The 288,358-nt window shown below is 50.0% G+C and overlaps 5 protein-coding genes across 5 annotated transcripts; 4 read left to right on the top strand and 1 right to left on the bottom strand.

Moving 5' to 3' along the window:
• Positions 1 to 24,851: 24,851 nt before the first annotated feature.
• Positions 24,852 to 26,062, bottom strand: LOC133354751 (carbohydrate sulfotransferase 4-like). The gene is given in 2 exon segments (XM_061571834.1): positions 24,852 to 25,199; positions 25,202 to 26,062. Coding segments are annotated over 2 exon segments (1,209 nt in total).
• Positions 26,063 to 75,361: 49,299 nt separating this feature from the next.
• LOC133354602 (F-box/WD repeat-containing protein 5-like) lies at positions 75,362 to 86,456 on the top strand. Its single transcript, XM_061571571.1, has 11 exons — positions 75,362 to 75,511; positions 76,920 to 77,152; positions 79,269 to 79,426; positions 80,433 to 80,607; positions 80,971 to 81,119; positions 81,509 to 81,655; positions 82,473 to 82,539; positions 82,843 to 83,193; positions 83,818 to 83,956; positions 84,898 to 85,110; positions 85,875 to 86,456. The coding sequence occupies exons 2-11, from the start codon at positions 76,963 to 76,965 to the stop codon at positions 86,107 to 86,109; spliced, it is 1,824 nt and encodes a 607-aa protein (XP_061427555.1). The 5' UTR covers positions 75,362 to 75,511; positions 76,920 to 76,962; the 3' UTR covers positions 86,110 to 86,456.
• Positions 86,457 to 91,520: 5,064 nt separating this feature from the next.
• Positions 91,521 to 223,599, top strand: LOC133354700 (hemicentin-1-like). The gene is given in 112 exon segments (XM_061571753.1): positions 91,521 to 92,336; positions 106,166 to 106,236; positions 111,395 to 111,553; positions 112,481 to 112,603; positions 120,895 to 121,066; positions 121,536 to 121,642; positions 128,653 to 128,773; positions 129,050 to 129,310; positions 130,243 to 130,387; positions 132,027 to 132,148; positions 132,736 to 132,867; positions 133,453 to 133,644; positions 134,482 to 134,623; positions 135,340 to 135,467; positions 139,872 to 139,985; positions 141,737 to 141,895; positions 146,955 to 147,082; positions 148,148 to 148,292; positions 148,868 to 148,980; positions 150,128 to 150,284; positions 151,013 to 151,223; positions 153,605 to 153,732; positions 154,262 to 154,543; positions 155,104 to 155,190; positions 155,893 to 156,084; positions 156,711 to 156,841; positions 157,386 to 157,533; positions 157,960 to 158,086; positions 158,322 to 158,479; positions 158,740 to 159,024; positions 159,507 to 159,785; positions 160,562 to 160,670; positions 161,160 to 161,332; positions 162,561 to 162,715; positions 163,255 to 163,378; positions 163,908 to 164,012; positions 164,140 to 164,316; positions 164,546 to 164,700; positions 165,434 to 165,557; positions 166,084 to 166,259; positions 166,899 to 166,995; positions 167,602 to 167,724; positions 168,521 to 168,679; positions 169,208 to 169,549; positions 172,054 to 172,221; positions 172,591 to 172,704; positions 173,433 to 173,519; positions 174,107 to 174,298; positions 174,641 to 174,841; positions 175,906 to 176,019; positions 177,653 to 177,798; positions 178,426 to 178,576; positions 179,060 to 179,272; positions 180,039 to 180,152; positions 181,009 to 181,193; positions 181,717 to 181,776; positions 181,778 to 181,814; positions 182,726 to 182,887; positions 183,840 to 183,953; positions 184,225 to 184,437; positions 184,531 to 184,544; positions 185,543 to 185,624; positions 186,267 to 186,367; positions 186,369 to 186,399; positions 186,592 to 186,741; positions 187,101 to 187,263; positions 187,667 to 187,791; positions 188,742 to 188,925; positions 190,037 to 190,134; positions 190,658 to 190,834; positions 191,441 to 191,581; positions 192,188 to 192,393; positions 193,540 to 193,621; positions 194,447 to 194,583; positions 195,560 to 195,701; positions 195,906 to 196,050; positions 196,341 to 196,468; positions 196,836 to 196,992; positions 197,615 to 197,736; positions 198,095 to 198,259; positions 198,826 to 198,933; positions 199,663 to 199,797; positions 200,173 to 200,307; positions 200,827 to 201,102; positions 201,592 to 201,809; positions 202,839 to 203,052; positions 203,604 to 203,738; positions 204,556 to 204,746; positions 205,278 to 205,304; positions 205,306 to 205,360; positions 205,488 to 205,760; positions 206,070 to 206,243; positions 206,529 to 206,699; positions 207,625 to 207,795; positions 208,273 to 208,446; positions 208,830 to 209,000; positions 209,502 to 209,651; positions 210,006 to 210,143; positions 210,829 to 210,950; positions 211,164 to 211,372; positions 211,374 to 211,450; positions 211,957 to 212,019; positions 212,511 to 212,630; positions 213,602 to 213,736; positions 214,448 to 214,567; positions 214,800 to 214,931; positions 215,503 to 215,631; positions 217,035 to 217,220; positions 218,727 to 218,897; positions 219,928 to 220,047; positions 220,997 to 221,123; positions 221,961 to 223,599. Coding segments are annotated over 112 exon segments (16,944 nt in total). The 5' UTR covers positions 91,521 to 92,017; the 3' UTR covers positions 222,400 to 223,599.
• Positions 223,600 to 227,836: 4,237 nt separating this feature from the next.
• LOC133354686 (SUN domain-containing ossification factor-like) lies at positions 227,837 to 256,757 on the top strand. The gene is given in 22 exon segments (XM_061571736.1): positions 227,837 to 228,031; positions 234,041 to 234,131; positions 234,629 to 234,789; positions 235,635 to 237,037; positions 237,899 to 238,014; positions 238,986 to 239,053; positions 239,892 to 239,999; positions 241,548 to 241,653; positions 242,523 to 242,543; positions 243,695 to 243,750; positions 244,826 to 244,929; positions 245,811 to 245,876; positions 245,969 to 246,037; positions 246,552 to 246,624; positions 247,252 to 248,373; positions 249,369 to 249,456; positions 250,615 to 250,719; positions 252,073 to 252,198; positions 252,200 to 252,216; positions 252,749 to 252,834; positions 254,615 to 254,646; positions 254,820 to 256,757. Coding segments are annotated over 22 exon segments (4,518 nt in total). The 5' UTR covers positions 227,837 to 227,984; the 3' UTR covers positions 255,273 to 256,757.
• A 5,235-nt stretch (positions 256,758 to 261,992) lies between these two features.
• Positions 261,993 to 278,383, top strand: LOC133354683 (keratin, type 1 cytoskeletal 11-like). The gene is given in 12 exon segments (XM_061571734.1): positions 261,993 to 262,715; positions 264,602 to 264,682; positions 265,853 to 265,935; positions 270,072 to 270,228; positions 270,952 to 271,113; positions 271,894 to 272,019; positions 272,322 to 272,444; positions 272,446 to 272,543; positions 273,434 to 273,576; positions 273,884 to 273,905; positions 275,394 to 275,473; positions 276,813 to 278,383. Coding segments are annotated over 12 exon segments (1,581 nt in total). The 5' UTR covers positions 261,993 to 262,334; the 3' UTR covers positions 276,938 to 278,383.
• Positions 278,384 to 288,358: the final 9,975 nt, after the last annotated feature.

Here is a 288,358-nt window from a genome sequence, read left to right as displayed (position 1 = left end):
AGGTACGACCACAGTGGAGACGGAGCGATGGCTGGGGGTTTGTGAAAGCGTTGGCCAGTTGCGCCGTTTCAGATTCATTAATTTCAGTTTCATTCATTAGGTGTAGCCCTGTGAGCCATTCGGCTCTTGGGTCGGGTGCAATCGCAACAAACAAAAACAGGAACAAGAAAACATCTTAAAGGTACTACGCGCAAACAGAAAAATCCAGGAAAAAACAGCAAAGTCTTCCAGAAAAAGCACCGTACATCAACGCTGTGTGCAAAAATCCCAGTGGGATGAAAGTCAAACCGTTGGACTGATCCACCGGGCGAAGCTACGTTCCGTTATCGGAGCGCGTCTACCGAGTGCACGAGATGAACAATCCCTTGAATAACGCAGTCAACAGGAGTCTTCTGTGCGTCCTGCTCAATGATTTTCTTCTCGCGCCAGCGTTGCACGCTATGCACTTCATGCTTCACATTTTGGATCTGACTCATTTCCATGCCCTTCGGGACACATTGTCATTGCATGAATCAAGCAGGAGACGCCGCCGATTAATATTTTTTTACAATTGAAAGAAAGTCAGCGCTTTCCTGCTCAAATAATCATCGCTTCCTCCACTAGCATCCTGAATCATCATCATCATCATCGGTCATGGACAATCCACTGCTGGATGAGGCTCCGTGTAGTGGTGTAAATATTTTTTTTCATGCTGCGAGGCAGACCCTTGTCTGTGCATCACAACATGTTGTACATTCTTCAATTTTGTCAGCTGTTTTATTTTGTTGTTGTAAACTTTCAATACTATTTTGGTTAAATTTTGATTTAAAGCTTTCGTGACTGCAGCGATTCATCTTCTTGGTTCTTTCGGTAAAGTCACGTAGAAGGGAAGTAATAAAATAATAAAAATAAAACATAATAAAATTATTCTCACGACGTTTCGGCCACAACGCAAGCTCCAAGCTCGTGTGCTGTTTCATTCAGACTCTGTCGCCTCGACGGACCTGGTTTTCACCTGAGGACGGCTGCTTGCGTTGTGGCCGAAACGTCGTGAGAATAATTTTATTATGTTTTATTTTTATTTTTTTATTACTTCCCTTCTACGTGACTTTACCGAAAGAACCAAGAAGACTATTTTGGTTGTTGAAATTGTGCTACCCGTCGTATTCGAGACCAGCCCACGGAAGCAGACACCACTGAGCTACCACTGAGAGATCCCTACAAGAGACTTTCCCACCCGTTCTGCCGCCTAGATGTGTATGTTCATCGCGTGACGGTAATTCTCATTGCTGGAATTTATACAAATTTATTGCAGAACCAAATGATGGTTGTATTTTTGCAGTCACTTGTGAGCAGGCTGACACCATCAACTCCCCGCGCTCGAAAACCCCGTTTTCATCACGGGCAGTGACTGAAACCTGGACCCAAACTCAGACTCTGAGTCACCCGGCCACTTCCGAGAACACCTTGCCACAGACTTTCCCTCTGTTATTGTTGTTGTTGTATTTGTCATTTACGTGCGAAGCTCCTCTCAGTGCCTTGGCTCAGAACATTGCCTTCCCTGTACACGGGGGGTGGGCGTGGGGTGCACCCTCTTGTTCCTTGCGATGGCAGCTGATCGTTTAAACCCGGGATCTCAGAGCGCCTGGCTCGGTGCCCAGACGCTGAGCGCACGATACAGCCCCCGCAGAGATGCGCTGCCCAGGCCCGTGACGTCTTCCCTGGTGCCTGGCCGGCTCCGTGGAGCTGCTGCCGCGTCGACGAGCGAAACGCTTGGCTGCTTAAATAAATAAACACGTGCGCAGACCCGAACGGCGGCCGTGTCACGCTGGCCTGTGTAGCACGTGTCCAGTGTGAAAGTTGCAACGTCGCAACATTGGTGAACTGCACGGGCGGTCGGGTGGCGCACGGGGGTCGGAGCGCGGGGAACTCGGTGAGCTGATGGTCTTAGCCCCGGTCACCGATGAATGCACAACAATAACAACAACAACAAAAAGCCGCGCTTCGCATTGACATTAGGGTTCTGCACTTAATTTGAACAAATCACAGCGGTGGGAATTCAAATATCGCTTCGACAGCGAGTGGTGCAGGACCCCTTCGCGAAACATCTTCCCGCGACAGGAGGCAATGTTCACCGCGTGTCTCAAGGGATGCATTCAATTTCTCGGTTAAAAAAAGAGGAAACAGCAACAACATCAACAAGGAGCGGTGGGATGGCGGGGTGCCACGTTCAAACGGCACCATTCTCTAAGGGGCGTTGGGGAGACAGCGGGCACGCGACGGAAGGTTGGGGTGCACGTGGCCGTGAAGCGCTGTCATACGATAACATCGTACACCCGACGAAATCCCGTAACTTAATTGGCTAATATCAGGGAGATCGGCGATTCCGTCGCGGTCCGCTTTCGTCGTAACCGCAGCGCAGCGAGACGAACGCGGAAGCGACATCAACCTCCCGTCGGGATGGAGAGGGTGGGGGTCGTGATCCGAAGCGGGCGAAGTGAAGCCCCGTGTGTGGTTTATTTTTCGAATCGCGGCGTTGCCTCGGGGGAAGAGACGCCGCCGTCCCGATATTGTCTCGCTTTCGGAGAATTGAAAATAAAAACACCGCCGCGTTGAATTTCGCACTCGGCTCATCATCCGTCCGAGGGTCGATGCAAATCATCCCCGCGTTGTGGGGGAGCTGGCAGTGGTTGTCCTGTGGGGTAAACTCGCCCCCCCCCCCTCTAGGAATGGAGATGAGCACGGAGTGTTCCTCGGTGTCTCGTGGCTGATACACCCCGCAGCGTTCACCAGGGCAGCCTGCCGCACTCGAACCGCGAACTTCATGTCACCGCTGCTCATCAACTGTCCTCCTCCCTCCTACCCCCTCCCTCCCTCCCCCTCCCTCCCTCCCTCCCTCCCTCCCTCCTCCCCCTCCTCCCCCTCTGCCCCCTCCTCCTTCCTCTACCCCCCTCCGTGACCCAGCGTTGAACTGTGTCAAGTGGTGCGCATTTCGCGAGGCCGCTGCTCCACGCTGGAAAAAAAGACCCCCAGGCGCCTCTCTCGTCCCTCCTCCATAATTGAACAGAGTGATCTTCCGCACGAAACGTTGACAAGGTCCCATTCGGATGTCTTGGCGCGTGGCTTTATAACAAAAAAAACTACAGCTGACCCCACGATGGCTTCAGGGACAGTTTTATTTTTTTAGTCACCATCTCCGACATTGAGGACATGGCCGCCGCTGCTGCTGCTGTTGCCACTGCTGCTGCTGCCGCTGCTGCTGTTGCTGCTGCTGCTTCTGCTGCTGTTACTGCTGCTGCTTCTGCTGCTGCTGTTGCTGCTGCCGCCGTCGCGTGCAGCCATCAACTGGAATCAGAAGGTCGATCTGGAACCTGGGAGGGGGGGGGGGGGTAGAGAGATGGAGAGCGATTCTGAAATATCAAGCTTCATAAACAGGTCCCTACATCAATAACAACAACAATAATAATAGTCGTAATTAAAAACACATGCAATGTATTTCTTCCGTTAAATATCCGTAAAATATCGATTTTTAGAGCGGGGGGGGGGTCAGATCACCCAATTCTGAACCCCTCCTAGCTCTTGTATCTTCCCCTTGCTGGTCTCGCTCCCTCTCTCGCTCGGCGTCACGAGGGAGTCATCTTGACCTTGGCCCCAGAGACCGCCCATGCTGACACGCGAGACCTCCTCACCGTATTGACCCATAACCCCTGACCCCGGCGTGACCCGGTTCCCCATGTGGCCTCATGGCTGAGCCAAGCCTACTCGCCCATCGGAGGCCCCGTAAACGTCAGATGGCCAGCAACAAACAGCACGACGGAAGTGTGAATCGATACTGAGCGAACGCACGTCTTGACTTGAGCAAGGTTTATAGGAGATTGCGAAAAGAGACGATGGGAATGAAAAATGCTCAAAATGGCAAGCCAGCAACAAGCAGCACGAGCGAAGTTGTAATCGATGAGAATTGACAAGTTTTGTGAATTTATCAAGGTTATTATCAGGGAAGAGAGATGACGGGAGGAAGGACTTCCAACGTGGAGCAGTGCGAGGGAAGAAGCAGAAAAAGAAGTGGTGTGACCTGCTGTGTGGTGAGCGGGTGGGTGAGTGGATGTGTGGGTTCATAGGCGAGTCAGTGGGTGGGTGAATGAGTGTTTGAATGGGGGAGCGGTAGTGTAGCAGTTAGCGCGCTGCGCTATGAACCTGGCGACCCGGGTTCGATTCCCGCTCACGGCCAACACCGGTGACGATGATTTGAACCGGTCCTGGGCCTTCTCTAGGTCGACTCGGCCTGAAATGAGTACGTGGTGCGGTGTGTAAACATCGCCACTAGGAAGACAAAGGTGGTCGGGCGTGGTGCTGGCCACCCCCCCCCCTCGTGTACCGTTCCGGCCTTCATAGGTGCTCGCTAACAGCACTTGTCTCTACAATCTGTTAAGGCTATGCGGGGGATCTTTTTGCTTGAGTGATTGAGTGGGTGAGTGAGTTATTGAGTGGGTGAATGAGTGGGTGAATGAGTGGGTGAATGAGTGAGTGAATGAGTGGGTGAATGAGTGGGTGAATGAGTGGGTGAATGAGTGGGTGAGTGAGTGAGCGGGTCAGGGATTGAGTGCGTGAGTGGGTGAGTGGGTGAGTGAGTTATTGAGTGGGTGAATGAGTGAGTGAGTGAGCGGGTCAGGGATTGAGTGGGTGAGTGATTGAGTGGATGAGTGAGTTATTGAGTGGGTGAATGAGTGAGTGAGCGGGTCAGGGATTGAGTGGGTGAGTGAGTGTTTTGACGTGTGGTGGTGGTGGTTGAACACAGTCTGGATGACGCGGTGAGCGTCTGATAAAGACCGAGTCCTCAACACGAGTGGAGGAATCGGCCGAGTGGAGTTCGCGCGAGCACTCAACCCACGGCAGTCGTCGCGAGAGAAGTTCAATTCCAACCACAACGCGCCTCTTTCGCAGCGATGACGGGGGTGGGGGGGCGGGGGGGTGGGCGGGGGGGGGAGACAACACAGGCAGCAGATGTCCCATCAGATGGCCGACGTTGATGTACCGGAGGTGCTCGTATGGCCGCCCCCCTGCATCGGCAGCCGCTACCGATCTGTCTCAGCGTCTTCGCGGAATCATTCGCAACGCCCCCCCCCCCCCCCCCCGACTCCAACGCACGAATGTTCGGGCTTGCTGAACGCAGCGGGCTCGAACCAGCTGGTAATTGTCGGCGTGAAGGCGCGGGAGGATGTTACGAATGGCCGAAATGTGAACAAACAACCAACTTGAATTCCCTTGGGCAATCCGGTTTGATGTGATGATTATTGTGCCAAGAATCTCTCTCCCTCTCCTTTTCACATGGCACGTGACGAGCAAGTGACGACACATCACAGCGTTGTGTTGTTCATCTTGTCCAATGCTTCGGGAGTAACTGATTATGTAACTCACGATGCCTTGGAGCGTTCGAACCTCCTACACGCACCGCCTACTGCACCATCGCTACACTCGTTGGTAACTCGTGCGGATGCACACAAAGGGCAGTGGCCGGTTACGTGGCGAGCAGATCACGCATCGTCACATTCACAGAGGGGTGACTTTCATTCCAGTCCGAGCCGATCTTCTTCTTCTTCTGACGAAGGATAGCGGCTGGAACGTCGCCAGGATTTGGGCCGAGAAAAATGAGCAGCAGCAGCAGCGACGACACCATCAGGGCAACAAAGGAGGGGAATTCCGAGACTACGAAGATGCTGAGAATGGCGAATGAGGACTTCAAAACCGGAATGAGAGGGAGGCCGAACAGAGAATGGCTTGGTTTAACACGCGGGCTTTCAGCGACCAATATCATCCATAATAGAGGGGGTTTTTGTTGGGTTAGATCGTGTGAATATATAAATGCGTCGTCAAACCCGCCACCATCCGACACCGCCACTTAGTAAGGATTGTCACTTAGACAGGAACGTGGCCAATTCGTCACTAGTACAGCACCACCGGTGTGTTGGAGAGCCAAGCCACAACATTTGCAATCTGAGTACGACGTTTCGCCAGTAATTACAACGAGTTTCATCAGGCGGACAGCTACATTTGTGGAGAAATCCACCGTGACGAATGGGTGGAGAAGTCCACCCATTCGTCAAGTCCACCGATTCGTCAAGAGAATGGCTTGACCACGACATCACAAGACATTGGGGGCCGTCCATAAATGACGTCACGCGATTTTGGAAGATTTTTGACCCCCCCCCCCCCTTCGTCACACGGCGTCACAAAAAGTCAGCCCCCCCCCCATAAAATATGACGTCACAAAGCTCTGCTCCCCCCCAAAATAAAATATGCTTCAAATCGCTTCAAATTATTGTCATTGTAGTGCGTCACCATTGGAACCTCCTTTGCCAGAAGCAAAATATGATAATAGTTTTTTTACCCTTTTATCTGGCAACAAAAATCAATTATCATATTTTGCTACTGGCAAAGGAGGTTCCAATGGTGTAAATGCTTTCCCCGAGCTCTCATACTCTGATGGTGCATTTTCTTTGAGATGTGCGCCTTTTGGCGTCATCTGGTCCAACACCATGTGAGACTAGGCTCTAAGGAAAGCTGTCTCTGGTGTGGAGCAATCAACTTCAAGGACAGTGCATACATTATCAGAGTTGTGTTTTTTTTTGCATTCCGACCGCAGGTATTGTGGTCAATGCAAACATGACTCCTTGTAAAAAAGGTGTCAGTTTTGTTGCCAGATAAAAAGGTAAAAAAACAATTATCATTGTAGTGCGTATTTAATTTACAGCTGCACTCTGATGTTGTAGGAGAAAACATTAATTAAAAAATGTATTTAATTAAGTAGAACGTGTTGTCCATATTTATTTAAAGTTGCGCATTTTGATGTGACGTCACATTTCTCACCCGCCCCCCCCCGTCGTCACACATCGTCACAAATGTCTGACACCCCCCCCCCCCTTAGGTGTGTGACGTCATCTATGGACGGCCCTTTGGTGCCAGGAGCACAGGACAGAGGAAAGTGTAAACAATAACAACAATAACAACAACAAGCGAAACGCGCATTGGCCGCCTACTCCGGGCTATCTGCCCATGGATCGTGGTGATGACGACGATGATTTAGGAATCAATTCCACATCTGCCTGCGGATGTGCTCAGCCCCAAGGCTCGCGTGCACGTGGAGCCGATGGCTCTCCCAGCTTTGCCCGCTTCTGTGCGAATACACAGCAGTGCTGCAAGGCATAAGATCTAAGTCCAAAGGTACCCTTCCCCGGGTCAATCTAGCTTGATCTGGTAACAAACGACAAAAAATATATAAAGACTTGCAGATGCTCGCTTAATCGACTGCCTTGACCGGCTTGCGAGCGAGCGAGCGTGTGTGTGTGTAAACGTCTGCGCGGCTGATTTCCGACAAACGCGGCTTCCCTAATGCGTAATGGGTGCATGATGCGCCTATAACCGGCAGTGTGGGCTCCATTAGGCAGGCTATATTTATTAGGCTATTTCAAAATCAACATCCCCCCCCCCCCCCCCATTACTCACGCGCCCGGCACACACGCGGGCCCGTTCGCGCGCACCGCCACCACCACCTCCGCAAAGCAGCGTGCACATTGATCGTCCGCTTCACAGCTGTTTGCCTTAAGTGCGCCGTGCCGCTGGGGTCAGGCAACGCATTGTTTATTTTATTCATATTAAGCGCCCAGACGGCCGGAAATGTCAAACTTGGACCGAATTCACTCTGATGAGATCGATGCGCCCGCAAGCCTCTGCCACGCGCGCGTGTGTGTGTGTCAGTGTGTGTGTGTCAGTGTGTGTGTGTCAGTGTGTCAGTGTGTGTGTCAGTGTGTGTGTGTGTGTGTCAGTGTGTGTGTGTCAGTGTGTGTGTCAGCGTGTGTGTGTCAGCGCGTGTGTGTCAGTGTGTGTGTGTCAGTGTGTGTGTCAGAGTGTGTGTGTCAGCGCGTGTGTGTCAGTGTGTGTGTCAGTGTGTGTGTCAGAGTGTGTGTCAGTGTGTGTGTGTCAGTGTGTGTGTCAGTGTGTGTGTGTCAGTGTGTGTGTCAGCGTGTGTGTGTCAGCGCGTGTGTGTCAGTGTGTGTGTGTCAGTGTGTGTGTCAGAGTGTGTGTCAGTGTGTGTGTCAGTGTGTGTGTCAGAGTGTGTGTCCGTGTGTGTGTCAGTGTGTGTGTCAGAGTGTGTGTCAGCGTGTGTGTCAGTGTGTGTGTGTCAGTGTGTGTGTGTCAGTGTGTGTGTCAGAGTGTGTGTCAGTGTGTGTGTCAGAGTGTGTGTCAGTGTGTGTGTGTCAGTGTGTGTCAGCGTGTGTGTATCAGCGCGTGTGTGTCAGTGTGTGTGTCAGTGTGTGTGTGTCAGAGTGTGTGTCAGTGTGTGTGTCAGCGTGTGTGTCAGTGTGTGTGTCAGTGTGTGTGTCAGCGTGTGTGTCAGTGTGTGTGTGTCAGTGTGTGTGTCAGTGTGTGTGTCAGAGTGTGTGTCAGTGTGTGTGTCAGAGTGTGTGTCAGTGTGTGTGTCAGTGTGTGTGTGTCAGTATGGAGGATGTGGAGCGGAGTGGACTTGCCGATGACTGGTACCAGCGGTGTCAAGATCGGCCTCAGTGGAGGAGGCTCGTGAAGGACGCTACTGGGCAGTTGGAGGCAGTCGCCCTCCAACAACAACGGAGGGCGGAGGAGCGACGCTCACAACAACGAGCAGAGCGCAGGGTGGCTAAAGCACAGCAAATTGGCACAGTATGGGGCACAGGTGGTGCAACAGCCAGTCATCTCAGTCATCTCAGTCAGTCGACCCGTGGCACCTGGGTCTGCCCCGTGACCTCCTGCCAGCGGGCGTTCGACACTTCACGTGGCCTCAAGGTGCACATAGCCTGGCACAAGCGTCTTGGTGATGTCACCGCCACTTAGTGGCGAATGGCGGTTGTTGTTGTTGAATGTCTATGATTGTGGGTGTCTATGATTGTGGATGTCTATGATTGTGGGTGTCTATGATTGTGGGTGTCTATGATTGTGGGTGTCTATGATTGTGGGTGTCTATGATTGTGGGTGTCTTTGATTGTGGATGTCTATGATTGTGGATGTCTATGATTGTGGGTGTCTATGATTGTGGGTGTCTATGATTGTGGGTGTCTATGATTGTGGGTGTCTATGATTGTGGGTGTCTATGATTGTGGATGAGAGCGACAGGAGAGTGCGCGTGCCGTGATTGGAAACTGCCTCGCGTCTCGTTGAGGCCTCACAAATCATCGCGGCTGTCCCGACCGGCTCCTGGACAACAGCCGCTTTCACTCAAGAGCACATCAACAAAAGCACCCCCACATGTTTTGGCGACATCACCCGTTGTTGTTTTTGTTGCTTTTGGTCGAGGGCACCCCGGGATGAACACGGAGCTGGGGGTTCACCTCTCTCCACGGCGAGCTGCCGAGAGAGAGAGCGATCATCACGCGCCAGAGGGGAGGGAAATGGGAGCTGGGGGAAAGACACTCGGAGAATTTAAATTAAGCGCCGGTGGTGGCTCCGCTGCTGCTGCTGCTGCTGCATGCCACTGCCGTAATTATCCGGCGCTGTGGCGGCTTCAGCGAGGTTTGGTGGATATCACACGCACAGAGGTGTTGCGACATGTCCTTCCCGTGGGCGTGGAGAATGAGCCGTACCCTGGACGCCAGGAGAAGGCGGCAGAGCAAGTTGCGGGCTCATCTCCGTGCGTGCCATCTGCGCGGGATCGAGTGTTGCCCCCTCGCGCGTGTGGGTTTCCCTACGGGTGCTCCGGTTTCTCCCCACGTGTATAACAAATACTCGTCACTCGTTGGCGGAAGGGAGCTTCGTCTGTGCGTCTCTGAGTGTTGTGAATGGCGCAGCGTTGCAGTTGCACATATGGCGCTGCTTTAAATAAAACCCACGAAATATTAAATTTCAAAAAGGACTCAGTGAATGCTGGAATGCATCTTTACTAATGTAAAGTGATTTGAGTTTATTTTATGTACGTTTTATTAGGTGTTATATCACCATCATCACCTTTACAGCATGCTGACCATTAAATGACAATGTTATACTGGTAGGAACCTCCTGGTTACACCAGCCCACAGGGGATTATTGTGTCCGTCCGTCGTGCATACAAAAATGGGAGGGGTGGGGCTGGGTGGAGAGGAGAGGATGAGGAGGGGCTGGGTGGGGAGGGGAGAGTTGGGAGGGGCTGGGTGGGGAGGGGAGGGTGGGGTGGGGCTGGGTCGAGAGGGGAGGGTGGAGAGGGGAGGGTGGGGACGGGCTGGGTGGGGAGGGGAGGGTTGGGAGGGGCTGGGTGGGGGGTGGGAGGGGTGGGGCTGGGTGGGGAGGGGCTGGTCACCCCGTGGTGCCCTTATAAAACTCAACGTTTAACCTACTCACGCCGGCTTGTGCCCGCCCTCACAGTCGGCCATATTTGCGGAATACACCACGCCGCCGTTGACCCTGGCCATTGACCGAGCAACCCAACGTTCCTACCAGCTCCCTTCGCAGGAATGTGTTTTCGTACCGTAATTCCCCGATTCTCGTGTTTGATATCAACGGGCATGTCAAAAAAGAGCCGCGAGTGTTGTCTACAAAAGGAGTTTGATATTTACATCGCTTGTAAGCGCTCCGTGAAACTGCCAACATCCTCAAACAGCACAAGACATTTCTACCTTCACTGACACCTCAAAGCGCAGCCCCTGCAATTACCTACTCACGACATTGCTGCCAGAACGGCCTCCGTTGCAGGGAGCCCTGAACGGCCCCTCGAGAGCGCATTTGGCCCGATCGTCCACGCTGGCCGGATAACTTTGGAAGTGGCGGAGGGTACCCACACTTTACCCCACTTTCCCGATCTACAGCGACGGACTCATTCACACCGCTGGGTAAGCGGAGGCATTTGGAGGCAGTCGATATGAGAGAGAGAGAGATGGGGGGGGGGGGGGTTTAAAAACTTTTCCCCACTATTTCAACCGCCGGCGCCGGGAGGTGACCTCGATCCGCCGAACCTCTGGGATTCTGGACTGCAATCTGCTGAGCGTGGCAAAGTAAGCGAGAAGCAAGCAAGAAACATGCTTTCATATTGCGCACTTTTATGAGTTAGGTCCATCACGAATGCGCGCGAGAGGTAACAGAGAGGCGTGGAATGCGTTCACGCGCGCGTAGGAGCGCCACACCCAAGGCGAGGATGCCTTCTTCAACAGACGCTGAGTTCGTTTCTTTGTGTTTTTTCGTAATAAACACGGAACCCTCCATGCCGCTGTTGTTGCTGCTGCTATCACAATCGCTGAGAGAAGAAGAATAAGAACGTGAACTATAACCTCCCCCCTGTTCCTGATAAGCGCACCACTGGCCCATCGCCGTGCCTCGTTTTCCATCCGTATTTGTTTAATTTTTAATAATGTAGGTTTTTGGGTCAGATCGCGTTATTCATAAATGTGTCGTAACCTTCCACCACCCGACACGGCCAAACAGTAAAAAAAATGTGTCACGTTTTTCAGAAGACGTGACACATTTTTTACTGTTTTGCCGTGTCGGGTGGTGGAGGGTTACGACACATTTATGAATAACGCGATCTGACCCAAAAACCTTTATTATGAATAATATTGGTCGCGAAAGCCTACGTGTTAAACTGTTTGTTTTCCTTTCACATTTGCTGTTGTTTTGTTTAACAAACAAACACAAACTAATCCAGTAACCGTGACCAACCGCGGGTGTTTTTGTTGTTGTTGTGGCCCAACATTAATAAAACTCGCACCGACAAAGCCGCTCATGAAGGGCAATCACAGCTCACAGGGACGGGGAGGGGGGGCGGCCACGTGCCGCACTGGGGCGATGTTTGGAGTGTCACGTGAGTGATACGTGAAGAGCGAAAACAAAACAAGCAGACAGCACGGTCTGTTTCACACATCTCTCCCTTAACCGCACGCAGTCCGAGCAATCGTCAAGCATCACATCGGCCACACGGCCTGCTAAAAATGCTGGGTGTGTTGGGTGTGCTGGGAGTGTTGGGAGTGCGTTATTTCATCAGCGTTTGGTTTAACACCAGCACACTCTGCCCCAATGCTGGCACGTCACGAGATGTGTCTAGCCAAGGACGCTCTCCGCTCGACAGAGTTCTGCGTGAGATGCAGGACTCTGTGAGACGCGGTGACTTGCAGAGCACGGCGACATGTCGGTCTAAGCAGTCAAATGCCTTCATCCTAGCATCTCTGCCCTTTGTCTCTGCGTTAAACAAATAACATTTGAAACCAACGCTGTCTGGTTCAGTCACTTTTGTTTGTCCCCACGGTCGTAGCTGGGTGTGCAGTTTGATGAAGGGAAAAAAACTTTGATTAAAAAAAGAATAATAATTAGAATAATAAACAAAAATAATACCACGAGCATTAACCGTCCGTCGCTTCATGAATAATTCAAGCCACTTTTATGAATGCGATTCACCCACGATCATTTTACGCGACGACAAATGCAAATTGGGCAAATTGGCGGCCCAGCCACAGCCGCGTTGAGCCTTAACCGTAGATTACAAATTCTAAATGTCCTATTATTGTACCGTGGGCGAACGTACAAATCATAATAAATTAGAATTGTAGGTTCGCAAGTAGCCATTCTCGCCGCATCTCTCTTCCCCTGAACGTCGGCTCGTGGAGTGAGGCTATTTACGACATCTATTTAATTCGCTGGTCTATTCCCCCTCCTCCCTCCCCTCCCCCCCACATTTAATTTTACGACGGCAAAAACGTCGCGCGAGACGCACGCGGAAAGTGAGACATTAAGCATAACACATTTTTCCTGCGGGGACAGCTTCGCGTGAGATGAATCGCATTGCTTTGAGGGACACGTTGGAGCCGGGGGACGTGAGGCCCTGTTTATAACCGCCACGAATTCTCGGCCCAGTAAGACAAACGCGCATCACCTTATCTGTCCGGAGATTTACTGAGCGGCACCACTGCGTTTGACGCGTCAGCCCGCCCCGTGTGCGCACGTGACGGGGAGGTTGATTGACCAGGGCAGTGACTGCATCGACCCGGTCATCTGTTAACATTTGCAAGAATCGGTGAGCCGGCGACGCTGAGATCTTGGGTTCCAGAGTTCAGGTTTCAGCCACTGATCACGTGATTGAACCGCGTCGATCGTTTCAGCAAGAGAACGACTCACACACAGAGACAGACTCACTCAGACAACCGCAGAGACTCATACAGACACCCAGCGGCTTCGAGACCCATAGACCAACGCAGATGGCCAAACGCTTAGAGACTCGGAGCCTCAGAGATCCATAGACTCACGCAACGACACACGGACCGCCACAAATAACCACAGACTGAAATAGAGACCCATAGACTCACACAGACCGAGTTGCGATGAAACCAACTTCTCACGTGTCTGAGTTGATCGTCTCAGCATGAATCGCCTACGACTGCAGACAAAAAAACGCCATCACATCAAGATTTTGTTGTTCTGCAGTTTATTTGGCTGCATTTCAGCTCAGGGAATTTAAAGTATTACTTTGACGGTCACGTGATGATCGTTATTCTCTGTGGCAAGGCGAGTGGGAAAGTGCTTCCCCTACTGCGTTGCAAAAAGGTCCCTTGATGTGACCTCCGAGGTAGCTTTGTGATATCCGTTTGGGTGGGCCCATCTCGAGCACACACAACATACACTCAATCGCACTCACATACACACAGAATTCACCCGTATCGCCTGAACAGACTGTTAGGCAGGTGCTGTTAGCCAGCACCTATGAAGGCCGGCACGGCACACGAGGAGGTGGGTGGCCAGCACCACGCCCGACCGCCTTTGTTTCCCTCGTGGCGACGTTTACACATCCCGCCAAGTGCTCACTTGAGGTTGAATCGACCTCGTGGAGGCCCAGGACCGGTTGAAAAATGTCGTCATTGGTGTTGACCGTGAGTGGGAATCGAACTCAGGAAACACCAGGTTATTCACGCACTCCAGCCATGACACACACACACGCGCACACAGCACACGCTCACTCATAACACACAAAGCTGATGGCACGGAATCCAATTAAAATAATCTTTAAATGGGCTCAGATTAAAAACAATTCTCATTTCATTTCAATGCAGCCGACGATTTGCATTCCGAATTTCCACTGCAATTCATTCTGCAGGCCCCTGCCGCGCGCACCGCCTGGCTCTCTGTCCGAAATCCACCGGGCGTGTCACAACAACCCCCGCCAACCAACCTCCTTCGCGTCTTTCTCTCTCTCTCGACGCGTGCGAGCGTGCCTCCTCTCGGCTTGATTTATTATTCGAGCTGGGATGTCCGATCACCGATTGGCTCGCACCGATCATCCGTCCGCTTGCTCAAATAGCCGGAGAGGGGCGAGGTTGCGAGCGGGCGAGCGTGCGGTAGGAGCTGAGCGCAGAGCGCAGAACGGTGGCGTCCGCACATCGCGAGGTGCCCCCAGCGGTTCCCGAGATCCCGGGGGGCGGGGGTGGTTTGTTTTCTCACTTGAGGTGTTCTTTTTATTTATCATGTGGTAGCGAAGCACAGTAGACTCAACGGCCAAAAAAAAACCCGACGTCACGCATTCAGCAACAAACAGCACTAGGAACTTTCGATTTAAAGCTTTCGTGACTGCAGGGATTCATCTTCTTGGTTCTTTCGGTAAAGTCACCATTCAGACACTGTCTTTCCGACAGACCTGTTCTTCACCTGAGGACGGCTGCTTGCGTTGTGGCCGAAACGTCGTGAGAATTATTTTATTATGTTTTATTTTTATTATTTTATTATGTTTTATTTTTATTATTTTATTATTTCCCTTCTACGTGACTTTACCGAAAGAACCAAGAAGATGAGCACTAAGAACGTTTTGTGAATAAGTTCAGAGTTGTAGCAGGTTTCGTTTTTCTCCTTCTCTTCAATTTCGCACGGTTACAATTGTTGCGAGAGCTTGGGAGAGAGACCCGTTCATGGCAGGAGATTCCACACTGGAGGCTGATAGAAAGAAGGTGATGTGATCTGGAGCGTGGTGAGTGGGTGGATTAGTGAGTGGCTGAGAATTAGTTTTGTGAGTGAGTGGATGCACATGTAAGTTAGTTGTTGTGCTCTGAAGTGTGGTGGTTCAACAACATTGTTGACGAGACGAAACAGTGAGTGTCTGGTAGAGACCGAGACGTCAACGCGGGTCAAGGAATCAACGAGTAAAAATTCACGGGAACAATAGCCACGGAAGTAGCAACACAAGAGTGATAAGGAGATGGCTGACTACTGATGAGTGACAGGAGTGAATCGATGATTTCTGGACCAGATATGAAGCTCACTGCTTCACGTGCAATTCTATCAAGTACAGCGAGGCCGGGTCTGGATCATTGCCACGGTTAAAACTTCGCCCATTCTCGCCGATTGCACAGCGGCCAAATCAGTATTAGGTGGGCGTTGCGAGCAGTGCTTGATTAAGCTAGTGCGGGCCCTGTAGTATACGTTATAAAGGGGCCCTAAATGAAAAAAAAACGTAAATATTGAAACACACATTTTTTACTTGCATAGCAAAGTAATTGTATTTTTTTCATTTGCTATACAGCCAGATAATATATCCTTAAACACACAGTCGCTCATAAAAGTTGAAGGCAGGATAGTACTATGGTAATAGAGCAAGTGCAGAATCACTGAACCGGAATTGATAGCTTGAAAACATTTAGCGCGGGGCCCTTGAAAGTGCGGGGCCCGTAGCATTATGTAGCTGCTTGTGCCACTAGGATAATCCGGCACGGGTATCGAGGGGGCCACCGCTCCTTATCGTTCGGGATTAGATCACACGGTTACTGTCACGTGGGTTTATAATTTGTAAAACACCCGAACCAGATGGGCGGCGAAATAGCAAGGGAGTTGACAGTACAGCAAGTAGGATCGTCAACCCAACTACGTTTGCAACAGAAAAAAAAACAATCGACCGTGTATACGCTATGAAACCTCCTTTACCAGTGGCAAAATATAGTAATAGGTTTTTACCCTTTCAACTGGTACAAAACTCACACCTTTATACAAGGCATCATGTTTGCAATAACCACAACACAAGCAGTCAAAATGCAAACAAAAATAAACAACTCTGAAGATGATAATGATATGCACTGTCCTTGAAGTTGATTGGTCCACACCCGAGACAGCTTTTCTTAGAGCCTAGTCTCCATTGGTGTTGGACCAGATGACGCCATTTTGACTGCTTGTGTTGTGGTTATTGCAAACATGATGCCTTGTATAAAGTTGTCAGTTTTGTACCAGTTGAAAGGGTAAAAACCTATTACTAATCTACCGTGTCTTCGTTTGTGTGTCGTTGCCGGTACTCGGACGAACGCCACAGAGCCCGCTACACCACAGGAGCAGTCGTGTTTTTGCCTCCGAGGACCGCATACCCAGGAGGTTGTATTGGGTGGCTGGTTGGCTCATTGTCCCCCGCAGCAAAGAAGGGACCTGGGTTCGATTCCCGACTCGGGCGTCCTTCTCCATGGAGCTTGTATGATCTCTCCCTGTACTGCATGCGCTTCCTCCGGGTTCCTTCCGTAGATAAACGACATACAACGCGACTGGCATTGGCCAGGCAATCGAATGCTGTAGATAATAAACCTGTAAATAACTCCACGGGGATTGCACATGGGAACTTCACCCCCTACCGTGACAACTCACCCAGCCTCAAGAGCGTCTTGAGTCTCGGTGAGGTTTTCCCCGTGTAAGCGAGCACAATAAACAAACAACAATAGGCATTAGACAATGACATCGCGTCGTTGGCGCGGTCCCTGGTGAGGCATGAGATGGGGGCCCACCCTTGTCTTACCCCTGTCTTATTTATCCACTCGACTGAACCACCACCCCCCCCCCTATCTCTCTCCTCTGCTCTGTGCAGTTGCACCACCTGCACACTTCGACTTCGCTCGATAGCTTCGCCGCCGATGCTTTTTTTTGTCGGCGGGTTTCCCTCCCAGCAGCACCGCGTGCCGATCGAGACGGGCAGACGGCTCAATCGGCAGGCCGAGCGGCTTCGTGATGCGGGGAAGCGCCGGGCAGGGCCACCCTCTCCCCCCCCCTCCTCTCCCCCCCCCAGAGATCTCGTCTCATCCTGCAAGGCGGAGGTCGCTCTGGGGAGAGGCCTTCCCAGCCACGCGCTCCATCACGGAGACAAATGTGGCGTTTGGGAAGGGAGGGGATGGGTCGTTTCTCTGCAAGGGGCTCGCTACACGGATGGGGAAACACAGCAACTTTGTTGCCAACTTTCGAGTGAAGTTATTCGTGCACTGTGGCAGCAGCAGTAGCAGGAGTGAGTCGCGTTATCTCACCGCAGCCGCTGGTTTTTGAGGGTCGCGTGAGAAGCTATTGGACTGAGACGAGCGGTTGGCTTTTGAGTGTTCAGAAATAACTGCACGTGGCAAGCCCTTTTGTCAATGCCGCTGTTGGATGGAGGCTTCTCCGCGCCGTGTCCGGCCACTCGAATTGTTTGTCTGATTCCAGTGCAATCACTGTTGGCTTCGCACAAGAACGATAGTCATTTTATCACGTGGGCGCCGAGTCCAATGAACCGTCATCAATCTCGCTCGAGCCCTGCTTGGCCCCAAGTCAGATCACCGATTTTGGCACCTTTTATCCCAGTTGCGTAATTATTTTCGATGTATTTTTTTTTTACTTTGGAAAATTTGGATCGTGGATGCGGTCACGGAAGTTTTTTAACGTCCACTGTTGAGCGAACGGCGCGCATACGCAGGGTCACAACAGCCGCAGTGATCACCGGGGCAGCCTGCCTGATCGGAACCGCGCACCTTTGCAACGAGTTAAATTTTGATTTAAAGCTTTCGTGACTGGTTGGTTCTTTCGGTAAAGTCACGTAAAAGGGAAGCAATAAAATAATAAAAATAAAACATAATTTATTATTTTATTACTTCCCTTCTACGTGACTTTACCGAAAGAACCAAGAAGATTTGCAACGAGTGTCGAACGATCTTCCGCTGGACCGTGTCGCCACCCCATATTCAAACGTAATGCATTAACGTCACATATTGACCATTTTCATTAGATTACAAAAAACAAATTCTCCCGGTGAAGCCAAGCAAAGCCCCTTCACCAGATCCATCACGGGTATTTGATCTGCGGTTCGCTTGACTCACGTCCACAGCGGAGTCTCGGGTCAAATCGTCGCCGTCTGCGCGCGTATGTGGTGTGACGCCAGGGCGCTACGCCCCGTGGCACCAGCTGACGTGCCGCCGAGCGAATGTTGTGAAACTGAATTCGTCAAAAGCCTCCCCCGTCCAGTTCCCGCGTCACGTGGCGCTCTTAGGGCCCTGGGCAGGCACTTGACCCCCCACGTAAGGCGAAGCTGCCACACGGCCCTCGATGGCTCCATACAAATGCACGAGTATAATGCCATCGTGTTTGAGGCTGTATCTGCATTATATTTGCTTTGGTATATTAAAAGTTTGTTTTGAGATACGGCGTGGTATGTGATGATAATCGATATTTAACTTCATTTTTCTTTTTAAACTTTTTTTTTAATATATCATTTTTATATTGCCGTTATGATTTGCTCGCTACTTTTTTTTATTTCGCTTATCTGTTATTATTTACTATTGATGTATTCTACTGTCAGAGAAGCGGTGGTGTAGCTTTGTTGATGAAAACCCAATTTAAAAGCTTATTGGCTCTCAGGGTACTTCAAAAGAAACTGTACAACCGCACCATGCTCGCCATTCGCTCCTACCTTAAAACGGAAACCGTGTGTGGTAGGTTGACGTTTCGGGCAATGGCCCTTCTTCAGAGCAGACAGGAAAGCTACTTGAACAAATAGAAGTATGAAAAAGAAGAATATATTTCACCCTTTCTGGCAATAAATGTTCAAACACCAAATAGAAACCTTTGGTAAGGAATCGAGTCTGCATTAACCGCACGTACTTGTAATAAACATGCAAACAAAACATGCTCTTTGGAATTGATTGGCCTCCACCAGAGACATCCTTCTTCATGGTCTAATCTCACCAGTGTCAGACCAAAACACGCCAAAAGGCGACGAGTAGAAGGACAATGCACGTATCAGAGCATTTGTAATGAGACGACATCCGAGACACAAATCGTACAAAGTTTCTTGTTTATTTCTCGACTTAAGTACAGGGTTACGGAATAACATAAGCGCCGGGTTACTTTGAGCTTAGCCACCCATACGGCCACATCAGCGACGTACACGATATAGCTGACTGACTATATAGTGACTACAACGACGATAAAGACTGTATAGCCGGCTGGTTATGCAGCGACGACAACAACGAAGATGGCAGCGATGGCAGCGACAACAGCCAGGACCCGAACCCCCACGACAGCCCCGAACCACCGTTTGCCTCTCCCTTACATCCCTCCAGCGTGGCCAAGCCCCGCCCCTTGCCACGCCCCACTTCTGGAACTCTCTCGCTGGTTACAGGAGCTTCCAGATTGATCCCCGCCTTGACCTTGGCCCAGTTATGCCCTTCTTGAGGTTACTTATATGTGTGCCGTTCTATAACGCACCCATACCCGTGTTTAGCTCCCATGGTCAACAGATGGCACCCTGTCGCTACACATTTATTGTTCGGGTTGAGCAGCTATATCATGGGGACCTTCATACTTTGATACTGGAAAAAATGTGCCCAGGATAGAGACGTTTACTGTTTTTAGCTATAGATTGGACTGTGGGCCTCTAAGACGAGTAGAGATCAAAGTTGGCAGGTGAACAGGATCAGTAGACATTACGTCGCAAATTGACCCTTGAGCAATTGAAAGCTATTTGAACGAACAGATTTCAATTAAAATTTGATTTATTATGTATCTTGAGCGCTTAATAGTTTACAGATATTTGTCAACCCCTCCTGGATGAAGGCCTATCTACACTGTGTCACTGTGTCGATTTGTTTGACCATATTTCACCACACTGGTCACATTGATGGAGGGGTGCGGGGGGGGGGTGCCCCGGGATTTGTTCAGATGCCACTCGCCGCTGATGTGTGCCGTGGCCAGGAATTCAACTCAGGGGACAGGGTCACGCGATTTTGGACGATTTTTGACCCTCCTCCTCTCTCGTCACACGGCGTCACAAAAAGTCAGACCCCCCCTCAAATATTAAGTCACAAAACTCTGCCCCCCCTCCCCCAAAAAATAAAACATGCTTCAAATCGCTTTCAACTATTGTCATTGTAGTGCGTATTTAATGTGGCGCTGCACTCTGATGTTGTAGGAGAAAACATTTATTAAAACGTCTATTTAATTAAGCAGAACGTGTTGTCTATATTTATTTAAAGTTGCGCATTTTGATCTGACGTCACATTTCTCAACCCCCCCCCCCCCTCGTCACACATCGTCACAAATGTCTGACCCCCCCCCCCAGGTGCGTGACGTCATTTATGGACGGCCCCTAACTGCATCACCGCTGCGCCATAATTCTACACGTGGACAAATGCACGATCGAATCTTGCGTGACTTGAACACTTTTCAAAAAATATTTCATTGAGCCCTTTCATCAGGCAACAGCCAGATTTGTGGAGAAGTCCACCTGTTTTTGTTCCTTATATAGAGGCGTAGATGTGTTGACCACACTTCTGCGCTCTTGCGCAAAGTGGGGGGGGGGGATTAATGAGCCAACGTAGATTATGCATATGCATTATACGAGCACGAATCAACAGTGCATTGATTGCCAAAACCAAATCAAAGCACAAATCAACAGTTGCATTGAATGTCAAAACCAAATCAAATAACACGAGCATTGAAACTGCCCAAGTGATTAAAACGATCAAAATACCGTACATTGCGGGAGTAACTGATAAACTAGCCAGATGTTTGGAAAAACAAAACACCCGAGTCAGATTTGGCACGGTACATAACATACGGAAATTAATATCTGGTACAAAATATGTTTTACCGAAGCAAATGTTATGTTGGGCAAACAGGACGAATGATCAGCACGATACTAAAATAACATCAGATAAATATAAAATACACGTAGATAGAATTTTTTTTTTTAAATCACGACGTTTCGATCGCAACACGATTGCTTGTGTTGCGATCGAAACGTCGTAATTAAAAAAAATTATATCTACGTGATTTTACCGAAAAATCCAAAGAGTATGAATTCCTGCAGTCACGAAAGCTTTATGTCAAAAAATATTAAATACTCCAAAATTCAACTGTCAGCAATAGCAGAATACGTGTGCCAACGAGGACACTCAATTTATTTTGTTAATGTTGAAGTTCCGTGCAAAACTAGCTACTACTGGCCAAGACTAATTAGAGAATCTATCGAAATTTAAAGAAATACAAACAATTTGAACCGTTCGGATTACTACCGACTTAGTGCTGCGTGGAAGCGAATCATCAAATAATCCATTGTTTAAATGCATGTCTATACAGAGCACCATACTTCAATAGGGATCACGGTTGATACGGCTAGTTTAATACACACAATGGAAAGGAAGGACAAGATGAAAGGGCTCGCATAATGCGCATGCATAATGTACGTTGACTCAGTAATCCCCACTTTACGCAAGAGCGAAGAAGTGTGGTCACCACATCTACGCCTCTATATGAGGAACGAAACAGGTTGACTTCTCCACAAATCTGGCTGTCGCCTGATGAAGCTAGATGTAATTATTGGCGAAACGTCGTACTCAGATTGCAAATGTTGTGGCTTGGCTCTCCAACACACCGGTGGTGTTACTAGTGACGAATTGGCCACGTTCTGTTCACGTGACAACCCTTACTAGTTGGCTGTGTCGGGTGGTGGCGGGTTTTAACGACACATTTATATATTTATGCGATCTCACCCAAAAAAACCCCTCTTTTATGGACCCTGTATATTCACACGAACACTTTCGCTGAGCTGAGCACCAACAAAATAAGAGCTGTACCTTGCTATTGCAACAAAAAAGGCAAATCACTTTACTGCGGGACGTTTTCTTCTCGCGAAAGCTTTGCCCATCATCACCGAACGGAGCCCGCCTCTCTCTCTCTCTGCATGGCCTGACTCCTCTCCCACCCGCGGTTGCGAGAGACGCGTGGAGTTGATATCAATGCTCGTGCATGCAACGATACCCCAGCAGCGATGTATTTTGCGTGCGCTGCGTCTCCCCCGTCTCTCCCGGCGTTAGGGCTGAGGTTCGGCAGGATAACCCAGAGCTCGACCTCGGGGGTGAACAGACGCGACTCACTGCAAAGATTCAAATCTAGAATCACTGCAAGAGCTGAAGCACCTGGGTTCGACGCCTGACTCGGGCGACTTGCCCCGTGGGGGTGTTATGTTTCTCCCACCGGGGTTTGCACGGGTTTCCTCCAACAGGCAAAAGAAGAACGCGGTGCAATGTGAATGGCACTGTCCCCAATGAAGCAAAATACTCGGAGATGGGTGAACACCCAGGCGTGACCTGGTGCAGCCTTCTGCTGCTATGCCCCCTCTCCGTACGCCTCCACCCCCCGGCCGTATTGTTGTACTGGACTTCTATGGTCCCCACTTTACCAACCCGATCGTACCGGCATGGTGGTTTCGTAATGGGCTCTCATCCAGCAGTGGATAACACAGCAGGGATGTACTTACAGTCGCGTTAACCGTGACTCGTTAACCAGGACAGGACACAGAGACCACAATCTATACAAATATTAACTTATAAATATAAAAAAGTCAATGTTTTTAAAACTTTATTTTATTGGACAGAGAACAATCAAACGCTGATGATGCATTCAATGTCAAACACCGATCCCGAGTTTGCTTGTGTACACAGCACACGTGAATCTAGGGCAGCTGCAGTACAGTGGTGAGTGCGCTGTGCTACAGAGTTCAATGCCAGTGACGAGTCTCTAAACCCGTTCTAGTACTCCCCTAAGGTGCGGTGTGTGTAAGCGTCGCCATTCGGTATACAAAGGCGGCCGGGCGTGGTGCTGGCCACCCACCCATTCGTGTCCCGTGCTGACACTCACAGCGTCAACAGCACTTGATGAGTTAATGATGACGTCACCCTGCTGCTGCTCTATATAAGAACGGGAGACAGAGCAGAGCCTCACCATTCTGGCGAATTGCCCGATGATGCTGGATGCAATTACCAGCGAAACGTCGTACTCAAAAAAAAATTGTAAATGTTGTGGTTTCACGCTTCAACACACCGGTGGGCTAAAGCAGTGAACTATTTGTCTTTTGTCAACGTGACACTTTTTTACTGATTGTCCGTGTCGGGTGGTGGAGGGTTACGACACATTTATAAATAACGCGATCTAAACTCAAAAACGTTGATTATGAGCACTTGTTCTGAAAAGTCTGTTGAGGCTATTCGAGGGTTTGTTTATCTTTGTTCTCACTAAGATGCTTCACAACAAATATCTGCCAGTTCACCAGCATTGTCAAGCAGTCCTGACTGCTGATGAGACACTGCATGTCAAAACCAGTCCGGAGTTTGCTTGTGTTAAACCAATAGCAGCCGTACTCTTTGGCTCTTTCGATAAAGTCACGTAGGTATAAAATAAAACGAATTGCGACGTTTCGGGCGCAACACAAGTGTCCATCATCAGGTCCGTCATCAGACGGGCGCTTGTGTTGCGCCCGAAACGTCGTGATTTATTTTATTTTTCTACCTACGTGACTTTACCGAAAGAGACAAAGAGTATGGAATCCTGCAGTCACGAAAGCTTCAAATCAAAATTCAATAGCAGCCGATTAGATGCACTCACAGAGAGCCGTGTGGCTGATGGAATGTACATATTACATATGATATATATTAAAGTGGGGAGCGGTAGTGTAGCGGTTAGCATGCTGCGCTACGAACCTGCCGACCAGGGTTCGATTCCCGCTCACGGTCAACACAAGTGAACCGGTCCTGGTCCTCCCCTAGGTCGACTCAGCCTCAAATGAGTACCTAGTGTGTAGTAAACATCGCCACTAGAACGACAAAGGCGGTCCTGGCGTGGTGCTGGCCACCCACCCCCTTGTGTGCCGTGCAAGTCCTTCATAGGTGCTCGCTAACAGCACTTGCTCCAACAGTCTGTTAAGGCTACACGGGGGATCTTTGTCTTTGTGCATAGCATATATATGTTTTACGTGGATCGACAAACATGGGAAGGATGCGTCGTGTCTGCTTCGTTATTATAATGAAACAAATTGTGGTTCAAATCAAATACCGGGCTTCTTAAAAACGTCGCCCTGCGCCCTGTCCAAGTAACGAGAGTAGAGAGTCGAGAAGGCGTGGAGAGATGCAATTGTTAGAATTACAACGAGAGACACACGGAGAAAGGAGGAGCTCGTGCATGAGAGGAAACGCGGCAGGTCAATGACCACGTCCAGACTGTTGAGAAAATTAAGTTTGGCTTGGGCAGGACGCGTCGCCGCTTGACAGGACGACACCTGATGGCGGGCGAGAATAACGGAATGGCAGCCCAAGGAGGGAGGGGGGCGTTGTGTGCCTACGACGATGACCGCCGCGGAGATGGGGCCGTGAGATCGGCTCGTGCGCGCGGAGTGAGATGGGTTGCGAGTAAGAGAGAGAGATGGCGACGGCGTGGGAAGGCCGTTGTCCAGCGGTGGAGAGAACATGCATGTTGATGATGAAGACGAAAATGATGATGATAATGATGATTAAGATCACAAACATTACCATAGGCCATCAATCACCATCATTACAATCATCTCACGGTAGTTCCATTATTCAGCAATGAACAGGCAATGTTCAATGACGATGACAACAAGAATGATAATCAAATTATTTCGATGATCATTATTACTTCTAATGATATTCGTGTTAACGATGACAACGACGTTGTCGAGACAACAATTTCTTACGCGGACATTTTTGTTCTTCTGATGACGCTAATAAAAAAAATGTCACGTGATGACGACGTTCTTTACGCTCAGAACGACGACGACGACGACGAACCCCGTGGGCCCCCATCGCCCCGCCACTGCGTCCCCGTCTCTCCCGCGTCGCTCAGTAGAAGGCATCGATGCTCGCGTTGCGGAGTTCCCTCTCGCTGGCGAACTCGCGGTATCGGAACCTCTGCATGGCGCCGCGGCACGCGCTCTGCGCGGCGCGCGCGTCCTCGAAGCTCATGCTCCACCGCCACTTGCGCGCCACGGCGAGCGAGCGCAAACTCTCCACCACGAACCCTCCGGGCCCCTCCCTCTGACCCTGGGTCATGTCCCGCACCCAGGACAGCACGGCAGCGGGCAGCTCAATGTCAGCGAAGCGGAACATGTCTCGCGTCGTCTCCTCGGGCCTGCTCACCAGGTCCTCGTAGCGCACTGCCATGTAGGCGTCCTCTCAGCACGCCGCTCCCTTCCCTCCCCTCCTCGTCGACCGCCCACGCTGCTCGCCGCGTCCTCCTCCGCGACGCCGGCGCCGATGTCGTCCATGCCGCGGCAGATCATCTTCATCACCTCGACGGCGTCCAACTGCTGGTCGACTTTGGCGCGGCCCAGCACCATTTGGTCGTCACCCGCCAGGGAGTAACCATTGAGCTTGCGTCGCGACGAGAGGACCGCGCGCGGGTCCCTGACGAGGTGGATGATCTTGAGACGCACCGCCGGGTCCGCGACGAGGGGACGGAGAGAGCTGATGTCGAAGAAGCGCACGCTCTTGATCACCATGTGCCGCCTCTGCTCGCACGCGCGGCCGATCCCCTCGAAGGGGGCGCTCCCGCACGATCGCCAGCACGGGATGCCCGCGCTGTTGTTGGCCACCGCGGCCGCCGCGGCCGGACACGCGGGGACAGTGCAGAGCGCCGCGCTGGTGTGGAACATGAAGAGCGAGTTGAGTCGGCGGGGGTTGTCGATGTAGAACTGGAAGGCCGTCTCGTCACAGGCGGACAGCGAGCGCAGCAGGTCGCGCGTGGCGCCTCGCAGCGCCGACTCACGAAATTTGGACAACTTGGTCCAAATGTGCTTCATGGGCTCCATCAGATAGAAGACGCCAGGGTGCTGGTTGAAGAGCTGGCCCAGGAAGGACGAGCCAGACCGCCAGCTGGACAGGATTAGGGTGTTGGTGCGAGGCGGGGGTTGCACCGTTGCGTCATTGACATCCATCGCCTGCCAGGGCCAGCCGGACAGCTGGCCCGGCTTGTGGAAGAACACAGACACGATGCCGGTCAGAGCCAGAGCGAGCGTCCACAGGAACAGTCGATGGGTATATGGACGCGCCATGGCGATAGCGAGCTACAGATTCTGAGCTCTTTCCTGAATTCTCAACTGAAATCTCTCCCTGGACTGTCGACTGAACTCTGCACTCAACTGTCCCCTGGATTATTGTCTGAGCTCTTTCCCAAACGCTCTACCGCGTTCTCTCCTGAAATATACACTGACTTCTGTAGTGAGCGCTTTAATAAACTCTCTATTGGTCGCTCCCGGACTTCTTTCTCTCTCTATGTCCTCTTCCTTTGGACTGCACTCTCTCCTGAACTATCTGTCGCTCTCTCTAGATCACTCTATTATACACGTACAAATCTCTCTCTCTCGCTATGTTTCTCTCGCCCAGGCGGGGTTGCTGGCTCTTTTGCGCCGTTCTGGCCTTTATAGCAGCTCGTGAACTGCATTTACCCCAAAATTCCTTACAAGGCAATACTGGGGGCATCATTGTCTCTGTCGGCCCCCAGAAAAAAAAACTGTTTAATCCTCCAAACCCATTCTCTGAACGGGTCACGACGGATCATGTTTGAGGAAGCTACTCTCCTGGAACAATCCATTCTGAATGTTTTTTTCATTTCTTTAATCTAAAAACTAAAGATCATGAGGGACGTGCGTTACGTACTGGCGGTTGGATGGAAAACGATTACATATGTTGGCCGTGTTTGGCTTCCAGATTATTACAAAACAACAGATGTGCATCAACAAAAGGAGACGAGGAAGGCGATCATTGGGCAATTATTGTTGAAATGTTGGCGTGAATTTCTGTCCAGTTTTTGTTTAAAGCCTGAGAAGAGACCAAATTGGTGATTTGAATTACGCTGTCCAGCCAGCCCATGCAGGGTGCCTCTATCATCTTAGTCGATCTGTCCACTCGGTTACAAGCAAACTGTGGGTGTTAAAACAAGGGCGATATACGACGGTTCCGTGGAAACACACGCACCTCGCAGAATCAAGAGCCTAGCTTTGATCCATGTCTCGGGCGCATTTACGTGCGGAGTTTGTATGTTTTCCACCCTCTCCCGAGTTGTGCCTGGGTTTCTTCCAGGTTCTCGGTTTCCTCCCAGATATAAACCACACACTAATGTAACCGGCGTTGACCAAAAACGTCCCAATACTGAAATATCCCGCTGCAAATGACTCAATTGGGATCACACACAGCAGCAACAGCAGCATGAGCAGCTACATCGCGAAAACTGAGCAGGACCCTCCTTAAAGATATATCTTGAGACTCGTCGAAGCTTTCCTGGGTAAAGAATCGCAATGATTAAAAAAAATGTTACAACAAAAATTGCATCATCATCGGTAATCGTATGGGAGCCTTCCACACTCGGTGGGTCGTGGTTTAGCGCTCTGGATTTGAGATCTCACAATTCAATTCCAGCTCCCCGCAGCGGCAGTGGAAACATTGGGGCGAGTTTTTCAGATTCTCTCTTCAGCCCGCATGGGTTCAACACAGGTTCACGCCCGGTGGGGGGTTAAGTGTGTTGCACGCAGTGGAAGAGTAGGCCAATGACCCGATTGGCGATCCTGAATTTTAGTAATTGGTAATTGATCCTGAAAACGGCTACCGGTTTACCGACTATGAATTTGCCACCCTCATACACACGACGAAACAAATACAAAGACACCCCTTATATCATCAGCACACTGTTGGGGCAAGTGCTGTTAGCGAGTAGCACCTATGAACGAATTTCTGTAGTACTGCTTTTTGTGTTTAATTTGTTGGCGATGTACGGTGCGAAAGAAGTCAAATATAATAATTGGTTCTTTACCCTTCTATCTGGCAACAAAACTGACACCTTGAAGGCCATCACAGTACGCGAGGGGGTGGGCGGCCAGGACCAAGCCCAACCGCCTTTGTCCCTCCAGTGACGATGTTGACACACCGCACCAGGCACCCATTTGAGGCTGAGACGACCTACACACGCACCTACACCCGCATGACACACTCTAACACGTGTGTGCTCATAGCGCTGACGCACAGCTGAATATTATTGAAAAGCTGCAGTTTTTATTTTCATTTCCAGAAGCATGGGATTCGTTAGGAACCGGAATATTGAATGAAGGAGCTAAAATTTCAGTTCCTGAAGAAGCTCCCGACACGTGCGGCAAAACGTCGGACATGGTGCCGCAACAAACAAAGATCCCCCCTTTAGCCTTCACAGACTGTAGCGAGCACCTTTCAAGGCCGGAACTGCACACGAGGGTGGCCAAAACCACACCCGGCCAGCCTTTGTCTCTCCAGTGGCGATGTTTACACACCGCACCAGGTACACTCATTTGAGGCTGAGCCGACCTAGGGGACGCCCAGGGCCGGTTCAGATAATCGTCACTGGTGTTGGCCGTGAGAGGGGGAATCGAACCTTGGCTGGCTGAGTTCGTAGCCCAGCGCGCTAACCGCTGCACCACCGCTCCCTCACGTTGCCGCAACAACGCGCAATGCGACCCACACGAGACACGCACGAGTCGCGTGCTCCCATTGGCTAAACCTTCCGTCCGCTCGCAATCCACTCTCCATCCATTATACCAGCCCCATCTATATGCATCCATTAGTCTTCAATCCAGCAATCCACTTAACATCCCATCCTCGCCCCAAGCCGCACGCCCATTGATGATCACATCCGGCCTACCTACCAGCCCCGTGGGTCAGTCGTGCTCTCAATGAAATATATAATTAATCAATTAACTAATCCATCCATCTTCCCATCCATCCGTTCCTCCATCCGCAAGCCCTGCCACTCGCCCATCCATCCGTACCGCAATGCCTCCTACCCTCTATATCCACATCAAATATCCATTCATCTCCATCTATCAGCTCCATCTATTTTTCCCCATCACTTTTGTTATTTCTAAGCGGAGCCATAAATATTCATTATCGCAACACGCCAGAGATATGCCCGCGTGTGTCTCTCGTTCCCTCTCCCCAATCCCGCTCCCATCTCCGAAGTGTGTCCCTTTGGTGGGGTAAGAGGCGGCCGAGAGCGAGCGAGCGAGTGACCCCTCTTTTGGAAATGCCTCGCGTTTTGCCGAGTAGGCGGGGGGGGGCCGGGTTCGGCTATTGGTATTCGTTCGCGGTCGCCAATGGCCGGGCAGGGCTTATTACTGCCAGGGCGTGCGACACTTTGTCAACAGCAATCAACAACAGCATATCTGCGATGAAAAGGCGAGGCAATCTCGGTGAAGCCAAATTGTGTTGTGGTGCAGCGGGACAAAAATTGGCAATTATTTTTAATGATAGCGGGTGATACCGTCGCGCCTCCAGCAGCAGCAGCAGCACGCGAAATTCAGGAATTAATTTTGAATCGGGGGGCTGGGGGGGGCGGGGGAGCTGGGGGTGGGGGGCTCTTCTTCAGGAAACGCCGCGCTTCTGCGGATATCCAACTCAGTTTGAGAGACCGCCGACCGCGGCCAGGCAGATGGGTAGACCCTGTAGATCCTAGGGTCGTGGGGTGGAGCAGCCGGCGGCGGCTGCTTCTGACTCATCACACCGCTGCACCACCGGTTGGAGAGGAGAGGGGGGGGGGATTCAACACAAAAGCAGCAGTCACGGTGACTGATGATCCATCGCTCCCTGCGTCACTCCAGTCACCCGTTAGCTCAGTTGAACACGGAGTAGGGCTTTTCGCGACCGACATTATCAATGATTGAGGTGTTTTTCTGGGTTAGATCGCGTAAGTATAAATGCGTCATATTCTTGGTTCTTTCGATAAAGTCACGTTGAAGGGAGATAATAAAATAATAAAATAATATTAATATAAAACAATAAAAGTCTCACGACGTTTCGACTGCAACGCAAGCAATCATCATCATGTGTGAAATCCACAGCAAGAAAATGTTATTATTATTATTTTATTATTTCCATTCTACGTGTCTTTACCGAAAGAACCTAGAATATGAATTCCTGCAGTCACGAAAGATTCAAATCAAAATATAAATGTGTCGTTAAACCGGCCGCCACCCGACACAGCAAATTAGTCAGATTTGTTACGTAAAACAGAACGTGCCAATTCGTGACTAGCACAGCAACACCGGTGTGTTGGAGAGTAAACCCACAACAACATTTACAATCCACTCACTCGCTCATGGGCACTCAGTGGCCTCCTGATCACTCTTCCATCGCTCCGATTGTGATTACCATTCACGTGAACTTCACTCACTGACTCCTCCACTCGTGCTGAGGATACGGCTAACCGGTCTGTGTTGTGTCATCCACGCTGTGTTCAACTACCACCACTACACTTTGATCAACCATCACCACACTGTGTTCAGCCACCCCATTTCAAACCACAGCAAAACACTCTCCTACCGGCTCACTCAACCACTTCCTCACCCATTTACTCTCTCACCTATTCACTCACTCGCCCATCTATTCACTCACGCACCCATGTATTCACTCACTCACCTACCCTCCCACTCACTCAAACTTAATCACCCACCCACTGGGCACACTGCAGCTCAACCACACTTCTCTCTCTCTGTTTCTTCCCTCGCACTGTTCCACTTTGAAATTCGCCTCCCAATGATCATATTGCTCACTGCAAAAGAAGCAGAGGAAGCTGAAGCTGAAGAAGACGCGCGTTACACTCTCGTGTCTATTACATCGTCGACAGTGCTGTTTGTTGCTGGCTTGCTTGGACATCGAGCCCGGTCGGTTGAGGGTAGCCGTAAGTCACTGGCTCCCGGTTCCCCGTTGAGTAGCGTCACCCACCATTGGAACCTCATTTGCCAGTAAAAAATATGATAATTGGATTTTTACCCTTCAGTCTGGCAACAAAACTGACACATTTTGGCGTCATCTGGTCCAACACCATGTGAGACTAGGCTCTAAGGAAAGCTGTCTCGGGTGTGGACCAATCAACTTCAAGGCCAGTGCATATCATTATCAGAGTTGTGTTTTTTTTTGCATTATGACTGCAGGTATTGTGGTCTATGCAAACATGACTCCTTGTAAAAAAAAGGTGTCAGTAGCGTCACCCAGTCGGAGTTGTCGATCCCCGGCCCGTTTTCGAGTGTGTTCACATCTCGGAGTTGTCCGTGACGCAAAGAAAAAGGGGAAATGAGCGTTCACTCCGCGCGTTCTTAATTCGTTCTTCTATTGGCGCGCGCGCCGTCGCAGCTGCTATCGATCACAGATAACACTTCTGTCACGGTGCGTTCCTGTGTAACTCCTGGCATGTGTCTGCGCTTAACGATCCAATAGCGAATGATCAGATGCATGCTTCGGCGCATTAATCTTCCCTTAAGATATTAAAACTTAAAAAAAACCCCATCGCGCGATCTAGAAGCGCGTGCGTTGTATTGGCACGCAGCGTTTTTACGCTTCAACGTGTTCATCAACCAACAACTCCCCGTGCATCGCTGGACGGAGCAGTGGCTCTGAGTTGATTTGAACTTGGCGCCATCATTATCAGCCATGGTCAATCCACTGCTGGATGAAGGACTCCCCGAGCCCGCCGCCACCTCTCACGATTCGTGCGATTCAACAATCCACGCGGCACGAGCACACGAACCGAATTCATCGCTCCGTCTCAGAGGTGGAGGTCCTGCCTCGGACGCGATCCAGTCCCATTGGCTGCCACGCCGTTATTAGCCTTGAACCATGATCCTGTCCAACTCACATTGCTTAGCGGTTTGGATGATGGCTATTAATCTGCGTAAATTCTCGACTCCGTGTCATGGCCTTCCTGCCTCGAAGTGTAATTCCAGGCATGCGTCTCTCCGTGCTTTATTCGCGCACACTGTTCAGTGTTTGCATCGTCGTGGTTAATGACCGCGGTGTTTCTGAACCGCATGTCCCCTTCACTGCGAGCATCGTCGATGTTTGCCGTGAAGTTTTACTCCCCCACCCAATTGCTCCCATGCCGTGGTTGCCATCACCGTGCGTCTCCACTCGGCGTCACGCATTCGCTGACGTCCCCCGCGACTTGGGAATCCGACAGCTCTCGCGCTCGCTTGCGTGACACACACCGCGCTAAGGTGCTAATTTTCTGGATTTTTAAACAATGTTGGAGTTTACATTCTCTCACTCACTTTCTTGGGTTACTTTTGGGAAGATGTTTTTTTTCCTTCCCTTTTTCAAAAGTAATTCCGCTGTGCTCAATGTGTGACGCCTTGTATTGGGGTCCGAAGATTATTTGTGGGATTCAGGAGAAAACTGAACTCAGGGGATGAAAACACTGGGTCTTGCCAATGAACTAGATTATCAGTTAATATCAACAGAATATTAATTAATATTTAGTTGCTAAATAATTCCACATGCGAGAAATACGTCAGAGTGACTTCTGCTGCTCAAATGAGCCGCATTGAGAACAGGGCTGAAGAACAGGGCTGTCGTAAAGACAGCGTCTTTACGACAGCCCTGTTCTTCACCTGAGGACGGCTGCTTGGGTTGTGACCGAAACGTCGTGAGAATTCTATTTTATGATGTTTATTTTTATTATTTTATTATTTCCCTTCTACGTGACTTTACCGAAAGAACCAAGAAGATGAATCTCTGCAGTCACGAAAGCTTTAAATCCTGAAGCCTTCTCGTCGCGGCCAGCAGACCTCGACGTTGGCATCGAGCTCTTGAAAATCTTGTCTCGCCATGCGCAAGAATAACACCGCTATGCTTCACGTACAGTCTGCAGTCATCCTAGATGTGTAATTTGCTTGTAATTCTTTTATGTTAATTTGTCAAATTTAGAACGTGATTCCACACACGGGTAATTTATTTTTAACGTCCGCTTTAAAACCAGCGGCGAGTAGTAGTATGTTATGGCTAAATACACCACGCAATATTAACCAGGGCAGCCTGCCAGATTCCAACTGCGAGCCTCTGCAACATTCGGCGAACGCCGCAGCGCCGCTTGCTGTGTGATTATTATAAGAGGGTGTGGAGCTGAATGGACTTACTGATGACTGGTACCAGCGGGTGTCAAGATCGGCCTCTGTGGAGGAGGCTCGTGAAGGATGCTACTGGGCAATTGGAAGCAGTCGCCCTACAGCAACAACAGAGGGGGGACGAGCGACGCTCACAACAACGACCAGAGCGCCGGGTGGCTAAAACACAGCAAAGTTGGCACAGTAGGTGGCACAGGTGGTGCATCGGCTACTCATCTTAATCAGTCAACCAATGGCACCTGGGTCTGTCCCGTGACCTCCTGCCAGCGGGCGTTCGGCACTTCACGTGGCCTTAACGTGCACGTAGCCTGGCACAAGTACCGTGGTGACGTCACTGCCACTTAGTGGCGAATGGCGGTTTTTGTTGTTGTTGTGGTTATTGTGAAAGCCAGCGGGTAGTGGGTATGTTACTGCATATACCGTAGTATTAATCTCACCGCGGCCCCAAATTGTGTGTGTGTGTGTCTGTGTGTGTGTCTGTGTGTGTGTTAATATCGTTGGCTATGATGTCCTCGTGGCTGGGTGACAGAATCATGTTGCAATAATAAAGAGGGTGGGGGGTGGGGGTGGACCGGGTGGCTTAGGTAGCTGAAGCGTTGAGCCGCTACCGCTGAGATCCTGCCTTCAAATCCGGGATTCAGCCTCCCGTGGTGAAAGCAGTTTCTCAAGTGCTAGATGACTGTGCAAAAAAGAAAGAAAAAACCTCCCCTCCATCGTATTACGTTTTTTCTTTCGCTTTACGTGGTCAATCGCAGCTTCAGAGCAAACAAGCGATTGTTCGATCGGCACGCGGTGAACTGCCGTGCGCTGGAAACGCACGTCCGCTGGTTTCCGAGAGAGACAAGTCCTTTCGAGGTGAACGCGACATAATCTTACGCCGCTGTTATTCGTGGCTGAAATCTGAGAATGTACTCGCATTTTACTCCGCTCGTTTTACCCAGCAAAGTCTCGCTAAGGGTCCCGCGCGCTGTCGGTTCATTTTCTCTTTTCAGGAGGGTCCTGCAAAAATCAACAGGGCACAATGTTCCTGGCTACCGTGTGTAATCCCAAAAGAGTAAGTTGCAGGTACATTTTCAGCTTTGATTTGAAGCTTTCGTGACTGCAGGAATCCACTACTCTTTGGTTCTTTCGGTGAAGTCACGTAGGTAAAAATAAAATAACATAAAATGGTATTTCTACCTACGTGACTTGTACAATACCGGTGACATTGTGGGGGCAGGTGGGGGATGGGGGTTATTCTCTGGAAGGAAACCAGAAAATCTGGAGGAAACCCATGTAGACAAGTGAGAGAACCCACAAACTCCACACCGACAGACACACTCGCCACTTAACACGCAGAAGGCTTTCGCGACCAATATTATTCATTATAGAGGTTTCACTGGTAGGAACCTACTGGTTACACCAGCCCACATGAGGATTACTGTGTCCGTCCGTCCGTCGTGCATCCAAAAATGGGAGGGGTGGGGCTGGGTGGAGAGGGGAGGGTGGGGAGGGGCTGGGTGGGGAGGGTGGGGAGGGGCTGGGTGGGGAGGGGGGGGCTGGGTGGGGGTGGTAGGGGTAGGGCTGGGTGGGGAGGGGCTGGTCACCCCGTGGTGCCCTTATAAAACTCAACGTTTAACCTACTCACGCCGGCTTGTGCCCGCCCTCACAGTCGGCCATATTTGCGGAATACACCACGCCGCCGTTGACCCTGGCCATTGACCGAGCAACCCAACGTTCCTACCAGCTCCCTCCGCAGGACAATGTGTTTCGCTTAGATCGCGTAAGTATAAATGTGTCCACCACCCAACACAGCCAATTAGTAAAGGATGTGTCACGTAAACAAAACGCCAATTAATTGACTACTTCAGCCCACCGGTGTGTTGGAGAGTAAATCCACAACATTTGCAATTTGAGTAGTACGACGTTTCGCTGGTGGAGGGTTACGACACATTTATACTTACGCGATTTAACCCAAAAATTCTGGATTTGAAGTTTTCGTGACTGCAAAGATCCATACTCTTTGGTTTTTTCGGTAAAGTCGCGTAGGTAAAAAATTTAATAAATTATAAATGAAAACAACTAAATTAAATCACGACGTTTCGGGCGCAACACAAGCGTCCTGTCTTCAGGTGGGGACAACGTAGCGAAATTGAGTTGTTTTCATTTTTAATTTATTTTATTTTTTACCTACGTAACTTTACCGAAAAAAACTAATAGTATTAACCCAAAAACCTTATGATGAACACTCTCCACCACACACACACAATAGAACGCCTTCCCCTAAACACAGAACAGCACACCAGCAGACACACACACAATAGAACACTCTCCACTACACACACGCAATAAAACACCCTTCACTACACACACAACAGCAAATCAACAAACACACACACACAATAGCACACCTTCCACTAACGAGTTAAACAGTGCTGTTCCTAATCAGCCAAAACACATTCAGTGCTAATTATTTTAGCAGCGGTAATTACAGCTTTGAGATAAAAGCCAAGAAGGCCTAACTGTCCATTATCTCTCACACTCCAAATTGCGTTTTCCAGGCTCAGTAATTAGATGTGGAAGCTCATTAGAGTGCTTCCATAAATAGTATTTTGTGTGTGTGTGGTTTTCTTTTTTCTACGTAGGCGGGTCGGCTGTGCCGAGCTGCGCGCCCCACTCGAAGGAAGTCGTTGACACAGCGAACGCCGCTCGACGGAGCCGCAAATTCAACTCGCACCGCCACCGCCAGCAGCATCATCATCATTAGCAGCACGAGTGCCCAGTGGCTTCGCGTGCAACTATGGGGCTGCTGTGTCCGGTGGCCGCAATTGTGTTGACTCGCTCCATTGCCAGCGACGCGATGTCTTCCGTACCATCGCGGGCGCGGATCGAGTGATCGTCGCGGCCCAAGCCAGTGGTGTCATCACGGCACCATCCACCACTTCCTCCTGTGTCATAATTGGCGTCATCATTGATACTGACGGATGCTTAGAAGTAGTTCTTTCATGTCCGCATTCGTGGGCCGTTCTCCAATAACGCACTGCTGTGAGAGGTGAGAAAGTATACTGCCAGACGTTTATAGATATTCATTAAGGCAGTTGGTCAAACATCCCTATATAGGACCGCAGAACTTGGGAAATGCCGGTTCTGACTGCCTTCACCGCTTGCCTGTTGTTATCGCGCGCTTCTAAATTATAATCTCTATGAGAGTGAACGAAAACCGTACACATGGCAATTTTCATTCTAATTATTGTGAAAGCCGAGAGCACAATTACCCGTAGGATTGGTGGTGTGTGGGTGGGGGGGTGGAAATTATCATCATAGCACCAATGTATGTATGTTAAACTTCTTTCGCACCGTACAATGCACCGTCGTGGCATCAGTTGAAGGCACCGCGATTTGAACTGGTAACCTTCAGCTTACGGGCCGAGCGATTTGAGACGACGCCACCCAGCCGCATACATACAGTATATTCTTAGGTTTTTTCGGTAAAGTCACGTAGGTAAAAAATTTAAATTAATAAAAGTAAAATAAAAATAAAAAATAAATCACGACGTTTCGGAGGCAACATAAGCTTCCGTCTTCAGGTGGAACAGTCACAGCACGATAGCTGTATCAAGTAGCTCTCTTACTTGATACAGTCATCCTGTTTTCTTTGTATTTCTCTCACTTGATACAGCTATCGTGCTGTGACGGTTCCACCTGAAGACGGAAGCTTGTGTTGCCTCCGAAACGTCGTGATTTTTATTTTATTTGTATTTTACGTTTATTAATTTTTATTTTTTACCTACGTGACTTTACCGAAAAAACCTAAGAATATGAATCCTTGCAGTCACGAAAGCTTCAAATCTAGAAACATACAGTATATATAAAAATCACAATGTCTTTTGAAGCTACCGAGTCCGAGGAGCAAGTATTTATTTGTGTTCATTATTCAACGCCTTTACCAGCGAGCGGCTGTGTTAACTCACGAGCGGCGGCACGGCGCGCACCGAGCGATGATTCAACATTGGCCTGCGTTTATTTTTAGCCCCGATTATTAATTTGCGTCTTGTTTACTTTCGCGTTGCACGGCGCAAACGGTCCGAGAACGAGTGCGGCGGGACGAGGTTTTTGTTGTTGTTGTTATTGTTTTTGTTGTTGTTGCGTAAACGGGAACGCGTGCGGTAACCACAAACAACCCCGGCGCGTTTCGGCGTTTTGGTCCGGATCTGCAGCTGCGCTTCGTGTTTTTATTTGTATTTGTTGTTGTTATCGAGGCTCCTGAAGCGTAATTATAGCGAGCCGCCAAAGTGCTGCCTCTTACGCGGATGCTTTCATTTCCCGGCCAAAATAACGCGGCGAGCTTTGCTAAAAAAATGACCTAGATTAGGGTTTTTCTTCTGCTGGTGCTGCTGCTGCTGCTATGTAACCGGCCCGCTATTTTTTCGCGAGCGCACGGGCGCAGAGTCTCTGGCACGGCGGCATGGCGAGTGCCCTGAGAGTATCGCTTCACGTGGCAGACGCGCACAATGTGACCTATTAAGGAACGGCCTCTTTACATGATGCCGCTCGCCCTTGTGTGTATAGATATATAAATGCTGTTCAAATGTATTCTCTGGTTTTTATTCCCACTTTATTATTCCAACTGTGCCATCGGCATTGTGCCGCCAGATAAACAGTATCAGCAACAGCGCGATTCCCATTTGAAATGGCATTTGGAAATCTCAGGGCAATGCAGAGTGTGAACCGCTTTCCTCTCATATGCTTTGGTGGGTTTTCTCCGGGTCCTTTGCTCTCCTCCGATATAAAACAAAACGCCCGTGAGTGGAATTGACCTGGGGCCTCCCTGAGCCCCCTCAAACGGTGGCCAGGGCAGTCAGGTAAAGGTGGAGTTCTCAAACTGCCGGCTCACTCCCACTGCTGCTGGAAGGAGCCTCCGCTAGCGGGAGCTCCCGAGAGCCGCTCGAGAGGGTCTTAGGCCTACTCTTCCACGTTGGCCAGACGTGTTGGAACCGCAGCAGTCACACGCGGTTGTACGCAGCCTCCATGGTCTGGGGCTTTTTTTTTGGCTGCCGGCAGTCGCGTCTGGTGAGGACCGCGCCTTCGTAACGATACCTCCACCACCAGCCCACAGGGGATTATTGTGTCCGTCCGTCCGTCGTGCCTCTAAAAATGGGAGGGGTGGGGCTGGGTGGAGAGGGGAGGGTGGGGAGGGGCTGGGTGGGGAGGGTGGGGAGGGGGGAGGGGGTGGGTAGGGAGGGGAGGGTGAGGAGGGGCTGGGTGGGGAGGGTGGGGCTGGGTGGGGGATGGGGCTGGGTGGGGAGGGGAGGGTGGGGTGGGGCTGGGTGGGGAGGGTGGGGAGGGGCTGGGTAGGGAGGGGAGGGTGAGGAGGGGCTGGGTGGGGAGGGTGGGGCTGGGTGGGGGATGGGGCTGGGTGGGGAGGGGCTGGTCACCCCGTGGTGCCCTTATAAAACTCAACGTTTAACCTGCTCATGCCGGCTTGTGCCCGCCCTCACAGTCGGCCATATTTGCGGAATACACCACACCGCCGTTGACCCTGCAGGCCATTGACCGAGCAACCCAACGTTCCTACCAGCTCCCTCCGCAGGAATGTGTTATCTGGATTTGAAAATGTCTGACGTGAGGTCAGATTACGTCATTTAAATTGTTTTTGCAGAGGCCAGGAGGCGCATTGGGATGCTCAGCCGATTCTACGGAAATCATGGGATCGAAACTGGGCAGCCTGCCACCGTCCCACCAATTTGTCAAGTACAGCAAGTTTGATTGTCTCAATCGGGTCATCAAAGCAGCCGGGAGAAAAAATAATCTATAGACGTGCTTTTCACTTAATTTAGAATGTTTCAACTCGGAGGGAATAAAATATTGAAGCGTTTCGCGCGAAGGACATGACAAACTTTCTTTACAGATCATAAAGAAATCATTCGAGAAGGGCTTGACTTTGATACAACGACTGGGATGTAATTGCAATTACGAAATCCATACAAAAAAAGAGTTATATTCGGTTCATACGTATGTAGAATATAGATAAACGTTTAACAAAAAAATATTAGACGTTTGAATGAGACGGGGAAAAATAATTTTCATTGCAGTGCACATGGGTGCGAAGGAGTGGGAAGGAAGTGAATGAATTTTGAAGGAGCAGGAAGAAAACGAAGGAATAGCCACCTCATTCAGGGCGAACCTTGCCCCAGCGATGCCCTCTCTCTGTTAGTAAAAATGTGTCACAGTGCGGCTGTTAACAGACAGGCTTATGGATTAGTAACTCGTGAATGTGAAACCTTCCGAAAACAACTCACAGCTCTCAGCCCACCGCTGTCTTTCGCCCTTGGGCCGTATTTAATATTTCATAAAGAAAAGCCTTCTGCACAAAACGACGAGGAGTGAGCTTGAATGTGGCCACCTTGGAAGCAAGCGTGCTGCGAGAGAAGATTTCAATTTGTGGTATCGTAATTTTATGACGCACACACACACACACACGTTGCATTGTTACTATCTCGCAAACTCTTTAAGGCGTCTCATGGCCCAGCCCTGGTCTCACCTCTTAACACTCAGGGTTTATTTTCTTGGTGGTTCATATTTGAGCGTGGGATTTGCTGATGACCCGTTCTGTGTGCGAAGCACGTGGGTATTTCCTAAGCTGCACACTGGCCCATAATGCCATTCATGATGGCACATTGGACAGGTAATTTCACCTGCGCCTTTTGGCGTCATCTGGTCCAACCCATGTGAGACTAGGCTCAAAGGAAAGCTGTCTCGGGTGTGGACCAATCAACTTCAATGACAGTGCACATTATCAGAGTTATGTTCTTTTGTTTGTATTATGACTGCAGGTATTGCGGTCTATGCAAACATGACTCCTTGTAAAAATGTGTCAGTTTTGTTGCCAGATAAAAGGGTAAAAAACCAATTATCAAGTTATTTCTGCCCATTAAAACAAACCATTTATTTTGTTAATAGGTTTATGTCACAGCAACAACAAACAAACATTCGCACAGTTTACATGAATAATTGTTTTGTAGCAGTGACGGTAAAATAACTCTGCATTTTACTGCGGCAACATTGGATTGAACGATGATGGGGCAGCTGGCTGTGACCGGGGATTGAATGGAAATCAAAGGAGACAAAAGGCCCAGGAAGATGACAACGGTGGAGACGGAACAACGAGATATCAGCCTCACAGAAACAAGGAGCTGGGTTAGATTCCTGACTCGGATGCCTTGCTGTGCGGTGCGTTTGTATGTTCTCCCCTTGCTCTGCATGGTCCTCCGGTTTCCTCCCATAGCTAAAAAAAACCCACAATGTAACTGGCATCGGTCCATACATCGCAACGCTGGGACATTACCTGCAAAGTCCTCAATTGGGATCACACACGGCAGCAGCAACATCGCCCCCCACCCCCCCACCTTTTACTGTGGCAGAAAAAAAAACGTGGCAGGACCCTCCCTGAAAATGAGTCTTGGGATGCAGTGCGGCTGCCCTGAGTGAACGAGCGGAATAGTCACAGCAACACGGACCGCGTGCGACGATGACGGTATGGAGAAGTGGCTCGCAAATGAGGCCTTGGGCGCTTTGGTGGAAGACGGGCGGCGGCGAAGACCTTTGCTGGCACGCGTTAAAATAGAGAATTAAGCCGCACAAGCAGCAAGCATTGATGTGTCATTTAGGTGACCGGTGAGAGCGCGAGGCAAGAGTCAAGTGGAAGCGTTCGGTGCTCTAATGAGCATTATAGGCGACATTCATCTGCGCTGGCGACTCCGAGCCAGCGGTGGGAATTACAGCAGAGGTGTGCTTCTCATTCAGAGCACGACCACTGCTCAATGCCCACACGGCGGTACTCTTTTTTTTTGTATCGACCCCGGAGAAGATGATGGGCTGAATCGACCCTAGTTGTAGATCCGGGGTGGGTGCGGAGCGGCGGGGTTGGTGCAGCGATGGGGGAAAATTTGACACTCCTCCTTGAGACCCCCCCCCAAAAAAACGTGATTTTTTGTTGCTGATATTTAGCGAGAAAATGCATTCAATGTTATTTTATTCCAACAGAGCCCCAGTTTGAATCATGAGTGGAAAAACCCCGATTTTTCCAGCGGCAGGCATCGGGTTTTTCTTTAATACAATTAAACCCGATTTCGGGGATTTAAACCCTGCTTTAATGAATACGAAACTCTGATCCAAGGCTTAGGCTGCTTTCCTCGTCGGTGCTGCTATCATCGTACTCGGGGCCATCGGGCACGGGGTCGTCGTAGAATGCGGCGGGCAGGTTGGTCTTGATGAACACGAGCTTCTCCTCCACAATCGTGGGCGCCAGTGAGTTCCTTAGCTTGGAATGGATGAAGCCCATCGTTGAGAAGTTGGCGAAGTGCGGTTCTGCAATTAGAACCAATTAAACCGGATTTCTCCCAATCTCAGATGATCGGGTTTAATATAAAAGACTATTAAACCCGATTGTAAAAAAACCCGACTGTGCCACCCTTGGTTTGAATAGCTTCACGTTTACGACTGCAGCTTCCGCACCCCGTGGGAGATGTCTGGCGTCACGCTTAACGGGACCGTAGCTCGCAGCTGTCCAATTGCGAGTCTGGGCTGGCCACGACACACCGCCATCCACCCAGGCTGGGATGCGAGATTCTAACCGTGGATCCGATGCGACGTGGTCGCAAACATGCAAGGCGGAGGTGATTTGTTTCTGTTCAAACCAACGAGATGCACCATCTTTAAATGTGACCTCATCTTAAGGGTCAGATGGGAGGGAAGCTGCCACATTTATACGTATGTAATAAACCTTCTCGAGACGGCTCTTCGAATCAGTTCTTTATTTTCCACTTCCACAGTTACACACACTCCCCGTTGCTGACAGGCATCGGGAAGCGGGCAGACAACCTGCTAAGTCACTCGCGCACGTGGCACCCAGAGCCCTGTACGCGCGTGGCTCCTGCTCTCTTCGTTCCCAGGTCTGCTCCCGACTCCCTCGTCTCTCCCCCTCTTCATCCCTCGGTCACGTGGTACCCCTAAGCCAGGGGTCGGCAACCTACGGCTCCGGAGCCGCATGCGGCTCTTTACGGGCTGCTTCTTGATGATATGTACGTACGTACAGTATGTACTCAGATGCATTGCGGCTCTTGAAATACTGCATTTTTTTACCGAATTGGAAAGAAATGGCTCTTCTTGTTATTTTGGTTGCCGACCCCTGCCCTAAGCCAATCCTCCGTAGTCCGCCCAGCCCGTTCCAGATCATTCCCCGTCAATCCCGGGACCACGCCTCTGATCCGGCTTCCCATTAGCTGAGGCCCAAATTGGCCAAGCCAATGACCCTAGCTAACATGCCGTGATCACGCCGAGGCCATGCTCCCTGGCTCTCCCCTTATTGGCTACAAAGCGGGACCGGCAAGCCGATCGCCACGTGAGCCATACATGGCTCTTATTACACGTACGAAAGCGAACATTTGCGTGCAGTGGATTTCGCGATTGAGTCAAATAATAAGTTGGCAAGTGTTTGAAATATGGCCTCTGCTGCAGTGTGAAATATGTGGCGGTCAAAATAACAATTTCTAGAGTTTTCAACATTGTAATAATATTCCTCTAAAGTGACAATGTCTACATTTTCAACTGGGATGTGTCTGGGGTCCCTTAGTCCGAATCATACGATGGCTCATTAGCTGCAGAAACTACAGAAACAAACACTCTGGTGTGCATATGCATCATCAACAGCAGCAGCAGCAGCAGCCGTAGTCAATCCATTGCTGGATGAAGAACTCCTCCGAAGCTGCCTTTACCACCGCTCACGATCCTGCGATGCATAACCATCCAGGCCAGCGGCTGCACAGAAACTCATCCCATCGCTCCATCTCCGTGGTGGCCGTACTCTCTCTTGGCACCGCTCCATGCCCTTGGCTGCGACTCCGTAACTACTCTTGACCATCGTCACCGTCTAGCCGTGACGGTGGCGACCTCTCTCACTTCTCTCCCTGAACGGTTTGCGATGCTGTCGCTAACCCTGTGCATGTCCTATATTGCATGCGTTCCTCTGTTGTGTTTCCCGGTGTAATTCCAGCCACGGCTTCTTCTCGCACAGCCGTGCCACTAATAGGCAGATGATTGTAAACCCAAGAGGTCAAAATGTCACCAAGTTAAAACTTACCTGCCACGCTCGAACGTGTTATTTGCAGAGTTTCGCATGTCCTTGCTTATTAATTATTAAAAATGTTCCCTTGCACGATATATTATTATTATTTCACCTTTAGAAACATTGCGAGTAATGTCAGTAGATGTTCGAGCAAATCTATTACGGGCATTTTCTGAACGCTGTGCATTTCACGTGTACATTTTTACGAGGATGATGTCGTCATATAATATCGAGCACAGTGGGTGACAACGTTGCGAGTTCACGTGATGATTTTGGGGCCGACGCAGCCCATCGTCATCCTTCTGAGGTCTGCAACATAAACTGTCTACTTTGATTGAATTCCACAACCGTCGTTTAATCGCATCTGCGAATTGCCCGATGATGCTGGATGTAATTACCAACGAAATGTCGTACTCAAAAACGGTAAATGTTGTGGATTCACTCTTCAACACACCGGTGGGCTAAAGTAGTGAACTATTTGTCTTTTGTCAACGTGACACTTTTGCTGATTGGCCGTGTCGGGTGGTGGAGGGTTACGACACATTTATAAATAACGCGATCTAACCCAAAAACGTTGATTATGAATAATATTGGTCGCGAAAGTCTCCGTGTTAAACTTATTGCACCAACTATATTTAACACGAATCCCAAGCAAGCTGTATCCCACCACAGGCACCGGGCAACGCAGGATAAACGACGTGCCGAGCTGCAGTGCACAACGGCTCTGAGTGAACGGTGAGAAGTGTTTTATATTACCCCTACATTTGCTCTCCCCGAACCGTGGAAATCCCCTCCCCTTCCAATCTTCGTCTCCCTTCTTCTTGGTTCTTTCGGTAAAGTCACGTAGAAGGAAAATAATAAAATAATACAAATAAAACGTAATAACAGGTCCTGTTCTCCACCTGAAGACGGCTGCTTGCGTTGTGGCCGAAACGTCGTGAGAATTATTTTATTATGTTTTATTTTTATTATTTTATTATTTTCCTTCTACGTGACTTTACCGAAAGAACCAAGAAGATGAATCCCTGCAGTCACGAAAGCTGTAAATCGAAAAAAATCGTCTCCCTTCTCACAAGTTCTCATAACGACCTCGCTCAAATTCCAGATACACTTGTATCCATCACCCCCCTCCCCCCGCCGCCCCCCATAGTGCTGTTTGTTGCTCGCCGTTCGACACGTTCAGCCCATTGGGCCCATGTTGAGCTACCGCGTGACAAAGTGGAAAGAACAACAAGCCCCACGTTCGGTCACCATCTCGCACGACTTCAGCCACAGCGCACTGACAACCAACAGCGTGGCCGCACATCAACAAAGCTGCTGCTGCTTCGCTCAATTGCCCAGAGACCCGAGTTTACAAAACAATTGGCAGCACTCGCCATGCCGTGATCGTTAAACGGCGTATGCCATCATTGGAACCTCATTTGCCAGAAGAAAAAATATGAGAATTGTTTTTTTACCATTTTTTCTGGCAACAAAACTGACACCTTTTTTTTTACAAGGAGTCATGTTTGCATAGACCACAATACCTGCAGTCATAATGCAAACAAAAAACACAACTCTGATCATGTATGCACTGTCCTTGAAGTTGATTGGTCCACACCCGAGACAGCTTTCCTTAGAGCCTAGTCTCACATGGTGTTGGACTAGATGACGCCAAAAGGCGCACAACTCAAAGACAATGCACCATCAGAGTATGAGAGCTAGGGGCAAGCATTTACACAATTGGAACCTCATTTGCCAGAAGTGTGGACCAATCAACTTCAAGGACAGTGCATACATTATCAGAGTTATGTTTTTTGTTTGCATTATGACTGCAGGTATTGTGGTCAATGCAAACATGACTCCTTGTAAAAAAGGTGTCAGTTTTGTTGCCAGATAAAAGGCGTATGCCATGTTTGGGAGTGTCCCAATGTTCATTGACCCCAAAAGCGAGGGAGCGATCCGTGCACGTGAAAACTACACGTGGATTATTACCACGGGCGAATGCACTGCTTCGTTTCAGCCGGGAACAGTCCGCATCGCTGGTTCAGGAGTTATGTTGGCACCCAGCCACATTAATCTAATCTGATATAATGTTGTTAAAAAAATTTTTTCCATTTTTTATAAACCTGTCCATAGCGTTATAGGATCGTAGGGTACCATAACAGAGTAGCATCATGGATAAGAAAACCTTGTCCTCTAGTTGTAGTGCCTTACACCGGTGAAACCGCTGCTCCAAGTACAGAGAAAAGTCTGGCACGTGGGTGCTGCTGTGTGCTCCTTGTGGGGCACAGGGGCAGCTGCCACGTGGGGGGTGAGCGGGGAGGAGGATGTCCTTCGTCGTGTTTCAGATGCGACGTGACGAGACATTTGAACGTTGAATCTACAATCGTGTTTTGCATTTGCGTGGCTTTTAATGGATACAAGAGACAACAAGCCAAGCAGCGCCGAGTAGACATTGAATAAGGACTAAACGATGTACTTATATAAACATCGTAGTTTTTTTTTTCGTATGTTTCATAATACATTTTATTTAAATAACCCTTTTGCAGATTTTTTAAGCGTTACATGAACAGGTCAGGTGACGTGTTATCGTGTAGAGCAGCCATAACCACATGAAAAGACCTAGGTTTAAAATTATGAGTAAAACTCTACTACCTACACAATATACATAGACGTAAAATGTAAAAAAAAAATTTACATATATCGGCAACAGTAGCCAATCAGTTGTTTTAATTGTGAATACTTATATTCAGCACATCAAAATCCATTAAAAAAAAGTCACATTTCATCTCTGAAGCAGACGATGTGAAAAAAAAAATTGCAGACCAGTGTCATTACGATTGCGGTCCGTCTCGTGAGGGGGACCCCCCCCCCCCCCAATTTGTGGTGTGGGTGGACAGACCCCCACCGACCTCGCCCCGCGCCCTCAAGGTCACGGGGATGAGGGCGCCCTAAACCTCCTGCACATGGGGATTCACGGCTCACGCGCGGGCCGGCCTGGGTGTTAGCGAGCAGATTACTCGAACATTAACACTTGAGAAGAGTCCGCGACCCCTTAAACGCACTCTCATCCGCATTTGTTGTTGTTGTTGTTTTGTTTGTTCAATCCACTCGCTGAGAACGCGTCCCCAAAGTGTCCACTTGGCCAGAAACAAACAGCACAGTCAAAATCTACCACGACGGATTTTTCAACCAATACATCGTGATATATTATTGATGTTGTATCGATGTATTATTGATTTTTGTTTGAGTTGGGCCACCCCAATGACCTGGCTATCGTTCTCTGAGACCCACCACAACCACCGCCGCCGGACAATCGCCAAACAAAGCTAAATTGTCACGATAGTTTAATTGTTTGCTAAGTATATAATTGCCTCACGCGATTGTGAGCACTGTTCTGGAACTAAACGATGAGCCGAAACTGTGATGATCGGGGCGTTAAACGTAACGACATTGGGAACCTTTATTAGAATATAATAATTATAAGGGGTTGGGACAAGAGACGATGGGAGGGAGTTCCAAAGTGGAGCGTGAGAGGGAAGGGGCAGAATGAAAAGTGTTGTGACCTGCAGTATGTTGAGTGGGTGAGTGACTGGGTGAGTGTTGTTGTGACCTGCAGTGTGGTGAGTGGGTGAGTGTTTGGGTGAGTGGCTGAGTGAGTGTTCTTGTGACATGTAGTGTGGTGAGTGGGTGAGTGGCTGGGTGAGTGGCTGGGTGAGTGTTATTGTGACATGTAGTGCTGGTGAGTGGGTGGGTATGTTGAGTGGGTGAGTATGTTGAGTGGGTGAGTGGCTGGGTGAGTGTTGTTGTGACTTGCAGTGTAGTGAGCGGGCGAGTGGCTGGGTGAGTGTTGTTGTGACCTGTAATCTGGTGAGTGGGTGAGTGTTTGGGTGAGTGGCTGGGTGAGTGTTCTTGTGACATGTAGTGTGGTGAGTGGGTGAGTGTGGTGAGTGGGTGAGCGGTTGGGCGAGTGGCTAGGTGAATGTTGTTGTGACCTGTAATGTGGTGAGTGGGTGAGTGTTTAGGTGAGTGGCTGGGTGAGTGTTCTTGTGACATGTAGTGTGGTGAGTGGGTGAGTGGTTGGGCGAGTGGCTAGGTGAATGTTGTTGTGGCTTGTAATGTGGTGAGTGGGTGAGTGTTTGGGTGAGTGGCTGGGTGAGTATTCTTGTGACATGTAGTGTGGTGAGTGGGTGAGTGTGGTGAGTGGGTGAGTGGCTGGGTGAAGTGGCTAGGTGAATGTTGTTGTGACCTGTAATGTGGTGAGTGGGTGAGTGGCTGGGTGAGTGGCTGGGTGGACCTGCAGTGTGAATGAGATGAAACAGTCCGTCTGGTAGACCACAGCCTCTGCATTCAGGGTTAAAGCGTTGCAGCTTCACAGTAATATCTCCATTTGTGTTGGCGCTGTATAGCTGCCAACAGTAAACAATATTGGAAGCCACTGACCTTGCCACGCTGCCCTTTATTAAAACCCCAAACTGTCTGAAAGCGACGAGAAAACCCATTACTGCCCGCTGGAGCTCTCTCTCGAGCGGAGACCCTTCCACCAGCAAAGGCTTGAGGGGGCAATTTCAGGGCCCGTGGATCTGCCACCTGTGCCCCTCGGAAGTCAAATCTTGACTTAAAGCTTTCGTGACTGCAGGAATTCATATTCTTCGGGTCTTTCGGTAAAAGTCACGTAGATAGATTCAAATTGATAAAAAATGTATAAACCAAAAACCACGAAGTTTTTTGTTTATTTTATTTGTATTAATTTGAACCTATCTACGTGACTTCATCGAAAGACCCAAAGAATAGAGAATAAGTCATGGAGGTCATCAGCCTCCTGTGTCTCTGGTGAAGATGTTGGGGACCATCTGTCCGCCGGTGCCAGTCGATGGGCACACGCGTGCAATCGATATGTGTACGTAAACATTGTTTACTTATTATTTATTTGTAGTGACTAGCTTATCTTTTTTTTCTACTTTGCACTCCCATAGGTTTTTTTTGTATTGTTTGTTGCTGTAACTTTGCTGACCCGTCCCTACTGGGCATCTGTAAAAAGAGCTTCATAGCTCATCGGATTCCTCCAGGATCAATAAAGATTCATCCTGGAGGAATCTGTGCGTGATTTGGCCCGACCCAAGCTAAGCGTGGCTTCGAGCCGGCTCAATTGAGTCAGAGCTCAAACCTGAGTCGAGCCATCACAACTGTTAGGGGCTTTTGTTTTTATTATCAATCTTTTTTTTAAAGTGAACATAATCATACAGAATAATGAATTCATCCACCCAAAGTTGCAGCATTTTCGATTCTAATTGAGTTTAAAACTGAAGAGGGCCTTCTGTATAAACTAACTATCTAAACAAGACGTTTATTATTTTACCAGGTAAGGCCCACTTAGCTTTCTAGCTCTTTTAAAGAAGCGACCTGGTCAACACAAATGATAGCTCAGCAAAGTGGCTTACCACGTGAAAATGTATAGCAGCCGAATACTCTAAACGTGTGATGTTGATTCTAAATGTGTATAGAAAGCCCGGAGAAAAATCCAAGCGATCACGGGAAGAACATGCAAACTTTAAATATATAGGCGTCAGGGCTGGGATCGAACCCACAGACCTCCTGTGCACCTGGCGAGGTAGTTAACATCTCCTAGCCACCGTGACGCTTTACTACAGAAGTCATGGTTGCGTACATTTTCATCGGCGTGATGCTGCGTTCTCCTCGGAGCTTCGGGTCACGCGAAAGTCGTGACCTCCAGAAATTGCGGAGCACTGAAATCGGGTCCCTCGTTTCTCAAAAGTTATGAATCCTCCAGCAGGGGTTTTTTGCTGCCCAATTTCTGACAACGAAAACATAAAAGGAACTGTGTTCTTATATTGATATGCCATCTTTATAAAACACACGTTCTGCGGGCGTGTGTATTAAATAATTGATTCAAGATCAACAAAATGTGCACGTAATTACATATATCAATAAAACTAATATTGAGTTTGCACAAATGTACGTATTTTTCTCTTGCTGCTTGCTGGCTTTTTTATGTCAGCGTTTTTGTAGATTTACATAAATAATGTAAACAAAAATTTGACTTAAAACTTTCATGACTGCAGGAATTCATATTCTTTGATTCTTTCGGTAAATCACGTAAATAGAAAAATGTATTTAATAATAATTTATTATTTTTATCTATGAGACTTTACCCAAAGAAGCAAAGAAGAAGGTAAAAAACCTAATCTCATTGACGAGACAGTTTGCAGAATTTGCCATTTGTGCTCGTGGCTATATTTTGATTTTCAAACATTTCCTCCTGTCACATAAAACGAAAGCCCAGAGCCTTCTTGCCGTAACTATTTTCATCGCCGGTTCGGGTAAAGAGTATTCCGCGCGTTACCGCGTTTCAAGTTGATATTTTTATTTTCTATATTCAACCAAAAGAGACGGGGATTAGTTTCGCTTGCAAGAGTTGACCGACCCTGGGTCATCATTCGTGACAACAAAATAAACGAGAACGACAGGTTTGCAGAATTTGCCATTTGTGCTCTACCTGTATCCTCTCTTTGGAATGTTCACACTTAAATTCTAACTTAGCAATCTTTGAAATACGTAATCAACCGGGCTATGCGTTAATTGTGTGTTGACCGACTCTCTGTGTTGCATTACATCACATTTCGATATTTTACTAGGTTATTTAATTTTAGTGTGTCCTTTCTCCTAATTTTCAAGCTTGCAGTGCCGTGCCGCGTCGTCATCTTACTTGCAGCAGCAGCCACGTTGCCGTCCACTCATTGATATGCTAATTTTTCCTCTGCCCCCTCCCTCTCTCCGCCCCCTCTCTCTTTGTGCCGATATGTGTCCTCTCTCTGTGTGTCCTTGTGATGTCTGTCTGCTTGTATGTCTGTCTATAGTTTTCTAGTTAGATTTTTGTTGGTATTTCTTTTATGCCTGATGATGATTGCTTGTGTTGCAATCGAAACGTCGTAATATGCTATTATTTAATTTATTATTTTATCTTTAGACGTGACTTAACCGAAAGAACCAAAGAATAACGACAACAATTAACAAAGAATGACGCAAAAAAATAGATTGGAGTGACAAAAAAAACCTCTACAGGCGATTATACATCAAGGCACACATCAACCAGAGCAAAGATAAATAAAGTAACAAACAGCAATGTTACAAAATAAATCGAAAGCCATATTAGTATTATTCTCATGGCAGAGAAGAATACTCCACATACAAGGTTTTTTTTAAATTCTCCTTTCCAGCGTTATTATAAATGGCTTCAATTAGTCACTAATTGGCTTCTCAATGGTTTTTGAAATGCAGCGCGGATCTCCCCAGGTGGAAGCTGTCTGGGATGGGCAAGGTCTGTCCTGCTGGTACCCGTGGGCGATGAGCGGCTGGGCCCAGCACTCACCACCTGCGTAGCAACACTCACAACCTGCCTACCAACACTCACCACCTGGACAACAACACTCACCACCTGCCTACCAACACTCACCACCTGGACAACAACACTCACCACCTGCGTACCAACACTCACCGCCTGCGTACCAACACACCACCTGGACAACAACACTCACCACCTGCGTACCAACACTCACCACCTGGACAACAACACTCACCACCTGCGTACCAACACTCACCGCCTGCATAACAACACTCACAACCTGCGTACCAACACTCACCACCTGGACAACAACACTCACCACCTGGACAACAACACTCATCGCCTGCGTAGCAACACTCACAACCTGCCTAGCAACACTCACCACCTGGACAACAACACTCACAACCTGCCTACCAACACTCACCACCTGGACAACAACACTCAACCACCTGGACAACAACACTCATCGCCTGCGTACCAACACTCATCGCCTGCATAACAACACTCACCACCTGGACAACAACACTCACCACCTGCGTACCAACACTCACCGCCTGGACAACAACACTCACCACCTGCGTACCAACACTCACCACCTGGACAACAACACTCACCACCTGGACAACAACACTCACCACCTGCGTACCAACACTCACCGCCTGCATAACAACACTCACCACCTGGACAACAACACTCACCACCTGGACAACAACACTCACCACCTGCGTACCAACACTCACAACCTGCCTACCAACACTCACCACCTGGACAACAACACTCACCGCCTGCATAACAACACTCACAACCTGCCTACCAACACTCACCACCTGGACAACAACACTCACCGCCTGCGTACCAACACTCACAACCTGCCTACCAACACTCACCACCTGGACAACAACACTCACCGCCTGCATACCAGCACTCACAACCTGCCTACCAACACTCACCACCTGGACAACAACACTCACCACCTGTGTACCAACACTCACCGCCTGCCTACCAACACTCACCACCTGGACAACAACACTCACCGCCTGCATAACAACACTCACAACCTGTCTACCAACACTCACCACCTGGACAACAACACTCACCACCTGCGTACCAACACTCACCGCCTACATAACAACACTCACAACCTGCCTACCAACACTCACCACCTGGACAACAACACTCACAACCTGCCTACCAACACTCACCGCCTGCATAACAACACTCACAACCTGCCTACCAACACTCACCACCTGGACAACAACACTCACCACCTGCGTACCAACACTCACCGCCTGCATAACAACACTCACCACCTGGACAACAACACTCACCACCTGCGTACCAACACTCACCACCTGGACAACAACACTCACCACCTGCGTACCAACACTCACCGCCTGCATAGCAACACTCACCACCTGGACAACAACACTCACCACCTGCGTACCAACACTCACCACCTGGACAACAACACTCACCACCTGCGTACCAACACTCACCGCCTGGACAACAACACTCACCACCTGCGTACCAACACTCACCACCTGGACAACAACACTCACCACCTGGACAACAACACTCACCACCTGCGTACCAACACTCACCGCCTGCATAACAACACTCACAACCTGCCTACCAACACTCACCACCTGGACAACAACACTCACCGCCTGCATAACAACACTCACAACCTGCCTACCAACACTCACCACCTGGACAACAACACTCACCACCTGCGTACCAACACTCACAACCTGCCTACCAACACTCACCACCTGGACACCAACACTCACCGCCTGCGTACCAACACTCACAACCTGCCTACCAACACTCACCACCTGGACAACAACACTCACAACCTGCCTACCAACACTCACAACCTGCCTACCAACACTCACCACCTGGACAACAACACTCACCGCCTGCGTACCAACACTCACCGCCTGCATAGCAACACTCACAACCTGCCTACCAACACTCACCAACTGGACAACAACACTCACCACCTGCGTACCAACACTCACAACCTGCCTACCAACACTCACCACTTGGACACCAACACTCACCGCCTGCGTACCAACACTCACCGCCTGGACAAAAACACTCACCACCTGCGTACCAACGCTCACCACCTGCCTACCAACACTCACCACCTGGACACCAACACTCACCACCTGCCTACCAACACTCACCACCTGGACAACAACACTCACCACCTGCGTACCAACACTCACCACCTGCCTAGCAGCACTCACCACCTGGACAACAACACTCACCACCTGCGTACCAACACTCACCACCTGCCTACCAACACTCACCACCTGGATAACAACACTCACAACCTGCGTACCAACACTCACCACCTGGACAACAACACTCACCACCTGCGTACCAACACTCACCGCCTGCATAACAACACTCACCACCTGGACAACAACACTCACCACCTGCGTACCAACACTCACCGCCTGCATAACAACACTCACCACCTGGACAACAACACTCACCACCTGCGTACCAACACTCACCACCTGCCTAGCAACACTCACCACTGCTCACCACCTGCGTATCAAGTCAAGCCTCCTATTCGTGGCCCTTTCTACTGCCGTGAATATCCGCAGAAATCCGGGCTCGTAGCTCAGTGCGCTAAGCAATGCGCCACCACTCATTAGAAAATCAGGCACACACGCGTACACACGCACACAATTAATTGTATACGAAAATGTGATTTTCAAACGGGATTCTCGCCTTCTGTCCAAACCTGCATGGGGTCAGTCAGCTCACTCGCCAGATTTACATTTCCAAAGAATCAGAATATCTCACGTTGAGCTGCAATTTTATTGTGGCAGCAGACGGACGCTCCCCGCGGGAAGATAATGTCGCCTTCTTGAATGGCGCGGGGGAGACAATAAATAGACAAGCACTCGTTTATTTGCGTCTCCTGCGGGCTCGGCGGTGCATCAGGAAGTCCCGAGAAACGAAGCATCGGGGGAGAAGGCAACTTCAAGCCATGCTTATCGAGGACGCACCGCATTTTACCATTCCATTCCCTGTCGCTCCTGCTGAGCAGCCTCTCCCGTCTCCTCCTCCTCCTTCTGAGCCAGAAGTATCCATTATTGCACAGAAGACTGCTGCTCGGATTCCATTCCTCTTACGCACATTTATTCCGCGCCCCCCTTCCCTTCGTCACGTCCGTCGTCCTTACACGGAGACAAAGGAGATTCGCGTGGAATCGCACGATCCAAAGACTCACAACAAACCAACGCCGCTCGCCACTGTGAGAGGTTGACCGAGATGACCCGTAGATGACCGTGCGCCATGACCTTTCCCTGGGTCACGGCGCAGCGTCGAAGCACGAGTTGGCACCACCGGCGGCTTAATTTCAGCCGGAGCGGTGGCACTGCGGTTGCAATCACCGCGAAACACTTCACGAATCGTTAACGCCGCGGACGTTAACGATTCACCGGCGTCGTTCGAGACGAAGAGGAGGACATCGTGTGCCGATGTCATGGTCCAAATTTTGCCCCAATTAAAAATATCACGCGGCAAATTGTTTGAATTACAAATAGCAACATCGCCCGCACGATAAAACTGCCGCCGTGCGCTCTAGGAATGTGCTCAATGGTCGTGATGTTATTGCATCGCAGCCCGCATACGGGCAGTGACCTATCAGCCGAGAAGACTCGTATTTCAAAACACGGCGGATAAGTCCCCGTTAAACCCTGCACGCCGGGCATAGTTGCATTTTGGCCGCCGTAACGCGTGGCCCGTGCAGAGATTGCCGACGATAAGATCGGGCGTGTTGGGTTGCAAGGCTTTAGCGATACCGGTGACGCGTTGTGGCCGTGACCGAAGGCCCGCGAGAACGATTGCACATCGTGAGCAACCGGCAGCCCCAACTCCCCCGTTTCCATCACCGCCTTGAGCTCATGTCACGCCCGGTGGAGCAGAGGCAGGTGGACGGTTTATTTATTTCATTAGCACTCCTGTTTACCCAGGAGAGGCTCACGGAGTCTCAGGAGTCTTTTTTTCAAGAGTGTCCTGCCGGGATTTGTTTTCGCCATAAAGGAGCGATTCCGCTGCTACTGCTGCTGTGTGTAATCCAAAATGGGTCTTTTGAAGATACATTTTCAGAATTAGATGTATTGGTCATTACCAGTTGTAGGTTTTTTTATTGTACGTTTTTTTTATTTTTTGACATATCACTTTTTGTACATTGTACGTTTTTTTATATTGTATTTTTTTTTACTTTATTACATTGTACGTTTATAGCTATTGAAGGAAAACCGCTGAATCCCAGAGAAAAACCCCCGTGCAGAAGAAAGGGGGAAGAAAGTACAAGCTCCGCACAAAAAAAAAAACGGCGGCCGTGTCAAAAAATCTAATTCAGGTCCTTCTTGCTGTGAGCCGCACGTGCTCCCACCACTACGCCACCACCACCACCACTACGCCACCACCACCACCACCACCACGCCACAACCACCACCACCACCACTACGCCACCACCACCACCACCACTACGCCACAACCACCACCACTACGCCACAACCACCACCACTACGCCACAACCACCACCACCACCACTACTGCGCCACCACCACCACCACCACCACTACGCCACCACCACCACCACTGCGCCACCACCACCACTGCGCCACCACCACCACCACTACGCCACCACCACCACCACCACTACGCTGCCCGCCCCAGGTAGGAGGCAGCGATTGCTGCTGTCAGTGGGATCCCAGCAATAAACGCGAATGACTTCAACACCTCCCGCGAGGTGGGATAGCCACCGCATGGATTCATTAACGGGTACGATTTCCATTTCGCGTGGGATTCAAATGCCCCCTAGTAGGGCGCGTGTAGAGAACAGTGCTCGCTCGCCAATGCTCGTGTACGACTCGATGTATTATCGCTCCGCTTTGAATTCACCAGGGCTCGACGTGCCACGGTCAGATTCCGCGGTTGTTAACTCGTTCGTGCAGCCAGTGACTCCACGGTGTGGACTATCTTTGGTGTTCCTTCATGGCACGGCTGCAATGTCATACAAAAACAATGTGGATCCATCATAATCATCATCAGACATAGTCAATCCACTGCTGCACGAAGTTCTCCCCACGTGGCTGCTGCCAGCTACGGTATAATTATAATCCAGCCAGCACGTGTACCCGAGCTGATTTCGTTGCTCCATCTCTTCGGTTTGCGTCCTCGCAGATGCGTTCCATTCCTTGGCTGCCGCTCAGTCACTGGCCATGACGCGTCCTGTCCAAGCCCGCTCACATTTTCCTCTTTGACAGCACATGCCATCCATAATATCGAGTTTTTTTGGGTTAGGTCGCGTTAAAATGAACGTGTCGTTAAACCCGCCACCACCCGATGCAGCCGATTCGTAAGGTTTGTCACGTAAACGAAACATGCCAATTCGTTACTAGTACAGCACACAGGTGCGTTGCAGAGTAAACCCACAACGTTCACAATTAGAGTACGACGTTTCGCCGGTAATTACACGTCCATCATCATCAGGCGAGAGCCATTTAAGTGGAGATATCCTGTCTCGGTCTTAAACAACAGCACACGTCATCCAATCCACGTGTTTCGCTTGCTGTGCCTCAAATGTCATTCCAAGCATCCACCGGCTCCACATTTCATCGGGCAAACTTTTCTGTTTTGGTTCCACTTTCTCGGTAACATGGAGGATAGGGGCCGTCCATAAATGACGTCACGCACCTGGGGGGGGGGGGTCAGACATTTGTGACGATGTGTGATGAGGGGGGGGGGGTGAGAAATGTGGCGTCACATCAAAATGCGCAACTTTAAATAAATATGTACAAAACACGTTCTACTTAATTAAATTGACTTTTTAATAAATGTTTTTTTCCTACAACATCAGAGTGCAGCGCTACATTAAATACGCACTACAATGACAATAGTTTAAAGCGATTTGAAGCATGTTTTATTTGGGGTGGGGGCAGAGCTTTGTGACGTCATATTTTAAGGGGGGGGGGGTCTGACTTTTTGTGACGCCGTGTAACGAGGAGGGGGGGGAGGTCAAAAATCGTCAAAAATCGCGTGACGTCATTTATGGACGGCCCCATTGGCGTCCCAGTGCAGCGCGCGGTGGGGGCGTGCACTCCCCCCCACCACCACCACTAACCCCCGGGGGTTTGATGAATGAGCGCCACCTGTTGAGCAATGACACATGAAGGGTAAACATCAGTTGGCAGGTCATCACTTATGGATAAAGACTTGACCCCTGTCGTACGAATGGTGAATTTGCATTTCGTGAAAGGCAATTAATGGATATGTCTGGCATCAAACAGCAGAACAGTCGGGTTGTTTTTTTTTATACTGGTAGGAACCTCCTGGTTACACCAGCCCACCGGGGATTATTGTGTCCGTCCGTCGTACAGGGAGGGGCTGGGTGGGGAGGGAGGGGCTGGGTGGGGAGGGGAGGGTGGGGAGGGGCTGGGTGGGGAGGGTGGGGCTGGGTGGGGAGGGGAGAATGGGGAGGGGCTGGGTGGGGAGGGTGGGGAGGGGCTGTGTGGGAGGGTGGGGCTGGGTGTGGGGTGGGAGGGGTGGGGCTGGGTGGGGAGGGGCTGGTCACCCCGTGGTGCCCTTATAAAACTCAACGTTTAACCTACTCACGCCGGCTTGTGCCCGCCCTCACAGTCGGGCATATTTGCGGAATACACCACGCCGCCGTTGACCCTGCAGGCCATTGACCGAGCAACCCAACGTTCCTACCAGCTCCCTCCGCAGGACAATGTGTTTTAAATCGACTTTAAAGAAAATATTACATTCTTGATTTGAAGCTTTCGTGACTGCAGGAATCCATACTCTTTGGTTCTTTCGGTAAAGTCACGTGGGTAGAAAAGCGTGCGTCATCACTTGACGACGGACGCTTGTGTTACGCCAGAAACGTCGTAATTTATTTTATTTACCTACGTCACTTTATCGAAACAACCAAAGAGTACATATATTACATCATTTATTTTTGCATAAGATCAACATGAAACCCTGCGATTGATTGCTCGCGCCGCTCCTGGCAGAAGGGCCTCCACGAGCTGGAGCTCAAATTCGCCCCTCTCTCGAGGGTATGTTGGTCTACTCTTCCATGCCAACCGGACGTCCTGGAAGAGGGTGGAGTACCCACACTTTACCCCACCGACCGACTATGATGATACACAGACCGTCGTGTGGACAAAGAGGCAAGTTCCATCGTTGTTTTAACTGCTGCTGCTGCACACATACAGTATTGCAACAAAAATGTATGCTTCTTGGTTCTTTCGGTAAAGTCACGTAGAAGGGAAATAATAAAATAATAAAAATAAAGCATAATAAAATTATTCTCACGACGTTTCGGCCACAATGCAAGTAGCCGTCCTCTTGCGTTGTGGCCGAAACGTCGTGAGAATTATTTAATTATGTTTTATTTATATTATTTTATTATTTCCCTTCTACGTGATTTTACCGAAAGAACCAAGAAGATGAATCCCTGCAGTCACGAAAGCTTTAAATCGAAAAAAAAAATTATGCATTCGATTATTCGCCGTGATTTGGCCGATATGAATTGGTGGAGGGAGGACAATATTTTTTTTAAAATCTTTATATCTCGGAGAAGATAAATTAATGCCGCCGACAAACGGTGCCTAATGTCCAAGTTTTTCTCAAATGTTCTGGTGGCACTTTGTAAATGATGCACGACAGCCGGAGGGTGTGATGGGACGTCAATAATTCGCGCCGACAGTCTGATTTCATGCTCCGACTAGCCGTGGGCTAAAATGATGAGCCTTCGATTTTCAGGTATTCCCTCCCGGTTCCCACGGAACGTGCATTTCAAGGCGGCGCTGAAGACACGCATTAATTTATAATGAGCGCATTGCGCGAGCGAAAGTTTACGCAGGTGTTATTGCTGGACTGCTTGCACGCGTGTCCTGAGAGCGTGCGTGTGCGCGTGTGTGTGTGCATGTGTGTGTAGATGGGGAGCGGGAGTGTAGCGGTTAGCGCGCTGCGCTATGAACCCGGAGACACGGGTTCGATTCCCGCTCACGGCCAACACCAGTGACGATTATCTGAACCGGTCCTGGGCCTCCCCGAGGTCGACTCAGCCTGAAATGAGTACCTGGTGCAGTGTGTAAACATCGCCACTGGGGAGACAAAGGCGGTCGGGCGTGGCGCTGGTCACCCATCCCCTCGTGTGCCGTTCCGGCCTTCATAGGTGCTCGCTAACAGCACTTGCCCCTACAGTCTGTTAAGGCTATACGGGGGATCTTTGTCTTTGTGTGTCTGTGTACGCGACTGTGGGGAGCGGTAGCGTAGCGGTCAGCGCGCTGCACGACGAACCTTTGGCCACCCGAGTTCGATTGCCCCGTTCGCGGCCAAGACCAGTGACTATTATCTGAACCGGTCGTGGGCCTCCCCTAGGTCTACTCAGCCTCAAGTAAGTACCTGGGACGGTTTGTAAAACAAAAACAAATCGCCACTGGGGAGACAAAGTCGGTTGGGCGTGTTGCTGGCCACCCACGTCCTCCTGTGCTGTGTCGGCCTTCATAGGTGCTCGCTAGCAGCACCTTCCCCAATAGCCTGTTATATGGCTCTACATGGGATCTTGGTCTTTTGTACGTGACTGCGGGAAGCGGTAGTGTAGCGGTTCGTGCGCAGCGCCACGAACTCGGCGACCCGAGTTCGACTCCCGCTCACCGGGCAAGGGGTCACCTGTTGAGAACAATTACTGCAAGCCACGCTAAGGTGAGCGCGTTGCTTGACGATGGCAGATCGGCACGGGCAATTGATTTGCATCGTCATTTTGATGACTGCGATTCGCAAGACTGATGTCCTGGTGTGCTGGGCCACGTGGCGATGTGACGGCGGTTTGCGTGCCGTTAATGCCCCCTGCAACGCGTGACACGGCCACACGAATTAAATTAGCGCCTCGACTCGTGTTTAACAAACACGCCAATTAGTCTGGTTTCAGCTCACACGCGAGTCGCGGGCAGAGTGGTTAGGGCACCGCGCTACGAATCTGTCGACCCCGTTTCAAATCACCGATCAAGGCCATCCGTGACGAACGTCGCAACTCGCCCTCGGTTGACTCAGGATCAAATGAGTACCCAGTGCAGTGTATAATCATCACCTTTGGTTTTTTCGGTAAAGTCACGTAGGTAAAATAAATAAATAAATTAAATCACGACGTTTTCGGAGGCAACACAAGCTTCCGTATTCAGGTGGAACCGTCACAGCAAAATGACTGTATCAAGTAATTTGTGACTTTACCGAAATGAACAAAGAATATTAATCATTGCAGTCACGAAAACTTCAAATCTAGAATGATAAACATCACCATTAAGGAAACAAAGGCGACCGGGCATGGAGATGGCTACACCACCCATCTGTCCTGTTTTTTTTTGCCTTACTCGAAGCTTGCTTAACAGCACTCGCCCTCCTAATCTGTGTAGGCTATACGGGTGATCTTTGTCTTTGTAAACATTCATACTCGTAACTGGTAGCAAGCCTTGCATGCGTTCTATTTGTGTCATAGTCCACGGGAGGCAAATGACTTTGTGCACTCATAATGAGGATCATATATTTTACGCGTTTAGCGTAAGGACTTAAAATGTATTTAAAACTCGAGGTTGATCGTGCTGTGTGATTGAAACCACTCCACACGGAGCACAAATTAAAGCCATATCTGTTTGTTTTCTAATCATAAACACAGACTCGGAGGCATATTTAAAACACTTCTTAATAAGGGGGGGGGGGCGGGGTGGATTCCAACTCTTTAACCTTTTAAAAGAGGGCCCCCTACATAATAAAAAAAAAACTCCTCGTATTTTCTCTGCTAGAGATATATATATGCCTGTATGTCTCGGGAGACAATTATTGTGTGCCTTACGAGGTCAGCTGTGGTGTTTGCAGCACCTGGAATGACTTAGTAGGCCAATTCTTGAGTGGAAATCCTTGCCACAGCAATTGCTGAGTGCCAATCCTCGGTAGATAGCAACAGAATAAAAACTCAATCTACGTCCCAAGTGGGGGGCTATCGCTCCCATTCCACCCCCCCTTGTAGATGTGCCACTGCAACACACGCTCGGCTACATGTGTGCCACATTGCAGCTCTGTAGCTCTTCTGGAACATCTCTGGCATGCACGTCAATATTATATCACGATATCTCCCACACACGCGCGCGTACGGTGTTTATGTACAGCGCATGTCGTCATGAATACACCAAAGAATATTTTAAGTCGCCGCAAATTAGCAGATGCGCGCTGCCGCGCTTATCTATATGATAATTTGCACAATGTGTGAATTTCATGCATTACAAACCATTGAAACTCGCCCGCTTAATTTGTCGCCTTTTGAGGAAGAAAATTGTTATTTTAATGGGGGGGGGGGGGGGGGGGGGGTAGCTCGGCTCAGACGGCGTCGTGGGCGAGCCGGCTGCCACGGAGACGCGGAATCCTGCCGAGCGCCTTGCCGCTGAGCCCTCGTGGCTCCAATGCGGGATGGGGGTGGGTGGGTGGGTGGTTGGGGAGGGCTTCTGAAATGCGGCACTTGTGTACTGGGCCCGATTACGCGTGGCCTGCCATCCGGCACTGCGGTAGGCGAGCGAGGGGGCTTGTTGGGGTGGATCGCGCAAAAAGTCGTGAAACTAGATTTGAAGCTTTCGTGACTGCAAGGATTCATATTCTTGGGTTTTTTCGGTAAAGTCACGTAGGTAATTTTTTTTATAAATAAAAGTAAAATAAAATAAAAATCACGACAAAGACTGTTTCTTGGAATTTCTCTCACTTGATACAGCTATCGTGCTGTGACGGTCCCACCTGAAGACGGAAGCTTGTGCTGCCTCTTAAATGTCGTGATTTTATTTTTTATTTTATTTAATTGTTATTAAAAAAAAATTACCTACGTGACTTTACCGAAAAAACCCAAAAATAGTCGTGAAACTCTCTCTCTCTCCTGCCCCGCGGGCGTCGAGGGCACCGACCCCCAGCATCGCAGGGTTGCGATGGCGGTACAACAAGTAGGTTAAATTCCATCTGAGTGGGGGTTGTGCGTTGGCCGCCAATCGCACACGTGGTCTCCTCACACGTGCCATCAACATTCAAACACATCCCAACCCAATATCACACCACAATGCATTAATGACCATCGTGTTGAAGTATGGTGAGGATGGAGAGACCTTCATCCAGCAGTGGATACAAAGTGATTTCCTGCTCACGTGATCATTGAGGTTATGCGTATTTACCATTTACAGCCATAGGACAGTGGTGGAGATTCCACGATCTTATGGCGGGGGTGACTCCAGCCAGAGGACAAGCACTCCTTATCTTCCCCGCAAAGTGGTTCTGATTTTATCGACCTCGTAACAATCTAATTGCAGGCCGCACGCTTTACCGCCGAGTCGCCGGACCGAATAATAAATAAAAAAGGATGGTAAATGATGATTTTATCTCATGCATACCGGTTGAATTTAATTACTAATCAATGTACAGCATCGTTACGCATCCACTGATTCATTATAACATTAGGCTTTATACGTAGAATCCCGTAATGGCAGATTTGGTATTTTCAAAGTACTGTACCTCAATGCGATTGTTATTTTTTGTATTTTAATGTGTTTACATGTAAATACACGGGGTTCATTTAACCTTGGGAGAGAGTAGCACCAGGCTACTCCGGTGTAGGCTTTCTAAGGCAATCGTTACGCATCAGCTGATGGTGTCTGGCATAAGCCCTGGCTGCTGACACAATATTTCCACCTTTTCAATAGTTCTTGCCATTATTTTCACGTGTTTAAATACACAAGGAATTCCCAAAGAGAGTATCAATCAACTGTTCCACGAGTGGTTTCAGCTGCCTGTCTAATAAAAAATAAAATCGAGTACAGTAATAGTCTGAGATTGTCCAAACATACAAAATAAAGACAAATATCCCATGTGCTTCTATTGAGACTGTTGAGAAAAGTGTAATTCCTCCAGTCTAAATATTCTGATTCTGAAGTGCTATTAGTGAGCATCCATTAAGGCTGGCAAGGCAAATGAGACACAAATAAAGATAAAGATCCCCCATATAGCCTTAACAGACTGTAGGGGCAAGTGCTGTTAGCGATCACCTATGAAGGCCACAACGGTACACGAGGGGGTGGGTGTGGCCAGCACCACGCCCGACCGCCTTTGTCTCCCTAGTGGTGATGTTTACACACCGCACCAGGTACTCATTTGATGCTGAGTCGACGTAGGGGAGGCCCAGGACCGGTTCAGATAATCGTCACTGGTGTTGGCCTGAGCGGGAATCGAACTCGGGTCGCCGGGTTCATAGCGCAGCGCAGCGCTAACCGCTACACTACACGCACACACACACTCCCGTGTGTTATGCTGCATTTAATGAATTGTCGAAAAAAACACAATAAGCAATAAATTATGTGGCGCAGATTAGCGTTATCATTCTCAGCACATACGTCGATGTAATCTCTGTTCAAATATTTGTCCAAATGTCTCCATCCGTCTGCTGGCAACCAGATGTCTCAGCGTCACGTGGGAGGCTGAGAGCGGGGCACCCATTCCTGAGTGTAGCTGCCACTCAAAAAGAGGCCCCCTTTTACCCCAATGACGAGCCCATTGCAACTTTGCCGTACCCGGCAAGGTGATATCTTTCGAGGACAGTGACTGCAGCCACGGTAGTGTGAGCGGCGGTGTTTGATGATCGTAGAACATTTATAACATCGTTCTTTCGATGACTGCGATTCGTATATAATGTTTGGGTGTGGGCCACGTAACGAAAGTTGCGTCCTTAATAACCCTCCGACACTTTACACAGCCAAATAAATTAAATGGGCACGTTGTACATCGCGCCAGCTAGTATGGTCTGAGCTCAGCGTTGAGTTTAAGAACACTTCTCACAACCAGTTTGGCAATTATATACACATAATTGCTAATTAGGCTGTGTCTTAATGCCACACATTTGGCCAGATCATCACACTCCCCGTACTCAAAAACCATTTACGCATCATAATTTTGGCTGTGAAAACCTACGCGTTGAGATTGTATCATTGATATGAACACTATTATGTTTACTAGCCTTTTGCCCCTCCAAGGACGGGTGTATTGCAGTAAATCTGCAACTTGCAAGCGAAACGCAGACCGCGACGTCATTTTCATTGCATCCATTCGTGTGCAGTTTGTAAGGGCGCGGTGACAGACTTATTTCATTTTAAGGTTATAATCCCTTGTTCATCATGACGTCCTTTTGACTTCGATGTCTCAATAGCGTGACGGAGATCGCGTGACGTGAGGGTTCTGCCTCTGTAGTGAGGGTTATAAGTTGACGCCGACGAGGGGGGAGAAGGCGCCTCGCCCCCCCCCAGAGTGACGTCACCCGCTCATGATTATTAATGAGGGGGGGTCCATGTGGAGGATGTAACCTGTTCATGATTATTAATGAGGGGGGCTGGTCGACATGTAGTGACGTCACGCGCGGGACACACAGACATTCTTGACTCATTTTAGTAGTAAATTATTCCAGTACCTTTACATTTGGCCAAGTGGCTCGCAACAGAAAGGTTGTGGGTTCAAATCTTGATTTGGAGTTTATTTAGCCCATCATCCCTTCGGGGGTTATTAAAATCAGTACCACTTTCTGGGGAAGTAAACAATGGTTGTGCTATGAAGATCCATAATACATGTTCCTTTTGGGTTAGTTCGCATAACTATAAAATGTGTCGTTAAACCCATCACCACCCAACACAACCAATTAGTAAGGTTTGTCATGTAAACAGAACATGCCAATCTTTTAATAGTACAGCACACCGGTGCGTTGGAGAGCAAAGCCACAACATTTACAATTTGAGTACGACGTTTCGCCAGTATGTACAACTAGCTTCATCAGGCGACAGACAGATTTGTGGAGAAATCTTCCCAAAAAAAACCTGTATCATGGATGATATTGGTCGCGAAAGCCTACGTGTTGAGCTATGAAAACGCTTGCCTCGTCATAGAAATGTGGAGTTTCCACCCCTGTCTTAGCGCTGCACCCAGGAGGTGAGTACTGCCTCAAGGCTCAATTGACATTTCAATTGCGGAACACAGCAATCAAAACATAATACATTATTATTATGTAATTATTATTTGTACTAAATTTCGATTTAAAGCTTTCGTGACTGCAGGGATTCATCTTCCTGGTTCTTTCGGTAAAGTCACGTAGAAGGGAAGTAATAAAATAATAAAAATAATAGTGAGAATTATTTTATTATGTTTTATTTTTATTATTATTTGTACGTACGTGCAATTGTCGCCCCCTACTGGGAAAACTTCGACAGGACCCTCCCGAAAAGGAGTCTTGAGACTCAACTTAATCCTTTCTGATTAAACAAGCGTGACAAGCAATAATCATTGTAACAATACAGTATGTACGCGCTTGTGTGGGCTACCTGTGCCGCTAAAAGTGTCGGCTTGGCTCGGTTTGCTGCCTGTTCAGCCCTAATTGATCGGCGTTCACTCTCCGTTAGCTCGCGCGTCACGGTGGTTCACGTGATTTTGTTTATTTTTTTTTCTTTTGGCAGCAGCTATCGCGAGCTGCAGTTTCAAGTTAATTTATTTTTGCTCTCAGAAAAGGAAAAAAAAAACACCGCCGAGGAGGATGTTGCAAACGCTTGCGCGCCATTTTAACGTTCGCAAAAATATATAATGAAATGTAAATTAAAGATATATTAAAATTTGCAAAAAATATTAGCAAATTAGAATCTATATTTTTTTATGAAAGAATATGCCTCTGCTCATTGTAGAGTATCCCATATTACCATAAGGTTTTTGTTCGGGGTGGGGTTGCCAAAGAGATTTTTATTAAAGAAGGCAGTTGAGAAAAATAGTCAAGGGAAGCAGTAAGAAGCTGAATGACCCGGAGCTGAGCTGATTCCTTATTAAACCTGAAATAGTCATGTAGCAATTTTATATCGCACGCTACCTCTCTCTCCGTGCTGGAGATAAGAATGGCTAATGATATTGTAATGCATCCGTCTCCAGGCTCAGAAAGACTTTTGAGGCATCTGATAAATTTGAAAAATGGCAATGAACTCGAAAAGCCACCCCTAACCCCCACCCATACTACCGCCCACAAGAGACCGGAGCGCAGTTTACGCGATTATATTTGCGGCCACGCATCATTACATCTGAAACTACCATCTCGTGAAAAAAATCCAGAGAAATGAAACGCTCCTAATGAAATGAATTAGATGTGAGTTAAGGTTTCAAATAGGCATTGCTTAAAATTTTCTTAATCAGATGGCCTGTTTCCTGGGGATATATTTTTAGTCCGTGATGTGATGTACGTTTTGTGAGATACGATATCCGCATGCATTTTTTACAACCGCACGTCCTTCACATTAGTTATATGCAGCGATGCTGCCGTGTAAGATAGTTTTAATTTATTAGCGTGGTGTAATTTTAAATAAGCTGTCGTAAGGGGTTCTTAATGGGACTGCCTACGGGATGTCTGTAGGAACAGATTCGAACTCATTTTATTTATTTTAACAGCATTAGCTCTGCATTATTGAGGCAACTTAATGCTCAGCATGAATCTTTAAATAAAATATTGCAAAGCACTTTATTCTCTGACCTGCCATGCATTAGAAATCAAGCATCTCGGTTGGTCCCATTTCAAGCAAAATGCTTGACTGATTTATTAGTATTTAGCCATTCCCTCATTTCTATATATTTTTTTACGGTGTTTTGCATTATGTTGTATTGCATTTAATGGGGAACGTATTGACCTGCCCAAATGAGTGTCGTTAAGATTCTCCTCCAGCTAACGTAGCCAAATTAAATTGCCACGTGTACAAGCGTTTAAGGCGCCAATTGTCATCGTTTCAGGCTCAAGTCACCCGGTGAGTTGCACAACAATCCTCGCAAGTAAATATAGTAAGAATGATCACTTGCTGTATTTTATTCTGACTTCCTGGATCTTGTCCCGATGACCGTCGACGCAGTTTCAAACGAAACGTCGCATATCCGATTGCTACGTTTAGTCACGAGAATTGTTCTTCAACTTTTCTCCGCCATGAGTTAAGGGCAACCGTACAGCGCTCAGCATTGTCCAACTCTCAATTGGGTAAGTAAGACATGTCAAATGCAATAAAAAGCAAAATATATATAAATGTTTTATATATAAAATGTTTTATATATAAAATATATAAATGTTTTATATATTTTTCTCCCCATACAGGACAGTTAAAAAAATGTGTACATGGGTTAAAGTGTGATTAATTTAGCAACATTCAATCCACTTACATCAAGATTAAGCCCCATTGATTACCATCTTATCTCCGTGTTGCAGGCGACTGCCAAGATAACGACAAACAGGACTTAACGATCAACCCACAGACATCGATGAACATTACTCTGGCCCACCCGACCCTGCAGAACGATGCAGGGATTATAGCCACTTAGCAATATGATGGCAAGCTATGAAATACACTAGCTCAATAAATGTCATTTTGTCCCATGGGGAGAAAAACCCTCACCATTAAGGAATATAGAATTTGAGATGTGGCCGGGTAGCTCAGAGGTCAGGGCACTGGCCTGGCTCTGTCGAGAACCTGAGTTCAAACCCAGGTTTTAGTCGCCTGCAAATCAACTGGGTTGCCGGCCTCGGTAGCCAATGAATTTGATAAAACACAAAACCCTAAATATCTCCACGGGACAAGCACTGTTGGCTTCCCTACAAAGTGGTATGGCTTTCTTTCCACCCCAGAGGGATAATTGAGCCGAGTTAACTCCTGACCAGGATTTGAACTCGCAATCTCACGATTGTGAGCAGCCTTGTTTACCTATTACAGTGTTGATAGTGTGCTGTTTGTTGCTGTTCACTTGGCATTTTTGGCCTTGAGCGTTGCGCACAGCAAGCACGATAAAAAGCATGGACGTTTGTAATGCTGTTTGTACGACCGTCTGCTCAATTACACGGACACATTTATGCATGCAGTTGCATATCTCCAGCAAATCTGATGCTCCCTTAATTGCCTGGATTTCCAGCTTGTAAGGTTCTGAGCGTTTTACATTTATCAGTATGTATGCACTACTTGTACTGTGACAAAAACACAAATTCAACGCAGTGCGCGGTGCTTTAATTGGCAATTAACCTGCACTGAAGTGAGTGTTAGCCCTGTGGCTGACACTTTTATCACATCTCAGGGTTAAACGCTGGGCCAGAAAAAAAAAAGACAATAAACCTTGGGATTTTGTCTCCACGCACTCCTGCAGCGAGAAGCACGGTCCGAGGTGAATGACTGATATTTTCACATGCAAAGCCAAACCTGCAATTTGTCTACCCACATAAAAGTAAATTACAGGGAGAGATGGGCAGCATCTGCCCCAGAGGACTCGAGCATTTGACATTTCACTGCCGCAAGGATGATTCAGGCTGCATGGCAAACGGAATTGAATAGCCGTTATGCTGCTGCCTTGTGAACCGGAGCGAGCCGGCTGCGGAAATCGGCACACAGGAGAGACCCGTGGAGGAACAGTTGGGAGAACGCAAACGTCGTCTCGAGTAAGCCCTCGCCAGTCGCGCATCCCTCAACCGTCTGGTCCATCAGGAGGCTCACTACTCCGTAAGCGAGTGGCTAAGTTACCGCACGGTTCACTTGCCTTCACGTCTCACCTAAAGTGTAAAGGTGCAGCCCTGCAATGGCTTGGTTCCTCGCCCGTGCCACTGCTGGCGAGAAGGACCTCCAACGGAGAGAGAGAGGGAGCTCTAGAGGGTATTTGGCCTTCTGTTTCACTCTGTCCAGATGTCTTGGAAGAGGTGGGCATACCCACACTTTACCCCCCACCGCGCACAAAATGACAATCAACTACGGTGCACCCATTTATACTGCTGGGTGGACAGGGATGGTGTGGGGGAGTGATGGGGGTTCAAGAATCCTGCCCCATTGTTTCTTGAGGTTCAATCGATCCGGTGACCTCTGAATTCCACGGCCAGTGTGTCAACCACTACACCATGGCAGCTGCCTTCATTTCCAGTTCAAAGGTCATTCGTCCGTTCATTTCTGGACTGGTAACGTAAAACAACCGATTTCAACCACCCTACTTGACACCCCTACGTCGCAATATCTTATTACACGATACTTAGTAAAAGTAGCGCGTTTTTGCCTTAGACTATAGCGAGACCCTAACCAAGCTGTAGATCAAAGTTGGGGTACAAGCAGATTTGCAGTTACAAGCGCAGAATAGTGAGCAAAACGTTGCCCATCGATTTAAGTTTTGGGCTGTTTATTGTATTCCCAAAGCAATATCATCACGACGAACTGGTGATCAGGATGAAGTTTGCAGCAGTTTGCCCTACCGTGCACATATAAACGATGTATTTTTTGCCATATAAGGCCCTCGATCAGTGAACTCCCGCATGCACCTAAGAGTTGCCTCCCTGCGGAAGACAGACATTAACCCAATACACACACACAATGCACCATCGCTCAGTCTACATTCTTTGCCACAGTAGGCTATTACAAACCTGCTGAGGCCACTCACCGTCTAGGACAGGGCTGCTCTCATAACTTATTACATCTTCATTATTATTGCTTCATCTTTTTTTACTCAGGAGAGTCTGATTCATCAAGACTCTTTTCAGGAGGGTCTTGCCAAGGATTCGCAGTAGGGGCGGAGGGCGATGTTGCTGTTGCTGTGTAATCCTAATTGAGTATCGATTTAAAGCTTTCGTGACTGCAGGGATTCATCTTCTTGGTTCTTTCGGTAAAGTCACGTGACTTTACCGAAAGAACCAAGAAGACCTAATTGAGTAATTTGCAGGGTCATTTTGTTATAATCACGGAAATTTTGGACCATGACGCTGGCATACAATTGCCTACTCGTTTTGAATGACGTCAGGGAATCTTTAACGTCCACTGCCGAGGAGACTGCATGGAGTATTTTATGGTTAATGCGCGCTGCAGTAATAACCCAACTGAGGAATTCTAAAGCAATTTTTCACCATTTGGATCTTTGGCCAATACCAGTTACATGGGATGGGTTTTTTTTTGTGAAGGGACAAATTGTAGAATTCAAAGTAGAAACCCATGCAGAACAAGGGGAGGACATACACACTCTGCACAGAAAGGCACTCGGCTCGGGAACCAAACCCAGGGCCTTCTTGCTGCGAGGCACAAACGTCACCACTGCGCCACCCAACCTTATGAATAGGACAAGGTTTTTGCCATTAGATAACACTGGTCAACAAAAAAAAGCAATTTTTTCTGGCCTGGATTTTTGCAGCTGTTTTAGACTAATTTCAGGGTGCTGATTCCAAATCTGATCTCAGATTTGCTCTATCACATCTCATTTTTATGCTATCGGCATACCCCATTTTCATTGATTTTACCCGAAATTAACTCTGTCACTTATGATTGCAAGTTGTTGCGAGTCAGTGACTGCTTTAGTGTTAAAATATGGTGCTGTATTTGTAGGATAGTGTGTTTATAATATCATTTTATGTAGATATCCACATATTTTTTAATATTTTTCTTCTGCAGTTATATTGAAAATGCAATATTTGATATCTCAAAAAACCTGATGAGATAGACAAAAACTGATGCCAGATTTGGAATCAGCACCCCAAAATTACCCTAAAACCGTTGGAATACCTTATGCTAGAAAAAGTGTGTTGACCAGTGTAATGAAATACATAAGTCAGTGTTCGGCCATTGAAGGTGTCAAGTCTGTAAGACACAATTTTTGCGTCTTAAAATTGTGGTTGATGATGAAGGGCTGTCCTCAATAACGGCATTGCAGGTAAAATGTACATTTAATTGAAATAAAATATAACTCAGCCCTCCATTGTGTTCACAACCCATAAAACCTCTGCCTTGGACGAATGAATGTATCAGTTTCAGGTTCAAGTTGACTTTGTTTCATCAAGAGACCAGGTTGAGTCTCATTTGCAAGAGTAATCTGGGGTCACCAGAATTACTAAAGCAATACATTACAGAAATGAAGCAAATAGAAATCAGAACAAAAACAACTTTGTTACATGAGAAATAAAAATACCTGCGCAAATGAAAATCAATGTTAAATCATAAATTACATGCAGGGCAATTTAAAGTGTGTATTGGAAGAGAAGTGGTGTGGCATTAGGAAGCAGTTCGTCAAGTCGGTTGCTAAAATGTAGGGTTTGATTGTTCTCCGCTGGTGTCTGCTTGGTTTTTTTTTCCCACAGAAAAATTGATTTCGTCTTGCACACAAACAATCAAAATCAAATCTGACACTACGTTCCATTCAGGTCCCTCATGAAAAACAGTCTTGGGGCTTAGCGAGACTCTCGCTGGTAAATAAAGAAATGACATTTATGGGGGAAGAATGCAAGAATCGTTTGTCAATTTTTTGTTGTACCGCATAGCTTCAATAAACAAGACATTTGACTCGAAATAATTGGCATTGAAGCCCTCTAGGTGGCTTACTCTGAGCACTTGGCCATGGTAGAGGCGAGACCACATCAATTTTTAACCTGGTAGGATCGTACACAAGCAGAACGAGTCTGTACAGCGATGGGTCTTCCCTGTGCTTGAATTATTTATTTCCAATTGGCTGTTTGTGGATAAACATCTGTGTTCGCGCTGAAGGCAACCAGTGGAGGTGTGAAATGTCCACGGGCATTATTCCTAATGCAGCGTTAGATGTCATTGTCAACAAATGTAAATAATTAACAATAGATGGAACGGAATGGACAACCAAAACGTTTGAGAACGAGATATTAAACCCACAAATGTCTCAAAAACATGGTCGTGTATTGAGTTTGGTTTCTAACTTGTGCTACGAAAAAAAATCTATATTATTTGAATGAAGGAGTTATTGTGTGTCGGTCAATAATGTGACCAAACTTGGAAGAAAATGTATACTTGGAAGATTGCTCTGTTAAACTGTCACATACAATGCATCCATGACATGTGGATGAAATGTGTAGTTTATTCACATGCAGAGCAAGTACAATTGAAAAAAAAGACAGAACAGAGTGCGCTGTCAGTCCTGTCTTACATTGAGTCAATGGGTTGCGGCTCTTCAGACTGACACGTTAGTATTTTGCCTCCTCTTTGGAATAAGAGGGGGAGTGGTGGTGCCATTGTTAGCACACTGTGCTATGAACCTGGCAAACTGAGTTTTATTCACCAACCCGCATTGACCAGCGTGATGAAGAACGGTCAAACTCCCATGATTGACATGCTACGGGGGAGGGCCTTTTATTCAGCAATGGATTGACAAAGCACTGAAAATAACTTTTTTAAATATTTCACCTGAGAATATGTCCTGAGCCTGTGAAGTGTTTTGCTCAGATTATATCATCTGAATAAAAGGTAGTCTGTCATAGGAATATGGAATTTTAGTAACAGGTCACCAATGTAAAAAAATGACAGAAGCTGTTCTTCCTGATTCAGTAGTTCCACAGCTGGATTGTTTTTGCCACCTGAGGACGACCGCTTGTATTGCGATCGAAACGTCGTGATATATTATTTTCATTTTATTTAATTTTTCTACCTACGTGACTTTACCGAAAGAACCAAAGAGTGTGGATTCCTGCAGTCACGAAAGCTTTAAATCAAGATTGAGCATTGTTGTGCATGTGTTTGAGCATGGAAATATTGGCAAGGCTTCACACAGGACCCATGAAGATGCATATATATTTAATGTATATATGTGGACCTTTTTTCGCACCGTACATTACCAATCGTGATAATCAGAGATGTGGGGAGGAATTAGAGAAATTATTTCAAAATTAAACTACTATATAAATGCAAACTCTGCAATTAAAATCTAAACCGCCCTAACAGTGCTAAAATACCCAAATGCCAAACGTCTATCAAGTAAGACGAATGCACATAATACATTATAAACTCATACTCTTTTAAAATATTTCCCCATTATAAATATAGAAAATAAAAATTGAGTGGTATATGGTAGAGGTACGAACTACAAACTGAAAAGTTTGAGAGTATTTTTTTTATACTTGTTTATATGAGATAATCAATAATTGAGCAGAGACCAGACAATCAACACCTATCTCAATTGAGGGCTTTCTGGCAGCCACTCGATGCAATCTTCATTTCTCCTCTCTGCCCCAGAGCTCAAAAAACAAGCTCTTCTAGGTGATGGCTTACTACCCTGACATGGGAATTATCCCCATGAGCAACCTAACTTCCTCCCAAGTGGAACATTCTTAAACTCTTGGCAAATCACACTGCCTCCTTAAAATGTAATCGAAACGCCGAGAAAAGCGGAATGGATGCCGTGTGCATTTTGGTGTTCAGATTCCACTGTTGGTGCCACCTAGTGTTTGATCAATGGCCAGCTGTCCATCGTTATGTGTTACGAATTACGGTAATATGAGATCCAATGTAGAATAAAATAATACACTAACCAATCAATTTCCCTTTGCTGTAACCAACCATACCTAATACGTTTTCTTTGATGCATGACTGTGCAATATCAAAGTGCTGTATAAGAAAGTCATTGGACACATTTTACTGAAAAAAAAATGTCATGTTTTCTGAAATTCAAGTCTAAAAAATTTCGCCCATAAAAATAGAGCCTAACAGCTTACTGGACCCCTTCCTGCTGAAAATCAATAAAAGCTATACAATACAAAGCGACGGAATATAAATGAGCAAAATTCCCGTTTAACGTACGTCCCATGCATGGTTACAATTTCGGTGGCTGGCGGTAACCATTTATGGAGGTAATTTGGCAGGCTTAGCGATGGGCCAACTCCAATCGTGAACCAAACATTTCACGGCCTTTGCCAACTTTAACATGGAGGGTTGGCGCATTTCATGGTGGATATCAATACAGATCGCGCATGCACAGGCCCCATTTTGACACTCCACTGCTGGATGAGGAGCTCCCAGCGCCGTGCGGATCGTGGTGGTAATTTGGCCCCACACTTCGGGTTTTTGAAGGCGAGGATGAGGCAGAGAGAGGCGTCGTGGACAAATGGATTTTGGTGCACTGCCATCTGCCGGCAGTGTAGCAACTGAAGCGGCGATGGGTCAATCGACTGTAAGTAGTGTCGTCTTTTCTCGTTGGTTCTTTCGGTAAAGTCACGTAGGTATACAATAAAATAACGCTTGTGTTGCGCCAGAAACGTCGTGATTTCTTTTATTTTTCTACCTACGTGACTTTACCGAAAGAACCAAAGAGTATGGATTCCATTTTTATTTAAACCAGAGCATGGATTCCTGCAAACACGAAAGCCTCAAATCAAGATAGTGTCGTCCTCTGAATAAATGCAACTTCTAACAACACTGTCTTTGTTCGGGTTATGTGACGGGGTACGTGGAATACGGTGTTGGGACTTTAGGTGTTATCGGCTGCGGGGGGGGGGGTAGGTTGTGTGCAGCGACATCCATTGTACAGCGTGCTCCAGATGTCTCGTGGCCCCCATTTAATTATCTAAAACTTAATGTTTTCTAAGGTTTGTACTGGTAGGAACCTCCTGGTTACACCAGCCCACAAGGGATTATTGTGTCCGTCCGTCCGTAGTGCAGGGAGGGGCTGGGTGGGGAGGGGCTGGGTAGGGAGGGGAGGGTGGGGAGGGGCTGGGTGGGGATGTTGGGGCTTGGTGGGGAGGGGAGGGTGGGGAGGGGCTGGGTGGGGAGGGTGGGGCTGGGTGGGGGGTGGGAGGGGTGGGGCTGGGTGGGGAGGGGCTGGTCACCCCGTGGTGCCCTTATAAAACTCAACGTGTAACCTACTCACGCCGGCTTGTGCCCGCCCTCACAGTCGGGCATATTTGCGGAATACACCACGCCGCCGTTGACCCTGCAGGCCATTGACCGAGCAACCCAACGTTCCTACCAGCTCCCTCCGCAGGAATGTGTTTTCAGCCATAAATGAACATGCAAAGGGGGGGGAGGGAACGTAGGGGTCAATGAAATTAGGGGTCACGACATCTGGACCACCCTGTACTGTTTGATCCTTCGCCTCTGACCAGCGTGATGAAGTATGGGGCCCCCCATAAATGACGTCACGCACCTGGGGGGGGGGGGGGTCAGACATTTGTGACGAAAAAATGCGCAACTTTAAATAAATTTAGAATTGTTATAACACTAATTGTTATAACACCACTCCTACAACAAGAGTGCAGCGCCACATTAAATACGCACTACAATGACAATAGTTTAAAGCGATTTGAAGCATGTTTTATTTTCAAAATGGAAATATGGTTTTGTGGGGGGGGGGGGGGCAGAGCTTTGTGACGTCACATTTGAGGGGGGGGGGTGTGACTTTTGTGACGCTGTATGACGAGGGGGGGGGGGTCAAACATCGTCAAAAATCGCGTGACGTCATTTATGGACGGCCCCGATGGTCAAATCACCCCCATGGGTGTGCGTGCGGTGTTTCGCATAAGGACAATTTTTATACTTGTATTTATCTATTTTTATTATAAAGTAAATTAATTAACTTTTATTAAATGTTTTTATTTTATTTATTACATTTTATTATAAAAGTCAATTAATTTCCTTTATAATTTTTTTATTAATTTTATTATTTTTTTTAACTTACGTGACTTTACCGAAGGAACCAAAGAGTATGGATCCTTGCAGTCACGAAAAAAACATCAAATCTAGAAGGAGCCTTTTTTGCCCGAAACGTACGCCAGCTGTATATTGTCTTTCCCTCGTAAGGACCACCGCGTATTGACGAACGCGCTTGAGTTCGAGCGGCAATTGTAGATGTGTTTTGTTCTTTTCATCCAGCAGCGGATCGAACAAAAAAAAAACGTGGACAACGGAACTCGCCAAACCTCTCGGCACCAAACCGACAAAGACACCGGCGCGGTGACGTCATCAACGCGTCGCAACTCAACGCCGCCATCTTTGTAGGGGAAGAATGCATCACCGCGCGCTTGCCTCGCCGCCGACGTCACCGCCACCGACTCCCCCCCCCCCCTCCATCAACCGTTGATTCCTTCCCTACGCAAGATGTCGCCGCCGTTTCGCACGCGCTTGAGAGGCTGTTGGTGGTGGTTGGTGGGTGATGACGCGCTACGCATTTGCCTCGGCGGCTGCGTCGTCGTTTCGCCAATTCGCGTTTTTTGTTGCGTGTCTCGCTTCGTTTCGCCGTCACTTCGGTCCGCCAACAACGTCCGCCGTTGAGGCGTAAGGCAAGGCCCACACCCTCCTCTCCCCGCCGTGGCTTGAACGTCCCGGGGCCGCGTCGCGGGAACGTGGAGTTTGCGCCGAGTTCACGCGCAGTCGCGGTTGCAATCGGCAGTGTTTTGATGGCGATGCGGGTAGGGCTGTGTAAACACGCCAATATCCCACCCATAATATGGAGTATATAATAAGCGATAAACCCACTCCCCCCCGTCAAAACACTCTATATTAGCGCTCTGTAAGCATGTCGTGAAGCCACTTGTCAGGGATGTTCTTGTACAAGTTTTATTCGGTCTAATTTTGTTGAAGATTCGAGCGCCAATTGTGGGTGTTGCAGTTCTTGGCAGCTGCTGGTGCTGCTGCTTTGTTGTATTCGGAGTTTGCATTAAACGTTTGCGCCACGGGATTTTGAATGTGCAGTTATACTGGTAGGAACGAAGTGGACCAGACCACCAATAGATTAATGTGTCCGTCCGTCCGTGGGAGGGGTGGTGTTGAGGGTGGTGTTGGAAATGAAAGACTACGAGTCTTTAAATCTCACAGCGTTTCTTGTCAAAACAAACACTTTTAATTAACGTTACACTAGAATACAGTAATTTTTTCTTTAACTCCTCTATACCCGGTCGATATCTCTGTACCGGTACTAAGCATTATTCCTACCAGCCCACCCCGCAGGGTCCTTGTTCTTGATAATCTCTCGCTCCCTCCACGGTGGCTTGGGGCGTTTTAGAAACTGGGATATGTGATCCTGGGATGTGTGCTCCGGGGAGGATGGGGGGCGGGGTGTGTGTGTGTATGTCAACAAACACCCGTATTTATTTGCCTTTTAAAACAACAATAACAACAACAAACAGCACCATCACTCAATCCTAAAGAACTGGATGGAAAATATTCTCTACCTTTGTGAAAATGGAAGCCACAGGCAAGACCGGTTAGATAAAAACATCACCTCGGTGCACTTGCCTGGGTCACAACATAAAAGTGTCCCATTGAGGACGCATTCGGTGGTAGGTTGATCACCTTTGATTGGCACTAATCAGCTTATCCGTAGACAAAGTGGTACTGTTAACATCATGTAGATGTACAGATATTTTGTGTCAATCCACTTCTGGATGAGGGCTTGCCCACACCATGCAGTTTGTTGTGGGGGTTATTTGGCCTTTTTTTTGGTCAGTGTGCGATGAAGGTGGAAGACAAGAGACGTGGGTGTATATAAGTACAGTACAACAATGCATATTGCCGTACAATCCTGTGCTGCCCATAATGCAGCTTCCTGGCTGCCTATAACACATGTTTTATGCATGGTGGTGGCCCATACAAGCACTTACCCAGGCTTAGCCGTGCTTAGCTTCCAAGATCTGAAAAATCACAACATTGTGTAACGTCACGCGTGATTGTGTCATTTCTGCCGTGCAGATCAGCGGCATGCCCTGCTGGCCCGTGCGGCGGTGGAGCTAAGATGTCCGAGGCGCCCACGGAGTTGCCGGACTGCGTGGTGCTGAAGGTCTTCTCGCATCTCAAGCTTGGGGAGCTGGTGGCGGTCAGCGCCGTTTGCCGACAGTGGTTCTTCGTGTCCCGCGATGAGTTCCTGTGGAAGGACTTGTTCTACCACCACTTTGGCATCAACCGCTCGGTTCCGCGCATGCCCGGTTAGACGTCACATTTATGTCAGTTTCTCTTTCTGTGTGCGTATTTATCGACAAAAAAAAGTTGGCGCAGTAGGGGGTACAAGCTGGTGCATCTATCAGTCATCTCAATCAGCCAACCCATGGCATCTGGATCTGTCCCGAGACCTCCTGTCGGCGAACCTTGGACACTTCACGTGGCCTCAAAGTGCACCTGGCCTGGCACAGGCAACGTGGCGACGTCACCGTCACTTGGTGGCGAACGGCGGGTATTGGTTTATCTACACGCACGGATGGTAGTGTAGCAGTTGGCGCGCTGCGCTACGATCCTGGCCAGCCGAGTTTGATTCCCGCTCATGGCCAACAAGTGACGAATATCTGAACCGGTCCTGGGCCTCCCCGAGGTCGACTTGGCCTCAAATGGGTACCTGGTGCGGTGTGTAAGCATCTCCACTATGGAGACAAACGCGGCCGGGCTTGGTGCTGGCCACCCCTCATGTGCCGTGCTGGCCTTAATAGGTGCTCGCTAACAGCATTTGTCCCAATAGTCTGTCAAGGCTATGCGGGGGTCTTTGTCTTAATTTATCGACACGCACAGACACAGTCGATTCCAGACTAGTATTGTAAGGCTTCCACACCAAGTTATGTGCATTAATGGAGCACGCAGTTCACTAGGCATGCCATGATTTCTAACTGTGTAACAAACAATGTTAACAAAAAAGTGTTTTTTTTTGTTCCTGGGTAGTAAGTGTTATTTTCCAATTGCTTATGCCTCAAAAGTACAGAAAATGTCTATTATTCCCCCACAAACTTTGCTTTTGTGACCAGGACCATGATATTTTGAAATGTACCTATTTTCAATGAGAAAACGTGTGAAGTTGTGTCATTCTTTCACGTAAAGTCCTGGTCACAAAAGCAAAGTTTGTGGGGAATAATAGCCATGTTCTATACTTTTGATGCATAAGCAATAAGAAAATAACACTACCCAGGAACTAAAAATCGTGTTACATAGTGAATTATTGATTCAATGCTTTAATGTAGATCCAATAAAGCTATAGCAACGTGCAGCAAATCAAGGGTGAAACATTACAAACTTTATTAAAAAATTATGCGAATGTTTTCTTCAGGATGAAGGGTGTACCAGGGGGAAGCTGTCATTAGCATACTTTTTATTATTTATTTGGTCAAGATAATGATGTAATCATGGCCAAAAACGTTGATGCCGTTGATGCTAATTACAGCCCATTGTCAATTATTTTTTTTAAAATGAAGTATCTCGCATCGTGTCAGTAATGGGGATTGTTTGACCATACTTCACCACACTGGGTTTTGTGGTTTGGTCAAGAGGAATGGGATCCCAGGACCGGTTCTTATATCACTTACCACTGATGTCAGCCTTGGCTGGGAATCGTACTCAGGTCACCAGGTTCATAGCGCAGTGCGCAATCCACTGCGCCACCACTCCACCCCTGTGTTTATTCTTGTATTTAATATCACAAGTGCACGTAGTTGGTAAGTAATGGAAGGGTTAACAATGCAGCATGCAGTTAAGCACACTGCATGTATGTGGTATGCATTTAAGTAGAGTTAACTGCATATTATTTTCCATAACCACAATATCCAGTTTGGCCTTAAAGAAAATTACGTCTCTCACGATGGATTTTAAGAATACTTTTGCATAGACTATACGGGCAGTAGTGTAGCCTAGAGTTTAAAATGCCCAGTTATGAGTCTAGTAATTGCCAATTCATATCCAAGCTGAGCTCCATGATATTACATTTCACAAATTGAATCTAAGCATTATACCCTCCACAATCATGCCAATGCATAAAATATACTACGATTTTGCTCACAACAATAGGGCCTTTTAGTTGAGGCCAAATTTATAGAATTACCCGCAATTACTAAATTACCTAAATTGGTCTCTTCCTCAATCTCTCTTGAGTTCTGCAGAGCTGGAAGGAATTTCTCTGAACAGACTTGGCACTCGGGATTATGATTACAGTTATGATGTAATTCATTATTATTTTTAAAACTCTAATGTAAATACCACCGCTAAACGCCGAATTACTGTCGCATTGATCGGTGCATGGTTTCGTCTGTGCTGGTTTGACACTCGATGGCCGTGCGTGTTTACCAGGTGTCTCCTCGTGGCTGCTGGAGTTTCGGCGTCTCACCGACGCGGTCCCCTGCGTGGAGGTGGCAGTGCTCAAGGAGCACAAGGACCAGGTGCTGCACGTCGCCTTCTCGCACAATGGGTTCATGTTTGCCTCCTGCTCAAAGGACTGCACCATCAAGGTACTGACTGTGCTGCCCCAGCCGCTATGATACACCGCTGAACGTCGCTGCGAATGTGTTGTTTTATACACGTGCAGCCACTTTTGTGAATCCACCGCTGGATGAGAGCCTCCCCACGTTGTGTTGGGTCTTGAGGGTTATTTTACCACACTTCACCATGCTGGTCTTTGTGGGTCGGTTCAAGTTTATTTTGTTTAGCCCGCTGGGAACTCAAGAGACCAGGATAGTCACATTTGCCAGTGTCCTTGGTCATCAGAATTACAAAGCAAAATAAAATAAAGTACAACAATGAAGCAATTATTCTTGGTTCTTTCGGTAAAGTCACGTAGAAGGTAAATAAAATAATAAAAAGAAAACAATTAAATTCTCACGACGTTTCGATTGCAACACAAGCAATCATCATCAGGTGTGAAAACCACACCCAGAAAATGTTCTTGCTGTGGTTTCTTGCTGTGGTTTTCACACCTAATGATGATTGCTTGTGTTGCAATCGAAACGTCGTGAGAATTTTATTGTTTTATTTTTATTACTTTATTATTTCCCTTCTACGTGACTTTACCGAAAGAACAAAGAATATGAATCCCTGCAGTCACGAAAGCTTTAAATCGAAATTTAATGAACCAACTATAAACTGAATGAAAAACAGAGTCACGTGAGAATTTGAAACTGGTTTTAGGCTCACTTAAAATTTCGACCTATTCAGGTATGTATACACGTATTCAGGTTTATCCAAGAAAAGTCTCACTTGAGTCGCAAGACTTTTTAAAAATATTTCAGGGCACCCTACCCCTAAATCAGCTGCATAGTATTGAGGATGTACTATATTATGGGTGGCAGAGTGGCACAGTAGTAACACTTGTTCCACACAGCAAGAAGGGCCTGGGTCCGATTTCCGACTCATGGAGTTTATATTTCCGCCCGCCATCCTGCATGTTATCGTCACAACAATCGCTAAAGGGCACGTCCCCATGACCCGGCCTCTCCGGCCTGTGTTGCCGTCACGCAGGTGTGGAGCAATGACGTGGAGGTGTCGGTGCTATACAGCGAGAGCATGCGGCAGTACAACTGGAAGCACACGCAGTTCTCACAGTTCAACGAGGACGACTCGCTGTTGCTCGTGTCGGGCGTGCACGTTGGCCCGCACAATGCCTCGTCTGGAGAGATCGCCGTCTTCAACCTCGGTAGGGCGTGCTTACGACACTGTGCCGTGTAAGAATATAATGTCAATCGCTGCTCTATCACTTCTACTACCATGGTTACTGTTTCCGTGAAATTCACTCGGTTGATTCCTCCACTCGGGTCGAGGACTCGGTCTACCAGGCTGACTCTTTTCATCCATAACTGCCCTGCCGCGCGATGCTCTGCCCTGCTGTGTCACACTGAAGCTGCCTTGCCGTGCAATGCTGAGCTGTATTTTGCTGTCAAGCTCTGCCATGCCTTGCTGCGTCTCATTGAGCTGTTCCTTGCCGAGTCGTGCTCTGCCATTCCCTGCTGTGTCTCATTGAGCTGTGCCTTGCTGTGTCGCCTCCTGCCGTGCCATACAGACGACTTCTCACTGCTGTCGCGCGTGAGGAATAAGCCATACACAGTGTTCGGCTGCTGGCTCAACGAGACACACCTCATCTCCGGCACCGTGCACTGGATGGGAAACCTCACGTCCTGTTCCGTGCTCTGGCTCAACAAGGCCTTCCAGGCATGAAATAATTATTATCATCACAATAATTATGATCATTGTTCCTGCTATTGCATACATTTGTTTGATTTCCTTTTCTTTAGGCAACGTGTTAAACGTGACTTTCGTTTTGTTGGATGAAGGCCTCCACACATCGTGTCGATCACGGGGGTCAGTTGATTATACTTCACGCTTGCCAGTGCGGGTTGGTAAAGCGGTGGAAGGTGCCCAGGGCCGGTTCATTGATCACCGATGTTCGCCGTGGCCGTGAATCGAACTCGGCTCGCTGGGTTCGTAGTGCAGTCCGCTAACCACTGGGCCGCCTCTCCAGCCAACATTGACACTAATGCTTTACAAGCGCCAGCTTGAGTGAGCAAGGTTGTTGTCCACCCACCTTGGTCGTCTGGCAGGACATCGAGTCGGAGACGTTCAACGTGGTGCGGAGGCTCTTCAAGTTCCAGAATCTGAACGCGAGCACGGTGCGCGCTGTGATGGTCGCCGACCCGGGCCGTCGTGTCCGTGCCGACTGCAGCACCGACGACGACCCCGAGCTACAGGTTAGAGCTTCCTCCTCCCTGCCTCCTTCCTCCCACCTCACAAAACAAGTGGTGGCCTAAATGCGACGGCAACTCAGGGCGCTGTACAGAAACGGTGGGCATGTTTAAATCTTGATTTAAAGCTTTCGTGGCTGCAGGGATTCATATTCTTCATTCTTTTCGGTAAAGTCACGTAGAAGGGAAATAATAAAATAATATTAATATGAAACAATATCACGTAGAAGGGAAATAATAAAATAATTATAATATTAAACAATATTGTTGACTTTACCGAAAGAATCAAGAATATGGTGGGCATGTTTCTTTTGTGGAGGGAAGCAACCAGTCATTGGCAGAAGAAAGAGAAAGGTTTTGAGGCTGGACTTGAACAATGGCAAGGAGTTGACAGTGTGGATGACTGGTGGAGGGGAGTTGCAGACTGTGGGCAACCTTCCTCTGAGTGAAGGTTGACTGGTGGCTTCAACAAAAATTCTTGGTTGATGGAGAGGAGAGTGTGTGGAGGGGATTAGAGTGAGATGAGAGGGGAGAAGCTGGCAGGGGTCAGTTCACTCTCATGCTCCCATAATCAACTCTCACCACATCCCCTCCTTATCATTCACTATTGTCCCCCGCTCCCTAATTCATGCACACCCTTCCTTCTCATGCACTCATCCCTCCCTCTTAAATATTTTCTTCTGTAAAGATGGTCAGAGACTCATAACTTTACTGACATAATCATGATGGTAATTATTGTGCAAAGGTTGCATGAACACCTTATATACCTCATTAAGTGCCAGTGCTTAAAACTGCTGTCTCTGCTTTGCCCCTCGCCCTGAAGTCCGTGTGGCTGCCTGGATGTCACCCCCTAATGGAGACAGACCCCAGCCACACACCGGACTCTGAAGGTGCAACACCACTGCACATGACAAACAGGCATTGCACCACAATCCTCCCGATTAAGCCAATAGGATCGGTGTGAAATTGGATTTTTGTTTATAGTAAGGTACATGACTAACAGGATAACTCAAAACTTAATTAAAACTCTTGGGAAGGGAAAGAAGAATAACCCAATCTGGCTGAAGAGGGAAATAGTGTCACGTGATATATCTATTGTCACCCCGAGGTCAGAATTCTACGGAAGCTAAAGCGCTATCTCACAGTGACACGAATGGAACCTCTGTCAAGTGTCTCGTATTTGTCGCACGCAGGAGCGGAGGACGAGGCGGACGAGGCAGCTCGGCCCGAGAGGGACGCCTGGGGAGCAGGCTGCAGGGATGACGCTGCGCTGGAGGCGATGGTGGCGCATTTGGTAATGGGAGATCAGCGGGTGCAGAGGGCAGCAGATGCCACTCACAGATCCGACTCCCCTGCCACCGCAGCTGCCGCTGCTTCTACGTCGGCGTCAGCGCCGGCATCGCTGCCGCCAGCGTCGGCATCGTCCTCCACGCAGCCGAGTAGCCAGTCGAGCAGCGGCGCCACGTCCGATGCTGACGACAGCTGCCCCCAGAAATACCTCATCTTCGTGAAAGGGGGGCTCACCTACACTCCGCACAAGATTGGTGAGTGAGTTAGCACAGGGCGAGAAGGCCGTAGCTGTGATCGTGATAGCAGCGGTGGTGGTGTTTTTTTTATTTGTATAATGTGTGTGTGTGTGTGATTGATGGGGTGTTTGGTGATTAGTACATTTGATGTTTCACATACATTGTCTGCAGTAGTTGTGTAGTCTGCAGTAGATTGCTCTGGCAATTGTGGTTAGCACATTTTCTTGTAATCCTAGCTCCCCGAGTGGGATTTCCGGTTATGGATAGACGTCATTGACTCGTGATATCAGAACCTATACTGGGGGCACAACCCCCCTTCACCAACCTGCATGGTGAAGTATGGTCTGACAACTTCCATGACAGGCACAGCATGGGGAGGCCATCATCCAGCAGTGGATTAACAAAGGAGCTGTACATTATTACATTATTCAACTTTACGGGGTTTTTGTGATTGTTCTATTTTAAATTGCTGACTTTGTAAGCCAGGTCATTAAAATATATAAATATACATTAGTCTCCCTGGGCTTTCACCTGGTCATAAGTAAAGCTGAATTTGTGTGTTTTTTAATATAATCGTGGTTATCTTGGCCCACTGTGACAGACATCTCTTGGCATCTGATTTTACCTTTCGTACCTGCGAAGGCATCAAGCGCATTGCCGCGGAGCAGATGTCGTGCGACTGCCCTGACGAGACGGGCCACGAGGAGTTCTTCGACTGCATCGACCACCTGATCGACGTGCGGGGGCATGTCGTGGGCATGGGTCTCTCTCCGGATCACAGGCACGATGGTTTCCTTCTAAACGAATGCGGCTGTGAGGTTGTCAGGTGATGCAGGGATCAGAGCGCTGAGCTGACACCGCTGAGCTCCTGGTTTTGAATCTAGGTAGCTGTCGGTGAATAAACCGGGCTCTCAAGGGTAGCGAGTTGACAGTTTCCGCCCAGTAGCCAATGACTAAATCCTCACTTAAATTCGGTTCTTCGATTAATTTATTTAAATTTCAGCTCAATTTATTTATTTAACTATCTTGTGACCAATATTGAATTTGAAGGCAGAGTGAGTTGGAAAGTGCTTCCCCTTACTGTACCACCCATATGTAATTTGAAAGGATCTCAGAGGGAGCTCTGGGATATCCGCTTCCGTTGGCTATTCTCTAACATGGAGGGTTACACTCAATGGCGGAGCCAGGATTTTCAGGTAGGGGGGGCAACCCCTCCAGCAATGAAAAATTATAGAGGAGTTTTTAGTAAGTAAGGACTTGTCCCTTGCTTTTTATTCGACACGTGTAAGGTGATAGCTCAGCCATCGATCGAGGGTCGAATATTTTTTTATGGTAGAATATAGTATTGTCATCAGTATGGCATAAGTATACCAAGTTTGCAGTCGATACCACATTGGGAAGTGGGTTAAAATTTTGTTACAAGATTTTAAGATACAACAACAACAGACAGAGTGAGTTAAATGAAAGCGTATAAAATAGTTTATTTACTCAATGGGCTTTACTCAGGAAGTAAACTTCTGATTCTGAAAAAATTACGTAAAAAGACAGTTGGTTCTGAAAGCACAGGACATCCCCTTGACATCAGCCACTGCAGTTGCATGATTCTTGGAGACACTGTTGGGAAAAAAAGCAGTTGTAGTTGAGCCACCAAATATTTCCCATCTGCCTGCTCGGCAGAGAGCGCCCGCCCTTGACCACCTTGCTCTGGGTGGACGTGCGCAGGCTGCTGTACGTGAGCTGCCGTGCGTGGCCAGAGGGCTGCATCATCAGCGACCCCCTCAACCCGCCGCCCATCGCGCAGGAGATGGAGCTGCGCGTGTACGAGCTGGGCACGGCGCGCGAGCTCAAGCGCACGCCGCGCGCCCAGCGGGCCTACACCCCCACCGACGAGTGCAGCTTCTTCCATCTGCACGTCAGCCGCCACTTCATCGCGAGGTCAGGCAGCGTTGCACGCCGGCGTCAAGCGTGGGGGCTTGCGAGCACCCCGACCGCACCGTCTCTTGTGACAAAGACACATGTTGAGGAATCCATGCCGTGTTCGGTCTTAATTGGAATATACATTCTTGATTTGAAGCTTTCGTGACTGCAGGAATCCATACTCTGGTTCTTTCGGTAAAGTCACGTAGGTATAAAATAAAATAAATCAAGACGTTTCGGGCGCAACACAGCGTCCGTCATCAGGTGGGACGGACGCTTGTGTTGTGCCCGAAACGTCGTGTTTATTTTATTTTATACCTACGTGACTTTACCGAAGAACCAAACAGTATGGAATATACATCGCGATCAATTTCCCCCTGCAATATCAACTTGGCAGGACCCTCTTGAATTGGAGTCGTGAGAATCAGTGAGGCTCTCCTGGGTAAAGAAACATAATAATCACCGAGAGTCCAAACACTTCTAATGTTTGCTTGTTACTTCCCACTGCTCAAACTAGAATTCTCTTCCATCGTCTCTTTTTCCAAGCTCAGGGGTAAACAAGTGTAATAATACTGCAATTGCACCTGACTATTTTCTGAATTCCTGGTAGACAAAATCAGACGCATGACTAGTAGCCACAACAATAGCGGCAGATTTACTGTACATATTTTTCTGGGTCACTGACCTGGTCCGACCCGATTGAAATTGACTCATGACCGTCCGTCCTTATCGGCTAAACGAGAGCGCCTGGGACGTTTGTCTGTGTGCATTGACTCCTGCAGCGGCTCAGAGGATCACAACGGCTACATCTGGGACCGGCACTACAGCGTGCGGCTGGCGCGCCTGCCGCACGACGACTGCGTGAACTCGGTGGCGCTGAGCCCCGTGGAACAGGAGATGGCGGTGACGGCGAGCGCCGATCACACGCTCAAGGTGTGGCGCTCGGCCCGCGTGGCGCGCATCATGACGCAGACGCGCAAGCCACGCCGCACCACCTTTTCCTGGCTCAAGAGCTAGCCGGCAGGACGACCTCTCTCAGTCAGCCAGTTGGCCGGCCGGCACACCTTCACAACGCCTCGCTGTCTGTCGCCTGCCCTACTGTTTCGTTTCGATGTATCATTGCGTTTGATTGTCGCAATCTGAGATCGGTGCTCTGACGTGACCGATGAGATATCGCTGAGAGACAATCCAGCCCAAGTATCTGGGAGTCGGCAGTGCACGGTGTCTTTTTATTTGCCATGACGTGGCCAAATTTTGATTTAAAGCTTTCGTGACTGCAGGGATTCATGTTCTTGGTTCTTTCGGTAAAGTCACGTAGAAGGGAAATAATAAAATAATAAAAATATTAACCAATACACATTCTCACGACGTTTCGACTGCAACACAAGCAATCATCATCAGGTGTGAAATCCACAGTAAGAACATTTAAAACCACCACTTTTTTCAAATTTTCTTGCTGTGGATTTCACACCTGATGACGATTGCTCGTGTTGCAGTCGAAACGTCGTGAGAATTTTTATTGTTTTATATTTTTATTATGTTATTATTTCCCTTCTACGTGACTTTACCGAAAGAACCAAGAATATCTGACAAGGCCAGTGAAATTTCACACTAACTACAGGATCGTACCGCGATCAGGGCGGGGGTAGCGCATTCACTGTTTGTTGCATAAGTTTGAGTTTGAAGCCAGTCGCCCACCCTGGTTATTACTGCAGGTACGTTAAGCTTAAAATGTCGCAGTGTGTTGCATGGATCCTGTGACGTTATTTGAAACGAGTAGGCCATTGTGTGCTTGGCGTCATGGTAAAATTTTACATCTTCGAAAATAACTCTCAAATTACTTGATTGCGATTAGTCATATAGCAACCAAGCTACTGGTAAAACCAATGCCTGCTTGCAGGGCAGGCGCTGAGTTACCTCGTACTGTTCAGGGACAGCGTCGCTGGGGGTGCCCTTTCAAATGTTTGAGATGAGATACGCGATGCGAGTCGCTTATCGCTTGTTAAGCGCTCTCAGATGCCTCCGCACGAAGGACGCTGTTATCAAAAACGAATTATTGTTTAAAAACTTGAGCATGCGCCGTCCCTTAACTGGAAACCGCTTCGGGACACTGAGCAGCTTATGAACCCCCCTGTGTTTGTTCCCCGCGCTGCGCTCCTAAACATGACACTAATCCTCACCCTGTCTCCACCACCGTTGCCTAAAGGCTTCACCCGTCTCCTGCCATAGCCCCGTCACCAGCCAAACTTGTATCGTGTGTTCGTCATTCGAATGTGTGTTTACATGTTGAGCTGATTTGTGAGGTTTTTTTGTTTATTTTTTGTTTGGGGATGGGTTGGTCCGCAGGTGAGGTGTCGTGTTCCATGCGTCGCGTTACAAAACTATTTGCCAATTTGTGCCAATCGGTGAGCGAAGTTGCTGCACTGCATGTTGCCGGACGGTAATTGCTAATGTGCATGTGAGCACTTTGGAATACAATGCTGTCCGATTTTATACAAATTTTATACAAAGGATGCAAGCAAATCTTGACTAGCAATAAAAGATAGCTTGCCTTGCCAGATCATTAACATTATTATTTGCGTCAAATAATAATGTTTTGGTCACTGGGTGAATTCCAGTACAAATCTACGTCAGGCGAACGAGCGTACCACGCCAAGTATTATTGTTTCAGCTCTCACCTGCCAGTGAGTTTCAGAACAGTTCTCACAACCAAATATATCAATTAGATATGATATTTGGCCACTTGCCGTAGTTTCAAGATTAACGTGGTGAGTATTTGTTCTTCAATTCACCGGCTGAGCTGAAACCGTAATCATAGTTATACACGCTTGTAACCATGGCAGTCTTATTTGTCTAGCTATGTTGGCTGGTGGAGGGTTCTCATTGACACATATTTGGTAATATAATTGCGTGGCCTAACCCAAGAATCGTGAATCGCATTGTCCAGTTTACTCTTAACGCTATTGTGTCAATGTCAGCCAGCGCTTTTGTCAGTCCACGACTGGATGAGGGCCTCCCCATGCCTTGTGGGTTTCGGATTAACGGGGGCTATTTGATCATACTTCACCATGTCGGTACAGGTTGGTGAACGTAGAGCGTAGAAGTGGGGGCATATAAGGACAGTACAACAATGGTTTTGGCTCTAGATTAGAAGTTTTTGTGACTGCAAGAATCCATACTCTTTGGTTTTTTCGGTGAAGTCACGTTTTCATTTTATTTTATTTGTCACCTACGTGACTTTACCGCAAAAACCAAAGAGAATGGTTTTGGCTGTTTTGCCGTCTGCTGTCCACCGTGACCTGCTTCTGCATTGCAGTCGCCCACCCAAGCACTCAGCAGGCTCAGGGCTGCTTAGCTTCCCAGATCTGAGATTTTGGGCACATGATGGGTGATTCAGTCATAGGGCTTTTTTTGGTGAAGTGCTGTACAATGAAAATTATATATTTGATAGGACATGACAAAGTAAGTGTTGTTCCAAAATGATGTATCTCACTGCTGAGCATGAAAATGTGTACGTTACTTTAACATTTTAAGTGTATGCAATTCAAAATGCACTGATTCATAAAGATGAGCTTTATTTAACAAATTTACTCCAATCGTAAGCAGCACGAATCAGGAAGCTACTGTGAAAATTATACATCATCATTAAAGAGAACAAAACAATGAAAAAGTTACTCAACTTTTAAGAATTGCAATGGGGTACTTTGTATTAAAATTCATTGTACAAATGAAAAATGGGTGTGAGTCTTCAGATACGTCCGGTGCTCTGATATCATGTAAGCTAAAGGCCCACGCCTCTATAGAACTAGAAATGTCTCTACGCTTTATTGTGTGCGCATGGGACTGCCTTAATGCGGCCTGCCCCGTTTGGGTTTAAACGTTGCCGGGTTCCGCAGTTCGTGCTTCTTGCCAATCAAGATGAAGACGCCATCGTGGCCAAAGTGATCGATGCCACCGCACCTTGCCAACGGAGCGGTGACGTGCCCAGCGGGAACACGTTCCCCGCCCCGCTCCTTGCGGGTTCGAATCCGGAAGGCCGCCCTGATTATTGTTGTGGGTGTAATAACCGTAAAATACTCGCGACCTGCTCGACACAGCAAACGTTAAAGATCCTGCGACGTTCTAAACGAGCAGGTCATCGTGTGCCGTTGCCGTTACGGGTTTATGTTTTATTCTCAACCCAATCGAAATGGCTGGGTTGTAAATGGAGTTAATGTGATGCATCTTTGGTTTATAAGTGCATGTCTGGCATTTACTTCAAGTAACAATTTATAGAGGCTACTTCGTGGAACATGTGCTCCATCTATTGCTAATTTATTTCACAGGACCTCTGTTTACAGGTCGCTGCTTCATTTTCCGTGAGTGACAAACCTGTCTTGCCTAAGGATGCCGTTCTTCCCAAATAAAATACATGGATTCGCCATCAACTTTAAGTGCCAGAGTCTTGTCTTTTTAGTTATAAAAGATGAGTTTGTATTACAGTTATGATGTGCTGGTCTGTGTCTTGCATGCTGGCGATGTCTCGAGTCTGTGGATTTTAATGGCACACAGGTGTTGTGCTGATGAATGTCTTGGCTGGGAAGGTGACACGCTGGTAGTTTTTACCGTGAATCTTGAGCGAATTTCTTTGCGTTGGCTTTCTCGAGAAACGTGTAACGTATAATCACGCAACGTGCCTGTGGGAGCAATGTTATATTGTATGTTCGGGGCATTCCTCACCTCCATTGAGGGCACTAGGCCAGTGATGAAAATTCTATTTTTATGTGACAGTGACCAGTATATCCATATGACAACCACTATGAACTAGAGACACTTTTATTTGGATCGTCAAAGGACGAGGGCTTAGTTGATTCCAGATGGGTGTTTGAACTCACAGCTGTCCAGATCTTAGTAAAGCTCTCTTTTGCGTGCACGTATGGCAACATGCAAAGCATGATGCTGCAAAGGGACTTTTAATTGTATTAAAATATTTTGACAACCAATGTTCATCCCTTTTGTTCGTCCGGGTCTCGATGAAGGCCTGTCATTGCACTTAGTTCATGTGAGTTGTTCCGCCATACTTCACCAAACTGGTCAGTATGGATTTCGATTTGAAGCTTTCGTCACTGCAGGCATTCATCTTCTTGGTTCTTTTGGTAAAGTCACGTAGAAGGGAAATAATAAAATAATAAAAATAAAATTAAATAAAATTCTCACGACGTTTCGGCCACAACACAAGCAGTCGTCCTCATTCGGACGCTGTCTTTCCGACAGCCCTGTTCTTCACCTGAGGACGGCTGCTTGCATTGTGGCCGAAACGTCGTGAGAATTGTATTTTATTATGTTTTATTGTTATTCTTTTATTATTTCCCTTCTACGTGGCTTTACGGAAAGAACCAAGAAGATGGTCAGTATGGATTGGTGAAGGACAGGAGAGACGGCCCAAGACGAGTCAACATTTAACTTGCTACTTCCACTTCGTCGTGTCTCCTGTCCGACCTACATACGAGTCTTTTCCCCAATATTCTGCACAGGACACCGCTTCTGTTATGGGCATTGGCAAATCTTGAGTGCATTGTGGGTGATTGCAAGGCATCTCAGGAGATATGATCCACGGGTTTCTTCTCCTGACAAGCACATTGGTCGGTTGTGTAAAAGTTCCCCCCCCCCCCCCCCCCAATGTATTTCATGATAGAATTGCATCTGCCTAAACCCACCTTCAGTCTATTTAGGCTTTGCCATGTGAGCCATTTGGAATTGGAGCCAGATGCGAGCTGCTCATTGGGGGTGATTCCTCGGCCGGCTACTGATGTTAGCGGTGACTGGGTAGCACACTAAGGTCAATGAGTTCATAGCGCAGTGTGCTAACCAATGCGTCACCGCCTGCCTGTAGTTGTATTATAGATTCATAATGCTGTATATTGGCTGGGTAGCAATGGTCAGCGGCACTCCACGAAATCCATGGCTATGAGTAGCGAATTACACCTCCCCAGATCACAAATTTGCACTGACCAGCATGGCCAAGTATGGTTAAACAACCCCCGTCACCAACACGATGCGGCGAGACCTTCATCCAGCAGTGGATTGACAGAGGCATGTAAATATAAACTAAATCTACGAAGGAAGGACCAGCTTAATTGGAATATAATCTGACATCCTTTGTTCATTGTTTGGCGTTCGAAGCCATTCTGCATCACTTTCCATTAGTGGCAGTGGCCGCATTTTTTGACATCACGCGTCTCATCCCCTGGGGGCACTTTTCCCAAATCCTTCCCTTAAACCTTATGTTGGGTTGAGCGCCCCAGTGACAAAGCCCTGTGAAGCCGCGCAGTCGGCCCGCCTCCCCGCGGTAAGACCCCACCTCCGTTCTGCCCCCACACCCCCTCGACCTCCCGCGGGGCTCTTTAAAACTCAGAACTCCTTGTCAAGGAATGTGCTTCGGCTTTTTTTTTGTTCTGTCTCCGCTGCTGCTGCTCCTGGCAAACTCTTGCAGCAGACACAGCCGCGGCTGCTGTGCACTGAAAGCAGCAAGCAGCAGTAGCTCGGGATCAGCCTCTAATGCGTTCGTGCCGCGTCAATTCCTCCACCACTGGGGGTTTTAACTTGGGCTATTCGTTACTAGTGCACGGTCGTTCATTCAGATTCCATCGGCAGAAATTTATCGGTTTGTGTTCACATGCAGGGGAGACTTTCGATGGTCTTTAAGAAGACCCGAGGAATTCGCTGTCCCTAAGTTCCTCATCTCTCCGAAGGTCACTCGTTAACGCCGACATCATCATCTCAAAAAGCCCTTCTGTTCCCTGCAAGCAAACGCTGGCCGTGTCGACGCAGCGTGCACCCGTTGCTGTTCTTGCAAGCTGCGGGCTCCATCCCTGGACGGTGCTGAATGAAGTCAAATGAGAGGGTGCAAGGGACACCTCGCCTAACTCCTGCGAACTCCCGGCGCATGGCGGCTCTCAGGAGGAGCAGGACGATGGGGCTGACGTTTGTGGCCGGGTTGATGCCCTGCTCATCTGCGTCTTCGCGGCTCCCACTGCTGCCTCTGCTGCTGCTTCTGGCCTCCGCTGTTGGCCGGGGGAGCTCGGAAGCCGGCGGGCGGCCGGACGAAGGCGCCTCTACGCTGGCGTTTGTGTTCGACGTGACGGGGTCCATGTACGACGACTGGGTGCAGGTGATCGAGGGAGCTTCCCGCATCTTGGAGACGTCGCTCAGCCGCCCCGAGAAGACGCTCCACAACTTCGCTCTCGTACCCTTCCACGACCCGGGTGGGTGGAGGCGTTGCGCCGTGCAGCGAGCCCTCTGGGGGGGGGGGGCTCTTGCGCGGGTCTCAATCGGTTCTCACCTGCTTAAGGGGAATTCTTGATCATTATTTTATTTTTAAAGGCCGTTTACCCAGTGAAGCCTCGCTGAGTCTCGCGACTTGAAACTATTTTGAACTTTTTTTCAAATTTCATTTTAACAGGTAAGGCCCACTGAGATATATGGGCATGAAATTATAGCTCAACAAAGTGGCTTATCACGTGGAAATGTATCATAGCCAAATACTCTAAACGCGTGATGTTTCTAAATGTGAAGGGGTAAATCCGAGGACCCGGAGAAAAATCAACACGACCACGGGGAGAGAGACACGCAAACTCCAGTAGGTGGCGATGTTGCTGCTGTGTGTAATCCCTAATGGGTAATTTTTAAATCCTTTATATTAAGTTCGCTTGCTTGCTTGCTTGCGTGCCTGCTTGCTTACGACCGTGCAAATCTTTCGGTCGTTTTTTAACCCACTTCCCGTGATCCAATCGAGCTGACATTTTCCACACAGACTCGTTTTGTGTGACAAATAATTTTCGTGAAAAAAAAATTCCTAAATTTTACACTGTTTAGGGAAAACAAATTAAATATTTAATTACCAATTGCTTAATGGTGGCAGACAATCATCTGACCCATAGGTGGCAGCCATCTCAAGCCAGAGGACGAGAAGACTCTAGCCGCCACGCATATAAAGGATTTATAGTGAAAAACTTTGTTTTTACGGGTTTACTTGTTCATCATTTTTCTCTTGTTTTTGCTATGGGAAGAAAGCAGAGAACCCAGAGGAAGCCCGTGTTAGATATGGGGGCTTGTTTGACCGTACTTCACGAACCTGTTCGCAGCTCGGTGGCTAAGAGATAACAGCGTTCAGTGTGATGAGTGAATAGGAAAACATTGGGAAAATAGTAAAATGCCAAAGATTCCAGTATATAAGTTGAAACATACGCGTTATAGATGTTTAGTCTGTTCCTGACCGCTTTGCACGGCTGTAGTCCAGCACTGGAGGTCAGGGTTGGTGGTTCACGCGAGTTTGTGGAACTCCCCCCCCCCCGTGCGTGTCGAGGTCAGGATCTCCCGGCTCTTGCCAGGGTATGGTGGCAGTAGAGCACGTGCCCCTTCACCCGGGGTGCACGCACCCCCTGGGAATGCGAGATGCTCTTTCTGGGGATAGCGAGACATGCGAGATTTTTTTTTTCAGAAGGTAAATCGTGGAAACACAAATGAAGCACGGACACGTAAGAAACAACTTAAGTTGTTTCATCAAACCCTACGTATGTATTAACATTATACGTTTTTTAACGATTAAACACCAAAGGGCTGTAGTCAAAGTTTAAGAACCACTGCAGCCGAGCAAGTGGGTACACGTTCCTTCGGAGTGGGCAGGTAGGAACTTGGTTGGACAGCGCATTCGTGCACGACAGACAAATATGCACGACAGACAAATAATCTCTGGTGGGCAGTGTGGAACCTGTTGTTCCTACCTGTGTACAAGATAACTTGACTTGAGGGAGCCAGGCAGCCAGCCAGGTAGCCAGCCCCCTTAACTATCGGCCCCTCCCCCTTGATTAGGCCCCTCCCCTGACCCTCCTCCCTTAGGCACCTCCCCTCTCCGTACCCGGCAGTAGGTCTCCACCAATCAAAGAGCTGTTTATATTATATATATATTTATGTACGACAGACAGTCAGACAGACAGACAAATAATCCCTGGTGGGCAGTGTGGAACCTGTTGTTCCTACCTGTATAATTTACATCCGTGGGGTGTTTCCATCCCACGGATGGGGAATCGAGCGTTGCTCCCTATCGCACGCGTGGGGTTTTCTCCGGGCGCTCCGGGTTCCTCCTCCCCACGTGTAGCACAAACAACGCTCATGGATGGGAGCTGGCCAAGCGGCCCCACGTGAGCGCCAACAGAGAGACCTTGGGGGCAAATTGCTGGCGCCGCTTCTGGCTTATTTTTCGTGCCGCGTGTTCGAGCGTGAACGATGATGTGCAATTTGCACGAACGATGCCGCTTATGTACAAGTGAGACGCCATCATTATATTCCTCATGTACGGTGTTCCAATTGTCTCTCTACTGGTTAAATAGCGAGAGAAATTAGTCTAACAACACTCGGATTGTGTAAGCGTATTATGAGTATTGTGATTATAATAATAATTACGTTTGTCCACCCAGCAAGGCGTCACTGAGTCTCAAGACTCTTTTTCAGGAGGGTCCTGTCCAGTTTCAGAATAGGGAGGTGCGATGTTGCTGCTCGGTGTCATCCCAGTTGAGTAACTTGCAGTGTTATTCTCAGCATTTGGGATGTTTGGCCAATGCGGGTGACAATGCACGTGTTTTTTTTTGTATAGCTATGGAACTAAACCAGATAACCCATGCAGAACAAGGGGGAGATCACACAAACGCCACACACACAAATACCCGAGTTGGGAATCAAACCCAGGCCCTTCTCAGCTGTGAGGCACCGACCTGAACCTCATAAATCACGTACGTGGAGGTTCATCTAAGCAGACGACGAGGGCCATTGGGATTCATCCTTTCTGGTAAAGGAATCTACGTCTGTATTTGGTGGCATCCACGCGCGCTGGAACTGCTGCGGAATAAGACACCACGCGCCGTGGCGTTCGTGTTAACTCTGCATGAGTGCCCGCTCAGCAGAATCCGATGCCCCCTACAAACCAGCTGGGAACACACGTCCCCTACGACAAACGGCGACTGCCAGACTCGGGCGCCTTTCTGTGTGGAGTTTGTATGCTCTCGCCCCTGTTTGTGTGTGGCAGGGGGGGTTTCTCCACTTTCTCGGGGTTCTCTCTCTGTCATCAGTATTGGCCAAGCGTCGCAATATAGCAGGATCCTCCTGAACAACAGACATGGGTGAAGCAAGCGTCATGTAATACTGGTCGGTTCGACGGCAGACCTCGTTACTGCTTAAGTGGAGGGTGCAGGGAGCGTTGCACCTGTCCAGGTGTCCGTGCCTCGTACCTCGAGACAGCTCCCCCCCTCCTCCTTCTCCCCCCTCCCCACCAGCCGTGCCGGTTTTGTTCGGGGTGACGAGTTATTGCAGCTGCTTGTGGCGTTCACATGCGGGGAGGAACCGCTGCTCTCTGTGTTGTGGCTTTGAGATTTGAAAAAACCCAAAAACAAATTCGAGGCCCCGCGATGATCCTTCCTTCCCCACAGACAGCCCAAGCGTGGCACCCTTAGAGGCCCGTCTACACCACGGGTCACCCCCGGCCCTATTAGGAGGTTGTGCAGGATTGCCTGCCACGGCGATGGCGCCTCGCTGTTGTACGAACCTCGTTGTCCTCGTGACCAGTCAACTGGTCACATTTTCTTGTGGCCAGGAAACCTCTTCTATTGCTACGAACATGTTTACTGGTTCTATAAACTTCAGTCATTGATTCCTGCACCAATGTTGAGGATTCAGTCTACCAGACTGGCTGTTTAAGTCTCATACACGCTGAGTTCAATCACCACCACCACCCACACTTGCAGATGATAACACTCATACATCCACTCACACACTCACGTACTCTCTCACCAACCCACTCACTCACCCACTCACTCACCCGCACACTAACTCACCCACACACTCACTCACTTACTCACCCACTCACTCACTCACTCACCCACCCACACACTCACTAACTCACCCGCACACTAACTCACTCACACACTCACCCACCCACACACTCACTCATTCACCCACACACTCACTCACCCACTCACTCACCCACCCACTCACTCACCCACACACTCACTCACCCACCCACCCATACACTCACTCATTCACCCACACACTCACTCACCCACTCACTCACCCACCCACTCACTCACCCACCCACTCACTCACCCACACACTCACCCACCCACTCACTCACCCACCCACTCACTCACCCACACACTCACCCACCCACTCACTCACCCACTCACTCACCCACTCACTCACTCACTCACTCACTCACTCACCCACCCACTCACTCACCCACACACTCACCCACCCACTCACTCACCCACTCACTCACCCACTCACTCACTCACTCACCCACCCACTCACTCACCCACTCACTCACCCACTCACTCACTCACTCACCCACCCACTCATTCACCCACACACTCACCCACCCACTCACTCACCCACTCACTCACCCACTCACTCACTCACCCACTCACCCACTCACTCACTCACCACACTGCAGGCCGCCTCACTTCTCTGTCTGCCTCTTACCTCGCACCGCTCGATTTCTGAATTCTCTGCCATCTCCTCTTTTCCCAAACACTTACAGTTCAAGAAACGTGTCGACTCTTATCAATTATATGAAAAACAAGGAGAGGGTTTATCCTTTCTGGCAATAAAACAGGTGTCAACATGTCTAGACACCAAATAGAAACCTTTTGCAAGGAATCGTAGCAATTATACCTTCGGTATTGCTGTATCTTAATCGTTATTTCCATCAAAATCGAACCTGTTTCTGTGTATTAGGAATTAGCTCCACGTTTTGGGTTTTAATCAAAAAACATTTGAAGTTCAAATAAATATAATTCCGTTCTTGTTATTTCCTTCTTATCCTTCTACTGGAGTGTATTTTTCTAACATGGGACCGTGGGAGGTGGTGTCCGATTAGAGAGGCCTTTCACCCAGCCGTCGATTAATCGTGGCCGTTTAATGATGACGGACGAGGATTGTATTTCGTTGAAGATTCAGCGGCTCCGACCCAGCTGAGATTCGATCTCGTGGCCTGCTCGCATTGCGGCATCCAGCTGGTTGGGCCACGGCGCTCCTAATTTTATTGAGAGATGTTTGTCATTCCACTCGTAACATGAGAACGAAACGTGGCGCGGCTGCGAGCGCGGTGCCAAAGAGCTGACCTGGAGAGTGGGAAAAAAGCATTTAATGGAGACGACCAACAGCTTGACCGTGTGCTGCGTCAATGCCATCTGCGAGTAGCGCAGCAATGGACACCGAGCGAATGCCAGTTGAGCAGTCTGCAACATTTTTAGATTTAAAGCTTTCGTGACTGCAGGGATTCATCTTCTTGGTTCTTTCGGTAAAGTCACGTAGAATGGAAAAAATAAAATAAAATAAATAAAACATAATTAAATAATTCTCACGACGTTTCGGCCACAACTCAAGCAGCCGTCCTCAGGCGGAGAACAGGTCTGTCGAGAAGACAGAGTCTGAATGACTCTGAATGACTCTGTCTTCTCGACAGACCTGTTCTGCACCTGAGGACGGCTGCTTGCGTTGTGGCCGAAACGTCGTGAGAATTATTTTATTATGTTTTATTATTATTATTTCATTATTTCCATTCTACATGACTTTACCGAAAGAACCAAGAAGACAGTCTGCAACAGTGCACGCGTGGATGTAGTTATAGAGCGAGAGAGTGGGGATCGCATGGTAACAAATGCAGAGATCCATCAGAGTGAAACGGCGCCAGAGGTGCCACTGAAGGTCGAGGTAACGCCTTTGTCTTCACGGCATTTTGTCAATCCGCTGCCGACGATGACGGCCGCCCTCTCCACGCGGTGCAGCTGGTGAGGATTATTCGGCCATTCCTCACCCACTTTGTGCATTTCGCATTACATTAGAACAGCTGGGGCGGGGGCGGGGGCGGGGAATACATAAAAACCTTACCATTGAAATTCAAGCACCCAGAAAGTTTTCTAATTTTATTTTGCTTAGCGCAGCCAAATTTAGCTGAAAGTTTTTTTTGGGGCCGGCGGGGGTGGGGGGGTGGAGGACAAAATAAATCTTTAGCTGAGCAGGCGGGCGACGTGCCATTAGCGAGCCGTTAACAGACGTCCGATGACGTACGTCATCGCAGCGTGCGGCGATCACAGGCGGCCCGCTACTCTCACTCTCTCTCTCTCCCGGTCTGACAGGCGACCGCTTCTCTCCCCCCCCCCCCCCCCCCGGGTCTCACAGGGCGCAGAGTGCAGCTGTGAGAAGCGAGCGCTCTTCCCTCGTGTTCCCACGAGGTTCTCGGCGAGCGTGTCGGGTTTGGCGTAGTCACCTCGGAGATGTGAACGATGATATTGGTTGACGCTTGTTTCTCGTCCGGGTTCGTCATTGTGTTGTTGGGTCAGGCCGCGTCAATGGTGTGGCCAAATTTGTATGGAAGAAAGGCCCTCCCATCACCCGATATTCCCAAACAAATGGAATTGTCACACGGCAAGTTTGCTTGTTGCGGTGAGTTGAGAAAAAGCTATTCGTGTTCAGAGTTTTGTCAGTCGACTGCGAGCAGCAGCAGAATTCTGCCGTTTAGAATCCCTACCTGGACATTCACTGACGCCACCATCTCCCACAAGGAGCCCACAATTCACTGAACAGTCCAAAGGACACTGGGCAGTGCCTCTCAGCTTTGCACGAGCGTGGAGGGAGCGGTGCTCATCTCTTATGGCGAACCTTCCTCAGTCAATCGTGGAAATTCCACATTCCTAAGGCAGCAGACCATTCTCTCCAAAAGGATGTTCACTCTCGAACTCTCAATTTATTATTTTATGACCGTATCTACACAGCGGTACAACTGGCAAAAAATGCCGAATTTATTTTACTCATTAAAATAGTAAAAACGTGGCAATTCACAGCCTGCCGATCGACCCTTCCGTCCCAGTATGTGATGTGTGTGATGTGTGTACCTACTGTCGCGTACCTACCCATCCCTACTCATATGTGGCGTTAGGGCAGGAGGTGAGAGGTGACATGCTGCTTGAGTCGGTTGATACGAAGTTGAAATACCCAAGGACGAAAAGAAAGGGGAGGCTGAAATTAACGCTGTCGTCCGTCCGTATTTCCACCTTCCCCGCTATGTCGCGGTTCCAGTTAAACGTGTTTTTTTATACCACCGCTGACCTGAGCGTAGCTAAGATAACTGTTTTTTTACACCCCTTCTGTTTCGACGGCCAACTCATTCATTCACGGCGCCCATCGCCACATCGCGCCGCGTGCTGCTGCTGCTGTAGTGAAGATGAATCCGCCCCCCGTCTGCTGGCTTGTAAGCAGCGCCACACGCACCGAGAGCCCCCCCCCTCCAAGGTGACCGGCGACTGTGCGACAGCCCTCGGTGCGCTCTCAAGATCCAGCGCGCCGTCTCCTTCAGAAGCACCCCCATCCCCTCTCGCTCTCTCTGTTTGTCACAGACAGCCCCCCGCGCCCGCCCAACGCTGCTGGTTTTGTTGCGTTGGGAAGCCGTCGGATCGGGTGACTCTGCGACAATCCCCCTACGCCCTTGCCTGGCTCATGACATCGCCGCAGAGCGATAGAGCGGTGTTTATTTTGTTCGTCTCAAGCGCGTCGCGTCTGTGTGTGCGTCTCTCTCTCTCTCTCCGCGTGTGTGTGTGTCTCTCACTCTGCGTGTGTGTGTCTCTCTCCGTGTGTGTGTCTCTCTGCGTGTGTGTCTCTCTGCGTGTGTGTGTCTCTCTCCGTGTGTGTGTCTCTCCGTGTGTGTCTCTCTCCGTGTGTGTGTCTCTCACTCTGCGTGTGTGTGTTTCTCTCCGTGTGTGTCTCTCTCCGTGTGTGTGTCTCTCTCCGTGTGTGTCTCTCACTCCGCGTGTGTGTGTCTCTCTCCGTGTGTGTGTCTCTCACTCTGCGTGTGTGTGTTTCTCTCCGCGTGTGTGTCTCTCACTCCGCGTGTGTGTCTCTCTCCGTGTGTGTCTCTCTCCGTGTGTGTCTCTCTCCGTGTGTGTGCGCGCTGCACATGGTGGTTTAGCTGCGTTCAATTAAAAACAGTTGCTGAGCACAGCCCCCCCCCCCCCCCAGAGGCTGAACGCTTCCGAACGGCCAGCAACAAACGGCACCGTCAAATGTGTACGAGATGAGCGTTGGACGCGTTTCTTGAATCGAGCGAGGTTACCGTGAGAGCTTGGAAAAATACATGATGGAAGGGAATTCCAACGTCGAGCAGAGAAACGTTTTGGTTGCCAGTGTGGTGGTTTGAGTGAGCGGGAGAGTGATGAGTGGTTGAGTGAATCGGTGAACGTGGTGAGTTAGTGAGCGTGTAGTGGAGTGGCTACGTGAGTGGTTGGGTGGGTGAGAGGGTACGTGAGTGGATGAGTGTGGGTGAGTGTGTGGGTGAGCGAGTACTGTAACCTGCAGTGTGGTGGTGGTTGAACACGGGGTGGACCAGACAATACAGTCGAAACAGGTGGACTTCTCCACAAATATGGCTGTCGCCTGATGAAGCTGGTTGTAATTACTGGCGAAACGTCGTACTAAGTTTGTAAATGTTGTGGCTTGGCTCTTCCAACACACCGGTTAGTGCTGTACTCGTGGCGAATTAGCCACGTTCTGTTTACGTGACAACCCTTACTAGTTGGCTGTGTCGGGTGGTAGCGGGTTTAACGACACATTTACATATGTACGCGATCTAACCCAAGAAACCTCTACTATGGATCATTATGAATACAGTCGGTGTCTGGTAGACTGAGTCCTCATCATCGGTGGAGGAATTGCCAAGATAAGATCGTGGGAATAGTAGCCACGGTAGTGGAGGGTTAGATGGAGGAGGGTTAGAGCAGAGCCGGCCCAGCCACTAAGCGACCCTTGCAATTGCAAAGGGCCCCGTGGCCAGCAGAGGGCCCCCTAGAGTCACTGCTAGCTAGTGGGTGAAAAAAAATCATACATCAAAGGGGCCTCCAACCAAATTTTGCTTAGGGCCCCCAAAGGTCTAGGGCCGGTTCTGGGTTAGATGGAGGGTTAGATGGAGGGTTAGATGGAGGAGGGTTTGGCAGATGGACACCGCTCCACGATTGCTTTGCACGCCTGCCAACTCTCAAGTCCGTGCCGCCTGTACCCCCCTCCACTTGGGCGTGCAGCGAGCGCCCCACATGTGCTCCTCGGTATGCGCAGGTGTGTTCATGACTGTCATTAGTATAAGTCTCGGCCGGGCTAATTGGAGGCACGTGAAAATTACGGCAATTAGGGGAATGTGCTCGCACATACCAGCAATGAGTTGGGTACGCGGTAAAGCCAGCGATGGATCCCCCCCCCCCACCTTCTTCCCAACGGAATGGATCCAGTTTGGCTGCTATGACGGTAACATGCCTTGTCGAGTGTCAAACTAACTCCGACCGGAGCCTTCACACACACACACATCGCTTGCTTCAGCCACGTGTTCCATCAAGATCATGACGATCATCCGATTGTGCGTTGTTCGTTGTCACCGCGGTCTCGGGCTTCACACGTGGGCGTGATGACGGCGCCCTTTGCAACTGGGGTACCGCAACTCTGGCAGTCGTTGCCCCTTCGAGGTCGGGGGAATTAGAGACACTTACAAATCCTGAAATCTCGACTGAAGACGCATCTATTTAAAACTGTTTTTCTCACTTCTTCTTTACTTAGTTGATGTTAAACTATTGCCCCCCCTCTCACCCTTTACAAGCACAGCGCCCTGAGAACGATTGTTTAAGGGCGCTTTATACATTTAAATTATTATCATTCTGTCGCTACATCCGTGGCCTCTGTTGCTGTCAACTTTCGCTCGTTGATATTCGTCCACCCACGTTGAGAGACGCGGCCTTACCACACTCTGGCTGTTTCGTCACATGCACCACTCTTCGTTCAACCTCCACCAATACCTCGACCACACCAAACGTGTCTCTCTATCTATGCTTGTTCATCAACCCTTGCAATTCCCTCCCATCGTCTCTTCTCCCCAAGCTCTCACAACCTGTTAACTCGTTTGTCTCTTGCAACTTCGATGGTTTCCTTCATTGCGGGTGGCTTGATGTTGCGGCCGTTTGAAGGCATTAAAAATACAAGAATCAAATATACTTCCTGTGGATTTTCATCAAGACCTTAATTATAATATGTATTGGGGGGGACACCATCCCCCACTCAATATTCAAATATGCTCAAAATGTCCCCCATAATATATTGCTATTAAAAAAATTATTGCTATGCTGTGTAAATAAAAAAAATACAATTTGCTAAAACTTGGCCACAATATCTGGACTTGTCTTCATATGAATCAATGCATAGATTTCTGTTGATATGATTGTGGTTATGGTAGCACATTTAATCCCTAATCTCTGCCATTACATACAATGAAACAAGAAATGGTAAAAAAGTTAAAACAGAGCAATGTAATACAATACACTATTAGACATTATTGTAAAAAAATAAAAGTCCATCCCATGTGTTAGTAAATTTTGTAATATTTTAGGCAGGAAATGAGTTATCAAATTTAGATATTTTTCTGGGTTGGGACCCCAGACACCCTGGAAGATTTGGTCCCCCCCCCCAATGTTGACTCCGTGGCTACAGCCTTGATTTTCATAATAAAGGTTTTTTCTTTGGGCTCGATCGCGTAAGTATAAATGTGTCGTGAACCCGCCACCACCCGACACAGCCAACTCATAAGGTTTGGCGTGTTAAAAACACGTGTCGATGAGTGACCACTGTTGGAGAGTACATCCACAACATTTACAATTTGTAAGCACTGTAACGTTTCGCTGCTAATTAAATCCAGCATTATTGGGCAATTTTTGTGCTTGTGCCAGAATTGTGGATGCTACTCGCAGCCAGTTGTTAAAGTGCAACTCGCTGAAATTGTCTTGTAAAGCAAGTGGCAACAAAAAAAGCACGCCTTTCCTCAAAGCCTTCGGGGTAAACTGAACTAATTTGAACTGTATTTACCGGTTTCTCAGTAACTCGGTGGGCAACTCGGCGTCCGTTCACAGAATTCCGTCTGGCTTTTTTAATTGTCGCGACCTCGCCTCCAGTAAAGTTTCCGATTTGCGTTGTTCCACTTTTTTTGTGGGTGATCGCCGGGGGGTCACGTGGCTCCCTCGGCGTCCCCCCCCCCCCGTAGAAACACCAAACGCTACTCGAGAACGTAGCGCGGCTGCTACAATTCAAATCGCCTTGTCCACATGTGGGCCGTGCTCCTCTGGCCTCAGTCATCGACGCACGTTTAATCAACGTCCGCACAAAATGCAGCAAGCGCAGCATTATTATTTTGGCGTTACATGATTTAACATTCCTGAGTAAGGGCTCAACATTCGTCCGTTGAGCAAATCGTTTCTGGAAGTTTGACAGTTTGTTATGATTTTTGTTGTTGTTGCCGCGTATCGTATTGTGTTGTGGCAACGTCCAACATTTGCCCTCTGGGTAATAAATCCAGAGATCTGGAAAGAATCATTTTTTTGTTGAAATAATGTGGGGCTTTTTTTTTGTTCGTTTCTTTTAAAGGCATGAAATCAGCTAAATGTACGGTTAAAAAACACGAGAACGCGTGAACTTGTGACTTTGTTGAGATGCTACTGGAATTCCACGTGGCTAAACGGTGCCGTTGTGTTTTTTGTTGTTGGGACGTCTCGTTTTTTTCTCCTGCAAATTTACCGTGCGACGGACGGCTTTCAAATGATGGCAGATTGTGGCATCTGAGAGCAATTACTGCGGCCACTCCCAGTCAGCAAAACTGCCGAGAAGAGATTCGAATCTGTGGGCTGCCGTGAGGCCCACGGGTGAAAAAACAGTCTGGTTGGAGAAAGCTCTGCGTACAGTACTCAGGATGTGAGCGATTGACACGCGTAGCTCACAGCGGACACACAGACACACTGCTCACAGCTTAGACTACTTATAAACTTAGACTACTTCCGCAACAAGAAAAAAATCAAGTCGTTTCTTATTTGAAATAGGCTGTAAAAGATACATTGCAGGAAGTAACAACAATTACTGCTGTCGGAAGTTGAGGAATATTAAGGGGGATTAAATGAGTCATGTTTGTAAAATAAAATTTTATAGGATGCTTGTGGGTGCTTTAAAATCCGTTTTTTTTACAACGACACAATTAAGTTGTGTGGCACAGAATACGAGCTTGGGCCCTGGCGTTTCTCTCATACAATTTGTTGTTTTAATACAGAACAGCCAGTCCCGTTTGACTCGCTTGCAAGTTTGCGGTGACAAAACTCAAGCCGAGAATCGAGCGCCGCACCTGGCATGAAGACATTGTTACAACAGAAGTCAAACATTCAACGTGTATCCCTTTACCCGTTGCGTGGGGCAGGGGCCACGGATCTACACCAGCCACCTTCAATCCACTGCCGGATGGAGGGCCTCCATAAGACACCGCCGCCACAATCTTAAGCCTGTGGTGGCAATTCCGCATTCCCATTGTGAGAGCCAGCCTCTCCGTAGCATGATCACTGTTGACTTCCCCAAAGTGGTACTCATTTTGTAGGCACGGGCGGGATGATAGGTTGCAGTTGACCACCATCCAAATACCCCAATCGGTCAGTGGTCAACTGACCGGTCAAGGCACCTGTAAATAAGTGTGACTGTTCCTGCCGATGCGGGGAAGGAACCCCATCTCTACTGTCTGCAGTTATGATTGGGGTTTGGGTTTCGTGTTTTCGGGCTAAGGGTTGGGGTTAGGGGTTAAGAGTTAGGATTAGGGTTTAGGGTTATCGAGGCTAGGGTTCGGTGTTAAGGATCGGTTTTAGCGTCCGAGTATAAATTTATAGTGGTTCTCAAACTTCCATTTCTTATCACCGTATCTGCACCCCCCCACATCACCCCCCCCTACATCACCCCCCCCCACATCACCCCCCACATCACCACCCCCAAATCACCCTCCCCACATCACCCCCCCCCAAATCAGCCCCCCCACATCACCCCCTTACATCACCCTCTCCCCCACATTACCCTCCCCCCCACATCACCCCCCTACTTTACCCCCCCTACATCACCCCCCCCCCACACACATCACCTCCCCCCCCACACATCACCCCCCCCTACTTTACCCTTCCTACATCACCCCCCCCCCCACATCATCTCCCCCCGCAAATCACCCCCCCCCCGCACATCACCCCCCCCCCGCACATCACCCCCCCCCCGACCCCCCCCCGCACATCACCCCCCCCCCGCACATCACCCCCCCCCCGCACATCACCCCCCCCCCGCACATCACCCCCCCCCCGCACATCACCCCCCCCCCGCACATCACCCCCCCCCCCCGCACATCACCCCCCCCCCCCCGCACATCACCCCCCCCCCCCCGCACATCACCCCCCCCCCCGCACAATCACCCCCCCCCCCGCACATCACCCCCCCCCCCGCACATCACCCCCCCCCCCCGCACATCACCCCCCCCCCCCCGCACATCACCCCCCCCCCCCGCACATCACCCCCCCCCCGCACCACCCCCCCCCCCGCACATCACCCCCCCCCCCCGCACATCACCCCCCCCCCCCGCACATCACCCCCCCCCCCCCCGCACATCACCCCCCCCCCCCGCACATCACCCCCCCCCACATCACCCCCCCCCGCACATCACCCCCCACATCTGCACTATGGCCACGCGTGTTTGGTGTCCCACACCGGGCAGGCACACGCCCCCCCTCCAATCGAGCCTGCCGGCACGGGTCCCCCGTCTGGTCGAGGCAGTTATCCCTGCCCGGAGATCTCCTCCTCCTGGTGAGGAGCCTTCATTCCGTCGGCGGCCTGCCACCTGTGGAGGCAGCGATTGCTACCATGTGCTGGCGTGGGTGGCCACATTCACGACCTCGGAGCGTTCACGCGGATCACAATGGGTTCATTATTGGCGGCGTCGTGATGATCATCAACCGCTCAAGTGAATCGGGTTTCCTAACACAGCTAAAGGGAACACCTGCGACTTTCTTGATTGGGATTTGCAGCAGCAGCAACAACATCACCCACGACTATGAAAACTTGGCAGGATCCTCCTGAAAATGAGTCTTGAGGCTCAGCAAGGCTTTCCTGGGTAAACAAGCTACAGCGATAATAAGAATACTAATTTTGGTTTGCGTTGTGTGACCTTCGCCTGCAGACGTGGGGCCCGCCAGCATCACCACCGACCCGGAGCGGTTCCAGCAGGACTTGCGAGACCTCTACGTGCAGGTAGAGATCGGAAAGAGTGCTGACATACAGAGTGGGAGCAACGTGGACCGCCAGAACAAACACCCCCTTCGAGACCAAAGCATGGCACCTCGCTGGCTTGGACAAGTCCTCCAAGCAGACACTTGCCACAGTGCGCTTTAACACGTAGGCTTTCGCGACCAATATCATCTATTATAGAGGTTTTTTTTGGGGTTAGATCGCGTAAATATATAAATGTGTCGTTAAAACCCACCACCACCCGACACAGCCAACTAGTAAGGGTTGTCACGTAAACAGAACGTGGCCAAATTTCGATGTAAAGCTTTCGTGACTGCAGGGATTCATCTTCTTGGTTTTTTCGGTAAAGTCACATACAATGGAAATAATAAAATAATAAAAATAAAACATAATAAAATAATTCTCATAACGTTTCGGCCACAACGCAAGCAGCCGTCCTCAGGTGAAGAACAGGTCTATTATTTCCATTCTACGTGACTTTACTGAAAGAACGTGGCCAATTCGTCACCAGTACAGCACACCGGTGTGTTGGAGAGCCAAGCCACAACATTTACAATCTACGACGTTTCGCCAGTGATTACAACCAGCTTCATCAGGCGACAGCCAGATTCGTGGAGAAGTCCAGCTGTTTCATTCCCTATATTTAGCAGGATGGCTCAGTGGTAACTCTCCAACCTCGCAGAAAGGAGGTCCTGTGTTCAACTCCTAACTCAGGAGATTCTCTCTGTGTGGAGTTTGTGTGTTCTCCCCTCCCTTGCCGCATGGGTTTCCATATACAATGTCACCGGTGTTTGGCAAAACATCCCGATGCTTAAAAATTACCTGTAATTTCTCAGCTGGGATTACTCGTGGACACGCAGTCCACCCCCCCCCCACCCCCCTTTTGTGGAAACTTGGCTGGATAATAACGAGAAGGTCAAACGACAGAGCGTGTGCTCTCCGTGTAAGGCTTCCACGATGCCAAAGACCTTGTCGTTGAAACTTAAAACAAAACACGTGTTGGCTAACACCATGGATAGATTCAGCGCGGAAATGTGGGGAAGACATTCGTTTTTTTTATGGAGAGCGAAGTCGATTTATTCACAAGCTTAAATTGTTTAACTAGGTGAGGGCTCGGGAGACGAGGATATGTTTTGCAAGACTCATTTGGTCTCGATCACTAACAAAGACAGGAAATACTTAATGATGTATTATTTAAAAAAACGTAGAAAAATATACTTGATAATAGTGAGATTGGTAGCATTTTTTTTCATTGATAGGAATCGTAACTAGTCTTGATTGTCTGTCTTGATGGATGATCGATCCGATTCAATTGTTTGCAAATCCTCTGGACCACAGCCCGAAACCGCCTCCACACAAGTCATGGCAGCAGATGGCGGACACTTTGATGCTGATGAACTGATGATCCTGATGATGATGCTGATGATGATGATGCTGATGATGCTGATGATGATGCTGATGATGATGCTGCTGATGATGATGCTGATGCTGATGATGCTGATGATGCTGATGATACTGATGATGATGCTGATTATGCTGCTGATCATAATGATCGTGCTCCTGATGATGATTATGCTGCTGATGCTGCTGCTGCTGATGATGATGTTGATGATGACGCTGCTGATGATAATGATGCTGCTGATGATGATGATCCTGATGATGCCGATGCTGCTGCTGATGATGATGCTGCTTATGATGATGATGATGCACATATGGAAAAGTAAAAACTATCCGGTCTGCAGAGACTGTGGTCACCCAGAACACAGCCATGGGGCACCGAACGGTTCAACGCCCAATTCCCAAACACGAAGGAGGAGGAGGAGGCTTAATCACAGCAGCGATGGTTCATTCACCACTCCGCTGCTGCTGACGCAATCATCATCGGGCTCATCCACCACCCCCCATGTAGAATCACAGCGGCTGTTCTACACCAACGGGCAGCTGTACGAAATGAGATGATCGATCTGTCATTCTGGCTACAACTATGAATTGGCAAATGATTTCACTGAAGAACTTCTCTTAAGCTAACCTAGCTCAATCTCCAAGACTCTTGTTCGGGAGGAGTTGAGGTTCTGTAATGTTTGGCCGAGGTCTTTGAAATCGTTAATTTTATGTTGTGCGTCTGTCGCAATTGGAAGTGCAGGAAAGCAAGTAGGACTTGGGGCAATTCCCGACTTGGGTGCCCTTTCTGTGTCGAAGTTGTATGTCCCCCCCCCCCTCTTCTGCATAGGTTTCCAAAGCAAAAAAAAATCTTTGCAATATGACCGGTATTGTTCAAACAGCCCAATTTGTAGAAATTTCCCTGCACATTTCTCAAATAGGACAAAGACAAAGATCCCCCGTGTGGACTTAACAGACTGTTGGGGCAAGTGCTGTTAGCGAGCACCTCTGAAGGTCGGCACGGTGGCACACGAGGGGGTGTGTGGCCGACACCACGCTCGGCCGCCTTTGTCTCCCGAGTGGCGATGTTTGCACACCGCACCAGGTACTCGTTTGAGGCTGAGTCGACGGTGACGTCACCTTGGCGCTTGTGCCAGGCTAGGTGCACTTTGGGGCCACGTGAAGTGTCGAGGTCACAGAACGGACCCCAGGTGCCATGGGTTGACTGAATGAGATGACCGGCAGATGCACCAACCGTGCTCCCCCACTGTGCCAACTCGCTGCATTTTATCAGCACGGCGCTCAGCTCGTTGTTGTGAGAGTCGCACCTCCGTCGTTGCTGAAAGGGCGACTGCCTCCAGCCCCCCACCACACGCACCCCTGTTACCGCCGTCACTCTGACGAACCCGTTGCGCGAAGATAAGGGGCCGTCCATAAATGACGTCACGCACCTATGGGTGGGGGGGGGGTCAGACATTTGTGACGATGTGTGACGAGAAATGTGACGTAACATCGAAATGCGCAACTTTAAATAAATATAGACAACACGTTATTTTTTATAAATGTTTTCTCCTACAACATCAGAGTGCAGCGCCACATTAAATACGCACTACAATGACAATAGTTTAAAGCGATTTGAAGCATGTTTTATTTTCAAAATGGAAATATGGTTTTGGGGGGGGGGGGGCAGAGCTTTGTGACGTCATATTTGAGGGGGGGTTTTGAATTTTTGTGACGCCGTGTGACGAGGGGGGGGGGGGGGTTAAAAATCGTCAAAAATCGCGTGACGTCATTTATGGACGGCCCCTAAACGCGCGGGAGCGGCTGTCTTTTTTTTTAAAGATCCGAAATGGTTTATTTCTTTACCGAAAGAACCAAGAAGATGAATCCCTGCAGTCACGAAAGCTTTAAATCGACATTATATTTCACAAGTATTATTTTACACATCCCATCAGCCACGCGCGTCCTTCTGTTAGTGAGTTGAGTGTTTTTTTTTTCCCCCAGCAGTTTTGCATCAACACAAGCAAACATTCTGGGCCGGTTTCGACACTCTCTCTCTAACGCCATCGGTGCACGTCCGCCTCCAACTCGATTGCGATGATGGGCGAGGGGGGGAGAGGGGGGTCGGTGGGGGCGAGGGGGGGAGAAGGGCGAGATGGGGAGATGGGGCGAGAGGGGGAGATGGGGGAGAGGGGGAGATGGGGGAGAGGGGGGCGAGTTGACTGCGTTCTGCCGCGTCCTCTTCCTGCCGTGCCCCCGGGCGCGCGAGACGGCCCCCACCACCACCCCCCTCCCCTCCCGGCGTTTCGAGTTTCGGATGCGGTCGCTCGCCCACGGGCGACTCACCCCCCCACCACCGTCCCACCCCCGGGGCTGTGGGAACGCGCGCGTGGGCAGGGAAGTTCTTCTCCCTCCCGTCCTCCAGACCCCCCCTACCCCAGCCTCCTCCCTCGCTGCGTCTCTCTCTCTCCCATAGACTACGAGCCCGAGAGAGAGAGAGAGACCCTTGCAACGATGATGGAAGAGACTCGACGACTTGCGTAGAGGCCACGTGGCCGTCAAATGTGCTGGCGGCGAAGAGATGGGCAGCAAATGTCCAGACGGGGGGTGGGGGGTGGGGGGGCAATGCCCTGGGTCCCGTGTGAATCACGGTACCGCCACTGGCGACACTGCAGGTTCTGTGTCTGGAGCCCACGACCACCCACAGGGGTTGCCAGCCTTTTCCAACGCGGGCCAAACTCGGACATATTTCTGAGATGTCCATGGGACCCGCGGGGTGTCCGTCAAGGAAGTCCAACGCGGTGATACCGGGAACTCGGCACACATCGATTGCAGCCACCCGACACACAGGATGGGAATTCACGCTCGTGACCCACAAGCAAAGACAAAGGTCCCCCCCCCCCCGTGTAGCCTTAACGGACTGTTGGGGCAAGTGCCGTTAGCGAGCACCTATGAAGGCCGGCACGGCACACGAGAGGGGGTGGGTGGCCAGCACCGCGCCTGACCGCCTTTGTCTCCCCAGTGGCGATGTTTACCATACACCGCACCAGGTACTCATTTGAGGCTGAGTCGACCTAGGATAGACCCACGACCGGTTTTGATAATCGTCACCAGTTTAGTTCCATTCGCGGTTAATCAACCTCGGGTAGGCCGGGTTCGTAGCGCAGCGTAGCGCTAACCACGATCCTACCGCTCCCCACCACCACCAGCACCACCCAAGATCCGTGTTCACCAGCGCAGGGCGTTACGCGGCACTCCGTGGGTCACCGCCAGAGTTTCCCGTCCCGCACAGCCGCGGCGAGGGAGCTGTGGACCATCTCGGAGCGGCTGCACCGTCTGTGTGCCACTTGTGTGGCAACGCAAAGAGCCAATGCCTGCATGCCCCCCCCCCCACAACACCCCCCACACGGCGCACGAAAAAAAATCCCCATCACAAAAAAAACCTCTCCCCTTGTCTTTACAGCAGTGTCGTATGGTTTTACAATTATTCGAAAGTGGAATGATTACTCCAGCAGAAACAACAAAGATAATTCTAGGATTGTATTCATCGGGTCTTTGACGATGATGAATGTGGAACTCCTCTGTGGTGCGTGGCTGTCGAGGGCACGTGCGGTGTGGATGATGATCTTGATGCTTGCTGCTGATGATGATGACGGTTGTGGCTATGTTGTGCTGATGCAGGGCGACGGGGATGATGGTCATGATGCTGCTGCTGCCGCCGATGATGTTGACGGCAACTGCTGATGCTGGTGATGGCTGTGGCACTGCCGTGTTGACGCAGGGTGGCGGAGATTGCCCGGAGATGAGCGTGGGAGCGGTGCGCCTGGCGCTAGATGTCTCCCTCCCGGGCTCCTTCATCTACGTGTTCACCGACGCGCGCGCCAAGGACTACCGCCTCACGGCTGACGTGCTGCAGCTCATCCAGCACAAGCAGTCGCAGGTGGGCATCGCTGGCACAGCCACCACCACCACCACGAAAAAACAAAAACAACAACAACAGTTATCACACAACTCTCGCATGACAAACAACGGCCACTACAACAACAACAACATACTTGCTGTATGTTGAACTTCTTTCGCACCGTACGTAGCCAACCGTGCTAATTGGAGGTGCGGGGGGGGGGGGGACTGCAAGCCAAAGAAACTAAACAGACAATGAACTAAACACGGCATGGGAAAAAAAACTCAACAGATTCGAAAATAACACGACTCGAAAGGAAACACGTTTAGGGCATAATCGGTGCCATTTCTGGCGACCACTCTTCACAGCACGAGAGGTGACCCATTGCCCCAAATCATCGTCTGTTTGTGTAGTTAGTTTCTCTTTTAAGGCCATCGTTATTGACGAACGCGTCGAGGGCACGTTGTCATTCGCCGCTGTTGCACCGTCGCCAATGGCAGCGCCGTCGTCCGATGTTCGCGACTGCTTGAGGTTGAACATCGCTGTCAGCCCGTACAGGGACATTGAGTAAAAAACATGTTTGTGTCTACTTGTTTGTGTTTCTCCCCCTTGCAATGGGACTTTGTAGGATGAACGTTGAGATTTATAAGGGCACGGAGTGACCAATAAGGTCTGCATTGGTCTGTACTAAGGTAGGGCACTGATAAGGGGTTGACAGGTATGTAGTAGTGAAGTGTATAGTAGCGTAGTGTATAGTGTAGTGTAGTTTATAGTAGTGTAGTGTATAGTAGTGTATTGGATGAACGTTGAGATGTATAAGGGCACAAGAGTGACAATAAGGTCTGAATTGGTCTGTACTAAGGTCGCGCTCTGATTAAGGGTTCACAGCTCTGGGTTGAATCCCCATGGAAGTGCGGTGACGGGGGTTTGGCGGCGCGCGACGTGACCCCGCGACCTCTCTGCCAGGTGGTGTTCGTTCTCACGGGTGACTGCGGGGATCAGAGCCACCCGGGGTACCGCTCCTACGAGGAGATCGCCTCCACCAGCTCGGGCCAGGTCTTCCACCTCGACAAGAAGCAAGTGAATGAGGTGGGAGTGTGCTGCGATCGGTGGGGGGGGGGTTGACCGCTCGTTTTGTCTCACCGGTGGCAACGCAAAGCATCCAGTGTAGCGCCTCGTTTGCAAGGGGCATCCGAATACCGCTGGCTCAGGGCTGTACACGGGAGATTTTCAACATTGATCGATCATCAGAAATATACCTGTTCGTGTCATCATCATCAACATCATCATCGCCACCGTCATGGCATGTGGATTCGTTTTAGGATTATACCGCGTGATGTGCTCCGGCATCTTCCTAATACCTGTGAAAATTGGATTTCATAGAGAGACACAAAAAAAAACGTGGATTTCATCGGACATCGTTGCCAACCGGCACGCGGAACGACCTGGCACGCACGGGAGGTCTGTGCATCATCACAACCGCGGGGCCCCACAGTCAACGGATGGCGTAGTTCTTGTGAGGTGCCCTTGGTCCGATGTTCCGGCAACACGAATTCCCAGAGCGTAATCATCGTGCAGAGTTGTGCAAACAGTTTAAACAGGTGATCCACATGCCACGGCAAAGCCGCCGAGGAAATTCTCGACGGCGATTAATTATTTGTCTCTCCGAAGCGTGACAACGCGTTTAATCACGAAGACACGCTGCCTGTAAGGAACTTAAAGATTTACCACATGTTAGCATGGGTGCCAAACTACCTAAACGCTACAGTGTTTTTGTTAGGCTATGCCAGATAACTTATAATGAGACTCGCATCCCCCTTGGCTCGCTTGTTGACAACTTTAATGTTGCTTCAAGTCACATTTGCTACAATTATTATCATGAGAATCATCATCAACGTAGTAATGTTTTTTCAACATCCACCCTTTTATTGAACACTCAATCACAAGTTCACTGGGTATACAAATGCGAAGCGCCGCTTTCAGTATTTACAAGACTGGATTTGTGTTGTGGTTGCCACGTTACCGTGATGTTTCTGGCGATTTGTTGTTGAGCAATCTGTTTTATTAAAGAATAACAGCACCCGTTCCATCAGCAGGGCAATTTGACGGGACCTTTGTGTTGTAACACGTGCATAGTCTCCTTTGTTGCAGCTTCGGGCTAACCGTTGTTCAAGTTTTGTTTTGGCCTTCGCAGATTGGCCAATTGCTTGAGCTACAAATATGTTCGCCCACGTCACTTTGTGTTCGAGTTTGTGTGCAGGGGGCACCGATGCACGAACGTTACGCGTGCAGAAATACAAAATTCAACTATTTAAACTATTAAATAATTTACCAGGTAAGGCCCTACTGACTTATGCAGCTATTTTTTCAGAAGCGACCTGGCCGCAAATGATGGCTCAACAAAGTTGCCATTCACTTAGAAATGTATAGCAGTCAAATACTCTAAACGCGTGACGTTGATTTTGAATGTGGAGGGAAAAACCGAAGGACCCGGAGAAAAAAATCCACGCGGCCACGGGGAGACAGACACGCAAACTCCAAATACACAGCAGGCGTCAGGGTTGGGATCGAACCCACGACCTCCTGCATGCCAGGCAAGGCAGTTAACATCTCGCCACCCTGGCGCGCCCCCACAATTATCAGCAGGGAAGCGGTTAATCAGAGCAAGTGTTTATTTTCACGCGCGCATAAACACCGGCGACCAAAAGAAAACAGCAACAGCGGCAGTGGTAGCGGCGGTGGTGGCGGTGGCGTTCAACTGTCGGGCAGCAGCTCGCGTCCGTAAGGGGGTGGGGGTTGGGAAATTTCCAGACGAAGACAAAACGTTCTGCTGGGATTTGTTCTCCGTTCCGTGCGGCTGCCAAATGTGTTTGGGATTTTGCGAAGCTCGCCGTGGTAATGCCGCGCGTGGTCGGCGAGGCAAGCTCGTCGTCGTGTGCGCGCGCGCGCGCCCGTAAGTTATGTCTCGCGATCACGCCTGTAAATTTATCCGCGCAAAGCCCCGCTGACTTTACGGAAAGCCAAACATGTGTAAAGATCAACCCCCGTCTGTGAGCATTGAGCAGACTCATGCTGCTGCGCATGTGATCGCAGAGACGTAGGCCTTTTATCATCATGTCGTCAGCTATGATCAATCCACTGTTGAATGAAGATCACCCCCACTGCAGCACCACTGCCCTCTCACGAGATTGCGATGCACCAAGCACTTGCACCTGAACCGCCGTTGTCCACCATCTATTCCGGCCATGGTGCGTCCTGGCCAAAGTCCACTCACAGTATTCATGGGTTCACCACAGTTAGTTAATTGGCAGGCCATGCGTGTCGATCAGTGCATTCGTTATTAACATCCTCCTCGAATTCGGTTACCGATTCCTGACTTTTGGAACCGTCTCTGAAAACGATAACTGGTTTCCCGATCATCGTCTAACAAGCCCGGGCACGAATGCCCCCAGATGGAGCCTCGTAGCTTGAACCTCCACCCTCCATCATCAGCGCCCGCTGTTATATCGCTCTGCGAGGCCGTGCAAATCCCACCGGGCGCACCGCTCGCCCACGGCTAACGTGCCACGGAGTTGGGGCTCAGGGAAGGGTGCACGGCAGAGGCGTTGGGGGGGGGGGGGGCTTCTGAAGGAGGAAGCGAGAGTAGAGGGTTAGGGGTTTCCCCTGCAGCAAAATGCCACCGAGTATCAAAAACAGCTTCCAAGAAGACCCGCTCAGGGCAACGAACTCCATCAACTGGGCCGCTTTGCCAGATTGGGAGTTGGGGAAGTGGGAAAGAGAGAGGCAGGGGGTGGGGTGATCCCAAGGATTGGAGGTGGCTACTCTGGCCGACGAGTGTGGCACCGGCAGTCAGGGAGATGGTAGCACCGTCATTTCAGCAGCAGCAGCCGCAGGCCTGGCGTGTTTGGGAAAACAAGACCCTGAAGCAGCAGGGGCGGGTTCCCTGGGGGATTTGCCCGAGACTCGGCACCGAGGGGCCTTAGCACGCAGCAGGGATAGGCGACGCATTGATCGGATACTGGAGTCAATGACCCCACCAGCTGGGGCCACTTTGGCTCAAAGAGCCGGCCGAGCTGGGACTGGCTGGGAGAGAGCGAGGCGGTGGCGGCGGTGGCGGCAGTGGCTGACGTTGGCTGGAGGCGCACAAAGCGAGGGAGCTCGGCCAGTTTACAGACACATCGATGGTGCAGAGGGTTTCACTGGCCAGGCAGCTCAGTTGTAGAGCGAGCTGCCCGCAATTGGAGGGTTGTGAATTCACATCCTGCCTGGGAGTTGTCTCGGCCCATCATCCCTCCGAGGTCGATAAAACTGCAAAACTACTTTGTGGGGAAGTCAATAGTTGGTTGTCTTATAGATACACTCAACACTGCCATGGGAATGAGGAATTTCCACCACTGGCTCAGGGTTCAGAATAGGAGATAAGCACTGCCCCAATCTCCGTTTGAGCAGGAAGTCATTTAGACTTTTTTTAATTCATGAAATCCTTTCCAACGAAAATGGAAAGTGGTGCTGCTGTGTGTACTGTTGCTGTCTTTGTGTTGTATTGTTGTACCATTCCCATACTTTAATCTCCTCTAGCTCCCAGCCTGTAACCTCTACCTGGATTACTCTCTCCATCATCGTCATCATTGTAAATGCGCAAACGATGAAGACCCGTTGCGCCAACCGGAGGGGTGCCCACGTGTCACTGCACTGTAGGGTTAGGCCTCCTGCAAGGTTAGGCCGATGTCACGACAGATCTCACGCTGCCTCCCATCCACAATTGCTCCTCATGCCCCACCTATTCCATACCTGTCAGCCCCTTATCAGTGCCCCTTACGTATTACAGAGCAATTCAGACCTTGTCGGTCGCCCCGTGCCCTGATGAATCTCAAAGTTCATCCTACAAAGTCCCATCACAAGGGAGAAACACAAACATAATAGCTAAATATATAGATATATATATATTTATTTCTCAATTTTCCTGCACAAGAATACGGGTAAACCGTATGGTTTAACACGTAGGCTTTCGCGACCCAAAAACCCTCTATTATGGATAAACCGTATGGATTGACAGGTAGGCTATTGTACAACGTCTTGACGTGTGGTCAGTCACGTGATATATACATCCAAGCTGCATAGCATACCACTTATTTGCGCTTCCCACGTTGGTCATTCAGACCTGACCAACACGTGGAAATTTTCTAAATAACAAAGTGAGCAATATGAAGGCGGAGGTGGCCACGTGGTGGCTTAAGGTCAGAGAACTAAGCCGGCACTGCTGCTGAGATCCTGAGTTTTGTTCTGGGCATGCGCCCGTTATTAAACTGGGTCCCCAGGTGTGGCTCGTCTCAACCTGGTCACCAATGGTCAGGTGTAACCAGAAGATGATCTCAAGCTGGTAACCGATGGTCAGGTGTAGCCCGGAGATTATCTCAGCCAGGTCACCGATGATCAGGTGGAGCCAGGAGATGATCTCAAGCTGGTCACCAATGGTCAGGTGGAGCCCAGAGATTATCTCAGCCAGGTCACCAATGGTCAGGTGGAGCCAGGAGATTATCTCAGCCAGGTCACCAATGGTCAGGTGTAGCCCGGAGATGATCTCAAGCTGGTCACCGATGGTCAGGTGGAGCCCGGAGATTATCTCAGCCAGGTCACCAATGGTCAGGTGTAGCCCGGAGATGATCTCAAGCTGGTCACCGATGGTCAGGTGTAGCCAGGAGATTATCTCAGCCAGGTCACCAATGGTCAGGTGTAGCCAGGAGATTATCTCAAGCTGGTCACCAATGGTCAGGTGGAGCCCGGAGATGGTCTCAACCTGGTCACCGATGGTCAGGTGGAGCCAGGAGATGATCTCAGCCAGGTCACCAATGGTCAGGTGGAGCCAGGAGATGGTCTCAGCCTGGTCACATCAATGCCTCCAAAAAAAACCCTGCCACGTTAAATTTGGTTTTGATTTGATTGGCTTCATCCATTTCAGACAATGTAAAATGTCGCTTTGGCTATCACGTGACAGTCTCGTGTGTTCATTTCCTCATACAGTATGTTAATTTCTGTTACTAGTAAATGGTTTAATTCCCAGGACCTTAAAAAGCCCAAAGAAAACTTTCCAGCGGCAATTCATGGTAAAAATAAACACGTGGCACAACTTATGTACATTAACTCTAATTATATTTAGCTTAACATGAAACTGAAATGACACATATAAACAAATTATCGGTAAATTGCCACAGTCTATACTTGCAGTCATAACATGATAATATGGAATTGCAAAAGTACCGACAATTTAGGTCAACAATGTGATATACCGTGAACAATCACGTCAGTGCAGGTCCGTGAAATCGGGGGCCCAGGATTAGTGCCACTAATATCAGCTGTGGCTGGGAATCGAACTCTGGGCGCCAGGTTCATAGTGTAGTGTGCTAACCATTGGGTCACCACTCACGTGGTGTGGGGAGGCCTTTGGAGAGAGAAATGTCTGCAAATTAATTATTCTTCAATATTGAAAACGATATTTCACAATGATAGATAATTTTGCATCATATTGGGTTAATGTTTCTATTTTAGGTATAATAAATAAGTCGAAGTGATTTTCTGTTCAAATGGGAACAGAGGCGATGCTTATCTCCTGTTTACAGCCCTGCGCCGGTGGTGGTAATTCCTCATTCCTATGGTGAGGCGAGTCAATCCACAGAACAAGACGACTGTTTAATACCTTCTTAAATATAATTTGTACCAGCTTGTGCCTGTTGTATATTTTAATCCTGAACATGTGCTGGAAGTTAAGTGTAGGTCAACTCCAATTCCATGTGTATCGTGATCTGACACGGATTTTCCACATAGCGCATGCCAGCTGCTCGAAGCCAGCTGTGGTGTGGCAGTATTAGCATAAATGCAATTTGACCCCAATTGCACCTGGAAATTGACAATTTGGAAAACCCAAGCCAGCTTGCCTAATGCTGGAACCTGGAGTTGAAGCACAATGCTATCCAGGGGCGTCGCGAGACACCAACAACACAGGGAGGGAGGTGACCAGGTGTTTCTTAGGTCAGAACATTGAGCCAACACCGTTGAGATTCGAGGTTTGAACAGGGCAGCTGTCCATGATTATACTGGGTTCTATAGTGAGTCAGCAGTCTCGGTCTGGCCACCCAGTGACTGCTGTGATGCCCCATGTCACGTGATGCCCCATTTCACGTGATGCCTCATCAGACGAGATGCCGGACTAATCCAGGTGAACTATTTTAAGTGAGAAAAAAAGGCTTTTCAAACCACACGTCTTCTGCCATGGTGTCCTCACGCCCACGGGGACTCGCCGGTCCATGCAAGTCAATTGGTCTGCCCTTCATCAAGATTCACCCGTAGTGTTATTTATCATGGTTATATCAAAGTGTGGATTTACCGAGAAACCTAAACCACCTGTACTAGGCTTCTCGGGAGACATACCAGGCAGCGAGAGAGGATACCTCTTCCTCCTCCACCTGCTCTGAATGATCAAAATCACAACAGTTTGGATTCCACGTGAATTGGGCCATTACACGAAGCCGTTTGAAATTGGATACGGCTTTGAGTTGATGCGCGTGCATCGTACCTGCAATTGCTTTTCACTGCTTATCCATACTGTGCTCAATCATTCACACAGTCACTCACTAACCTAATCCCTTGTTCACCCACTCATTATGCCATCAATTCACTCACTCATCCACTCACTCACCACACTGCAGGTCACAACACTTCTCTGTCTGCTTGTTTCTCTGTCTGCTTGTTTGCACACTTTATAATTTCCACCATCATATTTTTTCTTAGCTCTTAGGTTTTTTCGGTAAAGTCACGTAGGTAAAAAATTAAAATTAATAAAAGTAAAATAAAAATAAAATAAAAAATCACGACGTTTCGGAGGCAACACAAGCTTCCGTCTTCAGGTGGAACCGTCACAGCACGCTTGCTGTATTCATTTTAATTTTGTACCTACTTTACCGAAAAAACCCAAGAATATGAATCCTTGCAGTCACGGAAGCTTCAAATCTAGAATATGTTTTCTTAGCTCTTAAAATCCCCTTACTCGTTGCTAAAATATGTGTTGGGTTTTTTCTTTATCTATTACAACTTTGACAGTGCTGTTAGAGGTTGCGGTCTTCTGGGCCGCCTGTGCCCAACAACTGTGTGAGTATGTAAGCAATAAATAAATAGGTATTTAACAAGTAATAAATACACACAAACCCCACGGCGCGTGCGGCAATCCCAGCGTGTTTAACTTGCGGCGCTCCCCCTGTGAGTAACTTGCCAAGATTAATTAGGGATCCATGGATGCCCCCCTTTTGCCAATTTGCGCGTCCCTTAATTCTAAATGTCAGCAATCGGGTGCAATTAAGTTAGGCCGAGTGGAAACGTGGATTAGTTTTGTTGGTGCCGCGGCAGCGTGGATGCCCCCCCCCCCACCCCGCTTTGAACGTGATTCGTTGTGGCTCGGAATGTCTCTCCATGCCCGCGTTATGCAATAATTTAATCACTTTACATAAGCGGCCGATGGGGGAATTTGTAATTATGGAAATCTCGCGCTGGCAATGTGGTTTAATATTTGAGTTCCGTGATCTATTTTTTGGGGGGGCGGGCGGGAAGGGAAATGCCAAACATCCCCAAGAAGGAGCCTTAAGCTAATGTATATTGAGGAAAGTAAATAGTTTGCAAATTCGACTCTCCTGGTCTCTTCAGTTCTCACCCTGGTCAAACGAAATTAACTTGAAACTTAAAAAAGCATAACTCGGTGATGGCGCTGGTGAGTAAAGCAAGAGGAATCGTGGGGGGGTGTGTGGGGGTGTGTGTGGGGGTGTGGGGGGTGTGGGGGGGTGTGTGGGGGGCGTGGGGGGGTGGTATGGGGGGGGGGCAGTTATTCAACTTGGTTGGAGAGCCACAAGGAGGTTTGGTGGTGCAGGGCCCCACCGCAAGACCAAACCAGGAAGGGCTTCTTAACAATTCTGGCACTTCGCCCGATGAAGCTGGCTCTAGTCACCAGCGAAACGTCGTCCTCAAATTGTAAAGTTGTGCATTAACTCTCCCAACACACAACCGGCGTTGCTGAACGAGTAACTAATCTGGCACGTTCTGTTTACGGGACAAACCCTTTACTAATTGGCCGTGTCGGGTAGTGGTGGGTTAACGACACATTTATATTTTACCGTGATCTAACATTTATTGTGGATAATATTGGTTGCGAAAGCCTCCTCCTCCTCCTACTACTAATACTGCATATTAAACCCCCAAACCACGTGCCGGCAGAGCGCCGGCCCTCCCGGTGGCCCACTCGGTGTCGGCCGTGCCTGCCCTCCGGTTGACCTTCCCCCGTGGTCTCGCGGACGATCGCCGGGGTTGACGCCGCCTCCTCGCGGCTTCGCTTTCCGCAGGTCCTCAAGTGGGTGGAAGAGGCCGTGCAGGCCTCTAAGGTTCACCTCCTGTCCACCGACCACGAGGAGACGGGCCACCACTCCTGGACCGTGCCCTTTGACCCCAGCCTGCGGGAGGTCACCGTGTCTCTGAGCGGAGCAGCCCCCGAGGTGGAACTCTGGGACCCGAGCGGTAAGCGGGGTTGCGGGCGGCGCTGACGACGGGAGGGAGGGAGGCGGGCGGGGGTGGACAAAGCCCCGTTATTACCGTGGAGAAGGAGAAGGGCGATGTCTGTTGACGCCGGGTGCCGTAAGTTCTCACGAGTGAGGAGCGGGAGGAGGGCCTTCTCTGCCACTGCTTGGGTCCCTCCCTGTGGATCACTTAAAAGCAGGTGGCAGACTTCAATACTACGGCTCCTTTGTGGAGCCTCGTTGTCGTTTCGCAGTTGAATGTCGCGAGCTGGTAGAGTTAAGCTGGTGACAATAATGAAAGAATACGGCTCGGTGGCTAAGCGGTGGAGTGAGCGGGCTGTTCACGCCACTCCATCGATCGCCGTGCCAGCCCTTAATGTTCGCAAAACAGCACGTGGCCACGACAGTCTATAAGGCTACATGGGGGATCTTTGTCTTTACATTTATCCACGTGTGCCCCCCCCCCATAGGTAAGCAGATCAAGCAGGAAACTGGACTGAGTGAGCTCCTGCACCTACCCAACTCCGCGCTCATTGTCAGCGTCAAACTACCCACGCCGGGACTCTGGACCATCAAGGTGCCACTCACTCACAAACCGGCTAACAACACCACCCCACCACCACCCCACGACCATTCCACCACCACTCCACCACCACCCCACCACCATCACTCCACTACCACTCCACCACTACTAAACCACTACTCCACCACTACTCCACCACCACCCCACCACCATCACTCCACCACCACTCCACCATTACTAAACCACCACCACTCCACCACCACTCCACCACTGCACGACCACTCCACCACTACTAAACCACTACTCCACCACCACCCCACCACCACCCCACCACCCCACCACCCCACCACCCCACCACCCCACCACCACGAAACCACCACTCCATCACCCCACCGCCACCCCACCACCACCACTAAACCACCACCACTCCACCACCACTCCACAACCCCACCACCACTCTACCACCACCATCCCACCTCCACAACCCCACCTCTACCACCCCACCACCTCATACATTAGATATAGCTGCTATCCTATGACTAAACTGGCCTCCGCTGTGGAAATGTGGAATTTTCACCACTCACCAATGGTTGCCAGTGTAAATAAGTGCTGTCCAATTCCTCATTTGAAGACGAAAAGGCTAATGCTTTTTTATTCTTGGCCGGACAGTTCATTTGTGGCAGCGTGCACACATACCAGTGCACGCTTTTCCAAAGCTCGAGTTACAGAGTCTGAGACGTCACACGGGGGCACATCGTTAATAACAACGCGTCCTGCGAAAGCCATCTCCTCCTGCCTCTCCGCTTGCTGTGGCCTGAGACGGACGCGTGATGGGGCGGACGTGATGGGTGACGTGCGCCCCGTCAGACTCATCCCGCCCCGCTCGGTGGACTTCAAACGCTCGCGCCATCTCCGCTCGTCTGCTATTTTCCTCCTTCGGGGACAGGGAGAGCCTTTGAAGCGTGCAAGGCAACGTAATTATACGTCTTGTTAAATGTGGCGTCTGATGTCTGCGCTGCAAACGAGCGTGAGATCACAGGCCCCCGACTTGATGTCAGCCATTTATTACGTCTTGTCTAAAAAAAGAATCGCTGTTATGGATTGCATTTTTTTTTTTGCTCAGAGATTGAGCTCACCTTTACATTCGAGTGTAGTAAAAACATTTTTAAAACGATAACGCACAGCCCTCTGTTGGCCACTGCTAGACATCGGTCTTCCTATGCTCAGTCAGTCGTTGGGGGGGTTTGTCCATACTTGGCCATGATGCTAAGTGTGGCCTGGCAACGATGGGGGGCGGACAGCGGACAAGGCTGGTTCAGTCATCAAAAACACATTTTTTGTGTGAAATACATGGAGGCTGTTAGCATTTACAATGTTAGTTTTCAGTCTTCCTCGATGTCTATGAAATGGCATAATTGGGTCAATTTGATGGAGCAATTTATGTAATGTAGCAATATATGTAGCATTCTGGATTGTGGCAGAGAGTTGCATTTATGTTTGATTATTTTTTATTGTAATACTCGCAGCGGATGCTGTAATTTGTCATTTTGAATCTATGGTCTATTGGTTGGCATGGATACAAGGCATACACACTGCTGCTTTTTAAGTCGCTTTAAATTTCATACTATATATACCTATAAAGCAATTGGCCTAACATTCCAATCAGGAATGTTTCAAATACTCCTTGTAAAAACTGTGAGGTTTTATTTTTTTACGAGAAAGACTCCAGGTCATATCAAGTGTGTGCATTTGTTCATAGGTAGCTTTACAAAGTTTAGTTTAAACAAAAAAATAATTTGACAGCAAAAATAAGTTGTTCTGAGTTGGAAATAACAAAGCAAGGATCTCCTTTGCGGTTGTTCATGATGTCGGAAGGAAGTCGTTAACCTTTGGCCTTTAATCTTGAAGCCCTCTATTTTCTTTGCAGGCTTCCCATTGGGCTCAGCCGCTACGGTTCAGCCAGGGTCACAGTTCAAAGGGAGCAAAAGGGTCAGCTTCAGACCATGTTGTCTTACAAGCCAGCGGGGTTTTGAAAGGGAAATTCCCCCATTTAGTGATTCTATTATTGCACGGTGACAGAAAACTTAAGCGAACTGTTACGTGCCGCCAATCATAACGTCGGTAGCCTCCGAGGTTGAATTGTAAGTTGTAATACGATTTGGCACTTATGGCGGATTTGATGATCCTTTGGTAATGGAACTTGTTCTGCCAGTTGGCAGTCTCTCATGGTAGTTTATAAGGCTGGAGGGTGTTTGTGTTTCATTAAGTTGAGCTGTACATTTTTTTTTATTCATTAGAGTTGCTGAGCACAAGGATCAAAGGCCAAAAACACCATGCAGCCAGCAACAAACAGCACAATGAGATGTGCAATAGAAAAGAGTTGACATGTTTCTTGAATAGAGTAAGTTCCAAAATTAAGTTAGAGTAAGTTCATTGTCAGAAACGTGGGCAAATAGACGGTAGGAGGGAATTCCAAAGTGGAGCAGCTTGAGGGAGAAGCAGAAAGAGAAGTGACCTGGCCTGCAGTGTGGTTAGTGGGTGGGTGAGTGGGTGGGTGGGTGGGTGAGTGGGTGGGTGGGTGGGTGAGTGGGTGGGTGGGTGGGTGGGTGGGTGGGTGAGTGAGTGGGTGAGTGAGTGGGTGAGTGAGTGGGTGAGTGAGTGGGTGAGTCGGTGGGTGAATGAGTGAATGGGTGAGTGAGTGGGTGGGTGAGTGGGTGGGTGGATGGGTGGGTGAGTGAGTAGGTGAGTGAGTGGGTGAGTGAGTGGGTGAGTGTGTGAATGGTTGAGTGGGTGAGTGAGTGAGTGAGGTAGTTAGTGTTGTGAACTGCAGCATGATGGTGGTGGTGGTTAAACACAGTCGGGATACCGCGGGCAGTGTCTGGTAAAGACCGAGTCCTCAACGCGGGTGGAGGAATCAGTTAGCGAAGTTCATGGGAACAATAACCATGGTGAGGAATACTGGAAACACTTTTGACAACATCTGTAGCAGCCACGTTAATTTACGTATTTTATGCACCGTATATTGCAATTCACCGTCCCAGGCTTTGCGCCCTACATAAGACTCCATCCCTAAGTGCCAGACGCCATTCGTCATTCGTAGCGCACCGACCCACTCGTCTTGCCTTTTCGTCGCCTCTCAACTCGTTCATCTCGTCGAGCGCCCCCGGCCGACCGGTCGTCCTCTCCCGCTCAAGCGGCCGGTGGCTTCGTGACCCCGTGGCACGGGCGTCGCTGAGCCCCAGAGCAAAACCACCAGGACGCCCCGAGGGGGGCGGCACTACGCGAGCGGGACATCGCCTGCGGCACGGCGTTTTTAGAGGCAAACCGGGGTCACGATCTGCCTCGGATCACGACGGCGACGCGGCAATGACCCAGGAAATGTTCGCGAGGAGCTGACAGCTGCGTTGACGTGTTTTGCCCCTCGTTTCTTTGTTGATGTTTCCTAATTGAGCGATGCGAACCATGTTGACCCTTGCGAAAACGACACCAAAGATTGCCACAAACCTTCAGACAACAGGATGGCAAAGTGGTAACACTTGTGCCTCGCAGCTAGAGTCCCTGGGTTCAACTCCTTGCTCGGGGGGGCGTCCTTTCCATGTGGAGTTTGTATGCTATCCCCCTGTTTTTCATCGCTTTCCTCTGGGTGCTCGTAGTTTTCTGCTGCAGCTAAACAAAACAATGTCAACCGGTATTGGGCGAACATCCCAACACTGAAAATGTACCTGGAAATTACTCAATTGGGATCACACACAGCAGCAGCAGCAGCAGCAACATTGCTCACTGCTGTGGAAACTTGGCAGGACCCGGCTTAAATGTTTTTTGAAGCTTTCTTAGGTAGAACAAGCGTAATAAAGACAATAAAATAAAACACTCACTGCAGTTGCACCTTGCAAATTCAATCGTAGGAAAGTCATTGATTTTTTTCACACAATCAGGCGGCAATTGCAAGCGTTTTGAAATACTGCGAGTATCGTGTAGATAGGTTTAATTGTTGTTTTGTGATGGTAGTTTATAACATCGTACTTTATAATGAGCCCATGGCAATGTAGAACTTTCCCTCCAAAAATCCGATGCCAATTCTTTGTGAAAAATAAACTACATGGAGAGAAAACGTCGCCGCTGAACGTAATCGGCACACACGCAAACTCTTCCCCAAAGTGTTGCTCGCTGTGCCAACAACAAAGTGTTTCCTCAAATGCGATACTTTTACAGGCGCTTGTAAAGATTCGTGCCAGTGGGATTTTTGTGTGTGGGGGACGGTGGGGCGTTTGATTTTGGATGAAGGCCTATTGGATCAGGCTTTGGCCATTGTCTCCTTTTGCCAGCATATTTGCAAATTATGTAAAAAAAAAATACAATCTGACAAAAACACGAGGTGGAAAAATATATATCTACAGGAAATGCTTATGAAGCATTGGTTGGAACACTGGATGATATTACACATATTTACTTGGCCTCCGTTGGATATGTTCAACTAAAAGCTCTCGTTTCTCTCGTGAGTCGCTGGGTGTGATGGTCGCGCTTTGTTAAGTACCAACATCGCTTGAATGAACCGACGAGCTTAAACGAGCCGAATGCTTGTGTTATATAGGCTTGGGCTGAGAGGTGGGTTTTATCTGGGCTGTACAGTTTTACCCATACCCAGGAAAAAATAAGTTGGTCAAACATCCCAATGCTGGGCCCTCTTGATTTATGGATAACTGCCTGCATTTATATTCTTAAAAAAAAAAATTCACGTGAATTATTTTTTTGAAAAGGTTAGTGCGACATGCACATGCGAATATCACTTGGCGTATCTACTCTTTTTGAATGTACTACAACATACGACATCTGTCACGCAGCGTAATAAGTACATTTTTAGGTTTTTTCGGTAAAGTCACGTAGGTAAAACATTAAAATTAATAAAAGTAAAATAAAATAAAAATCACGACGTTTCAGAGGCATTACAAGCTTCCGTCTTCAGGTGGAACAGTCACAGCCACGACAGCTGTATAAAAAAAAAACTGTCGTGGCTGTGACGGTTCCACCTGAAGACGGAAGCTTGTGTTGCCTCCGAAACGTCGTGATTTTATTTTATTTTACTTTTATTAATTTTAATGTTTTACCTACGTGACTTTACCAAAAAAACCTAAGAATATGAATCCTTGCAGTCACGAAAGCTTCAAATCTAGAAGTACATTTTTATCAGGGCGGATTGTTTTCGAGAAGTTCCTCAAGATTACATCGGGGGGGATTTTAAATCCTGTGCTTCGTTCGGTGCCCCTGGACACTTTTCGCGGTTAAATCGCCGAGCGGTTTCCTGGAATCCGTCAGGGAGAGATATACGGGTTTCAAATTCCTCACGTGGAATTTTATTTAAAAAAGAACAGCAGGGGATTATTTTTTAAAGGGCAAAAGTGTCACGATTCTTCCGCGAAGCTTGCATCTCTCAACAATGAAGCCCTTAAATTTCGATTTAAAGCTTTCGTGACTGCAGGGATTCATCTTCTTGGTTCTTTCGGTAAAGTCACGTAGAAGGGAAATAATAAAATAATTGTCACGACGTTTCGGCTACAACGCAAGCAGTCGTCCTCAGGTCGTGAGAATTATTTTCTTATGTTTTATTTTGATTATTTCCCTTCTATGTGACTTTACCGAAAGAACCAAGAAAATGAAGCCCTTCTTTCCTTTTAATACTTAAGCCCAAAATGAAAAATATATATAATTTTTGGACCTACTTTCAACATAACTTACATCCAGGAATTTACAGATTTCACATCTCCTGGAATCTCCATTGGGCATGAGTTATGATTGCTTTGAGGAGACATAATCCAGGGGATGGTCTCAGACGCAGCTACTGTGATGAGGTAATTCATCCCAAATGCACGTGACGAGGTCAAGCAATGCTTCTGTGTTATTTCACAAAATCGCTTTCCCTTGCAGATTAGCAAATGTCAGATTGTGCTTTCTTTTTCAGTCTGCGCAACAATAACTGGAAGCCTCAGCTCCATTTAAACTAAAATTTCACTCTGAATGTTCAATCAGGAATTGACCACAAATCCAAGTCAGAAACCCTACTGGCAAAAGTCTGCGGACGCTTTTGTGAATTATTTATTTGCAAATATTTTACTTCTTTTACAGCCCTTTGTCAATCCACTTGCTGGTTTAAGGCCTCCCCACAGTGTGTTAAGCTCTCAGCAGTGAGCTGACGAAGGGCCGACTTATTATTGTTGTGTTTGTTGTCGTAAATGTAAGGTTACATTGCCGCGTTAATATTCAGCCAGTCTGCATGTGAGTTGCGTTGTGGCACAGCGTTCGACTCACAGACGGTTGCGAGCTCAAATCCTTGGTTGGGGAATGACTTGGCCCATCATCTCTCCTGCGGTGGATAAAATGAGTACCACTTTGTGGAACGCTACCAATTGTCAACCCTTGGAGCGAATGGCCCCTGCCATTGGAATGACAAAAATGAACCATGGCGGCTGGCAGAGATGCCCATTAACTTTCCTTTGAGCGTGGGAGGCCTGTTGAAGTTTTGACATACACGGTTTATTAACCACACCGATGATGCGTGGCTTTCCTCCGTGTATCTCTGTGAGAAATAATCCCGGCACGATCTGCATGGTCCACTGAAACCCGCAGGGAAAGACACGCGCATTTGTAACTGTCATTGCGATGGTGACGGTGAACAAAGACCACGGTTGTTGGACGCCTGCGAAATTGATGACCGTCGTCGATGTAGCTGCAGGTGCAGCGGGGCACGCTCTGATCGCGATCTGCAGTCTGGCCCGGGCGCCTCTCGGTCGGCAGGGATGGCTCTTCGTGAATGGGGATGCCTTCTGTGATGAGAGGGCCGTGACAACTGCAGCCGAACTGGCGCTCCGTTCACAGCCAGCGGAGCCTATCGTTCATATCCCTTATCGTTCATATCCCCTATCGTTCATATCCCCTATCCCCCTGCTCAAGCTCTGCTTGCTCTCTTTGTGCAACAAGACGTGGAATTTCCCAGCCAGTGTTTTTTGTCTACATGGCATGCTGCACTTTTGCTTTTAGTTAGATGCTTAGGTTTTCTTTCCTGTCCACAGGTCACAAGCTCCGGGCGCCACTCGGTCCGCGTCACGGGGCTGAGCACCATCGATTTCCACGCCGGCTTCTCCCGCACGTCCACCGATGACTACAGCCGCACGGAGCGACGGCCTGTCCTAGGTACCGACACTTTACTTGAGATCGACTCCTGGCATCCCTGCACAGAGAAGCGTGAAGGCGGGGTGGCTGGTGGGGGGGGGGGGGGGGGGGGGGGGGGGTACTCAATGTTGTTGATGGTGCCTGAGTCAGTGGTGTGCAAGGAGAGATTCACAGAGCGCACGAGCTGATCTCAGCCCTCCATCTCTCCATGTTGGTTCCCAGGTGCAATTGGCAGCACCTGGTCGCAGTTCCTGCGTGAGTGACTCATGCACCCTGCGCCCCTCCCCCCCACCGCAGGCCTGCCGACGCACATGCTGCTCAACGTGACGGGGCTGCGCGTGCCGGGCCGCGCCGAGCGCGTCGAGCTGCTGACGCCGTGCGGGCGCGCACTCAAGGGCCTGCCCGTCGCGCCGGCCGCCACGGCGCCCTGGGGCATCTGGAGGGTGGCGCAGTTCGTGTCGCCCTCCGAGAAGTTCTTCGTGCGAGTGTCGGGCGTCGACCGGGCCGGATTCTCCTTCCAGCGATACTCCAGCGTGGCTTTCTCTAACATCGTACCCGGTGCGCACCGCACGACGTCACTCACAGTCCGGTTAAGTCACCGGTCTGCCCACGCTCATCTACAGTATCTCGAAAGACCTTGGCGAGTTTTACCGCTGTGAGGCCTTGCGGGTTAGGCCACGTGCTGAGCAGTTCTGCTTTCAATTTTTTCACCACATGCTACTGCAGGCATCTTCAGGAGCTGCTGAACGTTCAACTGCTCAAGGTGGTCAATACGCGAACTAATCCGATCGGCCGCATGTGGGCTATGAGCGACTAATCAAATCTGCGTATGCGTCACGTGCTGTGAGAGCAAAGCATCGGACATCGTGCAGAACGACACGCGGATGTCAGAGTTATTCTAAGTGCTGCGCTAATGCCTTCCATTGGACAATTCGCGCAGAGCATAACATTTGCTTCGAGTCCTGCTGAGGGTGTTTTTAAAGAGGTCACCCAAACGTCACTGGCTTGCAACACACTAACGAAAAGAAACACGATCATCAGGTCACAAGCATCTGTTCACTTTAACCTGTTTCATTACAAAGCCGAATGTACATTGATTACCTTCAAAATCCACGTGCGTTATGAAGACCGGCCATTGCCCAAAAACGTCGCCGATTCTAGATTGTCCTGATGAAGGCCACGGTGTTATTGCCGTTGAGTTTGCAGCCAAATTATGATTCACGACGTATTTTTTTGTGTTTGGCCACGTAATGGTCCGGACCAAAATTCGTGCCGTTACTTTCTCCTCCACCACCGGACGTGGCCAATCAAATTGCGACGCGCACGAGCGTTGAACGTGCCGGCCGCCACCGTTTCGCCCGCTCGATCCGACGGACAAATCCTCGCGCTTGCGCAACCCACGGCCTGCCGTCCGTTCCGCGTGACGTGCGCTGCCCCTGACCCCCCCTCCACCCCTTCCCTGACCTCGCCGCCGGTGCTGCGTGGAACAGATCTCCCGCGCGTGCGGATGGCCGAGTGGACGGCGGCGTTCTACATGCAGGCGGTCGCCATCACCTGCTCCGTGGAGTCGCTGATCCCCTACACGCTGCGCTTCACTCGCAACGGCGCCCCGCTCGGTCGGGAGAACTTTCTCAAGTAGGGCTCCCCGTCATGTCATTCCTTTATTCATTCATTCGGTGGTTATTTATTCATTCGGTTGTTCATTCATTTATTCACTCAATGATTTAATTGCATTAATTTATTAATCCATGTGATGCGAAGTGAAGAGTCATCAGTGGCCAAGACTGCCGTGCGTATTGAGCCAGAGGGCCGCCGTCCACACGGACGTCCGAAGAAGCGATGGATGGATCGAATAAAGGAAGACTTGAAGACGGTCAACGCATCCCCCGAAGATGCCCTGGACCGAGCCAAATGGAGAAGACAATGCCGAAAAGCGGACCCTGCGCCACAGCGGGAACAACGCTAGGAAGAAGAAGAATTTATTAATCCATGTAGTCATTCGATAATGTTTATCCTTTCTGCCATCGTACAATTTATTCACGAATGCCTCTATTGATTTATAAATTCGGTCATGTTTTTATATTTTCATGCGTACTTTCATTTATTCAAAAGTTCACTTAGAGTACGGTGCAGTCAGGCGAGCCTCAAACCAAATCAGCCATGCCGAAAGTGAGTCTCGGGACTCAACGGGGCTCTCGGGGATAAATTCGGGACCTTATATTACAGACAACTTGTTTATCCGAAGCACATTTGTACCGGCTGCTGCCGTCGCTGAGATAGCCAAGCCGGTTGCTGGCTCGTGGCTGGGTCCACGCTCAGAGTTTACAGCCCAACGCAGCCTCCTCCCCCGTGTCCACATAAACCGCTGTCTCCATATGTCAGCCTGTGAAAGCAATCGCCTGCATAAGGTCAGCGACCTTGCAATACCTAGCCCTTAATGTCGGATTCTTTTAAATATTTGCGAAGGTCGCTGCATCAAATCGTTTTAAAGTATGACGGTACTTATATGGTATAGGCTTATATGCTTGCCCTTGGGCTACACACCCCCTCCCCCCCCCCTCAAACATATATTACCCCTTGTTGTAGCAGCTCTCTCGCTGGTTCAGCAGTTCCACTGCTGGATGATTTTTTCCGCCTGAGGACGACCGCTTGTGTTGCGATCGAAACATCGTGATATATAATTTGTGTTTTATTTTATTTTTCTACCTACGTGACTTTACCGAAAGAACCAAAAAGTATGGATTCCTGCAGTCACGAAAGCTTCAAATCAAGATTCAAATCAAGATGGTAGAGGCTGCCGCTGTGGGGCTTGGTCGTGGGCAGCGCGGAGATGTCCAGTTGTACTGTACATCTATGTTCCTCAGCCTATGCGCCCTGCTTTTGCCGTCCTGTTTAACCCAGCAGGAAGCCCTGGTTACTGCTGCCGGTGTATTAACCGCAGAGTATGATGCACCGTACATTTCACAGCGGACGTCACCGTCGCGATGACGGTTACAAAAGATTCCTCGATGCCGTTCGAAACGAGTGTCGGCCATCGTGTGCCGGCGTCGCGGCCCAAATTTGCTTGTTCGACAAAACGACGTAGCAAATTACTTGATTGGAATCAGATGTGGCAATCGCCGCCCCCCTTACTTTTACATGACCGCAGGCCGCGTGTCCGCGCAGCCTCGTATCTTCGCTAGAGCCTCGAAGAGTGTCAAATGGACGCCCCCCAATGTGCCCTGCTCCGCCGTGTAATTATTATCGTTGTCGCCGCCACCCCCTGCGTGTGCAGGGAGTCCGGCAGCGCGAGCTGGGAGATCGGCGAGGCGACGGCGCGCGACGAGGGCCGCTACGAGTGCGTGGCCGTGAGCCAGGCGGGAGCCGGTCACGCCGCCACCTACCTGCAGGTCACAGGTCAGCGACTCGACCCCCCTCACCCCCGCGCCTCCGCAGGGCGGCCGTGTTGCCTCCCTCCGAGAGTCGCTCAGACAAAACAATCCGGTCGTGATCTCGAGCAGACGGGGATGGGGATTGTTGCGATATTCCGGGCCACGCATTCCGGCTGGGGGGTTGACGCAGCCCCATCAATCCCGCCACGGTCGGTAGAATTGGCACCACTGTGAGAAAATTAACGGTGGTTGTTCAACGAGATGACTTCCCCCCCCCACCATAGGAATGTGGAATTTCCACCACTGGCCTCGGCGGCTGCGAAAGGGAGACGAACACCTCCTCAATGCTCACTTGAGCAGGGAATCGCTTCGTCGACTTTTAGAGACTCACGCCTACACACATAACCACGAAGGACTGGTTGGTAGGCAGCGCAGCAGGTTAGCTGCCGAACTCTCAGTGCTGTCTGTTTCCCCGAGGCTGCTCAGGCTTTCTTGAAGCAAACTCCGTCGAATGTTTATAAGCGAGCCCCCCCCCCCCTCGCCATGACAAACCTGTCCCGGTTCGACGCAAAACTATTTGTGTTTTGCCGGGCTCCCTTGTGCGGTGAGCAGAGCCGGCCCCGGAGGTGCGCGCTCTCGGCAACGTGACGGTTGCTCCCGGCGAGACGGCGACTCTCGCTTGCCGCGTCGGGGGCCAAGATGTGAGCTACAACGTGACGTGGACGCGGCACGTGGCGCATCGAGGTGAGCAGGTTCATGACGATGACGCTGCCACCGCTCATTATCATCTTCGTCATGATCATCATCGTCGTCGTCGTCGTCGTTGTCGTCATCATCATCATCATTCTCATCATCATCATCGTTGTCATCATCATCATTGTCATCATCATCATTGTCATCGTCGTCGTCATCGTCATCATCCCGCAGCCATCCGCAAATCCTCACACAATTAAACCTGAAATATCTCTTCGATTCTCCTCTCCACGGCACCTCACCGACTCGTACAGCCAAGTGAACTCACTCGGGTATGGTCTCGGAACAAAACCTTTTAACAGCAACCTTAAGCGCGGCCACGAACGTCGTAACCATCGGCGTAATAAACAAACTCGGCTTGCAGCACCCCGTGTCGGCCCATCTCTCATCACGCGCTCACCAGCGCTCAACCGACGCTCGTCACGTGACTCCTCACACCAACCCGTGCAATCTCAACCGCCGGCAGTACACCTCCTAGCTTGACGCGGCCAGCACAGCGGGATATGACGTTTTGGAGAGAGACCCCAGGTGGGAAAGCCTAGCCGCGGGGCTTTGCCAATCCGACTCCCCACGCAGGAACGCCACCGCACTCCGTCGATGCCCTGGCGCTCCTGGGCGGACGCGGCCGCTCGCCGCTGGAGAGCGGCGCGGGGAAACGAGCGACGCTGCAGATCCGTGACGCGCGGCGCGGGGACGCCGGCCGCTACGACTGCACCGCGTCCAACCGCGGCGGCGCCAGCACCGCGTCCGTGTGGCTCCACTTCGACGGTGAGGGTCGCGCGGCGATGGCGTCGCCACCTTCCGGGTTGCACCAGGGTGGTGGGGCGGCAATGTCTCTCGTGCCTCGCATGGCAAGAAGGGCTTGGGGGAAGTCCCGGCTTGGGTGCCCTTTGATGTGTAGAAGGTGTATCTTCTCCCAATGTTCTGCAAAGGTTTTGTCCAGGTACTCGGGTTTCTTCCAAAGCAGAACAATCCTTACAATCTTGATTTGAAGCTTTCGTGACTGCAGGAATCCATACTCTTTGGTTCTTTCGGTAAAGTCACGTAGGTAGAAAATAAGCAGCTTTCCCACCTGATGATAGACGCTCGTGTTCCGCCCGAAACGTCGTGATTCATTTTATTTTATACCTACGTGACTTTACCGAAAGAACCAAAGAGTAATCGTTATAATGTGACCGGTATTCGTCAAACACCACAATTTTCAGAAGTTACCTGCAAATTTCTTAAATAGAACAAAGACAAAGATCCCTCGTGTAGCCATAATACACCATTGGGGCAAGTGGTGTTTGTGAGCACCTATGAAGGTCAGAATGGCACACGAGGTGGTGGGTGGCCAACACCACGCCCGGCCGCCTTTGTCTCCCTAGTGGGCATGTTTACGGATTGCACCAGGTACACATTTGACACACATGGCCCCCTACTGAACAAACTTGGCACAACCCTCCTAAAAAATGTCGTAAAATTTATATATTTTTTAAATCCTATATAACTGGGATACTGAGACGCACGCCGGACCGGCACGGCCCGGTTCCCCGGCGTCGGTGCACGCCGATGCTCCCCGGTAACCCCCTGCGCCCCCTCTCCTCCGCACCGGCCGCTCCGCAGACCTCCCCAGGGCGGCCGTGTCGCCTCCCTCCCAGACGTTCGTGGCGGGCGCCGAGGTGCGGGTGGCGTGCCGGGCGGCGGGACACCCGGCGCCGGCGGTCACGTGGGTGCATGGGGACGCCGACGTCATCGACTCTCCCAGGTGCGCCGCGCCGGGTCGCTGCCCTCTGCTGCAGACGCATTTGGTGTAGAGAGAGGGCCCCCCCCCCCCCCAGCCCTCGCTTTTCTCCGACGAGTTCCGGCAGTGGCGCCAGCGAAGTGGCCCTACAGAGGTTTCTATGTTCGAATCCGGCAGGCCACCCCGGTTAACATTTCTCCAGCGTGTACGTAAACCATAGAGTGCGCACCGTCTGCTTCATGGCAGATCTTGGTGATCCCATGGCATAATTCACGGCGTCATTGGTCCAAATATGCCAAATTTGCGAACCTATACCACATATTGTTTAATTGGGAAACATGTATCAATAGCCACTCCCTTCTATGATAACTTGGTAAGGCCCTACTGATTCTATAGACTCAGTGGGGCTCTCCATGGTAAACAACTGCATGGTGCAGCCAGAAATCTGTGAAAAAAATAGCTTTATAGCTCAACTGATTCCTCCAGTATGAATATGTTTTCCGATTCTGATTCTGCTTATAAACTGGACGACAAAAACGCCACCTCAATTCTGATGTCGTCCCCGCTAAGTTCCAGCTGTGAATAATCGCAGCTTGCAGATCCCGCATTGCGAGCCACGGGGCCCGGGATTGTGAGCAGTGGGGCCCAGAATTGTGAGCCGTGGGGCCCATGATTTTGAGCAGCGAAACCCAGGATTGTGAGCTGTGGGGCGTGTGTGCGTGCCCGCCGGCTCTCCGCAGGCGCTCAGTGCTGTCGGATGGCACGCTGCTCATCAGGGCAGCGGCGCGGCTCGACGCCGGCTCGTACACCTGCACGGCAAGGAACCGTGCCGGGACGCACAGCCAGACCGCCGTGCTCACCTACACAGGTGAGCAGGGGCACGCGCACGGCGGATCTCCGCCCCCGCGGGGCGCTCGCGGCAGTCAGCTGGCTTGGTGGCGTGAATCACGGTGTTCTTATGCCGGGGCATCTCAGGGCAACTTCGATCACACATGTCAGCTCAGATATTTCAAAGGGGCACCCCCCCCTGGGCACCCCCCCCTCCCCCCACTGCGGCATCTGTCCCTGTGTGGCACCAGGTGACTCAGCACCCTGGCCTGCAGGTGGCCATTCGCCGGCCAGTGGAGGGGGCGATGATCGCAATTTTAGAATTATATTGATTTGGACATTAACGCCAACACACAGCGGCTTGTTCGTTTTGTTTGACAAGTTCGGTCCTCTTGTCAATCTAATTGCTGGATGAGGGTATCCCTCCGTTGCGTTTGATTACATGGGCTATTTAACCATACTTCTTCACGCTGGACTTAAGGGATACCAACGCATCAATCGTCACACGAGGCAATGTGGAACTCAGGGACGTGGTTCCCAGGTGGGCTGGCAGGGGGTGGGCGGGCGGGTGCTAGCGACCATCGCTCGCTTTGACTTTCTTCGTGTGGAGTGAAAGGGTCGCCCATCACAGCTCATTGGCGGCCACGATCAGTCGCCCCACTGGCTTCTCTCTGCCGGTGCAATTAGGGGCGCTGCAATTACTAAAGTTTCCGCCGCGCCGTCGGCGCACAGTTTGGCTGAAGCCGACCACCACGTGGCCACCGAAACAAAAAAGCAGCCCTTTGTTGCTGGATGCATCGAAGCGCAGCTGACGATCCGGGCCAAAAACAACCGTGTGCCAACAGCAGGAAAAAAAAACAACAACAATGGCAATCGCCATGGCGGTGGTGACAGTGGCGGCGGTGCTGTTGGTGGTTCAACATGAATCTCGCCATTTTTTTGAATTGTGCTCATGTCCTCCGTCGAGAGGTGTTGGCCGCGAGCGTGATCGTGACACCACCAGCATCGCCTCCTTTGATTAAAGCTTTGAGCAGAGTGCAGATGTGAACAATTCTCACGACAGGCCAGCTGTAAAATGTTACCGTCTTGGATGTTCCATTACACCCATCATGGGGCTGAGACCAAATCACCCTGGAAGTGTCCAATCTCGTCGGATCTCGGAAAGCCGAGCAAGTTTTTAGCGTGGTTCGTGAGTTGGATGTGAGACTGTGCGGGAACGTTCAGTGTTGTTGTAGGTCTTTGTAGGGGAGACACCACTGTATTCTTGAATCTATCTGTGCAGAGTTCTGAGAGCTATCCCATCGTACGTGCAGGGTTTTTGTTCGCAGCTACTCTGGTTTTATCCCGCAAGTCACACACTCGTCAATGGGATTGACCAAATATCCGATTAGCGGGACACTGCTAAAAAATAGTCTTGCAACTCAGTGAGGCATTTGTATTTACGTATGTACGTTGAACTTCCTTCGCACCATATGTAGCCAACTGCGTTAATCGGAGGTGTGGGGGAAGGACAACAAACTATGGGTCTCTGTGTGATGAGTCGTTAGGTCTCTGTGTGATGAGTCTATGGGTCTCTGTGTGATGAGTCTATTGGTCTCTGTGTGATGAGTCTATGGGTCTCTGTGCGATGAGTCTATGGGTCTCTGTGTGGTGAGTATATGGGTCTCTGTGCGATGAGTCTATAGGTCTCTGTGTGATGAGTCTATGGGTCTCTGTGTGATGAGTCTATGGGTCTCTGTGTGATGAGTCTATGGGTCTCTGTGTGATGAGTCTATGGGTCTCTGTGTGAAGAGTCTATGGGTCTCTGTGTGATGAGTCTATGGGTCTCTGTGTGATGAGTCTATGGGTCTCTGTGTGATGAGTCTATGGGTCTCTGTGTGAAGAGTCTATGGGTCTCTGTGTGATGAGTCTATGGGTCTCTGTGTGATGAGCCTATGGGTCTCTGCGTGATGAGTCTATGGGTCTCTGTGTGATGAGTCTATGGGTCTTTGTGTGATGATTCTATGGGTCTCTGTGTGATGAGTCTATGGGTCTCTGTGCGAGTCTATGGGTCTCTGTGTGATGAGTCTATGGGTCTATGTGCGAGTCTATGGGTCTCTGTGTGATGAGTCTATGGGTCTCTGTGTGATGAGTCTATTGGTCTCTGTGTGATGAGTCTATGGGTCTCTGTGCGATGAGTCTATGGGTCTCTGTGTGGTGAGTCTATGGGTCTCTGTGCGATGAGTCTATATGTCTCTGTGTGATGAGTCTATGGGTCTCTGTGTGATGAGTCTATGGGTCTCTGTGTGATGAGTCTATGGGTCTCTGTGTGATGAGTCTATGGGTCTTTGTGTGAGTCTATGGGTCTCTGCGTGATGCGTCTATGGGTCTCTGTGCGAGTCTATGGGTCTCTGTGTGATGAATCTATGGGTCTCTGTGCGAGTCTATGGGTCTCTGCCTGATGAGTTTATGGGTCTCTGTGCGAGTCTATGGGTCTCTGTGCGAGTCTATGGGTCTCTGCGTGATGAGTCTATGGGTCTCTGTGCGAGTCTATGGGTCTCTGTGTGACGAGTCTATGGGTCTCTGTGCGAGTCTATGGGTCTCTGTGTGATGAGTCTATGGGTCTCTGTGTGAGTCTATGGGTCTCTGTATTGATGAGTCTATGGGTCTCTGTGTGAGTCTATGGGTCTCTGTGTGATAAATCTATGGGTCTCTGTGTGAGTCTATGGATCTCTGTGTGATGAGTCTATGGGTCTCTGTGCGAGTCTATGGGTCTCTGTGTGATGAGTCTATGGGTTCCTGTGCGAGTCTATGGGTCTCTGCGTGATGAGTCTATGGGTCTCTGTGCGAGTCTATGGGTCTCTGTGTGATGAGTATTTGGGTCTCTGTGCGAGTCGATGTATCTATGTATAGTGAGCTTCTTTTGTACCGTATGTAGCTAACCGCACTCATCGGAGGTGTGGGGCCGCAGTGTGATGTGGTTAGTTTGAAGTCACGTGATGAGCCAATGAACCATTTATCATGCACGCACCTAGTGAGGCTTTCCTGAATGTCACAAAGGGGCGTTATGATTGTGTGGCAAATGCATTTGTGTATACGTCATTATGATCTATCCCTGGACGTCGCGTGGCTCGGCAGTCAAGTGAGCAGCTTGGAAGTTTGTCAGTTGACGAAGCCCATCATCCCTCCTGGGTCTCTAAACTTCTAAACTTGGTACCACTGTGTGGGGAAGTCAACAGTAGTTGTCCTCGCCCCCGCCAAAGGAATGTGGAATTTTCACCACTGGCTCAGGGCTGAAGGCAAGAGATGGGCACTGCCCCAATGTTCTTTTGAGCAGAAGACTACTGACTGTGACTTTCATTTGACTGATTTGACTAGAACATACGGATGCAGTGGGACTACAATTGATATCCTATTGGTTTGCATTCCCACGTGTTACCGGTTAAGAGAATGTTCACACTCTATTACACCGAAAGTGACAATGAGTGAATTGGAAAATGAGTAGTTGATGAAGAAACGACACTTCTGCTGGGGTAATTGTCACGGTATGCATGACCTCACCGTGCTCTGCGCAGCACATGGGCATGTTGTATATATGTTGTATATATGTTGTATATATGCGAAAGCACATCACACTGGGGCCATAGACAAGAATTTAATCTCGGCGGTAGCCTATCGGGACACTCGACTAGGCTGTGAACCTAAGATAGGTTCTATAGTTCAGAAGGTCAGAGTATGAATCCTTATCGAGGGGCATTGCACCAGCCGGTGAACTGTATAGGCGTCGTCATGAGTGAAACACGCCCAACAGGGCTTCAAGACCGCCTGAGATGCTGGGTTTGAATCAGGTCCAAGGTTAGAATCAGGTTCCAGCCACCTTTGATTATAACTGGGTTCCCAAGTGGAGTGTGGAGCGGTGGCGCAGCGGTGAGCGCGCTGCGCTACAAACCCGGCGAGCCAAGTTCGATTCCCACCCACGATCAATATCAGTGACGATTATCTGAACTGGTCCTGGGCCTCGCCTAGGTTGACTCAGCCTTAAATGAGTACCTGGTGCGGTGTGTAAACATCGCCATTGGGGAGACAAAGGCGACCTTCATAGGTGCTCGCTTCCAACACTTGCCCCTACAGCCTCTTGAGGCTATACGGGGGATCTTTGTCTTTGTTCCCAAGTGTAGTGAGTGACTGTGCACACAAGAATCAACCCCCAGTACATTGCATTGATTTCCGTGCTTAGTTTGGCTGAGTTCCCGGCTCTGGAAATGTAAAATATCAGTTTGACTGCCATGCGACAAGTAATCTAACAGCGGAGCGTGTGGAAGAACGTGCTCTCCCGCTGATAATTTATGGAGATGCACGTTACCCAAGAGGTTAACGGCTCAGTGCGTCGCCTCGTCAACGCCGTGAATGCCGGCGTCATTGCCGTGAATGCCGGCGTCATCTCCTCCGCGTCTCTCGTCCCCAGAGCTGCCTTCTGTCGCCCCGGTGAGCGCCGAGGTGCTGGTGGCGCGGGGAGCGTCGGCGCGTCTCGAGTGTCGCGCCACGGGCTCGCCCGCGCCGCGCTTCACCTGGCACAGAGGTGAGGGTTTGCCGGCGCAAGGCCAGAGAAGTGCGTTGCCCGTGTGGCACAAGGTGATCGCTATTTTTTTGGATGGTGTGTGGGATGCTTCGCTGTGCTCTGGCGGCCACAGGCCACGTGCGGTTAGCCGAGCAGGCCACTCAAATACCAGGTAAAATTTGCAGGAAATCAGGCTACTGCCGCTCGCATTAAATAATGAAGCAATCAAAATAAAATAACTGCGGTATTTTTTTCATTTTTTTTTACATTATTTGACCACTAACACGGCCGAATGTGTGTTTTCTTGAGGATTTCGTTTGCCGTACCCACGCACGATGTGCCTCTACTCCGAGAGTTGTTGTTGGGGGCGCAGAGGAGCCAAGCCAGCAGCCAGCCAGGCAATATTATTAATTCCAAAGAACAAAAGCACTCCCCAATGAGGCTTGTGCCTCACGGCAAGGAGGGCCTGGGTTTGATTTTCCGACTCGCGCACCTTTCTGTGTGGAGATGACATCAACTCACCCTGTTCTGCGTGGGTTCCCTCCGGGTTCTCCAGTTTCCGACCTTAACTTAAAAAAAACACACCATGCAACTGGTATTGGCCAAACATCCCAATATTAAACATTACCCGCAAATGACTCAATTTTGAATTCCAACAACATTTGTAATCGGTAGCAACATTGCTGCAATAATGATAACAACGATGACGACAACGATAACGACGATATCAGCAATAATAACGATGACGACAACGATAATGACGATATCAGCAATAATGATAACAACGATGACGACAACGATAACGACGATATCAGCAATAATAACGATGACGACAACGATAATGACGATATCAGCAATAATGATAACAACGATGACGACAACGATAACGACGATATCAGCAATAATGATAACAACGATGACGACAAAGATAACGACGATATCAGCAATAATAACGATGACGACAACGATAATGACGATATCAGCAATAATGATAACAACGATGACGACAACGATAACGACGATATCAGCAATAATGATAACAACGATGACGACAAAGATAACGACGATATCAGCAATAATAACGATGACGACAACGATAATGACGATATCAGCAATAATGATAACAACGATGACGACAACGATAACGACGATATCAGCAATAATGATAACAACGATGACGACAACGATAACGACGATATCAGCAATAATAACGATGACGACAACGATAATGACGATATCAGCAATAATGATAACAACGATGACGACAACGATAACGACGATATCAGCAATAATGATAACAACGATGACGACAACGATAACGACGATATCAGCAATAATAACGATGACGACAACGATAATGACGATATCAGCAATAATGATAACAACGATGACGACAACGATAACGACGATATCAGCAATAATGATAACAACGATGACGACAACGATAACGACGATATCAGCAATAATAACGATGACGACAACGATAATGACGATATCAGCAATAATGATAACAATGATGACGACAACGATAACGACGATATCAGCAATAATAACGATGACGACAACGATAATGACGATATCAGCAATAATGATAACAACGATGACGACAACGATAACGACGATATCAGCAATAATAACGATGACGACAACGATAATGACGATATCAGCAATAATGATAACAACGATGACGACAACGATAACGACGATATCAGCAATAACAACGATGACGACAACGATAACGACGTGGAGCGCCGGTTGCACGTGGCGACCAGGCGGCACGGAGCTGCGCGCGGGACCGCGGGTGGAGGTGGACAGTGACGGCGGCGTGCTCACGCTGCACGCCGTGGGGGACGAGGACGCGGGGGACTACACGTGCCGAGCGAGCAACCTGGCCGGGTCATCGTCCGCCTCGTGCCGCCTCACGCTGGGAGGTACGATAACGACGACAGCGGCGATGGCGTCTACGCGCCGCTAACGACGGTGACTGGTCGCAGCGGAGCTTGTGCCGGGCTAGGTCACTGAAGACGCCCACGTGCCCACGGGCCGCGCCGCCAACTCGCGCGTCGCACTTCGTGGGAGCTCGCTGACGGGACTCGCCTCTGCGGCTCGCGTAGGCCACGTGGGGGGGATCTTTCTTTCCTGTGTGCGCGCGTACAAGCGTGTCCCCGTGCACGCGCGTGCCGCGGCGTTGTAACACGCACGTTTGCCTACGTATGGTGCGAAAGAAGTTCAGCGCGCGTACGTACATGCGTACGCACATTCATACTTGGTGAGCTGACCGCAAATCCTCTCATTACCTTCTCGAGGTCTGTTTCGGATGAGACGCCTTGCCCGGGAAGCGGAGTGTTGCTTCGAGGGTTTGTGAGGTGCATGTGAGGGTGAGAGAGAGGGGGGTGGAGAAGGTGGAAGCTTCGTGTCTGGCCGGGGACACCGATGGCTCGCTCCACTGACGACGTTTTTGGAGGGAGAAAAAAACTAAATAAACCTTCATTTGCCAAATCCCCTTGCCTGTCCGACACGGCCAGCAGGCTTCACGGGCTCATGAGAAATATTGTTCATCCTCCGACACGGCCAGCCAACTTTTACAGGCTCATAAGGAACGCCGTTCATTTATTCGTTGAGTGAATTAAATCGGTTGCGGCTTTCGGAACACGCCCACTCGGGTTTTTTACACCCTTCCGGTTCAGATTACCACGCAAGGAAGGGGAAGGAATGGGCTCGGACTGACGACGCTCCACGTGCAGTGCTGCACGTCTCTCCTCGCGTGCTCTGCGTTGCCGTTGCAATCTCCACTTCGTGAATTGGCGCTGTTCCCGTGTCCACCTGGCAAAATAAATAAATGAGCATTTAATCTCTCGGCTTCAAATGAAAGTTGCCAGTCGTGGTGTCTACGTGCGCAATCTGGAAGGACTTCATCACAACTGTCATTAACGTGCGCTGTCTTATAAGAGGAAAAAACACGTGTTAGAACTGATATATTATTGGTTTACATTACATGAAAAGTTTGTTTATTATTATTTTACGGATGCAAGTGTCACAAGGCAGTACCAAAAGCAGGGGTAGTGGTACTGTGCAGATAGATTTTACGCCATTAACTCACCTACACCCGACAGATATTTTTTACACGTGCCAATGTGTTGATTGCATTCTGACCAATCAACCTGCTTATGGTGGCATTCGACTTTGTGCACGACTGAATTTAGCATCAACATTCGACGTTTCCACACAGATAGGCGCCTGAGTCGGGTGTCGAACCCAGGCCCTCCTTGCTGCGAGCGTTACCACCACCGCCCTGCCACCCACCCTGGCGTCCACATTTTTAAATCGTCGCTTTCTATAAAAATAAATTGTCATTTAAAAAAAAGAACAAAAATATAAACCGACGTAAATCTCTTTATTCGTTGGCTGCTGCGGAATTTGCGAATTCCTTCGGGCTGCACGTTTGGGCACGAGCTCCGAAACGCAAATTCACCAGACACGTGGCAGCGGGCAGCAACGCCCCCCCCCCGCTCCCTCTCCGGGGGGGGCTGCCGGGCAACGCTCGCAGCGTCTCTGACTCGAGCCGTGGCATTTCCTGTGAATGAGGTAGGGGGGTGGCGGAAGGGGGCAGGGGGCGACCACCCGTCGCTTGTGGAGTTATTGAACACCCGAGTGGCTCGGGGCAGGGGGAGGCCCTCCGTGGAGCTCGCGGTGCCCGAGACCCTGGCTAGGAATCCGTGTTCTTAGGTTTTTTCGGTAAAGTCACGTAGATAAAAAATTTAAATTAATAAAAGTAAAATAAAATAAAAATCACGACGTATATATACAAGGACTGTTTTCTTGGAATTTCTCTTACTTGATGCAGCAACCGTGCTGTGACGGTTCCACCTGAAGACAGAGGCTTGTGTTGCCTCCGAAACGTCGTGATTTTTATTTTATTTTACTTTTATTAATTTACATTTTTTACCTACGTGACTTTACCGAAAAAACCTAAGAATATGAATCCTTGCAGTCACGAAAGCTTCAAATCTAGAATTAGGAATCCGTGTTTTGGCCATCGGCGGAGGGAATTATAGCCGCCAAGTGCGGGCGGTGAGTTTTGGCGCAGTGGGCTTGGAACGAACGTACCGATCCATCCCCCCCCCCCACCCTGGCCCCTGTAGATTGGCACGATTCTCGGTCGAGGTTTCATTGATGGATTGAGTATTTATTTTAATGGTCGCATCTTGGTTTCTTGCACAGTTCTGTTTGTTTTGTTGACCTCGATATGAGAAGACCGTGACATTTGTATGGATTCTGACACGCGCAATTCAAATACATTTACCGCAGCGAGGGCCGTTCCCATCGAATTCGTGCGACGAATCTGCGCGTTGTTCCCTGTGCCGTTGAGTGAATGGTCCCTGTCTGGTCGCAAGCCACCCCACAATCAAGCAGCCGCATTAAATGCCGTGCTTCACTTCATTCCACACACTCCCACCTCCGAGAGATTGCTAAAACTGGCGCTGGATATAAATCCCTTGGGAGTGGCATCCGAAGCCCCTTAAAGCGAATCCAAGAAGTAGTTCAACAAATCAGCGTGATGCGCTGCTCGCTGCGAGAGTTCTACGTGGGGCATTTGCTTTGTCACATGACACCACAGGAATATAATAGGGACGTATAATTTTTTTCGGAGAATAAAATTGCTGTTCGGTTGGCCAGCGTTGGTAGGTGTGCGTTAATATATACGGAGGGTTAGCCGACTTGGTTACGTGTTAGTCCTGGTCTGCTCGTTGGTTATTTGTTGTTGTTGTGTTTGTTGTGGTATTTGGTGTTGTGCTTCTTGTAGTGTTTGCGCTGCTATTGTAGGAGCCGCTTGTAAACGCCCGCTCTGTCTGGCTCTGGCTCGCGTGTTCCAGGAGGGCCCTGTTAATGCCATTATTTATTTAGTCCTCGCTATTTATATCGCTATTTATATCGCCGAGGAGTGTGGAAACTTCCACGCTGTGGGAGGAATGCACGGGTCAGAGTAGAAGTGGTGGTCCAACTAGGCCAATTATATGAAAATCTGTTTATTAATTATTAATCCACTGCTAGATGGACCATCGGCTGCATTCAAGATGCAGGGGTTTGGAGCTTTGCCAAGAGGGATCCCTGGAATGTTGTGCCGAGTGGTGGCTGGGGGGGGGGGTGCCGCTACTCGCTGTCTCGGCATGTGGCCCCGTACCTCTGGGTGGCACGCATGCACCCCATGTGGGTGGCACAGTGGTGAAGTGGGTGGCACAGTGGTGAAGTGGGTGGCACAGTGGTGAAGTGGGTGGCACAGTGGTGAAGTGGGTGGCACAGTGGTGAAGTGGGTGGCACAGTGGTGAAGTGGGTGGCACAGTGGTGAAGTGGGTGGCACAGTGGTGAAGTGGGTGGCACAGTGGTGAAGTGGGTGGCACAGTGGTGAAGTGGGTGGCACAGTGGTGAAGTGGGTGGCACAGTGGTGAAGTGGGTGGCTAACTGGTGAAGTGGGTGGCACAGTGGTGAAGTGGGTGGCACAGTGGTGAAGTGGGTGGCACAGTGGTGTAGTGGGTGTCACAGTGGTGAAGTGGGTGTCACAGTGGTGAAGTGGGTGGCACAGTGGTGTAGTGGGTGTCACAGTGGTGAAGTGGGTGGCACAGTGGTGAAGTGGGTGGCACAGTGGTGTAGTGGGTGTCACAGTGGTGTAGTGGGTGTCACAGTGGTGTAGTGGGTGTCACAGTGGTGTAGTGGGTGTCACAGTGGTGTAGTGGGTGTCACAGTGGTGAAGTGGGTGTCACAGTGGTGAAGTGGGTGGCACAGTGGTGAAGTGGGTGTCACAGTGGTGAAGTGGGTGGCACAGTGGTGTAGTGGGTGTCTGGGTACCACTCGTGACTCACAGCCAGAAAGTTCCACAGTTGGATTCCTGACTCTGTGCAGGGTTGGTGCGTTCTCCTGCTTTTTATTATTATTATTACACGCTTTTATTTAACTCCGTCTGTTGTATCCTCGAAAAACTAAATTTTTACCCACTTCCCAATGTGATATCGACTGCTAACTTGAAATACCTATGTCATACTGATGACAATACTATATTCTATCATAAAAAAATCCAAAACATAGATTTTTTAAAACATTTTACACGCTTTTATTTAACTTACTCTGCGTGTTGTCGTATCCTAAAATCTTGTAACTCAATTTCAACCGTATTCCCAATGTCGTATCGACTGCAAACTTGGTATAGGTATGTCATACTGATGACAATACTATATTCTATCATAACAAATCCAATACATATTTTTAAACCTTTTACACGCTTTTATTTAACTTACTCTGCGTGTTGTCGTAACCTAAAATTGTGCAACTCAATTTAAACCGTCTTCCCCATGTCTTATCGACTGCAAACTTTGCATAGCTATGTCACACTGATGACAATACTATATTCTATCATTGAAAATTAAAAATATATATTTTTAAACAATCTTTTTTACGGCTCTAATTGTCGACGCTCAACTTAGGTTGGCTGTATATCACCACGTGGTCCCTTACGTCACGGCAAGCCTCGGGGAGCCACGCCGAGGGGCGGGGGATGTGGAAGGAGGGGAGGGGCGATGGGGGAAGGGGCAGGGGGAGGGGCAGCTCGGACAGTTCATTTCATTAAAGCGTGTTTTTTTTTTAAGTATTTTTTAATATTTTATCTGCATCGATTTTTTCTGGGTTCTCAGGGTTTCTACTCCCATAGCTAAGCACACACACACACACACAGGTGACCTGAAAGACAGTCCTAAGACTCGGTGAGGCTTTCCTGGCTGAACAGGCAAATACTAAAAATTAATCCATAAAAGAGGATTTTGGGTTAAATCGTGTAAATATAAACGCGTGGTTAAACCCGCCACCACCCGACACAGCCAATTAGTGAGGTTTGTCACGTAAACAGAACGTGGCCAGTTGACGACACACACCAGTGTTAGTTCAGCACACCGGTGTGTTGGAGAGTAAAATAATAACGAATGTGATGTTTGTTCCCGGCAGTTGCCCCGCGCGTGGCGCCGAGCCCGGCCGTGGTGAGCGTGGCGGAGGGGCAGCAGCTCTCGCTGCCCTGCGTCGTGCTTGCTGCCCACCCGCTGCCCCGGAGAGACTGGTTCAAGGACGGCCGCAGAGTGAGCAGCAGCAGCAGCAGATGCAGCTGTCCTCCAGCGCACGCGACGTTCTTTCACGGCCTCTTGCTGCACCCTCTCCCTTCCTCTCTACTCTTCCTCGCTCTCTCCTCTTCCTTGCTGTCGCCCAGAGGTCGCAACCGGGTACCCGATATCCGTACCCTACCCGATACCCGGCTACCCGTACCCGGCCGGGTATGGGTATGGGTACCCGTTTGCGACCCTGGTGCGGCCGGGTACAGGTACGGGTAAGGAATCAAAACCCGTTTGCGACCTCTGCTGTCGCCCCAAACAGAATGGAACTTTAATCTTGACTTAAAGCTTTCGTGACTGCAGGAATTCATATTTGTTGGGTCTTTCGGTAAATCCACGTAGATAGAAAAAATTATAACAAAAATCGAAATCACGACGTTTCGATCGCAACACAAGCAATCGTGCTCAGGTGAAAACGAGTGGAACTTAATCCGCATCACTTGAAGGATCGGTTCCTTCTCGCTTTTTTGGCTGCGAGTCTTGACGACATTTGTCTCGAAATAATTTGGACAGTTTGAGCCCCTTATTATCATGAAGATAACATTCATGATACCATTTGCGTATTCGGCAAAGTAATGCATCCTCACTCGCACGAGTCGACGCACGTCTCGTGAGCTTAGGAATGGGGAGGTGCCATCGCCCAGCCCGGGAGCCCGTTCGCCGCTTGCCACAGACTTTGCGGTTCGACTCCGGCAGGCCGCCCCGGTTATCACTGCGGGCAGTCCCGCTTCACGGTGGAGGCTAATAATCCCGCTGACGTCATTCGAAAAAGAGTCGGCCATCAAATTTGCAAAAATTACACGATTGGGATTTTCACGCAGCAAACGTTAATGCCCACTCGCAGGCCAGGTGCTGCGTCACCTCGTGCCAACACGGGGGACAGCTGCCACTTGGGATGCCCTTACAGATGTTTGCGGTGAGACGTTGAGGGTGCCCGAGATGCGCCGGCGTAAAGGAGGGCGGCTCGCGGCGTTCACCGCGGCCCCTCTGCCCGGTGGCGCCCGCCAACGCCGTCGCGATCCTCTCTCCTCTCAGCTGGCGTCGGACGGGCGCGTGACGGTGCGTACAGACGGCAGCGTCCACGTGCAGGGGGCGACGGCGCGCGACGCCGGCCGCTACTCCTGCCTCGCCACCAACCTGGCCGGCACCGCCAACAAGACGGTCACGGTGAACGTGTGGGGTGCGTGGACAGGGCCTGGGCCAGGGCACACAGCGGGGGACTTACGTTGAAGGTTTTCCGCAGCCATCGTTTTTATTATTTTATTGCTGTGTTTGTTGACCCAGGGAATCGTCACTGAGTCTCAAAACTCTTTTTCAGTAGGGTCCTGCCCAAGTTTTTTAGTTTTTTATAATCGGGGACGATGTTGCTGTTGCCGTGTGCGCGATCCCAACTTGAGCAATTTGCAGGTAATTATTTGTTCATGTTTTTGTTCTGTTGTGGTTGCACCCGAGTCAAGCGCCGCATGCCTCACAGGGTTATACCTAATAAATGAAAAAGTGAAAAATGTAGCATTGGGACGTCCGGCCAATATCAGTAACATGACTTTTCTTTTTTACTTTCGCTATGGGAAGAAAAAAGCAGAGAACCTCCACAACAACGGGGGGCGGGGGGGAAACCCTAAAAAAAACTCCACACAGAAGGTGCCCGAGTCGGAAATCAATCAAACCCCGAGGTGCCTTCTCGCGCGAGCGTTACCCGCCGTGGACCCTGCGACCCAACCTGTGCCCTGTGGTCTCTCTCTCGGCGATGCTCAGTTGCCCCAAGGATCACGACGAGTGGAGACAGCGTGAGCGCCATCGAGGGCGTCGCACTCACCCTGGCCTGCGCCGCTCAGGGTCAGCCTCCTCCCGTCGTCACGTGGGCCAAGGTGAGGGACCTGCTCCTCTCTACATTCATGACCTCCTTCAGCCACGTATATTCCATCGGGATGATTAAGATCCTCAGGTTGTGCATTGCCCGCTGTCCCACTCGGGAGTGATGACGGCGCATTTGCACCCAAAGCTCGCGAGATCCTACGTGTCAAACAAACAAACAGTGTGCACGAGTGGTCACAAAGATAAATATCCCCCATGTAGCCTTAACAGATTGGAGGGGCAAGTGCTGTTAGCGAGCACCTATTAAGGCCGGCACGGCACACGAGGGGGTGGGTGGCTAGCACCACGCCCGGCCGCCTTTGTCTCCCCAGTGGCGATGTTTACTACACACCACACCAGGCACTCATTTGAGGCTGAGTCGACCTAGCGGAGGCCCAGGACTGGTTCAGATAATTGTCACCGGTGAATCGAACCCGGGTCGCCGGTTTCATAGCGCAGCGCGCTAACCACTCCACCACCTCTCCCCACACGAGTGTTTACATACACAGACGTGCAGACATTGCGACACCAAAAACGTCTGTTCACGTGACACTGTGGCGTCACAGGGCCAGCCAGCACACGCTGCGGTACAGAGATGTCAACTCCGTTGCCTGGCATGCAGGAGGTCGTGGGTTCAACCCCGAACCCTCACGCCTGCGTATTTGGAGTTTGCGCGTTCTCCCCGTGGTTGTGTGGATTTTTCTCCGGGTCCTCTGCTTTTTCCCTCCACGTTTAGATTCAACATGTGTTTAGAGTATTCGGCTGCTGTACATTCCCACACGACAAGCCACTTCGTTGAGATATCATTTGTGATCGCCAGGTCGCTTCCGAAAAAGAGCTACATAGCTCAGTGGGCCTTACCTGGTAGAATACAAATTAGTTAAATAGTTCTAGATTTGAAGCTTTCGTGACTGCAAGGATTCATACTCTTAGTTCTTTCGGTAAAGTCACGTAGGTAAAAAAATGAAATTAAAATTTATAAAAAATAAAAACAATAAAATCACGACGTTTCGGAGGCAACACAAGCTTCTGCGGTTCGTAAGGAATCACAGTCAGGGAAACCTGGGTTCCCTTCACGGCCCCCCCCCCCCTTCCACCCCCACCCATTGTGAACCCCCCCTTCCACCCCCACCCATCGTGAACCCCCCCCCCCTTCCCCAGGGACGGGAGCCAATTTTTCCGCACGACCGCAGCTACCGCGTTGTGGCCGAGGGGCTGCGTCTCCCGGCCCCGACGGCGCGGGACTCGGACGTCTACACTTGCACGGCGAGCAGCCCAGCCGGCACGGCGACGGTGCAGGTCCACCTCACCGTGTACGGTGAGAGAGCAGCACGCCCGCCGGCACGCTCCGTTTGCCGGCCGCCCGCGATGCCACGTGGGGGAACGGAACGGTGTCAGAGGGGACTTGGCAGCGATGAGGTGAAATCGTTGTCGCATCGCAAGAGGAGGGTGGTGGCGGCATGGGGAGGCCTTCATCCAGCAGTTGGTTGATCATGGCTGATGATGATATCCACTTCACTTAATGGCATTCAACATCAGGCACTCAGGCAGATTGATGATCCAGCACTAATGATTCACCCAAGCCACTCGCTCACCGGCGATCGGACACCTCCTTTTCAATCTTCTATTGCTCCTACCATGGTGATTGTTCCCGTGAACTTCACTCACTGATTCCGTCACCCATGCTGAATGTACCGTCTATCAGATGGACATTGTGGTCTCATTCACACTCTATTCAACCACAACACTGCAGATAACAACTCACCCACTCACCCACTCACCACTGCTGGTCACGCCACTTTTCTTTCTGCGTCTTCCCTCGCACCGCTCCTCTTTGCAATTCTCTCCCATCCTCTGTTTTCCCCAAGCTCTCGCAATAACTCTGTGCTCAACTACACCCTCGTTTCTCTCCCACTTTGACGGCGCTCTTCGTGGCTGGCCGCATTGCATGCTGGGCCTTTAAAACGCCTGTGCCCAGCAGCTGTCCAAAAAAGAATGGGACGATGGTATCCTGAGAAGTGATACCGTGGCATTGCTCCTCCGCAGTGAAGCCACGCATGCGTGGCGGTGGTGGCGGTGGTGGTGGCGGCGGCGGCGGTGGTGGTGGAGGAGGAGGAGGAGGCGAGGACACCGAGCCGAGACGGAAGGCCCTCTCCGGCGAAGACGTCGTTCTGCCGTGCGACGCCGAGAGCTTCCCCCCTCCCACCTTCGCCTGGAACAAGGACGGACATCCGGTCGGCACAGGCCTCTCGTCTCGGTAACGGCAATGCTCCTCTTCGGAAACGTTTTACCCGCCGCCGTGAGTCACGAATCGTAAGGTGGTAAGCGGTGGAGGTTCATGGACCAGGGTTGAGGATGCTACAAACGCCTGCTCGGGATTTCCAGTCTCAGGTGGCCACGCATGCAAGTGGAACTAATGGATGTTAGAACTCAGAGGCCACGTGTGTTGATGATGATGTTGCCCTAGTGCTGGGCTCCCACCAGACCAGTCTATTGGTCCCTATGTGAGGCTATGGGTCTCTATGCGATTGTATTTGTCCCTATGTGAGTCTATGGGTCTCTATGCGAGTCTATGGGTCCCTATGTGAGTCTATGGGAATCTATATGAGTATATTGGTCCCTATGTGAGTCTATGGGTCTCTTTGCGAGTCTGTTGGTCCCTATCCGAGTCTATTATAGTCCCTATGTGCGTCTGTGGGTCTCTATGCCAGTTTATTGGTTCCTATGTGAGTCTGTGGAGTCTCCATGCGAGTATATTTAATAGTGGGTGTATTCAATACAATGAATGTACTGCAAATCCCACAGCAAAATAGTCTCAACAATCTTGGCACAATTGTTTCCTCCGCAAATGTGCTTGTATGTACGGCGAAGCAAATCTGCATCGCTTAAACAAAATAACCTAACTGCTCAGATGTTTATCCTGATGAATGTTTATGCTCGTGCAATTTTTGGTGAACATGTGCATTGCTAAACACCAGGGCAAATCGCCAAAGTGATGTGTTTTTGCCATTTTGGCACAAATGCGATTCTGGCTTCGCTTGTCCCCTAGAAGCATTGCCTCCTTCAACCTTAATCTACTCGTAAATCGAACAAGAAAAATTAAATAGAATATTTTTTTATTAGATTTTGGAAGGGGGAGGAAAAGCTTGTGCCTGAAATTCAACTTGCGGATAAATTATCGGCAGATGGGGAAACGCGAGTGGCGCACACGGAGGCGTGCTCACGTGAGCCTCCTAACGCTCAACGCGACCAATATCATTCATAATACAGGTTTTATAGGTTAGATCGCGTAAATTTATAAATGTGTCATTAAATATTGTGTATTTGCTCTCCAACACACCGGTTTTGCTGTACTCGTAACGAATTGGCCACGTTCTTTTTACGTGACAACCCTTACTAATTGGCTGTGTCGGGTGGTGGCGGGTTTAACTACACATTTATATATTCACGCGATCTAACCCAAAAAATCTGTGTTATGGACGAACAAAATGCAAAGCCAGGACGGATCGGCTGAGGCGGTTGCCAGGGCCTGTTTCCTCCAGATGTGACGTGTCGGACAGCAGAGCGAGTTGCAGCGGAGAAAACATCGCCAGCAAATTATACGTTCTGCAAGGCCGTTTAAAAAATCCGCACGTGTTTTACTGCACGGCGTGATTATTTTTGTCCGCGCGAGTTGCGCGTCCAATGGAATCCCCCCGATTTGTAAATAACGCCGTTATAACGATGTTATAATGCCGCTATAATGCCGTTATAATGCTGTTATAACGCTGTTATAACGCTATCATAACACCAGTATAACACTGTTATAACATCATAATAACATCGTTATAACACTTATAACGCCGTTGTAACACCGTTATAACACCGTTATAACTCTGTTATTACACCGTTATTATAACACCATTTGAGACCATTATAACACTGTTATAACACCGTTTTAACACAATTATAAAACAATTATAACACCGTGATAACACCGTCATAACACCATTGTTTACTTGTCTGTTAACTGAGATTTCCAATAAAAAAAAACGACTTTCCTACATCATGATGTGTGGGTGATTAGTCAGAGATGCCATCCCCCTTCCGAATCTTGTAATGTAACCGCATGCGATGTAATTTCGAGCACAAATTACGAAGCTTGTTTTCAATGAATTAGGATCAATTGTCTTTTTTGGCTATGCGCAAAACGCAGCTACGATAGCTGCAATTCCCGTTATGTTAAAGTGTGTTTCATTGTAGATTAATAGTACAGGGTATATATTAGCGTATCATGCATTTTATGTGGATATATATGTCAAATATAAAATATTGGACCTCAGTTTGATGTGGTCGCCAGGTTCATAGCACGTTACATTTGTGGCCTGGGTTTGATTCCTGGCGAGTGATCATCAGCACCAGGCAGACGAAGGCGGGTTTAGGCCTCCTCTTAGGTTGACCAGACCTTGAACGAGTATCGTGTGCGATGCATCAACATCAGTGGCCGGACTCTGCGCAGTACCCGCAGCTCCCTCACGTGCCGTGCCGGCCTTCATAGGCGCTCGCTAACAGCACTCTCCTTCCAACATTCTACGCAGACAGCACGGGGGGAGATCTTTGTCTTTTGCTGCCCGTGTGTGCGTGATGGCGGCGCTGCAGGCAAACGATCCTGGAGTCCGGCTCCCTTCAGATCAGCCGTGCCAAGAGCTCCGACAGCGGCGTCTACGCGTGCATCGCCTCCAACGTAGCCGGGAACGTCACGCGCGAGTTCCACCTCACGGTGCTCGGTAAGAATGGCGTCGTGTGCATCCGGCATGGTCTCAGAGGTCAGAGACGCTGAAGCGGGCCCCGCTGAGATCCCCACGATTTAATCCGGGTGTCAAGTCGCCTGCGATAAAGCCGGATTCTCACGCACAGCGGTTTTTCAGGCCGGTCACTAATGATCGCAACAAAGAAACCCATCGCATACATTTGGTTCTGCACTAAATCTGGCTGAATTCCAGCCCTGAGAATGAAAAGCATAAGTTTGCGACGAGTGTGTGGAAAAGTACTGCCTGCTAGGTTGTGGACCAGAGGTCACTTCGAGGGATTTTAGAGGTAGCGCTGTGATAACCACTTCTGTGGGTCGGTCTCTGACGCAAAAGGTTGCTCTGCTCTGCGATAGATCCAAATGGACACTTCGATATCACAGAAGTCACAGACGCAGCTTTTCCTGCATTTGCACATCTACATGCCACACTTAATTGACAAAATTTCGATGAGGACTTGGTGAGAGTCTGAGAGTTTACGGAGCGCCCTATCCTTTGCCACCTCCAGTGCCGCCCCGGATCCAGCGCGTCCCCACGGCGCTCAAGGTCCGCGCGGGTCACATGACGGACGTGCCCTGCACGGCGCTGGGGGAGCCGAGCCCGAGCGTCTCGTGGGTGCGGGCGGACGGCTCGGACGTGGTGGTGGCCGCGATGCCAGGGTCATCGCCGGGAGCGGCGTCGGCACGGCTCCTCATCCCACGCACACGCGCCGAGGACGCCGGCTCCTACCGATGCGTGGCCGTGAGCGTGGCCGGACGGGACCAGGCTGACCTCCACCTGCAGGTCCTCGGTGAGCGGTCAGGCCACCCCATCTGGGCCGGCTCAGGGAGCAGGGTGAAAACAGCAGCCGCGCAACGCACGAGGGGCACGCGGAGGTAGCCGGGTGGCTTAGAGGCCTCACGGTTTCACTGAGCCACGCTCTTCATCGTGGCTTGGCTTGGGCTATGGCTCGGCCTCTTAATGTGGCTCACCTCAGGCTTGAGCCGTTTCAGCTGCTTCCAAAGATCCATGGGGTGAGTGGCTCAGCCGTGGCCTGGCTCAGTCTCAGCTCATGGAAATCCTCAGCGTGGCTGGGACTGTGCTTCGAGTTGTCGTGGCCACGACTCACTTGAGCCAGAGCCAAGTCTGAGATTAGTCAAAACGAAGAATATGGGCCTCAGAGTCTGGGTTTGTAACAAGTTAGTGGTCTCGGCCAAGCCACCAATCAACTGCACTAATTAAATTGGTATTGTCTGGCTAATTCTAGTTCTGGAGATTAAAGGCCTTGCCTTGAGCAGCAACGCCAACGGTGACTGTGACGCAGGCTACGTGCGCCGCTGGTGGCTGAGATTCTTCTCGCTTTGTTCACAGAGCCCCCGTCCATCGTGGAGTCGGCCGACGGCTCAGTGCAGCACAGCGTCATCAACGAGAGGGTCACCCTGCCCTGCACAGCCACAGGTAGAGCTGCCTTCATCACCATCGTCATCGTCGTCGTTGTCATCGTCGTCGTCATCACAACTATCATCAAATATAAGCATCGTCACGACTGTAGTCATTTTTAAATCCTTTATATTAAGTTCACTTGCTTGCTTGCGCGCTTACGACCGTGCAAATCTTTCGGTCGTTTTTTAACCCACTTCCCGTAATCCAATCGAGCTGACATTTTGCACACAGACTCGTTGTGCGTGACAATTTATTTTCCTAAATTTTTACACTTTTTAGGAAAAAATAAATTATATTTAATTACCAATTGCTTAATGGTGGCAGGCAATCATCTAACCCATAGGTGGCAGCCATCTCAAGCCAGAGGACGAGAGGACTCTAGCCGCCACGCATATAAAGGATTTATAGTGAAAAACTTTGTTTTTACGGGTTAATTTTTTCACCATCACAAGTGCGTTCGAATATTATTGTCATCAGTTTAACGCATAGGTTTTCGCGACCAATATTGTTGGGTTAGATTGCGTATAAATATATAAATGTGTCATTAAACCCGCCACCACCTGACTAAGCCAATTAGTAAGGTTTGTCACGTAAACGAAACATTCCAATTCGTTACTAGTACAGCACACCGATGTGTCGGAGAGTAAATCTACAACGAGCACGGCGTTCCGCCACTAATCATGATGCCGTTTGTCGCCGTCGTCCCCGCTGCCCCAGGCGTGCCGCCCCCCGTGGTGAAGTGGCTGCACGACGGCGCCGAGGTGACGGGGCTGGAGCCGGGCGTCATCCTCGCCGACGACGGCGCCCTCGTGCTGCCCTCGGCGGCGCCGGCGCACGCGGGCCGCTACGCGTGCCTCGCCGTCAACGAGGCCGGCATCGCCGAGCGAGCCGTGCAGCTCCTCGTGGCCGGTGCGTGGCGAGGGACAGGGCGAGGGGGGGCGGTACCGGGCCCGAAGCGCGGGTTACGGCCATACTGGGCCGGTGGCGACGTGGCAGCCGAGCACACGCACGTTCGGCACAGACAGGCCACCCTGGTTAATATGAAAAAAGTAAAAACAAGTAAAACTTAGCCCATCTCCTGCTTCCAGGCCTGACCCAGGGGTGAAGATTCCACATTCCTACGACATGAATGAGTCTATTTGTAAGACAACTGCTGTTGACTTCCCCATGAAGTGGTGCTCGCGTTATTGACCCCATGAGGGAACATGGGCCGAGTCAACCCCCAAACGAGAGTTGAACTCGCGACCTTCCGATGGCGAGCCGCTCGCTCTACCGCTGAGCCACCTGGCCAGATCGTTGTCGCTGTGGTTGTACTCCACGCCGTCTGCTTTACAGTGGATGTTAAAGAACCTGTTAGGTCTTTCGAAGAAGAGTTGGCCATCGTGTGCTGGTGTCATGGTCCAACGTTGCAAAATAACAAAAAAAATGCCGTAAAATACTCATGGCTGTTTACTGATGTGTCTGTGATGCTGATGATGAACCGCACCAACCTGCCACCTCCCCTCCCCCCCCACCATCCCCCCCTAACCGTGCAGTTCCACCGCTGATCTCGGCCTCAGACCGAGTGACCAACATCTCGACCGTCGTGCTGCACCCCGTGACGCTGGAGTGCGACGCGTCGGGTTCCCCGGCGCCCGTGCTCACATGGCACAGGGCCGCCGTGCCGGTACGAGCCACTCGCTCTCTTCCTCTTCCACTTGCTCGTGCGAGCCGAGCCGGCATGGGGCCAGCATGGGTTCAGCATGGCCTGCGTGGTGTTCCACTGGCATTTTACCGAGCTCAGCTGAATCTGACCCGCACTACGCCGGCCTCATAGGATATCACCTGAACTTGGCTCGGGTCCGAGCCGTGCCCAGGGCGAGGCCGTGACACGTGCGATGCGTTAAACTTCGGGCGCGACTCAAACGCGGCACAGCCGTGTCATCCGCGTGCATCTTGATGTCGCTAATTACGAGCGACGCCGGTGGCATGGCACGGCTCGCGCAGTGGAAAAGCAACCCAGGCTTCCCTGACCCGCGCCCAACTGCACCAGCACGAGCGCGGCACGGCTCGGCACAGGGAAGTCCACGGGAACGGTAACCACGGCAGTAGCGACAGATGAGCGACGAGGAGGCAACTAGCCCACCTTTGAGCGAGCAAGTGGCCGGAGGGGATGGGTTCAACCTGACTGCGTGCGTTGACCGGAATGATTGAAACGATCTCCTCCTCAGCTGGTGGCGGGAGTTGGCGTGCAGCTGATAAGCGGCAGGCGGCTGCTGCGGCTCTCCAGCGTGGCGCAGGAGGATTCGGGGAGCTACACGTGCCGCGCCGACAATGCCGCCGGCACCGCGGAGAGGGTCTACCACCTCCACGTGCTCGGTTAGACTCCCCGTCACTTTCATTTAAAAAAAAATGTTTTTCACTGATGAGGGGAAACTTTGGTTCTGTAGTTATTCATAACCGATATGTAAATTACACAATCGGTTTTTTTTGTTTGCTGGCCACGGAGGTTCAGAAGTAGAACGAGCGGCTAGCAATGGAAAGGTTCAGCCCATTATCCCTTTGTGATCGATAAAATGGGTTCACTTCATTGGGGATTATGAAGAGACTTGCCCCTGCCATAGGATGTCGAATGGTCACCGCTGGCTGTAAACTGGAGATGGGAATTGTCTCAATGCTCATTCGACCAGGAGATCACTTTGGCTTTGGCTATTATTACGTGATTGGGATTAATAGTGGCATTTGTATGAATATAACTGTATCCATGTTGAGCGTATTACAAAAGTGATTTTGTTTTGTATGTAGTTCCACCTTCAGTAACGGGCGCTGGTGAAGTCACGGAGGTGGCGGTCGACGTGAGTGGCAAAATCAGCCTGGAGTGCCAGGCAGCCGGAAATCCACCTCCCAGCATGCACTGGTACAAGGATGGCAAGTGAGTGACTCAGGGGTATTAATTAGTTATCATAACCTTCCTTTCTTAATTGTTCTCCAATTTTATTCCCCAACTATCGGCATCGTCGCAGAGCAGTGAAACCCTTCGTTGTGAGAAAATGGAGGGCGGAAGTGGATATCACAGAGCCACCTCTGAGATCCGTTCGAGTGCCCTGGTGGGCTCATGGCATCGTGTACCCACGTGTCTCCCTGACGGTCGCCGTCATGGCCGGCAGGATCGTGGCAAGCGGGGATCTCCGCGTGGCCGTTGCTGGCCCCTCGGGGGAGACGCTGCGTATCCACGGAGCCCGCCTTTCTGACCAAGGCCTCTACGTCTGCACGGCCATCAACTCCGCAGGCCGGAACGGCCGCGAGTTCTCACTCACCGTGCACGGTGAGTGGTGGCGCCGCTGCAGGGAGCGGAGCGTGGGTGGCGACGGTGACGGTGATGGTCCCCGTTTATTTTCAGCCGGAGCGGTCCGGAACGCTCGGGGAATTATTTTGACACGTCACATCCGTCTCGCCTTAATGGTCATTGTGGTACTTCATTTGTCCACGTAGGATTATTGCTGGGGGAAGGCGATGACGTGGGAAGGCCTTCATTTGGCAGTGGATAGATTGTGTCCGATTACGAAATGACGAATTCTTTCCCAGTTGCTCCGAGTATCCGCGGGGGAGATAACGGCACAGGGGAGGTCACGGTGCTGCTGAACGGCGCCGCGACGATGGACTGCGACGTCCTGGGCATCCCCGCGCCCTCCGTCACGTGGCTCAAAGATGGCCACTCGATTGTCGCGGGGGGCGGTAGGGTCACGACCCCGGCGAGGGGGCGGCAGCTGCAGGTGTCGGGGGCCCAGCCGTCGGACGCCGGGCGCTACACCTGCCGCGCCACCAACCCCGCCGGCGAGGCTGAGAGGTCCTACAACCTCCACGTGCACGGTAGGCCACGCTCGCTCACTCTCCCATTGCGCGTGTGTCAACTGCTATCAGTGTGAACCGTGTAAGAGAGCGTCTGAAGCTGTACCTCCTGGGGGCTTCTGGCTGTGGCTACTATTCACCCACGTCAGTCTACCAGCGGACTGGGTACTCGCTCCTCTTCCAAGATGTCTTGACAGTATGGAAGAGTAGACCAAATACCCTCTCTAGCAGTGGTGATGCTGTAGGAAGCAGCCCGTGGAAGTGATGAAGGCACTGCTCCCGAGATGAGCTTTAATTTGGGGAAAGTCAGTCACCTGCGCATGGTGGCCCGTCACATTTGTTTGAAATGTATCCGTGGTTCGCGGGTCCACAAAGTTTGGGAACCTCTCCCCCAGAGGGAATCCCATGTATAGCGGAGGCCCTTCCCGCCAGCAGTGGCACGAGCAAGCAATTTCAGCGGTGCCCCTTTACCTACGGAGTGACGTCACCCACTTGCGATGCAGCGGCCCCGCGGATCGAGGATGGCGCGCGGGAACACCGCGTGGTGGCGGGCGGCTCCCTGGCGCTCGACTGCCACGCCGACGGCCGCCCCCCGCCGCGCGTGGCCTGGCTGCGGGATGGATCGCCGCTCGGGCCCGGGTCCCCGCTGGGCCCCGGCCGACCCCCGGGGGGTTCGAGGCTGATCCTGAGCGACGTGTCGCCCGCCGACGCCGGGGACTACGCGTGCGTGGCCACCAACGCGGCCGGCGAGAGCACGCGGCTCTACACCCTGAAGGTCCTCGGTGAGGCTTGCTCACCGCCCCCTACCTGCAGACCCTGTGCTACACACGGACAGCTGCCACTGGGAGTGCCCAATGCTGGACCGCAAAGCGATCACCGCTCAGTTTAACACGTAGTAGGCTTTCTTTACCAAAATTTACTTTTAGTTTTCAGTTTCATTTATTTGGTATAGCCCTGTGAGCCATTCGGCTCTTGAATAGGGTGCAACCGCAACAAACAAAAACGTGAACAAGAAAACATCGTTAAGTGACTACACGCAAACAGAAAAATCCAGAAAAAAACAGCAAAGTGCTGTGTGCAAAAATCCCAGTGGGATGAAAGTCAAACAATAATCTCTGTACTACAACAAACAAATTTGGCTAAACCAAAACGTTTTTGAAATCACCAAATTATCCCTGAGAGAGTTTTTTTGGGTTAAATCGTGTAAATATAAATGTGTCGTTAAAGCCGCCACCACGTCAACAAAACGTGTCAACGAGTTACTAGTTCAGCACACCGGTGTGCTGGAGAGTAAACCCACAACGTCTACAATTCGAGTAAGACGTTTCGCCAGTAATTATCACCGTCCTCTACCGGCAGACTAACTCTCGCGTTCAGGCCACTTGCCGAATCACCCTGTGCCACACACAGACGAGTCGTGCGATGTGAGTCGCTTATAGTGTACAATAAAACCGCCTGAGATGCGTGAAGGAGGGTGGCTCTGTCCCAAGTAACGCACGATCGTCGTTGCCTGAAGGCAGTCATGGCGCTCATTTCCTCGTTGTCTTTCGCCCCGCAGTGCCGCCCAAGATGACCGGGAACAGCACTCCGACGGAAAGGTCCGTCATTCTCAACGCACCGCTCACGCTGGAGTGTCCCGTCAGCGGAAACCCAACGCCAGACATCAGGTGAAGGATCGCACAGGCCTCAGCAAAGAACACGCATCTACTTATTCTTTTTTTTCATTTCATTCTTTGGCAATGTTAAGCAGGTGGAAAAGTTACGCAACTTCCGTCCATCCACCATTATCCCCATCACCATTTCATTCGCGGGATCACCATACATGACTCAATGTGCACTTTCAACAAAGTGGTACTCGTTTTATTCTCTTCCGGAGCGATGATGGGCTGAGTCCACCCCCCAACAAAGATTCGCACTCTGAAACCTACGGCATGCTCGCTCTTGCGCGGAGCCTCCTGGCCGCTTGGAATCTTGCGCCGTTTTACGAATGCGCGGAGAGCGACCACAGACCGAGAGATGGGAGGGGGGCGGGGGGGGGGCGGGGTGGGGGTCTCCGCACATCCACCACGCTGCAGTCGGCGACCTCTCTCTTTGACCTCCTATCCCCCCTGGCCGGGCGTGCGACCCCCCCGCCCCCCTGGCCCGTCCCCCCGCAGGTGGTTGAAGGACGGCGAGCCGGCGGGGCTGGGCGACGCGGCGGTGCGGGTCTCCGCCGGGGGGCGGACGCTGCAGGTGGCGCGGGCCCAGACGCCGCACGCGGGGCGCTTCGTGTGCGTCGCGCGCAACGAGGCCGGGGAGAGCAGCGCCGAGTTCCGCGTCGCCGTGCAGGGTGCGTGCATCGCCGCTGTCGTCGCCGCTGACACGGGAACGATCCAATCTTGTTTGATTGTATTCGTGGGGAGCGCCCCAAGCTCAAGGGGCGCTCTCCACGGCGTAGTTTAATAGCGGTGACAGAAGTGGAACGGTTTGGCGTGAAAGGGTCGAGGGACGAGTGAGCGTGACGGGGGGTGGGGGTGGGCACGAAAGGGCAGGGGAGGGACGGGACAGAGTGGAGGGCCGAGGGGAGGGAAGGGGACGGCAGTGGGCAATGGAAAAGAGGGGAGGATTTAAGAGTGGAATGTAATGAGGAGGACTCTGCTTTTACTCTACAGGGGGAAGGTTACTCCACTGGTAGAGGTGGAAGGAGGGAGAAAGATCGAGAAGGCGATTGGACAGAGGGAGAAGGAGGGACAGAGAGAGAGCGTATTACACCTGTGACATTACAATTGTGACATTACGTATGTGACGTGCTCAGTCTTCATTCACTCAGAGAGAGAATGATGTGTTCAGTGTGTGGGCATACACGGGGGCCCAGAATCGTGTACAGGGACTCCTCTACTTACGAACATTTGACTTACGAACTTTGGCAACTGTCCGTATGTCCAGTTGCCAGAGTCGTAAACTCAACCGCCGAGGGTGATGGAGGCATCTACATCTACAGGGGATTACACAACTTTTAAAGCCATTCTTCGTGTTTAACATACACGACGTACAACATGTTGGAATTGACAGGGGTAAAGTTGGACTTACGAACGTTCGTGAGGATGGGAGTCCCTGTCAGAGGTCGCAAACGGGTTTTGATTCCTTACCCGTACCCGTACCCGGCCACACCAGGGTCGCAAACGGGTACCCGTACCCTACCCGATACCCGGCTACCCGTACCCGGCCGGGTACGGGTAGGGTACGGGTATAGGGTACCTGATTGCGACCTCTGGGATGAAGCCATGTTGCAGGCGCGGGCAGGTTGATTCTAGGAACTTGAATTGTGAGAAGATACAAGACGTTGGGAAATGAGTGACAAACGGTTACTCATCAGTGACTCACGGTCTACCCGTACCCGTACCCGGCCGCACCAGGGTCGCAAACGGGTACCTGTACCCATACCCGGCCGGGTACGGGTAGGGTACGGGTATCGGGTACCCGGTTGCGACCTCTGGTCCCTGTATAATTCACGATGCACGTGACTCAACAGCCCATGAATCATCATCATGAACCCGCTCGCTGTGCGTCGCCCTCAGTGCCCCCATCGGTGCGGGTGCTGGGCCAGGCGGAGCGGGCGGTGCTGCTGGGGAGGCCGCTCACCCTGCAGTGCACCACCTCGGGGCTACCCCCGCCGCTCGTCGCGTGGCTCAAGGACGGCCGCCCCCTCTCCCCCGGGCGGGGTCACGTCAAGGTCAGCCGGGTGGGCAGGAGGCTGGGATGAGGGTGGCCGGCCTGGTTGCGTTTCCCACACGTTTTGCCCCCTTCTTTGTTAAATGCTTTAGACAATCCGGTAGGCTTGCGTGCGTGTGCCAGTACGATTATCTGAACCAGTCCTGGGCCTCCCCTAGGTTGACTCAGCCTCAAATGAGTACCTCGGGAGACAAAGGTGGCCGGGGGTGGTGCTCGGCACCCACCACCTCGTGTGCCGTGCCAGCCTTCATAGGTGCTCGCTAACAGCACTTGCACAAAAAGTCTGTTTAGGCTATACGGGAAATCTTTGTCTTTGTTGACGAGGTCTGTATTACTTTTTGTTTGACACCAGAAATTAATTTGGGAGAGCCTCTTACTTTCCAGAGCGTCTTATAATCTGGATACTATGCAAACAGCAATAGTTACAAGCACCCTGATCGACGATTGCGTCGAATTGAGTGCGGAGAAACTAAAGTAAAGCAACGTTACCGTATTTCTTATTCCACGCGTGCCCCACGTCGCGTGTGTGCCGCCCCACAGCTGGAAGCAGGAAACCGCACCCTGCAGGTTCTGCGGGTGCTGCCGGAGGACGGCGGGCGCTACGCCTGCGTGGCCACCAACCCGGCGGGCGAGAGCCAGCACGGACTATGGGTGCAGGTGCACGGTGAGGCCACGAGCAGCCGCCACACGACGGGGCCCTGCCCGGGCGTCATCCTAGCGGAGACCGCGGGGCTCATCGTAGCGGAGACCGTGGGGCTCACATTTGTCTGTCCATCTGTCTGTGTGTGTCTTTGTCTATCTGTTGGCGTGCCTACCTGTACATCTTAAACTAACGTTCCTCTCTGCTGAATGTCCTTATGTCAAACTGTCCGTCTGTGTGCCTATTGGACCATCTGGCTGTCTGTGTGTGCCTCTCTTGTCCTACTCTAACTGTCCATCCATTCATCCATGGTAACCCTTCACGCTAACACACCCCTCTGTCTCCCCAGTGCTGATATTGTTTACACACTGCACCAAGTACTCATCTGGGGCTGAGTCGACCCAGGTGAAGCACAGGGACCGGTTCAGATCGTGGCCACTGGTGTCGGTGGCCGCGAATGGGTATCGAGGTTCGTAGCGGACTTCGCTAACCACCATGCATTGCCTCCCTCCCCACACACACACGTACACGCATTGCGCGCACACACACACAGAGCCTCCAAGCATAGAGAGTGGCGGTGAGGGGGAGCGCAAGGACAGCGTCGTGCTCAACCAGCCGCTCTCCCTCGAGTGCGTCGCATCCGGGAACCCCCCGCCTGGTGAGAGCCGGCGGACGTGCGGCTACGCCGACGGCGAGCGTCTCTGTCGCGGAATGAGCTCACGAACGAGTGAGTGAACCGGGCTCCTGTCCCCCTCTTCCCCCCCGCCGCCATCGCCCGCACGCAGCGCTCACGTGGTACAAGGACGGGCAGCCACTGACGCCCATGGCCGGCGTGGAGGTGGCGCCGGGCGGCCGCGAGCTGCGCGTGGAGAGCGCCCAGCTGTCGGACGGCGGCCGCTACGCGTGCCGTGCGGCCAGCGTGGCGGGTGTGGCCGAGAGGGCCTTCCGAGTGCGCGTCATGGGTGAGTGGCCACTCCGCCGTAGCTCCCTACCTCCCGCCGCCATCGCCCCGAGTCGACGTCGGTGCCACGGGACGGCGGGCGGCACTGTCCGAGCCGATGAACGTTCCACTCACTTGCCCCGCTGTCATACCTCTCCATCTGCCACCGTCATTGTAAACGTTGGGCTGCGCCGTCACCCGTGCCACCGCACCACCGCCCCTTGCCCCCCCCCCTCCCCTTGGCCTCGCAGTGCCACCCAGCGTGACGGGGGGCAGCCCCCCGCTGCTCACGGCCCTGGTGAACGAGGCGGTGCGGCTGGAGTGCGACGCGCACGGAGACCCCACGCCCGGGGTCACCTGGCTCAAGGACGGCAGCCCTCTGGCCAGTGTGCCAGGGCGCGTGCAGGTAAGGGTGGGGGCTCTTAACCCCCCGCCGCCCCCCCCCCCACCCCACAGTATGGCCGTGCGCTTTCCCTGCAGCCAGCCACTTTTCTAATTTACTGATTTTGTAAGCTTGGTAAGCTTGGCATTTTTGGTAAAACAATTTGTTGAGACGTTTATAGATTCACCTGTGTTATTAATAGGGGGAGGAGGGGGCATGAACCCCGTTGTTGTTTTATTGTGCAATCTTTTTAGTATTTTCCAGATGTTATCACGAGGATGGCAGCAGCAGCAGATGTGTCGTGTGTGTTGGCCCATTAACAAAAGCTACGTTTGCTTCGGTGAAATACCGGGACCAAGCCACAAGGCGGCATCGCCGTGTCCCGAGAATAGTCAGGGACTGGCAGATAAAAGGTTTAAATAAATGGCTCAACCATTCCAGTGACCCTTCTGCCATGTAGCCAAGGGGACCCCCTGGTGGCAGCCGTCACTGTGTGGCACGAGGTGCGTGCAGCACCGGCCGGCTGGTGGGCATTCAGCCTCCCTCGGACGGCTGGAAATCCATTGCATTGATCGATAATGCCTGTGGCCTCATCGCTGTCCCATTGCACGATGAGCTCCACACGCCATTCCTGGTTCTACTCAAGGGTGTGACGGCATTTCAGCCGCAAAGCCATTGCCCCTGTGGCACTCTGGCTCTGACAGCGCTCCGTGTGCCACGCCATGGTCCGCCCCCCCCCCCCCACCGTGCGTCCCAGGTGCTGTCGGAGGGCAGGGCCCTGGCGCTAGCGGCTGCTGGCCTGTCTGACGGCGGCCGCTACGTGTGCGTGGCGCTGAACGAGGCAGGAGAGGACCGCCGCTCCGTCGAGCTGCGCGTCTACGGTGCGACCTGTGTGGGGTCAAAGGTTCACTCAGCAGCAGCAGCAGCAGCTGCCTCTGAGTCTTAGAGATGACAGTTCCATTTTCAAACTTGGTTACAGCATCTGAACAATAGATGCAACCGAAAGAACGAACAGCTGTTCTCTTGAGGGCCTCTCTCCCCACTCTGCGAGTCATGGGGAGTTGTGTGACCGTGCTTCAGTGCGCTGGTCAATGCGGGTTGGTGAAGGCGGGGAGTGTAGACCTGGGAGAATCAAAGCGAGAGTGCCTAGATTGGATTTTTGGAGCACCCACCCTGTACTGCCCAGCAGGAAGTCGCAATAAGATTCCTGACGCAGTTTCTAAACGTCGCAGCCGCCGAGTTTGGCCCTGAGAATTTGTTCCACAACGGATCGCTGTGAGCAAGAACAACAACAGTGGGCACGTCGGGCACCGGGTCTCAACGGCCGCCGCATGGCCCGAACCCGAACATCGACAGCGAACGGCGGATATCGGTCGCGACAACCTCCGCTGTCTGTCACCCCGGCAGTGCCGCCCAACATCGTCGGCGAGGAGCAGAACGTGTCGGTGGTGCTGGGGCGGCCGCTCCGGCTGGAGTGCCGCAGCGAGGCGGTGCCGCCCCCCACCGTCACGTGGCTCCGGGACGGCCGCCCCCTGCTCGCCGCGGCCGGCGTCGAGCTCTCGCAGGCAGGCAGCGTCCTGCAGGTCGGTGCTCGCCGTGCATTGTGGGGCCAAGCCATTTCATTATGGGGCATTGTGGGGACAATGCGATGCATTGTAGGGCTTACGTTGCATCGTGGACGCTAAGCGTCGCAATTGTGATGATGATATTGATTGCTCATTTACGATAAAGATCGTGTCTATTGCGCAATGATAATGAGCATGATGACAATCATCGTTATTGGATGGCCATGGCAATACCCCGTGGTCCTCTTCATGTAAGAGAGAGGGGACAGACCAAATGCTCTGTGCATCCGGGGGGCGGTGAGAATGGGCGCTAGTGGTAACGTTTGACACTGGTTTGCCCAGGTTCACGGTTCGAATCTGGCAAGCAGCCCAGGGTTAATATCGCAGGCTCAAACACCACCTACTTCACACGTTACATCCATCAAGGAAGAGTAGAGTTATTCCTGCAGTCACGAAAGCTCCAAATTAAGTTTGAAGAGTAGGCCATTGATTGACGTCGTTTAGATTCCATATTTGTAAAATTACTTAACAAATGCATTCAATCGTGATTACGCACCGCACGCTAAGTCTGTGAGACGAAGCGCCTGGACTTCTATTATCTCATCGCTGGCTCTGTGCCATTGTCCCGTGAGCTCGCTGCGATCTTCCGATCCACAGATCGGCAGCGCGCGCATCCAGGACACGGCGTGGTACACGTGCGAGGCGTCCAACGTGGCCGGGAAGACACGGCGCAACTTCAACGTGGAGGTGTTCGGTAAAGAGCCGACGACCTCCCCCCCCCTCGGTGACCTCTGCTGGGAGGCTCCTCAAACGGGGGAAGAGGCTCGGAGAGATCCCGCTGCACCTTGTTCTGGAGATGCATCTTTTTCAGGACAATGCAATGCTGTTTGGATTTTATAAACCGATTATCGTGTCACCGCATACTGCAGGATGAAGGCTTCTCCCCACCCCCCATGCCATGTCAGAAATAATTGTTTGACCATACTTCACAAGGCTGGTCAGTACGGCTTGGTGGCCTTGGGGGGGCAGGGGCCCAGAACGACTTCCGACATCTCTTTATGCCAGCAGTAGCTGCGAATCAAACTCAGGTCGTTGGGTTTATAGCATAGTGGGCTGACCGCTGCACCACCAGTTATAAGAATAACAGTTGTGTTGATTTTCAGCAAGCGGCCATTTGTTTTATCGAGGGGAAATCTGGAATCAGACGTGAACATGGCGTTTCCTTTGGATGTAAAATGTCTGATACGCAGAAGAACGTTGAGCCCCTGATGTAGTTAATCGATGCGAGTGCTGCATCGGAGGGTATCGGCTAAGTGAGTTGCTGTGTGTGCATGCCGTGTCACCATTGCCCTGCCAACAGTGCCGCCACTCATCCGCGGCCCGGAGGGGTCTGGTCACATGACCTCCACGGAGGGGGCGACCGTGAGCCTGGTGTGCGAGGCCAGCGGAATTCCTCCACCGATGCTCACCTGGGCCAAAGACGGTGAGAGCGAGCGATGTTGACATTTTCTTGGTTCTTTCGGTAAAGTCACGTAGAAGGGAAATAATAAAATAATAAAAAATATTACATAATAAGATACAATTCTCACGACGTTTCGGCCACAATGCAAGCAGCCGTCCTCAGGTGAAGAACAGGTCTGTCGGAAAGACAGCGTCTGAATGAACACCACCATGCTTGGCAGCGTATATTTAAGCTGCTGGGTTAGAGGAGGAAGGGCGCCTTGACAAAGGAATTTGCATATCAACAGAGGAATTTAGCATATTTATGGAAAATGCAGATATGGGATTAGTCACTACTTGTGGAATGCGTAGGAGGTGGGGGGGGGGGTCTTAAAGTCATACAGATGTTGACATTGCTAAATAACGGTCGCTACTAACAAGAGATTCCCGTCCTCTAACATGAAGTGACCAGCAACAGAGAGAGCTCGACTGAGGTCCGTAGGTGACAGTTGACGAGCCTCTTGCATTGAAGTCAGGTTGTCTGACGATGGAGAGAATGAAGAGAGATTTTGTAGCATAATAATAATGTTCAAGCTCATCCTCTACATCATACTCACCACCCGTATTACTTTCACCATTGCAATGTCCGACTTTTCGCTCCACTTGCCCGCAAACTCCCAGCACGTGGAGCGACACGCGGGACAACCTGAAAACCACAACGGAGAGCGATAGAGCGCACGACCGGGAAAGCCTGCACAGGAGCGAGCGATGTACGGACATGTGTGTGTGCGTGTGTGTGTGCATGTATGCGTGCATGTGTGTGTGCGTGCGTGCTGCAGGCGTGCGTGTCTCGGACAACGAGGGCCGCGTGCGTCTCGTCTCGGGGGGCCGTGTGCTGCTCATCTCCTCTGGCGTCCGCGCCGACAGTGGGGCCTACTCCTGCGAGGCCTCCAACGCGGCCGGGCGTGACCACAAGGCATTCTCCCTGCAGGTCCACGGTGCGGCCTCCTGCCTGGCTTCGTCGCTGGAGCACCATGTTTCTCGGTTGTAGCAATCGCTCGACTAATTGAAAATCTAAATCTTCTTCTATATGGCCTATTGAAGAGCAACTATTATGGGTGCACTTATAAGTGATTTAGCTATTCAGCTTTCTTGCTGAGTGTTGGTGAATTGCCAATACACCCAAACTCATCGCCTTCAAATTTATATTTTGGGCAGTCCGAAGTTACACAGTCTGCGAGTTCATAGCCCCGATTTCTTGAGCTCAGCTATGGATGTGGGGATGTTGTTCAGATCATTGTTGATTGACGGGATTGGATCGGTTTCCGATTGGTGCAGTTCATGGATCAAATTGTGTTCATCTCCAGGGAATTGTTAAGGGTGAAATATTTGAACGAATAAAATGAAAGATAGTTTGCTTTGTGACTAGTAGCCACAGCCATAGCAAGCGCCGCACAGGATGTGGCGTGCCGGTTGCTGACGTCGTGCGATGAACGTGCGCGGACATGGCCGGCGTTTGTGCGCAGTTCCTCCGACAATGCCGGGCAGCGGCGGCCGCCCCACGGAGGTGGTGACGCTGCGCGGGCGCGACGTCAGCCTCGAGTGCGACGTCTCCGGCGAGCCGAAGCCGAGCGTCGTGTGGAGCAAGGACGGCCGCCCCATCTTGTCGCCGCCGTCCGGATCCGGCGCGAATTCCGCCGGCGCAGCGGGGCCCTTGGCTCGCGGCTCCGGCTCCCGCGCGTCGGCTCTGGAGGAGGGCCGCGTTCTGCGCCTGCGCGGCGTCCAGATCTCGGACACGGGCCGCTACACCTGCGTGGCGCGCAACGTCGCGGGGCAGGCGGAGAAAAAGATCGACCTGATCGTGCAGGGTAAGCGCCGGCTCATCGGTTGGTTCTAGGGAAGCGGTGGTGTCGCCGCAGCCGCCGTTGCCGCCACCATCACCGTCTTGACTCGACGGCCTTATTTCTCGTGAACGTCTCTAGTTAGCGTTGATTTTTCTGGGTGCATGGAACGTCTCATTTGGCGAGGGTTTCCAATTGTAAGACTGTGCATGGAACATTGGCTCGACTAAAGTGGGTTTTCATGGTGGCGCTATCCCTCTCCCATATTTGATGATTCGCCTTGAGCAGGAATAGCAAGTGGTGGTGGAGGGCAGAGGCTGCAGCTCATCGTAGCGTACACGTAGAGGCATGAGCAGCTACGGGAAATGACAGAAGGACCCAAACAAGGTGGTTGCAAAGTTGGGCTCGAGGGAAATATGAGCAAAGCTCTAATGGTCATGCTTAACAAGGACTGGAAATAATTACTTCTTATACAAGCATGCATATATTTCTATACAATTCAGGGGGGAATACAATTGTATTAGTTGCACGTGTTTTTAGTATTTTAAAATAGTTTGGAGAATTTTACCCATTATTTCGCCTTTTTTTGCTTCAAGGGAGGTCGATTTCGGTAAAACTGTGATTCTGTTGGATCGGTGTCACTGCGCCGTTGCCGTCAAAGCTAATAAAACGAATCGGTCATCACCCCCCACGTGTGTGTGAGTGTGCTTGCTCGCCAGGGCTGACTCGAGCTATGAAATGCCATAGCTTAGCTCGTTCCTGTTGTTGGTGTTGTCATTCTGGGGGTCACAAACCCCCCCACCCCAGCCCCCCTCGCATTTCACCAGCGGCGTTTACGTAATCAACACGGTTTGAAAGGATCGTGATATTGATTGGTTAGTCGTACAAAGCGTGGCAGTCGTTGTTGTCGCTGTCACGATCTGTACACTGCTGGATGAAGGCCTCCCAAAGTCGGAGGGTAACTCAGGTGTTCGTCTGTTCCGTGACGGCTGCATTGGGACATCATCTGGGATGAGTTTATTTTCTTCCCCCCCCCACCGCCCCCTTCCCCAGCGTCTCCCTGCATTGCGTGAAGCCCCACAAACGATGACGAAGCCACGATGTTTTTTGCCCCATGTCTGCCCTTTGAGGACTCTCAAGAAATTTTAATCTTAGAAACTCTCCCGATTGGATGTTCGTAGTCTGTGAAGAGCTAGAATTGCAATGGGTGTTTTAGCTTAACACGTAGCAGGCTTTTGTGACCAAAATTATCCGTAATAGAGTTTTTTTTATGGGTTAGATCGCGTAAATATAAATGTGTCGTGAAACCCCCCGCCACCACCCGACACGGCCAATTAGTAAGGTTTGTCAGGTAAACAAAGCGTGCAAATTCGTTACTAGTACAGCACACCGGTTGTGTGTTGGAGAGTAAACCCACTAAAACATTTACAATTCGAGTACCGTGACTTTTCGCCGGTAATTACAGCCAGCATCATCAGGCGACAGCCAGAGTTGTGGAGAAATCCTCCTGTTTTGGGCTTAAAGAGAGGGATAATTGCAATGGCATCACTTGTGAGCCAATCAGGAGCGAAGGTGGGGTGGGGGGGGTTAATGAATGCATATCAATTACAATGGATATCCATTATTGGTTGGGTTATTCATAGGATAATCAACATACATAATGTGCATGCACAACACGCATGCACATTATGTATGGGATTTTTCCAATGACAGTGTTGCTCACCCACCATCACTGCAGTTGTTTGTAGTTAGGAAGCAATCGTTCAAAATGAAAACGTCATCTGTAGTTGTTTTTATTAGTGATTACATAGCCAGGATATTCCTGCAACCGGGGAGAATGTCCCCATAGTTTCAGGTGGACAAATCCATATCTAGAGTTAAGACCGAGGTGACGAACAGTTTACAGCAATGTCCTGTGAACTCATACACTCTACATTATCTTCCACTGTGAACGTGTACAGATGGGTCACAGGCCACATTTGCTATAACTGTCGTAGCCTGTCCACAGTGGGGGTAGTCTCACAGCACGTGGTGACATCCCCTTGCCAATTAAACTTGAGCAAGTGTTCAGTAACAATTGATGCGTTTCTAAATTTCAACGTAATATTGCATCAGAATAATGAATATTGTGACCCCTGACCTGACACCAGGCCCATTGCTCTGGCTGGACGTATGTCCCACCCGTTTGTCCACTCCTCTTCCTCTTTCACGTCATTCACCCTTCGAGGCACATTTACAAACTTCCCAGGAGGGCGGTCCCAAAACTTCAAACCTTTTAAACAGGGCCCTACATTAATCATCATATTCTATCCTTGTGCATGATGGCAGCAACATGTCCAGGAGGTGAATGTCAATGTCGAGGTCTGCTGCTGGGCACGGGGAAAGGGCTTCAGGAGAGAGAGGTCGTGCAGTTTTTGCTGTTCCTCCTCCCGTTGAGGGAAAAACAGGAAAACACCCTCCAATTTACAACACATCGCTGAAAAAATTAAATGAGCGAGCTGATTGGCCGGTGTGTGTCTGTGTCGGCGCAGTTCCTCCCACAATCCCCGGCGAGGCGGGCGCCGTGGAGAAGGTTACGGCCGTGGTGGACGGCGCCGTGTCGCTGACCTGCGAGGCCTCGGGGTTCCCGCCGCCGGCCATCGCGTGGAGGAAAGAGGGGCGGCCGCTGGTGCACGGGGGCCATGCACGCATCCTTTCGGGTAACGGCATCGACACCAGCAGCAGTGGCGGCAGCAGCAGTGGCGGCAGCAGCATCGGCAGCAAAATCACAAGCAGTATCAGTCGTAGCAGCAGAATCTTTGGTTACAGTAGCAGCGGATTCATCGGCGGTGTCATCGTCATTATCAGTTGTAGCAGCAGTAGCATTAGTATCATCAGCAGCAGGAGCATCAGTCAGCAGCAGAACCATCATCATCCCAGGTAGCCATGTGTAATGTTTCTGTGAGACACTCGCGCTGTCCCGTGGACCACCTCGGTTGCCGTTTGGACCGTGTGAGTTGCCGTGTGAGTTGACATGCAAGTTGCTGTGTGGACCGTGTGAGTTGCCGTGCATTTGTGGCCGCGTGCAGGAGGCCGCGTGCTGCGTCTGAGCCGCGTGTCGGAGGGCGACGGCGGCGACTACTCCTGCGTGGCCTCCAACCCCGCGGGCGAGGAAGGCCGACGCTTCCACCTGGAGGTGCTTGGTGAGGGCCTCCTGCCGCTCACCGTCAAACTCGACGTAAACACGGCCGTCGTTTGACATTGGTGACCGGGTTAGCATCATCAACTCGCTACACTCGAGAATCCGGTGAATTCGCAGTGATTGCCCAAATTCAAATTCAGTGAAGGGTCCAGTTCTCTAACTTGGCATTAGCCTTTCTGGGCCTTTAAGCCAGGATCCTACCGAACAATACCATCACAAATCTCAGTCTGGCGTCAGCTCCACTCGTCAACTCTGGGGCTCGACAACACAACAATACTGACACCCAAGAAATCCATGAAGTCTCTTTTTCAGGAGAGTCCTGCCCCACAGGGATGTTTGGCCAACACGATTGACATTGTACGTAAACTGGGGGGAAACCCATGCAGAACAGGGAAAGGGCAACCAAAACGCCGAACACAAAAGCGCCCGAGTAACAAGAATCGAACCAAAGTCCATCCTTGCTGTGTGGCGTAAGCGTTACCATGGCACCACCTTGTCAGCACGAGTTATCCGATACAGATACTGAATCCCTACCAAAGGAATGTGGAATTTCCACTGCTGGCTCAGAGCTGCCATTGGAACAAAGCACCACGCGACTCTTTGTCTGGCCACCCATCCTCCTCATGTGCCGTGCCGGCCTTCATAGGTGCTACTTGCTAACAGCACTTTCTCCAACAGTCTGTTAAGGCTACATGGGTGACCTTTGTCCTTGTCTGTGTGCGCTGGCAGTGCCCCCGCGTATACAGCAGCACAGCGACACTGGCGACGTGAAGGTGAAGGAGCATGGGAACGTGACGCTGGCCTGCGAAGCCACGGGTGAGTGTTTTTACCGCGGCGCCAAAGGAGATGGAATCGAACCGGTGGCCTCTGGATCGCAAGACCAGTGCGTTGCTGACCTTTACCCCACGGTAGCGCCCTTTGTTCATAGTGCAGCCTGTCATTTGTAGTTCTGCTGAACAACATTCATCCAGAAGGCACACAGGGCGATGTATAGAAATGTTATTTTACTTTTGTGGTGGTGAAACAGTCCCTTGTGTGTTTATTTATTATTTTGTTACAAATGAAATAATTATTACACTTCGTATATGTGCCATTCTCATAGCACAAGAGTTATCATCAAGGTGTCACATTTCATAGACGTAGTCTGCAGCGGTTTCAGAGCAGGAACGATGTTTGCTACGTGTTTCTCGATGGAGAGTAGTTTGCGAGTAATTTTTTTATTTAGAAAATCTGAAACCATGACGCCAGTGGCAGCTGTCCCTGTACAGCACAAGGTGACTCCGTTTAGCCTGCCAGTATGGGGCAGGCGATGTTGCAATGTTGTTTTATTCCCAGTCAGGTAATGGCGGTGTCTAACAATTTTGCGCAAATTTTATGATGGCCGTGTTTTCCCACTTACCCAGGAAACCCGCTGCCCTCCATCTCGTGGCTTAAGGATGGACACCCAATCACGGCGAGCGACAGGATCCATGTGACCTCGATGGGCCAATCGCTGACCGTCCTGAGAATTGGGATTATGGATGGCGGGAAGTACACCTGCATGGCCTCTAACCTTGCCGGGGACGCAGGAAAAGACTTCTATTTGCACGTCCTCGGTAAATGACTCATCAACACATTTCAAGTTTATTTTGACTAACCAGGTGAGAGCTGAGACCAGGATGGGAGTCTCGTTTGCAAGAGTGATCTCGATCACCAAGCAATAACATAAAGGACAACAATGAGGCAAGTAGGAATCAGTGAAACAAAATACCACCAACATGTTGAAAGTGGTGGGCATACCCACCTGCCGATTGATTAACCCGTGGTGTTCCCACTTGCACTGCTGGAATATGGATTCGAACCGGCGACCTCGACATTGCAAGTCCAGTGTGATGACCATTACACCTGGCCATGAGGCGAGCGCATTCTGATTAACGGCGAACCGTTGTTTGACTCAGTGATGCCGAGCATCGTCGGCGGGGACTGGGCCGGATCCGGAGGCGCAGGCGGGCCCGGGGGGGCGGCCGAGGAGGTGTCGGTGGTGGTGAGCAACCCCACGGCGCTGGTGTGCGAGGCGCACGCAGTGCCGCCCCCCGTGCTCACGTGGCTCAAGGACGGCGCTCCCCTGCAGCTCTCGGACAACATGCGCATGCTGCCCGGTGAGGCTGGTGCCCTGTGGTGAGGCCGAGGCCCTGTTGTGAGGCCGGGGCCATGTGGTGAGGCCAAGGCCCTGTGGTAAGGCTGGGGTCCTGTGGTGAGGCCAAGGCCCTGTGGTGAGGCCGGGGCCCTGTTGTGAGGCCGGGGCCCTGTGGTGAGGCCAAGGCCCTGTGGTAAGGCCGGGGCCCTGTGGTGAGGCTGAGGCCCTGTGGTGAGGCCGGGGCCCTGTTGTGAGGCCGGGGCCCTGTGGTGAGGCCAAGGCCCTGTTGTGAGGCCGGGGCCCTGTGGTGAGGCCAAGGCCCTGTGGTGAGGCCGGGGCCCTGTGGTGAGGCTGAGGCCCTGTTGTGAGGCCGGGGCCCTGTGGTGAGGCCAAGGCCCTGTGGTGAGGCCGGGCCCCTGTGGTCCTGCAGAACCTTGTTGTGTGGCGAGATTCGTAGTCTGGCAGACCTCTGCGGTGTGGTCGTATTCCGGGGGTGTGGGTGAACCCTGTGATGAGGCTCGGCCTGACCAATTAGTGAAGAAATAAATGGGTGGGTGAGTGAGCGGGTGAGTGCTAAATTGGTGATCGAGTGGGTGAGTGAGGCAGTGAGTGATTGCGTGAGAGATTGAGTGAGTGAAGAGCGAGTGAGCGGGTGGGCGAGGGAATAGGTGGGGTATTGAGTGGGTCAGTGAGTGAGCAACAAAGTGGGTGAGTGAGCGGGTGAGTGGTGAGTGAGTAACTGATTAAATGTAGTGTTCCTTAGGAGACATTTTGTGCCTAATTTTGCACTTTTTTGATTCCTTAATTAGCTAAAACTGTTCAAAGATACATTTTATATTTCGTGTTTTTGATTTTTTACCTTATTTTTGTATAATTCGTTGATTTTTATCTGATGTGTTATGTCTGTTACGGAAACGGTGTGTTTTTTATTGATGAAACCCGACTTAAGAGCTTATTAGCTCGCAGGCTACTTCGAAATATACTGCAACTGAAAAACTGCAACTGGCTGGGTATTGGCACGCTTCACGGGTGCTCGCCGTCCTTGCTGGCGTGCGAACGATCTCTCGCTCTGCCGTTGCTCACCAGGCGGGAGAACGCTGCAGATCGTGAGCACGCGGGAGATCGACTCGGGCGTCTACACGTGTGTAGCGACGAACGAGGCAGGGGAAATCCTCAAGCACTACCAGCTGCAGGTCTTCAGTGAGTCTCTCTCCCTCGGCGTACACCACACGTAACTCGCTCGACTATTTTATACGCCCGGGTAAAACCCACGGAACGTCGTGAGAATGATTTTATTATGTTTTATTTTTATCATTTTATTATTTCCCTTCTACGTGACTTTACCGAAAGAACCAAGAAGACTACGAGCTCTTGTTCAGAGGCGACCTGGCCACACGCGGTAGCTCCGATATGACCACACGTCGGGAATTCGTAGCAGGAGTCAAATCTAAATGCACGTTGATTTTAAATGTGGGGGGGGGGGGGGGGGGAGGGCAAAACTGGAGGACCCAGAGAAAAATCTACGTGACCACCACAGGGAGGGAGAGAACACGCAGACTTCAAAATATATAACAAGCATCGCCAGGGTCCGGGATTGAACCCACGGCCTCCTGCGTACCAGGCGAGGGAGATAATACCTGCCCTCGTATCGATTATAACCACCAAATACAGGGTGCTTCAAAGAAATGTTAGAACTGATATGGGACTATCGTTTTTAATGGAAAAAGAACGGACAATACACTGTAACATGATAACAAATGTATGTCAATAACTTCAAAAGCCATCATTGTGAACACATGCCTGGAATCTTCTCCAGGTGGTCTCCAAAGCCCGGAGGCACATTCTCTTGTGGTATTGTTGCAAATTATCGGAAGTGTTAACATTTCTTTGAAGCACCCTGTATATGAATATACCTCGATTCTCAAGAATGAACAAGCGTCTGCTTCCCAAAGTCAAAAGGGCAATCTAGTTCCTGCTCAGGTGCGCATTGAGGCAGTGCTCATCTCCTGTTCACAACCAGGGTGGTGGAAATTACACGTTTCCATGGCAGGGGCGAGTCACTCCATAGGAGAACCACCGTTGAACCCCCCACAATGTGGTGTTTATTTTATCCTGCCCGCAGAGGGATCCTGGGCTGAGTCAACCCCGAGGCAGAATTTGAAACTTTCCCATCGTGAACCTCTCGCTCTTACCGCTGAGCAAGCAACAACGCTTGGGATTCCCCATCACAGAGAGATTTCTGCCGTCTCTCTCTGTTCCTGCTTCGCCTCGCCACGCTCTCCCTCGTGTTCTCTTCATGCCCACCCCCCTTCACTGGAACAAACTTTCCCCTCCACATTAAGTGGTCACCTTGACTCAATAGTTTCTGCTCCTCAAAACTCGCTTCTTTTTCCCAAGCTCACCCCACGACTCCCTTAATCTCACCCTAATAACCATTACCGTTATTGTTCCCTCTTTATATTCTCATTAAACGGCTTTCACCCATTAGCCCCATTCATTAAATCCATTCATCATCGTTTAATGTCATCAATTTCGCTTTCACCGAATTCACTCATCACAGAATCGCCCCCATCGCTTCCTCTCATCTATTTCATTCCAGCTCATCTCCACCATTGCATTTACACGTTGTACCGTTATTAATTCCGTGTAAAGCGCCTTATCCAAGGCGCTATATAAATTATTTTAACATAAGATTTCAGGAGACATTGCTGCTGGAGTCATCCATCGAGAATTAATGCTTTCACCAGTGGCATCCTCAACATCCACGCTGCTGCGTTCCAGGCGTGGAACAAGAGGGTTACCCGCGTCGTGTCTTTGCGTCGCGTTCCCGCAGTTCCGCCGGTCATCAGGAAGGCCGACGGAGCGTCACCGGGCTCGGAGTCGCTGGAGCTGAAGCTGCGAGTGAACAGCAGCCTGGCGCTGGAGTGCGACACGCTGGCACTGCCGCCACCTACCATCGCCTGGTACCGCGATGGGCAGGTGGGTTCGCTGTGGAGTCAGCAGATGGGGGGGGGGTCAGCGAGAGAGTTCGCGAGTGACCTCTGTGGACATTCAAAATGGACGGGCGGTACACGTGGAGAGCGTGGAGAGATGCGTGCTTGGTTATGACATTGAGATAGAAAAGAGGAAGACATGGATGAGAGAACACGTGCAGGTCGATGACAACGTCCAGGCTATTACGAAACAGTGAGTGGGCTTGGGCAGGAAAGATTCATAGACAGGATGATGGACAATGTGTCAAGAATAATATTAACAATATTAGTTGAGCGTCAGCCAAAGCATAGAACACTTTCTCGAGGTTGTTCACTGAGGAGATGGAGCCATGTAATCGGTCCAGGACGGATTTAGATATCGCTCACCATGATGCCCCGTGGCTCTGCTGATGATGATGATGTTACTGCTTAGGCTGCTGATGACGATGTTACTGCTGCTGCTGATGATGCTACTGCTACTGATGATGATGTTACTGCTGCCGCTGTTGCTAATGATGATGATGCTACTACCGCTGCTGATGATGATGCTACTGCTGCTGATGATGATGTTACTGCTGCCACTGCTGACGATGATGAGGATGCCCCCACCGCGCACCCCCCGTGTCCCCCGCAGCCCCTGGAGTCGGACGAGCGTGTGGACATAGCGGAGGGCGGCCGCTCGCTGCGCATCGCCCGCACTCGCCTCGCTGATGCCGGCCGCTACACCTGCGTCGCCTCCAACGCCTACGGCCAGGACGACCTCGACTTCCTCGTCTCCGTTCAAGGTGCCCGTCGCAACCCGGGAGATCTGTGTCGCCCGTCCAGTTTAAATAGTGTCGCTGGATTTTTAACTTTTTTTGCGCGCGCGCAGAATTTTTCACTGCTAACAGCAGTTCGTTGAAATGAAATAAAATAGCGGAGAGCATTCGGCGTTTGCACCGCTCGAATTGCACCAGCTGTAGTGGTGTTACACGAGGGGGGGGGGCGATGTTTTACCACGTGTAATCTCAAATTGAGTACATTTTGAGGCACTGTTTATTGATTTGGCAAACTTGATGGCGACACACGGTGGGCCACTCGCTTCAAGTGTACATCGGGGGATCTTGAACGTCCGCTGCGAAGCAAGCAGCGCGTAGTATTTGTACGAGTTCGTACTCCGGCAGTGATAACCAGGGCGTCCTGCCAGATTCAAACCGCAAACTTCCGCACCAAGACCGACGAAACGGTGGCGCGTCGCCTCTCGCCCCCTCCCCCCCGCCCTCCCGCAGTGCCCCCGAACCTCCAGCGCTGGTACGAGTGGAGCGAGGCCCAGGAGGAGGGCCCCACGCTGGTGTGGGAGGGCGGCCCGGAGACGCGCACGGTCGTGCAGGACGGCCAGCTGTCCCTGCCGTGCGAGACCAACGCCGTGCCGCCCCCCACGCTCACGTGGCTCAAGGACGGCCGCCCCCTCGCCCCCACCGCCCGCCTCATGATCCACCCGGGTAAGGGTGGCAGTGCGGGAGACTCCCGGTTCGGTTCCCGCTCACGGACAACGCCAGTGACGATTGTCTGAACTGGGCCTGGGCCTCCTCTAGGTCGACTCAGCCTCAAATGAGTAAACATCGCCACTGGGAAGACAAAGGCGACCGGGAGTGGTGTTGGCCACTCACCCCCTCGTGTGCCGTGCCGGCCTTCATAGGTGCTCGCGAACAGCACTTGCCCCAACAGTCAGTTAAGGCTATATGGAGGATCTTTGTGCTGGAGAAACCCAGCCTGCACAGCCCCCTGATCCTGGGTTTTCGAATTCGCAATTCAGCCACCCATCATTAAATCACAAACACATTGGCCAATAACACAGTGGCCCTGAAAGGAGGAGAATCAAATAAATAAATATCGGTGATGTTTGGTGCAATGGCTCTTCTGCACAGCCACGGAATACTGCACAATGCACCGCGGGGCCCTGAGAGAAAAATAAGTTTCAGGTTTCCCACGATAGCTTCGTCAAATCGAGGATGATCCTGGAGAGCCCGGGACAGGTGGAAAATCGCGATCGCTAGACACACACATAAAAAAACTCACATGTTTCTTTTTTCATTTGGGCTTTTCCACCCGTGAGAATTAAAGAGTTTAGTTTCAGTGACAACCTGTGGACACTCTTTTCAGGACATATCACACACGTGCCCTGAGCGTGGAGAACGAGGCTGTGAAGTGAATTCCAAAGGTAGTTCTGGAACGTCATCTCTGACATGCTTTGTTCTGATTGGCCAGGAGGTCACATGCTGCAGATCATGATGGTGAAAGCAGAGGATTCTGGGAGGTACACGTGTGTGGCCGTGAACGAGGCCGGAGAGGACTCCATTCACTACGACCTGCATGTGCTCAGTGAGTCCAGGAACGATCGCCATTGTCACCGTCCTTATTACTGTCGACGCCAACATCATCGCGACGTTTTTTTGATCATCATCGACATTCTAAAACAATGTTAAAATCATTGCTCGCATCTCCATCATCTCCACCATCATTGTTGTCGTTATCAACACGTGTTATCACGATTACCATCGCCATTACTGTTATTATCAACATGATTACCGCCTCCACCATCATAATCATCTTCTACATTGTTATCATCATTATCATTCGGGTGATGGTTTTCATCATTATCACCGTCATCGTGATCATCATCATGATCATCTCCATTATCATCTCCATTATCATCACCACCACGATCATTATTTATTTTTATCCCCATCAGCATTATTATTTTTATCTTCACCTTCATCACCATCGTCACCCCCACAGCTTTGGTAACCAGTGCACTTCACAAAATACTCTACATCATGAGCTCAATGGGGAAGTCATCGACTTACGAATACAATTCGTTCCTGAGGCTCGTTCGTAATTCGAACGGTTCGTAAGTCGAAACACAGCAATGTACTTTATATTTAAATACCCACACACACACACAAACATCTCACTCCCAACACAAGGCTGACTCATTTACATCTTGCGGAAGGATCGCTCAGCTGAACAAAATAGTGCCGTGGTATAATTTGCAAGTGAGAGTTCGTGATTTAACACAATGTAAATTAAAAAATATATATTTCAAGGAAGCTGGTTCGTAAGTGCGGGTGTTCGTAAGTACGGCTGTCCGTAAGTCGAGCACTGCCTGTAAACGAAACCAGCTCAGCAAATTCACCGTCCGTTCTACAATCCGATTGTCCCCATCCCATGGACGCAGTCTGGCCCACGATCGCGGGGGGCTCTGGAGGCCTCCCCGTGGACGTGACGGTGACGGTGAACGGCTCGGCACGCCTCGAGTGCGTGCCGGACGGCGTGCCGCCGCCCTCGCTGTCGTGGCTCCGAGACTCTCGGCCTCTGCCGAAGAGCGGAGGCCGAATGCTGACCGAGCTCACGTCCCTGCAGGTGAGACGCGCGGTCGCGTCCGCCTCGTCGGCTCGCGAGAATGCGTCTCGTGCACGCGCGTTCGTTTGCCTGTGCGCACCTAGCCTGGCGCAAGCGCCGGGGTGACGTCACCGCAGTGGTCAGCGCGCCGTTGTTGTCGTCGTCGTGAAGCAGTGGTCAGCGCGCCGCCCGACCTAATCCGGCGGACCGAGTTGGTTCCCGGCCGTGGCTAACGTCAACGGCGAGCGACGTCTGAACCGGTGCCGGGAGTGAGGACGAGTGCCTGGAGCGAGGCATAAACATCGGCACTGGGGAGACAAAGTGGGTGGCCGCCGTGGTGCCGATGACCGGGTCTCCTGTTCTCCTGTTCTCTGGCTTTGACGACTGTGACGACGAAAGGGCCAGCGTCCCCGTAACCCACACGCGGCGGCTGTGGCTTCCTCCGGAGAAAGCAGCCTAGGGTCCCGTTGGCTTGCTCTCCGGAGGCTTTAGCGGCGTGCGTGCGGTGACCGTGCCGCGCTTCGCTCTCTGCCGCTTCCCCTAGATCCACCCCGTGCAGGTGGGCGACGCGGGCCGCTACTCGTGCGTGGCCGAGAACTCGGTAGGGGCGAGCCGAGAAGCTCTTCAACCTCAACGTGCACCGTGAGTTCCCGCGTCGTCCGCTGACTCGAATGAGCGGTTGAGCCGCTGGGGTTCATCTCCCGCTCGCAACCCATGAGCCGCCGGAGGAAATTCCACGTTTGTATAGTGGGGGAGGAGGGGGCTGGGGCGAGTCTATCTATGGGACAGCCACTGTTGACATTCCCGCAATGCGGTGATAATTTTACCGACGATGGGTTGAATCAACCCCCAGGCTGGATTGGAACTGGTAACATTCGAGCACTGGTTCCTTGTGAATTAAACTGAAAATATGTAAATATAAAGATAACAAAAACTATTTTTTACATTTATTTGTTTTTGTATGGTGTAGCTTTTATTAGACATGGCATTTAATGTTTTGAGTTTCTTTTTTGTGGGTCCTACTTCTGTTATAATGGTGATGACAGTTGGTGATGTGCTGATGCTACTGATGATGATGGAGGAAGCTGTTAATGCTGCTGCTGATGATGCGACTACTGCTGCTGCTGATGATGATGCTACTGCTGATGATGATGGTACTTCTATGGCTGCTGATGATGCTACTACTGCTGATGATGATGTTACTGCTGATGATGATGCTCCTGCTGCTGCTGCTGGTGATGATGCTACTGCTGATGATGCTACTGCTGCTGCTGATGATGATTATGCTACTGCTGCTTCTACTGATACTGATGATGCTGCTACTGCCGATGATGATGCTACTGTTGCTGATGATGTTACTACTGCCGATGATGATGCTACTGCTGCTGCTGACGATGATGATGCTACTGCTGCTGCTGCTGATGATGATGCTACTGCTGCTGCTGACGATGATGATGCTACTGCTGCTGCTGCTGACGATGATGATGCTACTGCTGCTCGTGGAAGCCCCGGAGCCTTGAGCCCACCCTCTGTGTCACCGCACCGCTGCTCAGTGCCTCCGTTCGTGGAGGGCCCCAGCCCGGCTCAGGTGGGCGTCGTGGTGAACAACTCGGCGTCGCTCGTTTGCAACGCGTCCGGATTCCCGCCGCCTGCCCTCTCCTGGCTCAAGGACGGAGTTCCCGTGCAGCCATCGCGAGCCATCTTCATCGCGCCCGGTGCGTGGCAGGGGGCGGGCAGGCGGGTGGGCGATCGCCAGGGCACGGTGGCCAGCTGCGTGAACTTGCCTGTAGCTGCTATGCCCCCCACGGCCCTGTAATCCGGAGCTTGTGGAGGCGACGAGGGTTGGCGGATCGTGGGAGCAAATGTTGAGAAAGTCCCTTCGTGCGGGCATCGGTAGAGGTGCCGTACGCTGGCTTGTCAGGGTGGTACAGCAAATGTGGACTCCACGTATTCCGTCTGTATGGGACAGACAGAATACATGGAGTGGTGCTCTGCTTTCCTCCTACATCTAAACACTTAATCATTTTCAATAATAGAGGTTTTTTATGGGGGTTAGATCGCGTAAATGTGTCATTTAAGTCGCCACCACCCGACACAGCCAATTAGATTTGTCTCGTAACTATTGTTTGTGAAAGCCTACGTGTTCAACTAACTCATCAGCAGACCGATAACACCTTGATATGTCGAGGAACGTAGAGCTTGGAGGGGGTTCCTCTTTACAAATATTGTGAATTTAATTTTCACGTCAAGCGCATGCGACGTTACATTTGTTTGGCTGTGTCGGGTGGCATTCAGCTGCACGACACGAATTTGGCCAGATCGCGAAGTGGCCTGGGCTAAATCGTAAGTGTTGTGAATCAGAAAAGAGGTCTCGCTGTCTCTGCAACCAGTTCCCTGGGCCCTCTCCCACGGCATTGTGGACGGCCAGTGGCACGATGACCAAATGTTGGGAACCACTGCCTGAGGTTAATCCCCTATGCTAACCCCGATGTTAACCCCTAGGCTAACCCCTATGTTAACCCCTAGGCTACCTCCTAGGCTAACCCCTAGGCTAACACCTAGGTCAACCCCGAGGCTAACTCCGAGGCTAACCCCTATGCTAACCCCTAGGCTAACCCCTAGGCTAGCCGCCAGGCTAACCCTGACCCTGTCCCGCCACGCTGGCAGGAGGCCGTGTGCTGCAGATCCCGCGCGTCAAACTGTCGGACAGCGGGAGGTTTACCTGCGTCGCCTCCAACGCGGCCGGCCGCCACGAGAAGGACACCCGGCTGAGCGTGCACGGTCAGTGGACATCTGTGAGAAAAGAGTTTCAATGAATATTCTGATTCGGTGCTGTGCGGATCATTCTGTGGCCTCACCAAAAACAAAAAAGGATCGTAACGTCGGCTGCGAAATGCTACGTGTTAACGGCACGTGTTCGTGCTGCAGTGTCGATGCGCCACGCGCGAGCGAACCGCCGTGTCAACGCCATGTGTCGAGGCTGCATGCTGACGCCACGCACGCGAACCGCCTCTCCTCCTCGAGACTCCCGCCCGCGCCTCTGCGTCCCCAGTGCCGCCCAGCATCCGCAACGCGGGCGGAGCGGGGGGCCCCTTGCCGGCAGTGACGAGCGTCCGCGCGGGGCAGCCCCTGGCGCTGGAGTGCGCCGCCGAGGCGTCGCCGCCGCCCCTCGTCGCCTGGTTCCACAACGGGCGCCGCGTGGGCGACTCGGAGGGCGTCGTCCTGCGGGAAGGACGGGCAGCTGCTGCAGGTGGCACGAGCACAGGTGAGAGGCGAGGGGGTGTGGGGGGGCACGCGGGGGGGTCTCGTTTCCGTGGGCCGCAGCGCGGTGCTGACGCTCTCGCGGCCTCGCGGCAAGAGAAAGGGTCCTGGGTTTGATTCCCAACTCGGGGCGCCTTTCTGCGTGGGCTTTACGTGTTCTATCTCCCACCCTGCCGTGCACGGGTTGTCTTTCGTATTCTCCACTTTCCTCCCATGGCTAAACAAAGTATACCACGTCACTGACATCGGTTAAACAACCCGATGTAAAATAATGGCCTGAACATTACTCAATTGGGATCACACACAGCAGCAGCAGCAACAATGTCGTCCCAAATATGAAAAAACTTGGCAAGACCCTCTTGAAAAAGAGTCTTGAGGCTGGGTGAAACTTTCTCAGGTTTAGAAGCGCAGTAGTAAGAGAAGTAGCAATAACAAGTCTGTATCTTGTTGTTCGTCTGCCTTCACTGGCTGTATATTGCTGTGTGGCATTGTCTCGACTGTATATGACAATGAAGCAGCAATGACAATGGCAATGCTGATAAACAATTGATAATGATGATGTTGATGATGTTAACGATGTTGATGATGATCACGATGTTGACGATGATGATATTGACGATGATAATGATGACGATGTTGATGATATTGATGATGATGATGTTGATGATATTGATGATGATCACGATGTTGACGATGATGATGTTTACCATGTTGATGTTGATGATGTTGATGACGATGTTGATGATGTTGATGATGACGATGTTGATGATGATGTTGATGATGACGATGTTGACGATGCCGATGTTGATGATGTTGACGATGTTGATGATGTTGATGATGACGATGTTGATGATGATGTTGATGATGACGATGTTGACGATGCCGATGTTGATGATGTTGACGATGTTGATGATGATGTTGATGATGACGATGTTGACGATGCCGATGTTGATGATGTTGACGATGTTGATGATGTTGATGATGACGATGTTGATGATGATGTTGATGATGACGATGTTGACGATGCCGATGTTGATGTTGATGATGATGTTGATGATGACGATGTTGACAATGCCGATATTGATGCTGATGTCGATGATTACCTTCAGGTGTCACACTCGGGCCACTACGTGTGCAAGGTGTCCAACGTGGCGGGCGAAGTCGACCAAGGCTTCACGGTCAGCGTCAACGGTGGGCAGTGCCGCCCCCTCCAGCGGGCCCGGTCACCAAAACCACCACGGGCCTTGAGTCTCGGTGGTGGGGTGGGTGGGGGGAGTTGTTGAACGTGGAAGCACTATTTCCTCGTTACGCTTTAACTCACAAACACAACCGTGGGGGGGGGGGGGGGGGGGGGGTTGGATCTTCTCGACCAGCAACTGCTCACCAACAGTACCTGTGCCCTGGTTCTATCTCCCCACGCTACAGAAGCCGTGCGGCTCTGATTCCAGCTTCTCACAGCCCATTCAGGCCCTTGTCCTTGTCCACAAGCGGGTTACCGTTGTGGTTGCTATTCTCGGGAAGGGTCGTTTGGGATGTTATTTTCCGATATAAATTCGTCATGTTTTGTATGTTTTGGGAACTCTCACTTTTAGGGCAGACCAAAAAAACAGAGCTCGCTTTTCACAGTCTGGGGACTCATCGAGGATTACCTGAATTGAGATTCCAGATGGTGATGAAGGCACAATTACAATAGCTTAAGGTGCAGCCCTGCAATTACTTGCTCATGTTACTGTTTGCTCTCTAGAGCTCCCCCTATCCTTTATAGCTTGTCTAACAACACCTCTCCCAACAGTTCTGCATTGTCCACACGGGGCTCTTCGTCTTTGTTTTCAGTTCCCCCCAGCATCGACGGGCCCCCGGAGGAGTCTGTGACCGAGGTTTTGGGAAATCCCACAATCCTCGGCTGTGACGCCGCCGGTGTCCCCCACCCCGCCAGTCTCCTGGCAACGGAATGGCTTCTCCATTGGTAAGGGCCCTGATGGAGCAATCCATGTTTTTTTTCTTCTTTCGTTTTTATAAATCCGCGTTGTATTATTATTATGATTGTATATTTCCTTGTATGAGCCCTTGTACCCGGGTACTCCGTGATAAAAGATACCAACCGCCCAGAGCTTCTCAGTGATGGCCGCTGAGCGAGCACGCGACCCTCCTTGCGCAGGAAGCACAAACTCGCTGGAGAGGCAAGTGCTGTCGGGCGGCAGCCGCCTGCAGATCTCGCGCGTCCACGTGTCGGACGCGGGCGTTTACTCCTGCGTGGCCACCAACTCGGAGGGGGAGGCCCGCAAGCGCTACACCCTCACCGTGCTGGGTAAGCAAAGAGGCCCCGCTCCTGAGAAGGCGGCGACGCGGGATCGGTCGTTCATGCTCAAGACCTGCGCGTAGCAGGGCGGTGGTGCGGTGGTTGCGCCGGTGCCTCGCACAACAAAAGCACATGCGGTGCCTGTCTGTGCGGAGTCGGTATGATCCCCCCCTGTTCTAAATGGATTTCCTCAACGTTCTATTATTTCCTCTCTCATCGATAAAAAAAACGAACTAAAATGGGCCAAACATTCCAATTACGAGAAGCCACCTGTAAATGACCCCATCGCGAATGCTGACAATGACTCGGTTGACCGAGACAGAGCGATGATGAACACCACTACCGTACTTTGCGCTGCACGTGCGAAGTGCCGCCCCGCATCTCGGGCTCGGAGCTGCCCAGCGACGTGAACGTGGTGGTCGGAGAGGACGTGCCGCTGCGGTGCTCGGCCTCCGGGCAGCCCAGCCCGGCCGTGCGCTGGCTGCACGATGGGCGGCCGCTCGCCGGCGCCGCTGCCGGCGCTCGCATCCGGTGAGCACCGCGCCGGGAGATTGTCATGCAGCTCGGCGGTCGCTAGCGCCGGGCTGCTTTAAATTAATATCGCCCGCTCCTTGTGCTTTGCTGCGTACGTATGTTTGCTCTGGGTTAGCGTTTTGGGGGGTTAGCGGATCGGGTAAAGGTGAGCGTGAGGCGCTACGTTAGTGAGGACAAAGTTGCGACCGAACAGATGTTGTTAAAAGAACTAATACTGTACCAAAAGCGAACGGGCGACAGTTTCACGACTACGTTTGGAAAGTGGTCCGCAAACCCCTCCTCCATCTGACCGGATTGCAACGGCTCGTACCACTGCGCCATGCGCACGACATGTGGTCTTAGCGTGGCGTCCGGCAAGTGCGGCGCCCGCCGGTTTAACGCACCCCGATCTCCTGCCCAGCATCTCGAAGGACGACGCTGTGCTGACCATTGCGAGCGTGGAGATCTCGGACAGCGGGAAGTACACGTGCGTGGCGACCAACGCGGCCGGCGAGGAGGAGCGAATCTACACGCTGCACGTCCACGGTGAGGGCGGCTCCCCCCCGGGTCTCTGTGCGCGGAGAAACATCAGACGTCGGATGCCACCGCTAAACCACCTGGCGCAAACAAGGGAAGCACTTCGCTCAATCGAATGCGGACGGCCCGTCGTCACGCCACATCTGGTCGCCGCATTCACGAGTGGACGATCAAAGGGAGGCTAGAATGTGACTGCTGAGACCCGACCAAAATCGCAGGGCGCATTGTGAAACCGGAGAACGCCTTTTACAGCACGGCGCGCCTTGCGAATCGCAGGGCGCATTGTAAAACCGTGGGGCGCTTTGTAAGCCACTGCAGAGGTCTCAAATTCATCAGCAGCAGCAGCAACAGCGGCAGCAGTAGAAATTAACTCGGCGTAACCTGAAGCTGCCACGTGACTCTCACACTTGAACATGTACCTTTAAGTTGCTATTCACGAAGCCATAATATTCAAAAAGCAACGAAATAAATTTTACAAGTCTATTTTCTTTTGACATCTTCTGCCATGTTGCTCAACAATAACGTGTGGGGAATGTTTCAATTTGCTTGCGCCTCCATCGTCTGCGACAAAATCACCCAGTATGCACCCACTCTCGTCACCCTAGATCTCACTAGATCCAAAGCAGGGTTCAGGCTGGATGGGTGACCACCAATGCATGCCAGGTCGTTTATAGGTTGCTGCGTGCCTAATGTTGTCAGCAGGGAGCAGTGCAGCATAATCCATTACTGCAGCATTCTCCACGTCTTAAGCAACCCTCACTGACCAGGGTGTTGGTTCAAATAAAATGCATACCCTGCACTGCCCTCATCCAGCAGTGGATTGACAAAGGGGCACTCATATAAAAACGCTCACGTTTAACGTGATGTTTTTGCATTCAATATTCGCCTACCATTGTTTGTGCGCTCGTTCGACAATATGAGATTGTCTCCTCGTCCGTCCGTTTGTGCGTCGATGCCAGTTCCACCGGTGGTGGAGGGGGTCCTGGACCAGCCCCTGGAGGTCTTGGCCCCCCTGGATGGGCCGGTGAGCCTGGAGTGCATGTCCACTGGCTCACCGCCCCCACAGCTTTCCTGGCTGAAGGACGGGCTGCCCCTGCCGCTGTCTGCCCACACAATGCTGCTCTCTGCAGGGCAGGTGCTCAGGTGAGCACCAGGCTTTCTGGGCCTCTGAAAGTTTTCATTGTTTTTGCAAAGTTGCTGAGCACAGGTCCAGAGGCCAGCAACAAAGAGCACGATCATAGTTGTAAATATATCCAGGAAGTATGTTTTTTTAAAGGAAGCTATTTTGACTTCCTGGACCTTGTCTCGATGATGTGTAAAATGAAACATCTTATCTGATTGCAAATATCTGGCTGTGAGGCTTGTTCTTCAACTCACTGATGATCCAGAGCAATAATCATCGGTGTTTTAAATGCTCGTACATGCGACTATTTCATTTGTTTGGATGTGTCCAGGTAGTCAACAATGCAAATTTGTCCCAGATTGTGTGTGTGGTGGCTCAGCCAAAAAATCAGATCTTGCCATTTCAACCCAACAGGCCTTCGGAAAGAAGGCCCACTTCAAGGAATAATTTGCGAAAGAAGGTTTTTCCTGAGGAAATTCTCAGATGGAAAGATCTTTGTTCCCTCACAGTGATTGTAATCAAAATTACCTTTGAATATTGAAGAGCATTTTAATAAAGATGCCCAGAAAACATGAAGGCTCTCAAACCACGAGAAGCCAAAAGTAATTCAAATACATGGCCCCAAACAGTGAGCAGTGAGGAGGAGCAAGTGGGCCAAATGCGTAAAGAAAAATAACCAGATCATGGGACCTCCTTTGCCAGTACAAAAATATACTAATAGGGTATTTCCCCTTTTTTCTGGCAACAAAACTGACACCTTTTGCATGGAATCATGCTTACATTAACCACAATACTTGCAGTCAAATGCAAACAAAAGGCGCACGTGCGCCTTTTGGCGTCATCAGGTCGAACACCATATGAGACTAGGCTCTAAAGAAAGCTGTCTCTGGTGTGGACCAATCAGTTTCAAAGACAATGCATACATTATCAGAGTATTGTTTTTTGTTTGCATTTGACTGCAAGTATTGTGGTTAATGATAAGCATGATTCCTTGCAAAAGGTGTCAGTTTTGTTGCCAGAAAAAAGGGGAAAAACCCTATTAGTAAAAATAACCAGCTTATAAATTCGGGCAAAACCCCACGTCAACATTCTCAATGCCCGTCCTGCGTGGCGTGACCACAACGTGCGCAGGATCGCCCGAGTGCAGGCGTCGGACAGTGGGACGTACACGTGCGTGGCCTCCAACCGTGCCGGCATCACCCAGAGAGAATTCACCCTCCGGGTGCAAGGTGAGCAACAAGTCCCCCATGCTCACCACCAGAGTTGTAATCTACAGAAGCCGGGCCAAAGGCAAAATGGGGCGTCGTGAGGGTTCGTCAAACCAGCATCAACCACGTGGCCTCATTTCCTCCCTTCTCTCTATCCCCACCCCATCTATCTCCACCTACCTATCCGCTGTTGCCCAGCGTCTGATACTGCACTTTCACTGGCGTGACGACGCGCACACTGTCCAGGTGCGACGATTAGAAAGTAGCTAAAAGCTGTGGTTGAAAAAAAAAAATCTGTATTAATTCATTCATACAAGGAATATTTTTTTTTTCATTAGGCACTGTGGCATTAAAAAAAAAAGATTCCGGTTTAGTGAGTCAGATATGTCGTTGGCAACAATCAATGGCGCAGGGCACGTTTAATAGGATCCTCGCTGGCGTGCGTCGTCTAACCCAGGCACTGCCAACACGGGTGGGGGGGGGGGGTGGTGTAGTGCCACTGGAGAGCGGTCCTCAGCCAGCGCGTGCCTCCCCCTTTGCCCAGTGCCCCCTCTGCTGGAGGGCGCGGGAGACACGGAGGAGCTGCAGGTGCTGGCCGGCGCGTCCGTCACGCTGGCATGCGAGGCCACCGGCTCTCCACCGCCGATGCTCACCTGGCTGCACGAGGGCCGGCAGCTCTACCCGCCCGGCGGTGGTGGCGTCGTGTCGGCGCTCGCGCGGCGTACGTACGGTTACACCCGCGCCCCTGCCGCAAGGGGGGGGGGGAGGTGGGGGGGGGGGGGGCACGGCCAGACAGAGAAGAGATAGCTCACTCGTGCACAAGCACAGGGCGAGAAACGGTTCTTTGATTCAAGGGCACCTTCATTTTTGAGGTGGCTCGAGTGAGAGCACTGAACCCTGCAACTGCTGAAGCCTGGGTTCACATCCAAGCAGTCTTCTCTGATCAACAATGACTGCACACAAAAACTTGTCACTTAAAATATGGTTCTCCAAACAATTTATCTGAATTCCGTCCCTCAGAAGAAACCAGACAAATTTGACTGCGACCCAATTACCATTATTCTCTGCAGCTGAGTGGATGGGAAAGTGCTCGCCCCGTCTGTGTGATCTCAAAATTGGTCCTGTGAAGAGCGATCGGTGTGCGTGTGTAATTCCATGCCAGAAATAGTTCCCTTTCATGCCAGATTAGCATAATACAATTTTAACTAAACGTTATTTCCTTTCAGAGATTAAACAAAAACCTAAAACCACTTAAATGGAATGCTTCACCAAACAATGGCATCACGATGAGAGTCTTGAAGCAAGACGTTCGTTTCTGTAATTGCAGCCGAGACCTCGGCCTTTCCTAGTGAAGAGGGCCTGCTGGTGCAGATCGCGAACGCCTCGCCCGCGGACGCCGGCGTGTACAGCTGCGTGGCCGTGAACGCGGCCGGACAGACCAGCAAGCACTTCCTCCTCACCGTGCAGGGTAAAGCCACCTCGCAGCTCACCCACTCACTCGCTCAACAACGAACAACAGCGACCGCCATTTGTCACTAAGTGGCGGTGACGTCACCGCGGCGCATGTGCCAGGCTATGTTCACTTTAAGAGTTTAAGGGCACGTGAAGTGTCCAACGCCCGCTGGCAGGAGGTCACTGGACAGACCCAGGTGCCATGGATTGACTGAGATGACTGGCCGATGCACCATTCACCCACCTGCCTACTCACTCACTCGCACACGCAAATTGGTATTTTATTTAATGGATAAAATACATTGAATGTGTTATTATTCTTATTAGAAATGTCGGAACTTTTTTTTCAAACTATAGATGTTTGGACCGCCCCCACCCTTGGCAGTTTTTAGATCTGCCTCTGCCAGGACACATGGCAAGCTGGCAGCCCCTCGCAATGCGAGAAAACCTCTGCAATTACTCATCCTTAGCCTTCAGAGTTTAGACTCATCGCTGTCACTCTCTCTGTGGTCGCGTGGGGGAGACTCGGTTTGCCTGCTGCGGGCCAGGTGGTTGATTGGGCTCACGGTGAACACTCCCCCCCCCCACCCCTATAAGCTGCTTCTCCTCCTCTTGCCATCAGAGCCGCCGGTGATCGAGGGGTTGGAGGAGGAGGAGGAGGCGCGGGAGCTCAACGTGCTGCTGGGGGGCTCCTTGGAGCTGACGTGCGTGGCCGCGGGCAGCCCCCCACCCAGCCTCACGTGGCTCAAGGACGGTCGCCCCCTGCCTCATGCGCAGGGCCTCACTGTGCTTCCGGGGGGGCAGACCCTGCGCATCGCCAGTGCCACGGTGAGCGGGCGGGCATGCGGGCAGCCGGGCGGGCGGGCGGGCAGCTGGCTGGGCGGTCGGGTTGATGCCAGTATACAGTGATACCTCGGTTCACGAACGCTTCGGTTCACGAACAACTCGGTTCACGACCAGAAAATTTCATAAAAATATGCTTCGGTTCACGAACTCCGCTTCGGTTCACGAACAGGAGCCGCGCCCATTTTTATGCTAATTCCAGGCTGTCACATGGTCGTGATTTATTGTAACGGGAGCGAGCAATGCAAAATCAGCCGAGGGAGTACCCGCCTCCTCCTCCTCCTCCTCGGGGGCTCGCGACACGTGGTGCGCCCGCCTCTTCTGCCCTTCACGCGCAGGCTACACGCGCGCATGCACGCGCGCGGACGCACGCACGCGCACGCGCATGCACGCGCGCGCACCCCGGAATGAGCGGAGAGGCACACATGCGCCAGCTGTGACAGTCATCCCTCTTCACCTAAAAATAAAAAAACCCCGAGCGATGGATTTTTTTCCACGTATTTTCGTCAGCGTTGACCACAGCCCCCCGAAACGATCTCTCCTTGAAAAATCCATTATGCAAAAATGGAATGAGTGCCATGACTTTTTTGAAAAGCACCACCCCAACATAGCTGTCACGAACAGAGTGTTAAATCTCATGAATGATAATGTGGTCTCTCAAAAAAAAGGTCAGAACGGATTAACCGGATTTACATTGAACCCTATGGGAAAATGTGCCTTGGTTCACGACCAATTCGGTTCACGACCAGAGTCATTTCACGAATTAAGTTCGTGAACCGAGGTATCACTGTATTTCAGAGATGTCGGGTGATGCCAAGGGGACAGATCAGTGGACGCGTTGATTGGTCCTCCCAGATCAACGTTATCCAGCAGCAATAGTTTAAGTGGCAGGCTTCTTATTGCCCTATCCAATATCGCTATTCAGGCCTGCAAGGCACTCCAGCCTCTATGCCCTCTTTAAATATATTGTTTCCAATGGGGTTCTATTCATTTAAGTATAGATCACTCTCAATGTACGTTTAAATATGCAAAGCCAGCCTTCTGTTCGCATTTAATATTTTTTGTATCTTGCTTCCTTTGTTATCGGAATGCGGTGACCACAATAATGTGAGTTTGCAAACTCTCAACCAGGTGGAGCACGGTGGCCGTTATACCTGCCTGGCCTCCAGTCCTGCAGGCGACACAGAGAAGGAATTTCTTGTCCAAGTGCACGGTGAGTTGCACTGTCGATCCATGCTCGTAAGTGACAACCGGGTAAACCGGGTGAGACCTTTTGCAGAATCGATTAACGGTTCTGCAATGCAGGCGTCAGGCACAGTTTCCCGTGCAAGTGTATTCATGAATGCACTGATTGGCACGTGTGAATCTACACATGGCACGGTGGCCCAAGTACATCTGTTCAAGGGTAGAGTTGGCACCGTGTAATTGTTTGATTGGTTATGCCACGGCTGGTGGAAGAGCCTCCACTGCAGGCCATTCTCTCCCCATTTTTGTTCAACTGCCACCCTGGGAAATGGAATCAGGCTGGTGACCTCTGGATAGCAAGTCCAGTGTGCTAACTATCACACCATGGCAGCTGCCATTAAAAAAAGAAGTTATCATTGTATGATTATTGCTCTAGACATTTATATCTGCAACAAAACCAAAGTATTGTCTTCTGTTTTTGTATGTCGTTGCCAGTAGTGCAAATGTACTGATATCAACAATGCTGTTTCAGGGTTAGAGGAAGGGACACTCAAAAACGATTGAGTTTTATTTAATACAATAACCAAAATAATGTCGAAAGCATCACGAACAAAAAGGTAAAGACTAAGATGATGGAGGGGAGGCCCAGGATGGGGCCATTTATGGAAATGGCGATGGTACCTCGAATGCGTAAAAAGGGTCAGGTTGAGTCTACGAAAAGGGAATCAAATCCACATGCACCCAGCCAGCGATCCCTGCGACAGAGCCCCCGAGCGTTCCAAGGTAGGAGTCTGCCGTGAGAACCGGGCGAGGGGGGTCGAACCTGTCCCTCCGCTCCCTCCCTTCGTTGCAGTGCCCCCCAACATCGCGGGCAGCGTGGAGTTGCAGGACGTGAGCGTGACGCGCGGCGGGCAGGTGTCGCTCGAGTGCCGGTCGGACGCGTCGCCCCCACCCACGCTCGCTTGGCTCAAGGACGATGAACCCCTGCAGGTCTGGACACTGCCTGGGCTCCTGGCCTGGGCTCCTGGCTTGGGATGCTGGCCTGGCGTCCTGGCCTGGGATCCTGGCCTGGCCTCTTGGCCTCAGATCCTGGCCCAGGCAGTGGCAGGCAAAGAGGAAGGGGGGGGGGGGGGCCTTACGACATCAGAACGCCAAGAGAAATCCCCACGCGTATACTAATAATAATTATCGTACTTGAATTGTAAATGTTGTGGGTTTACTCTCACAACACACCGGTGGGCTGAACTAGTAACAAATTGGCATGTTTTGTTAAACGTGACAAACCTTATTTATTGGCTGTGTCTGGTGGTGGCGGGTTTAATGACACATTTATATTTATGCGATCTAACCCAAAAACCTCTATTACCAATAATAATCGTGGTCGTCGGCCATGATCATTCCACTACTGGGTAACAGGGCACCTCCTTCAAATGCGACACTTTCCATGAATTGCGGGACGCCAGTCGTAACAGGAGAATGCGTTCAGGACGAACACAAATAGGCATCGCAACAACACAGTGTGCTGTTCACAAACATAACATACATGCCGTGTGACCATCACATTGCACGTACAATGCTCTCAGCCTTGTCTAGACCACCAACTCAAGAGATATAGCAACACGCAAAGCGTGTTCGCAAACGGCAGGAAGCCACGACTCCCATTCCTATGCCTCGCTTGTCACGTTGTTATTTCTAAGAAGCACCTCTGCTGAACCGGCACACGTTTCCCGTGCGGTGAACCGACAGTGCATGCTGCCTCGTTACCAGAGGTGGATCTATAAATTTACCAAGAAGTTGCGGTCCCAGAATTTTTAGCTCTTGAAATAGATTACTAAAAAAAAACATTCAATGTATATTCTGTGGTTAATATCAATTAAAAAAACACATGATGGTGGTGGGCACCTTCCCGCTTGTAACGAACGTCCGTCGCCGCGCCCCCGGTATCCGCGACTTCCCGGCACGGCAGGCGTCCCCCCGCGTGAATATCCTCGCGAGCGGCCGCTACGTCCAGATCAGCGGTGCGGACGAGGAGGACGCAGGCCGCTACGTGTGCGTCGCCTCCAACGTGGCCGGCAGCTCGTCGCGCACCTTCACGCTCGCCGTGCTGGGTGAGACGTGCCCACTACCCCCCTCCCCCCACCCTCCGCACACATACCTGCAGGCTACACGCTGTCTCTCCCTCAATCCATTTTGGTGTTTTTCTATAACTTAATCCTACTAAGAACCGTTTTTTTTACGTAATTGATTTTTTTACACGATTGCGAACGCGGGCGCCGTGCGATCGACGCTGCGTCCTGGTTGTGTGTGTGCAGTGAGCCCCAGCGTCGTGGGGGGCTCCGGCGAGGTGAGCGTGCGTCTCGGGGGGGCGGCCGTGCTCCCGTGTGCCGCCGTGGGATCCCCGGCCCCCACCCTCAGCTGGAGGAAGGACGGGGCCCTCCTCTCGGACGACAATGCCAGGCACGGTTTTGGAACCTCGCCCCACGCGACGCTTGTTTTCCTCACGAAGATTGAAAATTATGATTATAGTAACTTACAGGTGTTTGTCAGCCCACTGCTGTTTGAATAATACAATCATTCTCTCAGCTCTCGATAGGAATTACTTCGGCGACATTCAAGCAAATGCCGTACTCTTGCGCGCATCTCGGAGTGTTCTCCGCGTGTAAGGGGAGCGGCTCTGCTCGGCACGCGAGAGGCTCGTTTAACGAGCGCCGACGCTCACCCCGACGCCGCGCGTGTGCGTGGCGCAGGTTCACGCTGCTGCCGGACGGATCGCTGGAGGTGATGTCGGTGCGAGCGAGCGACGCGGGGACGTACGTGTGCGTCGCCTCCAACGCGGCCGGATCGGACCGCCTCACCGTCACGCTCACCGTGCTCGGTACTCGTTGCCTCAGGCTGGACCGCGGTGTTGATCCGCGATGGCCCCTGCAATGTGGCTTCCGAAACCACTGACTCCCCCACATAACGTTCACATTTGTTTGTTTAACCTGGCATAGAACTCAAAAAGGCCAGGGTGAGTGAGTTTCATATGCAAGTGTGGGCCAAAATGACAAAAGCAATCAAGTAAAATGAAAGTACCGCAATGAAGCAAATACAAATCTAAGGAAAAGTCAATTATAACGTATGAACATTTTTGAACTGCAGCAATGCATTTAAAATCTGAGCCATGCCACAATGTTTAAACTTTCAAAATATGTTTTTCCTCTTTCCTTGTCTCACTACTCAACCGAGGTTTGCCTTCTCAGTGCCCCCAGGGATTGCACGAGGCCCCACGAACGTCACGGCCCTGGTGGGGGGCCAGGCCACCCTCAGCTGCGAGGCCTCCGGCCTACCCAAGCCTGCTGTCTCCTGGAAGAAAAACGGCCGCCCCTTCGGTGCTGACAGGCTGCAAATCACGCACAGGTACCCTTGCCAACGTGTCGGCCTTCAATGCCAAACAGTCGGCATGTAACAAATAATTGATGAATTAATAAAAGTTTATTTTATGCTCACGATGTAGATGTGGAATCTTGCGTGGTCAGTTACTGATAGTTTCCCAAGCTTACATTGAAACTTAACACTTAGGTTATCACGACCAATATGATTCATATTTGATTTTTCGAGTCCGATCACGTGAGTAAAATGTGTGTTGTAAACCCTCCTCCACCCAACACGGCCAGTTCATGAAGCTGTCACTTGATAGTGGGCTGCGTCGCCTGGAGGAGGGTTGATAACACACATCTTACTGATGGATTACATGATCATGTATCTTAGTGAAGTTACAAAGATTAGGCTGAAGTGATGACACAGACAATATAAATGAGAACATTTCAATGAAACAAATGATAATTCTCAAATTGAATTGTGATCTTCAATTCAGACAAGTGATTAAGTCACAGGGGCAGCAAATTGTTATATGCCTGCCAGATAGTAAATGTTTATGAAATGTAAAATGTATTAGTGGGAATGCTTTCTTTTTCTATTCATTAAAAAAAAACCTCACCATAGATATTTAAATTACAGAACCATGTTTATTGTGCTCCAGGCTGCTGTCGACAGGATCACTGCATTTCGCGTCGGCAGACCCCGAAGACACGGCTCAGTACGAATGCACAGCAGCTAATGAGGTCGGGGAAGAGCGGATCACCATTGACTTCACCGTGCTAGGTATTAGGGCATTGTATCTTCTCCACAGGCACAAACAACACGTCGGAGCGTTAATAAGGAACATGATAACGGAGTGTTTTATTTAAATTTCTCCCTTCTCCCACGGTTATTAATGTTCCTCCTGCCTACGCTGTTACCACCACTGCCATCCACTTCCTCTCCTCCCGAACGGCCGCCTTCTTTCCTACGAGCTGCAATGCTACCCTTCGTAATTGTCTCACCTATAGCCCCCTTTCACATGTACATCCCCTCCACCGCCCTCCTCCCATCCCCTCTACCGCCACCCACTTCCCCGCTGCTTCCAATCACTCCCGCCCGCCTGCCTTCCCGCTGACGCCGTCCTCCCTACCCACCCCAGTGCCCCCGTCGATCGCGGACGAGGCCGACGACCTGGTGGTCACGCACGGCTCCCCCGTGCTGCTCACGTGCCACGCGAGCGGAGCGCCCGAGCCCAGCGTGCACTGGAGCAAGGACGGCACGCGGCTGCCCAACGCCGGTGACGGATTCGCCGTGCTGTCCACCGGTAACCGTGGTGACATCTTTTTTATAACAGCAGTGGCATCTCTGTTTAAACGGCCATCACTCTGAGGTCGATGAAAACGATGTTGGTGTGATGTTATCTTCCTTGCCTGGTATGCAGGAGGTTGGGGGTTCGATCCCGACCCTGATGCCTGTATATTTGGAGTTGTCATGTGTCTCTCCTTGTGGTCGTGTGGATTTTTTTCCGGGTCCTCCGGTTTTTCCCTCCACATTGAAAACATGCATTGATATTAATCCGATTATTTTGGTGCTATAAATGTCCAAATGATGGGCCACTTTGTTGAGCTATCATTTTTGGCCATTTCGTTTCTGAAAAATAAGTTAGCACCTCAGTGGGCTTTGCCTGGTAGGATGGGGATGGTTTAGTTTTATTTGTTTGTGTTTGTTTACTTTGTACTTTGCACTACTGTCATGTTTTTGTATTTTTTGTTTGTTGTAACGTTCTTACCCCGTGCCCCGACTGGACATCTGTGAAAATATCTTTAGAGCTCATCAAGTCTCGATAAAATGTTGTTGTCCTTGATGTTGTTGTCGCGCCGTGTTCCCCAGGTACGGTGGAGGTTCCGGCGGCCACGCCGAGCCACGCGGGCCGCTACACATGCACCGCACGCAACGCGGCGGGCACGGCGCATCGGCACGTCTCTCTCACCGTGCAGGGTCAGTTGCCGCCGCCGCCACTGGCAGCCCACAGCACGCGCGGCAGGGATTGCCGGGATGATTTTGATTCTTTATCCTGGAATCCTCAAGGGCTCGGTAGGCAAGGTGGCGTGCCCCTAGGACCCGCCCCTGGAACCTGCCCCTGTAGTCGTTCGTACAAACATATTCCTTCAGCGGCGATTAAATAATTACAGAAAATCACTCGGTCAATTAAATGGGGCAATCTCAGACAAGGACCGGCCAGGTGGCTCAGTGTTGGAGTGAGCCGCTCGCATTGGAGAAGGTTGGGAGTTCAAGTCCCAGTTGGGAGTTGACTCGGCCCATCATCCCTCCAGGGTTCATAAAATTATTTCCACCTCATAAGGAAATCAACAGTGGTTGTCCTTTGGATAAAATCGTCCCTGACACAGAATTGTGGAATTTACAAAATTGGCTGTAGATGGAAATCGCTTTGAATCACAGGGCAGTCCTGTATAAATAGCTCTTGTTATATAGCTGCTTATTGTTAGGTATTGTTAGTCACTTGGTCTGTTTCTTTTCATTTTGGAGTTGGCCAAATATAGCAATATAGGACCACAAAACTTTGGAAATTGTTGGTGCCGGGTCTGGCTGCCATCCTGCTCGTCTGCGTTTGCAGCACTCGCAAGCGGCGCTTGCTCCAACAGTCTGTGAGTATGGAGCCGTTAATCAAGGACGCATTTGTCTTTGTGCCGTGCCCCCCCCCACCAGGGCCCCCCATCGTGACGGTGCCCCCCTCGTCCGTGGAGGCTACGCTGCACTCGCGCACCACGCTCTCCTGCGAGGCCTCGGGCAGGCCGCAGCCTATGCTGTCCTGGCAGAGGGAGGGCGTCGACATCGTTAGCGGTGAGCCTGAGGGTTTTATCGGCATGGAGATGGTGGCGAGAAACGCGGTTTTGTTTTGATGTCCTATCCAGGATGATGTGTTTGTGTGCATTGGGATGCTTTTGTGGGGAGAGGTAGTGCAGTGGGTAAGCGCGCTGCACTACGAACCCGGCAGCCCGAGTTCGATTTTCACTCACCATCAGTAGCAGTGGCAAATATTTGAACCAGTTCTGGGCCTCCTCTAGGTCGACTCAACGTTAAATGAGTACTTGGTGCAGTGCGGTAGAGCGTGGTGGTAGCTTCACCACCACCCTTGTGCCGTATCACTGATGGCACTTTCCCCAACCGTTTGGTAAAGCTACATTGGGGAACTTTGTCTTTGTCTGAGCATGGCAGGCGGCCGGTTTTTAGTGCAGCCGGGCGGCTCGCTGCACATCTCGCAGGTGGCGCTGTCCGACGGCGGCACGTACGTGTGCGTGGCGCAGAACGCCGCCGGCACCGTGCAGGCCAAGGTCAAGCTGCTGGTGCACGGTGGGTGCCGCGTCGCGCTCACTCACACCACCCACACCACTCGCACCACTAGGACCATGCACCCCACTCATCCCACTCGCACCACTCACCCCACTCACACCCCGCACCCCACTCACCCCACTCACACCACTCACACCACTCACCCCACTCACCCCACTCGCACCACTCGGACCACTCGGGCTATGCACCCCACTCACACCACTCACCCCACTCACTCCACTCACACCACTCACCCCACTCACCCCACTCGCACCACTTGCACCACTCGCCCCACACACACCACATTCATATTCCTGCCAAACCTACCGAGTCAAACGAGAGGCTGCCGACTTTCAAACTTTTTTTTCCCGCAAACTAGTTTTAAAAGCTCATCGTACGATTTCACTTGCTTCATTATAACGCGGCCGCTGAGCACAGGCCCAAATGCCCGATCTACGCGACAACGTAATATGTTCGGCTCTGTCCGGCGGTGGTGGCGGTACGGAGGATCGTAACGTCGCCACCTGATGCTGCCCGCAGTCCCCCCGGCGATGAGGCCCTCGGCGCGGGAACCGGTGGTCGTCTCCGGCGCGGTGGCGATCCTCCCGTGCGCTGCCGAGGGCAGCCCGGCACCCGAGCTGGCGTGGCTGGGCCCGGACGGCCGTTCCGTGCGGCGCGACGGCACCCGTCACCGCCTCCTGAGCAACGGCTCGCTGCAGGTGGGGCCGGCGCGGCCCAGCGACGCCGGCCGCTACACCTGCACGGCCTCCAATGCAGCTGGGACTGCCAGCGTGGACGTGGTGCTGACCGTGCACAGTGAGTGGCCGCTCCACGTTTCTGCGCGTTGATGCATCCGAAAGGATGTCCGCTGTGAGGATGGAGCAATGAAATCGGTTTGTGCGCAGGTGCCGGATAGATTATTGTATCGCAAGGTCGTAAGAGGTAGCAGTGGCCAGGGAAGGTTTTCATCCATCAGTAGATTGGCTGACGGTGATGACTTAGTTTAGACGCTGTATGAATCTACATTTTATTGCACTGCAAGTATGAAGTTCTATGTTGAGCCGCATGTTGAGAATTTCATCTCTCCGGCTTTCTCCAGGTACTGCTTACCGCGGGCATCTTCAGATGTCTAATTCGATGCCCGCAGTAAGCAGTGCATGGCAAAATGCTCGAGAGTAGAAATGCTGCTCACGCAGTCCGACCCCAAATACCGTCACTTGGATTACGAGCGGCCGCTAAACGTCCCGCTCGGTGCGGCTCACGTGAACGTAACCTGGTCACCGCCTCGCTCCCCCGTTGCGCCAGCCCCTCCGAGCGTCCGCGGCGCGGCCGGAAGCAGCGGTGGAGGCGGTGCGGGGGCGAGTCTCGTGGTCACCGAGGGCTCACGCACCGTGCTGCCCTGCTCAGCCGACGGGAGCCCCGCGCCGAAACTGTCGTGGCGACGCGACGGCGATGTCCTCCGCGAGCGGCCGGGCAAGTTCACCGTCCTGCAGGCCGGGGACCTCATCCTGGACGACGTGCAGGTGCCCGCGTCGATGCCTCAAAGTTCTTGTTTTTTTTTTACTTTGAATTATAGGCCCAAGTAATGCTACATGTCCAATGGTTAATTCAGTGGAAGTCAGCAGGAGGTGGATGTTATGATGGGTGGGACACGTGTGAGGGGGCGGAGGAGGGCAAGTTACCGAGACGTTGAAGCCCAGAGGTTCGGTGACAAAGGGGAAGGCTGAAAGCCAGATGGTGGTGGCGGTGAGACTGGGGAGTGGTAGTGCAGCGATTAGCGCGCTGCCCGAAAAACTCCGTGCGACCCGAGTTGAATTCCCGCTCACGGCCAACACCAGTGACTATTACGTGAACCGGTCCAGGGCCTCCCCTAGGTCGATTCAGTCTCAAATGAGTACCTGGTGCAATTTGTAAATGTCACTACCCCCTCGTGTGCCGTGCCAGCCTTCATAGGTGCTCGCTAACCGCACTTGCCCCAATAGTCTGCTAAGGCTTTACGGGGGATATTTGTCTTTGTTTGACGATGAGAGTAGGCGCTAAAAGTTAGGTCTCCACTTTACAATAATTATTGGATCTAGCAGCATCCAGGGCATTAGCCATGGTGACCTCTTGGCTTGAATGATCATCAATTAATCACAATACATGCATTGACAATTGTCTGCGTAAGACCCTAATTGTGTTCCACAAGAATTGAGTCTTTTTTTATTGCATCGCAACCCCAAAATCGCAACAATTTGTTGAATCTAAACGCACGACTTTCCCCCAATACGAGTCGGGCACCGTTTCTCCGCGTAACCGTCGACGTCAAACCGTGGACCTCGCGAGCATCAACGCCACCGCCCGCTTCGATCGCTTGCCGGCAACGATTCAGATACCCGCCACGGGGGCTGCTCGTGAAGCCGGCCACCGTGGCGACGCGAAACACACATCGCAAATCGACGACCAACTCTCCCGCCACGCGCGACGGCAACAACAACAGCAGCAACGACAATCATCGTTCACGTTCGCGAGGCGCATTTCATCCGTCCCGACGTGGGACGCGTGTGCCACAGGTGGGCGACGGCGGGGAGTACGCGTGCGTGGCGACGAGCGTGGCGGGCAGCGACGCGCGCACCACCCGCCTCGTCGTGCACGCCCCCCCGGCCTTCACGGAGAGGCCAGGCGACGTGTCGGTGGGGCGCGGTGAGCGGCTCACCCTCACCTGCGCCGCCACGGGAATCCCCGCGCCCACGCTCACCTGGAGCTTCAACAACCGCGGCCTGCCCGGTGAGACCGGGGGCAGCACGGGGGCGCGCGCGGCACCTCAAGGTGGACACGTCGATAATTTGAGATGGAGTGGAATTGGTGGGGACTGGCCACGATGGTGACCCAGGTCGCTCCTGCAAATGAAACTCATCCTTGTCTCCTGAGTTCTCACCTGGTTCAACAAAATCAACTTGAACTTCACTAGCTCAGGGTTAAAGACGAATGCTCACACGTGACAAATAGTCCAGGTGGCAGAAAAAGTGTAATTGTGACCGTAGGATCGTGGCTACAAGGACATTGAGACAAATGTGTATTCTAGCTTCACCCTTGTTATGCATCATCAGTCGCAATATAACCACCATTGTGACTGTGTACAAACCGGTTGCTGTAGACTATGTGGATTGTGTAGTAGCAGTGATGCACGTGGCAGTGGCGGCAGCAGCGGCAGCGACGGTTGTGGCAGCAGCAGCAGTGGCAGCAGTGGCAGCAGTGGCTCGGTTCTATCTCGTCTGTCGTTTCCCGCCCCCCTCCTCCCATCCCCATCATCGCCGTGGCGGCGGTGGCCGGGGCAGCGCGCGTGGACGAGGAGCGCGGGGTGAGCGAGGTCACGATCGAGCGCGCCACCAAGGACGACTCCGGCACGTACGTGTGCACGGCCGAGAACGAGGTGGCCTCCATCCGCGCCATCGGCTTCGTCTACGTGAAGGGTAAGGGAGGCCGCCGCCCGTCCCGCCACCTCCCGCCCAGCGGAGCAACCTTCTCCTCGTGCGCCATCGACGCCGGCGTCGCATGTTGGGCTCCCGGTGTAACAGGCTAAAATAACCCCTGCCCCCATTAAACCCGGGTATAGTGTGGCCCAGGCCAGAGTATACCCGGGGGGATAAAGTGTCCTCGGCTAAACTATACCCCCCGGGGGTTTAAACTCGACTGGGCCAGACCATACCCCTCCAGGCCAGAATATGCCCCATGTGAAAGTTCTAACGAATTTCAATCGATATCTAAAAAGCATATAAATTGAAGTAATAATCTCAATTTGATCAATTGAAACATTTTTAGGGTTAGGGATAGGGTTAGGGTTAGGGATAGGGTTAAGGTTAGGGTTAGGGTTAGGGATAGGGTTAGGGTTATTATTAAAGTTTTTCTGGTTGAAGCAATCAAAGTCTATGTGTTTACAGTTTTAAATAAAATGTTGGAAAAATGTAGTAATTCATGTGTATATCGCTCAACACTATTACTATCATGAGGGTATGATTTGGCCTAGAGTATAAATTGGCCTAGGCCATAATATACCCGGGCATAATCTAGCCTAGGCCGTTTTAACCCCGGGTATACTACAAACTGTTACACCGGAAAAACGGCTTCAAGCACCTCTTGTTGTAACCCGTTCGCGCTCTCGCGGCCCTGTTGAATTCAGCTTGCGTTGCGTCGTTGCGGATGCCGCGGTCGATATGTCCGGCCGCGCACGATGCGACCGCGTGGTTTGATGCTGCGCGGTTTGCCGCCGTTGTCTTTGCCCGCCGGCAGAGGCCCCGGTGTTCCGGGGCGACCTGCACCCCAGCATGGTGGAGGCCATGGGCGGCAACGCCATCCTGGATTGCGAGGCGCGGGGTGACCCCCCTCCCAGCATCCACTGGAGCCGCATGGGGGGCTCCATGCCCGGCAGCAACCGTGTGCGGCAGCTGCACAACGGCTCACTCGCGATCTACGGCACTGTGGTGCGTGGTGCCGTCGTGAGCGGCCGCGGCTGGTGGCAGTCGAGATTACAACCGCCGGTGTGACGCTCGCCATCGTTGTCATCGCTACCGATAGGAGAAGAAGAAGTAGCAGCGGCATCATCTTCTTCAGCAGCAACAGCATGATTATTATATTCTTGGTTCTTTTGGTAAAGTCACGTAAATTGAAAAAAAAATCTAAAAATTAAAATGAAATATAAATAATAATATAAAATTTCAATGAAAATAATAAAAATAATACATATTAAAAAATATATAAGCAAAAAACCCATGATGTTTCGATCGCAACACGAGCGGTCTTCTCTCCACCTAAAGCAGCATGATTGTTTAACAGTCGCGTTATAATCCCATCATGATGCATTTACATTATCCTCATAGCTGTTACAGTTGTCAGCGTCGTCCATGCTGGTGAAGGTAGCAGGCGCAGCAGTGTCTCGTCAGATAGGAGAAGAAGGGTGCAGCTTGCCGTGCATGACCTCTGCACTCCACCCCGTGTGACCCCGACCCTGGCAGAGCGAGGACTCGGGCGACTACAAGTGCTGTGGCGACCAACGACGCGGGCGCGGTGGAGCGCATGGTCACCCTCACCATCCAGAGTGAGTGAGCCGACCCGCACGGTCGAGCAGGCCGCCACCATCACCCTCACTACCATTCACCGTCGCTTTCCATCGGCGTCATCGTGTGTGACGTAACGAACGCCGTGCCGGGCGCTTCCGACGACAGGGGCGCCCTCGTTCGTGGCCGAGCCCAAGGACGAGGTGGTGGAGGCCGGCGGTCGCGTGTCCCTGCCGTGCCGCGCCGACGGGCGGCCGCGCCCCGCCGTGGAGTGGACTCGGGACGGCCACCCCCTCCCGGCCGGCGACCCCCACGTCTCGGTGCTGCCGGACGGCACGCTCGCCGTGGAGGCGGCGCGGCCCGGCGACGCGGGGCGATACGAGTGCGTCGCTCGCAACCTCCTCGGATCGGCGCTCACGGGGGCCACGGTCAGCGTGAGAGGTGCGTGCGAGTGGGCGAGCGAGCGCCCCCCATCATTATTGCCGCTTGCCTCAACCGTCTGCTGAAGGCGATATGGGGGGGGGGGATCTTTGTCTTTGTGCTCGTGCGTGCACATGGGGCTTCCCCTACACGCATAGGCGAGCTCACTCCGGCAGGTGAGGCCACGTTGGCCGGGGCCGTGGTGCCGGCAAGCCCAGAAACTGCACCCAAGCAGGTTTTGTTTGGCCGGACAGAGGGGGAAAAAACGGTCATGGCAAAGGCTGGATTAGAGGTGGGTTCAGAGTTCGAACTCAAATTTTTCCGCTGCAGTGCACGGCGCCTACTCCGCGTGGCAAGAGTGGAGTCCGTGTACGGCGACGTGCGGCGATGGAGTCCGCGAGCGCGTGCGGTCGTGCGACAACCCCGCGCCAACGAACGGGGGACGCCGGTGCGACGGCCCGGCCTCCGAGACGCAGCCCTGCCATCACGCCCTGCCGTGCCCCGGTGAGATGGGCCAGGCGCCGCCATGCCTCCATCACCGCCTGACACACGCACCTCCGATTAGCACGGTTGGCTTGCGTACGGTGCGAAAGAAGTTCAACACGCACGCATATCATCACTCGCTCACTCACTCAATCACTTACTCGCTCATCTATTCGGCTACTCACGCACCCCATTGACGGACAACCACCACTCACTAAATTACTCCCTCGGTGACTCACTCACCCACTCACTCGGCTATTCACCACAGTGACACAACTTTCCACGGACGCCCCCATGCATCCACAGTGGACGGGCGGTGGAGCGCGTGGGCCGAGTGGGGAGACTGCTCGCCGGGCTGCGGCCACGGGGAGCGCGAGCGGAGCCGCACCTGCAGCAGCCCCGCGCCGCAGCACGGCGGCCGGCCCTGCTCAGGCCTCGCCCTGGAGGTGGCCCCCTGCTTCACTCGGCCCTGCCCCGGTCAGTGCTGCTCACCCGCCAGTGACCCGAAGGACCGCTCGGTTCCCGTAACTGCCTCCCGTAGCCTCAGAGGTGCCTCCTTGAATTCGTCCTATAGATTTCATTTGCTAAAACTTTCTTTTGGTAATTTTTTAAATAAAAATTCCCGTGATGACCCTCGCGGCGCTCATTCACAGCTCAGTTCCCTCCGCTTCACTTCCCCTTCTTTATTTGCCAGTTTAAACCAAACCACAGCGAGCTGGATCGCACCTCTTTTTTCTTTGGAGCCTCTTTACTCGTGCATCTTTGCCGTCGTCTATTTTCGGCCTGTGCCCGCATTTAGTTTACAACCATCTTCTTGGTTCTTTCGGTAAAGTCACGTAGAATGGAAATAATAAAATAATAAAAAATAAAACATAATAAAATAATTCTCACGACGTTTCGGCCACAACGCAAGCAGCCGTCCTCAGGTGGAGAACAGGTCTGTCGAAAGAACCAAGAAGATGAATCCTTGCAGTCACGAAGGCTTTAAATCGAAAACACCTCGTTTGTCCGTCGCGCAAATATATCTTCTCGAGCTCCCTGAACTAGGGGGTCTTTGTCTATGTTTTTCTGCTGCGGCTGCTGATGTCCTCACATAGCACCGGTGGATTCTCCCGTGGAAAATAACCGGGCAGTTGGCTGAAAGGGATCATCCGTGTAACAAATAAAATTGACTTAAATATTGCTTTTTTATGTATTGAACAAATACGCATGTACGATACAAATATGCACGTGCAGTTGTTTTTTTTTCTAAGTGCGTTCTTGAATCCTTCAATAACATCCGTGTTTTACAGGCAAAAAACTGACTCCCGGTAGAATTACTCACTGAACTCTTAAAGTCAAACGTTTCAGACACCGTCGCCTGATTCTCATGATCCCGTCATCGCTGTCTCGTCCCTATAAGTTGATGGCGGTTGGGCCACGTGGGGATACTGGTCGGCCTGCACTACTTCCTGTGGCGGAGGAACACGGCGTCGGCAGCGCACGTGCTCAGCCCCAGTGCCAAAGCACGGCGGATCGCTCTGCGCGGGCAGCGATTCCGTGGTGGAGCCGTGCAACGAAGATTCGTGTCCCGGTTGGTTCCAGTGCGACCGTTTACAAACATCGTCATATCCCGTCCCCACTCGTACTAAATCATCGCCCGTTACTTTATTTACTCGGCCACTCGTGGCAACAATCGTGAATCCCCTACTGACAGACGAATGCCCACTGCCGAGTTACCCCTTGTTCCACACAGGGACAGCTGCCACTGGGGGGGGGGGGTACCTTTTGAAACCTGTTAAAAGGAGATGAAAGTCGCTTACCGCGTGTGAAACGCTCTGAGATGACCCCGGAGTAAGGGGGCCGCTCTATCGAAGTGAATCACTCTCCGCATCGAGTCAACCTCGTCATAATTCTCCTCCCTCTTCTTCCCCTCCTCCCCCTCCTCTCCCTCCTCTCCCTCCTTCCCCTGCTCTCCTTCCACCCCCTCCCTCTCCTCTTCCTCCCCCTCCCCTCCCTCCCTCGCACTCCTCCTCGTCCCCCCGCTTCTCCCACCTCTCCCCCCGTGCAGTGCACGGCGCTTGGGCCCCCTGGCGCGAGTGGGACGAGTGCAGCCGCACCTGCGGGGGTGGCGGCACGGCCCAGCGGCGCCGCGCGTGCGACAGCCCCTCGCCCGCGCACGGGGGCCGGGCCTGCGCGGGGCCCGACACGCAGGCCCAGCGCTGCGCCACCGAGCACTGCCCCGGTGCGTCCGGACACCGCTGAGACGCGACTCATCACTGATTCTTTTTTTGGCCGTACCTAACCATAAAAAAAATAATCCATCGTGAATCGTGACATTGGCTGCGAAACCTCCGTGATAAGTTTATTGAAAAAATATTTTGGCCACCAAATCCGCTTGATTTACCGACAAAAAAAATACTCAATCGGTGAAACACAGCATCTAGACGGTAGTTGCGCGCCATAAAAATAGCACAAGTAATTGAACTTGTGATGTGAACAATATTAGTACAAGGGAGTGTTTTCACAAGCCTGCATGTGCGCTGGCGCACACGTGTGTGCGTGCGCGCGTCCACGCGGATGTGCATTGTGCGTCGTCGGCGCGTGTCTGCGCGTGTCTGCGAGCAGTGGACGGGAGCTGGGGAGCGTGGCAGAGCTGGGACGAGTGCTCCGCTTCGTGCGGCCGCGGCAAGCGGTCGCGCGTGCGCGAGTGCGACGCTCCGCCGCCCGCCCACCACGGCCTTCCCTGCGCTGGCGAGGTCCTCCAGGTGTCCGAGTGCAACCCCCGGCCGTGCCTCGGTACGCGTCGCCCCGTGTCCCCCCGCCGCATGGGTTCGAGTCCCAGCCGTGGGCAACATTCCGCGTGCAGTGTGGCGGTGACGTGGCCCCCGGCGGTAGCGCGTCCGCCGCTTGCTGCGGGGGTTCGTGGTTGGAAACCGCGAGGCCGCCCTGGTTATGACTGCGGGTGTATTGCCACGCGAATACGCGCTGTCTGCTTCACTCGCAGTTAAAGATTTCCTTCGAAATGAGTAGCCCGTTTTGTGCTGCATAATGCTCAAACTTTGCCAAATTTGGAATCGAATCAGCCTTACATAAGCAACTGCTTTGGTGAGTAACTCTTTGCAATGGAGAAAAAAATGAAGCCAGGTGTGGTGTTGACTACACCACGCACCGGTGTGCCATGCCGGTCGTAACAGCCCCCTGCAAAAAGCACTTGCCTCTGCATTCTGCAAGGCTGCACGTGGCATCTTTGCATCTGTCGTGTGCGGCTGTGGCCGGGCTGTGGTGTGGTGCGCCCAGATTACCCGCCGCAAGTGCGGGGCAGCCTCATCGGCCAGGTGAACGACGTGGAGTTCGGCGTGGCCCAGCTGCTCGCCAACGCGACGACGGACGAGTTGAGTGGCACGCGGATCGTGGAGGCCTCCATCTCCAACGTCCCGCCCGCCATTGGTAACGCTCGCCCGTGGAAGCAGTTTCCCTTCGCCAACAACAACGTTGTCGTCATCATGAGCACAGCTGCAGAAACACTCGCAGTATCACCAGCATGAGCTTCATCGTTAGAAGCATAAAAAGCATCGCCATTGATCATGAGGATTATCATCATCAGCATCGTCGTTAGCGACAGTAATAACAGCAGTAGCATCGCCAGCAGCAGCAGCATGCTCATTATAAAAATCGCCATCGGAAGAATTATTGTCATCATCGCATGCAGAAGCAGTACCGTCGTAACTGCCAGCAGCTGCAGTAAAAGCAGAAGCAGCAGCGTCACGGCTGCCGCAGTCCGTGCTCTGCCGCGTGGCACAGGCCCGGCGCTGCGGGTGCTGGTGACGGTGCTCAGCTCCGTGTACTGGACGTCTGCGTTCGGGAACGAAGGCGCCCGGAACGGATTCCAACTCACAGGGGGCACCTTCCGCCGGGACAGCCAGCTTGCGTTCTCCACCGGTGAGGCTATGGCAGAGAGCGTGCTGTCCGTAGTGAGGGGTTGTATTCGTGGTGTTGAGTATGCAATGAGTATGTGAGGTATGGACACATCTCCCTGGCAGGGTCAGTAAATTGGCTAACCAGGGTTCTACCGCAATAATGTGGAGTTTTCCACCACTTGCTTCGAGTTGCCAATAATGAGGAGCACTTCCATGCTCGTTTGAGCAGGGAGACAGTTTATCTTACTCTTTGGGTCTTTCGGTAAAGTCACGTAGATAGGAAAAATAATATATCACGACGTTTCAATCGCAACACAGGCAATCGTCTTCACCTGAAGACTTCACCTGAATGACGATTGCTTGTGTTGCGATCGAAACGTCGTGATCTATTATTTTATATCTACGTGACTTTACCGAAAGAACCAAAGAGTATGAATTCCTGCAGTCACGAAAGCTTTGAATCATAGTTTATATTATTATACTGCAACAATTATTGCAAGAAAACGATGATAAGGATGATGATGGTCCATTAAAATTAATATTGCGGTGAGTGTGTTGGAGATAGTGATAATACTTTTATTCCCCCTTAACAATCATGTGGATGATAACCAATGACGGATGATGAAGGTGATGATGTCGTTTTTGTTGATGATGTTGTTGATGATGCTGACATTGACCATGGTGTGTCGGTGGTCGCGATGCTGCAGGGGAGACGCTGCGGCTGACGCACGTTTCTCGGGGACTCGACGCGGACGGGACGCTGCTGTTCGATTTGGTTCTCAACGGCTACCTCCCTTTGCTCGCCTCCTACGACCAGCTCTGCCCGTCGGTGCGTCGATTACCGTTGCTGTTTGTTCCCTCTCCAGTTTTATTCCACTCTTGCTATCGCTGGCGCCGTCACGAGAACGAAATTGGGCCAGATCGTCGCGCGGCCCAACCAAAACGTTGATAATTATTAATCACAATATTGGCTGTGAAAACCTACTACATGTCGAATGCCGGTTGCATAACACTCCGCTCATCCTCCCTTCACCCGCATCAGGAATTCAGTGAGGAATACATCCAGACGGGGCCCGGCAAGATCTTCTCCTACTCGGACGGCTGGCCCGGGGGCCCGGCCATCGTGAGCCAAGACGAAGCGGCGCCGGGCGGCGACTCTGATGCCGAGTCGGGCGTGACGTGCGCGTGGAACCACACGACGGCAGTTCGAGCCCACGCTGGGCCTCATGACGTCGCCCGCGCAGACGCTGCGCGTCTCGGCGATGGACTCGCGCTACGACGCCACGCGGCAGCGGCTCGCGTTCTCCCTGCAGGCCACGTTCGGCGAGGGTGCGACGAGCCAGCAGTCACGGCCCAAACGCCATTAGCTTGCCTTCTTGTCCGATTCTGCCAGACACGAGTTTCAAAGGCGGGTCAATGAGACAGTAAATTCACCCTCAACCAGGAGTTTATATCATGGCCTGGCTCAGGCTTGGCTTCGGTTCAAGTGAGCTGACTCAAAGTCCACGCTTCACTTGAGTTGGCTCTGAGACGGGCCCCAGGCACGGTCAGGATTTCCCTGGAGCTGAGCCTGAGACACACCACAGCTGAGCCACTCACTCGCGCAGCTTTGGAAGCAGCTGAGCGGCTCAAGCCTGGGCGGAGCCTAAATGTTAGAGGCTGAACCAGAGCAGAGCCTTGACTAAGAACACGACCCTGAGTGACTTTCCACTCGGCTGATTTACCATTATTATTAGTCCTTTTATAACTGCCTGGAGAACTAAGAGCAGCAAGAACAACAACAAAACTGGGGAAGAATACTTGTTTTGAATTAAAATGTTGTGTTGTTTTGGCAGGAGAGAGCACGGATGGGTGTCCGCGTGGGTTTCTCTTCGACTCAGAGGGCCCCTATTGTGGAGGTGAGTGGCTATTATTTGACCACGATGGTTCTTTCGGTAAGTTGTCCTTATCCTGGGCTGTATGTATGCTGCACGTCGTTTGCACCGTACGTAGTAAACCCCACTAATCGGAGGATTGATTTACTATATTCCGCAAAATCTGTCCATTTTACATCAACTCGAGTTTATTCTCAGAAGCCATCAACCAATTTCTTCAGAGTAAATGAAATGGTAACTCGCAGTCCCAGTTGAAACAATGAGATATTCATCAAATGTGTAGATATGTATATATGAGCTGCTTCATGGCGTTAAAGACATCGATGCCAGCGAGCCCGTTATCCATCTTTCTAACCCTCCTGTTTTTCATAGCCGATGCATCATGTCGTGATGCATCGGGCCCCGCACATTACCTCCAATATATATGTTTTAAAAGACACTGATGCAATACAAGGTGACATTCTCTCACCCCCCCACACCTTGTTCCTCTTTCTCCGCGCGTCCCCCCGGCGCAGATGTGGATGAGTGTGCGCTCGCCCCTCCGTGCTCCCACCTGTGCCAAAACGCCGTGGGCACCTTCTCATGCACCTGCCCGCGCGGCTACATTGTGGCTCCCGATGACCACACCTGTGTTGGTAACCACCCCCCCTCTCCTCCCCCCCCTCCTCCCCTGCACGCTTCGCGGTCCGCCAGCAACGTCTTGTTGAATCGCGTATCGGCGAGCATTGTAAAAAAAAAAAAAGAGGGCGACTGCTGAACCGGTAACCGCCTTCAGAATCGACGACCGCTTCGGAATTTTAGGAACCAGGAGCCGATTCCACTGGAATCTTGACAACGAATGCACTGATTGGCACGCACAGACGTACAATGCCCTACGCCACGCGCGACCTACATAGAGGCAGCAGTGGGAGGGGGAGGGTGCGTTGAAGTAACTTTGCCCCCATTGTCTCAACTGCCGCCACCAGGAGATAGACTGCAACTCCAACGCGCTAACCACTAACACCGTGGCAGCTGTAAATATGTTACATTTATTGTTAGAGACGTATCCGTGTGTGCAGCAAAGCAGACACTTTTTTGGTACTATTTTCTTTGCATTCCGATACCCGGTAATGCAAGAACAAAAGATATTGTTTTACCACTGTGGTTTTTTACTGGGGGTCAAAACGGCGGCTCGTGACTCCAGGTCGAGGAGGCTAAAGAGTTCCCCAGATTTTTCCAGTCTCGGGTGACGAACCCGGGTGGATTAATGGAATACGTGGAATGCAATGACGGTGGCTTCATCGGTGATTTGCTGCTCCGATGAGCATCGAGGCGGTGCTCTTCTTCGATTTCCTGAGCCAGTGGTGGAAATTTGACATTTATATGGTGGTGAGTTTTATCCATAGGACATCTGCTGTTGACTACCCCACAAAGTGGTCACTCCATCTTATTGACCCCAACCAGGATTTGAACTCGCTGAGCCCGGGATTGCCATCTGGCCGGATCGAGTGCATGAAATTCAGCCCAACGCCGGAGCATCATCATCATCATTATCATCACGATCATCAGCTTTTTAAAAACGAGACGCAAGCCGCCGTTATGTGTGCGCGTGTGTGCGCATGTGCAGACGTGGACGAGTGCGTGGCGGGCACGCACATGTGCCACCTGGGGCAGGACTGCGAGAACTCCGCCGGCTCGTACCGCTGCGTGGTGCGATGCGGGCCGGGCTTTACGCGGACGCCCGACGGCACGCGCTGCAGAGGTGCCCCATGCCCACGCCCCCAGGCAACCGCCCCGCCGTGCAGCCGCCCTTACGGGCACCGAGCGTGCGATGATGATGATGTGACCCCTTCTCTCCAAATTTGATCTTGTTCCGCAGGTCCCGCCCGTCTGCTCAGTAGCGATGATCGGGTCTGAGCGTAGCCCGGCCATTGCCGTCTGTCGACTGCCAATCTCACGGCTCGGCTCGTTGATCAATTCCCTCGGTTCTACGTCTTTCTTCACGTCGTCAATCAAATAAAATTGTTGTCTGCCCCTCCTCCCCCTGAATCCCTGCACTCTGCAGTGTATGTAGTGTACAGTGTATCTGCAGTGTCTGTGTAATGGCATTCTGTCAGGATCCACGCACTTACCCTACCCCACGTGACCAGCTGATTGACTATTCCTGCTGAACCCCATTCATACTACCGGGTGAACAGAGGTGGCGGGGGGTAGGGGGGGTGGATTTCAGAAACTTGCCGCTTATTTCAACCGCCGCGCCGGGAGATGGAATCGATTTGGCGACTTCTGCGTCGCAAATCTGGTGCGGGCTTCTTCTCCCGAGATGCCCACCAACGCCCCCCGCCCCACCCCCACCCCCCCAGCGAAGTGAAAAATCCCCGTCCCTCGTGTTCCGCCTCTCCTAACGTGCGCCGCGCCCTCCCTCCCGCCGTTCGGCTTCTCCGCGACTGCGGCCGCCGCCGCGCCGCCGCAGACGTGAACGAGTGCGAGGAGCTGGCGGAGGCGCCCTGCCAGCAGCGCTGCCTCAACGTCCTCGGCAGCTTCCGCTGCGCCTGCCTCCCGGGATTCCTGATGAGCGGCAACAAGTGTGTGGGTGCGTATGCGCACATCGCCACCGCTCTTCTCGCGCGGAGGCAAATGCGTAACGGTTAGGGTTACCGTTGGTTAATGCGGTTAGGTTGGTTATGGTTAGAGACAACGTTAGAGCGAATTCATTAAGTACGGTAAAGCGCGGAAATTTGTGAATGAGTGAGTGCACCATTTAGCGACTTGCCGATCGAATGACGGAGCAAATGACGTGCGGTCCCCCCCTCCCTGTCGCGCAGAGGTGGGAGAGTGCCGCGGGGGCCGCTGTGCCTCCAACCCTCTGTGCAAGGCGGCACGTGGCGGCACGCGGTGCCTCACGCCCTCCTCCTGCCCCGCCGGGACGCTGCGGGACCACAACGGCACCTGCCAGGGTGGGCGACGGGCGGTCACGGCCGTGGGGTGGGGGGGGCCCACTCATTGTGTTTGCTTCAACCAGCATCTCCGACGTGATGAGTTATATTTTATTGCTTCCGCTGTGCTGCCGGCGTCGTGCCCTGCATCTCTCTGCGTTAGAGAGCCCTTCCCGTGACCCTTTATCCACACAAGGGGCACCTCACTTTCCCACACGCCCTGCTGTCGAGATGTTAATTGAGAATTCACTTTTTAATTGTCAGAGCTGGATCCTTTGACATTGTGCTGATGATGATGTTGACCGTTATCATCATCATCATCATCATCTTTACTCAGACCCATGCATACCCACTCAGACCACAATAACAACAACAACAATAATGATGACGACATATCAACGGTAGTTTCCCTGTGACTATACTCATCCCTGCCATAAGAATTTGGAGTTTGCACCACCACTTCAGTACCTTTCGTCCCCATGCTCACATGAGCATGGGGACTCTATGACTGTCGCTTGCTTCGTACTATTATTACATTTTCTGACGGAGCTGCGCTGCGTCGAACGACGCCCTGCCTGTGGTTGCTCGTCAGACGTGGATGAATGCAGGGAGGGGACGCACAGGTGCGCCTACAACCAGGTGTGCGAGAACACGCACGGGGGCCACCGCTGCAGCTGTCCCAGGGGATACCGCTCCCAAGGCTCGCGCTCGTCCTGCGTGGGTACGCTCGCCACTTCAGGGCCCCCAGACACCCACGCTGCTCCGTCGCTGCGACCGTAGTCATCATCGTCATCATCGTCGTCATCATCGTCATCAACACCGTCATGATGATATGTGGATTATCATCATGTGGCTGCCATCAATTTCCACGTGATGATAAGCCGTTTCGTAGAGCTATCATTTGTGTCCATGTCACTTCTGAAAAAAGAACTATATAGTTCGGTGGGCCTGACCTGGTAAGGAAATTTCAGCAATGCGTAAAAAAGGCACGAAAAAAAACACGTTTAGGATTCTAGATTTGAAGCTTTCGTGACTGCAAGAATTCATCCTCTTTGGCTTTTTTTCGGTAAAGTCACGTAGGTAAAAAATAAAATAAAATAAATGAAAACAACTAAATTAAATCACAACGTCGTGATTTTATTTGGCTGTCGCTTGCTTCGGATATAATTTAGTTGTTTTCATTTATTTTATTTTATTATTTACCTTCGTGACTTTACCGAGTCCGTTTAGGATTCTTAATAGTTCTGCACATTCTTTTTTGCTGAGCGTCATTCATACAAATATATATTTTTTTTACTTTTTTTTATAAGAATTTCTAACTCGCGCAGTTTTTTTTACGCACAGAGGCGTGGGAAACCGTGAATGGGAAGGCGGCCAGAATCGGCGCCAACAAATGCCCAAGCTCCGTGGTCCTATATTTGGATGTTTGACCAACTCCATTTGTGCGCGTTGATACTTGTGGGAGGAAACCGGAGTGCCCCGACGAAAACCCACTCGTGTGAGGAGGGGGGGGTGAGGGGGAGCAACGCTCGATCCCTGCACATGATGGAAATCCATGGCATTGTCGGGAGATGGGCAACATCCACCAACCCTCACCGTCACGGTGTCTGATTTATAGTCGTGCGTAGCCACCAGCGCCCCAGCAATTTTGGTTGTTTGTTTTACGAACGTCAAAGGGCTCCCAACAGGTTAATGCGATACAGGTTTTTTTGGGTTAGATCGCGTAAATATTTAAGTGTGTCGTTAAACCCGCCACCACCCGACACAGCCAATTAGTAAGGTTTGTCACGAAAACAGAACGTGGCCAATTCGTTACTAGTACAGCACACCAGTGTGTTTGAGAGCAAAGCCACAACATTTACAATCTGAGTACGACGGTTTAACAACACATTTATATATTTACGCGATCTAACCCAAAAAAACATGCATTACGGATGACATTGGCCGCGAAAGCCTACGTGTTCAACAGGTTAAAGCAAGTTTATCGACGATCCTTAGGGTAGCGGCAAGAACATCCCAAGCCGCCCCACGCGGCTGCCCTGTCGATTTCCTTAAAACGCAAACTGCCATGCGCCACCTACACCGCCTCCTTCCCCCCCCCCCTGTACCCCACCACGTGTCCAGACATCGACGAGTGCCATCAGGCACCGCGGCCGTGCAAGCACCAGTGCCGCAATTCGCCCGGCAGCTTCCACTGCGTCTGCCCCCCTGGTCAGCATTTGCTCCCCGATGGGCGATCCTGCTCTGGGAGGAACGGCGGTGGCGGCGGCAGCAATGGAGTGGGTGGCGTCGTGGACGTCCCAGCGGCAGGTGAATGATCCGTTTGTTCTCGTGGCCGCTTTGTGTACATTGCCAAATGTTTTTGCCCCGAGCTAGAAATGAGGTCATTGTTACGCAGAGGAAAGAGCAAATGTAATCTCTCCTAAATGTTGCTTCCTGAGAAAGATGTACACATACGCATTTGTGAGATGTTCAACAAAGTCCAGGCTCAGCGGATGAATCCAAACATTCGGTGTTGGATTGTCTGCTCATTCAGGCTTTCAAAGGACATAACGTTTCTTCTATCACAACACTGCTAGGCGACGCATAACCCTGAGAACCTAAAACGCCATTGTGCCGTTCTGGTTGAAGTGTGCTGCCTCATCCTCCACACAGCCGTATCTGGCACCCAGACGTTAATCTGGGTGGCTCATTAAAGGGATTATTCATAACGAACACTTCCTACAATTGATGAGAAAACCCATAACAATAGGAACTGAAAACACAATGTTTGGTGGCCTAAGCAATAATACAGCCACTCCTTCATCTCCTTTGAGCCGATGGCTTTGACAGGGCCGAGGGCACTGTGCCGTGCAGTGTGGTGGTCACGATATGGGGGCCGTACCTTCCTGCTGTTCGTGAGCACACTTCTTTGCGTGTTGTTAAATCTACATCTGCACAAGAGCACACTTGTTGTGATTATTATTCCACTTGTTTAACCAGGAAAGCCTCGTTGAGTCTAAAGGCTCTTCTTCAGCAGAGTCCTGCCGAGTTTTTCGCAGAGGGGGGGAATGTTGCCATTTGTAATCCCGATTAAGTAATTTGCAGGCAATTTTTAAGCATTGAAATGTTTGGTTCAATACAAGTTGCATTGTTTTTTGTTTAGCGATGAGAGGAAACCAGAGGACCCGGAGGAATCCCATGCAGAACATGGGGAGAACGTACAAACTCCACACAGCAGAGTGCCTGAGCCGGAATCAAACGCAGGCCCTTCTTGCCGTGAGGCACGAGTGTAACCGCTGCGCCATGCTGCTGTACAAAAAATACGCCTTAAAGAATGGCCTACGTGGGCCACACTTTGAAAAATTACACTCATGCACAGGACGCTGTTCGCAGATCTCTGCGTGGTGCTGATGTGTGTGTGTGGGGCGTGTGTGTCCGGCGCTGATTGTGTGTGTGTGTATGTGGCGGGGAGTGGTAGTGTCGTGGTTAGCGCGCTGCACTATGAACCCGGCGACACGAGTTCGATTCCCACTCACGGCCAACACCAGATCACGGTTATTTAAGCCGGTCCTGGGCCTCCCCTAGGTCGACTCAGCCTCAAATGACTACCTGGTGCGATGCGTAAAAATATTACCACTAGGGAGACGAAGGCGGCCGGACCTGGTGCTGGCCACCCACCCCCTCGTGTGTCGTGCCAGCCTTAATTGGTTGCTCGCTAACAGCACTTGCCCCAACAGTCTGTTCAGGCTATACGGGGGATCTTTATTTTTGTCCGGTGCTGATGTGTGTGTGTGTGCGCGTGGGGTGTGCGCGGGGCGTGTGCGGTGCACGCAGTGTTGACGGTGCGGCAGGACAGGGGCGACGTGGTGCAGCTGCAGAACGCGGGGCAGCTGCTGGCGCTGCTGGGCTACGGCACGGGCGGGGGAAGCGTCCGCTCCGTGTCCACGCGCACCGTCGCCGAGCAGTGCCCCGAGGGGTACCGGGATTACGGCACCAGCTGCCTCGGTACGGCGCGCCTGCCACACGGTGCCCCTCGCGCGGCGCTCCTCTGAGCGTTTCCTTGCCGCACGTGCACAGCCCCCTTGATGATAACTTGCGCTGAGCGCAGGCCCAAAGTCACGTGGGACAGTGAGGGATGGCAACAGCTTGAGGAGGGCTTTAATCGGCAGTGGATTGATCATGGCCGATGATGAGGATGATGATGAGACCTGCCTTTAACGTGGGAATGTACTTTCGACACAACATTTCAACCACTAACTCTGGGCTTCATGTGAAAAATATTGAGGACAGATAGCATCATGTGCACAGTTTGTGAAGCACTGGTCTAAAGGTCCACAACATCTAGTAGCCAGCAATAAACAGGACAATAGAAATTGTAATAGATAAAAGATATGAGATATTTCAATAAGAGCTGATGCTGCTGAAATTGTGAACTTTCAGAACGCTGTGTAGCTAACAGGATCTGTAAAATACTCTATTTTTTGCGTGAAGGGAATGATACGTGACGGACGGCATTTAGTTTGCTTATTTTGTTAGATATTAGCAGTTGGCTGTGGGACTCAAACCGATCAACTCATCAGTATACTACCATCACCATCATCAGCCATGATCAATCTATTCCTGGATGAAGGCCTCTCCGGTAGCCACCACCGCTCATAAACCCGCAATGCAACGGTCTATCCGGCACATGCACACACACTGATCTCATTGCTCCATCTCTTTCAGACGAGTTCCATTCCTTGGCTCCCACTTCCTTCATTATGCTTGGCCATCGCCCAAGGGTGCTTATCCGAGTTAGGATGGTGTTCTTAACCCACGCGTGTTCTCTAACCCGCATGGGTCCTCTCTCTCTCAATGTAATCTCAAGCATCCATCCTCTTCCGTGATTGTCTTGCACATCTTTCAGTTGTTTATTCCTCCACTAACCACCGTGTTCCTGAGCCAAGAGTCGCAGGCGGGTGTCCTACGAGGCTGTCGCGTACAGACGGTGGGTGCTGCTGTGGCTCTCACCATCCTCCGCCCCGATTTTCTGCAGACGTTGATGAGTGCCGGGAGGCAGACAGATGCCAGCACGAGTGCAGGAACTCTCCCGGGAGCTTCTCCTGTCTCTGTCCTGGCGGCTACCGCCTCGCCACCAACGGCCGGACCTGCCAGGGTAAGTCACAGCAGCAGCAAAGACGAGGAAATGTATTCACTTGGGAGTTGTTTTGTTGTTGTTGTTGTTGCTTTAATGTTGAGTATTCGTGATGTATGAACGAGTGTTGATTTAGGCCAGGGGTCGGCAACCAAAATAACAAGAAGAGCCATTTCTTTCCAATTCGGTAAAAAATTCAGTATTTCAAGAGCCGCAATGCATCTGAGTACATACGTACTCATCGTCAAGAAGCAGCCCGTAAAGAGCCGCATGCGGCTCCGGAGCCGTAGGTTGCCGACCCCTGATTTAGGCCAAAATGTTCTAGCACCCGCCCCCCCCTCCCTTACTCATGACATAGTCAAACAAATTAAATTGTCACGCGGTTTACGAGCTTTTAACTGCGCGCCGCTCATTATAACGTAAAAGAACGGAGGTTAATTTAAATATTGGCCGAGCATCACCTACAACATTGGTCCAACTTTACTTGTTTACTGGGAAATATAGCAGGTTTGAACATTGCACTATAGTCCAATTAATCGATCATACAAAACATCCGTGCATATTGGTATCGGTGTGTTTCCCTGTGCCTCCGCTAGGTTAACCTCAGGCCTAAAATAACCATTCTCGCAAATGTTCCAACATTAGAACTGCAGATACAGCGGCGTTCGCTCGCAGCACTCTCCGCAGGAGTCTACGCGAACAATGTGGGGGTGTGTTTGTCTCTGCTGCGCATTTCATACGCGTCAATAAGTGAACGGGGTCATCTATTGACGCGTATATGCATGCAGAGCAAACACGTGTCCGTGGCGTGCAGTAAGCCAGCAGTTCTTAACCTGGGGTGCACGCACTCCCTGGGGGTGCGAGATGCCCTTTCTGAGAACCAATGGAGTGCAGGCTACAGTAAAGGTGAAGAACCACTGCAGTAAATTAACGGGGGGGGGGGGGGGGCGTCACCTGTGTGTATCGCCAGATGTGGACGAGTGCTCGGAGCAGAACGTCAAGTGCGGACCCAGTCGGATGTGCTTCAACATACGGGGCGGGTACCAGTGTGTGGACACGCCCTGCCCGTCGGGATATCAGAAGGACTCGTCCTCCAGGTGCACAGCACTCATCAGCACGTCACCTGCAAGGAGTGATACTCAAGTCATCAGTTCGTGCTGCTGCTGTGCACGGACATTGATTCGTTCACCCCGTGTTGTGTCTCAGCCGTACTGTGTTCAGCCACTATACTGCATATCACAACAACACGCAAACTCGCACGGTCACCCACCCACTAACTCACCCACTAACTCACACAGTCACTCAGCCATTAACTCGCACCGTCACTCACCCACTAACCCACCCAAGAATTCACGCAGCCACGCATCAAAAGATAAAATAATGTTTAATTATTTTTTATGATAGCATATAGTATTGGCATCAGTATGACGTAAGTATACCAAGTTTGCAGTCGATACCACATTGGGAAGTGGGTTAAGATTTGAGGATACAACAATGACAACAACAACAGACAGAGTGAGGGGGTGGATGCCCAGCACTACGCCGAGCCACCTTTGTCTCCCTAGTGGCAATGTTTACACTTTGCACCAGCTACTCATTTGAGGCTGGGTCAACCTAGGAGAGGTCCAGGACCAGGTCAGATAATCATCATTGATTAATTATCTGAACTTGATTGCAGTGGGGTTTTAGAGAATTTCGGACTGCGTGAGAAATGTTCAGAGCTTACGCACCTGATTCAGTATCAGATAAAGCTGATTTACACCCAATTCTAAGCTGCCGAACACCTGCACATCAATTAGTACCTACGGTCTTTGGATTCCAGATGATTCATTTAATTAACGTATTTTTTATGCTAAATTAAACTGAGTGTGCCCCATACCCATTCTTATAGCCCTCACGTTGACATTGCCTCCCTGTCCCCCTACCCACTGCAGCCACTGCGTGAGGTCCTGCCCGAGCGCCAGCGACCTGGAGTGCACCTTCGTGCCCTTCGTGCTGGAGTACAAGCTGGTGTCGCTACCCGCCGGAGTCCCCGCGGGCACCGACCTCATCCGCCTGAGCGCCTTCACGCGCGCGGGCCGACCCCACACGCGCACCTCCTTCTACAGCATGGAGCACGAGGCCACGTCGCCCTTCGGCGTGCGAGAGGAGGGAGCCTCCGTCGCCTCCGTCTCGAGCTTCTTTGGCTCGGCCAACGGCGGTGGGGGCGGCAGTAACGGCGGCGGCCGCGCGATAATTTTTGCGCGCAAGGCCCTGCAGGACAACCGCATTTACCGCCTCAAGGTGCGAGCGTTGTCCTTCAGCGAGACGGGGAAGGTGGACCATCAGACCACGTTCGTGGTCATAATATCCGTGGCTGCCTTCCCGTACTGAGGTCGTCAATGCCACGCAGCCGGATTCTCAGGAGCTTGCGACAGCATCAGGAGCTTTGTTGCCGCAAAGAGTGGCATGAATGGCGTGGTTTTATTGTAATTTGTGTCATTCACGAAGGGAGTTCTTTATTAAACTCAGAAATTTTATTATGAGTTTGAGCGCTCCGAAAATGTATTCCTTGAAACACAATTGACCTAGAAATTGTAATATGACAAAGAAGTATCCCTGACACTAGGGTATTTATAATTAGTGCCTTTATCATGTCTGCCATCGTGTATTTTTTATTCTTTGAAACCAATTACTTTAATTGGTGTCTTTATCATTTATTTTTTAATTCAATTTCATTTTCTAAAGTTTTATATGAAAAAGAAACCAATGTGATGAATGGTGTAAAAGTGTTTATATCCTTTTAAATCCCAGGTTACAAGGTGACATGCCAATTTCACCATTCAGGTTTATTAATGTATGCTTTTACTAAGTATTAGTGGCTTTCGTTTTAAAATTGTGCTGTGCGTTTGCAATGGTTAAAGTGGATGGGCAATAGGAGCCTCGGCTAACCAAGGGGTGACCTTTAAGCCAAGTCACCTTGGGTACTACTTGCAGAGCCCACTTCCCCCAACAGTTTCAGTTTGAACTCTAGGCTCGCCTCCCAGCCCATTGTTTCTATCCAACAGCTTTAGTTTGAACTCCATGCCCACCTACCTGCCTACACCCCGCCCCCACACTCACCCTGGCTCCTCCCCCCCTCTCCCCCGCAGATATATCATCCCTCGTCACAGCCATCTCTTAGAAATACTTAAGCGATTGTTTTTTCGCTGTGTTTGTCCCCACCTGAAGACAGACGCTTGTGTTGCGCCCGAAACGTCGTGATTTAATTTAGTTGTGTTTATTTCATTTTCACCTACGTGACTTTACCGAAAAAACCAAAGAGTATGGATCCTTGCAGTCACGAAAACTTCAAATGTAGAATAAAATCTAGAATTACTACTCGTAAGTTAAGCAGGGGATGGCACACAGAGATATTGTTTCGTTCATTTGAGAGACTTTGAGGTAGTGCTTATTTAATTAATGCGAATCAAATTTCGATGTAAAGCTTTCGTGACTGCAGGGATTCATCTTCTTGGTTCTTTCGGTAAAGTCACGTAGAATGGAAATAATAAAATAATAAAAAATAAAACAATAAAAATAATTCTCACGACGTTTCGGCCACAACGCAAGTAGCCGTCCTCAGGTGGAGAACAGGTCTGTCGAGGAGACAGCATCTGAATGACAGACCTGTTCTCCACCTGAGGACGGCTACTTGCGTTGTGGCCGAAACGTCGTGAGAATTATTTTATTATGTTTTATTATTTTATTATTTTATTATTTCCATTCTACGTGACTTTACCGAAAGAACCAAGAAGATAATGCGAAGCACATTTGTTTTTTCATTGAGGCAATGCGCCGGACCGTTACATTATGTCGTGACGCTCGTACACACCGTCAACATTAACTAAACCGGTTGTGGGGAGCGGGGGAATGGGAAGATGGGGAGCAGAGTCACTGCCCAAAGTGAATCACATTTTTTTTAAAGACAGCTCGTGCAGTGAAGGGTGATTATTGTATTTTTTTGTATAATTACCATCTTATTTACCCAGGAGAGCCCCATTGAGTCAAAAGGCAAGGTCTTATTGGAAGATTGTGAAATCTATTTCAAGTGATAATTGTGTTCTTATATGAGGAGACAGGAGTGCCTGGAGAACACACACAAACAATAGAGAACATCCCAAAATAAAACTACGACCTCTCTCGTATTTTCACTTTCAGCCTTTGCTTGGTCTAAATCGGTCTTAGAGCAACCCTCTAAATACCGTAAATGGAAGAGACAAAAACACTAAAAAGTCCTTATGTTGGCGTGGGGAGGAGGCCAGACATTTGTTGAGTGGAGCACACAAGCCAAGCAAATGCTGGTAACCCTGTCTCAATTAGCCACACTCTGCAATTAGTACCAACTCTCCGACCCTCACTTATCTCGCTCCTACCTCCACCTCCACAACTTTTTCGTTTCCTTTTCACTCGCAGCGCAGACGTGGTGGGATTGTCGTATTCACATGTGGCAAAGACGCGTTATTGGTGATAAAAGATGTATTCAAGTCCGGTTATGGCCCACTTTGAACCCCAGCCACTGCAAGTCTGCAATATGTTTTACATTAATGGTGCTACGGATTATATGACGGATACCCCAAAATATTAATTCATTGTATCTTTCTTGTATAACTCTGCATGTAACTGATACAAATCTTGATTTGTTTATGCATGGAAATGCCATGAAGATTTTCTTTTTTTCAACAGTCTCCGTCTTATTATATATTTTGCACCAAATGAGCAAGGGACATTATTTCGTCATGGTGAAAGGTCTCACCAGCATCACGTGAACCATTTGCTAACGGCTTCCTTACAGCGGTACCATTTTAAAATGACACTGCAACAGGGAGACAGCCTTCAGAGGGACCAAACAGGTCAATAACACCGGTCAACACACTTTTTCTGGCATAAGGTATTCCAACGGTTTTAAGGCAATTTTGGGGTGCTGATTCCAAATCTGGCATCAGTTTTTGAGATATCAAATATGGCATTTTCAATAAAAACTGCAGAAGAAAAATATTAAATAAATGTGGATATCTACATAAAATTATATTATAAACACACCATCCTAAAAATACAGCACCATATTTTAACAATAAAGCAGTCACTGACTCGCAACAACTTGCAATCATATATGACAAAGTTAATTTCGGGTAAAATAAATGAAAATGGGGTATGCCGATAGCATAAAGATGATGTGATAGAGCAAATCTGAGATCAGACTTGGAATCAGCACCCTGAAATTAGTCTAAAACAGCTGCAAAAGTCCAGGCCAGAATATTTTTTTTTGTTGACCAGTGTAATAAGCAGAGCTTGCTGGATATGGGCCTGTGTGGTGGTGAATGGGGTGGCACAGGTCCAGCCAAATTGCCATGGCCTCTGATGTCCTTTGGCTTGCGAGTGGTTCGGAGTTGATGTTGTGAGTGGGTGGGAGGCCTCTTGCCATGCGGACACACGTGCATGGGATTCGTGTCGTGGAATATCTAGGACTTTGCATCGGTTTTATGGGAATTAATGAATTGAGAAAATAAGTAAGGGAGGCATTACTTTTCGGCTATTGTAATATAACACTGTGGAATTTCCCCATTGAATACAAGGCACAGCACAACTATACATTTTTATACATCATTTCATTGTAACGTGGAATTTGTATAATATATTGTTCAGTTACCATGTTTATGTCTTGTTTTGTACCTTTAATAATGGATATACGTGTGGTTTGTAATATTAAACACGCTTTATTGTTTAACGTTGATGTGTTCTACTGTTTATGCACTCATTGAAGTTTAAACAATTTTTTGTTCAAATGAGCAATGTGGCGGTGTTGATCTGCTGTTGTACAGCCCTGAAAGTGGTGGGAATTCTACATTAGTATGGCCGGGTGCAAGTCTATCCATAGGGCAACCACTGTTGACTTGCACACAACGTGGTGTACGACTGTACTCCGATTTGATAAAACACGAAGATTGCGTAAAACTGTTACAAAGTCACGGCATAGCATGGGGACTTGCACCGGAATGGGTGTAGGTGGCAGTGCCTACACCGAACCCCCATATCTCTTTAGTGTGCTGTGGCTATCACGTGGGCACTAAGAACTAAGGGGCAATGCACATCCACCGGAATCGGTGCACTCCTTCGGAATTGGTGCACACCGCTAGAATCGGTGCACACCGCTAGAATTGGTGCACTCCGCCGGAATCGGTGCACAACACTGGAATCGGTACCCACCGCTAGAATTGGTGCATACCGCTAGAATCGGTGCACACCACTGGAATTGGTGCACTCCGCCAGAATCGGCGCAATCCACCGGAATCGTGCAAGCCACCGGTATTGGTGCACACCACCGAAATCGGTGCACACCACTAGAATCGGTGCACACCACTGAATCGGTGCACACCGCTAGAATCGGTGCACACCGCTAGAATCGGTGCACACCGCTAGAATCGGTGCACACCGCTAGAATCGGTGCACACCACTGAATCGGTGCACACCACTAGAATCGGTGCACACCGCTAGAATTGGTGCACTCCGCCAGAATCGGCGCAATCCACCGGAATCGTGCAAGCCACCGGTATTGGTGCACACCACCAAAATCGGTGCACACCACTAGAATCGGTGCACACCGCTAGAATTGGTGCACGCCACTAGAATCGGTGCACACCACTAGAATTGGTGCACACCACTAGAATCGGTGCACACCACTAGAATCGGTGCACACCGCTAGAATCGGTGCACACCACTAGAATCGGTGCACACCACTAGAATCGGTGCACACCACTAGAATCGGTGCACACCGCTAGAATCGGTGCACACCACTAGAATCGGTGCACACCACTAGAATCGGTGCACACCGCTAGAATCGGTGCACACCACTAGAATCGGTGCACTCCACTGGAATCGGTGCACACCGCTAGAATCGGTGCACACCGCTAGAATCGGTGCACACCGCTAGAATCGGTGCACACCACTAGAATCGGTGCACACCACTAGAATCGGTGCACACCGCTAGAATTGGTGCACTCCACTAGAATTGGTGCACACCGCTAGAATTGATCCACTGAAATTAGTGCAATCCACCAAAATCGGTGCATACCACTAGAATCGGTGCACACCGCTAGAATCGGTGCACACCACTAGAATCGGTGCACACCACTAGAATCGGTGCACACCGCTAGAATCGGTGCACACCGCTAGAATCGGTGCACACCACTGAATCGGTGCACACCACTAGAATCGGTGCACACCACTGAATCGGTGCACACCACTGAATCGGTGCACACCACTGAATCGGTGCACACCGCTAGAATCGGTGCACACCGCTAGAATCGGTGCACACCACTAGAATCGGTGCACACCGCTAGAATCGGTGCACACCGCTAGAATCGGTGCCCACCGCTAGAATCGGTGCACACCACTAGAATCGGTGCACACCGCTAGAATCGGTGCACACCGCTAGAATCGGTGCACACCGCTAGAATCGGTGCGCACCACTAGAATCGGTGGACACCACTAGAATCGGTGCACACCGCTAGAATCGGTGCACACCAATAAGATCGGTGCACACCGCTAGAATCGGTGCACACCACTAGAATCCGTGCACACCACTAGAATCGGTGCACACCGCTAGAATTGGTGCACAACACTAGAATCGGTGCACACCACAGAATTTGGTGAACTCCACTTAAATTAGTGCACTCCACTGGGATTGGTGCACTCCATCGCCTCTGCCGTTGCCGTGGTAACGCTCAGCGCTGCACGGCCCCTCCTCTCCCCGTCACCGAATCCGGGAGATGCTCTCGTCGTGACGTCACCGGCAGGCGTGTTGGATCAGCTGTCCACAGGGTGGAGGCGATGCCTGCGTTGAGCATCATCATCATCAGCAGCATCAGCACCACCAGCACCATCAGCACCACCAACCCGTGTCACCATGCCGGCTCTCAGGCGACCTCACCGGCCGGACGATGATTATTAAAGGCCTCGAGTGCGTCATCTTGGTCGTGTTTCTTTGGTGAGCACAGCGCAGTCATATTTACACACACACACATACACACACGCGCACACACCTCGGATGAATATAGTCCCCGTGTTGCATTGATGATGATGGTGCTGATGCTGATGATGGTGGTGATGCTGATGATGGTGGTGATGCTGATGATGATGGTGGTGATGATGATGGTGGTGATGCTGATGATGGTGGTGATGCTGATGATGGTGGTGGTGATGATGATGGTGGTGATGCTGATGATGATGCTGATGATGATGGTGTTGTATCTTACGGTGAGCCGTTTGCAGAAATGTTGAATGTTACGATTGCGTGCGGTATCCGTGCTGTTCACATCACGCCGTGTTTAAGCCAGTGCTTTAGACATTGTGTTTAAGGGGCCGGCCATAAATGACGTCACGCACCTAGGGGGGAGGGGGGGTCAGACATTTGTGACGATGTGTGACGAGGGGGGGGGGGGTGAGAAATGTGACGTCACATCAAAATGCGCAACTTTAAATAAATACAGACAACACGTTCTACTTAATTAAATATACTTTTTAATAAATGTTTCCTCCTACAACATCAGAGTGCAGCGCCACATTAAATACGCACTACAATGACAATAGTTTAAAGGGATTTGAAGCATGTTTTTTGGGGGGGGGGAGCAGAGCTTTGTGACGTCATATTTGAGGGGGGGGTCTGACTTTTTGTGACGCCGTGTGACAAAGAGGGGGGGGGGGGTCAAAAATCTCCAAAATCGTGTGACGTCATTTATGGACGGCCCCCTACATGCCCACCTCCCACAAGAACTCAATCGCCCCCCTCACCTCAAATGCACGTCCATGCAGTCACTCAATCTTTATTTGACTTGCTAATGTCACCCGTAATCACATCGGCATCGGTGCACATCGCAGCCCCAGGTTCATCTCAAAAGCTAAGCAGGTGTTGAGGCTGGTTAGCACTGGGATGCTTTGGAGTGAGGTGTTGCAGGCATGGCATGTGATGTGGCTAAGAGATAACAGAAGATGGTAGTACAGCAATTGATTCTTGAATGGTAACTCTGGAGATATGAGTGTTAGCCCCAGAGTAAACGTGGATTTCATGAAGCCAAACACTTCGTAATGGCATTTTCCCCAAATGTCTAAACTGAAGTACACTCCTACAGAACAACCTTGGCCCTCGTTAAGTGAGGCTTTTCTGGGTAAAGTGCCTTGTTGTATTATTTTAAGGGCCTGCACTGAACCGTGCTGTGAAAACCAACTTTGGTAACCCTGCCTCTCATTTAATTAGTACTCTTCTCTGCCAATCCACTGCTGGATGAAGGCCTCTCTCACCACGCCGTGTCACGCGTGGGTGTTGTTTGACCGTGCTTCGTCTTGCTGGTCAGAGCCTGTCAGGAGCCCAGCACTGGTTGGTGGGTCTCATAGCGTATCGTGCTAACCCCTGCGCCACCGCTCCATTCAAATTTAATCCATATTCCCAAGTACGTTTTGTACAATTCCAGATCCGATGCGTCACATACAGCAGCAGTAAGAGTTGGACCTCTTTGATTGCAAACCCTTGTGTCACATGATGCATTACCAGGATGTCATAGGGCACGTGATTTCCCACATCTCCCGAGTGGAACTGGTGGCACGATGTGGCTTCTGGGTTCACTGTGAGTGGTGGACACGGTGTCACCACATGAGAAGGGCATCATTGTTTCAACGTTGAAACCCCAAAGAGTGGAGGGCCAGGCAGGGATTGCCTCGGCTGGGAGGCTGAATCCACACAGTGGCAATTAGTTGAGTCAATAATCCTGCCATTGGACATACCTGGTGTAGGTGCTTCCTTGCTAGCACAGCTATTTGTAGATAAGAACGTTTTTGTTTACCCTTTTAAAAAAGGGAGCATACTTAATTTATGTAAAACGTTATTTTCCTGGCATGAGTGCACATTATATCAGTGTTTGGAGTTTAAAAGAAATATTGAATGTATGTTATGTGTCTGATTGGAGGGGCTGGTGGCCCAGTGGTTGGGGCACTACACTGACCTTGCGACTGAGTTTGGCTCCCGGCCATTAGTAAATACTGCATCTAAAACATCTTCAGCCCCCCCCTTCCGCCTTCACCAACCTGTACTAATCAGTACGGTGAAGTATGGTCAAATAACCCCCAGGGCGCCCTCATCCAGCAGTGGAATGGCAATCGATGTACCGGTGAATGCGAGATATTTCACTCGCTGCGCATAAAGACACCACCAGCATATTTACGTGCGCGTCATGTGTTCCCTCAAAAGCAAACCATTCCCAAGCCGTGGGCAGAAAGAAAGGGCCTGTGTGGTCGCACTACATTTGAGCTCGTGAGATCTGATCAGAGACAACCGTGTGTGTGTGCCACTGGCCAAGTTCAAGTTCATTTATTAGGTATAGCCCTGTGAGCCATTCGGCTCTTGAATCGGGTGCAACCGCAACAAAAAAAAAACTAAAACATGAACAAAAAACATCTTAAAGTGAATATGTGACTAAGTGCAAACAGAAAATCCAAGAACGCTGTGTGCATAAATCCCAGTGGGATGCAAGTCAAACAACCAACAACAACCACAAGACAACTTAGATTAAGGCCATCAGTCTAACTCTGTACTACAACAAACAAACATGGCTAAACCAATACACTTTTCGAAATCACCAAAATAAAGCCTTGAAAGCAATGAAACAGTGATCATAGGAACTGTGACGGAATTTTCACAAAAAATGGCATAAACAACATGTACATCATGACATCCACCCCGTGCCACGTCCTAGGGGCTCAGTGTGTACATAGAGCTGTATCTATTTGTCTGAGGGCTCAATAGTAGTAACTGTTGCGTGGCATTCCACCCCCCCCCCCCCCATGTCAAATTAGTTTTGTTTGCAATAGGGACGCCAGCATACTGTGCAGGGGCATTATTAACATTATGGAAAGGGGACCGCTTTTTGACACAGCCTTCACCCTTGGAAAGGCGGGATGCCTCTCATCCTTCAGGAATACGGGTTCGGAGTGGTTTCACAGTGTTAGTGCGCCGCGCTGAAGCCGGTAACCTCAGTTCAATTCCCAGCCATGGCTAATGTCTATTTTGCAATGTTGTATTCCTGCTCCTTTGCGAATGGTTTGGTGGATAGAAACTTAAAGCTCCGTATCTGAGTGTGAATTCCACGCGATGGCTTCAGGTGATGCTCAGTAAATTGCTGCTGCTGAGCCTGCTATGAATTTGCCACCACTGCAATGGTTTGCAATGCGCTCTTTGGTTTATAATGCACCCTGCGGTTTACATTGTGCCCATTGGTTCCCAGGACACACTCTCTTTGGTTCACGATGCACTCTGGTTTGCAGGTCGCTTTACGGTTTTGGATTTTGGGCTTGAATTTTTGCCTTTTGTTGAAGGTAGTGACCAGACCTGGCGTGCGATGATGGGGTCGTGCGGAGTTTCGGTCGGGTCATGTGCCGCATTGTTTTCGGGGGAAGGTCCGGCACCGGCCGGCTCAGTGGTGGGATCAAATATGAGATGTCTTCACTGCATGCATTCATCACGAGATAACATTTTTAAGGCCCACTGATCCATCGGTACAAAAGATATTAATGCGTGGTTGCATTGAGTGCCGCCGTTAAGGGCATGTTTCCACGGCGGTCTTTCATCGTACGTGGCCAGCGACGAGGATTGAGTGGATGGCACTTGGCCACGGTTATTTCATTCGTGAGTGGTTCCGGCACAGGGAGGCGACCGATAAGAACCCTTGCCCCAGAGGTCGGTGCTTGCCGTCCTCTCATCCGAACCTAACAGGATGCTCTGTGTTTGCCCAGTCACTCGAAAGCAATGTCAACCCCCAATCCCAGGCGCAGGCTTACAATGCCCATCAGCTCTTCACAGCAGAGTTTCACGATAGCGTTTTAATTACTGCTCTGTCTTGCCTGAGTGTGTTGCAAGTGCCGTGTGTGCTTTTGGCGAGTAGATTTGTATCAGGAGTCCAGTCTCGGAATGACATCGCTGGGTCACAAGGATTGTTTTCAGGAAGATTCTACATTGAGATTGTTTTGGCCAACCAAGCGTCATCAGCCATGATCAATCTTTGCCTAAGCTTACATTTAATGTTAAAACAAAATCGGCAATAATTGATGTACTTACGTAATTTATACTTAAAAACAGTACTTTATTTTCATGTTTTTTTTTATTTGAGTTTCCTATACTTTGCACTCCGATCGGTTTTTTGCATTGTTGCTGTAACTTTCTGACCCACTCCTGCTGGACATCTGTGAAAAAGAGCTTCATAGCTCCAGTCTAATTAAAATTCTGATTCTGATCCACTGCTGGATGAAGGCCTCCTCAAGATGCCACCACGTTTCATGATCCTGCGACATTTATGTCGTCGACAAATTCTGCGCTCTTGAGACGTGTCTTGGCAATATTGGTGCAATATAAATGCAACCAAATATAAATGCAACCATTGTTACTGTTGATCAACACAGGAAGTGGCCACTGACTGTTGCAATGCAAGTTGCACTTCAACACAGCCAGAGAGATGGCAAAGCTCATTAGACCAGAAAAAAACTAAGAGAGTTTACGTAAAACTCTAGGGCCACAGGTATCTGATTCCAGGCTTGCTCTCAGCAAACAAATTCATATGCCTAGAGCAGTAGTTTAGGCGGTGTGCTGCGGCACACCAGTGCGTTTGCCGCTGTGTTTTTGAAATAGAGAAGAAAAAAACCTCACTGATCGCAAGCTAGGACGGACAAACTGTCCTCCTCCGAGCCGTTCAGTGGCCGATCTAGCTGCCGCCACCTCCCACGCCAGGGCCCTCTCGACTTCCCCGGTCACACGTGGCACAGTTGGGCAAACAGCCGCTACAAGTGGCCGTGCGTGGTGAGCCACGACGCATTGTGTTACCGTGGCGGGCGCATGTGCGTGCGTTTTACAGGTTTACAGGTGTTTAGTGCCCTGTGCCATCGGCTGTCGAGCTTAAAGTGTCGTGCCGCGAAGACCGACCGAGCTCTAGAGCGTGCCGCGGAGTGAAGGGGTTGAGAAGCACTGGCCAAGAGGATCACAACAGCTCAAAGAGATGCTACCACTTTAACTAATGAGTATTTGCTACGTTTAATAACGTTATGCAATTGCATTGGCAATATTGGTAAATGTGCAAAAGCTGTACTACAATGGGGGGCATTAGGTATGACATTTTGATAATTGTACTCATTGTTAAGGAATAGGCTTCTATTTATAGAGTACCACTTAAGCCTGAAATGAGCACTTGGTAAGGACATCATCTAGGTCGACTTGGCCTGAACTGAGCACTCGGCAAAGGGGTAATTGGTATACGCTTGGTGTCGGAATTATGAAACGATGGGAGCTGAAAGATACATGTGGTGCAAGGTTAAGTCGAGCAATGTCGATCCATGCTGACATGTTAAACCGCGATGCAGGGCTGAGCCACTTTTCATGAACAAAGGGTGACCAGGATGCCCGCGGTGGTTGGCACAGCACCCTCACATCTATGAGCAGCGCTGGTTGGGGGGTAGCTGGATCGCTTAGAGATGGGTAAATGTGATCACTGTTGGTGAGTAATCCTGTATTATTACTTTTCAGTGCCTAATTAGATTACTATTACTGAGCATGTGCTAGTTTATTTACTTTTTGTCAATCATTTTAGGCTGTTTTCAGCAAAAAATGTAATAATGCCAAATTATTTATCCAGGAAAAGCCTCACTGAGCCTTAAAACTATTTTTCAGGAGTCCTGTGTTGGGATATTTGGCCAATACCATAGTTTTAGCGTATTAGTGGAGTGTTGTGTATCTTTGAGAGTAAACGAATGGATCACATATCAGAATCCAAATTGTTGTTCTGGAGAAATCCGATGAGCTATGAAGCTTTTTTCACAGATGTCCAATGTTTCACTGGCCACTCACATAAGCCACATAAGCCAGGAATTAAACTCCGGTTGCTAGGTTCACAGCACCTGCCCTTCTGAAGCTGTCCACAGATTATTATTATAATTGCAAAGTCCGTGGTACACTTTTCCGCAGGTACCCGCTGCAGAACGTGTGCTCGCAAGGGGATGAGGACCACCATTTGGGAAGCGTCTTTCTCGAGGCCAGCAGCAACGTCCTCCACACGGTGAGAGAGGGCTCGGCCAAACCCAACAAAAAATATCTTTTTTGACTTCTGTGATATCAGGATTCTACGGAAACATTCCTCGAAATGCTGTACAAATCGAGGCATTATCAAGTTATGTTAAAGTCTGTGTTCCCCATGCTCAAATTATTGCGGGCAGCAGTTATGAGCCAGCGGTGAAATTCTTACATTCTTGTGATTGGGCCGTTCTCTCTCCGTATCACCTCTGCTTTTGTCTTCCCAAAAAGTGGCACTCATTTCATGTTTGGGATGAACTAACCCCAGCCATGAATTCAATTCCGTTCGCCATGGTGCCACTGTAAACCATCGGCAAAAATCATCACAACTTCACATTCGCTGTGCAGTGCCTTGAGATGGATTTTGACATTTTAAACACGCTCATACTTTCTAAGCAAGGGAAATATTCACCGCTTATCGCAGTCAACAAGTGCACGATTATGGTTTCTGCACGTTGAAGTGTCTCTTGTACTCCTCTTCAGGCTTTTACTGCTCAACCGTCAAATCGTGGAGATGATTCCCCATCCAGAAAAGACTCCGAGGGCTCAGCTGCCGAATGGTGGGACGGCACGGCAGCCCTCCCTCTGGCTGATGACACGACACAGAGCTCTGTGTTGGAAATCAGTGCCCCAGTGCACACCAGGTAGGCCTGTCTACAAAGCTGTGCATGAACCTCGTACATCATTGTTTTTGTGACAATGTCAGTTGTGCGACCAGTTCAATGGCTCTCTCTTCAGCAACCCACACTGACCAGCGTGGTGAAGTATGGTAGGACAACCTAGTGACTCGCATGGCGTGCAGAAGTCTGCATCCAGTGGTGCATTGAAAAAGCACCCTAAATGAGATTATTGTGTGGAGGCTCTCGCCACCAATTATCAAGATTCTTAACCAGTTTATTTTGGGGTTAGATCGTTGTGCCGGTATAATGTAAATGTTTTACTCTAAACCCCCCTCCACCATACAACAGAGCCAATCCAATCAACTTGGTTTGTTTTTTTATTCCAGAAAAAAACAGAGAAATGTTGAAAAGCCCAAGGAATATTTGACAATTTTGTCCGAACGTTTTGCTGTAGATTGCAACCAGCATCGTCGGCTGTTAACCAAAGCTCTGCTTTCGCGTGGATGTAATTTGGATTATGATAGAGGGCAGCCTCTAATTTTCGGCAACCACAACTGACTTCCCAAAATGCTACTAAGTTTATCAAGCCGAGAGTGACGAGGTTACTTGACTGGGATTGATTGTAAATGTTTGCGCTCACAGTGCTTGTTACCACCAAATCCGACAGCACACAATCCGGTATTCTGTGTTAATTTCATCCAGTTGAGAATAAATGTGGAATTTTCATCACTGGCTCAGGGCTGCCAGTAGATATGAGCTCCACCTCAATGTGCTTTTCAGCAGGACCTACTCTGACTTTATTAATGAGGGCAATACCGCCCGGCACGGGACTCACATCACCCACGCCTGCTGTCATTTGTTGAACGCAGCTCGGAGGACGGGAGCATTGGAATCGATCGCGCGTCAGAAGGCCCGCTCGGCAGTCTGGAAGCGGACGAACCTGCGACATCACACCAAGCTACGGCGAGACGAGGCGACGCCACAATGACGGCCGACGCATCGTGCAACGGACGAAAAACCCCCCTTAGCGACGCGTCACGGTGGTCCTTCGAACCCTGCGAGGTGCCGCCACCACCTTCCTCGCAGCCACCATGCTCCTCGGAGGTTCTGCCGCTGTCGGACTCGGGGCTCTCGTCGCGTCGAGCGGAGGGCGGCCGCGCGACCACGACGGCCTCCGCGCGCATTGAGGCATCGTTGCGCTCGATTCCCTCGACGGAGGGCAACCCGGCTTCCTCTCGGATGACGGACGCCAGGTTTTATTCCTCGCGGCGTGCGACCGAGCCCCTGCCCCCGCTGATGTCCACGCCCTTGAGGCAGCAAACAACGCCATCGGATGAAGCAACGGATGAACTTACGAGTGCACGGGGCACTGAGCTGTCGAGCGAAGAATCGGTCTCACCGGAGGACGATGGGAAATCTCACGGAGAAATAGGAATGCACGCCGATGAGAAAGTCGTGGATTTTAATGGATTCCCTCTGCAGGAACCTGCGTTCAAAGATAAAAAAGTGAATCGGGAAGATGTGTTATTAATTGTGCATGGTAATGAGCTGAGTAATGAGCAGATGTCGCAAGTACAAATCGTTCAACCACCACTTCATCAAGAAATGTCGGTCGGAGTACAACACTCTTTTGACGAATCTGCACCTTTGGCTGAGCATTCAACACAGGACGACATGTCACCTTCCCAGAAGCCTTTGCTTTCGGAGGTATTGTCAGTCCAGGAAGTGACGTCACTGCCAGAATGTACACCGTCTGTTGTTAAAGCGGATCAGAAAGATTCAGCAGTGGTGGGAACGTCTTTGGTAGCGGCACAGTCCGTTCAGAAAATAACACCCTCGGTGGTGCAAATGGAACAGCAGTTTGCCTCGCAAGAGGTCCTCTTGGAAGCAAAGATGCTTTCTCTCGAGCAGATGATGGTCACAGCCGAGAAGGACGCTGAGCAGGATTTACAGGCGACTCGTCTGGACGTTGAACAGGCCCTGGCGACACCGTCCCCGTCTGCAGGAATTCACGCTGGCGACACACTCCCGGCGTCCTCTCTCACCAGCGTCGCCGCCGTCGCCGTCATTACAGATGACCACCCAGGTGAACACAACGAGTCGCGGCTGGAAACCGTGATGCAGGAGTCTGAGAGCCCGTCGAGCAGCGAACCCACGGAGGTGTTGACACCGGCCGATGGTGAGGAGGGAGGACAGCTGCTCAAGCCTGAGGACATCCCGTCGTTTGACGAGTGGAAAAAGAAGGTTCTGGAAGAAGAGAAGGAGAAGCAAGGTGAGTCGTGTTATTATTAATCGAAATCGCGTCGTATGTTTATCTAGGATTGAATCGCTGAGTATCAAGACCTCTTTTCAGGATGTTTATGCTTTGAGTTGTTTGCCAATATATATTTTGAGTATCTGTGCACATGGGCAAAATCTCGAGATGCAATTCGTTCAATCCCCTCTGTCCTCAGGACCCAGTGATGCCCTCCTAGGGCTGTGAGCGAATATAGGGTTTGTTAATGGGCCACACACACAATAATGTCTGCTGTCATTCCCTGGCTAAATCTGTAAATTAACGTATTGGCGGTACACTGGTGGTGTGCGGTATACAAAAAAGCTATTTTTTCGCAATAATTTTTTTATTTTCCCACCGGTTTGCAACCCCTGGTGCTTCAAAATCAGTTATTGTGATGTCAAAGCAGTCTTAAGACGAATGTCGGGTGAAAATATATATTTTAGACTGTTTTATTAGGACAGGTGTGTCATGTTGCACCGGCGTACCGCCAATACGTCCACATGTAAAATATTGCACGAGGAAATAACCAGGGGTAATGCTTCATAAAATTTCAAGCTGAAATTCTAAAAGTTCACAGAATAAAATTACTCTAAAAGAATTAATATATAATGTTTAGAAAATTATTCCTTTCTTGAAAAACATCTAATTTGATTTGAAACATTTAACTTTAAAGATTTCGTTTTGAAATAAATGTATGACCCAGTGAAATTAGAACAATTTTATTTTCTCATGCTCATGGTAGAATTTGCCCTACTAATAATTGAATATCCTGTGATGGTTGTATTTGTTTGGCTTTCTGAGTTGGATTAATTTTCTCGGTTCGTAATCAAATCGTGCCCATGCTGCGTTTTCAAGACCAAGTGATGCCTGCGATTCCTGTTCTGCTGCCTCCGGTTGCCAAAAAGTCTCTCAACAACTACGCGTCGGTGGAGTGCGGAGCCAAGATCCTGTCTGCCAACCCCGAGGCGCAGGTAAGGGCTGCCCCCCCGAGGGCGCTAGACAACGAGCAGTAGCCAGGAGTCAGGAACGCATTTCCTGGGGTACCGGCCGCTGGCACCTTGAGGCCAGGCGTTGTGGCTCATCGGGGTCCTTGTGGCGCATGGGGGGCATTGTAGGGGCATTGTGGCTCGTGGGGGCATTGTGGGGGCATTGTGGGGGCATTGTGGCTCGTAGGGGCGGTGACGTAGCGGCCTGCCCGGCTGTGCATTTCTCCGCTCGTTGCAGTGGTTCGCGATCCGATTCCGGCAGGCCACCCTGGTTAATACCGCGTGGTATATTCACCGTAACTCACACGCCATCTGCTTCACAGTGGATGTTAAAGTTGCAAAGACGTCGGTGGATTGTGTGCTAAATTGTCAAATTTTAATAATGACCTCCAATTTGATTTGGATAACGCGCAGCACATCGTTTCCTCCTGTAAAGCTACTGCAGGCCCTGCCTGTCAAGCAGCGTTTTTGCAATAGCCCTGGACTATAATAATGTTACGAATGCCAAATATAATTATAATTATGGCTGATTTCGTGTGGACATGGCATGACACAATATAAGGAGGTGTAATGTCTGCTTATTATGTTACTTATATTCACAACCAACTAAGCTAATGATTGTTTAGTAATGTCTGGTATGATATCCGCCGGACTAGGCCGCATATCCAATCGTGGAGAGGGTCCTTGCCTGTGACCATCTATCTGTCAGTTCACCAGCATTAGTTTTAAGCAAGTCTGACTGCTGATGAGACGCATAATGTTGTATCTGCTTACATTAAACCAAATCTGGCTGAATAAATTAATTCTCAGAATACCGTGTGGCCAACGGGCTGTGTACAAAAACGACTTTACATTTTTATTTAGAGGGACAGACATGGGAACGAGGTGTATTGTCTGCTCATTTATTTTGCCTTGCCTCTCATTCAAGAGCTGAGTATGTGTGTGTGTCATTACAGAGCACCTCCACCATACTCATGGAGAACAAAGACTTGTACATGCTGAACCCTTGCAGCGCAAAGATCTGGTATGTTGGACCACGGCAATCGGGATTTATACTCGCACGAGCACCACGCACGGCCTTCGGATGTGACCGCCCACCTGCCCGTCCTTCTTTATTTTATTTTCACCTACGTGACTTTACCGAAAAAAACAAAGAGTATATGGATCCTTGCAGTCACGAAAACTTCAAATCTAGAATTAATTGACAAAGTGATCATTCAAGTGTGTTCAATGGCACTAATGGGTCTCCTAATGTTCAATGGGGGAATCTGTGTTTTTGTGTGTTTGTGTGTGTGTGTTTGTGTGTGTGTGTTTGTGTGTGTGTGTTTGTGTGTGTGTGTTTGTGTGTGTGTGTTTGTGTGTGTGTGTTTGTGTGTGTGTGTTTGTGTGTGTGTGTTTGTGTGTGTGTGTTTGTGTGTGTGTTTGTGTGTGTGTGTTTGTGTGTGTGTGTTTGTGTGTGTGTTTGTGTGTGTGTGTTTGTGTGTGTGTTTGTGTGTGTGTTTGTGTGTGTGTGTTTGTGTGTGTGTGTTTGTGTGTGTGTGTTGTGTGTGTGTGTGTGTGTGTGTTTGTGTGTGTGTGTTTGTGTGTGTGTGTTTGTGTGTGTGTGTTTGTGTGTGTGTGTTTGTGTGTGTGTGTTTGTGTGTGTGTGTTTGTGTGTGTGTGTTTGTGTGTGTGTGTTTGTGTGTGTGTGTTTGTGTGTGTTTGTGTGTGTGTGTTTGTGTGTGTGTGTTTGTGTGTGTGTGTTTGTGTGTGTGTGTTTGTGTGTGTGTGTTTGTGTGTGTGTGTTTGTGTGTGTGTGTTTGTGTGTGTGTGTGTTTGTGTGTGTGTGTTTGTGTGTGTGTGTTTGTGTGCGAGCACTGCAGGTTTGTGATAGAGCTTTGTGAGCCTGTGCAGGTGAAACAGATCGACATCGGAAACCTGGAGCTCTTTTCTTCCACCCCCAGGGACTTTGTGGTGTCCATCAGTGACAGGTCAGAATGCACGCGGATCAACTCGTACTGCCGGCACTGATCTGTGTCTAGGGAATAGCGATTAGTGCTGTAAGGCTTGCGTAAAACTCGTCACACCTGTACAGCCGACATGTGGCATTGCTTACAGATCTGCCAGTATATTGTGTTTTTGTTCTACTATCGTGTTTTTGTATTGTTTGTTGTAACGTTCTTACCCACCCCTACTGGACATCCGTGGAAAGAGCTTTATAGCTCATCGGATTCCTCCAGATTAAATCAATATTTTGAATCTGATATGAGTAGGCCTTTACCTCTGAGACAATGTTCCATAAAAAGAGTCGAAGCGACTCCCTGCTCAAGTGAGCATTGAGGCGATGCTCATCTCCAGCCGACAGCCTTGAGCCGGTTTTGGGGAATCTTCTCATTCCTATAGCAGGGGAGAATGTCCATCTCCAAAGGACAACCATTTCACAAGTCCACAGGGTGACACGTATTTTATCGACCCTGGAGGGATGATGGGCCGAGTCAACCACAAACGAGGATTTGAACTCTCAACCTTTCCAATTGTGAGCCGCTCGCCAAACTCGTGGAAACCACCCCCGGGGGTCAGAGGTCGCAACCGGGTACCCGATACCCGTACCCTACCCGATACCCGGCTACCCGGCCAGGTACGGGTATGGGTAGCCGTTTGCGACCCTGGTGCGGCCGGGTACGGGTACGGGTAGGCCGTGAGTCACTGGTGAGTAACCGTTTGTCACTCATTTCGGGTAGGGTACGGGTACGGGTAGAGTACGGGTACCCGGCCGGTTACGGGTACCCATTTGCGACCCTGGTGCGGCCGGTTACGGGTACGGGTAAGGAATCAAAACCCGTTTGCGACCTCTGCCGGGGGTCGGCCACGGCAGTCGACCCTCGCCCCTCCTGCCGTAATTTGCCGCACTTCCCTTTCATGGTCTCTCTAGGACTCCTACCTTGCCGCAACATTCCTCTAGCATCAATCTCAGACACCTGTAGTCGAAGACACGCAATTCATTATCGGGCTTCTTCTTTCGTATGGATTAAGAGCAGCGGATTTAAGATGTAATTTTAGATATTGTTATCCACTCGATTGTCTGTTCAGACGCGGAGTGGATCTCGTCCGTTCCTCCTTTAAAGGAGTGAAGGCAGCAGTGGCGCGGTGTTTACGATGGCGGTCGATAGTTGGGGGATTAGTGGCCGCACTCAAAGGCCGCTGAATCTTTGACGTGCCATTTGTGCATCAGGTGGCCGCATCGGCCACATGGCCTGGTCCCGATTCGGTTGATGGTCGACCATTGGCGGCGTGGAAGGTTGAAACCGGGAGGTTTGACGGTAGGGGTACTGTACGAGATGTTTATTTTTGTCGTAGGCCGCGGTCCAGACTTGCTGCCATCTCTCGCCTTCATTTGTATTTGTGGCGTGGAGTGAGGCTGCCGTTGCTGCTGTGATCCAGAAGGGGCGTTGTGATTTTAGGCAAACATTCAGCACTGATCCACACTCCACGTCGAGATATCGACAACAAATAATACCCCATCTTGTCCACTTCGCCAGATATCCCATCAGGGAATGGGTAAAGGTGGGAACCCTGCATGCTCGAGATGAGAGGATTATCCAGAGCTTCCCTCTGCATCAGCAGATGTATGCGATGTTTCTCAAGGTGAGCTGGCACATTCAAGCACTGTGGTTGAATTGGACCTGCCGACATTTAACTTATCGTCTGATTGTATAGGAACGCTTGCACACGGCCGCACTGTGTTATCACCTTTCCATGTAATGATATATCAATTCAGCAATTGAAGTCAATTATTATTTTCGCGTAAATTCATCTGATTGTGAGGGTAAAACCCAAGTTTAACAATGTTAAATTATATCGACACAAGTTTTCACTGCATCCGAAATGCAATTATTTAAACAATAGATAAAGGAGGTACATTTTCATCCTGTTTGCGAGTCGGGTTCGTTTTTTACTTGAAAGACGTATGCACATAATTGTCCGTCGTGTTTTTAGATCAAATAATGCTCACTTATTCAGACAGAAGATTTAATCAGAGCCCCGGTCGCTGTGGCTGTGACACAGAAGCGTGTCTGGGATTGGCCTCCGGGAACTTTGAAGCCCCCCCCCCCCTCTCGTCGTTCCGAGGCAGCGTGCCGGCGACTTTGATCCCTTCGCGCGACGCACCCTGCGGAAAAATGACCTTAAGATGTGGAGACTTGGCCGTCGGTTGACAGTTTTCCCGCTAAGCTCATCAGAAGTCAAAGGCGCACCGCTTAAACCGGTTGGTTGTCTTGGCCATGGTGTGGCTTTTTATCCCCGCGATGGCGACGCAGCTTAAGGTGGCTTTTGTCCCAGGTCGCCCCTGCCCAGGTCGTCGGTAGCGCGTAGCCGTAATATTCAATGGCCGTGCAATCGCAGCCGGTTAAAGGGCGGTGCTGTTGTGCACCCGAGGAGATGATGCTGAATGAATTATGCAACTTGTATGTTGCATCTCCACCGCTGATTGTTCTCCCTTTCCTGTCGGCATCCAGATGTTCACCAAGTATGTAAAGGTTAGGAAATGTGCCCCCTCTGCCTTGCTGTGCGTGCTGTGTCCCTGCTGATGCCTTTTCCTCATTCTCGTGCATGCGTGCCCACTAAGCCACCGCTTGCGTTTGCGGTGTGGGGTCAAGGGTTGAAATGGTCAAGTCGCCACTTCGGTTTGAATGGAAGTTTCCACAGAACAAATGGTGAAAGGTTGCCACGCAGCCATGCGGACTCATGCTAAATTACTGCCGTGCGGTATTTGAAGTGGTCCATCAAGAATAGTAACTTGACGTTTTCTAAATCTTGCACATTATTGTTATTACACTTGTTTATCTAGGGAAAGTCTCAATGAGTTTCAAGACTCTTTTAGAGGAATGGTCCTGCGAAGCCTTTCAAGTAGGGGTGACGATTGCGATGCGTTTCCCCATTGGGTAATTTTGGGAACAATTTCTCCTAATTTTGACCGTGATGCCGGCACACGAATGGTCTAACTCTTCTTTGAACGAAGTCACGGGATCATTTTTCACGTCCACCGAAGCAGACGGCACGCGTCTCATGGTTAAATACACCCGCAGTATTGACCAGGCCTGCCGGATTCCGAAAAGTGTGTTACCTGCAAAACGAGCGGCGAGCTGCACGACCGCTTAGCTGCATTGTCGCCCTCATTAACTCCTCCTTGCTTGGCCGGTTCATTAACAACGGGACAGCGGCTTGCCCTTTCACAGTTCGAGACGCCCTTCTTAGCGCGTTTATGCGCCCACTCTCGATTCACTAACGCGTTGTACTCCCCGACCCGCATTATGAAATACTATCAGAAAACTGCCGATGCGCAACACATCATGGAACCTCCTTTGCCAGTACCAAAATATGAGAATAGGTTTTCCCCTTTTTTCTGGCAACAAAGCAGCTGTGTTAAGATGTTAAAACACCAAACTGAAACCTTTTACAAGGAATCATGTCTGCGTTAACCACAGTACTTGTGGGCAGTGGATTGACAAGCTGACAACTATAAGTGTGTGAATTTTTATAAATTCTCGGGCTTAATTTGCCGCTTATGTTTCATTTTATATTATTCTTACACTAGATATTAAGTTTAGATTTGTATGATTAATACAAATTTACGTAGTTTTTACTGCGTGTAGCAGTAGCGATGTGCGGTTACTTGTGTTCGTTTCAGGTTGAGCTGGTTTCCCATCACGGATCTGAACACTTCTGTCCAATCAGCCTCATAAGGTAACTCGAGCAAGAGCGTTCTTGTGCAACGCAGCACTTTTGCATTTTTCTCCACGTGGTCGTCGTGCAGACTCCTGCAAGTCGTTTGGTTAAACAGCACGCTCTTGTTGACGTGTGCGCGCATTTCCCGATCTGGCAGGGTGGTGGCACTGTGGCAGAACGCCACTCGCAGTCGGAATGTTTTCCGTTTCTACTCGGGTGTGTGATGGCGATTGTCTAGTTCAGAGGAATGGGTTGGTGTATCACATAGATTTTACTGGTAGGAACCCACTGGTTCCACCAGCCCACAGGGGATTATTGTGTCCGTCCGTCGTGCAGGGAGGGGCTGGGTGGGGAGGGAGGGGCTGGGTGGGGAGGGAGGGGCTGGGTGGGGAGGGTGGGGCTGGGTGGGGAGGGTGGGTAGGGTGGGGAGGGGCTGGGTGGGGCTGCGTGGGGTGGGGAGGGTGGGGAGGGGCTGGGTGGGAAGGGTGGGGCTGGGTGGGGGTGGGAGGGGTGGGGCTGGGTGGGGAGGGGCTGGTCATCCCGTGGTGCCCTTATAAAACTCAACGTTTATCCTACTCAAGCCGGCTTGTGCCCGCCCTCACAGTCGGGCATATTTGCAGAATACACCACGCCGCCGTTGACCCTGCAGGCCATTGACCGAGCAACCCAACGTTCCTACCAGCTCCCTCCGCAGGAATGTGCTGTAAGACTCTCTATGGAGAGCAAGGCGAGAACATAATTATCTTGACGTAACACTCATCGTAGTCGAGATATAATTAGGGACCAATAAAAGATGGAAAACACAATAATCATAGAGACAATTAGATCACCTCAGCCATCGCCTCCCACTGCTGCGTGCACCTCCGGGAGTTTATTGAGCCCCAATCCACCTCGTGAAGGCGCCCGCAGCCATTCGTGGCGAAAGCCCGACAGAAGAATTGCTCAACGTGCAGCCCAACCCGGGGAAAAAGAAAAAAAACGCGCTAGGATCGTGCAGACGGTGCGTGGCCCGTGCCCCCCTCGCCTCCGCCGCCGCCGTCCCCCGTGCACGCTTGCGTGGACCTGTCCGTCGTCGCTCCCTCTGTGCTCCCAGGGTGCTCGGCATCAGCATGGTGGAGGAGTACGACGAGATCGACGACGTCGACGAGACTCGCCGCTCCGGGCGCGCGTCCGACGAGCTGCACGACGAGGACCGCGGTGAGGGCCCCCAATCCCCCCCCCCCCCAATCCCCCCCCTCCTTGTCCTCGCCGCTTGCCATGGGGAGTCGAAGTTTACGGAACGTTGGGACCCAAGTTCGGCATTCCCCCTCCCTCACATGGGGCGGTGACGCAGCCCGGCGGTGACGCGCTCGGCGCCTGTTACGAATGTTTTCACTGTTCGATACCGACAGGCCGCCCTGGTTAATACTGACCATGAAGTACCGTGCGCTGCCCGCGTCGCTCGCGGTCGACGTTAAGATCCCGTGACGTCATTTGAAGAAGAGCAGACCGTCGCGTAGCCAGCATCGTGGGGTCCAATTTTTTTGCCAAATTTGATAAATTACACCGCAAATTATTTTATCAGGATTACATGAAGCGATTGCTGCCCCCCCTTCCCCCACTTTGCAGAACTTTACAGAACCCTCCTCAAAAGAGTCTTGAGACTCGGTGAAGAAATAAATTGGCCCCGTTATTAAATGGAGAAAACTCTCATCATTTGTGAAAGCACCTCCGATTGTCACGGTTGGCTACATACGGTGCGAAAGAAGTTCAACATACATACACACAAAGATTTAAAGCTTTCGTGACTGCAGGGATTCATCTTCTTGGTTCTTTCGGTAAAGTCACGTAGAATGGAAATAATAAAGTAAAACATAATAAAGTAATTATTTTATAACGTTTTATTTTATTATTTTATTACGTTTTATTTTATAATGTTTTATTTTATTATTTTATTATTTCCATTCTACGTGACTTTACCGAAAGAACCAAGAAGATACACACGAAGCTCAAACATGTAAACGCTTCAACTGTAAACGATGAGCACCCTTAAGTGGAAACTAATGTATGTGTCTGTTGTCGCCCCAACGCACTGTCAGATATCGCCATTGGGTTGGGAAATCCCAACGAGAACTCTTCAGACAACCTGCTGGGGTCTGCCACGAGTGAGTTGACTTGCACCAGCACGTCGCCCGCCACTCTGCTGTGACTGTGGCGTGCGTGACCCCGACTCATTCGCGATGCGTTGCACCCTTAGGTGCCATTCTGAGCATGGTGAACATGGCAGCCAAGGTGCTCGGAGGCAACAAGGGGGACAAGGAAGGCCGTAAGGTTCACATTTTCACGGACAGAAATTCCGTCGGTTTATCATTTTATTGGCCATCGATGAGAGAGTCTGTCTAAACATAATGCTACATTTTAGACCTTCAATTTTCCACATTCAGTACAAAACTCTAGAATTGTATAAATACCTCACTCTTTATACCCAGCAATCCAGCAGCATTTATACAATTAGTGACAATACTGATGAGACTTTACCGAAAGAACCAAGAATATGAATCCATGCAGTCACGAAAGCTTTAAGTCGAAATTTGAGACCCAAAAAGTCAACCTTTTCCACACGTTAGCCGCTTAAATAAATGCACCTGCATATATTTGGTCTGGAAGGGCCCATGAGCTGACAGACAAAACTTCATCACTTATATTTTACTCGGATATACAGACTCTGATAAATGTATTAGCCCAAAGTCCTGCATTGTCGTGCGTGTATTTAATCTTTAGCATTGGGGTGCTTGAGAAGCTGTCCTGAACCATCGCTGTGCTTGCTGTTCTGCTTGCAGCTGGAGTGGCTCTTCGAGATCAGCATGCGGTGCGGGAGAATGCCTCTGGGGAGCCGGAGACAGCTGTGAATGGGTACGACGCCATCCCATCTTGCGTGGGGACGCCCATTCAAATTTGGAGTGGCTCCACAGGTTCACATCGGTTCTCCTAAACTCCCAATCGTTATGCGTGCCGCATCGGCCGCCCTTAGTCTTCTTGCATTGCGTACGCGCTTGTTTATAAATGATGAGCCAGTGTTGCAGTGGGTTTGTCTGCCGCGCTCTGCACCCTGTGGACCTGAGTTCAATTCCTGGCCACGGATAATGTTATCGCGATTTCAAAATGGTGCTCACGTTTTACTAACAGGAGTACGAGTTTATAGTATGAAGCAAATATAAATCGTGGCAAAAACAACCGCATTACAGAAGAAATGAAAAACAGTGAACAAATGTAGTATTAAATAAAGTACATTTCCTTAAACAAAAGTTTGCTCGGTCATATTGCGTTGAAAGCGCATAGTTAAATTAGATTACATAAACCTCATAATAGCTTAGGGTGGTTATTATCAGAGTATATAAACAGACAAAACGACAAATGCACGGCCTAAGTGTTATTAACCTTTGTTTCTGATCATCTGTTGCATGTTTGATGACCTCATTTAGTATTGCACCAAACAAAATGGAGTCAAATTGGGCTGGTGCGTCTGTCTTTTTTCTGCAGACCAGACCAAGCCGAACTTCCTGAGGTGCTCAAAGATAAAATCGCAGTCGTTCATGACGATAGGAGGAGACCCGGGGTCACAACTTTGGATGACCACACACTGACCACCGAGCGGAAGAAAGAACTGACAAAACTCATTCTGCCCAACAAAGGCCCTTTCAGCAAAACCGACAAGGGACAGTGCGGCGATTATTTGGCACAGAGCCATCGGGTAACTTTTCTGGAAGTGGTGTTGAAGAAATGCCCATGGCACGTTCCCATCGATTACACAGCGAGTGTTAAGTACGAATCGTTGCCCGTTAGCTCCCACTTGGTCCTACAAATGGTAGAGTCTCCGACCGCATCGAATTTACCAGCCAGCGAGTCGGTCGCTACGTTGGCTCATGAATCCGCCACTGTCCTTCTGCCGTCTGTCGTTACGGCCGATATTAAAGCCGATGCGAGCATGCCTGCCGCGGATCACATCAGTCCCGCGCCCTCAGACGCCGTCATTTTCTCCGCGCGCCCATCGACAGAGGAGCCGCTCGCCGCGGATCTCCGCAGCAGCGGCGTTATTTTTGGAAACCTGATCGGCGACGGCGCCGAAACGGGCAGCATAAGCGGCGACGCTCGCCACGAGGAGGAGAACGCATCGCACGTTGCGTGCACGGCCATCGTAGGCCACGCGTCGGAGTGCGACGAGCTTTTCACCGTCGGCGTGGAGCCGTCCGTCACAACGTTCATGGAGGCCGGCGCTCGGCCCGACATTTTACTAACGCACGACGGCAAAGAGGCCACGTCGGTCGTGCCGTCGGCGCGAGCCGTCGACGCGCTCGAGGCTTCGGCGACGATCTCCGACGCGGAGCAACCGCCGGATCGGGACGCCCGCTCGGAGGAAGGAAAGCCGAGCGAGGGGGACGCGCGGCCGCCGCCCGCGGCCAGATCCGGCGAGGAGGCCAGGGCGGACGCGGCGCAGGCCGACGTTTACCCTGAAGCCAGCGACCTCTCGCCCGCCCCCGGCGGCACGCTGGCTCTCGGTTCAGCCCAGAAGGAGTCGGTCTTCATGCGTCTCAGCAACCGCATCCGAGCGCTGGAGCTCAACGTGTCCCTGAGCAGTCGCTACCTGGAGGAGGTCAGCCTAAGGTATTCCATTCCTCTTACCTGCAAACCCGGATGCCCTCGGCCCAATTTTAGCCGTGAAAAATCCTAGCATTTTATCCGTGGTCCGAGGCGACGAGTCACATAGAAGCGGTCCCTGTAAGCGCTGAGTTCCTCCGTGTCCGTAGTTATTTCGTCCAAATTCCTCATCGCGTCCGGGAGGAGTCTGGCTGAATAACAAGTTATTTCAGGAACGCATCTAACAAGTTGATGCGTACGTGAAAAGTTCCTGGTTAAGCAAAAAACGCGTTCAGCGAAAACTATTTACCCACAAATAATGTAACGACAAAGATTGTCGAGATTACGACGTACGCACGCACAGTGAGATGCCGTGCGTTCCTGTGTCATTCCACGTACCGTATCGCACACCACTAAGCTGCACAGCTCCAGAAAGTGGTTTGTCGTCAATCGCTCACAAACTGCGTTATAATGGGCACGTTCTGTTTTATAACGCCGCGCGTTCCTCGTCATAGCGAAAAACGCGTGATAGTGTGAAAGCGCGTCAAGCGAGTTTTACAGGATTTGTAAATAGCGCCCCCATATTGCCACGGATACAATTACCTTAGCGTTTATAATGGTCATCTTTACCCAGAAAAGCCTCAGTAACGTGACTTTACTGAAAGAACCAAGAAGATAAATCCCTGCAGTCACGAAAGCTTTAAATCGAAATTTAAGCCTCAGTAAGTCTGGGATCCATGCCTTTTTCTCTCTGTCTGTCAATGTAATTCTAGAATTGCATCTCTATGTGCTTTGTGCACTTTTCAGCTTGTGTTCCACTTTCTTAGTCTGTGTCCATGTTTATAATCGATGCCATAGCAGACATTGCACACTGATAGAACACCTTATTTAGGCACATTGTTTAAAATAATACAAAGAATGTTTTTGCTCAACATCGTTCGGATTAAACATTTTCGCGGGGTTACTTACTCATATATTAATTTACACCAAATGTGCTGTCCTGTGCGCACACACACACACAGGTACAGACGCCAGATGGAGGAGATGCAGAAAACCTTTGACAAAACCATCGCCAAGCTGCTCAACTCCTCACGCATGGCACAAGAGCAGGTAAAAAAAAATGTGTAATTCATGTTATTCTCCACACACAAGTAGTGATCACGAGAGTATTGTGGTGCGCTGTATAATGAGGCTCGTCACTGTGGACGATTGTGCGTAGCTGGGTGGGAACTCGAGAGACGAGGGTAGGAACCACATTAGCAAGCGTGACCAGGGTAACCACAATGACAAAAGCAATGACATAAAGACAAAGTGCAATAATGGTGCAAATAGAAATTATAAATAAAAACGACCAAGTAGAAGTAGCATTACAGACAAAAGCAAATATTTTGCACGGACAAAGATGAATTTGAAATGAATATATGGAATGAAAAGTGTGGCTTGGTCAAATTACAAAAAACATCTTCATGAACGTAGTTTTGTTCACGGAAATTAACTGTTTGCAGCTCGTATGGAAAGTGCACTCCATAGCGTGGGCGAGGGGGGGAGCAGTTGCAAGGTTCTCAGATGCAATATCTTCTTTCAAGGCCTTGATCCAACATGGGATGATGCACTGCCCTGCTGTCCTTCCAAATGAAGACTTCGTCTTCTCACTTGACACCGATAGTAACATTTGTAGAAAAATTGGAAATAGATAACAACAGCAAGGAGGAAATGTATTAAATTTCGATTTAAAGCTTTCGTGACTGCAGGGATTCATCTTCTTGGTTCTTTCGGTAAAGTCACGTAGAAGGGAAATAATAATGATTTCCCTTCTAAGTGACTTTACCAAAAGAACCAAGAAGATGAAATGTATTCATTGGTTTACGGTACATTTGTTATCTCTTTGTGAAGTTGGGTACTGCCAAGGTTGGTGAGATACTGCCCGAATTGCGTGTGATAATCGCGGTAGTGGGGAGCGGTAGTGTAGCGGTTAGCGCACAGCACTGCGAACCTGGCGACCCGGATTCGATTTCCGCTCACGCCCACCAACACGGTGACTATTGTCAGAACGAGTCCTGGACCTCTTCTATTCTCGACTCTGCTTCAAATGAGTACCTCGTGCGATGTGTAAACGAACATCGCCACTCGGGATACAAACGCTGCCGTTGGTGGCGCTGGCCACCCGCCCATCTCATGGCGAAAGTGCTCGCTAACGGCACTTTCGCCAACAGCCTGTTAAAGGCTACATGGAGGGGGGGTGTCTTTGTCTTTGTTGTGATATCGCAGGTGGTGCAGCACGAACATCTGATGGGAGAGCTGTTGTCGAGAGTGGAGAATCTGACCTTGGGTCTGGTGGCCGTCACACAAAGTGTGCAGCAGCTGAAGCAAGAGGTCGGTCGATATTCCCATCTGAGCGTCGTGGACATTGCCCTCGTCATCCACCACACGGCTTTCTCACCTTTCATTTACCCATAATATCCATAATATGTATTGTCTGTAAACCCGGTTTTGCTGATAAGCCAAATCACTTGGTATGCAGCAAACCCTTGCCCATCGTGGGGAGTTACATTCTTGAAAATAGTTGCAATCGGCAAATCCACGATTCGCAAATTCAAAGGCAAATAGAAAATTATGGTTTGGTTCGCGGTTCATAATACATCCACCCAGCACATTAAACAGGAAGCATTTTGAATGTAAAATATGATCATTCTTTTTTTGTGTTAACTATAACTTGCATAGTAAATATATAGAATGAAAAAAAGTTATATAGTGTACAATACTGTACACGATTCCATGTACAGTGCTGTACACTACTGGAGAAAAAAAAATCGTGCAGCTGAACTTCACCGGAGACTGGGAACACCGCGTGACCTGGGAACACCACGTGACCTGGGACCCACGATGGGCCGCTTGGGAGACAACACGGAGGACAAGACGGCGCCACGTGTCTGCTCTCTCCGCAGCAGCAGCAGCATCATCATCGCGAGCAGTGCAGTCACAATGCGTACAGGAGTCTCGCGGCCAACCGCGAATGGTCGAGCCGCTACAGGGGGGGGTGGTGCGATCGCCGATCTGTACCTCCATAGAATTGGTGCAAAGCCGCGAGAGCTAAATCCGCCAGAAGGAACGGTTTGCTTTGTTTGACCACGTGGCTACTTGATTTTGATTGGCTCCGTCAGGTGGTGGATTGTTCAGAGTAAAAATAAAAATTTCCGTTATACCTCGACACGATCTAACTCAACATAGACTAATAATTAATGAAGATTGTTATTTTGAAGCACACTTTTTACCCCCCAGGAAAACCTCACTGAGTCTCAAAACTCGTTTTCTGAAGAGCCCTGATAGGTTTTCTCAGAAGGGTGCGCGACTCTTGCCATGCGTTTCCCAAGCAAAGTAATTTTTCAAAGTTGGACCGTCACGTGGGCGCACAACCGCCCCAGTCATCTTCTAATAATATCACGGGAGCTCTAACGTCCGCCGCGAATGAGGCGGTTAGTACACCAGCGGTAAGAACCACGGTGGCCTGCCCGTAGTCCAACCACGAACCCTCCGCAACGCGTGGCGAACGCACTCCCGCCAGGCCCCACGTCGTACCTCGCTGCCCGAGATGACGCCACAGGACGACTCACGTTGCCCATTCAAAAGGGCCTCTCTCACCAAACATGGAACGGACTCCCGCGTGCCTTTTTCGCCGCGTACAAACTCATCGGTCGCTGCGGTGCGCGTGTGCGCGTCCCCCCTCAGGTGACCGCCTGTCACCTGTACCTGCTGCTGACGAGCGAGGCGCTGGGGCTGCTGCTGCTGCTCGCGCTCTGCCTGTGGTTCTGCAAGCGAGCGCCGGACAGCGTGCGCGCTGTCGAGTCCCCGCTCAGGCGACGTCGCCAGCAGGTGCGGGGCGCCGCCTCTTGTCCGCCCGCCACTCCTCTCCGCGCACATTTCGGCCGCAGCCTTCCAACTGGTTCTCTGTGTGCATGTTTAGGCGTGAAGGGGATTTTATCAATCTACTGCTGGATGAGGCCCTCCCCCACATGGTGTGGGCCGTGAGGGTTAATTGACCATAGTGCGGGTTGGTGAAGCGAGGGAACCGGATTCGGTTTAGCTATAACTCAACAGAAGGTGGTGGCCGTGGCTGCGAATCGAATTCTGGTTGCAGGTTTCAGCTTCAAATGTGCTACTTACTATACCACCACTTACAACGTATCTTACTTGCCGCTGTTTTTTTTGTACCTGGCCAGGTGGCTCAGCGGTAGGGAGAGCGGCTCTCCATGGGAAGCTGCGAGCTAAAATCCAGGTTGGGGGGTTGACTCAGCCCATCATCCCTCTCAGGGTCGATAAAATGCTTCTACATCCTTGCATGAGTGGGCACTGATGACTTAAAAAATGCGATACCCGTTGTGCATGCCACCCACGTGTGTGCCAGCTTCATACCGGACACCGGCATGAAGAATTCCTCCTCCAACACCGAGCCTTCCGACGTGACTTCTTCGTCAAGCCAGACCGTCGGAGGTATGGGCTTAGAAACCATTCACTAGATCAATCGCAACGGTGTTTCCCCCGTCTTACACTCGGTTTTTATTTTCCCGATTACCACATTGTAGTATCTGATCAAACAGCTGGACCATTCTAGAATTACTGTCTTTTGTGGGCCAGCGGCTCAAGATGTCAAATTTAAATTCCAGATTGAGAGAGTCCCCCGAGCAAGTTCCAGAGTTGGTGGACTCCGAGGCGCGTATTATTAGCCACGACTTGGCTCGGGCTTGAGCCGGCTCTGAGTCTGGTCCCAGCCAGGCTCAGGATTTACGTGCGGAGGGAGCTGGTAGTAACGTTGGGTTGCTCGGTCAATGGCCAGGGTCAATGGCGGCGTGGTGTATTCCGCAAATATGGCCGACTGTGAGGGCGGGCACAAGCCGGCGTGAGTAGGTTAAACGTTGAGGCCACGGCTCACCCGCTAGTGCATCTTTAGAAGCAGATGAGCGGCTCAAGCCTGAGCTGAGCCCGAGTGTCAGAATGTTGAGCCAGATCCGATCCGTGACGAAGAACACGGGCCCAGGTCACGTCCGTGCTTGTTTTGCACAGCAGAGGGCGCTCTTGCTCCTGTTGAATTTTCTGAACCGGTTTTATTTTTCGCCCGTGTGGGCGTGTGTGCTTGTCATGCAGCGTCTCAGTCATTTTAGTTTTAATACCGGTAGGAACCTCCTGGTTACACCAGCCCACAGGGGATTATTGTGTCCGTCCGTCCGTCGTGCATCAAAAAATGGGAGGGGTGTGGCTGGGTGGAGAGGGGAGGGTGGGGAGGGGAGGGTGGGGAAGGGCTGGGTGGCGAGGGTGGGGCTGGGTGGGGGGTGGGCAGGGTGGGGCTGGGTGGGGAGGGGAGGGGCTGGTCACCCCGTGGTGCCCTTATAAAACTCAACGTTTAACCTACTCACGCCGGCTTGTGCCCGCCCTCACAGTCGGCCATATTTGCGGAATACACCACGCCGCCATTGACCCTGGCGATTGACCGAGCATCCCAACGTTACTACCAGCTCCCTCTGCAGGAATGTGTTAGTGTCGTATACAGTTCCTGAAAGTGAGGTATAACATCCTAAAAGTTGTCGTTCTAAACCTGGAATGGTTTATTATCAAGCTGTATAAAGTATTATCATTCTTAGGTTATTCTATCTGGCTGTATGTCACTGTGCTTAGAGTGCTTCACTCACAATTTGTAGGTTGCAAGTCATTTTCAAATCCCATCCCAGAATCCCGAAAGTCTATTACTCCCCTGGGGTCAATAGAACGAGTACCACTTCGTGGGAAGTTAATGATGGTTACCCTTCGGAGAGACTGGCCTCCCGACATCGGAATGTGGAGATTTCATCGCTCGCATTGAGTGGCGACCGGCGTGTCTCAATTTGTAGGTTGCAAGTCAATTTCAAATCCCATCCCAGAATCCCGAAAGTCTATTACTCCCCTGGGGTCAATACAACGAGTACCACTTCGTGGGAAGTTAATGATGGTTACCCTTCGGAGAGACTGGCCTCCCGACATCGGAATGTGGATATTTCATCGCTCGCTTTGGGTGGCGACCGGCGCGTCTCTTCACGGCCAAGGAGTCATCTGTCCTGGAAACTCAAAAACCCTAGAGAGAAACGAGAGGGCGGAGATGATGAAACTTTTCAAGCCAAGTGCCACCATTTCACAAAAACGACATTTCTGATAGCTGCATCGAGTGAGATGCATTCCCCCGTGTAAGGCACGAATGTCTGAAACGTTTCTGTGTGTTTTGTGACTTATTTTCTCATTGCAGTTGCTGTAAAATCATCTCCTTCTGGCAAAAAGGTAAATTGCATGCAGTAGTTGGTTTTTGGAACTGTTAAAAATCTATCAGTCTGGGAGTCCTACCTATAACGAAGTAATTATATCTCTTATTCTTGCTTAAAAATAATGAGATTTGGCGCATTCGGAGTGATTTGATCTGCGAAGTTCTCTCCCGTCCTCTTCCCTGCTGCCAGGCCTGTGGAGGAGCAACACCCGACCGCTCCAAACGGCGCAATTCAGCGCTGACGACTCCTGGCTTCGCCCTCCTGCCACCCCCTTTGCGCACGGCCACTGCCGCCGCCGCCGCCCCCTCAAGCGCCGCCGCCACCGCCGCCGCCGCCATCCGGTTCAGCGACTCCGAGTCCCCGTCGTCGACCGACGAACCCGACGGCCCAGCCGCCCGGGGTTCGTACTTCTGCGGGACGCGGAACGTGGGCACGTGCGGTGGCTTATGCGGTGGCGGCGGCGGCGAGAAACGCCCGAGCCGGGCGAATGCGCGGGACCGGCAGGGTTGGCCTCGGCACGGCCGCCCGGAGCGGACCGAGCCTTGCGCAACGATCGCCTCAGAGCGCCGCAGCCAGCTGCCGGCTCGCGGTGGAAGCTTTCGGAACGTCGCCAAGGCCAATGGCGGCGTCGCGCACGAATGACACCGGCGCAGCTGCCTGAACACCGCCCGTGCGTTTACACGGCACACCCCAAATGTAATGCATCCTATTCTTTCAGTAACTGTCAGCTCGTCCGATGCACAGTATTAAATATTCATTGGACCGTCGTTTGACACGTGGCACAATTCCTCCTCCAAACACAACAATGCCAGGCCACGCATAACCCTGAGAACAGATGAGACCGTTGCATGCTGCCCCATCCGCCTTACAACTCGTGAATGGCAGCCTCATTATTGTTGTGACGCCGCTGTAGAGAATTCTACTTGCAAACGGTTCGTCCACCTTTTCACGGTGAAGGATTCCTGACGCCGGTTCCATTTTGGCCGCATGTGCAGAGCAAATGACTGAGGTTGTGTTTACAACAGCCAAAATGCTCATGACTTTTCCAATAATTACTATCTGGAACGCTGTACTCAGTGTAATTCAAAGTTATTGAGGAAAGTGGAGGAGACACTCTTGTAGGATATCCCTGGTATATACAGCACATGTGTTTATATGTCAATATGCATGGTGCTCAATGTGTGTGTGTGCACGTATATTAATATTATGTATAGGCATAGGACAGCATTTGTATCGATATGTCTGTGGGCATGTATATAGTGTAAACAGGGGAGTTGTGGTGCGGCGGTAAACGCTGCGCAATGAATCCAGTTCGCCAAGTTCGACTCCCAGGCCACGGCTAATATCCGTGGCTCGTGATATCCTAATCAGTCCTGCAACTCCACTGAACCAACCTACACTGACCAGCGTGGTGAGGTATGGTCAGAACTCCCATGGCGGACGGTACAGGGAAGTCGCCATGCAGCAGTGGATTGATTGACAATGAGGCTGTATATTCAAAATACAATTACAGCTGTAAATATACTGGTCTGAATATACGCGTGTGCACTGTATATTGGGCTGGGATGCATATTAATTCGTAGAGTCGCAGAGCTTCCAATCATCAGAACATGAGTTGAATGCCTGACCAGAGTCAATTCCAGCCAATCATCGTCGATCTTCATCGTTTCTCTGGGGGTCCGATAAAATAATAAGCACGACCCAGCAAACGAGCAGTCCTCGCCATAGCAATGTGGAGATTTTATAAATCGGTTGCAGACCCCCCCAACAACAAAGTGACACTCGCCAGTGTGGGTAGAGCGTGAGTACACAGCACTGCACGGAGGCCCCTATTGGGAGCCCACTCTGAGTTCATTGTGAATGACTGTGAATGAAAGTGAATGATGGTGCAGAATGATTTTGGTTTACTACAAGCGGATAACGCGAACGAGACGCTTGCCACTACCACCACCACATTCGGAATATAAGAAACACGTAACTGTAGACGTCGCCTATTTGGCCTGTATATCTTGGTTAAGAGTAATGAATTTTATCACCGCAATGTTTCGCTGTAGATTTTAAAATTGTTCAGCACATTTTCAGCGCGTTGAACTTAAGTGCAACGCGATCGCACTTGGCTTTGAGGTTCTGCATTAAAATGTTGAATTATATCCTGTATGTGTGTGCGTGCTGTTTTGAAGTCAAAGGTTGTCTATTTAGTACAAAGATTTACATCTGATTTAATACAACGCCAGGCATTGAACTCAACATGAAATGCCGATGCATCGTGGGTCAAACAGTGTCAATGTTAATCACGGCTTGGATAAGCTCCACCAAATTGGATAACTTGTCTTCTTCGCAATTTAAATTTGAAAAAATGTTGGCCTCATTGGCATATTAACAAGACATCAACAATTTACAACTGCAACTCCCACGGGCAACTGTGACATCGCCCGCCCACGTGTCAATGGTGACGTCACGGCTCGGTGCTCCGGGCTTGAGCCACCCCCCTTGAGCCCCGCGTCCACCGCTCTCTCTCGTCGTCGACCTCTCGTCGATCACCGCTTTCTCGTCCACCGCTCTCTCGTTGTCCACCATTCTCTCGTTGTCCACCGTTCTCTCGTCCACCACTCTCTCGTTGTCCACCTCTCTCTAGTCGACCACCGCTCTCTTCGGGGCTACCTGGTGAAGCCCTCCCTCCGCATGTGCCAGCCAAGCCCCCTAACATGCATGTACAGTGCATTGCTCTGAAAGACATCATGGCATTCGCCGTTACCGGTGCATTGTCCATGTTTATTTAATGCCTCAATTTGTCGCCTTCAATGCGCACAAAGCAAAGCGAGCGCTCGCCAGAGCGAGGTCTATTGTCGCGTGCCGTGAAAAGTGAATGGGGCCCCCCACCGCCGCCCCGCTTAACCCACTTGTTTTTTACCTCCGTTTAAAACATTGTTCCGTCCGGCTGCTAAATACCATCTGGCGTCGTCACGTTACACAGTGCGCCGTCGTGTGCCTGAGCGAGGTTCGGTGAGCAGCGTTTGGCAAACGCGCAGGGGGAGATGTTGAACAGTTTAACTCACCAGCTTTTATTTCGCCTACTTTGGAATAAATTTCGTTGGATGCTATTTAGGGAAGCGTAACCATTTGAAGTCATTGCTCAATATGCGAGCCCGCCTGATGTTCCCATTTTAACGAAGGCTTAACGGTGACGCTAGTGAGTTATAATTACACTGGTCAACAACAACAAAAATTCTGGACTTTTGCAGCTGTTTTAGACTAATTTCAGGGTGCTGATTCCAAATCTGTTTTTTATGCTATCGGCATACCCCATTTTCATTGATTTTACCCGAAATTAACTCCGTCACTTATGATTGCAAGTTGTTGCGAGTCAGTGACTGCTTTAGTGTTAAAATATGGTGCTGTATTTTTAGGATAGTGTGTTTATAATATAATTTTATGTAGATATCCACATTTATTTAATATTTTTCTTCTGCAGTTGTTATTGAAAATACAATATTTGATATCTCAAAAACCTGATGTGATAGACAAAAACTGATGCCAGATTTTGAATCAGCACCCCAAAATTACCTTAAAACCGTTGGAATACCTTATGCCAGAAAAAGTGTTGACCAGTGTTATTAGTTTACACTTGTAGAGCAATCCCAAAGTGATTTTCTTTCACGGAAAGGAGAGTCGCACTGATATTAGGCTTGCATTAATCATTCCCTCCCCCACCGGTAGTTTGATGAATTCTCACGATTTGCGCTTGACTCACATTCATCACTCACTTAAATCATGTCGTCGATATGGCATAACAGCAACTTTCAAGAATTCCAACGGGTTTGAATAATGCATTGGCGTTATATTCTAAGTGCCAGCACATTCATGACGTTTCTAATAATGTTCTTAAAATAGTTGTCTTCAAAATGACAGCGCTTGGTATTTGAATGAATGATGGTGATTTGGGGTCGACTAAAATTCATCATCTCGATTCAATTGAATTGGCTTCAACAACTAAAATGTGGAATGCTCCTCAAAAACAAGATTTCCTGGCTCAGTCACGAGCGTCATTATCACGCTCGATGGAAGAAACCACGTTCCCCGCAGAAACACTTCGCATGAAAGTGGGAAAACTCTCAAATCGTTTTTACAGATAACTGGGGAGACTTTCCTTGTTCTCTGGTTCTTTCAGTAAAGTCACGTAGGTAGAAAATTAATAGATCACCTGAGGACGATTGCTTGTGTGGCGATCGAAACGTCATGATCGATCATTTTTCTACCTACGTGACTTTACCGAAAGAACCAAAGAGTATGGATTCCTGCAGTCACGAAAGCTTCAAATCAAGATTGATACTCTAATTGTTGTTCCCCAAACATGTGTGACGGCCTGGGCAGCATGGTCTTTTTAAATCCTTTATATTAAGTTCGCGTGCTTGCTTGCTTGCTTAGGACCGTGCAAATCTTTCAGTCGTTTTGTAACCCACTTCCCGTGATCCAATCGAGCTGACATTTTCCACACAGACTCGTTGTGCCAGACAATTATTGTTCGTGAAAAAATATTCCCAAAATGTTACACTTTTTAGGCAAAAAAATTTTATTTTACATATATTCAAATAGAACTAATTCATGGCTTTGGCTGAACGTCAGAGTGTAAGAGCCCAGAGCGTAACCCCTCCACAGGCCGTGGCGGAGTAGCGCAGTTGGTAGCGCCCTCGCTTCCCATGCCAAAGGTCGCGGGATCGATCCCCGCGTCCTCCACAGGCGAATATATTTTTAAATCCTTTATATTAAGTTCGCTGCCACGCATATAAAGGATTTATAGTGAAAAACTTAGTTTTTACGGGTTATACTTATTAAATCCTTTATATTAAGTTCACTTGCTTGCTTGCTTAGGACCGTGCAAATCTTTCGGTCGTTTTTTAACCCACTTCCCGTGATCCAATCGAGCTGACATTTTCCACACAGACTCGTTGGTGCGTAACAATTAATGTTCGTGAAAAAAAATTCTCCAAAATTGTACACTTTTTAGGACAAAAATATAATATTTAATTACCAATTGCTTAATGCTGCCATGCAATCATCTGACCCATAGGTGGCAGCCATCTCAAGCCAGAGGACGAGAGGACTCTAGCCGCCACGCATATAAAGGATTTATAGTGAAAAACTTTGTTTTACGGGTTATACTTGTTTACCGAATCGGCTGGAACCTGCATTGAGAAAGCCTTCTGCGACGTGATACACAATCGCGCACAACAGCGAGCGCTGACCTGGGATGTCGATTCGAATAATGCCAGCAGCATTCTAGATTTGAAGCTTTCGTGACTGCAAGGATTCATACTCTTAGGGGTTTTTCGGTAAAGTCACGTAGGTAAAACATAATAATAATACAATAATAATAATAAATTTCAATTGCTAAATGAAATCACGACGTTTCGGAGACAACACAAGTCTCCGTCTTCAGGTGGGACCGTCACAGCCAAATTTCACTTGATACAGTAAATTTAGCTTTGACAGTAAATTTGGCTGTGACGGTCCCACCTGAAGACGGAGACTTGTGTTGCCTCCGAAACGTCGCGATTTAATTTAGTTATTTTTCATTTATTATTATTTTATTTTATTATTATTGTTTACCTACGTGACTTTACCGAAAAAACCTAAGAGTATAATGCCAGCAGCACTCATCAATACTTGTGTCAGGGGCAATGCTACATTCGTGTGTGTTGCATGCACGCTTCCGGCGTGTCATCTAAATGTGATATTCCATGGACACAGCAGGTTATTCACGCGAAGCGGTAAGCTTTTAATTGTGCGTGCTCCCATTACAGAACAGCGTTTGTTTCGACAATACCGTGTATCTAATGTAGATACGTGGTGCGCATACAGCTGGCGGTATTGAGGATGCAGGCACCCAGTAGGTTAAACAATGCACTTTGTTTGCCAAGGCGAGGAGATCGTGGGTGTGGGGATTGGCAGATGTGTCAAATACTGATACCTGAGCGCATAATATTTGCAGTGTTGTGGGGTCATTTCAGCTGAATTTCAACTGTCTCATGTTACAAAGCAGCCGAGGAATACACAATGCATTTTATTCAAGTACATTGTGCCTTCACGAATAATACCCTGAAATACAATGGAAGGCAATGCCTTTATTACCTGTTACATTGTCGATACAAATTGATTCAATGTGTGAGCAGACGGGAAGCTAATAGTTTTCGCGTGAAGTATCCTGCTTACAATCCTATGACTAGTCACTTTCATCGTTTTAGGTCGTCGATATGGCATAGCAGCAACTTGTGTGAATTAATTCTATTCCAAGTGCCAGCACATTCATGACGTTTTTTTTTAAATAACACATTCCTGCGGAGGGAGCTGGTAGAAACGTTGGGTTGCTCGGTCAATGGCCAGGATCAACGGCGGCGTGGTGTATTCCGCAAATATGCCCGACTGTGAGGGTGGGCACAAGCCGGCGTGAGTAGGTTAAATGTTGAGTTTTATAAGGGCACCACGGAGTGACAAGCCCCTCTCCACCCAGCCCCATCCCTCCCACCCCCCACCCTCCCCACCCAGCCCCACCCTCCCCACCCAGCCCCTCCCCACCCAGCCCCTCCCTGCACGACGGACACAATAATCCCCTGTGGGCTGCTGTAACCAGGAGGTTCCTACCAGTATAATATTCTTCAAACGGTTGTCTTCTTGATGATAGTGCCTGGTATTTTACAAAAATTCAGGTTTTTTTTTTACGAAAATTTATTTCAATTAAAAAAACGCAACTTATACGCGGTCCACTGCTTAGGGACGTAATTGCGAAGCGACGTGAATGATTCTGATGCACGGAACGTCAACGCGCGACTCTGAACGCGAGCCGCTCGCACTCAGAAAGGTCGTGAGTTCACACCCTGGCTGAGGATTGACTCGGCACATGTTCTCTCTGGGGGTCAATAAAATAGTAGTAACGCTTTGCGAAGAAGTCAACGTCGGTTGTCCCATGGATTTGACTCACCCCCGCTGTAGGAATGTGGAATTTCCACCGCTGGGTTCAGGGTTGTAAACAGGAGATGAGCCACTGCCCTTGGTACTCATATGAGCATTAAAAGCAATTATTATTATTGCATTACAATTCGGTGTTTTATATGGCAATAAAATGCCGTGCTACTGATCATTTTTCATTTCACGTGAATGCGTTCTTTGCGAAGTGCAGCATTCGCTCTGCTGCGCGGTTCAAGGAGCTTACGCGGGCAGCCCTGAATGCCGGCTCATTCTCAGCGAAGCCCCAACGGGGGGTGGCTTGGAGCTCCGTGGTTGTCTCCGCCTCCGCGCAGGGCAGGTGTGGCCGATGAAATGCGCGACCTGGTGCCTTGGCTTCAATAACCATTAACCGAAGCAGGTGTCACTGCCCTGAGCACCCAGCGGGCTCATGCGACCTGTGCTTGGGAGATAAATTAATGCGGGGCAGGGCGAGCCAATCGGAAGCCGGGGTGTGCTGGCCCACGTTCAACCCACATGTGTGGTGCTCTATATATATCTGGCGAACGGAGCGTTTAACCGCACACCGGAACGTGTCCCGCAGCGTCTGAAGGCCCACCTCGAGGCCCTCCACACCTGTCGAATTCACCACCTCAAGCTCGAGCCACCCGTAGGTCCCTTCGCCGGCGGGTTCCCAACTTCGTGATATCCCCATCCCATTGCTCTCTCTCTCTGTCTCTCAAGTTCTCCCGAACTCCTCTCGAGATGTCAAGAGCGGGGAGCACGATGTCCACGGCTCGCAAATTTTCCAGCCACTCGCAGAGCGGCGGCGGCGGCGGCCACAGCGTCGCCCGTAGCAGCGCGGCCAGCATGTACGGCGGCGGCGCCGGTGGCATCGAGGTGCATTCGGGCGGCGTCTTCATCTACGGGGCCGAGCCGGTGCTCTCCTCGTCCAAGGCGGCCTACTCCTCGTCCTCCTTCTCCTCCATGAGCCTCGGCAGGGGCGGAGGAGGCGGCGGAGCGGGAGGAGGAGGACTGCTGGGTGGCGATGAAAAGCTCGAGATGCAGGACCTCAACACGCGTCTGGAGGAGTACATGGAGAAGGTCCGCTACCTGGAGTCTGTCAACAAAGCCCTAGAGATCAAGGTGAGCGTCTTCTCTGGCGTGCGTGCACGCGGTGTCAGGTGCGATTGAAGGCGTCGTGTCTCCACCGCCGCTCAATGAATAACGAAACTATTATAAAGCATTTTTTTTTTACCAGGTAATGCACCACTGAGCCGTAAGCTCTTTATCAGAAGTGACCTGGCCAAAAATGATATTTCAACGAAGTGGCTTATCATCATGTGAAAATGTATAGCAGACAAATACTCTCAATGCATGTTTCTAAATGTGGAGGGGGAAACCCGGAGGACCCGGTGAAAAAAAGAGAGAACATGCAAACTCCAAATATACAACAGGCGTCAAGGTCCGGGATTCAGTACCCGACCTTCTGCATACCAGGCGAGGTAGTTAACATTTCGCCACCGTCGTGCCCCAATGAGACAGGGATGGAAAATCCCCCAACGTCCATGCGAGGCTCCGATTTCTCAAGAGGACAACCATTTCTAGACACACCGCACTGCACAAATTCTAGATTTGAAGCTTTCGTGACTGCAAGGGTTCATATTCTTAGGTTTTTTCGGTAAAGTCACGTAGGTAAAACATTAAAATTAAACGTCGTGATTTTTATTTTATTTTACTTTTTATTAATTTTAATATTTTACCTACGTGACTTTACCGAAAAAACCTAAGAATACCGCACTGCACATCGTTCAAGAGTTTCGTGTCGATCCACCTCTGGATAAATGCCATTACCACGCCGTGTCGGTCATGTGGGTCGTTGGTATGAATAACAATCGTGATATTAAAGATAAAAACTAATATTTGATTACGCATCCGAAAGCATTGTTCAATTGAAAATTATCTTTGAGACAGATTGCCTTCCGATGAGTTTTAAGGAATCTAAATTCATATATCCGAAATAAAGGACGAACATATGTGGCTGGAATAGAATATTTTTTAACGATTCTAACTCGTCAAATCTTGTTCACTCCCACATAACCAGCCCCAATGTGAATTATATAAGTGGTTGTATCTGCTCTGTATAATCGAGCAGCAAATTTCCGTGTGCGATTTCCGAAATGAAATAACGATGTACGTGGCTCAACTCGTTTTAGCGCTGCGCATTTCCCAGAACGCAGTGAAGCTAAAATCGAACTTGTGAATGAATGCGTGAGTAAATTATCCTTCGTGTGCGTACAGTCTTGTCTGTTGGTGTCAGAGGCAGCTCTGAGTATCGCACGAGTGAAAGAAGCTTTATGCTTCAGTTAAACAAGAAACACAATGGGGACTGGTAATTTGATTCTCAGTGTCCCCAGTTCCAATTTGACACCTCCCTGGACTCCAGACTACAAAGCAACCCACGACAATGACCTCAACTAAGTTCACGTCTCTCGAATGCGACGTGGCTTTGTGAACGCGTGAACGTCGCCGACTCTTTGCATGCGCAGGCAATGCTCACCTGCCGTCCAGTGACTCGCAGGCGAGAGTTGATGCATCACACAGCCGACGTGATGCATCTATATGCCTGCAGGCAGGGACCACGTGGTGGTACCTGTTTTAGTGGCAGTACAACAAGGGAGGTTTATGACCTTTTTGAAAGTTATTTGGTATATATATGGGTTTTTCCGTGACACTGGTTTAATTCCACACGTACAAATTTTAATTTGTATAACATCCAATAGCAATACCCTAAACATTGAGTTTTGAGACCCATTGAAGATTTCGTGGAAAAGCAAATTAGCGTTGTTGTTACTCCCAAACCCTCAAGAGAACTTTTTAAAGTTCTTAAGCAACGCTTACCAGAATTCAAATTACCCGTGCCTTTACGGTCCATTGGGCAGAGGGGGGGGGCTAGCGTTGTTTGCGTCAACGCGCCCCTATCGGCGCCGCCGGAGGGTCCTCTAGCGCAGCGTGAATGTCACTGTGCCCAGATCAAGGAGTCCCGCGCCAGCAACATCTCCACCACCAACTACGACCCCCTGCTCGTCAACATCGAGGCTCTCATTGAGCAGGTAAGACCGCGGTGCACCGGTGAGCCACACTGCAGCCACGAAGCTTTGTTGCGATACTGAGTGGCATCAAAGACTGATGACCCCCGCGTAAACCTTGTTGAATGTTAACGTTCAGTGCTGCGTCAATTAACAGCAGCAGCAGCGTCCACGACAGAGCGGCGTGGCCAGACCCACTTGCAACTGGCACGTCTGATTTCCAAGGTTAAATAGTAAAATACTAAAAAAATTCGTTCAGATGTGTAGGCCCAGCCGATCTGGGTGAGGTTCAAACTAGGTATGATCTCCACCTGTCACTGGTGCAGTGATTCCCAGGCAGGAATTGAACCCATCATTTGCTGTAGCGCAGTGTGCTGATGCACCACAAGCTACTTTGAGTTCAACATTTTACACGGTCCGTGAAAAATACCTGACCTTTTGATGAAGAAACTTAATTGAAATGCAATTTTATTTGACGGACAAGGGCGCGACTTGAAATCCTCCACAGTATGAATTCAATAAGTTATATGTCGGCATATCACGTGTTTGCACATCACGTGTTTACACATCGCGTATGAACACATCAAGCACAAGTGCATTCGACGAATTCGGGTTATGGACATTAAAAGATTCCCCGCTGAGCCCATCCACAACCAGGCCTATTCTGGCCCCTAATTACCAATCCCTCTTGTTCTGCTGTCATTAAAACTACACCAGCACTTATAATAGCTCAGTTCTTCATTTAAAATCATCATCATCATCATCCGATGTGCAATGTTATAATTGCTGTAAAGCGCCTCGATAAAGGTGCTATATAAATCTATATCAGATAAGATGTCACTGGAATAAATAAAATTAACCGTCTGTCCATTTTTCAAGTACATTTACACGGCGTTGCCGCTGGAGATCCACAAATTGACTTCAATCAAACGGTGACGCACCGCACCTAAGTTTGTGGTTGGTGGTAGATGGGCAGTGGCCGAAGGAAAAGGTGCCCTTGGCGTGCTCTGCCTTTGAAAAGAAGAATGCGGTTCAGCTGTGGTTTGGATGCTGATGCAGCCGACTGGGAAAGGCCAGTTTAAACCGCATGCATAATACAATATCCATTGTTTGGAACCATCAAAGATGGGCTGCGCCCTGAGCTCTCGCGCGTGACAGCAAATGGTAGCGATTGCGTCCGTTCCGTGTGACCAGATCACATCTGCGAAGTTGGTGAACGCCCAAATCTCCCTGGAGATCGACAACGCCCGCCTGGCCGCCGATGACTTCAGAACCAAGTGAGTGACGTCCACGTGTTGAGAGAGCGACGGTGGAACTCGGGGAGACGGATGTTTAAATTTCAAATGAATGCCGATCTCCTGACGCGTCGTGCAATTGGCAAATTCTATTACCATCTAATGACCTTCAACCCCATAACCACCAACCACCACCAGCACCCACAGCACCACTCCACCAACATTGTGATTGCAAAACAGTGCAGGGTGAATGGCACAAATCACATTGTCAATTAACGTGGCCATATGGTTGTATAATGTGACAATATCCTCTCCCCCTGACCTGGAATCATGGGCCCAAGTCCAGAGCTGACACAATTTAAGAAATTGCCTAAGCTAAGAAATTCTCATAAATTTGATTCCGTGAGGGAGTTGAGAAAATTAAACATTGTATAGCTCGTGGAATGTATGCATGTACGTTGAACTTCTTTCGCACCGTACGTAGCTAACCGTGCTAATCGGAGGTGCGGAATTCTTTCAGGATAAACAAAGATTCTGATTCCGTTTGTCAAAGTAAATTAAAAAAACGTAGAACAATTAATACACTTTCATAATTATGACAAAAATTACATTTATAACATTCACGGCGAATATAATTAATATTAATAACATAAACACACCTGACTCAGCCGCAGATCAACTGACATGCACAAAGCCATGATGTCACACTGGACATGTTGTGACATCATGTCGGCCATGTTGCATTGGATTGCCTTCCTGGCAGCTGATTGGCTGGTGCAGTAGAAGCGATAATGTCAACCCTAGCAACTTCTGTCGCGCCTATAGATTTGCGATCGCACCGGAACTTGTTCCAAATCAATGTTTTTACGTTTTGTCCTAGGGCATGTCAGACTTTCTGTCCTGGTGAATCGTGTTTCGTTTCCGAGGACCTGCACCCATCCATAAATGCTGCTCATCAGCCAGGATTTCACAACGGGATTGAACTTTTATTGAAATGTCTGGGACTTAAGTGGACAGTGGCGTAAAGCACAGGACGGACCACTCCTTTTTTATGATTAAAATATTCACCCGGAAAAAAACCCTTGAGACGGAAAATATCATTTGCAAGGGTGTGCAGGGTGTCACTTGACACATAGAAACCATTCCTCACCCTGCGGCCATTGTATGTACGTATGTTGAACTTCTTTCGCACCGTATGTAGCCAACCGTGCTGATCATTAACAAACACTGCTTAGTAATAATACACAGGGACCAGCCTGCATTTCCAAACAAAAGCTGCTTGTACAGTGATGCTGTCAATATATAGCTCAGGATGCAATGCTGCCCCAGTCAGTGTCTTGGAGGTTTAAATTTCGTTTTAATCAACCGCGATGATTATTGTTTAATCATCATCATCATCAACTCATCATCGTCGTCATTATTATTTAGCAATAATTCTTAGCTCGTCGTCAATCCACTGCTGAATGAAGGCCTCCGCAAGCTGTAAGACCGTAATTCACTCCAGCGGTCAACGCGGAGTTGTTGACAAAGTGGTCGGTGGCCCAGCAACCGCTTCGGATATCACTCGCCACTGATGTTTGCCGATGCCGGATATTGAACTCAGAACTGGGACTATGTGGCAATCAGTCACGCGAGCGCACTGCACGTGTTGTTATTTGATATGTGTAGTTGTGTCTCAAAACACACTCGTTATACGTCTACTTTTCTTATCAATTTAAGTAAATGTTCCACACGATTGCAAGTGGCAACTACGCAGCCATTTTATATCTAATTTTCAAGCCTTCACATTGTATAATGAGTCTTGCCACTGTGACTCAGAACCTTGCCATGTGACTCACAATCTTGCTATATGACTCACAACCTTGCCATGTGACTCACAATCTGACCCCCTCTGCCCTCAAGGAAGGCCGTTTCCAAAAACATTCAATTTTAAAAGGCAGCGTTCATGGGGACATTGGTTAATCATTTTCAGGTTGTCTTCAGTGCCGATTTCCGTGAAGAGAATTTCCATTCAGAACCAAAAGTTTACTTCTAGAAATGTCTCGCGATGGACGCAAGGTGGGGGGGGGGATGCCATGGTGCAGTGGTCAGCACCCGCCACTTCTAATCCAGATGTCGCCGGTTCCACTTCTGCTCCTTGCACTGAATTTAAAACAATGTGGCGAGTTTCTACCTCTGTCCACGCAGCAGCCTAAAGGGTTGCTCCGCTTTGAGTCCATTGGCAGCTGGTGTGTCGTGGAGAAAAGCGTGGGTACCTCTTCCAAGACGTCTGCTCGGCATGGAAGAGTAGACCAAACACCCTCTTAAGAGCTTCCTCGAGTGGAGGCCCCCTTGCGCCAGCATTGTCGTGAGCGAGCCGTTGCAGGGCTGCACCTTTACCTTTTAACTGAGACGCCAGGGCAAGTTTAACCACGTGGCGACTGAGGCCACCGCAGTGCCCTCTCGAGGAACGGTTCCCGCCTGTCGGAATTGGGAAACGATTCCGTAAACGGTGACTCTGTCCACCGGTTATCGTTCAGTCACCGCAAATCCACGACCTCCACTCGGATGCTTCAGTTGAGTTCATTTCAGTTCATTTATTAGGTATAGCCCTAAATTTCGATTTAAAGCTTTCGTGACTGCAGGGATTCATATTCTTGGTTCTTTCGGTAAAGTCACGTAGAAGGGAAATAATAAAATAATACAAATAAAACAATAGAATTCTCACCGTTTTATTTGTATTATTGTATTATTATTTCCCTTCTACGTGACTTTACCGAAATAACCAATGGATAGGTATAGCCCTGTGAGCCATGCGGCTCTTGAATCGGGTGCAACCGCAACAAAACAAAACCCACGAAAAAGAAAACATCTTAAAGTGACTACGCGCAAACAGAAACATTCAGGATGAACCCGGCCCGTTGTCGGAGATGGACCGAGGGAGGTCGAATCGATGCCCCCTGTCGCGAACGGAGGCACCAGCACGCGCTCGTCAAAGCGCATGTCACGTTGCCATCAAGCCGACAGGCAGGCAGCCGTCAACCCGCCGGCCCTGCATTCAGGACAAAGATCCCCCGTATAGCCTTAACAGACTGTAGGGGCAAGTGCTGTTAGCGAGCACCTGTGAAGGCCGGCACGGCACACGAGGGGGTGGGTGGCCAACACCACGCCCGACCGCCTTTGCCTCCCCAGTGGCGATGTTTACACACCGCACCAGGTACTCATTTAAGGCTGAGTCGACCTAAGGGAGGCCCAGGACCGGTTCAAATAATCGTCACTAGTGTTAGCCGTGAGCGGGAATCGAACCTGGGTCGCCAGGTTCATAGCGCAGCGCGCTAACCGCTACACTACCGCCAGGACACAGACACACAAAGAAAAACACGCGAACACTCACGCCGACTCGTGTGTGTCGTGGGTTAGCACCGAGTCATTATAAATTGATGACCACCGCCGCCGTAGTGTATTACACACGGTCGTTATGGTCTTTAAGGAGAAGTTTCCACGGGTTTATTCCCCTCGGGCACAGGCTCGGCTTTGTTCCGCATGAAAGCCGCCCTCTTTGCCTTGAGGTCCCCGATTTCTCAGCCAAAGGGGAGGGGCCCATTCCGGAGTTCACTTTAGGTACCTCAAGGACAACCCTGCAATTATCTAACCTGTTGTTTGTTTCACAAATCTTTTAATTTCACCTTGTCCATTCTTATTTATCGCTTTTGTGTTGGCATTGATTTATGTTTCACTTCAAGACACCTGTGACGGGATCGTGGCTTAGATTTTGTCTTTTTTTCATTCTCAGCGTCATCATCAGTGTTTTTAATGATAATCAAAAATCTTTAACTCCTGGACCTGTTCATGATGATACATTCATTCGTTAAGTCGTCGGTAACATGGTCTCACACCATTTATTAAAACTAGCATTGGACATTGCTCATCTCCGTTGGTGGTTCGGAACCAATCGTGATGATTCCACATTTCTCTGGCAGGCGCACGTCCATCTATAAAAACAAGCCATGATTGATTCGTCACAAAGCAGTGCTCGTTGTGTTGCCTCCCGCATGGGTGACGGGTCGCGTCAAACAGCTCGGCATCCCTGGAGCATAACAATCGATTTCATTCAACGAATTCATGAACCGTCGTGTCCAGCCTATCCAAACCACCGTGCCCACCCGCTGCGTCTGACCGACCCTGCGTGCGTGGCCTAGGTGGGAGACGGAAATTGTTCTGCGCCAGTCAGTGGAGGGCGACATCGACAACTTGCGGGGCCTCAAGCTGGACTACGAGTCGGAGAGCGGACTGCTGCACTCCCAACTGCAGCTGCTCACCGAGGAGCTCCTCTACCTCAAGAAGAACCACGCCGAGGTGGGCGGCGAGGCCCTCTGGCCGGTGGCGGGCGCAGAGTTAGACTGATGACCTTAATCTAAGTTGTCTTGTGGTTGTTGTTGTTGTTGGTTGTTTGACTTGCATCCCACTGGGATTTTTGCACACAGCGTTGGCGTACGGTGATTTTTTTCTGCAATGTTTTGCTGTCTTTTCTTGGATTTTCTGTTTGCACTTAGTCACATAGTCACTTTAAGATGTTTTTTTGTTCGTGTTTTTGTTTTCTGTTTGTTGCGGTTGCACCCGATTCAAGAGCCGAATGGCTCACAGGACTATACCTAATACATGAACTTGAACTTGAACAATCTGGGCGACATGGGGCTTGACGCAGGAGTGGGGGGCAAGACTGTTGCGGTATTGACCGTGGTGGGCGATTTACTCTTAGTCCTTTCGGTAAAGTCACGTAGGTAAAAAATGAAATAAAAATTAATAAAAATAAAATAATAAAAATCACGACGTTTCGGAGGCAACACAAGTCTCCGTCATCAGGTGGGACCGTCACAGCCAGATTTGCTGCATCAAGTGATCTTGCCTCCGAAACGTCGTGATTTTTTTTTCATTTTTATTAATTTTAATTTCGTTTTTTACCTGCGTGACTTTACCGAAAGAACTAAGAGTATGAATCCTTGCAGTCGCGGTGGGCGATTTCTGTCCGGTCCGAACGTCCTCCCTCCCTCCCTTCTCCCCGGCTTGTCGGGCGCGCAGGAGATGGCCGCGCTGCGTGCGCAGTGCGGTGCCGAGATGAGTGTGGAGGTAGACAGCGCCCCGGGCGTCGACCTCAGCAAGATCATCGCGCAGATCCGAGCGCAGTACGAGGAGATGATCAGGAAGAACCAAGAGGAGGCCGAGGCTGCGTTCAAGAAGCAGGTGCCCGTAGAATAACTCATCGTCACGCTTCTATCGCTACTGCCGTGGCTGCTATTCCAATGAACTTCACTCGTTGATACATACGCCCGTGACGAGGACTTTGTCTACCAGACCGAATGATTCGTCTCATCCGTTCTGGTGTTCAGCGACCGCAATGCCGGCAGTCACAGCAACACTGACTGGTCCACTGACTCGGTCACCCCGCTCATCTGCGCCACCACTCGTCACACTCGCGGGTGCTGTTGACTGCTCGTAGTGTTTATTGCTCGGCCACTTGACATTTTGGGGAGGGGGGTGCTTTCAGGCCTGTGCTCAGCAGATGTGTTGACAGGTGTATGACTACGTAACCGAATAAATCCGCCGCTGAAATCTTGGGGTGAAGTTCAGATTTTAGCTGCCGATGATTAAACCAGACTCTCTGCGATGACGAGAGTTGACAAACATCACACGAAACAGCTATTATTGAATCCGGGTTTTTTTCCCACTGAAGTTGGCTGATTGCAAATGGGTTTGATTGGCATGTGATGAACCCTCTTTGAAAGGCATATAATAACGAGTTGCATTTGACAGTAGGAATAGCGTCATGTAATTTTTTTCTCAAAACAGTTGTTCGACCACTTCAGAACATGACGGTAGTGTTAATAGTCATATATTTTTTTGTTTGGTAGATATATGTGTGTGTGTACACTTTGAGTCACACAGCGCACTTGGCAGTATCCAACACACGGCCACTTGACCACGCGACTTCCCCGCACTCTTTCACCGCGCGCGCGCGAGCAGGCGGAGATGGTGAAGGCGACAGCGTCGCAGGGCCAGGCGGCCCTGAACACCGTGAAGATGGAGAGCAAGGAGGCGCGGCAGTCACTGCAGACGCTCATGCTGGAGCTGGAGATGCTACGCAGCACGGTGAGAGACCCACGCGTGATGGCGTCTCTCCCCACCCCCCACCCCTAGCCCAGAGCCACAGCATCCAAAAAGAACCCAGAATATCACCATTATTTCGATGTAAAGCTTTCGTGACTGCAGGGATTCATTTCCTTGGTTCTTTCGGTAAATTCACGTAGAAGGGAAATAATAAAATAATAAAAATAAAATATCATTTATTATATTTTAATAATAATGTATTATGTTTTTAATAAATAAGAACCAAGAATATCACCATTACAATTAACACGAGCGTGTGACGGGTCCCGTGGTCTCGGCCCCAGAACAAGTCTCTGGAGGATGCGCTGGCCGACACGGAGGGCCGCTACGGCCACGAGCTGCAGCTGCTGCAGGCACAGCTGCAGAAGCTGGAGGGCGAGATCGCTCAGGTGCGAGCGGGCGACAACTGCGCAGCTCCAAGAGTACCAGACGCTGCTCAACGCCAAGATGAAGCTCGAGATGGAGATCGCCACCTACAGGCGTCTGCTGGAGGGAGAGGACAACAGGTGAACGGACGGGAGAGGTTTCATGACCGTCGCCAGAGTTCCGAGTTGTGTCTATAATAGAGTATACGTTATAAAGGGGCCCTAAATAAATAAAACACGTAAATATTAAAGCGCACATTTTCAACTTGCGCAGTAAAGTAATTGTATTTTTTCATTTGCTATACAGCCGGATAATGCGACAAATCGCTAACCTTAAACACCCAGTCGTTCGTAAAAGTTGAAGGCAGGTATAGTACTATAGTAATAGAGCAAGTGCAGCATCATTGAACCGGAATTGATAGCTTGAAAGCATTTAGCGCCGGGCCCTTGAAAGTGGGGGGCCCGTAGCATATGTAGCTACATTTGCTACTAGGATAATCTGGCACTGATACAGGGGTGTATTTTTGTGTTAGTTCGCTTAAATGTAAATGTGTCGTGAAAACCGCCACCACCCGACACAGCCGTAGGTGGACGGCTGACGGGGCGGGGGGGGGGGTTATGTAGTGATATAAATTACAATGGATATCCATTTCCGGCCGGGTTGTTCAGATCGAAACGGGGGGATTTCTCCACAACTCTGTGGCTGTCGCCTGCTGATGCTGGTTGTTGTAATTACCGGCGAAACGTCACGGATTCTCGAATTATAAATGTTGCAGTGGGTTTATTCTCCAACACACCGGTGTGCTGTACTAGTAATGAATTGGCATATTTTGTTGACGTGACAAACCTTACTAATTGGCTGTGTAGGATGGTGGCACGTTTAACGACACATTTATATTTACGCGATCTAACCCCCAAAAAATGTAGGTGAACCTTGCCGACCTTCATAGGTGCTCGCTTACAGCACTTGCCCCAACAGTCTGTTAAAGGTTATATGGGGGATCTTTGTCTTTGTGTGTGTCTGTTCGCAGGCTGGGCGGAGCTGGTGGTGCTGGTGGAGCCGGTGGAGCATTTGGCGCTGGTGGTGGAGGTGGTGGAGGTGGTGGAGCGTTTGGCGCTGGTGGTGGAGGTGGAGGTGCTGGTGGTGGAGCGTTTGGAAGTGGATATGGAGCAGGTCAGAACACGGGGGTGCATTGGGAGGCGTGGAGCGATTAAACCCCACAAACCCACAGTGAATTGATGAGCAATCAATTTAGGATCCGATTCAAGATTCAATTTATTTTTTGCGTCTCATTTGTTACCACCTCGTTTGCATTGTTTTTCACTTGTTCCACTTTGTTTGTGTAATCTGGTCCACAATTACACAGCATAAGCATACCTCTCATATAACATTGTGCCCACAATCGGTCTAAATGTCACTTGGCACCGATTTTAATCGCGTGTCATTGACCATGTAACTTATGCCCATTTCTCATCCGCAGGTTATAGTTCATCGCAGACTGTGTAAGTATCCAAATGTTTACAAAATGTATGTTATTATTTTTAAAGCCCATATTGCATACACATGTGTGCATAGCAGCCAATTATATTCTTGAACTATGGGGACCTCATTTGCCAGTAAAAATATGATAATTGGTTCTTTACCCTTCTATCTGGCAACAAAACTGACACCTTTTTGCAAGGAGTCATGTTTGCATAGACCGCAATACCTGCAGTCATAAATACAAACAAAAGACATAACTCTGATAATGTGCACTGTCCTTGAAGTTGATTGGTCCACACCCGAGACAGCTTTCCTTCGAGCCTAGTCTCATATGGGTTGGACCAGATGACGCCAAAAGGCGCACAACTCAAGGACAATGCACCATCAGAGTATGAGAGCTCGGGGCAAGCATCTACACTATGGGGACCTCATTTGCCAGTAAACTTCAAGGACAGTGCACATTATCAGAGTTATGTCTTTTGTTTGTATTTATGACTGCAGGTATTGCGGTCTATGCAAACATGACTCCTTGCAAAAAGGTGTCAGTTTTGTTGCCAGATAGAAGGGTAAAGAACCAATTATTATATTCTTGAAGTTTACTTGTTATCATTGCTGTTGTTTTTGTCTTTGCATTTCTTTTTTATATTTTTAAGGTAAAATGGATATTATAGCATGGTACCATATCATCATGATTATTGTTTTGCAACCATTAGGGCACCTTCTTATCTTGTCCCGATACTCTTCCCAAGTTACCTAATCCCCCCCCCCCCTTGTCTCACCTTTTTTCATGAAAAAAAATGAATGCATAAAAGTAGTGACTAATTGGTAGAGCGAGTGGCTCTATGGGAGCATTGTGAGTTCAAATCCGAGTTTGGGGTCGACTCAGCCCATCATCGATAAAATAAGTACTACTTGGTGGGGAAGTCAATTGCGGTTGTCCTATGGACGACTCGTCCTCGCCATATGAATGAGGAATTTCCGCCACTGACTTAAGGGCTTTCAGCAGATGATTGAACACCGTCTCCACACTCATTCGAGTAGGAATTCACTTGACTTTGACGTTCATATTTCTGAAACCCTCGACTGGTGAATGAACAGATGATTATAAATATATATAACAAAAAATTGTATATCTTTTATCACAGGTTCTAGGACAGTGTAGGACATCAGAGGAGAAGGAGTGACCTCCCATTGAGCAGAGGTTGGCTCGAAGTAGATGGGTGCCGCGGTGGTGGCCAGATATTTACTATCTCGCCTGGCATACAGGAGGTCGTGGTTTCTTTTGATCCTGTCCCTGACGCCCGTATCCCCGTGATCGCGTGGATTTTTCTCCAGGTCCTCCGGTTTTTCCCTCCACATTTAGAAACGTGCGTTTAGAGTGTTTGGCTGCTATAAAATTCCACGTGATAAGCCACTTTGTTGAGCTATCATTTGTGGCCAGGTCGCTTCTGAAAAAAGAGCTACATAGCTCAGAGGTTTAGATGCCTGCATGCATTTCTCGTCTGCAGATCTTCCTCCGCAAGCAAATTCAATGGCCAAGATGATGATGACGACGATGATGATGACGGCGTTGATGGCACCGTTGCTGGTAAACAAAGCATTTGCATGGCATCCCTCCGCTCGCGACTAGCAGAGGAGTTACGACTCCCCCATGGGCAGTCGTTCGGTTTAAAAAAAAAATTGCTCATAATACATATTTTTTTGAGTTCGATCGCGTTAATATAAATGTGCCGTTCAACCCGACACAGCCAATTAGTAAGGTTTGTCAAGTAAACAAAAAATTACAATTTGTAACTAGTTCAGCACACCTGTGTGTTGGAGAGCAAATCGACAATATTTACACGATCAAACCCAAAAAACCTGTATTATGGACGATGTTGGTCACGAAAGCCTACGCGTTAAAAAAAGATTGCCTCGCGTTTATTATTTTTGTTCACTCCAGCTCGTCTCCACACTGCCCAATCCTCAAATGACACATTGGGGTGTTATTTAAATACACTTTGCATTCGGTGAAAACATTATTTCCCTTCTTACCACTTGTATTGTGGCTCTGCGGCAAAGCAGGAGGGTCGCCATTTAAAGCTTGCGAGTTCAAATCCTGGTTGGCGTTTGACTCTGTCCTTCATCCTTCCTGGGTCGTTAAAATATGTACCAATTTGTGGGGAAGTTAACAGTAGTTGTCGCGTCTATAGATTCGCTCCCGTCATAAGAATGTGGAATTTCCGCCACCTGCTCAGGGGGCTGTGAATTTAAATTGTAAGCCTCAATAATCGATATTAATAGATCAATCAACTCCTTAAACTCCTACTTGATCATACAAAGCGGCCAAAACGCATCTCTTGCATTGCAACACTTTGTAATCCCTCCTGAACGTCTATTTGCCAAGATCCACGTAATAACCATTCCCCGTTAAAACAAAACGCGTTGACTCTTTATCAATTACAACTGCGATCGCGTTGCTCATTGCTGACCGTTAGATGTTTTGGGCCATTGCACCTGTATGCTGAGCAACTGTAACAAACGGGTGCAGATGTGTGAAAATTCAGTTGGTCTCTAGAATATAACTGAGGATGATTGAGGTTTGATATTGATGTAATTGATGGACAGTGTTGGATGGATGATGATGATAGGTGGTGATGATGGGTGATGATGATGGGTGATGATGGTGATAATGGGTGATGGTGATGGGCGATGATTATGATGGGCGATGATGATGATGGGTGATGGGTGATGATTATGGGTGATGATGGTTATAATGGGTGATGGTGATGACGATGATGATGGATGATGATAATGATGGGTGATGATGACGATGATGATGGGTGATGATGACGATGGGTGATGATGATCATGGATGATGACAATGGATGATAATGATGACGGTGATGATGATGATGACGATGGGTGATGATGATGTATTCCCAAAGGTGGTGTGGGGGTCATTCAAAAGAGAAGTAAGAAGAAGATTGTGAAGATCATCACGCAGACGATCCTAGACGGCAAGGTGATCGATCAAGACGAGAATGTCCAGGAGAGTGAGATGATTGAATGATGGGGACATTCCGCTCCTCCCACGTTGCTCCATCAAATACACAATGGCCCCAATGTTACTACCCAAACGACGACACCTCCAATACAAGCACGTGTTCCAAGTCATCACCAGTGTCCATTCATTGACCCCCCCCCCCTCTTCCTCCTCCCGGTGTCTTTGGGAAGCTAAAATTAACTGAAGGGCTGGGAACTGGAGTTCATAGAACTACACATTAAGTTTGACTTCCAACATGGTTCACTTCATCATCGGTACATGTTTACGAAGGGAAATTAAACACACTGAAAACCGAACTTTGAACTGTTTTACGGTAAAAATGAAACAAGCTGCAGGCAATATCCGCTTCAAACTTAGTCAGTGCATCATAAACCGCCGTTTTAAACTTAAAAAAACGCTCTTTGAAAACGCGATGAGAAATAAAAAAAATTGTCATCGCCAGGGAGAAGTTTTAACATCGCAGCAGTGCATGATCCAGAGACTGGCCGATTATATTTCAATATGGGAACCCACCACAGCAGTACCCTTCAATGTACTACTATAATGAGCCAGGAATGTCTGTGTGTCCCGCGCGTGACGTCACTCCACGTCGACCAGCCCCCCTCATTAATAATCATGAACAGGTTACGTCCTCCACATGGACCCCCCCCCCCTCATTAATAATCATGAGCGGGTGACGTCGCTCCACATCGAACAGCCCCGCTCATTAATAATCATGAACTGGTGACGTCCTCCAAATGGACACTCCTTCCATTCATAATAATTAGCGGGTGACGTCACTCCACATGGGGGGGGGGGGCGCGGCGCCTCCTCCCCCCTCCTCGGCGTCAACTCACAACCCTCACTACAAAGGCAGAACCCTCACGTCACCACGCGATCTCCGTAACGCTGTTGAGACATCGAAGTAAAAAGGACGTCATTATGAACAAGGGATTATAACCTGTCAATGAAATAAGTCTGTGTCACCGTGGCCTTACAAATTGCACACGAATTAATGCAATCAATATCACGTCACGGGCTGCTTTTCACTTGCAAGTTTCAGATTTACAGCAATACACCCGTCCTTGGATGGGCAATGTCGAGGCATAAATAAACAGACACTTGCGCATCCTTCACGTATCCATCCCTCCACGTATTTTTGACACATTCTATCAGCCGCACGGCCTCCTGGGAGTTCATCATTTCCGCAGAATTTATTCAAAACAACGAGCAGGCTCCGAAGAGTCACGTGACGTTGGCTATTACTAATTTTTTTTGCTTAAATGCTTTCCTTTTGGCTTCTTTTCAACGCAGAATGAAATGTTTGGTGTTTTGAGAGCCTGCATCTTTCGTCGTTTCCTTTTGGTGGATTTTTTCAAATGATTACGGGTTTCATACGGTGAGCGGAAGGTCTTGGGAATTTCTGTAAAAGGGTTTTTCATGGGAACATTTTAATAAACATAACAATCAACATTTCCTTCATACTATTGTTGTTTTTATTGAGAAGCGTTTTTATTTTTGATATGAACGAGTAAAAACCCTACATTTAATGGCGTCTTCTTGGTTCTTTCGGTAAAGTCACGTAGAATGGAAATAAAAAAACACATAATAAAATAATTCCCACGACGTTTCTGAATGACTCTGTCTCCTTGACAGACCTGTTCTTCACCTGAGGACGGCTGCTTGCGTTGTGGCCGAAACGTCGTGGGAATTATTTTAATTAGTTTTATTTTTTATTATTTTATTATTTCCATTCTACGTCACTTTACCGAAAGAACCAAGAAGATGAATCCCTGCAGTCACGAAAGCTTTAAATTAAAATTTAATGGCGTGTTTCCCACCCTATTCCTACTAAATTGTTTTTGATGTCGTAGAGTTTTGAATTTTGGCCTGAGGATTGTGCACATGACCACGGCTGCCTCGATGCTGTTGTTATTCGTGAGTGGATGCACAATATCGACTGCCAAGGAGGAGTGTCTTTATCCGAGTGTGATATTTCTACAGGCGATGAAAACGCAGTGCGACGATTTGGCCTCTGTGTTTGGGTGGCAGGAACTGAATCGTCCCAAAACCTTGTAGTTCCGTGTTGAACTTATAACAAAACACTACTGCACAGTTGATAATTGGTTCTTTACCCTTCTATCTGGCAACAAAACTGACACCTTTTTACAAGGAGTCATGTTTGCATAGACCGCAATACCTGCAGTCATAATCCAAACAAAAAACATAACTCTGATAATGTGCACTGTTTTGTTTGCATTATGACTGCAGGTATTGTGGTCTATGTAAACATGACTCCTTGTAAAAAGGTGTCAGTTTTGTTGCCAGATAGAAGGGTAAAGAACCAATTATCATATTTTTACTGGCAAATGAGGTTCCCATAGTGTAGATGCTTGCCCCGAGCTCTCATACTCTGATGGTGCATTGTCCTTGAGTTGTGCGCCTTTTGGCGTCATCTGGTCCAACCCATATGAGACTAGGCTCTAAGGAAAGCTGTCTCGGGTGTGGACCAATCAACTTCAAGAACAGTGCACATTTTCAGAGTTATGTTCTTTTGTTTGTATTATGACTGCAGGTTTTGCGGTCTATGCAAACATGACTCCTTGTAAAAAGGTGTCAGTTTTGTTGCCAGATAGAAGGGTAAAGAACCAATTATCATATTTTTACTGGCAAATGAGGTTCCCATAGTACTGCACAGTTGTTGAAGGCCCCCTAGACTGACTGAGAAATATGCCTGGAGTTGGTCTGTGGAGAAGGTGGTCCCTCTACGCATGTGCCGAAGTTGGAACTCGGGTGGCAGACGAAAATAAAATAATTCCACACCACTGGATTGTGGTTCAACAACATCATTTCGCTGGCGGATAATAAACTCCTGTGAAATAACTAAAAGGCAATCAAGGTTCATGCCGTCAATGAACCGTTCCCAGCGTCTGCCAAGAGCAATTACGAGTAATGAAATTGATTGCCCACGTGGGCTTTCCCAAGCGTGATGGGAAGGCGTGGCGCATCGAAGTGGACAAACGCCAGAGAGTCAGCAACATTACGCAACGCCACACCTGGCGCTCGCGTTGTAAACAAACTCAAAATGCCACTCTATTTCCTTTTGTGCCGTTCGGCGGTGTTTTTTTTTTGCCAAACCACAGATCACAACGAGTGATCATCTTCGCACCCACGCGTCAGTCAAACGTGCAAACGCCCCTCCAGCAGCACGTTACCGCGATGTGAACGCTTTCTCCCATTGCCTCCCGCCGCCGTCCCGATCACCCTCCGGTTTTCCTCGCTGCCTCGCGAGCCCCCAAACCCCTCCGGGCACACAGCCTCCCCGCTGCGCCCTTCGTTACCACCCACAAGCCCTGTGCCTCAGACTCACCCGGACGCAAATTGCACAACAGGGGAGGCATAATTGGCAGTAGATTGAAAAGGGGAGATGACCACGCCCGGTATTAGGTTACCGGAGGCCACCGCTTCCTTGATGATCGGCGGGATAACGAAGCGGAGAATGTTATTGAAAAATCGGTGAACCGTGGGTGGTGAGGTCCGGTGCTGGGCCGCGCTCTTCCCGGGAATCTGATATAATAATATAATGAAAACCTGTCAAATGGCAAAAGTGGTGGTTCACAGCCGTGATCAAAGACATTGATGGGAAGGTCGTGGAAGATGCTCTTTGTCATGTTGGGAACTTGTTATCCATGTCCCTTGCACGGGGTTTAAACACGCGGGGACGTGTGTTAGTGTCCGGTACTAAAAAGGACTTGATCAGGCCAGGCGGTACTGATTGTGTGGTGGGTGCGAGTTAGAAATGAAGCCACTTGCTGGGCTAAGCCAGGAGATGGTGACTTCGATGCCCATGGGTATGGAGGAAGCTTCACGAATGTGTACTTCCACCAACCCTCCTCGCCTTCACATTGCTGCATGAATAGGTCACCTGCAGCAACAGGACCCAGCTGTTTCCGTTGAGGGTGAACTGCATTCTGGGATTGCGTTTCCTTAAAGCCATGTTGAGAATAGGCAATGGGAAGCCATCTGATTTCTCCTTCCTTAGTTGTGCCTCCCTCGTGGACCCTCGTGTGGAATGTGGTGTGGTGACGTGAATATTAGTGTGTGGGATTAGATAGGACGTAGGTAGCTTGAGTTAGAGATATTAATATTTGTAGATGTTAAAACAGGGTGCTTTAAACAAATGTTAACACTTCTGAGAATTTGCAACAACGCCACAAGAAATGTGCTCTGGAGGCCACCTGGAGAAGATTCCAGGCACGTGTTGACAACGATGGTGAACAAGTCTTTGACTTTTTGAAGCTATTAAAATTACATTTGTTATCATGTTACAGTGTATCATCTGTTTTTTTTTCTATTAAAAACATTAGTCCCATTTAAGTGTTAAAACATTTTGAAGCACCCTGTATTTATATCTACATTCAATCAGTGTGTATTACCTGTTATGACATATGCTTCATCAACACGCTCATTAACAAACAACAAATTTTAGACCAAAAACTGAAAAGTGCGCAAAGAAGCGTGGAGAGATACACGATTAGAATCACACTTAAGAGACGTAAAGAGAAACACTTGGATTCGAGAACACACGCTGGTGAATGACATCATCCGAACTGATAATTGTTTTTTTACCCTTCGACCTGGCAACAAAACTGACACCTTTTTTACAAGGAGTCATGTTTACATAGACCACAATACCTGCAGTCATAATGCAAACAAAAAACATAACTCTGATAATGTGCGCTGTTTTGTTTGCATTATGAATGCAGGTATTGTGGTCTATGTAAACATGACTCCTTGTAAAAAATGTGTCAGTTTTGTTGCCAGGAAGAAGGGTAAAAAACCAATTATCATATTTTTACTGGCAAATGAGGTTCCAATGGTGTAAAATATCATCCGAACTATTGAGAACAGTTGTCTTGTGCAGCACACAGCTCTAGAAGGGACGATGGGCGATGGTCACGGCGAATTGTAGAGAGCAGCCAAGGAAGGGAACGCGTCCGGGAGGATGCCCGGCTTGGATACACGAAGCGGTGAATTCAGTTCCCGTGCGAGCTGCTTTTGCGGCATTGCGGAGTCGTGAGAGGTGCCGACGACTTTGGGTAGGCCTTCGTCCAGCAGCGGATTTGTCGTAACTAATGATGATGACGATACATTATTTGTATTTAGCGCGTGTTTTTACACGTGACTGCCATGCAGTTAGAGCGACAGATAAGCATCACATACAAATACATACATATCCCAGTCAATTTCGATTAAAAGCTTTCGTGACTGCAGGGATTCATCTTCTTGGTTCTTTCGGTAAAGTCACGTAGAAGGGAAGTAATAAAAGAATACAAATAAAACATAATAAAATAATTCTCACGACGTTTCGGCCACAACGCAAGCAGCCGTCCTCAGGTGAAGACCAGGTCTGTCGTCGAGACAGCGTCTGAAAGAAACAGCCGTCCTCAGGTGAAGACCAGGTCTGTCGGGGAGACAGCGTCTGAAAAAAGCTGTCTCCCCGACATACCTGGTCTTCACCTGAGGACGGCTTCTTGCGTTGTGGCCGAAACGTCGTGAGAATTATTTTTTGATGTTTTATTTTTATTATTTTATTACTTCCCTTCTATGTGACTTTACCGAAAGAACCAAGAAGATGTTCAATACGTTGGCAGTTTGGCATTTCCACGACCTAGTCACCGTGCAGGAACCCACACCGATGAACTGCACTGGCTGCGAAGGTGCATTCCCATTGTATGTTTAGCGTTAACAAGTTACTGCACGATTGCTATTAATCGTCGTATCGCTATATGAGATTATAACTTGAACGCAATGGCCCCGAGTTCGATTACTGGCCATGGTTAAACGAAGTGGTGAGTGATATCACCTTGTATCCTGTGTGGTGAAGTATGGTCAAACAAATTCTTAGGTTTTTTCGGTAAAGTCACTTAGGTAAAACATCAAAATTAATGAAAATAAAATAAAACAAAAATCACGACGTTTCGGAGGCAACACAAGTCTCCGTCATCAGGTGGGACCGTCACAGCCAGATTAGCTGCATCAAATCTAGAATTATGGTCAAACAACCCCAACGACTGACACAGCATGTGGTGGCCATCATCCGGCAAAGAAATGAAAAAGGTTTGTAAATTACGCAAATTGTTTATTCTTAGCTCAGTATTAATAATGGCTACGTGGAAGGCTTTCGTATTGCAGCAATCCACGTTCATACTTTGTCATGAATTGGGTAGAGTATAAACCGATGTAAGAGTATGAAGCGATGTAATTTATTTTATTAAATAAACGCATGTGAGCCTCGGAGTGAGCAAGTTGGATCCACGATCAAACAGGGGCAAGATCAAACGGCAACCGCAGCGTCTTCCCATACGCCCCCGGGAGAGGTAATATTTTCCGTCTGTCCGAACATATATTTAAGCAGCAATAATTTGATATGAATCTTACATCATTTTTTAATAGATATAATATTTTAAATGTTGGCCAAAACAACGTCGGAGGACGTGATTCATAGCTGTGAGTGTGGAGAGATGTTCTTTTTTAAACGAATGGAGGCAATGTGCTGATGCCCTGTGACCAATCTGTGTCTACAGCCACGGTCGCACATTTAAAAATGTTCACACTTTTTTTTACGGTTTGCCCATTTGTAAGCCGTATCTATATTAGTAGACCAGATATAATTTGAAGATCATATTCAGACGCTGTCTTTCCGACAGACCTGTTCTTCACCTGAGGACGGCTGCTTGCGTTGTGGCCAAAACGTCGTGAGAATTATTTAATTATGTTTTATTTTTATTATTTTATTATTTCCCTTCTACGTGACTTTACCGAAAGAACCAAGAAGATCATATTTAATTTGTAAACCATATCTAATGTATAGACCATATCTAATTTGTGGACCATATCTCATTTGTAGATCTATCTAATTTGTAGACGTATATAATGTTCAGACCATGTCTAATTTGTAGACAATGTCTAATTTTCTAAACCCTCAGACATGAAACTTGGATGAACATTTCAATGCAAGACCCAGTGTGAATGGATGTTATTAATATCATTCATTAAAACAACGATACCAAAACAATATTAAAAATCCCCGACATTGAGTTTTTAGCGTAGAATAAGTGAACAAAATTGGAATTTGTATTTGTATTTACTGCTCAATTACCATACATTTTAGAGAGGTTCAAAATGAAGAGTAGTGTGACCATGAGCTGGGTACGTCCCCTCGAATGAGTGGGTTTTCTCACACGGATGCAAACAATAAATAATGGAATTGGCCAAACATCCCGAGAAAAGAGAGCCTCTGAAAAATATCATGGAAAATAAGCGAGGTTGTATTCGGTAAATAGCTGCCATTTTTTAAATAATAATAACCATTTGGAAATCTGTGAATTTTCAATGCGGATTAGTTTGGATCTAAGTCCAGGCTGGCGAAAGTTAAATCGAAACTGATACTGGCAGACAGCTTTTAAATCACAGTGGCTGACACTTGGAAGAAAGAAGAAAACACAAAATTACTTCCCAGCCCTGACACTAAAAACCCTAGACACGTCGTTCAGACAACATTGTCAAAACCCCCTCGAGAGCTATACATCATGCGCTGTAATAAACTAAACGTCTACTTTGACGCAGGACACATGATTTACAAGACAGCCACCTGCTCAACGCGAGCTAGAACCATAACCCGTGTGCTCTGTGCCTCCTGGCGATAAGCTCTGCAGTTTAATGAGTCAGAACTCACTTCGACTCGGCGTGGCTTGGAGCTGCGTCGAGGCTTATGTTTAGCTCAGATCTCAAGACATTTTCTCTCGTAGGGGTAGCGTAAAACTAAATGGGCACATGTTGTCGTGCGTAATTTTAAGGCGGTTGCAAAGTCGTTTTATTGCTCGAGTGGGAAACAGCGGTGTTTATTTCGTCCTTCCCTAGACATTTAATTGACATTTTTTTTTGAAAAATGCGTTGCCGTGGTGTATTTATATTGTATTGCTTTTACAAAGTGATTGGCGTCACTTCAAAGTGACACACGAATACAGCAATCGCCTGACATCTAACACGCCTGACATCTCCAGCAACAATTTACCCATAAGGATGGCAAAGAGGGGTCTCGTGCCAACCCACCCTATTGTTAAATGCAAACAGACTTGATAGACTGCAAGGAGCATTGATGTCCAAGGGTGCGATGTACCTTTTTGTGAATGTACACTGCAAGAGTTAAATTTCGATTTAAAGCTTTCGTGACTGCAGGGATTCATCTTCTTGGTTCTTTCGGTAAAGTCACGTAGAAGGGAAGTAATAAAATAATAAAAATAAAACATAATAAAATAATATGATAAAATAATATAATAAAATAATATAATAAAATATTACTTCCCTTCTACGTGACTTTACCGACAGAACCAAGAAGACTGCAAGAGTTGTTTGGTAGGTGCTTATTTCCAAAACCGTATTTGGTGCCGCACTTTGCAAACGCGCGTGGCCTGTTTACACGAAGTCGCGGTGAGGGATGATTTATTAATCGCATAATCCGGGTACCCCTGTCACGCTCGATAGTAATTACTTGTCACAATAAACCATTAACTCTCAGAGAGAAGCAATTTCCAATGTGGAACGATGACATCAGGTTATGTGCAGGTGCTAGGGGAGAGTGTTGCATCAAAAGATCATGAGAGCTTGGGGAGGTCTTCATCCAGCAGTGGATTAATCATGGCTGGTGATGACGATGACAGAAAGATGCACAATCGGAAAGGTTGCAAGTTCATATCCCAAGTGAAGGGTTCAATCAGCTTCTCAGCCTTCTGGGATTGATCAAAAAAGTTAAACCTCATGGGGAGTCAAGATTGGTTGTCGAATCAAAAAGCCTGATGATGATGATGCATGCTGGCGATGAGGTGCCTCAACACTAATCGACGGTGGAAAATTGTGGATGTTGGTGACGATGACACCAAGCCCAATGTTCTACCAAATATCTCCCGGCTGTTTGTTCTGCAAGTATAACGTTTACAAATCATGAGTGACACTGCAATGGTATCGTGCTATGGTGGCAATGATCTGCTGAGCGTGATGAAGAGCGACGTAGTGACATATCGAGCCAATGCACTACCGTGTGTGCTTTACCTGTCTGCAAAAAATGTTACGCAACATTGTTATTACAATACAATATATTGGTGGTCCCCTTTTAATGTGCAAGTGAGCACGCATGCGATCACATGGGGAGAGTATTATGCACGTTGCCTATTTATAGTCGTATCGAGTCGTCCATGTGCTGCAGTCAAGATAAGGTCACGCACAGCACCAAGGGTGTGGGTACATCAAACACCAACTCGCATGGACGCAAACATCGGCACCTAGGCGGGTTGCCAAAACACCGCCTCGGCAGTAGCCTCTGTTGTTGGTGACGAGTTTTCACCAAACTTGGGCATTCGGCAGCCATGCGAATTGTGAATTGTGTGCAAATTGTCGACAAATGTTGACCGCGGAAGCGCTCTTATCCGTTGTGCTGGGGAGGCAACATCGCGGATTATCTGTGAGTACTATACACTCCACTTGCCCTAACCATAACCCTGACATGGTGGTGGAAATTCCACATTCCTATGGGAGACCATAGGATAACCCACTCTATATGACTTTAAAACTCATTAATTTAGAACTGCCTTTGTCTGTAGTTAGTTGTCCTTCCCACGCAACTCTGATTTAGCACGCGTGGCTAAAGTTCTAAGGAAATGAGTTTTCAATCTAGATGATAGCCCCAGCGCCAGGTAGATAAATTAGGAGCCCCGTTTACAATCAAGTGTCAGGCGAGACGTGAGACTCATGGGAGATGGTACAGGAGGATGATGATGAAGGTGATGATGAAGGTGATGATGATGAAGATGATGATGATGAAGATGAAGATGATGATGATGGTGATGGTGATGATGAAGATGATGATGAAGGTGATGATGAAGATGATGATGATGAAGGTGATGATGATGAAGGTGATGATGAAGATGATGATGAAGATGTTGCGGTTGCAAGGCTCACAGATAGACCGGACTGAAAGACCCAGCGTGGTTTGTTGGCGTTCGCGTGCGTCGGTGAGCAGACGGGGAAAGCATCGGCGGGGTGGATTTGAAGATGGATTTTGCTCACTTGGGAGATGGGCGTAGTTGTTGTGTGTGTGTGTCGGTGAGCAGACAGGGTGGATTTGAACATGGATCTTGCTCACTTGTGAGTTATTGTAGGTACAGGTGAGGCAAGGGGCTATTCAGCAAAACGTTTATGAGCACGCTGTATATTGTATATATTAAAAAAAACACAGTTGTATGAAAACAAATATCTAAGTAATTTTAATTACCACATGAGCACGTCTGTTTCATTGAGTAACGAAAACAATGGGAGTCGGTAAGTTTCGGCGCCTTCTGAAGCAACGTGATCCGGCAACAGGTTACGTCGGAATATCGGACCGGTTTTGAATTTCTCGAGTCTCATCAGCACAGTGTGACCTGTCACACGTGTTGTTTGTGTACTGTACCACTGCAACGTGATGGTTATGTCTTCTTGGTTCTTTCGGTAAAGTCACGTAGAAGGGAAGTAATAAAATAATAAAAATAAAACATAATAAAATAATTCTCACGTTTCGGCCACAACGTTTCGGCCACGATGCAAGCAGCCGTCCTCAGGTGAGGACGGCTGCTTGCGTTGTGGCCGAAACGTCGTGAGAATTATTTTATTATGTTTTATTTTTATTATTTTATTACTTCCCTTCTACGTGGCTTTACCGAAAGATCCAAGAATGTCTGACAGCGTTGTGAACACTGCCCAAATGTCATTTGAGCATAGGCATGCTTCGGCGCTCGTAATAATTCCGGTAAAACAATTGACTCGTAACACGAGAACAGGGCACGCGAATAGGCGTGGGAGGGGGGGTGGTGACATCACGCGATGGTGACGCGAACGGCGCCAGCATCTTTGTCGTCACGAGTCAATCGGGGCAGGCGAACGCAGAGACATTAAACGGCAACTCCAAATAGTGATGAACACAGAAGCTTCACAGCGCTCCCCTTCTTCCTCTTTCGCGTCCCATTTTTTTTTTGGGGGGGGGGGATTGCGATCGATCACAAATTGATGCCGACATTTGGCATCCCCGTTCGGCTGCTTCAGCAGTAGCCGCCGTGGATTTGTATCCGATCGCCGTTGAATTATCTGGTTGGGGAAGTCCGCTCACGATGCGTTGGCACGGGTCTGAGACGTCGCAACACCACCACAGTCACAAACTGGACTCTCGTTAATTTCACATTCGTGGAGAAAGTGTCCCACATCTGATGAACACTCCCCGTGCCCCCCCCCCCCCCCAAGACTAGACGGCTACGTCCGGCCCACATTGCTCCATCTGCCCTGTGGGTGCAAATGACACATTGTAAAAAACATAATGGCCACATTGTCTCAATTCGTGCACACCGGCCGAGTGGTTGC

The sequence above is a fragment of the Lethenteron reissneri genome, chromosome 48 (assembly GCF_015708825.2).
Source record: "Lethenteron reissneri isolate LAM-NWPU_2019-01 chromosome 48, ASM1570882v1, whole genome shotgun sequence".
Lineage (NCBI taxonomy): Eukaryota > Metazoa > Chordata > Hyperoartia > Petromyzontiformes > Petromyzontidae > Lethenteron > Lethenteron reissneri.
Note: the sequence above shows the minus strand (reverse complement) of the source record. Positions and strands in the feature narration are given on the sequence as shown.

Coding starts and splice junctions, on each gene's coding strand:
- LOC133354602 (XM_061571571.1), top strand. CDS start 76,963: ATGTCCGAGGCGCCCACGGAGTTGCCGGACTGCGTGGTGCTGAAGGTC. Junction 79,427..80,432: donor CAAAGGACTGCACCATCAAG/GTACTGACTGTG, acceptor GCCGTCACGCAG/GTGTGGAGCAATGACGTGGA. Junction 83,957..84,897: donor GGTCTCTCTCCGGATCACAG/GCACGATGGTTT, acceptor GGACGTGCGCAG/GCTGCTGTACGTGAGCTGCC.